Source organism: Lygodium microphyllum, chromosome 1, assembly GCF_053477565.2.
Source record: "Lygodium microphyllum isolate KBCC chromosome 1, Lygodium_microphyllum_v1.1.10, whole genome shotgun sequence".
Lineage (NCBI taxonomy): Eukaryota > Viridiplantae > Streptophyta > Polypodiopsida > Schizaeales > Lygodiaceae > Lygodium > Lygodium microphyllum.
Window position 1 is genome coordinate 77,350,833 of NC_141135.1, and position 288,358 is coordinate 77,639,190.

General features: G+C 40.5%; 2 protein-coding genes across 3 annotated transcripts; both read right to left on the reverse strand.

The window, feature by feature from the left end:
- Positions 1-14,813: 14,813 nt before the first annotated feature.
- LOC148041291 (uncharacterized) lies at positions 14,814-178,946 on the reverse strand. Of its 2 annotated transcripts, none has more exons than XM_087678866.1 (21): positions 177,708-178,946; positions 139,675-139,929; positions 139,338-139,462; positions 139,169-139,213; positions 137,908-137,989; positions 106,870-106,938; positions 106,622-106,792; positions 106,461-106,526; positions 95,186-95,254; positions 94,945-95,109; positions 94,751-94,821; positions 94,230-94,484; positions 75,520-75,644; positions 75,357-75,439; positions 75,237-75,281; positions 46,315-46,431; positions 46,189-46,240; positions 46,013-46,083; positions 15,987-16,048; positions 15,838-15,889; positions 14,814-15,672 (listed from the first exon to the last, which is right to left on the reverse strand). In XM_087678866.1, the coding sequence occupies exons 1-21, from the start codon at positions 177,876-177,878 to the stop codon at positions 15,589-15,591; spliced, it is 2,235 nt and encodes a 744-aa protein (XP_087534992.1). In that variant the 5' UTR covers positions 177,879-178,946; the 3' UTR covers positions 14,814-15,588. The 2 variants fall into 2 exon arrangements, with proteins under 2 accessions (XP_087534992.1, XP_087534990.1); XM_087678864.1 differs by having other exon boundaries at positions 14,815-15,672; positions 15,987-16,051.
- A 22,818-nt stretch (positions 178,947-201,764) lies between these two features.
- LOC148041292 (protein NODULATION SIGNALING PATHWAY 1-like) lies at positions 201,765-204,430 on the reverse strand. Its single transcript, XM_087687923.1, has 2 exons — positions 203,565-204,430; positions 201,765-203,243 (listed from the first exon to the last, which is right to left on the reverse strand). Exons 1-2 carry the CDS (start codon positions 204,003-204,005, stop codon positions 201,765-201,767), a joined length of 1,920 nt encoding a protein of 639 aa, XP_087544049.1. The 5' UTR covers positions 204,006-204,430.
- Positions 204,431-288,358: the final 83,928 nt, after the last annotated feature.

Genomic DNA, 288,358 nt, shown 5'->3' on the forward strand with positions numbered 1-288,358 from the left:
TGTGCAAACAAAAAAGCTTCAAGTGAGACTCCTTCCTTCTCTCCCACAATCTTGACACTCCCCTCTGTGCTGGTATAGAGCAACCCCCAATAGGTGATGACAATGCCCCTCCTCCCTCTGACAAACAACTTTCCCCTCTCTTTGTTCCGATTGAAACCCCCCCCCCTTGGGGCTTTCAACTGAAGCCATCCCCCACCTGCTTCCTCGATTGCCAGCCAGCTGCGGCGTCCCCCATGAGGAGAATAAGAGAAGTAGAGGGAGAGAAGGATAAGGAGAGAAGGGAAAGGAGGGAGAGAGAAGAGAAGAAGAGAAGTGGAGGGAGAGAAGGAGAAGGAGAGAAGGGGAAGGAGAGAGAGAAGAAAAGAAGAGAAGTAGAGGGAGGGAAGGAGAAGGAGAGAAGAGGAAGGAGAGGATGAGGAAAGGGAAAAAAGAAAGACAGGAAGAAGAGAGGGAGAGAAGAAGAGAAGAAGAGGGAGAGAAGGAGAAGGAGATAAGAGGAAGGAGAGAAGGAGAAAAGGGAAAGGAGGAGAGGAAGAAGAGAGGGAGAGAAGAGAGAGAAGGAGAAGAAGGGAAAGAAGGAGATGGAGAGAGAGGAGAAGAAGAGAAGGAGAAGAAAAGAAGGAGGAGAAGAAGGGAAAGAAAGAGAAGGAGAGAGAGGAGAAGAAGAGAGAGAGAGAGAGAGAGAGAGAGAGAGAGAGAGAGAGAGAGAGAGAGAGAGAAGGGAGAAGAAGATAAGGAGAGAGAGAAGGGAGAAGAAGAAGAGAAGAAGGAGAAGAGGAGGAAAAGAGGTAGAAGGGGAATAGGAGAGGGAGAGAAGAGAAGGAGAGAGAGAGAGAGAGTAGGAGAAGAAGAGAAAAGAAGAAGAAGAAAAAGGAGAGAAGGAGAGAGAAGAAGAGAAGGAGAGGGAGAGAGAGAAGGAGAAGAGGAAGAGAAGAAGAAGAAGAATAGGAAGAGACAAAGTAGGAGAAGGAAAGAAGAAAAGAAGAAGAAGAGGGAGAGAGAGAGAAGGAGAAGGGAAGAAGAAGAGAGAGAGAGAGGGAGGGAGAAAGTTGGAGAGTGAAGACGGTTCGTGGAGCCACACTCAAGCCACCCCCTCATTGGCAAAGGATCCCCTGCCCACAACCTTTCCCTTCTCTCCTTCTCCTTTTTCTCCTTCTCCTTCTCTTTTTCTCCTCACGGGGGAGGCTACAGTGGACTGGCAGTCAAGGAAATAGGCAAGGGGGGAGGTGGCTTCAGTCGAAAGCCCCAAGCAGGGGGTTTCAATCAGAACAAAGAAGGGGGAAATCTATCCATCTGAGGGAGGAGGGACGCTGTCATCGCTTGTTGCTAGGGGCCGTTCTATACCAGCAAGGGGCGCAACGTTTGTCATCACGTCCAGCAAGGGGGACGGCCTGTCGTCCCACTGGAGAGAGGGGGTGGTCTTTATAAGGTGGGGAGGACCGCACCTCCCGCCACCTGGCGGAGCTGCATGCCCCCATCTCCCACACTTCACTCCCTCTCTCTCTCTCTCTCTCTCTCTCTCTCTCTCTCTCTCTCTCTCTCTCTCTCTCTCTCTCTCTCTCTCTCTCTCTCTCTCTCTCTCTCTCTCTCTCTCTCTCTCTCTCTCTCTCTCTCTCTCTCCCCCCTCGCCATGCACACAGTAGGGGGAGAGAGAGGGAGAGATTAAAAAAATTGAATAAAATTAAAGGGGAGGGAGTTCCTATAGGGGGAGGCACAAGGGTCATAGGGGGCGGGGGAGGGGGGGGGGGGACATTACATCCTCGCCCCCTTAGAGGAAACGAGATGTCCTCATCTCGAGAAGAAATTGGTGGAGACAAGCACTAGTGGGGCTTATGACCTGTGGGTTAAGACCCACCATGCATCCGTTGCGCTACTCTTAATATTTCAGGTAGTGCAATCATATTATTTGAATTAACCATAGGTACAAGAGTAGGATTTATTCCAAGTGCAAGACTTATTACCTCAATAAGATCTTCCTAGGATATCTAGTGATCCTCAAAGGTTACAACAAGCTCCAAGCCTTCATCATCATGTGGTTCATAATATGAGCCAAAAGTAGAGTTTAGACGGCTTCGTTTGACCGCATGTTCCTGATTCTCAAGGTCCAACTCAAGACAATCTATTTGGATGTGTCCTAGTTCATTGCAGTGGAAACATCGGTGGTTGGGGCATCTCTTATGGATGTGTCCTATCTCTCCGCACTTGTGGCACCTCTTGTCTTGATCTTGTGAGTCATCTTCATCATAGTTGCCTAATTTAAGTTCTTGGACGATTGGATTCACTCGGAGTAATGCATCTTGCAAGTCCATTGGGCGCATTGATTCCAATCGAGTATTTATGGGTGGATTCAACCCAACATAGAATTTTGACACTTGTTGTGTCATATCCATTGGGGGTGCATCCTTTAGAAGTGAAAGTTACCCTCCCTTGATGCTTGCTTGCTTGCTTGCTGCTTCTTCTTATTCGCATCTCTCTTGTTCTCTCTTTCTTCCTCTCCTTGGCTTTCCTTTTTCCCTTCTTGTGTGTTTGAAATGAAAGAAGAGGTGAGTCATGAGGAGGTGAGGCATGAAGAGACTGCATGTCGGCTAAACTCAAGCTTCAGAACCGCAAAAAACGCAGGAAAGGAAATAAGGCACAGTTCGAAAAGAAATGATTTAAGTATGGTTTGAATTTTGACGTGTGCATCTATTTTGGCGTGTATATCCGCGTCTATTGTTCATGTAAACGCGAGTATAGACACGAACATAGACGTGCAAATAGACGCTAATATAGATGCGTACGTAAATGCGGATATAGACGCGCATTTAGGCTTTATCATAATTTTTTGTTTTTAAGATAAGTTTTGATAGTGAATTCTTATCATAAGTTTTAATGTATTTATGATGAGTTTTGTGTATTTAAAATTGAGATCTTAGAATAATTAATACACTAGCTTTAAGTTTTTATGTAAATATATGAATGACAAATATTTTGATATTGTCATGAATTAGGTTTAATCATGTCATCATCATCACCTAGTGCGGTGCATGATGATGAGTCAATGAGCACATCCTCAAGTAAGGATGAAACATTGTGTCTTCATAATCGAGATGCATGGCTTAGAGAATAGGACCGAGAAAAATCACCGATATTCATTGTTTTTTTTACCACTAAGATTGCTAGTCTATGTTACTCAATATATATCAACGTACATCAAACTCCCTTTTATAGTTGAGCATGATGCAGTGCCACATCCTCAGATTCTCCCTCCCAGGCGTCGAGAGGCTGCAAAACGTCGACGCGAGGAGGCTGAGTCTTCAAGAAGAGTAGAGACTCACGACCATGATAGTAGCCCTCATGAAATGCCCCATCAAGTCGTAGAGGATGAGATTTTGGACAACATGACACACCATCTATTTTCGCAATCGGTTCAGGGAGAAGGTCACTCTATGAAGTCAGATGATCCACTATACGTAGCATCATCTACTCCGTTGTATGAAGGTTGTACGTACTCCGTTCTTCGTGCATCCCTCGAGATACTTAACTTGCAAACAATTTATGGATGGAGTAATATCAGTTTGGATACATTATTGAAGTAGGTATCAATTCAGTTTGGTTTATGAATCATAATATTAATTGTTCTATTTTGAAATCAGACAGAAATATATGTTGGTGGTTTTTTAACTCATTTTTAAAAATATATATAGGTTATTATCACAAATGCTTCCAAAAGGAAACAAATTGCCAACTAAGAGAGAGCAAGCAAGACATTACTTGACATCTCTGGGAGCCCTCGATTATGTCAAGATCCATGCATGTGTCAATGATTGTGTCTTATTTCGTGGGATTCATGAGTTCGCACGAGAGTGTCTTATTTGTGGCGAATCAAGATACGAAGTGGAGATGAAGTCAATGGATGTGCCTCGTAAGGTTTTGCAACATTTTTTTATTGTTCCACATATAAAACTTATGTTCAAGTGTAAGTCTATTGAAAAGCTCATGTCATGGCATGGTAGTCATCATTCAAGTGATGGAAAATGGAGGATCCCTGCAAACACACCGGCATGGCAACATATAGATAATTTGTGGCCCGTTTTCAAAGAAGAGCCAAGAAATTTGAGATTTGGTTTAGGTATGGATGGAATCAATCCATTTGGCATCAAAAGCACATCATACAGTATATGGCCAGTGATATTGGTGAACTATAATATTCCTCCATCCATGGCAATTAAAAAGGGACATGTAATGTTGTCCCTTCTGATTCCTAAAAAGCACAAGGTAAAAAACATGGACATTTACTTAGAGCCTTTGATTGAAGAGTTAGAAATGTTATGGGAAGATATTGAGGTGCAAGATACAAGTGCATCTGCATTCTCTAGAGATTTCACATTGAAGGCCATGTTGTTGTGGACCATGCATGACTTTCCACGATACGGAGAGTGTTCAGGTACATATATATAACTCTATATTTGAAATTCAAGACTTGAATCAATTGCATTTTATTAATTCACTTGTTTTTTCAGGTTTAACCACATCAGGATATCATGCATGTCCTATTTGTGGTCCCTCTCTAGTTTCCTCTAGGCCGGCACGTTTAAAGAAGGTTATCTATAACAATCATCATCGATTTCTTCCTATTGACCATCCCAAATATGTTCTCCCTACTAATGGAATGACTCCATAATCTCTAACCATTCAAGATTGGCAGGAGAGATGGATTAATGCCGACAGCCACCCTCCACTCGGCATGAGTCGGTAAGAAGTGCATTTCTCCCGATTGACTTTAAAGTATTTAGCATGATGAATTGTTTACATAATATATTGTTTGTTTGTTAGGTTCTCTATATGTTTTCGTCTTTCGTACTAGACTAAACTCAAGATCAATCACCTGTTGGACCCCATGCACATATTCAAAAATGTTGTATCTACATTATGGGATCACTTGACAGGGGTTCGTGATTCAGTCAATGTAAGGGAGGATTTATGTAACATTGGTCGCATGAGACAAGCTTGGCCACGCATTGGACCCAGAGGAAAGATTGAGCTACCCCATGCACCTTGGATGTTATCAAAGAACGAGGAAAAAATAGTGAAGGAACAAATATATAGCTTTCGAACACCCACAGGATGTATGAGATGTCTCAAGGGAGCCTTCATAAATAAAAAGAAAAGAGGTGTGGAGCAACTATCTGGTTTGAAGTCCCACGATTGGCACAAAATGATTCAAGTAAGGGTATCTCTAACCATGAATATAGTAATTAGTGGAGTAACTATGTGTAAACTTTGGGGTATGATGACTTTTTCCTCAACTAATCATTTGATCTATGAATATTGTTTACATTCAGTTCGTACTTCCTACTAGCATATCCCATTGCGTATCCAAAGATGTACGTGATATCATTTACAAGATGGGAGAGCTTGTGAGGTGTGTATACATTGTATTTTTTCATTATATATCTTTGAATTTCTACACAAAAATAAACAATTCTCAAATACATCCTGACAGATACGTGAGCTCAAAGGAAATTGATCCAAACACATTGCAAGATGCTCGAGTATTATCTGTTGAGGTGGTTTGTTTAGTGGAGGAAATTTTTCCTCGATCCATTTTGACTACTCAATTACATTTACTCGTACATTTGATTGATGAGATCGCACTTTGTGGGGTAGTTCATACAAGGTGGATGTTTTTTCTTGAGCGCTTCATGAAAACCTTGAAAGATTTTGTGAGGCAAAAAGCACGACCTGAGGGAAGCATGGCTAAGGGTTGGTTAGTGCAATCATCCCTTGTTTATATCTCTGAATATCTTGCTGGAGTGGATCCCTCTCAACCACGACTATGGAAAGATGATGAAGACTTGAGGATGATCTCTATAATACCTCAAGGAAAAGGAATGAGTAAAGTACTAACAAAAGAAGAACTTTGTAAGTTAAATAGTCTTTGTGTGCTCAATAGTGATGTAATGAGTAAATGGGTGACACTATATAATGAAGCAAGGGCAAGAAGAAAAAGCGAAAGACAAGAATTTCACACTAGATATGGACATAATGTCTCATTTCCAGATCATCTAAATGCGCTCCCACGTCATATTGATATAGATTGGTTACATGAGGAAATAGAGAGAATGGAAAAAGAGGAAATTAATATATCTCAAGAAGAGTGGGAATACGCACGAGGTTACTTATCAAAGGTGAGACATACTATCAATTAATTTGTTTCTATAAGTTTTATTTTATATAAATAATTGACATGTTTAATCTTTTATCTTTTACTACTAGTGCACATTATTCAATGCACTTTGGTGTGAGGATAAACATCTTCGAACTCAATGTATCGATGAAAAGAGAAATACCCAAGATTGTGGTGTCCTTGCTCACTTTGAGGATGCCAATGGTACCATGGAAGGTTATTATGGCTTGATCCAAGATATTCTGAAGCTTGACTTCAGACGATTCTTTATATATGTACTAGATGTGAAGTGGTTTAAAGAAGTGGTAACAAATGGTGAGCATTGCACAATGAGACGTCATCCAAGTGATTTTGTAATCATTGACTCTACAATTTCACCAAAACAAGAATGACACATTAGTACTACCTCAACAATGCGAGCAGGTATTATGCAAAGGCTAATTTTTTAATATGTATATATGTGATACATATACACAATATAATAAGTATTTAAGTTTCTTGCTTTTGTTTTTCAAATACAGGTTGTGTATCATCCAATGGTAAACAATAACCGATGGTGGTATGTCATCCCTATATCTAATCGTTCATAACCAATATATGGTAATATTACCGACATGGAGATAGCAGATGACAATCCAACAATTAATGATGATGTGCATGATGACACCATAATGGATTATATGCATGATATAGTACAAGATGAACCTCGCAAGTATGTTCAAGGAAACATAGAAAAAGACAATAATGTGATTGTCGATGATATTGATGAAGTTATTGAGCAATATAGCAACACATCTGATAGTGGGATAGACTTATTTCTTTCATTACCTCTTGGTAACATAGACCTAGAAGTAGATAGTTTAGCAAGGGCTGATCTCATTGAAGATGAGATGGATCATTCACTGTAACATACTTAATTTGCTTAATGATTCAATGTGTATTCTTAATTCTATGGTTTTTATCATGCGCACACGTGCATACTCAAGAATCAATAGTCAAGTTTAAAGCTAAATTGAATTTTCCATAATAAAAAGGAAGTATTTTTTATCATCTTCAAGTAGAGAAATTACGAGATACATATTGCAATGCTTGCTACTAATTGTATAATAAGGTTTCTGTCGCTTGCCGCTAATTACTTATATCAGGCTTGTCAACTGGAGGAACTGCCATTCATTAGAGAGCAATGAAAAAATAAGTATTAACTCTGTTTTTTTAATTCAATGATTCAATGTGTATTCTTAATTCTATGGTTTTTATCATGCGCACACGTGCATGGTCAAGAATCAATTTCAGGTGGTTAAATAATTATTAACTTTGGTTTTTTAATTATATTAATTTTAATTTTAGGTGGTTAAATAATTGCGCGTCTGGTGGCGCGTCTATATTGGTGTCTATTTGCACGGATATATAGACGCAAAATTCGCGTCTATTTACACGCTCTTTTTACACGCACATATAGACGCAATGATAGACGCGCCCGACTTTGTGCGTCTAACATGCGCGTCTATGCCTCGTTTCTGTTGTAGTGAAGTATACATTTATTCCTCTTGGAAGTTTAAAGGTGAGCATGTGATAAAAATTATTACTTATCAACTCTTCATTTCCTTCTATCTTGCTTGCCCTTGATCATCTCTCCATTGGTGGCTTGGTACAATAGTCCTTCAATAGCAAATGAGTGTCTCCCAAAATTGGATGCTTAGCTAAAGTTGCTTGCATGCATCTACATCCACAGCTGACATGAGCATACTACCTAAAGAACATGAGGAATATCTAGGTCATTTGCTAACTTGGGAGGAGCAAGAGCTTCTTGGCAAACACTATGATGGGCTTCTAGACAATCTTCTGTGCTACATCTTAGATAAGAAACCCAAAGGAGGATTATGCTTAACAATTACATTCAACAAAGTGGTTTATGAGCATCATTTGCTCAAGATCAAGAAGATCAAACAACAAGCTGAGGGATAAAGCTAATTGGAGAAATGGTGGTTTAATACTCAAGCTAATTGGAGAAATTGTAACGTAAGAGGAACTACATGTTTCTAGTAGACAGGGACAAGGAAGAGTACTATTCAATGTAACATAGAACTTATCCTTCCGAGCAAAGTTCCCATGACTCCTCAATGCTTACACCGCACTAGAGTATAATGGTGAGTTCCACAATTGGCTTCTAATATCTCAAAGTGACATGGATTCATAGTTGCAAATGTATATGTAAATTGATTGTGTTTTTAACAATTGTGTATAGATCAACTAGAGTTTTGTTTGATTATGTCTTTTTTTTCAATGCACATCCTACAAGCAATGACAGTTAAGCAAAGATAAGCACAATCAAGGTCAACGCAACTAGACTCCAGTAACTAATACTTTTTCAAATAGAGTCCTATCAATGGATTTTAAAGTATACCAACTACATGCACTCTCATATCTTTCTTAAGTGAATGCAGGACATTCAAGTCATCACATAAGTGGATCAAATGATCAAAGCCACCAAGGACTACCATCCATTAGAAGAATTACCAAAATCGCCACCAAGAAATGTAGGCCTAGTTGGAACACATCACTAGGAGAGACCTTAAAGGCCACATCTACAAGATCATGCTCCATATAAAAGTCTATCTCAGTTGGCATTTCCTCAGCTATTCTCTCTTTTCCATGAACAAGGCACAATATCAATGAGAAGACAAGCTCCTATCAATCGCAACAAAAGCTTCTTCATCAACCAAGCCATAATTTCAATAACATCTTGCCTTGATTCCCATGAATCGCTCTATCCTCAATTCTTTGACATCAATCATATTATCCCTCCTTAAGAGCCTTGTAAAGTCTCTTAATCTTATTATATTCTTCTCACTGAGGTTCAAATGTCCTTAGGGGTTCTTAAGTTAGGTATGCTCGATGCCCTTAGTCAACCGGTTCCATCCCTAACCCCATTGCCGCACTTCCTAGTCCCCCATGTAAACTCATGGAACACCAAGGGCTAGATATACCTAGGAAACCTTGATTCACCTATTAGACATGTCTCCTAGAGTCCCTCATACAACTTCTAATCTTTTCCAATCTCTCATAGCTACAGCAATAATATAGGAACCACGGCAACTAGCAAGTCATCTTGGCATTGCTCAAAGCTACACTCCTACTGAGCATTGTAATCTCTATTCATTAAAAGAAAAAGAAACCTCTATCATCATGTCCATGAGTGTAAGTCCCATTGGCCACATGGTACTTTGAAGTTTTTCTCATGATGCCTCATTGATTACTCTATCCCTCAGCAGCAATAATAATACGTCCTATCATCTACCTATCAACAATAGGTCTCCTACTTCATTCAAGATCAACAAGCTAAAGCAATCATGTTTTCTTCTAGTAACTATCTAATAGCCTATGTAAGCATGTAGACTCAAATAATAATAACATCATAGCCTATACATGGATTAGATCCTCAAGTGTACGACAATAATCTCCCAATTCATATATACATCCTAGTATGCATGCAATGCAACTAGCACTCCCCTAGGGGGAGAGCATGAGAGATTTTTCCTTACAGGTATAAACGAAAATATAGTGGCTTGCAACTTTTACATCAAGTCAACATCCCTTGTGGGACCCAACTTCAACCAGTCCAATTGATTTCAAACGGCCTCCCATTACAAGTTCTTAATTTCATGAGCTACATTCAATACACATTACCACTTTGTGCTTAGCATCCAAAATGCAAAACAACTCTGATTCCCACAAAGACCTTTCAACAACTTCAACGTTCAAATCAAGCTACAGTGTGGAACACGAATCACTCTCCTCATAATGATCCCCCAACTGTCCCCGACATTCTACGTCTTTTCGATACAAGCTAAAGCATACCAACTCTGACAAATAGTACCATAGGATTGGCAGTCGTCTAACATGGGGGTAATGGTAGCCAAATAATGGAAGGCAACATGAGAGCAAAGAAAACTAACAAAGATGCACAAAGGGGGAAAAAGTAAAGAGAAGTGCAACTCAAGTGAAGATGCAATACTAATAAGGTAAAAAAACTAAAGAGAAGTGCAAATCAAGTGAAGGACATAAGACGTCATTTTTTATCAAAGCTTACAATCATTGAATTAATTTAAATACTATTTTAAAAGCTAGGTATAGCACCCGTGCAATTGTAAGATCTATCACAAGGTAAGAAGACCCATAGCTAGACAAAAGTGTAAATACTAGCTTTCATTCACTTTCATAATGGTCAGTGTAATTGAATATATGTGTATAAATTGCGAACAGCCAACCAAGAGCCAAATAAGAGATAGGTGCACCCAGCTCTCACAAAGTCCACCTTATAGAACATATAAGATACCACATGAGTTCAAAAGAAAGAGTATTATATTTAGTAAAAATTACAAGACTATATTTATAAAATAAATTTTTAAATTAAATATTGAAAAAAAGCCGTAAGTTTAGTAAGTAAAAGGGATCATTTTAAAGCCTTATAGCATGTAAAGAACGGGTATTTCTTAATATCCTTTGAATGCACATTATATAGATGATTTCTTATAGGTGAACTCCCTAGGGGCCAACTTAAGTGGAAGCCCAAACTCAAAACCCCTTAAATAAATGAAAAAAGTAAATGTCTAGGGTCATTCTTATGGTGTATAAACTTGAGAGCATGCTTCTTCTTCTTGCTAGAGTCTACCTACTTGTGCTCCATCTTGAGTGGGGGAGAGTGTGAGTGTGAGAATGAGAGAGAGAGAGAGGACTTGAGAGGTGAAGGCCCTTCCTCATGTGTGATCTTCTCTTCTTTCCCTTATCGAGTAAGAGGCAGATTGGAGGAGGGATCGGGTGTCTTTCTAGTTATTTCCATACCCTCTCAAGGATTGAGTGCTTGCAGATTGGATGAAAAGCTATGGAGTTAAGATTGCAGATCCAGTACCATTGCATGGATTGTGAAAGCACCACCCAGTCTTTGCTTTGTGGCATTGAGAATAAGGTAAGGCAGCGATTTCACTAGACCTTTCTTAATTCGTTCATTCTTATTTCATGTTGTTTGGGAGAAAAATGGATAGATCCATGAGCTCAAAGGATATATAGGCTATGTGAGAGATAATCGTTGCAAAATTGAATGAAGCATTTGAAGTAATGAGTGTTCCATCAACTCTAGTAGTTAAGCTTGCAAAAGCTCCTCTTATAAGTCATGAGATTACCTAGTGCCTATGCTTGTAAGACATGAGATTACCCCTAATTGCTCCCATAATGACCACCACCACAAGCTTTGCCTCTACTTGTGTCAAAGTAGTACACCTATTATAAACTCTTCTTACTTTGTGATATGTAGCAAGTCCCATGTTCTTCTCTTCTAATATCAACATAGATATCAAATTTGCAAAATCAAGAATGGTATCTCTTGTATTAATGGAGATTTGAAACTATTTGTACTCCTTGCCTAGACCATCCAAACATACGTACACTATATCATCATCATCAACCTGCACTTTAATAGATAAAAGAGCTTCAACAATGTTCTTAATCTTCAATGCATAGTCATTGATAGAGACATTGACATACTTGATATTGTTTGGCTTTAACTTCAACCATAAATTTTTGGCTTGTACCAAATAGCTTGAGTAGATTATTCCATACTTATGCAAGACTATCTACATATGATATATGTCCAATCATGCTCTGTGAAAAACTAATGGAAAACCAATACTTAACTTCTTGAGTATGCTTATTCCATTCCTTAAACACATTTGCATGCTTAGATGTGGCATTTTCCTTGAGTAAGCATGGAGCCTTAGCATTATCTCCTTAATGTAGTCCTAATCTTATTTACCCATTAAAAAACTAGTCAATATGAACTTCCAACCATCGAAGTTATTTTGGTGAAGCTTGTCACTGATAATCAAATTAAACCCCTTAGATGATATGCAATAAAATAAAAAACTTACTATTATGCATAACTTGCTAATTTAGGTAAACGATATGTACTGATCTCACTACTTAAGTATACATTAAACAACACATGTCCGACAGTTTGCACATACTATTTGTCATACCCAAAACCTACAACATACTTGCTAAATGGCAAGCCTTACATAATTCTCAAGTCTTATCATATTCACACATGAACAGTCTTTAACTCCCAAAGAGAGACTAAAACACACCTAAAATGTGCAAAGGTAGATCGTCAATCGAAGATCGTACATGAGAAATCTCCCCAAGTGTACACCATAACAAGGCTTTCTTATAGACTCGTGCTTGTGATTCATAGCTCCTGGCCTAAAAATTGCTTTTATACTATGAAAAGAGGAGAGAGAGAGAGAGAGAGGAAGCTTGAACTCTTGTAAGACACGCAACATAGAGAGGGATGCACAAAAGATAGGAAACTCACAACCCTAATCTTTCTTCTTTTGCTTCCAATATAGCGATCTTCGAAGAATAAAGAGGAAGTACAATATACATAATACAAAACCAATCCGTGGTGTGGACATGATAACTAACAAGATGACTAAATAGATACCCCATAACTCTGGTAGGTGGACTAATTAATGTATAGATATCTATACTATTAGTTAAGGAGAGGTTGGGGGCGGGTGCCACGTGGCAGCCCCCCACCTCCCCCACAAAAAAAAAGAGAACGTGGAGGCAGGTGCCACGAGTCTAGCACACATCCGCCCCCCCTAAAAATCGCGCCCGCCCGATGCGAAGCACTGGGGCGAGTCCTTGCACGGAGCGCCTAGTATAGTATTATTGGAAGCATATGCCAATGTAGGCACCAACCATAACATTGATGTGAATGTGGAAACAGTCATCCACATACATAATGTTAGCTCGTGTTAAGCTTGATATCTCAACATTAGTTTCCAAAGACATTTTATGATAAGGGATTTTGAATACTCTTAGGTTTGAAGTCTCAAAAGAGATATTGTAATGGCTTTGGGTCTTCCCTTATTTTTCTCATATAAAGTATTCACCCAATTGATTATAAGATTTTATGGATTCAAAGAATAATTTATCACATTATCTTCTCTAAGATTAAATTGTTAAGCATTAAAAGAAGTTAACCAAACATCACATGTCTAACATCTATATCAATTGAAACTTTAGAAAGTCATTTCTATCCGAGAGAATCAATTTCATTATCCACACTACGATGAACTTAATCTCAAATTTCAAGTTCTTATAGTAATTCTACCTTGTCTCATATTGAAATTTCAACAAAAGTACCCATTTACACTTATTGTGATCAATTACTAGGATAAACCTTTTGCCAAGTAGGCAACGTCGCTAGAGTTAGAGCATAGAGGACTAAAACCCATTTTGTAATATATAAAACAATGCAAAGTAGACTATGAAGGCCCTCATTGCCAGAAATGAACATTACAAAAAATTCAACATAAAAGGATGAAATAGCATAGCAATGTGCTAACAATACAAATAGAGCCCAAAGTAAACCCAAATAAAAAATCTAACCCATTATTTAAAAAAATCTAACACTATTTATCGACTTGCAAATGCTTTTCAAAGCCCCATCCCATTCAAATAAGATACAATGCAATATATTCAAAACCTCATCTAAGATATCAAAGCCCACTCTAATACCAAATGTTGGATTCAAGTTTGCAACATTGCACACATATAGCTCACATCAAGATCTTTAGATTTTAAGAATATGACATATTGACAAGTACATAAGATTTTCAAGCCTAAGTTTTCCTAAAGTGAATGGTCATGTGTATTAAGATTATAGGAAAAAGGCTTGGTAAGGGGGAAATGGTGCCTCCACAACTTTGTTACTTTCTTTAAATCTTTGAGAAGGTTATAATTTTAACTCATCTTCAAATACCATATACACTCTCCCTTAGAACCCCTTCCTTTCATACATTTAATCATGACTAGTACCAAAAAGCCTTAGGTAGAAGCCAACACAAAACATGCATCATACTAGTTGATGGTTTACTATAACATTGACAACAATAAAGCATCTATGCAAATCTGACCTTTCCCTTCTATTTTTGCGTGTGCTCAGGTTGCACATGTTTGGAATCAAAAGAGTAGTATTTTTTCACTCATTTAGTGACATTGAGCAAATTGTTGTCATTGAACAACATGACAAGTAAAGTCCCCATTTGATGTTAACTACTACAATAGTCATCTACAACTTCAAAATATTAAACAATTTTGTAATAGATGCACTAACTAACAAAAGGTAACGTCAGGGAGAGACTTGATCACCTTATCTATATTATCCCAACTATGTCAAATATGACAACTTTTCATTTTAGACACAATTCAAACCAAACATATCAAATAATAGCAAGTCTTAAAATTTGCAAGAACATTAATTTTGATGTAGCTGATCTGTTCTCAGATCAGAAGGTCCACCAAAGTTCAACTCTCTAAATCATTCTCGCGAGGGCTTGACCAAAATATACAAACAGCCTTGGCAAGCAAACTTCAAACAGATAACATACCTCATGTTGCTCTCACACTAGTCCCACATGCACATGTCAAGCGTACACAGGTTATGGAATCGTTAGGTCACCTTAAGCATTATACACATCTGTAACTAGATCATGAACACATATCCACATACATTTATATCAAGCCAGATGGTTGTACATAGGACTAGAACTTAGACTTGTGGTTTGGCTAAAAGTGACGGCAGTAATTGAGGTGCAAAAGGGACTGAGATATCAATTAATACTTGAGTGTGGACATAATACAAATGTTATCAGCCCATATACCACCATCAAATGTAAAATCACATTAGGTAGGGTGTGCATGTCAGGAACTCTTTACAGATGATTGGGTGTGTGCCCCATTCACCTGCATTGTATGTGAGAGAATAATGCAGGAGTTTTAGTCATATTGGCATAGCCAAGAGTATGGATGCGTTGGAGCAACGCGTGCTCAAATTTGAACTACCAACCTCGGCAAATCTCCCTGCTATGATTCAATAAAGGCAGGAAATTTCAGAAAAAAGCAAGGATTCCTTTATTAATACATTCAATATGTAAGCATATGGTTATGTCCCGCTCGTATAGATTTCTTTTTGGCTCCACATGATGCTTGAAAAAGCAGCTGCAAGTAGAAGTTATCTGTCCTCTTGAAGTACAGACCCTATGCTATTCACTCCTACCTTGCCTGCTTATCTGACAAGTTGCAGCATGCAGCATCTGCGACTAGTGTCAACAGCCACTTGATAAAATATTGGTCACAGGGTGACCTTAACAGAATATGCTATCAAGAGATATCCAGAAATTGAGGCATTTAGGTAATGCAAGAAAGATTACTTTGCTGAGAACCTCAAAACTGGGAGAAAAATGCCATACAAAAAGCACGGCTTTTAAATGTACATCACAAGAAAAATATACATCAATGTGGACACTACAGTGAAGCTCATATAGCAGCCAGATTGCAGTAAAACTACAAGGCTATAATCATCTATCCTCCTTAGCTTCATCTTCTTTTCGCATCCTTTCCTCCTCTTCTTTGTTGTAAATTGCATTCAATTGGCGCTCAAGCTGTTCAAGCAGTAAACAAACTCAATCATCAGAGTCCTGAACAAGTTCCTTTGGAAGTAACCAGGTAACACAAAACTTCCTATTTAAGGTTCCAGTTCTACCTCAGTTGTGTTACTACAATTTTCAAAGAGCACATTTCGAAGCATTTTCTGATAGCAAACATACCATAACATTTCTCAGCTTCAATGCCTGCAGCTCATCCACCAACCCTGCTAGTCTGTCATTCAACAAAATTACAAATGACATAGGAATAAGAAAGGATAAGACTATGAAGACCAAGTTAGGAACCACCCAATCAAGTCCATTTCCCTTACCGGTTCTGCAGATCTGATACCTTCTGTAGCAGCTCATGCTCTCTGTTGGACGAGATCTCCAGCTGCTGTATGCAAAAAGTTACAGTTAAGTAGTTGTCTGAATGAAGGGAGAGATCGAGCCAAATATAATCAAATTTATGCACTTGTATAGATAGCCATCAGGCCAAGAACACAATTATAATAATCCAACAAAATAATTGCTATATCACAAGCATGATGAGCCCAACATCATGGTTGCCATGCTACAGTTTAATCAGCCAACAAGACCAAGGGTATAGAAACAGTTTGTCCTGTCCTCTAGACTCCCTTGCTTAGCAATAAAACCAAGGGTATAGAAACAAAGGCTGGCACATCCATTTCATGCTTCAAATAAACAGTCATGATCAGCTGCAACACAGATTGATTTAAGATATAGACCAGATGACTGATGTCACATGATGATTAGTCATGATTAGCAAAAGGTTGTACTGCTCACACCACCATCCTTAACCTGGAACAGCAGCGGTTCGCTGTCTGGCATCTTCCCTTTTGCTTGAGGATCTTGGGATAAAGATGGCTTTCTTTCTACCAGAAGCATCTCCTGCACATATCTCCCGATGGCCTTGTTATCCATCCAAGATACATGGATGCACACTTGTCTCATGCTGAACGATGGGCCATTGGACAGCTCCGTACATCCTTACACCAGCTATAGATCAAGACAAGTAGATACGACGCAAAACACCCCCCCCCCCAAAAAAAAAAAAAACTGAAGGACGAGATTTGCGAACTCTATCAGCTGAAGCCAGAGACAAGAAGCACTATATATCTTGATGCCTAGTGTATTATGAAATCAAAGGACACTTCCCTTGCCTAATTAGAGAGGGATTCGGACCATTATCCAAGGTGATGGATTTCCCGAATCAAAGATGTCTCCAACGCTCCTTACTAGAGCTAGGCCAATACAGAAAGCACCTGAAACCAACCTTCCTTCTTGGAAAGAGTGGTAATCCGCGAATGGACATAACTTAAAATGCACAAATTACCTTAATAATCCCAAACATTGGAAACCATGTTGGCCACAAAACTTGGGGCCCTTCCGATGCTTTAAATTGATTGCTAATGTAAGAGGTACAAGCTGTGATTCACAATCTCCTTTGTTGTTCCAAAAGCTCTTTGGCTGTAGCTACAATTAGCAAACAATTTAGGCCAATTGCCCCTTGATTTTACACCCACAACTTGCACAAATGGAACCCCCAACTAGCCAATTGCTGCCCCAAATTACAAAGAATCGGCTCGTATCTGAATTCCCTAACAATTATATGAATTTCAAGTGTTGAATTCCATGTACAATGCCTTCACCAATTGCCACAAGTCCTAACATCGCTGTCAAACCCTAATTTCTGCAGAAATTTAGGGTTTACAATAGAGATCTCTCTACTGTCAGATATCTCATGTCAACCAAATTTGACTGGATTTTTTATCCAAAAGGCTGAGAAATGCTGAGATCTTCTGAGAATGGGTTGTAGAAGGTGGGAGAAAGCCAAGATGAGAGAGAAAACTGATTTTCTTCGCGATAAAACCCGAAATTCTGCCTGATGCATGCTCTAGCCTACATTTAGTGCAGTCACCTACTACCACACACCTCCAAAATGTTGTGACCTGATCAGCAATGCTCTTGCTAGCCCTTGAAAGGTGACTACTTGCGACATGTCCCCTACCTGTTGAGGCCCCCAAATGGTTGTCTTCTCCAACAAATTGACCAATAGCTCTAGCTAGCTTGCTCTCTCTCTCTCTCTCTCTCTCTCTCTCTCTCTCTCTCTCTCTCTCTCTCTCTCTCTCAAGCTATAAACTAACTAAATGGCTAAAACCAAACCCCAAAACCATTTTCTCAATTTGCATGGGCATTTTTGCCAAGTGGCACCCTTCTAAACCCATTCTTCAGCATTATCTAGCCATGTAATTAAATTTCAAATTAAATAATCCTAAAAATTAATTCCAGTCCTTCTAACCTTGCCCAAAATTAAACATGCTCATCCATAATTAAATTGACTAGGCCATTTGTAACCTAGAGTGGTCCCCAACCTCTATTGATACTTAGACTAGCATTAAATAATTAATTAATACCCGTCACTAGTGCCACCACCAACACTTATTGGCCAAGTAACTGTCCTAGGGTCAAAACTGACACCAATTGACCCCCAAAGCCCAGATGGCATAAGTTATCACAACATTTTTCTTTGACACCATTGCATCCTTGGGGTCCTTGGCCTATTAACATGAAATAACTGCCATGTGCATCACATGTGCTAAACAACCTTGTACATTTGATTAATAACTTAATCAAATATTATCAGCAAGATTAAAGCATCTCAAAATTTCACGTCCCCATGACAGACCTCCCTCTTGAAATACTTGCAATCAAGCAAACTCGTGTACATACTCATTATAGTAAGAACATAAACCCAAGAAATTGCGGATCTCATGCACATTTCTCAAAGGTGGCCATGAGAACAATATCAGCCAATACAATATGCCCCAAAAAGTGGATTTCATGCAAAACGAATTCACTTTTCTTGCCATTGATAACCAACCTATACTCACGTAGTTCCTTGAACACGATGCCCAAGTATCTTGTATGTTCTACCTCATTCTTTAAATAGACAATCATGCCATCAAAGAAAGTGTCCACAAAACCTCTATGTGGCCTCAAAATGCGATCCATTATCAAATTGAAAGTGGCAAGAGTATTCGTAAGCCCAAAAGGCATAACAAGAAACGCATATAGCCCAAAAGATGTTCTAAAAGCTGTCTTAGACTCCAACTGTGTAATTGAGATCATTCCATCTATCAATTGCATTAGCCACTCACCAAGGTTCGCTGCTCTATGAAAGGCATGTCAAAAGTACCTTTCTGAACAACTATTTGGGCAAGGAAGTCTGTGCACTGACTCCTAGATTTTCCCATTCTAACCGTACAGACAAGGTCTTTCACTTTTGCAAAAAGCTCTTTATGGCCTGAGCAAGCACCGCGTTCATTGGTTCCATAGGATGGACAAGTTCTGATGGCTAGCGTAGTTGCACTCTATTCTGCAATTGTGTTGTCTATGAGCCGCTTGGTGACAAGCTCACTCAGTGTCAGGTTTCCCTCTAGCTCCCTCTCTCTCTCTCTGCATTCGGTCCTGTCGTGGCCTTACTAGCTAAGGCTAGAATGCATCGTGTCTCGTGCACCTCTAAGTCTTGTTGCAACTTCCTCATCCTTTCCTCGCAATTATACGCCGTGATGCTCTACAACGCTTTCCTAGCTGCCTTCCTCTCTTCTTCAAGGCTTGTAACTACTTCCTCGATCGGTCTGCCGTGGATCACGGTCCTTGTTAGTTGGTTGTATTGATCAACCATACGCTGCAATTCGAGTGGGAATTTGCCCAAGTCCAGTTGGTCATCCTCTCGGTTTAGCTTGCTCATTGTCTTTGAAGTTTGCTCAATCAGTATTTCAATGAACCTAATGTGTCACATTGGATTGCATACATACATGTATTGAGATATGTTTGGTGTACCTATTAAATATCCTTATGGGCAAACATATGGTTGCAAGGCTACACTCATTCTTCTTGGGCAAGCGATCTTGACACCCAGCATTCCCATGGCAACTATAACTTCTCCCTAGGTACACCTCCCATTATTTGGTCATAGCCCTAAACTCCATTGCAGAGGCACAATAATCAATGTAAATATGCCATAAACCATCCTTTTTCTGCACCAAAAGAATTGGAGAACAAAAAGGAGATGAGTTAGACTGAATCAATCACTTGACTCATAATCTCCTTCTATTGGGCTACAATTACTTTATAGGGTGGCTTATTAGGTGAGATACTTCCAGGGATAAGATCTATGCCATGATCTTTTGAACTTTCATTCAGTGGCTGCTCTAGAAGTGCGTAAGAGAAGCAATCAACATATATTTTCAGAAATCTTCTCTGTCCACATATCCTTGGATATGCAACCGAAGCCTTCCAATGAGTAGAGTGACAGGCTCGGCATGGCCTTTACATGACATTCCAACTTTCCCCATGGATCCCATCTCAACCTCTTTGATGTCTCTACACAACTCAATAGCAACATCATTGTGCCGACCACTAACAACATCAGGCACCAATCCTATTGATATTTGGGTTTCTTTCCTTAAAATCTCTCTCATTTTCTTATCTTCTAGCTTGCTATCTATTGGGATAGTCCCTCGCGATGTGACTCTCTTGTTCACAAATAAAACATTTATTTTGCAGTCATCAATTCCCTACAGCGTGCCAATGTTTTCGAGCCTTTTCTTTACTGTTTTAGCCTCTTTTCAAGCTGATTTTCAGATCTCCCTCTTTTCTCATCCTAAATTAATTTCTTATTCAACTTCTCCCCACTCTCTAGGAAGCCTAAATCCTTCCCACGTAGCAAAGCATCAGCTGTAGCAGCAGCCTCTATGAGCTAAGACATGCTAGACATGGTAGATTAAATGCAAAAATCCTTGATTCCTTTGGGCAGCCCACAAATATATTTTTCCATTTGCTCATGAAGGGGTACATGCCAATAAGAAGTAATAGACATCAATACATCCCAAAACTTCTTGTTATATTACTCCAAATTCTTACATTCCTTAGCATCCAGCTTACTCCAAGCTGTCATGATGTCCACCTCAAAGATACTTGTCAATAGATTTTATACAAACATTTGCTTGAGCAGTGCCCATGTTGATGGTGCCCTACCTTGCAAGAAAGTAACCACCTTTCGAATCTTCAAGACCTCGGTGAAGTTCCCCACAAAATAGGTCGTATCAAATTGTTGAATCAAAGTCAAAGCTTTCAGCCTATCTTGTGCACCGTTGAAGGACTCAAACTTTAGTGCCTTTCCACCCTCATCAGTCCTTTATTGACCCTTAGGGTGTCAAGCTGTCATACACTGGCTACTGCAAAAAGGATGCATTTGCTGAATTTACATCAAAACTAACACCAAATGGAGCATTTGCATGACCAGCATTCATTCTTTGAATCCCATAAGCATTTGGGGGTGCAAATCAGTACCAAACATGCTACTTTCTGCCCCAACAATCAAGCCAATCCTACCATACATAGGGTTTTGCATATTTCTAGCCATACCTAGATACATTGGGCCTTGCAAACCATACATTGGTTGCTACATACCATAGGGATTTGTGCCATTCATTCCCGTATGCAGCCCCTGTCCAATCATTGCATGAAAAATCGTGCTTCCACCAGAATATCCTAGATGCCCCATTATAGCATGCATGCCCAACTAACCAAAATCCATTGGACTCGCATTTATGAAATGGCCTCCCATTTGCATTTCTTGCCCCATAGGTACCAACTGTTATGTTTCATTAGCATAGTTGGGAGCTTCAAATGAACAGTTTGGCATTACCTTCGCTGCACCTTGTTGTACTAAATGTGTAGAAGATTTCTTCTTCTTCTGCTCTCCTTTGTTGTCCTTCTTCAGAGCATTCAAAAGTCGGGTAAATTGAGGATCCTTTGTCAATTCAGCAAATGTACTTTCACTCTCCCTCTTTGACTCTCTCCAACCGTCACTCTCACTCCTCCAATTGCTGCATCCAGCTGAGCTTCAACAGCTGGTATCAGAGATTAAGGCTTCGCGCGCTGCCCGAGACCACCAACAGAAGACGAGTAGTGGGCAGCAGTCAAGTCGCAGTCGACGGGCTCACTACGGGACTCACAGGAAGGTGACACTGCAACGTGTGCAGGCGACGTGTTGCGTGGTGACGGACAAGAGTTCGAGTGTACAGCAAGCAATCAGTGTGTTAAGCAGAGGCAATCGGGGGATCAGGCAGCGGGTCCAGCGTGACGACACGGACGGCAAGGGACCACACGGCACAACGCACAGCTGACAGACGCAACAGCTAACGGATGCCACGTAGCGAAACAGGCGTCACCAATCCTGTCATGGGACCCGCCTAACGGGTCAACGGACCCATCATTCTGTTTTTTTCAATCAAAAACCATTATTTTCTTCAAAATCCCCTTTGAAATTCTTTCCTCTAATTGGAGTTCACGCACTGGAGGCACAGATCTCAAATTTGTACAAATTCGAGCCCGAAAATTTGGGGCTTTCCCCGAATTTGATCTCATCCATGCCTAACAGTGACATTCAGATCAGAAATTGCAGACATTGCATGTGGTGACCTCAATTAAATTGGGGATTTTACCAAATTTGTCAAAAATTTTCTCCTTTGAGTAAAATTTCCTAACATTGGATCCCAAAAATTTGAGGCCTTTCATGTATTGATAAAATTTTGCTCAATTGGGTTAGACTGGCTAACATTTATGCACTTTTGGACCTGAATTTTTGGGGTTTTGTGGAGAATTTGGTAAATTTCTCCATTTTTTGCCCGTGTGGTTTGGCTGGTTCATGTACAAACAGCAGAGATTTATTTCTGGTTGAGAAAGAACAGCAGTGTGTTTGATGGTTCAGGTTGTGCTTTTGCATTTCAAGAGCATTTACTCGTGTTCGTAATAAAATGGCTGCAACTTCTTCCACTTCAGACATCAGGAGTTTGATGGAAATCAAATGGTTTGATGGTCGTGGCTTTGATCTTTGGAAAGACCATATGCAGTACATATTGTTCCTAAACGATTGTGAGGATGATTTGCAAGAAGATAACCCCGCTCTATTGTCTGATGCAGATTGGGCCAAAGTCAACAAAAAGGTTGTGACTTACATTAAGATGGGTGTCACTGATGACATCTTAACCAACATCAAGGGTTTAGATACAGGTTATGCAATATGGGAGAAGTTGAAAACTACCTATGAGATCACCACACCTGTTAATCAGGTGCATTTAATGTGGAAGTTGGTGAATATGCGATTGGATGAGTCAAAGCCTCCAGCTGAGCACTTGAGTGCATTTATAGGGATTTTAAATCAGCTCAAAAATGCAAATTTGGACTTTGATGATAAGTTGAGGGCAATCTTTTTAATCATGACACTACCTGACTCTTGGGAGACCTTGGTGGTTTCTCTCAGCAATAACCCCAATCGCTCATATGATGGGGTGAGAGCCTCAATCTTGAATGAAGAAATTAGACGTATGTCTAGTGGAGAAGGCAACAACTCAGCTTATAATGTATGAGGCAGGGCTGAAAAGAAAAATGCAAATGCAGGATAGAGAAACAGGAGCAAGAGCAAAGGAAAGAAAAAAAGTGGCATTACTTGCTATCACTATGGTCGGAAGTGCCACAAGAAACCTGATTGCAGGTATTACAAGAAAGAACAAGAGAGAAAGAAGAATACAGGAGATAAAAAGAAAAAGAAGAAAAAGACAAATCCATCTGAGGTAGCCAAAGGCAAGGAAAAGGCCAACATGGCCTCTAGTGTGGTCATAGAGGAGCTTTCAAATACAGAGGCTGATGTATTATGTGCAATTGATTATGATGTGCCCTTATATGTCACATGCAGGATATGCAAATTACCAAGGCTAATCTGATTAATGCACTTTTGTCAGTTGATGATGGTGTCACTCAGACTTGGATTGTAGACTCTGGTGCCTCTTTCCATGTAACTCCTTGCTTGGAGTGTTTTGCTATGCTCAACGTAGGTAGTTATTAAAAGGTGTATCTTGAAAATAACCATGCTTGGAGCATTGATGGGATTGGCTCTGTACACTTGTCTTTAGACAATGGGCAAGAGCTTGTGTTGAAAGATGTCAGATATATGCCTAGCATATGTCAGATATGTCTTTAGACAATGGGCAAGATCTTGTGTTGAAAGATGTCAGATATGTGCCTAGCATTAAGAAGAGTTAACTATCGGTTGGTCAGCTTGACTTGCATGGTTACACTACACTATTTGGTGGTGGATTATGGAAAGTGAAAAAGGGTTCCATGCTGATTGCAAAAGGAATCAAGAAAGGCACTTTGTATTGTTTACACTGTAAAGCTTTGAATGGCAAGTTTCTTGCAGTTGCTGAAATTGGCAGTCACTTGGAGTTATTGCATAAGAGATTAGGCCATATGAGGCAAAAAGGACTTCATGCCCTTACCTCTCTAAAGAGGGTTGATGGAAAAGACTCTAAACTTGACTTTTGTAATAAGTATTAGTTTGGAAAGAAAATAAAAAATTCATTTTACTCTAGTATCTCTCGTAAGTCCAATGTCTTGGACTTGTGAATTCGGATGTATGTAGTATACCCCGTGAAATCGTTGGGTGGTCTTGCATATTTTGTCCCGTTTATTGATGACTATTCCAAAAAGATTTGGGTATACTTCTTGAAAAAGAAAAGTGAAGTGTTTGCGGTTTTTTAAAATTTTCATGTATTTGTGACCACTCAAATAGGTAGAAAGCTGAAATGCTTGAGAACTAATAATGGGAGTGAATTCATATCTACTCAATTCAAGTCCTTTTGTGACTTGCATGGTATTAAGAGGGAGCTTATAGCTCCTTCCAACCCTTCTTCAAATGGGGTGACTGAAAGATATAATAAGATTTTATGTGAAAGAGTGTGGTGTATGTTGTCCACTCCTAATCTCCCTCATGAATTTTGGGGAGAGGCACTCAAAACCACGGTTCACATTTGCAACCACTCTCCAAACAGGTCCTTAAATATTGAAATCCTTGAGGAGGTTTGATTTAGCAAATCAGTCTCATATAACCATTTGCACATATTTGGTTGTGATGCTTTTGTGCATGTTCGAGATAAGCTGAGGAACAAACTTGACCCAAAATCCACCAAAGGCATCTTCGTGGGCTATGGTAATGGAGGTGAATTTGGCACATCAAAGGTCCACCTTTGGCAGGGCAGGCCCGCCACTGATCCACATGCGAGGGGAAAGCAGATTACGTACAATTGCAAATAGGGGCGCAAGCAAGGGGAGCGGGCGAGCAGTGGTCATAGGCAAGCCGAAGTGCAAGCGGGGGGGCGACAGGGCGGCAACAGATGGCAAGGTTAGGGGCGACGGCCAGGGCAAGGTAACGGCTCGTGGGGAGGGATGCACAGGTGGGCGATCGCGATTCACCGGGCAATGGTGGCGTGGTGAATAGTTGGCACGAAGGTAGCTCACACGACGCAACGGGCGGAGTTCCCACTACAAAAAGTTAATGACAATTAGGGCAAATTAGTTAGTGAAATTTTGGAGCTTTTGCTGAAATTTATGCATTTTGGCAAAATTGATGTGTGAAATGCACATTGGGGACATTGCTGAAGCAATCTTGGTGCTGTAAGCAATGAAATTCGAGTTTATTATCTCCCACTTGTAAGATTTTGAAGAAATCGCAAAGAATTCTAGTGTTTCTATGTATCACAAGTGCTTTTGGGCACATATGTGTGCAGTACACATGTTTGATAGCTCCCATTGGGTTAATATATTGATAAATATTCATGGTGCAACAGTCTTAGTAATCACTTGCATATCTGGATTGTTGCAAATGTATTTTTCGTGATATTACTGAAGTGGAAGTCACTTTGCAGTGGTATATGCATGAATTATATGCTGAAATCTCACATAGAAAGTCATTTCCTCTGCTGTTGTATAGGAACTTGGATCAAATCTTGCTCTTATCTCCTGAAATTTTAAGCTGAAATTAGCTGAATATTCAAACTAATATTCACTCTCATAAAATATAGAATTGGTACTTGGCACTTTGCTGAATAATGGCCACTAATGCTTCTAGCAGCAATGACACTAAATACCTTCTTGAAATCAAGAGGTCTGATGGCACCGGCTTTCACTTGTGGAAGGATAGGATGCAAGGCATCTTGTTTCTCGAGGACTAATGATGCTCTCTTGGAAATCAAGCCTACAGCCATGATAGATGAGGATTGGGCTAGACTAAACAACAAGGCCATTTGCATACATTAAAATGGTTGTATCTAATGATGTACTTATAGACATTAAGCGTCTTGATACGGCTTATTACACCATATGGAAAAAGTTGGTGAACACTTTTGAAAATACAACTCTAGTAAATCAAGTGCATCTCATGCGCAAGCTTGTGAACATGGAGGTGGACGAGTCTAAGCCAACATTGGAGCATTCAAGTGCTTTCATAGGCATTTTGAGTCAATTGCAAGACTAGTTTGTAGCCTTTCAATGATAAATTGAAGGCTATTTTCTTGTTGATAACTTTGCCTAATAACTAGGAGTCTTTAGTTGTTTCACTAAGCAACAACCCTCTTTAATCTTTGATGGTGCTAGGGGCTCTATTCTCAATGAGGAGATCAAAAGAAAGTCGAGTGGAGAAAGCAATGGTTCAACCTATCATGTTAGAGGCAGGTCAAAAAAGAGGAAAAATGCAAGAAATAAAGGGAAAAGAAAAAGTAAAAGCAAGGGCAAACAACAAGATGTTACTTGCTACCAATGTGGGTGTAAACGGCATAAAAAGCCCGATTTTCGGTACTACAAGAAAAAGCAAGAAAGAAAGAAACAACAAGGAAAGAAAAAGAAGCATAACAAGAAAGATGAAGACAACTCTCCCTCAAAAGAAGTTGCAAAAGGCAAATGTTGCATCTAGTGTGGTCATTGAAGAGCTCTCTAACATTGGAGAGATACTTGTTGCAACCTCATGCAATGATGTAGATGTTATGGCAGCAACGGGTGATATGCACATCACCAAAAAGGAGGTCATTAATGCCTTACTTTCAGCTCATGATGGGTCGTCCCAATCCTAGATGGTGGACATCCGTGCCTCTTTTCATATTACACCCTCTATTTCACATGTATAATTTTTGCCCAAGTAAACCTAGCCTAGGCAACGTACAGTGTATTCAAAAAATCACTCCATTCACTTGGTCCTTGAAAATGGCCAAGAGTTGATTTTACAGGATGTCACATATGTACCTGGCATAAAGAAAAGTCTATTGTCGGCTGGGCAGCTTAATGCAAGAGGATATTTTACTACCTTTGGTGGTGGATCTTGGAAGGTCCACGAGAGCTCTATGCTAATTGTTAAAGGTAGCAAAAAGTGGACTTTGTACTATTTGCATTGTAAAGCATTACCTCGGAAGTTTTTGGTTGTGGCTGAAGTTCATTCACAGAGGAAACTTTGACATCAAAGACTTCGCCATATGAGCCAGAAAGGCCTTCAAGTTCTCTCCTCTTTAGGAAGATTTAACGTAAAAGACTTTGGTCTAAACTTTTGTAATGATTGCATATATAGAAATCATGTGAAGTCTCCTTATTACTCTGGTGTCGTTAACAACTCCAATGCTCTTGACTTAGTACACTTTGATGTGTGCACTATACCCGTTAATTAACATGGGGTGCACAATACTTTGTCACTTTTATCGATGATTTTAGTAGAACGTCATGGGTGTATGTGTTAAAGAGAAAAAAGCAAGTGTTGGATGCTTTTAAAAGGTTTCATGACTTTGTTACTACACAGAAAGGGCCTAAGTAAAAAGCTATACGGACGGATAATAAGGGCGAGTATGTTTCTAATGAGTTTAAAAGGTTTTGTGAGATGCATGGCACTTGAAAGCCCCTTACAATCCTACATCAAATGGCGTGGCTCAAAGATATAGTTGCACACTTTGTGAGAGAGTCAAATGCATGCTATCCATAGCTAATAATCTCCCGCAGTACGTCTGGGGAGAGGGGAGAGGCTCTTAAAACTACAATTCATGTATGCAATCACTCTCCCAATCGTGCATAGGAAAATGGCATTCTTGAAGAGGTTTGGTCTGGCAAACTTACTTCATATGACCATTTGTGTGTCTTTGGTTGTGATGGCTTTGTGCATGTTCCTATAAATCAAAGGACTAAACTAGATATGAAACCCATCAAGGGCATCTTCATGGAATATGAAGATGAGGGAGAGATGGATTATAGAGTTTGGCTTCCTCAGCACAAGAAGATAGTACACGGCAAGACATAGTATTTAATGAGGCAAAGTTACTGAAAAATGCTACACATGGTGATCTTGACAAAAAGAAGGTCAAATTTCAGCATGAGCAGCTAGGTATTCAGCAACCATTAGCTGAAAATTCTGTTCCTTTTGATGCTGAAAATGAGCAGCAACCTATTGTGCTACAGCCAAAAGATAATGGACAGCAAATAGATGCACAGGATGGAATAGGACAGCAAGAAGAACATGTTGAAAACAGGTCACAGCAGCAAGAAAATGCTGAAAATCAACCACTAGGTGACGGCATGCACATACCTAAGGATGTAGGCCCATTGCCTAACAATACAAATCATTGGGTAAGAACATCTACATGTATCAGAGAGTAGCAACAAAGGTTTTTGCCATCTTTGGATTACATTATATTGACTAATGAAGGTGAGCCTCTAACATTTAGAGAGGCACATTCATGTGAAAACAAGAGAGTGGGAGCTTGCTATGCAAGAAGAGATGGAAGTCTCTATATGCGAATAACACATGGGAGCTTGTACCTTTGCCCAAGGATAGGAAAGCCATCCCTAACAAATGGATTTACAAGGTGAAATGTATTGATGGGAAGCCCGAGTACAAGGTACGTTTGGTTGCTAAGGGCTATACACAGAAGTAGGACATAGACCTCCAAGAGGTTTTTTCACCAGTGGTAAAGATGACTACGCTCCGTGTCTTGTTTGCTCTCACTGCATCCTTGGATTTAGAGTTGGATCAGATGGATGTGAAGATTGCTTTTCTTCATGGTTACCTTGATGAAGAGCTGTACATGAAACAGCCTGAAGGTTTTGCTATTCGAGGGAAAGACTATTTAGTTTGTAAGCTGAAACGCAACTTATATGGGCTGAAACAAGCCTCTAGACAATAATATAGAAGGTTTGATACTCTTATGCTCAGCCATGGATTTAAACACAGTCATGCAAATCACTGCTTATACATTGAAAAGATTGATGATGGAAGCCTTATTGTGCTGGTCCGATATGTGGATGACATGCCCATTGCAGGGAAGCATAAGTGTATTTTAAATGCTCTTAAAAGGCAGCTGAATTCAGCCTTCTCAATGAAAAATTTGGGTGCAACTAAACATATTTTAGGCATGTGCATTAAAAGAGAGAGAGGGCAGCACTTGTTGTTTCTCTCGCAGCACAAGTACATCAGTAAAGTACTTGACAAATTTAATATGGCTGATGCTAAGCCTCTTGGTGTGCCTTTACCGCTACAACAAAGCTTAGCAAAGCTGATTACCCAAAAGATGATGCAACTACTATAGCTATGAAGGGCATACCTTATGCATCAACTTGTGGTTCATTGATGTATGCCATGCTCGCAACTCGTCCCGACATTGATCATGTAGTAGGAGTTATTAGTAGATTCATGTCTAACCCTGGCAAGCCACATTGAGAAGCAGTGAAATGTATCTTTAGATACTTAAAACGTACACAGGAAAAGTATATATGCTATGGAAAAGGTATACTAGAGTTGCAAGAATTCTATGATTCGCACATGGTAGGAGATCTTAACACTAGAAAATCTACCAATGGGTATATCTTTGCTTTCGCTAGTGGGGCTATTTCTAGGTGTTCAAGGTTGCCAAAAAGTGTAGCACTAAGTACTACAGAGGCTAAATATATTTCAGCCACAAAAGCTTCTAAGCAAGCTATCTGGCTTGGTCGTTTCATCAAGGATTTTGATCTTTACTTCACATACTCCAATGGTTGGTTGTGGTAGCCAAAGTGTTGTATGTCTAGCTAAGAATACCATGTTTCATGCATGTACCAAACACAGATGTTTGGTACCACTTCATTCAAGAGGTCTAGGATGATGGTCTTGTCACGCTGACTAAGGTCAAGACTCAAGATAACCGTGCAAATGTTCTCATAAGAGTCTTGCAAAGGCTTAGCATTAGCATTGTATCCAATTAGTGGAAGTTTGCTAGCTTAAATGTACCACTTTGGGCCTTTAAGTGGGAGGTTGTTGGGTGTAAATTCTCAACACTCATCTTGGGACTCTCACTCTCTGTCACTCTCAACAGTGCTTGGGTGGAGGTAGTGAAGAAAAACATACAAAAGGAGGTGAAAAGGACAAGCAAGAGAAGGAGGTACACATTGTCAATGCCAACCTAGAGAAAGAGAGGATGAGGCAAGCAAGGCAACTAAACACATGCATAAATGGCATATCCAAGACCTCGTTACCTGAGGAAGATGGCAAATTTTTTTTACATATGCCTCCGATATAAAGAGGAAGAAACACTTACCTTTACAAAAGCCCAAAGAGTTAAAAGAAAACACCAAAAATGCATTCTCATCCTAAGGTTTCAATATGAAAGGGAGTGTACGGCCTTCATGAGGAAATAGGATGATGATGATGATAGCATTGGTATTCATTTTTACCATTTAATGATTGAAAATAAAATGATGATGATGATGATGATGCAACATGCAATGTAGAAATAGGAACACCAAATTCATTCTGTTTTGAGAAGTAAACTGAAAAGAAGGTTAGAAGAGATACATGGCTTTTTCTTATAATCCCCACGACGTGTGTTAACATACAAAAATTGGTCCTCAAGAGAACCTTTTCCATGGTCAACTAATCATACTCTATCTTCCTCATGATTTCTACCAGAATATTGCCAAGTAGAAGAGGTAAAAGACGAAGGAACAAAAGACGAATCTAAAGTACCTTGCACCGGAGTGGATAGAAGAGGACCAACTTCGAATCTCTTTCTCCAACAGGGAGGCCCATCCCTAAGGGAGGTCTTGACGGTCCTACAATATCATCAAATTTATGCGCAACATCTAAAGAGAGAAATTCATGCATACGTTCATTGAGTAGCTTCTCTTGAAGGGCAATCCTTCGATCGAGCTCCTCAATCTTCTTTCGTCTAAAGTCCATGATCACATGATATTCTTCAATATGGAAAGCTTGTATAGCCAGATAGAAAGACTAAAAATGCAGGCAAGATAACCTGCAGAAGAGAAAAAACTGCCAAGCGCAGGCAGAACAGCCTAGTAACAACTGTAGAAGCTCGGCGACAAACTGGAGGAGAGAGAAAACTGCCAAACAACAGCTGCAACAGCTAGGCAACAGCCTGCAAGAAGCAAACACAGAACCGTGGTGACATGGCAAGCTGTAAGGCAGCAGGTCTGCATAGGAACAGCAGTCACCTGGCTGGAATCAACTCCAAGTTGTGTGAAGAGGGCTGGAAATCCAGCGCCAACTGATGGAGACAGCAATGGATAGCTTCGGCTAAGATGTTCTCCACAAACAAGGTGTGGGCAACAAGCTGAAACACCTGAAATCAGCAAAAACGAGATTATAGACTGAATGGAGAACAGCATACGTATTTATAGAAAGTTTGGGCCCTCCCAAGCGCATTTGTGCTTATGGAACACCAAAACTCTCTAGGATTGTGTTTCTTTTAAATAAACTAGGTTTCTTCATTAATTAATCAAGTTTTGGGGATGTTTAAGTAGAGCTAATGCATTTTTAGCTCAACGTCAAAGAATCTCATAGTATTCCATCCACATTGTGAATTCAAGATAAAGAAGACCATAAGGGGCACCCATTTTAAGGCCAATAGGATATCCATTCTCCAAGAAAAAGTGGAGATATTTGCATTTTCAAATTATGTGAGTTTTATGCTTGTTGTGATTGTTGATTGATTAGTTAATTACTAGCCTCTCTGAGAGGGAATCTTGGCTTCAGTTACATTGAAAGTTTCACCCAATGAGGAGCTCACTTATAATTAACGATCAAGTCAATAATTAGTCCTTAATCAAAAACATAATCTGATTGAGAAGCAACTGATTATTCATTTGAAATTTTGATCCTGGCTATTTTGGCACTCTCTTCCTCTTTCTTTTCTCTCAATTTTTAGAGCTACCTAAGTTTGGAGACCTATAGCAACAAAAGGACATACATGCTTGCCAGTTTTTGGTGATGAACAACAAGAGGAGACTGCTTTGCAGCCATCCCAAGTAGTTGGAGAGGCAAGAATCTCTCTCTCTCTCTCTCTTTTAAGGATTTCCTATTTGCAATAGATTAATGGCTAGAGTTTGCAAAAATCAATCGTTTTGGGTGTGGAATTACTTAATGAAGATATTCCAACCAAAACCCCAATTTTTTCCTTCTTTTGGAACACTAATCGTTGAAGATTTGGGCAAGGAAAACATTAGGGACACTGTATTCAGATATGTGAATCTCATTTTCCAGCTACTAAAAGCATTAAATTCAACATATCTATTTTGGGGGTGAAATATTTCGTAATTACATTGCTTGCTAGTCATGCCAAAAACCATAGTTGTTAGATATGAAAGGTACAATACAATAAAATACGGTACTAAATGGTAGCTTAAAATTTTATAAGGTAGAGTACGATATTAGTACCCAAAAAAACAAAAAAACCAAAAAAAAAAAAAAACTTGATTATTTGGGACTAAAGATGATAGAATAGATGTTTAAAGTCTAAATAGCAATGCTATTAGAGTATATAAGATGAATATCGAAGCCTAATATGCTAAAACCTCATGCCACATTTGTAACGAGAGAGAGAGAGAGAGAGAGAGAGAGAGATCTATTAACGTCTCTAGAAGGCCAGGATGGCCTATGAGACCATAACCAATACAACTCGTATCATCATCTCTCATTAGAGAACAAAAACAAAATTATATCTAGATCTACATGATAATCTGAAAGGGAAAATGAAAATAAGAAAAGAGTATAGAGTATCTCTCTCTCAATCTATGGAATCCACCAAGCCTCTACCAACTATCTCCGACTCGGTTAGCATGGTAAGCTTCATCTGTAGTGAGCAATCGTGGCATGAACGTGTTGCATATGAGCATGCCTACGTTGTCGAGCAGGTGCCCCTAGGGCCTCGTGCTCTACATAAAGTTGCAACTCTGTCTACTATGATGCCACCTGATGATGTCTCTTGATGGAGCCTGTCAATAGGAGGTATACTGCCTAAGGTGGCAGTGGCTAGGGGGTTAGCTATACTGAAAAAGTCTGTACCTACTCTTTGGAGGGGTGGATGTGGTTGGGATTGGCTTCGATCCCGTAACAATGCTACTCTGCACCGTTGGAGCTCCAATAAGAAAAGGCCCAGACATCTCCCATCCTCATAGTCCATCACCCGTCCCAATGGTCCAAAGCTCTCCTTAAAGAGGCAATGGTAGTGGCCTTGGATATCATAGTATACATTACATCTACAAATGAAGTGTTCCTCTGTCTCTGGCTCCTATCCACAAAGCTAGCATATCATCTCATTTGCTGCAACATGACTCCATTGACTTGTCTCAATCATTAGCTAATGTGATGAGGTGCGGATCTGTCCAATAACTCCTCGGGGCCCATGAGAGAGTTAAGCATCCGTATATATCGGCCTCACTATGAGACCATCATGGGAAACCTATAAGAAGTGACATTGGTACTGTGCCATCTTCGTGCCTAATGGAAAGGGAGGCATGGGCCAAGTCCTCTCTGTCTCCACTTAGTGATGTCTGCTATGATCACTCTATTCAACTCTAAACGGTTGAGACTCAAAGTGGGACAATCGATGCGATAATCAAACAGTGGCAATCTGTCTACCTTCATGCCATGCAAGTTCAACCACGTGCTCATATGTGCGTACCAACACTACCTATCTTGCTCTCCTACAAGCTGTCTTAAAGACTCCAAAGCTAGCCTAGGGTATCAGTCTTTAGGTAGCTGCCATATCCTCTCGAGGAAAGTGATTGCCTGGAACACTGCCTCCACTACCATGGGTGCTGCACCCAACTCTGCTCAAATGATCTCTTGTGGTACTGAGGCTTTTGCCCTTATCATACATGCTATCATCATGACTAACGATCTCTCCATATGTTCCCAGCCATCATAATGTTGTGCTTCAGGTCCGTTACAGTCCATGAGAGGCATCCATCTAGTATGATAAAGGCTTGGGCCGCCCCAAATGGCTGCTCCATAGAGTAGTGTGGTATAACTAAAGTGTCAAAGAGCCACAATTTGATACAAGGCTCCTGGAACTGTATGTGTGCACACTATCGCTCTAGAGTGCCTAAAGCTACATATGTGCGTGCAAGCCTAGCCTCTAAAGTCTCCTTCCATGAAAACCCTGGCCCTTTGAATAGACTGACCGTCACACATAAAGTGATGCTTTGAGCATGTCACCCAAGCTGCTGAGGTCTTAAAGACCATAATTTTAGTATTTCCAAGATTAACCTTGAGGCCTTTCTCTTCACAAAACACATGTATATATATAGAGAGAGAGAGAGATGAGGGTGGAAAAGGTAGGGAGGGAGTGTCACAAATCTATAGAAACAGAATTTGTATCCTTTTTCATTAATTTATCTATATAATGATTTATTAAATTTATTTCCTTTGCACTAATTGGATATAAAGAAAAGTGCATTGGAGTTGGCCACTGATGAGTGGTCACAGGTTATGGTGGACCCACGCGGTGGGTTAGAGGAAAAGATAGTTCACACTTCCACCTATATGGCCCGATTGGGCGCCTGTGACCAGAACTCACACATATCAGGGTTAGACTCGCACGCAGAAAAGATTGATGCCTTGAAGTGTGGGCTAGATCCACCATAACAGACAGTTACAATCAACAAGATGGCATGATCATGAAATGCTTGTATAATGTGCATGTGTGGGCTGAAAGCTTGAAATGCACATTTCTTTGCATAGGAAAGTCACATGAAGATTCGGATACCGTTTTTGTAATGTACACGGAAAAAGCTTTCATATGACACCCATATTGGGGGGTCCCTAAATTTTAGGAGATTCCTAAATTTTAGGAGCCTCGAATTAGCCTAAAAATGCTAGTCCTAAAAAATAGGGATGTCATTCTAAAAATAGTAAGTTCTATACTCTGACTGTACTTACTAAATTTGGTTGTTTCTATTCTTGACAGTATTCAGCCCAAAAAGGAAGGCCATAGAGAAGAGACAAGTGTTAAGACACTTGTCACACAAGTTTCCAAGTGTCCCACCACTTGTCACATCTCATGACATGTGGCTAGACACTTGTCTTGTGCTACTCCACTTTCCCCTTTTGTACTAGCTCTTCCCTCTCCTATAAATAAGAGCTCGTTTTTCTTCATTCAGCATCATTTTTCTTTGCTGTAAACTCATGTACAGCACCCACAGATAGCCAGAAACTGGCCCCATCCATCCCCATCATCATCCCCCACTTCTCCATTATCAAATTCCTCCACATTCCCTCTTCTATCACTGCTGTTTTACAGGACAGCAAGCTTGTAAATTCATTACAGCACCTCCTTCTCAAGCTCTTTCTTCCATTTTAGCAACAAGAAGCAAGCCCTATCCATGTACTACTGTTCAATGATGGAGAAAGGCTGATTTCCCCTCTTTATTCTCTCATATTGTAAAGAAATCAGTTCTTATCATTGCATAATAGATAATGCATGTGTGTTTGTACATCTTTGCATAATCTTGTGAGAGTGAGAATTACTTCTCCTCACTCTCAAGTTGATTGTAACCGAGCTCTTCCCTAAGGGACTTGGGCTGAGAAGAAATACATTCCTTCGAGGGGGTTGCCCGTCTTCAACCCTCAATCTTGTCTCCATTACTTTTACATTTTCATGGCTGTAATTTTGTGAGTAATTTTCATTTTAAGCTTTAAGTGTTCATTCTCTTTTATATTAAATCTCGAAAACAAGCGAATATCATAATTGTTAAGCATACTACATTGTTCGGGGCGTTTACAGGGAGGGAAGGAGAGAAATAAAGATAGGGAGGGGGAGGGAGAAATAGAAATAGATAGAGGGAGAGGGAGAGAGAAAAATAAAGAAAAGAAGGAAAATAGAGAGAGGGAGGGATGGACAGAGAAAACACACACACACACACACACACACACACATATAGAGGTAAAAGAAAATGTAGAGAAAACACACACACATACATAGAGATACGTCGTTGAAGCCCCTTAGGTGAATTTTGAGATGAGCACAACATCATTTACATATAGCAAAATTGGTATCAATACACCGACCGAGTTCGCTTCCATGCCACTCCATCTCTATATGTAATCTGAAATCTTGCCAGTGTATAATCCAAACAGCATTTTGAGATGAGCATATCATCATCTACATATAGCAAAATCGGTATCAATACCCCTGCCAAGCTGGCTTCCATGCCACCCCAGCTCTGTATGTAATCTGAAATCTCGTCAATGTACAATCCAAACAGTAAAGGAGAGATCAGACAGCCTTGCTTTAAACCAACTGTGCTACACACCGAGTCTGTTGTGCCTCCAAGCACTCGTACTCTACCTGTCACTGTCTCATATAATATATAAATACACCACTACATATTCACTGGGACCCCAATGGTTTGCAACCTCTACATGAGTCTTACACATAGAACCGTATCAAAACCTTTGTGGAAATCTAAGAAACAACAATAATTTTTTTGCCTTTGTGATCGTCCCTCCTCAATCAAGGCCTTCAGCATGAATACATGGTTTAATTTATTGTTTTCTTAGCAGAAACCAGCTTGTCGTGCAGACTGTACTCCCTTTGTTTCAGCCCACCAACTCAACTCATGCTCCACAATCGACCTATCTCTGATATTCGCATCCCAAGAATGTGATTTGCATCACCAAGATCCTTCATGTCAAAGCTGCCATGAAGACTTTGCTTCAATGAATCCAAGGCATGAGTATCCCTGTCAGCAATCAGCATGTCACCAACATACAAAACCAAAATAATCAGGCTGCCATCTGCTCCCTTCTTGATGTACAAGCAGTGATCCACTTGACTTCTATGAAAGCCTTGGGACTGCATGAATATATCAAACTTATGATACCATTCTCTTGGTGCTTGTTTCAGCCCATACAAACTCCTTTTGAGTTTACATACCATTGTGTCTTTCCCTTGTTCATATATATGTCTTCATGCAGATTACCATGTAAAAACGCAATCTTTACATCCATCTGTATGAGCTCCATATCCTCAACTACAACCAAGTCCAAAATGGTTCTCAATGTAGCCATCTTGACTACAGGAGAGAAAATCTCATCAAAGTCAATTCCATGCTCCTGCTTGTATCCCTTTGCAACCAATCTTGCTTTGTACTTTGGTGAGGAACCAAAAGTGACCTTAATTTTGTAAACCCATTTGCATGGAAGGGTTTTCTGCCCTTTAGGCAACAACACCAAGTCCCAAGTGTCATTTTTTTCAAGAGATTCCATCTCTAACAGCATGGCTTTATACCGTTTCTTGATGTCCTGTCTGTCCATTGCTTCCCTGAAGCAAATCGGTTCACCACAATCTGTCAACATAACATAATCAACCACATTATTTGCGCCATGAACAAACCTATCAGGTTGTCTAGTAGCACTAGACGATCTCCTAATCCAGTGGTCATTGTTTGATGGTTGTTCCTCCAAATTTCCATTTTCAGCATGCTATCCTGGCATTTAAGCTTGCAAATCAGTTGTCTTGGTTGTTCCTGCACATGTAATGGTTCATTTTCATGGGCAATAGCTGGCTGATCATTTCCAGCATTATTTCCTACATTTATAGGTTCATTTACAGCAGGTATTTGTTGTTGTACAGCGGACACATTTTACTGTCCAAAATATATTTATTTCCAGAATTCAACCCTACAAACCTTCTCACTCTTTTCAAGCTGTTTGTGCATGCAATCTTTCCGGAAGATAATGTCATTGCTGCGTACTACTTTCCTTTTCTCGGGATCCCACAATCTATACCCCATTTCACCCTCATCACCATATACTAGAAAAATGGATTTATAGGACTTTGACTCATGTTTGCTGTGTTTTTCTTTACGAATGTGCATGAAAGCCTCACAGCCAAACGCTTTTAGATGAGCATATGAAGGTGGTCTGCCTGACCACGCTTCTTAGAGAACTCCCCCCCACACACCCCCCCCCCTCCCCCAAAGACTTGTTTGGTGACCGATTAATTAAGTGAATGGTTGTCATAACAACCTCTGCCCAAAAACCATGGGGTAATGCAGCATGAGACAGCATCGTATGGACCTTATCCTGTATGATCCAATTCATATGCTTTGCAACTCCATTTTGGGGCGGAGTATGAGGGGCAGTGAGCTCCCTCTTTATCCCTTTGCTGTCACAAAATGCCTGAAGGCCTTGGACACATTCCCCACCATTCTCAAAGCGAAGACACTTAAGTATCTTATCTGTCTGATTTTCAGCCAATGCTAAGAAATTTTCAAACTTATCAAGCACTTCATTCTTGCTACGGATGGGATAAACCCATACCTTCCGTGTAGCATCATCGACAAAGGTGACAAAATATTTCTTTCCCCCTAAAGATAATCCTAGCATTTGACATACATCCGAATGTACTAACTCTTGAGGAGTAGATTTCAAAGAAAGAGACTTTTTATGAGACGTCTGTGCATGTTTTCCATAAATATAATTATCACAATGCTTAAAATCAACATAACGAAGACAAGGCAAGGCAACCCAAACGAGAAAGCACTTTCACTCCTATTTGACTCATGTGTCCCAACCGGCCATGCCACAAAGAAACGCTTGGCTACTCGGTCACAGCAACAACATGTTCACGCACACTAGATACATGAAGTGGATACAAAGTATCACTCTTGCAACCTCTGGCAATAACCCTAGATACCTTAAAGATCTTCCATTTTCCATCACCAAAGGTGGTATGAAAACCATCATCATTTAGCTGTCATGTGCTAATCAAGCTCTTCTTGAGCTGAGGTACATGCCATACATGCTGAAGTGTAAAGACAGAGCCATGCTGAAACTATAACTGCATACTGCCAATACCTGCAATCTCACATGCATAGTTGTTCCCAAGATGGACAACACCATGTCGACCCCCAATATAAGTGGAGAACCACTCACGATGAGGGATGACATGAAAGGAAGCACCTGAATTGAGAATCCAAGTATGCATGTCATCATCTGTATCTGCAAGTAAAGCATGTGCACCAAAGTGTGAAGAGAGAAAGAGGACGTCACTCCCACTGTCACTGCTATGAGTGACTACATTCATCTCTTCAATTTTTACACTACTCTTCTTAGGCTAACTGTCCTTCTTCTCTTCCTTGCTATCATCTGTCTTCTTGCCTTTTCCTTTCTCTTTCTTCCATTTGTAGCAGTCACATTTAAAGTGACCCTTCTTGCCACAATGATGGCATTCAACATCTTTGCCACGTGATTTACTGTGTCCCTTGCTATCATATTTGCCCTTTTGTTGTGATTTGCCCCTAGTATGCAAAACACTCGAAGACTTATTGGATGCATTGTTCTGCCGGTTATTTTCTTTCATGAGTAAAGCACTCTCTACATCAACATATAACAGGATCACATTAGAATTGCTCATAGTAGTCGTGAATGTATCCCAACTCTCTGGTATAGTGCAAAGCAAGAAAGTAGCCTTAAATTCCTCATCAATCATGAACTTCATGGCAACCAACTAGCTGAAAATTGACTTAAAATCACTCAATGAGTAGACATAGCTATACCCTCTTTCATACGCAAATCCATAAGCTTTTTCAGCCAATACACTTTGTTTGCAGCACTCTTTTGTGCATACAGTTCTTCCAGTCTAGTCCATATAGCATATGCAGAATCCAAACCTTCAATGTTGAACAGCAAGGTATCAGAAATCGATAGCTCTATGGTTGAGCGTGCAAGCTCATTTAACTCATCCCAATCATTCTATTCCATGTCCACGGGCTTTGCCCCTTTGGTTTTGATCGGCTTTGCCTGCTTCTTTTGCAACAGGATATTGTAGCACTGCTTTTGCCATACTGCAAAGTTATGTGCGCCTTCAAGATTCTTTATGTGCATCAGATTACTACTGTCATTGTTACCAGCCACGATTTTCAGCCCAAATGTAACTAAAAACCACTAAATGCAAGTCCAAACTGTCACCCAAGTGAACAAGGTACAAACAAGTACCAATCAGCAATAAATGACCACGCAGAAGCACAGATTTCAGATCTGTAATTAAAAGGGCATATGCATCACATTACATGAGAAATCCCAAAATTTCAGCTGCAATTTCTGTTGTACATGTACCCACAGGCAAAAAAATTGACACGAACGGTCAGAAGCCCCAAAATTTTGTGCTCAAAGCATCAAACACACATCTGCATTTTCTCTGTCATACATAGAACAGTCCAATTTTGCCGAAATAGAGCAATTTCAGCAAAACCCCAAACTTTACCGAGTGTTGATGTCCAAATTGCGTGGAATTCAACCTGCATGTACATAAAATGCCCAAATGCTGCATAAATTTTGCCCAAATTGCAAAATCCCCAAATTGCACGGGGTCCAATGTGCTTGAATGTCAAGAAATTGGGTTAATTTCAGCCCAATTTGTGCATGTACATTAAAAGCCCCAAATGTCCGGGACAAAATATCACAAATTCTTGCAATTTCTGAGACAGATGTACTTGTCCTACATCAAATTCCCCAAATCTAGGAAAAGCCCCCAATTTCTAGCCAAAGATTTGCCTTTTGAGCATGTGTGCGTGAACACCCGGTAACGGGAAGTAAAAATAAGAAGTAAATCAGAAAAAAAATAGGCCGATGACTTGCTGCCCGTCGTCCGTGCAGCCGGGCACCCTATCCCTGTTTCGTGCGAGCCTGCCGCCGTGTCACGCAGCAGCAGCCTCCTCATTCCTCAGCGCTGCAGTCATCAGCTGCTGCCGACTCGTCGGCAAGCTTCAACCTCTCGTTGTCAGCTCGTCTACAGCCTCGCCTTTAGCACACTGTCAAACATGACCAATCTGTCGCCTTTTTACTCATGACCTGTCTTGCCAGACGTCGCTAAGCCGTGCAATGTCTGACATCAACGCTGCCACGCTACAGCTTCCGACTCTCCATGCTGGGGCCAGGTGCACACTCTCCACGCTGGCATGTCCAGTGCACAACCTGCTTTACCTGTCTTGATCGATCTCCGAGAGGTACGAATACCTCAGCCGCAGCTCTGATACTAGTTTGTAGAGACCGGTTAGGCACAAAGATCGAGACAGACTGTCGTTAGACGCAGTGAGAGACAAAGAGAGTGAGAGAAAGAGCAGAGTAGAGAGTGAGCATGTTTTTAGGTACAATGACGAGTATGTACCTTTAGGTTTTTAGATAGATATATATGTGTAAGTACAAGCGCCTAGGGTGTGTTCACACCCAAGCACATCTAAAAGGCACGAAGCCTTTATTTCCAACACACTCATCATCACACTAAGGATTTTGAGGCGCAATGGATCTACATGGTGCAATAGAGCCCATCTTACACGGGAATGTCTCTATAGTTGCCATATGTAAAATCTTCCCTAGAGATTTACTGACATCCTCCAATGGTTCATACTGGTCTAGCTGGCTTAAGCCATCTCATATTGCATCACTATAGATATACGAAGTTTGCTCTAGAAACTCATAGTGCGGAAATGTGTGTACATATGTGCATGTTTCTTGTATTTGACTACATGCTAGGGTGAATTTTAGGATTGCATGGTCGGCTACTATACTGATCAGCTTATCAGATATCTCAAAATGCTTAATTTCTGGAATTGATGTTGGCGATCCCATTACATAGTCCACAATGTTGGCTCTCTTCTTGTTGTTCCAACAAGTGAAAGCATCCGCTCCTAACCATCTCAATAAGCCACATCCAGTGGGCTGGGTGGGAGGCCGACCCGGCCCGTTCCATCAGGACATGACGGGAGGTGTACAATGACGGACGAGGAGGTGCTGCAGTGAGTATCAGGTTGCACGAGAGGAGTGGAGTTGAGGAGAAGAGAGATAGACGCAGCAATACCTCTAGAGTGGCTTGCCCCCCTGATACGAGAGCCCATAGAGCTCGGGGAGGTATGAGCAGCTAGGTTCTCTCTAGCAGGTATCCCCCTTCAGGTGGCAAGTAGAGTGGGTGGCACCCCGCAGGGGACCTTCTTCGCCGTTCAGAAGGGGGGACGTCTGGCCCTTGACAAAGGGCATCAGGATGAGGGGATTGCCACCCTTTCGTAGAGGAGGATTGGGGTGGTGGGTCTTCAGGGGAAGACTTGGCGACTGGACCCCTCTGTTTTCTGGAAGGAGCTCAAGGAGTGGCGCCTTTGGATCTAGGAGGGCAGACCACTTGATGAGCTAGAGTGGAATCTAGGAGAGTGGCTATGGCCGGCCTTTGCAGTCGCCAAAAAGCCACTCAGGTTCCTAGAGTACACTGCCAGGATTGGCAGACATGTACTGATGCAGGAGGATATGGACTGAGCCCCGTCACGCAGCAAACACTAGGCGGAGCACAGCATCATGGTGCCCTTCCGACGGACCTTCTGGCACCGCCTATGGGATAGCTGGAGGCCGAGGAGGGTGTCGTATTTTTTATGGCTGGTGGCACATGGAGGCTTGGTGGTGGGAAGCTGGCTTGCCCAAATGCAGAAGGAGGGAGGTTGTAAGCGCTGCACACAGCAACCTCTGGAAACCCCAAAGCACTGCCTTTGGTCTTATGAGGAGGCACAACTCGTGTGGAGAGGAGCATGCCGTATCCTTCAATGTATAGCGCCCAACCTTGGGTGTATCTTATGGGGAGCTTTCTGTTGGCAGGCAGTCAGCCAAGGCCGTCACCTTTTGTATGAGGCCGAGATGCAGAACACGATATTTATGATCGACGCAGGGTCATGTGCAGTGGTCGGTCTAGAGGCTCTACCCATCCGCCATGTACTGGAGTCCACAACAGACCGCTCGGAAGTATGGGAGATCATAGGGAGTCTTACTGGATGGCATGTTTGGAAGGCGCGATGCCAAGTGGCTTTCGGCAAAGAGAGACTTTCAGCACATGCGACCTTAGCAGAGCTATGGACCTCCATCATCCATTCCCTCCGCAGCCGATGGGATCAGGTGCAGGGCGAGTCCACGGCTCGTCAAGAGCTCCATGGTCACTTCATGTGTACCTGGGGCGGCCAAGGTTTGTTCTTTGTGATGCAGGCAAGCAGCCCCATTTGGCGATATACCCCCCCTCCCCCCCCCCCCCCAATGGCTTCTTGCCCCCATCGCCCCTAGACCGCCTTGAGAGGCTTGTATAGATGATGTACTGGTGACTTTGCTTCAGCTCCAGCTAGTTTGTTGAGCATGAGCACTCTGTTGTAATCAGCTTTTTGAGTAATATAATCAGCCACATTTTACTTGCAAAAAAAAAAAAGAAACCATCTCAATAAGCCTTTGAACGTAGCTAATCCATGAGCACTTCCTAATGCTAGCAAACGGGATCCATATGATGTCATCTCCTTATCTTGAGATGTCCTATCAAGCCCATCCAATGCCAATTCCTTAAACATCTCATGTTCAGTATCATAAAAGGCTGACTGCTCATTTCCTGATCGACATGTCCACCTTTGCCAATCCAAATGTCCTACATCTTAACCACCAATGTGTCAATAGCACATGCATATAGAGTACTAGAGATAACTGCTTGAGCTAGAGCCAAACCCCAAATTCTTCTACATGGGGGATGAGATTAAGGCTATGCAACAACGACCGATGAGGGCTTTCTTAGGATGTTCTTAGGATGTTATGTGTCTTCAAACTATCCCTCGGCCCTTTGGACTTGGTATTAGTTACCATCTCCATGCATCCCATCTCAATAATTGTAAATCATGCCTAGCTTCATTTCAACATCACCTACCAACATGATTCGAACGCCACCTATCAAAGAGTATGATTTGGTCAAAGACCTAGACACTTTTAAACCAAACTTAACATTCCGATAGTTGCTGCCTAGTAATCCCCCACCCCATTTCAACACCACGTGTTGACATGATTCAACCCCACCATGGATATGGCCTCAACAGTACCCCAAGTACTAGAAAGAGAAATGGCTCGCTACAACCACCTACATTGGACCTTGCAGGACATGGACCTATAGATACACTTGGAGATGTTTACAATAAAGCTTGCTTCCACACTGCATACCTTAGCTACCATGTATTTTCTTCACATCCTACCTCCTCGTACCTAATAAGAAAGAATGTCCCACGAGATAGATGGTGTAATAATGACTCCTAGGAAACTAATACTCACCTCCAATAGCAAGAAGCATGATGGAAGTATACAAGTAGCCAAGCACAAGTGATGTTTCACTACCTAGTGAGCAGAAAGAAGAGGATCTACTTGGCCCCATTAGAACATGTGTTTTATAAGCTATTCCTAGGGCAAGATTGCAAGCTAGAGTGGAAGGCATTCCAAGAGCCCAAACTCTATACAACTATAACCTCTCAAAAAACATGGAACATATATGCTAGATCTCAATCTGTCAAGTGGCGGAACATCCTCCTCTCCCTCGACCAACAAAGAGTTGCCCCACCCCCACCTTCTCCGGCACAACTTGGTCTAGGACTCCATCGACAAACTCTAGAACCATCAACCACAAGATTACCATGGATTCATAATAGAGCACCTCTCACATGAGAGGAACATGTTGTTGCCACCCCTAGCCCACATGTTCAGCAAAGCCTACTCTAAAAGCTTTCTAGCTAGTTGGTCAACCTAGACTATGGTACCAATTCCTAAAACTAGAGATCCTATGGTTCTCACCACTTATTAGACCCCCATGGTTGGCTACATTCTAGCCAAACTTCATACATCCATGCTAGAGTATGAGCTTAACAAATGGGTTGTGATGCATAAACATCTGCCATGTGGACAAGCAAGGTTCAAGAGAGGTATTCTACTCTTGATCACATCCTCACACTCTGAACTATCATGGGGGAGAGTAGAGCATATAGGAGATGAATTTATTGTTGCTTTGTGGATTTCTATAAAGCATTTCATTCAATACCACAAGCCAAGCTCATGAAGAGATTATAGGAGTTGGGGTTCCTCTTGAAGTGCAACAGGTTGTTCAGAGAAGATGATCAGACTGAAACAAGGCCTACTCTCTTTGGACTATACATGGATTAATCAAAAACTAGGGAGGAGATGGACCTCTCCTTCAGGGAAATTTGATATTTTTATCATTGCATAAAGAGAACATTGTTCTTTTCTTAGACACCCTAGAGAGGTTGCTCTTACCTCAAACACCCCAAAGGGGTGGTAGCACCTCCTAGATGCATTACATGCCTGTTGGTAGGATAGAGACCTCACAATGAACCTTGGGAAGACTAAGGTTATGGAGTTCAACGCCACCAAATGGATCAGATGCTCAATGCCTCAGTTGACATATAGTGGGGAAACAGTCAAGCAAGTCCCGAGGACATAGCTACCTGGAGATTACTTTTGCGAGCTGAGATTCACTATGAGGAGAGAAGCAAAGGATAGAATACTGCAAGGATAAGCAGATGAAGCTCGTGCTCTTTGATACACAAATTACACCAACACCCTTATGCTCCTATTTGGGATTAAGCCTCTATCATGGAGGAAGGAATCCACAACAAAGCAATCACCACTTGATAAAGGGGACGAGTATGATGGATGAGAACAAATGGAGAAGCCCCCATTGTTGATGATCTCCCTGATGATGAGTACATCCCCATGTTCAAAACTAGGACATCTAACAAAAGAATGTGTAAACAATAAATAGAGTGACTCCTTATTCAAGGGGAGAAAGCCTACATGTGTTTATAAAGTAAAGGAAAAGGAAGAGAAGCAAAGAAGAATGGGGGCAACTATCCTACCGCTAATAAGCTTGGATTAAGGGGAAGGTAAGAGTTATCGATGTGTGCAAGCTCTATAAGCTTCAAAGTATTAGAAAATAAAGTTTCTGTGCAAAGATGGTGCCCTTTGTGGAAACCACAGCCCTAAAGGGGTGGGCTTTGCATTGTTCTCAGTTAAGGAGAGTTATTCATGTGAGAATCAAGGTATGTAATTTTGTGATTCATCTCTTTCCCCCCCTTTCTCCTCTGATTGTCCACATGCTTGTTCTGCACTGTAATGACAGAAGCAGAAGACACCATCCCAAGGTCGATTCTCAACAAAAGTGTAAAGAGTTGTATTGTTATAAGACCACTCAGCATATATCTCCGATCATGCAAAGGGGGAAAATGATAAGTCATAACTAAACATTCCAACGGGAAAATACTGCTGCTACATACTTGAAGTAAAACAGAATGTTTGTCCTCAGAAGAGTGTATTAAGCACATGCATTCAAACTGTACCAACCAGAGAATCAGAAGCGGATGCAATCAAGCTTCCATGGGATGACTTTGAGCTAGCATAGTTCATGTTCTGATCTGTTAAACAAATAGTAAAGTGGAGAAAATTAACATCTATCTAAACTAACACTCTTGGCAACAGAGAACAGTTAGAATGTCAGAAATGCAACAGATAAAGCCTACCATTCAAAGGTTCATCCTGGCCAGCACCATTGATAAGCCTAGTAATTATGTCCTGCTCCAGCAAAAATGGACATTAAGATCAAACTTTGATCAAAAAGCAAGGATAGAACTTCAATCCTTGAGTACCTGTTGTGCTACAGTATGCTGCAAAAGGCTATGTAAACTGGAAATAACTGCTGCATTGGAAACCATGTCATTTGGACTTCCTGAAGCAGAAATTATATATGGCAGCTGCTGAATTGCCTGAATAACAGAGCACAAATGTCTAATTATTAACATTGAGCATTTCATCGAAGAAGATTTGGCTCTGCCTTAACCATTCTAATCTGGAAAACTGGCTTGAAATTTATTACTGAAAAGCAGAAATCAATGTGCAAGCATCACTTAGTTAAGTAAGTGGTATGGCATGTTTTGCAGCAGTCTTAAGCTGATGGGAGTGCACTGAAAAATGAAATGCATGATGTCTAGCTAGAAATATCATGAAGAGACATCTAAAAGTCATGAACAAATGGCCGAAAACAATTTTCAAAAATTCTGAATATAAATCACCTATAAAGTGAATTCTGTGCCAAAGAACACACAGAAAGGTCCAGAACATTCAGCCTGCTATACCTTTCTTTGCAACCAAAACTCACTTCCAGCAGAACATTCCTTGCTTAAGGCGCTTAGTACTCCAGAATATTTCCAATACTTCCAACAAACCCAAGGAAAAAATCATTCATAGTGAGACTGCACTATCCAAAGCCTTGCATGGGAGAACCAGGCAAACATCTTCAAAGTCCAACCAGCAGAGACAAGATAACCAACTGTTTGACCACCACATATGAAATATAATGCTAGGATCCAACCCGCACATGAGACAAAACACAAGCCAAACTCACACAGAATGTATCACAAGGGAATGGATATTGAACTCTTGTCCTAGCCACAAAGCCAAAAGGGTTCACCCCAAGCCTGGGACCAGTATGCTCACATCACAAGCCTGGCATCCCATAACACCAGCCCACACCATCCAATAAGTGGATACAACAGCTTGTGAGCCTAGCGGCCAACTGTGCTGATCACACAAGGTATCCCATAAATGATGCCCGCAGTCCTTGCTATAGGACTCCTCAGCCGTCCTTGTCTAAGGGTGCATTCACACCTACTCACAATGTAACCCAAGGTTGTGGAGGTGTGGAACGAACCCATTTTGGATGTCCGAGGATGTAACACATCCCCCTTGAAGATTTTCTTCCTCACCACTACCCTTGGAAATGACACTCGAGCAAGTAAACTGACCCCCATTTGCCTCTGTCTCCAAAAGTGTTTCCATTTGACTAAATACTCATGATAAACAATCTTATGGGAGCATTTTGTTGTACAGTTGCATATCTTACAATCACGGAACTTTCTCAATTGGGACGACTTGCTTACCTTGTCCTCAAAGTTCTTCCAAATGGCTTACATGGAACATGGGATGAACCAATACGTTCAGGGTAAATCCAACTGATAGGATATGCTATTCATCTTCTTCATAATTTGAAATGGTTTGTAATTTCACAAGAATTGGTTGAAATCTCTCATGAACAATCATGAGGACACTAGAATAGTGGATTGCAGCATTCCCAGCATAAAACAATCAACATCCATGAAATTCAACATTTATCCCAGCATCACCATCTCTTGTGTTCATTGGCACATAAGGCATCCCATTTGTTCTCATGCAAAACACACCACATGTCATGTTATTTGCTGCGAGAGCAGGCCCCACGAACATTCCAAGCGGTCATCTTCATGTAGTAACAGAGCAACATGAAAATATGACTTTTCAGCCAGCTTTTCAAGTACATCATCTTACAAAAAATCAGCTAGTATTGCAAAAGCATTCTATCCCCAACTCTTAGACCTAGGGGAACAGGGCTTATCCTCATTTTTTTGAACATGAATGGGGACATCTACGATCTGAGGGGGTGATCACCTTAACTTGTTTCCTGAGAACATTCAGCGTGTGCTTGCAAATGAGTGGGCTGCTTTGAAATAAAAGGGACCATAAGAGACCCATTCAGCATATTGGAGGGTTTATCCTTTCTACGTACATATGTACAAAAAGAATCCTAGGCGCCTGTCAATGGAAACCACATACTATTGAATCTTAACCTTCTTACCTTTTTTGTGTTGAACATGAATCCATCCAGTTTCATCAGGATTTGGAGACAGTACAGCCTGCTTGTCTTGACTCTCGAACCAAACCTTTTTGCACATTCAGGTCACCAATGACCAGTGCATCAACCATCATACCAATATCCATATAAGTGGCAGTAACCTCTGTTTTTTCCGAGCACTCCACCATGAAGTGACCAAGCTTGCCACAAGAGAACCAAGTGGCCAGCAAAGGTGCCCTATTTAAGTCTGAACCATAATGGGTGCTTACAGTGCAATTAAGATGCAACCCATTGGATCTTTTCCTAGTAGTATCTCATAATCTGCACAGTCAATTCTTGGTGTCCGGCCTTATACTTGGGGGCACTAAAACAGTACCAATGGCTGCCATTGCATCCCTTAACAGAGGCCAATAAACCCAAGGGCAGTTTTCCACGTCAACCCACACTAGACATTCTTGTTCGAGAAAGCACTAGAAATCAGCCATGGGTATCATTGGCACCACATGGACCAATAGTCTATCAAAGAAAACGGGTAGCCTGCCCAAAAGGTCTTTCCAATTCTTGACTAATGTAAGCATGACCTCATAAAAGCCCCTCGGGCCCACAAAAATCTCCTCTACACTATCACGCCATAAAATGGAAGTCGACCACTGACGAATCCAAGGTAGCGCCGGAATCCTAGCCATGAAAGGAAAGATGACTCCATACTCGTAAAAAGCAGAGATAGAGCGAAGCACCTTCTGTTTGTCAACATGAGCATTCATGATGTCCTCTTCATCACAATCCAGAATATTGCTATGATTATGTTGAGCATATTCACCCAGCAAAGAGTTAGCGAACTCTAGCAAATGAGCCCAATCCAAGTCCTAGGAATCCTGAGAGGGATTAGCAGCCTGTACATGCAAGCGCAACAAAGACTCACAAGAGATGGAACTCTTCCAGATCATTATGGAATCATCCACATCATGTTTGCCACATTTCATAGCTGGCTGTGCATTGGAGCATGGAACCATTTCCTCAATACATGGCACAATTTCATCTTCTGCCTCATAATCCAGTCTCGAGGCTTCCACTACTACATCTATGAAAGGTATATTGAGCTCAGGCATAGCAACAAAATATGACCTGTTTTCTATCTTTTTGTTCATCTATCTCACCTTGGCCACTCATGTGTTTGGACCGGACCAACCACTCAGGCTATGAGCATACAGCATTGGAGATGCACAGCAGTGACACTGATACAGCCATGACCAAAAGTTGGTATTAATGCAATCATGCCCAGGAATCTGGACTGTAATATGCAAACTGTTTGTGTGTGTCTACTGCTCACAGCATGTCTACTACCCACAGTGCATCTGTTATTTCACTCGTCGGCACCTGTTCACAGCCTGTCTGCAGTGGCTTGTCAGTGCAGCAACCTGTCTTCAAAACTTGAAAGCAGCTTCCTGCAAACGCAATCCAAACCCTAGTCCAATAGACAGAAACAGGTTGCCTCTACGCATGACTATCATGAGCTAAAGACTGCAGTCACGCACAATTGTGCTTGGCATAGTCATGGAGTAATGTGTTGGGAAACTCCAACAGATGCTTCCAGTCTAAATCCTGAGATTCATTGAGAGTGGGAGTAACATGTACATTCTGCTGCTAGGACTCCAAGGGTTCTTTAGAATCAGCCATCAAGGCATTAGAAACGTACTTGTTGCATTTAACTAGCACTTGAACATCAGAACATGGCTGATCCTCAGAACATGATACCATGATACCATCATCTAAGTCTAGGGAACCATTTCTTCCCCATCATCCACCTCAAAGTCAGGTCCCAAAGTGTCAACCACATAAATCCCTAATCAATAAAATCAATATCAACTCTACCATAGATAATACCTATGATGTGATCTACAAGGTTCTGAACAACACACAACCCAGATGCCACAGTTTTGCCTTGCCCAATTATGAACAATCTTGGTCTGCACACACCTGGCTGCAGAAATAGGGACTGCTATGGTTGTTTGAAATCTACTATGGATGCTTGTTGCCCTGCCTGCAGATCACAACCCTATAAGTTGTGGCAATATTGCAAGTCTATCATAGTCTGTGCTTCAGATCACACAAGCCTGAGCCTACTGCCTGGTTGTGTTTGTCCAATTCCACGTCTGCTTAACTATGTTTGTCCTGTGCTTTGCTGCAGTACAACACATAAGTTTGGTCATGTTGCTTACTTCCTAGATGTGATATAAGCCTATCAACAAGACAGCATGGTCGGGATATTTATGACTTATGGCCAAAAGCCATCGAGACTTCAGTAAGAAGAGTTCGTACCAGAGAGAGAAGAATTTGGTAGAAGTAGAAGATACAAAACAACACGAATTCAATAGACAAAGAAATCCCAACAGTAGAGTAAATTTATTGCACATGAGCTTTTGCTCAACCCTTGTACAATACATACATCGACATAAAGACCATAAACTGAGTTATGCCGGTTTGATTCAGCCTATATGCATTAGAGTTTGCCATACACCAGTTTTAGCATCAAACAATGTATCTGTAGCTCAAAGACAGGCCCATACATGCATATGAACAGTCCAGTTGCAACCCACAAAGACATATAAATCCCTGTTCTAGGACTTCAAAATACTCTTCTTTCAGCCCAAAGATTCAATCTCCCGACCTACTACAGCACTAGATCAAGATACATCGAAACAATCCTCAAAATTCCTCTGTTCTTTTTTTTTGCAAATAAAATGTGGCTAATTATATTACTTCAGAAAAACCTTGAATACAAAGAAGTGCTCCTGCTCAACAGACTAGCTGGAGCTGATACAAAGTCACAGAAATATCAAATATACAGGCCTCTCAAGGTGATCTAGGGGGGATAGGGGCAAGAAGCCATGGAGGGGGGGTGTATCGCCATTTGGGGCTGCCTGCCTGCACCACGAAACACAAGTCCTTACAGCCCCAAGTGCGCATGAACTGAAGATGGAGCTTCTGACGAGCTCGAGACTCGACCTGCACCTAGTCCCATCGGCTGCAAAGGGAGTGGATGATGGAGGACCAGAGCTCTGCCAAAGTCACCTTTACAGAAAGTCTCTCTCCTCCAAAAACCGCCTAACACCTCGCCTTCCAGATATGCCATCCATTGAGACTTCCTATGATCTCCCATACCTCAAAGCGGTCTACTATGGGCTCCAATACCTGTCGGATGGGTAGAGCCTCCAAGCCGGCTATTGCGCACGACCCAACCTCAATAAGGAAAATCATATCCTGCATCCTAGCCTCATACAGAAGGTGACAACCCTCGCTGATTGCCTGCCAATAGAAAGCTCCCCATGAGGTACATCCAAGGCTGGGTGCTACGTGGCGGAGGATGCGGCATGCTCCTCTACACAATAGCTGCGCCACCTCAAACGACCAGAGGCAATGCTTTGGAGTTTCCAAAAGCTGCTATGTGCAGCCTTTACATCCTCCATCCTTCTGCATCTGGGCTAACCAACTCCCTACCACTAGGCCTCTATGTACCACAACCATACAAAGTACGATACCTCCTCGGCCTCCAATTGTCCCATAGGCAGCGCCAGAAAGTCCGTCGGAAAGCATCCGTGATGCTGTCCTCCACCCAATACCTGCTTCGCGACGACGGCGCCCAGTCCATGTCCTCCTACATCAACATGTGTCTACCAATCCTGGCTGTGTACTCCAGGAACCTCAGTGGCTTCTTGGCGACCGCAGTGGCCGGCCATAACCACTCTCCTGGATCCCACTCCAACTCATCAAGTGGTCCGCCCTCCCAAATCTAGAGGTGCCATCCTAGAGCTCCACCCAGAAAACATAGGGGTCCAGTCGCCATGTCTTCCCCTCAAGGCCCACCACCTGGATCCTCCTCCACGAGAGGACAACTATCCCCTCATCATGCTGCCCTCTATCAAGGGCCAGACGCCCCCCCTCCTGAACAGTGAAGAAGGTCCCATGCGGAGCGCGGCCCACTCTACTTGCCACCTGAAGGGGGTTACCTATCGGTGAAAACTTAGCAGCCCATAACTCTTCGAGCTCTACCGGCTCTCGTACCGGAGGGCCAAGCCAATCCTGAGGTATTGCTGCGTCAATCTCCCTTCTCCTCAACTCAACTCCTCTCTGGCAACCTCATGCCCACTGCAACACCTCCTCGTCCATCAACCTGTACACCTCCCACCAGGTCCTAATGGTGCAAGCCGGGCCGGCCTCCCAACCAGCCCACTGGATGTGGGGGCGCTCGCCAATCTATACCCCCTCCTAATCTCTGACCTAGGGGGTTCGAGATCACCGGCTGACAGTCTATCTCCTCTTGGCAACCTGGGGAGCTCTGAATTAGAGCCTTACGGAGGCCCTGCCACACACGAAGTACGCTACGTAGGAAGGGGGATCTCGGGGGCGTGATCTGGGCCATCGTGAAGATCCATCTCAAGGATGGTCTCCAATCCCCGCCAAGCCTCGGTCTCCACTCTTGGAGACCCTCCTGCAATAAGACCTTCCAAGTCTACTCTCCTGGTGTGAGACCGCAGACTACAAGCTTTCCCGAAAGGGCCATACTCTGATACTCTGGGTCAATGATCCCAAGCCCTCCCTCTAACCGATGCCAGATGATGGTCGCCCACACCACCTTGGCCCCGACAGTTGTTGGAACCATCCGACCCGGCCCAAAGGAAATTCCGCACAAGGCGGCAAAGCTAAGCAACACAAGACGAGGAGAAGCACCAACATGAGGCGATGTACCAAGCCGTCACTAGGAGGATCTGGTTGACCACCAGCGCTCGGCCCACTAGGGAGAGGCGAGCAGTACTCCAATAGGTCAACTTCCTCCGAATAAAGTCCGAGACTGGGAGAAACTACTAGGCGGGGGTAATGTCGAGTCCCACCTGGAACCCTAGGTAGCGGACAGTCTGCCCTCTGCACACCCATCTAAATCCCAAGTGGACGCCCCACTCCGTGCTAGAGTCCAGGCCCATCAGGAAACCAACCGACTTCCACCAGTTGATTTTCGCTCCTGCTACAGTACAGAACACCTCAAGAGCTAGTCTCACTCTCTCCAGCATCAACTCATCGTTCTATATGAAAAGTATTGTATCATCTGCATACTTTGAGTCTAATGGCTTTGTCTCCTCTCTCACTGGAAGTTGAAGGCCGCATAACCCACTCACACATGATCTAAGGAAGTGAGACATCACCTCTACAAAGAGTAGTAACAAATACGGGGCCAATGGGCAGCCTTGCCGTACTAATCTCTCTAATCGAAACTCCTTCACTCTCCTACCACCTATGAGAACCCTACCGGTAGCCGATCTGTAGAGTGAAGAGACCCCATGGATCCATGCGTGGGGGAAGCCCAACCTCTCCATGGTGCACTCCAAGAAGTCCTAGTCCACCCTGTCCTACGCTTTCTCAAAATCTAGGAGTAGTACAGCCAATCCCTAACCACTCTGTTGGGCCCACTCTGTCGCCTCAAAGAAGGTAAAGACATTGTCTAGGATGCTCCAATCCTGGAAAAAGCATGTCTGTGTATCATGAATGATGTTTCGAAGCATGGGGCGGAGTCGCCTACCAATCATCTTTTCCAGTGCCCTATAGGCAACTAGCAACAAGGTAATCGCTCTCCATTGGGATAGCTCCAACCAATCTCCCCCTTTAGGCAGGAGACTGATAAGACCTCCCAATTAACTCCCTAGCATCCAACCCGAACTGAAAATCTCTTGGAAAGCCAGCAGTAAGGGGTCCTTCACTAGCTTCCCAAAGGTGGTGAAAAAGGCCTTAGAGAGGACATCCTCTATCGGGCATTTCTGCCCGCCTTGTGTGCGGAAAGCCTCCTCTAATTCCTTCTCTATGAAGGGGGCTAGGAGGGAGCGTCCCATCTCCTCTATGACGAGGGACGCGCTGTGATCCCAAACCTACTGTCTGCAACGTTGTCCTCTTGTTGAACCTGACTCGTGCTGGAAAAGGCGTCTGTAATAATCATGGGGGGTGCCCGGTAGGAGAGGTGGTGGGGGGACAAGATCGAGGGATGGTGGGGTGGTCGGAGGTACGTGGCGGATGTTTGGGTGGGGTAGTGGGGGGGGGGGGGGGGGGGGCGGTATGGGGGGCATTTGTGTGGGATCTCAAGTGAGGTAGTCTATGGCACGGGTGGTGGATGTGGAAGGATGCGGTCCTACCGAGCAGGGGGGGCTGCGGAGTGCTCTGCCAAGGGGGCGTCGCTCGCCCTCTTGCTCCCTACTATGCCGAGGCTGTGTCTGAGGAGCTGGCTGTGGCCTTCCCTACCGTCTCCCTCTCTGACGTCCCTGGACCCATGTGAAGCCATCAGTGTCCACCTACGGGCCTGTCGATGGAGCCGCCTTGGCTCCGAAACGCGTGCAATCTACTGCCTGATGCCCAAAGTCATGGCACCGCAAGCACTGCCCTGGTTGCCCAATCAAAATGACCTGCTGCCTAAAGGAGTGGCCTCTTGCCTCAATCTCTAGGAACTTTGGTATACTCTCTTTGTCTTTCACGGCCACTCGTACATTTGGGACTCCTGTAGCTGTCACTGCATCCGCGAAGGAGGCAGAAAAGGCTGTACCGAAGAGCCGTCTAAAGTCCTCCACTAATTGGCGGTACTCTACCGCCAGTCTGAGGCAAAGTAAGGTGATCGGATGTCTAAGGAATCTGTTATGGAGCGCAAATGTCTCCACTGTGAAGCCGCTATACCAGGGAACCATGTAAATGACCCCCTTCATGGAGGCATAGGGTGAGCTCTCCACTAACTCACAAGCTGCGTCCGCAGAGATGAGTCAAACCATGAAGATCCCTTGGCCGATGAGGACTTTCTCCTTGATCTGCGCTATGCCCATGAGCAGCGCGGAGTGGAGCCAATCTCGCAACTGGCCTCTCGATGGGGAGTGTCCAACGGCCTGACCAAAGATCGTTGTTTCTTTCAACTCTAGCTGTGTGGCACGAACAGCTAAGAGTTGTTCCTTAGAGAGGATGATGTGCAACGTGTTTGACTAAGGGGCACTTGCAGAATGTGCCGACGCCTGACCAGAGGTTTCCAGTGCGTGTCCCCGCTGAGAACCTACCTATCACACTGCTGTGCTACCGGAGGGGGCAACTGGGGGGGGGGGGGGGGGGGAGGGGGAGAGAAAGGAAATTGACGGGGTTGCGATGACGGGAGCGAGGGCAACGGCATGTCGATAGGAGTGGTTGTGAGCTCTCTTATACTTTTTTCAAAATCCCTCTGTTCAGGACAGCCAAGAGCAAAATTCAAACATAGATCACAGGTAGATCAGAGAAAGATCTTCATGTCCAGCAGTAGACAGCTTGGAATCCCTATTTAGATCTGTCCACAGTAACCCCAGAAGCTTCCAGATCAGTCTACATACACTCAAGGTTCTTCTTCCAGTTTTCATGCAGTTATCCCCTTGCTTTCCCATGCCCAACTGGAGTGATCTGCCTCCCTTCCTGCTGTCTCAAGCTCGCCGGATCTGCCCATAAAAAGCCCCGAAATTTTCAGGTGCTGCATTGCTGCCTATGCAAACTGTACTTCAGCTTTTAATCTTATCCAAGGTTCATTCATTTGTCCAGACTAATGTCCTTTGCAGGCACTTGAGGCTTTGCACTCCACTGAGGCGTGATATCAACTCACTTTTCATGAAAGATGTTCACAGATACTGTGCATTCAGCATAAACATAGGCAGCTCAGTCCCATAGGCACAGAGATAAAATACTCTCACTATCAGACTTCTTAGAGTCTTCAGCTATGGGGCATGCATCTACATGACAGCATGCAGGTCTGATTACCGGTCTGCCTACCTACTTGTCTACTCCACAAATTGAACACAACTGACTGCAGCAACCATGACCACATAGAGTATTTGTATTAATTCCTAAAGTACAAAAGCTACAAATAGACTGAAAAGACGGTAGAGGAACAGAAGAAACTATCGTATGCCATGAGACGAAATCATCCCCAATAAGAACATTTGCATGCTCCACAATATCAAGCCACCAATGAAGAAGACCTCATAGTCGAGCAATATGAATTTGCACACCAGCATGGGAATCAAAAATGAAGGCATTCCAGGTGGTCCACTTATGCCAATCACCCCAAAAGCGTACAACTGACACACAATCTTCATGTGTGACTGCACATGATCCTAACATAATAGGTCCCACCACACAATATCCAATCTCAGACAAAAGAGACCATATCTTTCTCACCACTAGACAAGAGATGAACATGTGGCGAGAAGTCTCCATGCTTGTAGTGCAAAAGAGGCAAGAGCCATTAGAGATATTCCATTGAGAAAGAGTTGAGTGTGAAGCAACAGGGAGGCCACCCACCACCATTCGCCAAAGAAATTCATGCATTCAAAGGGTATTTTGTTGATCTAACCCTTCATAATTGTTGATTTCCACCAGCTCATAAGTCCATGAAGTCTGCAAATGGAGTTTCCCTACCACTACCCAATCGTGATCCTTAATAAGAAGCAAATGATCAATTTGACTAACCAAGGCACGCTTCAAGCACACCCATCTCCAATCCTGTGAGGGACTATCCAGAAAAGGCTCAACCAAGGGTGGTTGATCATGCAGGAATGATGTAATAGTGTCCCATAAGTCATCGTATCCTCTAGAGATATGAAATATCCATTGAGCTAACTAGGAAGACATCAAAGTTTTCAGAAATAAAAATCAATCCAAGCCATGCCATTTGATCTAGCATGTTGCTTTCCTTCCCAAGAAACAATCCTAGAAACAGAGTACTTCAGCCTACATAGAGTCCGCATGCAAACGATCATCAGTTGGATGCCAGCCAAACTTCTAAAGCACCACTTTCCATATCAAGCAGACCAAGTGAGTCAACAAGACTGAAAAATCAACACTAACAGGCTGATCAGCATTGACAGACAACATGCCACCCAGAACCCTGTATTCTAGTATTCCCATGCACAATACCCTGTCTTCAAGAAAGGAGCACACAATAGAAACCCGAGGCTGCTGCCAAAGCACATAACTTGAAACAACCACCATCTAAGTGCCACCATGTGAGTCTCCACATCCAAGCTTGTGCCACCCCCCATTCTTTTGGTGTGCAAATGGGATCCCCTGAGATCCAGGATATATTAGAACGCATAAAATCCCCTTTCCAAAGCATAAAATGGATTCACTGAGTAGTATCCCTCAAACTGGTCTTGGACCAAGGTAACAGCGGTAAATAATAGGAAAGTATGGCAACATCACTATCTCAGCAACTTTGAGCCACATGTGAAAAGGCCATGCTTGCAATTTCCAATAAACAAATTTGCCATCCACCCATGCAAAAATACAATATGGCAATGTGGAAAAACATCCACTAGTGTGGATTTGGTGGTGATAATATGCAGCCCCAAATCCTAAGCAAGTAAGTCCCATGTATTTAAAGCTTCATGAAGATTATCCCAATCAGCCTTCAAAATCATAAAAGTATCATTGACCAATGCTTGGCCAATAAACTACTAATGTAAAGGAAGAGACAAGCCCACTAGCTCCCCATTTGCAGCCACATGTGACAGCATTGTCGGAATGGCCAGCATAATTGTTTGAGCCACTTTGAAGTTTGAGTTGCATGTGAAAGGCCACTCTTGCAATTTCCCGACCGATTGATGAAAATGGCTCGATCCATTTCTACAAAGAAGACTGCAAAAAGCCACAAACAGCTAGTCTCTTCGTAGAACATCTTTATAGACTTTATGGTTTGCCCAATGAAGTAGTCAGCCCACTAAACAAATTTGTCATCCACCCATGTAGAAATCCAATCCAACAATTGCTAAGGCAAAACATTCACACCCAAAAGATAACCCAAGTGCCATTGACCTCGCTTTGCCACCCCAAGCCCTACAAATCGCCCTCTATACAGCTGATTAGGGGGGGATTTGGTGGTGTTAATATACCGCCCCAAATCCTAAGTAAATAATCCCCATATTTCCAAAGCTTTGCAAAGATTATCTTGATCAGCCTTCAAAATCATAAGAGCATCATCACCCAATACTTGGTCAATTTATTGCTGATGTTCAAGAGGCCTCCACGTCTAACCGAGTAGAATAAAACAAACAGCTTGGTAACACCACCATTAACCACGGCTCTAGAGGATGAAACCTTGCTAATGATGTGTATCAAGTGAGACATTCAAAGCCCAAACCCCATCTTCTACATAAAATGGTCAAGGAAAGACCACTCCGTGTAACCGAAGGCTTTATCCAAGTCCATCTAATCCAAACCAATTCTTGGTTTGTGTTGCACATAGCCAATACCCATTTGCACAATTAAGATGTTATGTTATTTGTTTCTCCCCCTGATAAAACCATACTAGCCAAGATGCACAGTATTAGGAAGATGCTCATGCAAATGATCCAAGGCGGGGAAACCTTCAAAATCAACTTAATCTTTCCATGAGGCAAGCATAATTCCCAACACCCAAGCTTCCTAATGAATAGCAATCGAAGGTGCCACCAAGCGACCAGTATAGGTCTCAAAAGACTCATTTGTAAGATCATCCCAACCAGGACTTTTGCCCTTAGGTAAATGGAACAAGACATCCATCACCTCATTCTCACGAACATCAACCTCCAAACTAGTAACTATATTGAGGGAAACCTGAAACCGAATAAGCTCAAAAAATATAGACCAGCCTTAGCAATTCTATCCTAATTGGGCTGCTACAATCAAAGTAGATCCATGAAGTAATTCCAGCACATTCTCTTTTGCAACTATATTGCAATCTCTTGTGCAAAAAAGAAATGCAGCCCCCAATAAAATGTAAGTGACTAACAAATAATATCCCACAATTCAATTTTCAAGGCCGCCATTTAGCCTGTTGATAAGAGAGCAGCTAAAAGCACTTGATGAGATCAACCAATCGCATAAATAGTGAGACCAACAAAGTATCCTGTAGAGAATCAACCAAAAGAGATCTTATCAATGCCAACAATTCCTTAGGAGGTGCAATATGTGCCTACAAAGAGAAGCATGATGAACTCCATACTATCTAGCCACTCTTTGCACATTACCAATCAACAAATGGAAGGCTGGTATCCCTTTACACGGGAACTAAAGGGAAAATTGATCATAAACTGATCATTTGCTGATTTGAGAACTGATCACAAACTGCTGTAAATGTAACCCAAACTAAAGGTGAAAACTAATTAGTAACTAATGCAAAAACGAATGCAAAATTGATCCCAAAGGTGACCATAAACAGTTCTCAAACTCATCAAAAAAAATGAGATGAAACTGACCAAAATTTCGGTCTCAAAAGTGAGGCAGAAACTCATGCCCAACTGATCATAAACTCATGCACAAATATAGTTTTAGTGAGCGGGTAAAACTCATACTCATCTACATAGAACTCATAGTGACTAGTATACTAAGAAGTGACCTTATGGCAGGCATACTATCAGCAAAGTACCTTGGATACACGCTGAATACATCCCAGATCCACTACATACGAGAGTTGTCCACAATTGGAGTGAAAGTGCTACCTCCCCCTTAAGTATCAAGTAATACTCCAGACCCTTACTCTACTGAACCTGACTAAACCCGGCTCTAACTAAAAGGCAACCTCGTAAAGTTGCAACAACTAAGAATGGTCTGCCAAGCCATCCTCTTCCATCCACTTTGCATCTATTAGTAAAACAATGTTGAAGCTTCACCAAGAAGCATATATAAACTTTACCTCAAACTTTACTTGCCTCGAAACCTCTACTACATTGTAGGCCTTTCTTCCCCTCGAGCATTGCGATGCTTTATGCTTTCATATTGCTAGAATTCCAACTTAACTAATATGCAACATTCCATCCAGTTGACTAGCCGCCCATATACCCACCGACATGCTAGGAGCACCAAATGCATTAGGAAACATTCTTGTTCGTATACTTTAGGCCATTGCAATGTAACTATGCATGGGAATCTGCATACTACCAGCTATACCAAGATGCATTTTTCCATACATTGCATGCATTACTAGCAACATTTGTCCTCATGACCAACACTATACGGAGCCTTTGCATGACCAACATTACTACTATAAGTCCCAAACACAGTGGGCTACATATATTCATTGCCAAACTTGCACTTTGTGCCCCACTATCATGCCAACATTGTTATACATGGGGTTATGCATATTATCAGTCATACCCAAATACACTAGGCCCTGCACACCATGCATTGGTTGTTGCATACCATAAGGAGTTACACCATACATCCCTGCTTGATCCCATCTCACTATCAATAGACATTCTTACTGTAATGCTCAGCTGAATACAATTTTGGCATTAGGGCAATGCTTGTGACCTTCAATCAGGTGCCTCAAGCCCACCAAGTCAAGGGAATTGATGATATCCCAGCAATGGAACCTTCAAACCAACATTCCTTCTCAGATAGGGTGGTAAATAACCCACTTAAGCACTAATTACAGCAATTAACCAATTCACAAAACTTAAATGTACACTTTACTATATAATCTTGGACATTGGACAACCAGTTGATCCCAAACCAGTTGGTGTCACTCACAGTATTTCTTTAACTTTTATTGCCAATGGATGGAGTACAACGGAGATCCTCTGACCTCCTCCACTAATCCAAGTGTCTCTTCCTATCAAAACTAACTAGCAAGCCTCCAAACCAATTTTTCATTGGTTTGCTTAGGGATAAGCCTTCATCCTGCTCCTTGTGGACAAATTCAGCCACAAATCTAATATTGGTTGACTAGCATCTTCAATCTCCCTCAAATTCCTCAATTTCAACTATCGAAATTCAAGTCCTAGGGCTTAATCTTAGGCACGTATCTCAAGGCACTTGTCCAAAATACTGATTTCTGCTATAAATTAGGATTTACAGTAGAGATTGACTGAAATCTCTTCCTCTAATGGATCAAACTACTCCAAAAGCTGCGATAACTTGAGAAATGGCTAGGGGATGAGAGAAAATGATTTAGAGAGAGAAATTTCAAAGTTCCATCATGAGAAACGCTGAAAAGCTACCACTGCCCTGCTCAAACAGCCATGGAAGCGTCACCTACAACTTAGTACCACTAGAAAGACTAGTGTCCTCTTCTATCTGCTATCACCAATACCATAAGGACCTTGGGCTGCTGTCGTCTGCTCCTAGAGAGCTCCAAATTGCTTTCACATGCTGTAGGACTGATCCTTAGTGACTGCAAATTACATCAACAGCCTCTCCTTGCTCTCTAACAGCTTACTTCTCTCTCACAATGGCTATAATAGACTTTCACCAGCCCCTAAAAACGTTTTTCCCACTTGTATGGAAAAGTTTTGCCAAGTGGCAATCTTCTAATCCCATTTTTCAACATTATCCAGCTTATTAAATTAATTTTTGGAATATAAATTTTAAAAATAAATTAGATAATTATTTTAGCACTCAAAAAATTAATTTCACTGCCCAATTTGCCTTCCAAGTATTCCTAAGCAATTATTAACTTTTAAGTCAGCATTAATTATTTCATTAATGCCTAAATCCCGACAATGGAACATTGAAACCAGTCTTCCTTCTCGGATAGGGTGGTAAATAACCTAATTAAGCACTAATTACAGCAAGTATTAAATTCACATAAATTGAAAATGCACACTTTTCCACTTTAATCTTGGACATTGGATGGCCTGTTGGTCCCAAAATTGAAGCCCCTTGCGGTATTACTTTATCTTATATTGCCAATAGGAGTAGAACTAAGATCCTCTGATCTTCTCTACTAATCCAAATACCTCATGTTGCTGTCAAAACTTACCAGCAAGCCTCCAAATCAATTTGCCCCTTGATATGCTTAAGAATTGGCCTTCAACTTCTTCCTTAAAAGACTAATTTAGTCTCAAATCTGATATTGGTTGGCTGGCCCTTTGAATCTCTCTAAAATTCCTCAAATCCAGCTGCTAGAATTCAAGTCCTAGGCCCTGGATTCTGAGCACACCTGTCGAGGTGGCTGTCAAAACCCTAATTTCTACTGTAAATTAGAGTTTACAGGAAAGATTGATTGAAACCTCTTTCTCTAATGGCTCAAACTATAGAAAAATGCTAAGATAAATTAAGAGATGACCAAAGGATGAGAGAGAATGTTGTAGAGAGAGAAATTTCATAGTTTCATTACAAGAAAATAAGAAGTTACTACTACCCTGCTCAAACAGCCATGGAAGCTGTCACCTACAGCTTAGTACTACTAGAAAGATTGCTGCCCCCTCATGTTTGTTATCACCTGTACCAAAAGGACCTTGGGTTGCTGTCACATGCTCCTAGAGGGCTCCAAACTGCTCTCATATTTTGTAGGACTTATCCCTGGTGGCTGAAAATCACATCAACAACCTCTCCTTGCTCTCTAACAGTCTCCTTCTCTCACACAATGGCTGGAATAGACTTCCACTAGCCCCTAAAAACGTTTTTCCCACTTACATGAGCAAGCTTTGCCAAGTGACAACCTTCTTATCCCAATTTTCAATATTATCTAGCTGATTGAATTAATTTGCAAAATATCAGTTCTGAAAATTAATTTAATAATTATTGTAGTGTTCAAAAAATTAACTTCGCCAACTAATAATTAAATTGGCTAGGCCAATTTGTCTTCGAAGTAATCCCTAAGCAATTATTAACCCTTAGACTGGCATTAATTAATTAATTAAAGCCTAGTCTCCAATATCACCACTAAAATTAGTAGCCAATAAATTGGTCTAGGCCCAAATCTGACACTTAGTATCATCTAGTATCTTTCAAACATAACTTATTACAACTTTTGTCCCTAGCACAGATATCTCAAGGTCTTGGGTCCATACTAAAAATAATTAACTTGCATCTCACATATGCAAGTGACATTAGCACATTTGATTAGGTTTTAATCACATGCTAAGCAAAGCAATAAAATTCCACGTCCTGATAATAGACCACCCCCTTGAAATTTTTGTAGTCGTCCTCGTTTGCACTGCATTGTCCCAAAAGAAAAGCACATTGCACTAGAATTTCCATAAGGCATGACAACTACAACATTCACCACTCTTATCCAACTATGCCATATGCCCCAGACCGGTTGAAATTTTCCAGCCAGCATAAACATCAGATAATATTGAGAATTAGCCCAAAATTGTTGCTAGAAACCCATTGCATGCATCATAACTCATGTTTCTCAACTGATCTCACTTCAAAACCATAGTAAAGCATAATTTCAGCATAAACCATGGCTGAAACTCTCAATAGCATTTACTCACATGCTGTTGTATATGGAACCAGCTGTAAACCATTGAAAACTGAGCATAATCTGATCATAAACTGATCACTTGCTGATCTGAGAACTGATCACAATCTGTTGCAAATGTGACCCCAAACTGATTGCAAAAACTGATCAGTAGCTAATGCAAAACTTATTCCAAAAGTGACCGTAAACGGTTCTCAAACTCAGCTGAAACTGATCTGAATTTTTGTCTCAAAACTGAGGCAAAAACTTATGCCAAACTATTCATAAATTGATACAAAAGTATAATCAGTACCCATGTGAAACTAATACTCATCTGCATACATCTCACAATGACTAGTACACCAAGTAGTGACCTCATGGCAATCAGCACAATATCCTGGTTGCATACTGGATACATCTGAGATCCACTACATACTAGAGTTGTCCACAACTTGTGGAGCAGAAGTGCTACCTCCCCCTTGAGTACTAGGGAATACTCCACACCCCTACTCCTCTACTAAACCTGATTGAGCTCGAACTGAAATAACTGAAATCGGCTCTAATTGAAACGCATCTAGCTAAAGCTACAACAACTGAGCATGGTCTACCAAGTCATCCTCTTCCATCCACTTTGCATCTATCAATGAAACAATGATGAAGTATAACCAAGAAGCATATGGAAACTTTACCTCTCACTTTGATTGCCTCGAAACCTCGAGTAGATTGTAGCCCTTAAATTACTCTGGTACTCAAAAAATTAATTTCACTGGCTAATAATTAAATTCGCTAGGCCGATGTGTCTTCCAAGTATCCTTGAGCAGTTATTGACCCTTAGACCGACATTAATTAATTATTTTATGCCTAGTGCCTAATGTCAGCATTGACATTAGTAGCCAATACATTGGTCTAGGCCCAAATCTAACACCGGGTACCACATAGTACCTATCAAACATAACTTATTACAACTTTATTCTTTAGCACCAACTGCATCATCGAGGTCCTTGGCCAGTTACCATGAAATATTTGCCATGTGCATCACATGTGCTAAGAAACCTTGCACATTTGATTTATAACTTAATCAAATGTTATCAACAAGATTAAAGCATCTCAAAATTTCACGTCCCCATGACAACAAATGCAAACTCATTCCAATCATGAGCTTCCAGTCCACCCATTACACTATCTACGGGTAGAATGGGAAGCCTTCACACATTGAAATCCCTCCATAAATAAACTAGGTCTACCAAGTAAGAGACATAATCAAAGCTATCTTTATAAATCAACCAATATGAGCCTTCATTGGGCACATAAATACTAACCAGTCACTCTCTCTCTCTCTTTTTTTTTTTTTTCGTAAACACACACACACTCTCTCTCTCTCTCTCTCTCTCTCTCTCTCTCTCTCTCTCTCTCTCTCTATACATACACACACACACACAGACACACACACATGGAGCTCATGGACTTCTATACATACCTAGGAGTCTTTTACAAGCCCCACCTTCTCTAGGAGAGGGATAGCAAATACTAGATTGGCATGGGATATGCAACACTAACTAGCCTAGAGAGGATATGCTCACAAGTACAATTCCAAGAATCCCATACTAAGCTATGGCTCTTTGATATTCTAGTTGCATCCATATTACTCTATGAAGTGCAAATATAAAGACCTCAGCTTGATCATCGCAATTGATTAGATCATACTAATGATGGATGGAGATCGCTAGAAAGACCAATCGCATCAATGATCACCACAATAATTAGATGTATAGCCTCAGTTCCACATGAGATCATGGCGACAACGCTGATTGTAGTTCAGGCCCTTACCTAGTTAGTCACCTACATATACGGCCTATGGATTTACCCACAAAAATAGATATGCATAACTAGCTCTTGAGTCCTTCCAAGAGCTTGCCAAAGACGGAGATATTTCATGTTGGTATACACAAATGTCAGCCCAATTTGAGCTACAAGACTTCGGCATGGATAGACTACCCCCCTTTCAATGCATGCATCATCCCTTACGTCATAGAGATACAGAGGATACTACATAATCGTCAAGGAACCCTATCTCACTATATCAGTCTCTCTAAGTTAGATAGACCCATGAGAGACATCTTAGGATGAGAGTACCCCCAAAGCATTCCACATTGTGTCTAGTTTTGACATTATTTTGTATTCATCAACATTTAGTTAGTCATAACATTAGATGTCAGCTATTTTGGGACTCCGAAAAATTCCCCCACTATCAGATGTAACATTTTAGTCTCATAGGCTGATTTGGCCTTTTGTAGACGTTAATATAACTTCTCTCTCTCTCTCTCTCTCTCTCTCTCTCTCTCTCTCTCTCTCTCTACCCACTAGATCAAACCCCACAAGCACTACTAGTTCAACAAATACAGATTCATCGCACCAAACTAAACCTACCCCACATCATGGAGTCACACCAAACAACAAGGCCATTGCACTTTGCAAAGCATTGCAACCTTCACCACCTAGTCGATGGCTTAGGGTTCCACACCATAGTCAAGTCAGAGCCATCATTGCAAGACACCAAGAGACTCACCCTCAACATATTAACAGCACACCCCTAGACCACATCATAGCTAGGATCATGTGCTAACCTTGAGATATAGAGAGGAGCTATTATAGCTAAATATTCCATACATACAATTTTACACATTGAGATGTTTAAATTTTAGATATTAGACCATATTAGGACAAGTTTTTTTTTTCACTTTCATGATGAGATAGCATTGGACACAAATGTACTTCAATTTCGTCTCATAGATCACATTGGCCTTTTTCCAAACCTTAATGCTCTCTCTCTCTCTCTCTCTCTCTCTCTCTCTCTCTCTCTCTCAATGGACTCAATGTCTTGGACCAAGCCATAGCAAACATTATTGCCGTGAGGAAAACACATTGTTTCCCAGAGATTCATATTGATCGGGGGGGATACTACAGGTGAGCTAAAGGATCATCGAGAGATCATTTTGTACATGATGGTAGCCTATACTTGTAGTAGTCATAGTTAGTCATTTTCATTTTTATTGATGTTCTCAAATCAAAAAGGCATGGTCAGATACACTCATCTCTTTGTCTCATAGACTATTCTCTCTCTCTCTCTTTTCGTAATGGATGTTATATTTATAAAGTACTAAACGACAAAAGAGTTACAAAAGTCATGGCAAAGACGCAGAGGAAATTGCCATATGCCAGGGAAGTAAGTCCTCCCGAGGGTGTAAGTCAGAGTGCCGAATGAGATCTATCTGCCAATGCAAGAGACCTTTAAGCCTAGCAATATGTCCCTGAACATTAGAGGCTGAATCAAAAAGAAAAGCATTCCGAATGGTCCAATTGTGCCAACAGCCCCAGTATCTAAGAAAGTGAAACAAGATCTTCATATGTGACTGTGCCGGTGTTGGGTATTTGGGCTGCACAAAAACCCAATCAAAAGGGCCTAGCCAGAAACCAACCACTGCTCGCCAAACCGCTGACAAGAGTGACCAGATTTTCTTAGCGAGAGGGCAAGAAATAAATCGATGACGGGCCGATTCCACACTGATGGTGCAAAAGAAACAACTGCCGTTGGAGATTCGACGCTTGGAAAGAGCTCAAGCAAGAGGAAGACCACCAATCATCACCCTCTGAAGAAAGACCTTACATTTGAAAGTTGTCTTGTTCAACCAGCCCTCCATCGCAGTTACCTTCCACCATGACTGAGATTTACACAATCCCCATACAGTATTAGCTTTAGTAACCAGCCATTGATGATCTTTAATCAGAAGATGATACACCTGGTTAGCTGAGGCCTTTTCCAAATTCAGCCGGCCTGCAAGGTCCCAGTCCTGCCAAGGACGATCCAAAGTAAGGGCAAGAAAGGGTTGTCTGCTCTGGAGCACCATCCAAAGCTGTCCCCATAAATCACGGTATCGATGAGGGATCCTGAAAAGCCCCCTGGCTGTACGAAACGATATCAACACATTGCGACAGGCAAGGGTGGCATCTGCAACTGAAGTTAAGCCCAAACGTGCCATGCGGTTAAATTTTGGTCTGAGCTCATGTTTGCCTTCCCAAGTAAGTAATCGCGAGGCTGCCAACAATTCCAATTGAAAAGAGTTAGTAGCTAAGCAGTCCTACGCTGGATGCCACTGAGCCTTCTGGAGAATCAATTTCCAGGAATATACCAAATGAGCAAGCAGGGATGATGAAGGACTAGAAAACCGAGAGTCTGCATTAAGAACATGCCACCAGGAGCTCCGAATTTGGATGTTACCATGCACAAGCCCGTGATCCTCAAGAGAATAGCGGGCTATAAAGACCCACGGGTGATGATCCAAGCACATGGCACGAAAAAGAGACCAACGGAGTACCAGCATATGAGTTTCAGCATCCAAAATAGCCCCACCACCCATGCGTTTGGGGGTACATGCATGCAACCAAGAAATCCATGAAATGCCTGCATGCAAGGAGTCCTTCTTCCATAACATGAAACGAAGGTACTGAGTAAGAGCATTCAATGTAGTAGTAGTCCAAGGCAGCAATGGCAAGAAATATATGAGCATTGGCAACATAATTGCCTAAGCCACTTTGAGGTGAACATAGAAGGGCCAAGCCTGTGACTTCCAATACAGAAACTTAGCTGCCAATTTCTATGAAATCCACTCTAGTAGTTGCTTCGGCCGAACATCAACACCCAAAGGGTACCCAAGATGCCTGACAATGGAATCACAGGGAACAACCATTCCCTGCCAGTCCAATGACTGCAAATCTGACTCCATGCAACTGAGAATGGCTGATTTCAAAGCATTGATATGAAGACCAGAAGCATGACCAAAGAGAGTCCAAACATCTAATGCTTTGCGAAGATTATCCTTGTTTTCTCTCTTTTTTTTTCGTAAAAGGTAATTGTATTAATTACGAAAAAAAGTACAAGATAACTTGATTACAAGATACATGACGCCAATCCAGCCCATCATGTGAAGAGGGGCTAAGTGCTACAAGTTACAAAGTTATGACAAGGGGGCAGATGAAATTGCCATAAGCCAGGGACGGAAGTCCTCCCTAGAGAGCAAATCAGAATGCCGGAGAAGATCCAACTGCCAATACAAAAGGCCCTTAAGCCTCGCAATATGTCGCTGAACATTATAGGCAGAGTCAAAAAGAAAAGCATTCCTAATGGTCCAGTTATGCCAACAGCCCCAATATCGAAGAAAATGATACATGAGTTTCATATGTGGCTGTGCAGGAGTGGGGTATTTGGGCTGCCCGAAAACCCAATCAAATGGGCGCAGGGTGAATCCAACCGCTCCTTGCCAAATAGCTGACAAAAAGAACCAGATTTTTTTTGCGACAGGGCAAGAAATAAATCTGTGGCGGGCTGATTCCACCGCAGTGGTGCAAAAGAAACAGTTGCCATTGGAGATTCGTCGCTTGGAAAGAGCCAACGCAAGCGGGAGACCACCAATCATCACTCTCCAAAGAAATACTTTACATTTGAAGGGGGTCTTGTTCAACCAGCCCTCCATCACAGTTGCCCTCCACCAGGACTGGGATTTTCGTAAGCCCCATAAAGCATTGGCTTTGGTAACTAACCATTGTTGATCTTTGATCAGAATATGATAAACTTGATTAGCAGAAGCTTTGCTTAAAGGCAGCCGGCCTTGTAGGTCCCATCCTTGTTCTCTCTCTCTCTCTCTCTCTCTCTCTCTCTCTCTCTCTCTCTCTCTCTCTCTCTCATAAAGAAGTTTGAATTAATGAGATAAAATATATACAATAAGCATTCTGACCAACTTAGCACAACCAAAGACAAGTAACAATGCTCAAGTTGGGTGTGAAAGGCTAGACAAATACAGAGCTATAAGACTAAAAGAAGGGGAACATGAAGCAGGCACAACTAGGATGATGCAATTGATATCCATCCATGAAGCAACCACCTCTCCAAGTATCAACCCAACCGAAACCATGGAAGTAATTAACAGGAAATTTGTTTGGCTGAATGTCTCAATAAATCCTTCGATTTCACAAAATCCCAATCTAGCCGCGGGGATGAAGGCTGAAATGCAAGCAAGGGGAATGCTGCCAAAGCCATTCCTCCAAGTTCGAACAAATAGACCTATAACCCCAAGGCACCCAAAAGTATTGACAGATATAGCAGAAGGAATAATCCTAAGACTAAGCAAGAATGCTAGCATCCAATTTTGCCATCCTATCAAACTTATCATGCTCCATGTTCTTATCAGGCCAATCAATCAACTTGGATGTGGCCAAAACCTTAGATTGCAAGGAATAAGCCTACCTTCTGGAGTCTAGGACGTCAAAAGAGGACATCAAGCACTGAAGCAAAGGACAAATGGTCTGGCAGCTGACAAATGGTCTGACAGCTGACAAGTCTCACAAACAGATTGACGTAAATGGGCTGACAACGAGCTGCTGTCTCACAAATGGTCTGATGTGGAACTGCTACAAGGCACTGGTCCGCCGATTGTGAGATCTGGATGCCATGCACATGCTGAAAACTGAAATGCAAGAAATGCAATATGCTTGCAAATCTGAAATCTTGGAATTGAGGGAAGAATTGAACACATTTAAGAAAAAAGAAGTAAGCATGCAAGAAGAACTGCAAAAAGAGAAAGAGGCACTAAAGGCATGTGAAAGAGAGGTTCACTCATGGGCAGCAGTGGTAAATACAACTCAAAAACAAATAGAAGAGGCCAGCCCATGGATTGAGGTGGTAAAAAGAAGAAAGGAACAAAAATGAACAAGATTGAGGTAATGAGCGCTACTTGCAAGAAAAGCCCAAAAGATGAGCTAGGGTAGTACATGTACAAGTAGTAGGATAGGAGGAGAAGAGCATCCCACAGGAAGATGCTAAGATGCTTGCCGACAAACTTGGAGCTTCAGATGTACCTATAATTAATGATTGGAGAGTGGGGAAAGAGAACTCTTAAGTCCAAGGCTTTATTCCTTCACTTTGGGAACATGGAGAGAAAAAAAAAGCCTTCCTCTCTAAAAGGAGAGCCCTCAAAGGTGAGAAGATTTATTTGGATGAGGACTTTACCCCAACACGAATAGCACATCGCATAGAAAAATGCCCAAAGTATTGGAAGCCCGCAAAGAGGGAAAATGGGCCGTTTATAGGGACGGATAGGTCATCATCAATGCCGAGACTGCATGACGGTACGAGGCCTATGAGACACTTAGGATGTAAGTGTGGAATTGTAATGCAGCCCTAAGCTTGGACACTCCTCACTTTGAAAATAGCTTCCGAAACATAGACAGAGCCATGTACACAAAAATGCACCAATGTAAAAGTAGCCAATTGCTAGACATGCAAGGATACATGTGGGAAAGTGCATTTCCTCCAGCAACTACAAAACAGGAAGCACTAGGGGTTCTAGAGGTGTGGCCATACTATACAAGAAAGACCTCAAGGGGATGGTGCAAGTAATGAAGAGAGATGATGATGCACAATACTTATGAATTAGGATACATACATAATGACTACGTGATATATTCATTGCAATATGCTACTTTCCTCCTGCAAATTCAACCTATGCTACATTAGTGGATCTCCCTTTGATGTATTTTACAAGGATATTATGAGATATACTAGCATTGGGGACATATTATCAAGATTTCAATGCACGCATTGGAGATAGACAAAGTGACCTTTATATGCATGATAATGCCATATTCAAAGAGATTGACATAGATGAAATAGGCCTATGCAAAAAAAGCCCAAGATGAAGAAGTGAATACCTATGGGACACATCTATTGGCTTTGGGAAGTATACATACACTAGTCATCCTTAATGGTCTACCACAACGGCCAAGATCCTACACTTTGACACGTTGAAATCACAAAAGGTGAGCAAGTACTATGGATTCCTTAAAAGGCAAAGCAAAGCTAAAGGCAACACCTATAGTCACGGAAGCACCCTTCACGGCAGTGACCTTTTACCACAGGTTATCGGATCTCCCATGTCATAGATACTCCACATTGACACTAACGTCATCTAGACAACTAGCAACCAATAGAGGGTGACAAGAACTATTGGTTTTTACAAATGACTACATGGTTTGGATATTGACTGCCTTCCACCTTTTGACTACAGTATTAACTACCCTACACTTCCTCTTAGCCGACCCGAGCTGGAACCAAGTGTTAAGAGTTTATATCTTATAGATTGAGGCAATGAGGACATGGATCCATCCACCAATCCCTCTAGGATCGAGGATACCAGAGTCACTTCTTGCGTCTCTCTGATGATGGATTCACTATTCGGCCAACCTACATAGACATCCATCTCTCCCATAGCATAGGTGCTGATATCGAACAAATTCATACTTCCTCCCATAGGCTACATGTGAAGACATGTACATGGATAGATACTCCAACAGAGAATAAGACTTGCCAGCTTTCTAGCCAAGAGCCTAAGACAAAGGAGCATTACATATGCAGATGTACAGTATACTATGACATATGAGGACGGTACCATTGCCTCTTCCATGATGGTTTTGGACACCTTCGTCGTGTCATGGAGTACAAGAACTAGAGATGCCTAGGCATTTTCCTCCTAGAGCTCCAAAAGCACCGCACAGCACTACTACGAGATAGGAGGCCAACTAACTGAGAGGGACCCACATAGAGAGCAATGACAAACTTTTCTCACAGATCCGACCCTACTGACACTACTAGCCTTGTAGAGACAGATCCGCCCCACCAGACATCTCCCATTCCATGCCGTGGAGTCACATTGGATACAGCCATTTCAGTTCATCGAGCACAACAACCGCATCTACCAAGACCACATCCAAAGAGGCCGCATCACAATCCAATCAGCGTCATTATCACAAAACACTGAAGACTCACCACCAGGCATATGAGTGGAGCAACTAGGGACTACATCATAGCTAAGATCATGTGCAAATCTTGATATCAGCTGCAATTTACAGCCTCTACTGCATCTTTATGTACATAGTTCTGTCAAATTTGGGTCTCCTTTTCTTTCTACTTATGGAACAACACTAGACATGGTTCTACTCTAGCATATTCCCATCGTAAAGTTATTCTTAGCAATATTTCATAGGCCACTTGCTTATTTTAATGTTATCTTCACCTTACTGATGAGATGACATTAGACATGGATGTACTTTGGATTTTGTCTCATAGGCCACATTGGCCTTATGTAGACGTAGATCTCTCTCATCTTCTATGGGTGTCCCTTTGGATAGAGCAATGGCACTTAGCCGGTCTAGGCGCCCACGTCCACCCGAACAAAGGCCTAGACATCCACACCACAGACAAATTAAAGCCATCATTGAGCGCCATAGGAGACAGATGCCGAGATGCCTCAACCATGCAGAGATACACCTCCTTAGAGGACAAGCATATCATTCATGGAGAGTTTTCCTTTTTCTACTCTCACTTTTAGATCATTGACATGTTTCCCTTTTATAGGACACTATTTCATTTTTTCAATCTTATAGGCATGTTTTTCATCTTTTCTCGTTCCAGATGAGAAACACACCATCATTGTATGTATTGCTTTGGTCTCATAGGCCACATTGGCCTTTTAAAGACATTAATATACTCTGTGTGTGTGTGTGTGTGTGTGTGTGTGTGTGTGTGTGTGTGCACCTAGTATGCAGATGATATTGTGCTTATATCAAATACGCGAGATGGGTTGTAGTGCCATCTAGATGCACTACATGCCTTTTGCTAAGAGAGAGACCTCACAATGAACCATAGGAAGACCAAGCTTATGGTGTTTAACACTGTCATCTAGTGGGTCAAATGATTAATGTCTTAGTTTTCATATGGTGGGAAAACAGTGGAGCAAGTCTGGAGGTACTTCTATTTGGAATCACTTCGTAGGGTTGAGACTTACTATGAGGAGAGCAGCATAGGATAGATTGCCCCAAGGCTATGTGCAATTATGTGCCTTGGAGAACCACTGTGTTCATATACAATTGCAAGAACCCTTGACTAAGCTTTGGCTCTTTGACACATTGATTACACAAGCTTTCTTATATGGAGCTTCTATTTGGGGATCAAGTCTCTACAATAGAAGGAGAGCTACAACAAAGCAATCACTGGTAGATGGAGGGGAAAGGGAGTAGATGGAGAAGCCCTTGATGATGATAATCTCTCAGATTAGGAGTAAGTCCTCAATGCCACATGAGATAGTCACAACAAAAATGGAAGCACCATCTATTGTGGATGAGGCCCTTTTCCAAATAGTAATTTTTGTGCACAGCTTTCTATGATGGTGTGGATCAAGCCCCACCCGCAACTGACACTAGGTAGAGCTAAACATCACCAAGCCCTTCAGACACACTTTTGAAGTGTGTAATCCTATTGGGTAGCTAGCAGCTAAGGAGGATCTCACACTTCCTATGCCTGGTGCCCATGGGAGTTTGGCAGTAGGCAGCTGGTTGGTTTAGATGCAGCAAGACCACATCTGCCATCATGCTTGCGGCAATGAATGCACAGCCAAAAGCATTGTCTATGGTCATGTGAGGCAACAGAGCTACCATGGAGAGGGATATCTATTCCGTGAGGCTAGGATGCATAACGTAATTGCTATCATTGAGGCTAGTTCATGTGTTGTGATGGAATTGGGAGCCCTGCCCAACCATTGGATCCTAAGGCCCTCACTATCATGGTCAAATGTGTGGGGCTTGTTGGGATCCTCACAATGTGGCACATTTGGAAGGCTGATTGTGCCAGTTAACATTTAGTGGAGAGAGCTTTTAGATATATGCCACCCTCACCAAGATCTAGTTATCTGTTACACATTCCCTTCAACCCTGCTAGCTGCAGCTGAGGAGACCTCTCGGCATCTACAAGAGCTTCTCAGTTGCTCCTTCATACCAGGGGTTACCATAGCATGCTTTTCACACTACAGGATGGCAACTCCAAAACAATAAATATATAAATAACAATTTTCAAAAAACACCTTGGTTTCTTTCTCTCATTTCCCCTAGACTTCCCTAACAAGCCTTGCATTCATAGGATTTGTGCTTACATTTAACTCCAGCTTGATTGTTAAGCACCTGTACTTCATTGTTTTTCTACTGAATAATACAGCAAGCCACACTTTATCTTGCAAAACAAATTATAAGGACCTTCCTACCCCTTGTAGAATCTCCTTGGTTCAGTCAACGAAAGTTCTTCTCATTGCATTACGAGCCTTTCAAGTTCTTCATTCATGTCTAGCATACTTCTATCATCATGCAGGTTTCCAGCCGGTTCATACTTGCAAAACAGCTGCCCAGAATCAGCTTTTCGCTGTCTGACAGGCAACAGCTATTCCTCATAGACATCTTGCAGTGTGAGCTTGTGACTCCACAGCACATTAGCAAACAACATGCCTGATTTCATAATCCTAAACTCACAAGCAATACTGATTGAGTGCAATAAATTTGAGATATTTAACTCAGGATTGACATATCCTGGATTCCTTAGAAAATACAATAATTCACAGGTGAAAAGCTCCTACATTTCAATGATGTTTGTAATGATGTGAAGAGATGACCAAAAACAAAAGCCAAAGCAATGGTGTCTTTTGCAAGCTAACAATCTGCCATTTGCATACTGAGGCAGAGACCAAGTTATAAGAACGTGCTATCTGTCTAGGCCTTTAACAACCAAACATGAAACCCCAATGCAAAAAGCTTCCAGGGTGATTCACCTGTGAGCTTGAATTTCTTCGATTAGCCAGTGTTTGTGCATGATTCTGCACATAGAGTGAACATTTTAACTCCTGTAAAATAGCCTTATTTGATACATAATGCCTAACCAAAAATTATACCTCCAACTCAACATCTGCAGGAGTCACTGAAAATCGACCTTTTTTCTGTATGAACACTCCTTTCTCCAGAACATCCTTCCCACCTGGAAGAAACCAAAACCCAAAAAGAGAAACTTGAGAACTTTGATGACTTAACTGAGTGCCTACAATTAAAACCATATACCTGCAGGTCTTCTTGCTATCCCTTGTCCATTCATATGACGGTGGTCAGGAGCTGCATGAGAGTTTAAAGGCCCACTGTAAGCTCTTTCTTTATAAATTGGCCTAACCCTAGTATCATCAGTTGCCCTGAAAACAAACATACTTGCTTCAGATTAAAATATAGTAAAACAGTATGAGCTGAATCATGACACTGATCTGATTTCTGATAAATAACATAAGACAATTAAGTATCTATCGAAACTGCTTTGCTTCCGCTAAACCGATCCATCAAAATGATCAATTCTGGCTGATGCATGTACTACCTCACAAACTCTTAGTATAGAGCATGTGAATGGTTCACTTCCATCAGATACAAATTCAAACAGAAGATTTAATTACGATCAGCTACTGTCCTAAACAAACCTATTGTCTTGCTTCCGAAGCAACCATCATTGTTGCTGTAGACCATTGCAGTGCTAGAAAAGTACTGATGGCATCTCAAAGTCAATTTAAAAAGATAACACTGTCCTACACAAATGAGGTAGATTAGCAGTCCCTCTTCTACCCTTCAGTGAAGAACATAGTCCCCTCGCATGTTGTGGACTCTCAAAGTCTATCCTCACTGCCACTATTCACAAGCTTCAGCTAGCGTCGTACTTAGGTCTTCCAAATGGCTGTTTTACTTGTAGGAAATGTGGCCTCGCAGAAGCCTCATGTCCCCATAGACAAAACAGAGACAACATGTGGTAGACAAACAATACAGCCAAGACAGCACTGCGATGGGGGTGGTGGTCTAGAGATATCCTCATATGAGGACTGCGAAAGACAGGTAAAGGAGAAATGGGGAGAAGAGGAGAAAGACAAAGCAACATAGTAAAGGCCAAATGCTTTGAAGAGAGGTGAGGAATCTATGCCCTTCAGCCTACCCACACATTGTTGAGAGACTTGGCATGTATGTCCAAAAGACACCAGCTCTCATGTCATGAGGACATGTGTTTTTGAAACCTCACTTAACATGTGAATTAATTTTTAATCACATGGTTAAGTAAATGTTGCACACGAGCCTAGGACCCAAGGAAATCACAGCATGTCAAAGGCAAAAGTTGCTATAAGTTATGCCGCACAAGTACTTTGTGGTATCTAGTGCCAGTTGGCCTAGGTCATTCATTTGGCCATAAGTGTCAATTGGTGACACTAGAGAAGTGGCGTTTAATGGTACTTGATGCCAATCTGATTGTCAAAGATGGCGCAAAGACACTCAGGAATGAAAGTTGCCTGCCCAAATTAATTATTGGACTGTCACATTATTTTTCTAGGCACCAAAATAATTATTAGATTAATTTTCAGTATTTAAAGACTGAAAATTAATCTTTAATTATGAATAATGCTAGAAAAACCATTTGGGAAGGCTGCCTATTAAGATGGAACCAACTCACAACCCAACTTCGGGCCAAAAGACAAGCTTTTCCAACTCCCCCAAACGTGCAAGGAGCCTTTTTGAAGGTAACACGAAAGTTTTTGATGCTCTCGCAAGGTCCAAGGGTGGAAACCCCGGCCCTTTCCTATAAACCCCTCACCTCTCAACCCAAAAAGAAAACTATCCCCCCCCCCCCCCCCCCCGCCCCCTCTCACTTTTTCACTCAAGTCACTCACCTTCCCCACTCTATTTTCCGATGGGAAGCCCCAAGCCACTTAACCATGCCCAAGCGTGACGTGCAACAGCCCCGTGCCGTGTCGCCACCAAGGAGAGCCAAGCCTCGAGTAGGGTACCTCCCATATACCCTTCCTCCTACAAAAAACTCGAAGCCCACTTCGAGATGGAAGCCTAAGGATGATGATATTTTGCACTCTTAATCCCCATACTCTTAGTAAAGTTGAAGAAAGTTGAATATACATATAAGAATACCCCTACTTAGTTATGCTCTCAAAAAGGTATGTACATTTTGTACAAACGAGCCAAGGAGCACGTCTTTAATCTCTATTGAAAAATTCGAGTAGCAAATCCCGCGCCTTCTCCAGCACATCCGGTTCCTTGACCCATGTCGCCTCTTTCAAGGGCCTACCTTTCCACTTGACTAGAAATTCAGGCCACCCAGAGACAAACCTTGATTGGAGGATTGCCTCGGCTTCAAAGGGCAAGTTGGCATGCGAAGCAGGAAGGGGAAGTTGCCGTCCAAACTTTGTATCACCATGAAAGCGCCTCAACAGAGAGACATGGAATGCATCGTGAATGCATGCTCCTCTAGGTAACTGGAGCTTGTAAGTGACATCGTTGAGCTGCTCCACTACCTTGTACGGCTGGTAGTATCTATGATTGAACTTTGGTGTTAGGTTTTTAGATAAAGCCATATTTTGTGAGCTCACTAGCACCAAGTCGCCTGGGAAGAACTCAAGTTGACGTCGCTTCGTGTTAAAACGCTTAGCCATGATGATCTTGCTTCCCTTTAGGCTCTCTTGGGCCGCCTTCAGCCTATCCCTCCACCTGTTCAAAAACTCTTCCGCATCCGGGTCTTCCACGCGTGGAACTTGTTCTGTTGCCAATGCCAAGGGTGTGATTACCTCCTTCCCAATCACGAGCTCAAAGGGAGTGAAACCAATTGCACTATGAAGTGAGGAGTTGTAATGATACTCCAACACATCTAAGAACAAGGTCCAATCCTTTTGATCAGCACGAACATAGGCGCGAATGTAATTTTCAAGACCCTGATTCACCCGCTCTGTCTGCCCATCTTTCTGCCGGTGATATGCGGAGGAGAACCTAAGTTGAGTGTCTAGCAATTTGAACAACTCCTTCCATATATTGCCCATGAACCGAATATCCCGGTCAAAGACTATGGCGAGAGGCAACCCGTGATATTTGAAGACGCGACTGAAGAAAGGCAGTGCCACTGTAGCTGCTGTGGTGGAATGGACGTGGGCACAAAATGGGCTTACTTCGAGAAATAATCTACTACAATGAAGATTGCATTGTACCCATGGGACTTTGGCAACTCCAAGACAAAGTCCCATTGTACCCATGGGACTTTGGCAACTCCAAGATAAAGTCCATGCTGATCACATCCCATGGGCGTGACGGTACTGGCATAGGTTGTAGTAGACCGATTGGTTTCAGCCGTTGCGCCTTCACTAGCTAGCAGCCCGGGCATGTTGTAACATATTCTATCACTTCTTCCCGCATCCTTGGCCAGAACAGATGACGTTGTAGGCTTTCTAATGTTCTTGTATGTCCTGTGTGCCCTGCCAGCTTACAATCATGCGCTTCTTTAAGCAAAGTCTTTTTGAGCTCATTGTCATCTGGAATGTAGAGTCTTTCATGCGTGTACAGCAATCCATCCTTGATCTCATACATTCCCCACGGTGTTCTGCCCTCTAGCACATCCTCCATTAGCTTATGCATCTCATTATCAGCTTGAGTGGACTGCTTTACCGCAGTAAAGAATTCGCTCCGTGTTGAGAAGGTTATAGCTTGCAGCTTGGCCTTGCGGCTCAATGCATCTGTCATCTTATTGGCCGAGCCGGGTTTGTGCAAGATCTCCACATCAAAGTCAGCCAAGAATTCTTGCCACCTGGCTTGTTTGGGTGACAACTTTGGCTGAGTCTGAAAATATTTCAAAGAGATATTATCAGTATGAACCTTGGTGTGCTTATCCTGTACATAGTGCCTCCACTTCCACAAGCAATGTACCACTGCCAACATCTCCTTTTCATGGGTAGACCATCTTTGTTTGATAGAAGTAATCTTTTTGGACTCATAGCATACAGGGTGACCATCCTAAACCAAGACTCCTCCCAGAGCATACCTCACGAGAAGCAAATTTCATCACGCGTGAGGGCGGCAAGATGCCAAAGATCCGGGATCGAGACAAGGAAAAAGAAAAGGAGGTGGAAGAAACGTCTAGACCATTGGATCATGAGGAAATAGAACCAAAACCACCATACTTGGATGCACCTACGAATAATGAAGATGATGAAGGAAGCATGGCGAGTGGAGTGGAAGTTAGTAATATGGATTTTCAAGCCGCGTTTGTACAAATGACCCAATTGTTGATGAATATGAACCGAGAGCAACAAAGGAAGAGTAGAGGGAAGAGAAAAGAGGCAAAATATGAAACTGAGGATTCGGATTCAGAATATGGAAAATACAAAACCACGCCTCCGAAGAAAAACAAAGGGGAAAGAGATTCTTTGGTTCTTGAGAGGTGGCTTAATCTCATGTAGCAATACATGAACATTTTAAAAGTGCCCACATGGAGACGAGGAGAAGTGGCATCTCAACATTTAGGAGAACAAGCATATGATTGGTGGTTGGCAAAGGAGAAAGATAGAATAGAGCAAGGGAAAACTCGGGTGATGAGTTGGGAAGAGTTACGTATAGAACTCAGAAATTATTTTATCCCCAGGAATGAAAAATTCAAAGTGAGAGATGAGTGGCGTGCTTTGAGGCAACAAACAGGCAAGATGAGGGAGTACATAGTGAAGTATAGATCATTCATGCTACAGCTACAAGATATGGATGCAGTTACCAAGTTACATGGATTTTTGTATGGATTACAAGATTGGGCTCGCAGGGAGATAGAAAAGCACGAACCTGAAGATATCAAAGCAGCATTTGAGATGACTAAGACGTTCGCATATATGGAGTTACGTAGACCTATGGGAGCAGGGAGAGGAACATCATTCAACACGGAGAATCAAGCTCAAGCCAGTTCATGAAGAACACCGCCGGTGGGTCGAGGTGGAGAAATGAGTCGAGGCACAAAAAGTTACCAAGACTGGGGGGTACGTCATCACAGTGGAGTAATGAGAGGAGTAGTTTTAGTCAAGGAAGAGGCTTCACAAATTGGAATGCGCCGACGAAGGGAGGTTTTGCATGTGGAGCATCACATTTTGCTAGAGATTGTCCGCAAAATCAGGGGATGGGCAGATCACGGGTGGCAACAACTAGTGTGGCGGATCAAGAGTATAGGAGTGAATCACATCATGGAGTGAGAATCATAGAAGTAGAAGAGGATGAGGCAAAGGAGACAGGAGAAGAGGCAGAGCGCCCCAAAGTGGGAGTACTACAGGTTCAAGCAAGTTTCATGGAAGCTAAGTTACCCGTAGTACAACATTTGTATGTAGATGGGATAGTGAATGCTCACAAGTAGAGGTTGATGATAGACACAGTGCGACTCACAATTTCATGAAACCGCAGCTGGCAAGGGAGATTAAGGTAGAGAAGTGGTCTAATTTGGAGACTTGTACTATAAGTTTTGGGCAAGGCAAAGATTCTAATGTGTGTATAGCCTATGGAGTATGGATACAACTAGGAGATTGGAAAGCCAGAATGGATTTTGTGATTGTGTCGATGCATGAGTTTGAGGGAATTTTGGGATTGACATGGTATGACAAGTATATATTGGCTATTTTTGGGAAGGGGACAAATTAGATTGTATTAGACATGAATGGGTCAACAATGATGATAAACTACTATAGACCAAAAGCGCAGTTGAATCCAAGATGAGTGGAGGCAAAAGGGCAAGATGCGACAAGTGAAGAAAAAGGGAAGATGGCACAGGTGGAAGTAAAGGCAACTAAGGGGAAGAGTAGTAGTAAGGAGAATGTTATGAGGGTGCCAGGGGAGATGAACAAGGACAAAGGCAAGACCCCGCAGTGATGCAGTGTTAAGCAAGTAGAAAAGGAGTTAAAGAAAGGAAGTTCGATGCACCTATGTATCATGAGAGCAATGGATCAGCCAGAAGGGGAAGAGAGAGAACCCATAGTAGGAGATGACAGGGTTAGGGAGATTTTGGAAGAGTTCAAGGATGTCATGCCGAAAAACTACCTCCGAGGCTACCCCCGAAACGCTCAGTAGATCACAGGATAGAGTTGGTGTCGGGGGCTACCTCGCCGGCACATCCACCATACCGTATGACGAATGAAGAATTGGTGGAGTTGAAAAAACAACTTACTGAACTGTTAGAAGCAAGATTTATAAGGAGAAGCCATTCGCCCTATGGAGCACCTGTGTTGTTTGTTAGGAAAAAGGATGGGACGATGAGGCTGTGTGTGGACTACCGTGCACTCAACAAGATCACCATACACAACAGGTATCCTATGCCTCTAGTAGATGATTTGCTGGATAGGTTGGCTAGAGCAAAATTTTTCACTAAGATTCATCTACGCTCCGAGTATCACGAAATACGCATAGCAGAAGGAGACATTGAGAAGACGGCATTTCGTACTCGTTACGGCAGTTTTGAGTGGCTACTGTTGGAATTTGGAATGACAAATGCCCCGCCAACATTTTGCACATTGGTGGATAACTCATTCAGCAACTTTTTGGATGTGTTTCTTGAGGTATACATTGATGACCTCTTGATTTTTAGCAAGACCCTTGAAGAGCATAAGGAGCATGTAAGGAAAATGCTGAAGAGACTTCGAGAACACAAGCTGTTTGCCAATCCAGAAAAGTGTGAATTCGTGGTAAAAGAGGTGGAGTTTTTAGGCTTCATTGTAAAGGAGGAAAAAGTAGCCGTGGATCCCAAAAAGATAGAGACAATACAGAATTGGCAGCACATGGGGAGACAGAGAGCAAGAAGCTTTCGAGGCACTCAAGAGGGCTATGAGTTCAACGTCAATGCTTAAGATGCAAGATTTCACCAAATCATTTGAAATTCATACGGGTGCTTCGGATTATGCCCTGGGAGGAGTTGGTTCAGGATGGTATATGGGAGATACTCTACTCGAGGCTTGGCTCTCCTTGGTGGCGACACAGCGTGGGGCTATTGTACGTCACGCTTGGGCATGGTTAAGTGGCTCAAAGCTTCCCATCGAAAAATAGAGTGGGGAAGGTGAGTAACTTGAGTGAAAAAGTGAGGCGGGGGGGGGGGATGTGGGTTAGTTTTCTTTATGGGTTGAGAGGTGAGGGGGTTATAGAAAAGGGCCGGGATTTCCACCCTTGGACCTTGCGAGAGCACCAAAAACTTTCGTGTTACCTTCAAAAAAGCTCCTTGCACATTTGGGGAAGTTGAAAAAGCTTGTCTTTTGGCCCGAAGTTGAGTTGTGAGTTGGTTCCATCTTAACATTGCCACTTGTCAAAAATGCCCATACAAGACTAAAAAATGTCATTAGAGCCTGGAGAGAGGCATTTTAGTATAATCAACCTGCAAGAGAGGAGGAAAAGATGTTGGTCTGATTTCCAGTATTGGAAGACCTTTTGAGACAACCAAGAGTAAAAGAACACCAATCAATAGCAGGTGTCAAGACAGAGCAGCAGCAGTAAATGATTGATTTTCTTCAATTCTTTGCATCTACAAGCTATCGAGACATGGCAGAAGCAATAAATGACAAATTTTCTTCGGTTCTTCGACACGAGAAAGTCTGAATTTTCTCTCTCCTCAACATTCTCTCCCATCTTCCAACCTTGCTCCGAACATTATAACATTGAGATCACCAAAGACTGAGAAATTTCAGATTTCTCTATTGTAAACCCTAATCTATAGCAGAAATTAGGGTTTAGCAACAACCTTCGGAAGTGTGCCAAATTTTGGAAGCTCCAAAACTTGGATTCAACAGGGCTGAAGCTGTTTTCAGTCAAATTCAAGTAGAGGGGCTAGAAAATCAATGAAATTGGGGCATTTTCTATCTCCATCAACACAGGTGAAGGCCAATTGATTGCCCGAATCAAGGGGCAAATGAGATTAAAGACTTGATAATCATTTTGGACAACAAGGAAAGTTGAAATACCGAAAGGGGTTGGGAGAATCCCATTGTACATCAACTTCTTCTTCAATTAAGTTAAATAAATACTAAAAGGGGTGCCACTTTTGGGGCCAACAAGGTGTCCAATGTCTAAGATTATATGGCAAACTGTGCATTTCAATTTTGTGAATTTATTAATTGCGATAAATGGTGCTTAATTAGGTTATTTACCACCCTATCCGAGGAGGAAGGCTGGTTTTATATCAGGTGAGAAGAGCTCCGTACAAAGAGAGAGAGAGAGAGAGAGAGATTTCAAAGAAGAAAGATGAAAAGAAAAAGAGATGATATGAAATCTCAATACCAAGGAACCAAATAGACTCAAATCTCAGCTCTAACTTCTGTATATTTCATAAAAGCTTGCTTCCAAACTATGTACAGCATATATATCTACATCAATTTCTGATACTTTTACTCAGCATAAACCTGGCTGTGAACAACCCTACATGCGTACAATTCACCATACATAAGTTTGGACAGCAAGTAATGTTTTTATGTAATTAGAACAGCCCTGTTCATAGATACAAACAGTCGTATACTAAATCAGCCTCTAAATACTTAAAAATCCCTACATTGAATCAAAATCAAACAACTCTTTCAACCCAATACATCAAACTTTCAACCTAGGACAGCAATAAACCAAGATTCATGCAAAACAGTCCCCTCAAGTGCAATTTATAACAGCAATGGGCTGCTATAAATCAATCCTGGAATACCCTGTTCTCAGCCACAGACATCAACCCAAAACTCCCCAGAGATCTGGCTTGTTTTGTCACAAAGCAGCCTTGCTCATATCCTGCAGTAATCAGCCAGCAATCATGCTGTAAATTCCCTGTGTGCAGCAGATATGAGATAACAGAGCTCAGCCCACAATTTTCAACACAAATTGCACTAACAGGCCTGCCCTTCTTTTCTTGCTGCTCATGACCCGTAAGCTCCCCAATATTTCCTATCTGTCTTCAAAAACTCCAGCTTTCTTTTCTATTTCTATCTCGGCCCTTAACCACATGCAAAGCAATTAAATCATTGCTGTACACTCCAGGGCTGAAGCTTATTTAGTCACTTTATGCTTTGCCTATTGGTCACGGGTGTTTCCTGAGTGTTTCATATGACTATTGGGATGCAAACGAAGGTTGGCAAATGCTTTGGATGGTTCCGGAATGTATTTTGAGCCTTGTTTGAGCTACGTATTGGTTGACATTTACTTGACATGGGTCTACACTGGCATGCTTTGTGACAAAGGTTATACCTATGGTCTATGTATGACTTGTTGGTACATGCTTGATGCTTATGTTACCTACACATGCTAGTTACATTGTTTGGACTTGAATGCTATTGGCGCTTCGTTTGGGCTTGACTTTGGATATTCTAGAGCTTATTTTGGTCTTACTTTGGCTCATCAAAGATTGATTGGGATTGTCTTCATGACATTGGATGTTATCATTGGATACTTGACCGCTCATACCTCAACATATTCCATTGGACATAATGTCTTTTGAGCCAGATCTACTCTCCACTCCTAACACTTCCATTGATTCTTCAATCCCCTGAGCCTCGTTTGCGAGACCCATTACCTTGTTATACCAATAGACCATGCAAGATTCGAGGATTTTCACTCTAAAGAACCCTCAAAGATCTACTCGGCTTGCATTGCATGTTTCATTTGTATCATTGTTTACAACTAATTACATAGTACGTTCTGAGCTGGATAGCTAGCAAGAGACACTTTAGCACCCCAAATGGCGAAAGGCCATGGAAAAGGAGCTAGAGAGTATTAATCGAAATGAAATTTGGACTTTGATGGATTGTCCGAGTCACAAGAAAGTCAGGGACGAAGTGGATATTTTAGGACCAAGCTAAAGGCTAATGGAACTTTAGACGAGTACAAGGCTCACCTTGTAGTGCAAGGGTTTCAACAAAGCAAGGCATTGATTATAAAGAAACATTTGTTCTATTGTCACGTTGACATCATTCCGTTTGCTGATTGCACTAGCCGCTCATCACAGAAGATGGGAATTTCACCCACATCCACAATCTTCAATTGGCCAATCTATCAAATGGATATCAAAAGTTCATAGAACTAATGATCTTGTAGGACCTTCGGAATCTCCACTATAGACTGGCCATTCACAAGTGGAATTTGGCTCGGATTACACTGCACTTCCATAGTACTTATTTTCTCCAATCCCAAGTACAAATCCTATTATGTCAGATTCTATACCAACTGATTCTATATTTTCTGTTGGATCGGGGGGTGCTTGTCAAGAAGGGACTCTTTAAAACAACCTTTGGTTCCTGAGTGATGAGAAAGACATGTATTTCATTATAAACTTGATGCTGTAGAACTCTTCCTCTCGCCTTTCATGTCGGGTTCACCAAAGATATTGAGAGACTTTGCATGTATGGCCAAAAGATGCCAAGTCTCAAATAAGAAGAGCTCCACACACATGCATAGAGAGATTTCAAAGGAAGGTAGGTGAGAAGAAAAAGAGATGATATCGAATTCCAATAACAGGGAACCAAATAGTCTCAAATCTCAACTAAAACTTTTGTATATTTCATAAAATCTTGCTTCCAAACCATGCACAACATATATATCTGCATGTACATCAATTTCTTTGACTTAGCATAAACCCAACTATGAAGAGCCCTATATGCATATACTTCACCATGTATAAGTCTAGACAGCAAACAATGCTTTTATGTAACTAGAACAGCCCTATTGATAGATATGAACGGTCCTGCACTGAATCAGCCCACAAATAATTGAAAGTCCTTGCACTGGATCAAAATCACCACTCTTTCAACCCAATACATCAAGCTTTCAACCTAGGACAGCAGTAACCAAGATTTATGCAAAACAGTCCATTGTCTCTCTAGTTTCAAGACAGCAAAGCATCCACAGTAATAGTGCAATTTATAACAGCGGTGGGCTGCTATAAATCATTCCTGAAATACCCTGTTTTCAGCGACAGACATCAGCCCAAAACTCCCCAGGGCCCAGAGATCTGCCCTGTTTTGGCACAAAGTAACCCTGCTCATATCCTGCAGTAATCAGCCACCAATCATGCTGTCAATTCCCTGTGTGCAGCACACATGAGATGCCAAAGTTCAGCCCGCAATTTTCAACACAAATTACACTAACAGGCCTGCCCTTCTTCTCCTACCACTCACAACTTGTAAGCTCCCCAATATTTCCTAGCCCTTCTTCTCCTACCACTCACAACTTGTAAGCTACCCAATATTTCCTAGCCCTCTTCAAAAACTAGAGCTTTTATTTTTCCATCTCTGCCCTCAACTGCATGCAAAACAATCTTCATACTATGTCCTCCCATCTCTCCACTCTTCACACATGTATGTAAGATGGGCAATGTCCTATACCTCCTACCTAGTCACTTCAATCAAGTCATATTGCGTTTAGAATGTCCTGCCTTCAAACCACACGACAACGTTATCCCCACTTCTTCAAAGGTCTAGGATTGACTGCTTCAAGGTCCAATTCAACTAAGAAGACCCTCATAGGTAGACAAAGAGGAGGCCTTGCCAGATAGTGCAGTTACAAAAATTTGGAGAGCCTAGAGTTACCTACTGGTCCAAAGAAAGAAAGAAAGAAAGAAAGAAAGTAATATTAATGTCTACAAATGATGAAATCAGCCTATGAGACCAAAATGTTGCATCTGAAAATTCAGAGAACTTCCTATGTCCCGAAATAGTTGACATCTAGTGCCACAACTATCTAAATGGAAAATAAATTCCACTTGGGGTGCCAAACAGGCATAATCAGCTGGAAATTAAAAGAAAAATCAAAGTAAGCTCTAATGTCAACCTATCATTATAAGATAGGGGTGTAATATGTCAAAAGGTCCATCTAAACATTTTCAAATGGTCACTTCCCTTCTGCTATGGGTGTCCAGAACTCTACAATGACGGCTCTACTGCATCTATAGACGGCCCATTTTCCCTATCTTCGGGCTTCATGTACTTCAGTCAATTTTTGCTTCTTGCTCTCGAGTTCATAGAAACATGAGATGGGTCTTGGGAAAGGGGACAGGAGCAGGAATTCCCATCCCCTGTTACCATGAGTGGGGGCTCTAACATGGGGACGGAAATGGGACAGGATGTTAATAGGACGGGAAGCTAGACAATGGCTATCCCTTGTTACTATGCTCGAGTTTGGTCAGTGTGAGCTAATCTACCATCCATATCTTGGTTCCTTGTTTCATTATCTCTCTTTTTCTTGCATGTTTGTATATCTCAGATACCAAGTGTTTTTCCTTTGACCACGATTGAAGAATCTCCAATGTTAATGAATGGGATGGCTCTACACACCCTTATTTGTATGATTTCATGTTCCGAAACAAAAATATCTTTCTTGATTTCTTTATCATCTAAGACTTCAACCTTGCCCCATCCGTCATCCACACCTCCTACTCTGATTTCCTTGGCAACCAAGTTTCAAGTTGTTTTTCTTCCATCTATGTTATGATTTGCTTTACTGAAATCTCTTTCTCTGATTCATATTTCCATACCTGATGCATGGTCTCATCTTAGCATTTCTTTATCTAACCAATGTGCTCTTCCAATTCTTGCACTTTCTTCCTTGTTCCATTCAACTCCTCCTTTAATGTTTTCTTGTTGCAATTAATGTACCATATCTAGTAGGTATGACTCCCAGGACAGGCATTATTGTTGGTTTCAATGGTGGTAAGGCCAATACCTTCAAAAAGCTTGGTTTGTATGACATCTCTACATGTAGGAGAGGATGTAGATGGGATTGCAGGGCTGTTACTATTGCGCTGTCTTGGCCATCTAGGGTACAGCTCATTGCCCTCGTGTGGCAAGGACTACTTTACCCTAAGATTGCTAGTCTATGACAAGTGTCAACAGGAGCAAAGTAGAACAATGGGAGAGCTAAAAAGAGAAACTAAGAAGAAGATGGTGGTAGGGTCAATCAACAGGGGCAAAACAAGGTAGGGACAAGTGGGCAAGATATGACAGGGTGACATGTCACACACGTGTTGAGGCAAGGGTGTATTAAGTGCAATGAGGGTAAGGGTTGGGTCAAGGGCAGAGGATGGGACAGGGATTGAGGCAAGGTAAGGCAATGAGGGCAAGATATGGCGGGGTGACATGTCACACGTGTTGAGGCAAGGGTGTACTAAGTGCAATGAGGATAAGGTTGGGTCAAGGGTAGAGGATGGGACAAGGGTTGAGGCCATAGAAACAAGGGATAGGGGACGGGGGTCGGCCAAAACTAGGGAATGGGGACAGGGAGAGGGGGGGGAGAGGAGGAAACGGCATATTAAAAAAATGCATTTTCACATATAGAACAGTTTTCAGCTCATCACATTGGACTCTACTGCAATGAAATGTATAAACAAGCACAGTTTGAGCTTTAAAAACATCATTTTTCATTGAATTTTATCAGCATATCACATAATGAACATGAGATAAGCAAATGACAAATAAAACCGTATGGATAAACTTTAACAATCAATGTATTACAAAAGAGTTTTCAAACTTCAAAGATAGGAAGTTAAAAAAAATGTTCAAGAAGAACAAATCTAAAGGAAATTATCATCATCTGCAACAAAATGAGCATCTACAAGCTGTGCCATGTGGCAATAGGTCATGACATCATATAGGTAGCTGGCAACTGGATACCAAGCTATAACCAACCATAAACCTGGAACCAACATACAAAATGAACTCTAGCAAGGAATAAGGCCAAATCTAGAGGGAATCATCATCATCTCCAACAAAATGCGCATCTGCAGCTCTTGAAGTGCTAGCCTCATGATCATGGGTGCCATGCATAGTCTCCATAAAACGAGCATGCTCCTCCTCCTACTCCATCTCCCACTGGGTAAATGGATCGGCCTATGATGTAACACTTCTGCAAACCATTCTCAAGTTGGCACTAACAAAGACCAAATCATTTGCTTTTTCTACTCCAAGGCGATTCCTCTTCTTTGAAGCAATATGGTTGTAGGTGCTCCATAATTGCTCCAAGCAAGAGGAGCTCACTGCTTGACTTAAGATACAAACAGCCAACTTTTGCAACTCTTGCCTATCTGATCCAAAATCCTCCCACCACAAAGGTGCCCCAACCCTACATCGGTCATGTAGAGAATCCGCACAGCCATAAGAGTTTTTTGCTCTCCTATAGAGAGCAAGCTAATCTTTAATTTTTTTACATAGTGTCAACATCACGCACCATGCACTCAAGAATTTACCTCCAATGGAGATTGACCTCAGCATCATTTTCTTGATCTTTACCCTGAAACTCAGGGTCCAAAACAAATGCAGCTGAATGCAGAGGTGAGCTATAGGCATTCCACCTCTCAATACACAAATCATGCACCTCCTCATATTGCTCAGCATCAAACACTAAATCTTTTAATTTTTCAATCATCCTATCCATTGCCTCATACACTTTGCCAATACATGGCTGCATACCATCAACGAGTCTCAACAACTGTACAATAGGCCACAACCATTGTATCAAAGTTTTTTACACTCCCAAAATTCATTGCTCTTTGCATTTTCTTTGCATGTTATGCCCACAGAAGTGACTGCCAATGAAGAAGTACTAAACTCATCAATGACAAACAACTGTCTCACTATACCCATACATTCTCTGAGGCGTCCCAACATCAAAAAGTTGTAGACAAGCCGTGTGTCTAAATACTTCTACAACATCTTTTTTTATCTTTTTGTAAACTTATAGCGAAGGTATCGGTGGTTTAAAATAAAAGTAACCATTTGATCATAGCAGCCAGAAACGTCAAAAACGTGTTTCGTAAGTTTCTTTCAAGAGGGGGTAAACGCGGGTTTTTTTATATAGGGATTTTAAATAGTTTTGATTGAGGGAAGAGATTCTAAACATCTATGAAACTCTCTCTTAAACAAAGAATGGCTAATTGAGCTGAGTAATAAAAGAGTCAATTGAGAATAATACATTATATGTTATATATCCATGATCCATTATTGACTTGTTACTTATGTCAAAGTTAGTCTGCTATACTATGGTTTAGAACTCAAAACATTATGATATTATACAAAGAAAATTGAAATTAATATGTAAATAGCCTATCTATAATATGGACTAAGTCAAGTTGCAACATCATGATTCTCATTTCAAAACAAACTGACAAAACGTCAAAATCAAGAATGAATCGTAATATATCATAAATAACTCATAAATGATACTAAAGTCGTATAATATTCAAATCTCAAGACAAGAATAGATACTAGACTGACATAGTCCAATAACTAAACAAAATCACAAAAAAATCAGTCTCTCATCCAAAATCTTGAGCTCTCACGAGTCATTACACATCATAATCATCATGTTTAACATTGCCCAATAGTTTTTGTCAAAAAAACCATGTTTTGGATTCCAACTCACCAAAAAAATAAAAGAAGTTAAAAACGCCCATATTTTTTACTCTTAGAAACGTTTCGTACTTTAAGAAACGTTTCGTAAGTTTCAAATTCAAGGAAACGCATTTCTTAGCTGCTATGCATTTGATTTGCATCATGTATCACAAGAAGGACCCATGATAACTCACCAGTATCCTTCAAAAGGTTATTCAAGCAATATGCCATGCAATAAGAAAATGTGATATGCTTATACACTCCCTGAACAATGACACCTGCTATTGTATTTGTGGACTCACCATTAGCCACAAAACCAATCACCAAATGTGGCCCAACAATGTCAATGCCAGAGATCCACTCTACTGCAAGCTGATCTGCGGACTTCCCAGTCCCTGAAACATCAGGGATGACATAAAATGCATCTCCCCTCGAGAACAAGCTACAATGCCATGGATAGACCTCTTTCTCGTGTCACTCCACCTATCAGTGATAAGTGTGACACTATTTTTCTCCCAATCTCTCTTTATGTTTGTTGCAACTTGCTCCACAACACGCCTTTCCTTATCGAGCAAGGTAGTGCGTAAAGTCTCAGAAAAGGGGGGCACATAGTTAGGCCCATACTCTCCAACCTTCTTCAGCATGGCTCTAAAGTACTCTGACCTAGAGATATAAAATAATAAACACAATAATTATCATGATGACATGATTTTAGAACAAGTTATAAGTTTACATTATAAAAGTTATAAATTTAAAAATTATATTATTTAAGGACAAAAAAATATTAGTAAAGATTCAAGCATATCAATTTCTCAAGACTCAAAACCTAGTTGTATGAAAGGCAATATGATCGTGGTAGAAGAAACGAGCCACTGTTGAATCTGTCTCCTCTTTTTTATTGGGTCCCAACTTCCCTCGAAAGTAGTCTAGCGTCTAATGGTCAAGGTTGAAGGCACTGATGGTGAATATGGACTCAATCCAGCGACTCCATGTGGTGTGGATGCCAGACTCGCTATTGTAGATGAAGCTCAAGGCCTATCAGTTGTTGCTATTGTTGTCACCGTTGCCGCAAGTGTAGCTGGATCGACCGTCACTCGTGCACGCCTCGATGCAAATAGGGCCTCTTGTCCAGCCACACAATCTAGAAGCTCCCTTCTCTTCTCTAGCACGACATTGGGACAAAATTGCACTTCCAATCTTGGCTCATAAAATAAATGGGCCTTTACTTTATTTGCACCACTCATATGCCGGTATGGACACAGCTTGCATGACCAAGGATGTGATCCACCTCCAATTGATGGGCGTTCAACATTTACCTCATCCCACCACGACCATGTGTCAAAGCATCTGCCTCTCTGTCCGACCAAACGAGCAGGTAGTAAAGAAGCCATGTTGACTGCTTAGGTGCCCGATTTTGTAGGGAGGCTAGGAGCTCAAACTGCAAGGAGCAAGAAGGAAGAGAAGATGATGATGATGATAGTGAAGAAGAGGAGATGAAGGAGGAGACAAGAAAGAAATAATAATAATAATAATAATAATAATAATAATAATAACAAGGGCTACAGGGCGAGCTGCAGGGTGGCTAGTAAGGCGGGCTGCGTGGCGGCCAGTAAGGTGGGCTGCGAGAGGGGCTAGAGCACTGAACAAGTGCCGAAGGTGCAGGTGTCAGAGTGGAAGCTCAAGTCAGGCGGGCGAGAGTTGTGCAAAAAGCAGGGAACGGTGATTGTCCGTTTCCCGACAATCCCATCCCTGACAAATAGAACGTCTCGGGGACGTGGGGACGGGTGTCCCTTTGTGACAAATTTGAACGGGAACGTCCCCCGTTCCACCTCCGTATCCCGTACAAGCCTCCCGTTTCATAACAGCATTCCAACGTCCCGAGGGCCCAGAACGAGCGTCCCCTATTCTATGGTTGAGGCAAGGCAAGGCAATAAGAGCGGAGACAATGCTATCAAGGGGAGGGCGAGACAGCCAAGGTGGAGCAAGGGCTCAAGCAAGGTAAGACACTCAATGGTGGGGTTTTTTTTTAGTGGGTGAGAGAGAGAGAGAGAGAGAGAGAGAGAGAGAGAGAGAGAGAGAGATGTTAGCGTCTACTAAAGACCAAACCAGTCTATGAGACATATCCATGTATACAAGTGTAGGCATCATTTGGATAGCCAATAATGTACCTTCAATATATACAAGTATATCCATCTAAAGACGTGAAGCTATATGCATGTGTTATACAACAATGCCATGCAAATCTAGCATCATCCAATAAGTATAGGGGGATATAAAATGTGATAATTGGGTGGGAGCTCCCAAAGCAAGCTCCAGAGTAGCTCTTGGGGCCAGGGTTGGCTCCAGCGACAAAGTATGTCTCATCCCAATGTGGAGTTTGGATGACTTCTCACTAGTCAAAGTATGGCCTCCTCCTACGAAGTGCACTATGTCATTACCTGTCCCTAATCTCATTTGCTCTCTATAGAGACAACCTCTCACTCTCCCTATTCATGTATCTGTATGCTCCCCTAGCTGGTGCAGAAGAGAGAAAGTGAGTGAGTGAGAGAATGAGTGAGTGAAACACACAAGAACACTCAACCAATGATCAATTACTGTACTCATGATGATCAAATTTCTCTTACTAATATGCTATAATGCATACAAATCCTTGAAATAGAACACCCTAGAATTAAGTGTATTAAGTGTCCGAAGAAACACTAGTCCTAATTGTGCTAAATATATCAACTATCTTAACTATTCCAAGTGATTATTAGTGTATCTAGAAAGCTCATACAAGGGACAAAGTGCATCAATGGGTAAGTGGCCTAGCCCATGAGGAAAATATGATTAAATCTTCATCTTTCTATTCAAGGGTGACCAATGGCTGGAACGCCATGGAATTATACTTGAGTCACCATTGACAAGATGTCCAAGAGAAATTAGAAGTTTAATTAGGCAATCAAATTACAAGTAAGTCACATTGACTAGAAGCCTATATAATGAGGGGTTTCAAAAAGTGAAACCACATGCTCATGATCTAAAAAGCAAACCATTAACTGATAAAGCTATACAATAAAGCTCTCTAAAATCTAAATTCGGTGACTCTTAAAATTCAAGATGTTACTGTTTTTTAAGTTGTTCAAATGGAAATTATGTTCCCATCAAAGGCTCCAAAATTTTGTAAGAAACAATGTTGACTTGGATTGCAAACTCAAATTCTTAACCATTTGAGAGATTTTTGAAGTAGATGGTTTAAAAGTTTCTTTCTCTAGAAAAGTGACACGTGGCATCTAGAATAAGACATGTATCATTTTGTAGAGACCAATGTCCCTACTAGACTTATCATTTTTAACAAACACTTGTCATTTGTAACCTCTACTTTCCACTTTTGAACACCCAAGCCCCACACCTATATAGAAGGTCTCTCTCTTGATTTACTTTAACAAACCCGTATGCTTGACTGCATCCATGCGACATGCATTTTTCCAGAACAAAAAAGTACAACCATGATGACAGCACTATGTTTAAGGTCAAATAAATCAGACAAGCATATACAAAGAAATTACATTAGATCTGTTCTCATGTGACTGCAGCTCCGACAAAATATCAAATGAGAAAAGGAAAATGCACCTGTCTTGATCTTTTTCACTGTCTCTATAGCCATAACCTGCAAGAACATGCTCTGATACAAGGGGGCCACTAGATGCACGGCGACCCATTCTATAGAGTGGTGAAAAGTTTTTTTCTTCCATCTTTGGAGCTACTAAATCCCTTTTCACAGGCCCTTTCTCTTCTGATCTCAAATCTTCTCGGCCATCTGGCACTGCAGCTTGCTGTTCGATGTTGACTTGGAGATCTCCATCCTCATGAGAATGCAAGTACGTTCTGCAAAATTTTCCACGTAAAGATAAATCAACAGTGCAACACTGAAATTCTGAATTTTACTGGCAAGATTAAAGATCACTTCAAATACCAGGACATTTGACATCTTACAACACAGCAGAATCATTAAACAGCCTTGCTATCAGAAATTCATAATGTTAATCACACAGGAACTCCTAAACATTCAGCAAACAAGATGAACTTGTGTGGTTTGAAGCATCCCATAATTCCTTCAACAATGATAAGTGCAATAATAGCTCAGAATTTACTTGCAAGTGTCTGCAATAGCTGGAGGACAAGGCAAAGGCCCTGATCGAACCCTTGTAATTTGCCCGCTAGCCTGCAGATGTAGCAAAATACAGACCATAAAACTTTTCTCTAAAACGTTCTTTGCTTTAGTTAATCTGTTTCACATACTCTATCTTCAAACCATCTGTTACAGGGAACCTACACAGCTACTCACATCAGTGGCAATCTCTGCAATTAGAGAATGTATTGTGACAGGTATATAGGGTTCATCAGGGCTGCCCTGTGAGAAACTTGGTGATGGAGAAGATTGTAGTTCCCCTGAAGTATCTAGCTGTTCCACCTCCTCTTTATTAACATAGCAACCATCATCATCCTGCATCTGTTAACTAAAAATAGTGAAAAACAAAGGTAGCATACATCAGTAAAGCTATTGTGCATCAATCTAACAGCCTTACTTTTGCTGCCTGCACTTTCAAATCTTCTATATCAAAGTTCCAGCTGCTTACACCTCGCTTGTATTCTGACTGCACAAACGACAAATTTGAAATGTCAATATTCCATTGCGTTACCATTGAACATAACACATTCATCCACAGCTAAATAACTCCATGAAATTAAGTCAAGACCCAGACTGCACACCTTATCCTCAGAAAGAGACAAGATCATGATTGCACAGCTTACCACCATAAAAGAGACAATATCAGAGTAAGCAAATGCATCATAAGATTGCTTTTGGGACCTACAAATTAGAATTTGGCATTCTCTCAGCTTCAAATGCCTTTGGCATCATGACCCAAAGGGCATAAATCTGAGCAAATGAGTTCAGTGTCTCCTTTAATTGCTTCTTGCTTATTTGCTCTTGCTTGGTTTTCATTTGGGCAAGCTCAGGACCCCTCACTCTTCACGGCTCCTATCAGCATGGAACAAAGATGTCCAGACCAAGTTCACAAGACAGCCAGATGAGCAGGTAGGAGTACAGCCATACAAGTACGCACGAGAATGGCATTGAACATCGGCTAGAGGTAGTGTTGATGTGGCCCCAGCACGCCAAAGTGTGACCAAGGGTCAAAGTATGTAACTGAGGCCAAGAAGGTGGCATGTGGACCAAGATGTGGATTTGTTGAGCATTGTTTTTCCATTGGACAGTGTGCTATTCCTCCACAAGGAGGTCATGGTCAAAGGCAAGCTCTAGTTTAGCCACCACCCCAAAAAACAGCTGCACAAAAGGCTTAGGACACTAGGGATGCCCAAGCATTGTCACTTATTGCATTGGCAATTCATCGGTCTATAATCCCACATATTCGCTCTGCAACTACTTCATAAGTAGAATGGCTTACACTCAAGCATGTGCTTGCTGGAAAAAATGATACTCGCATTTCTTTCTTAAAAAAGGAGCTTGAAAATGTGAAGATGGAAGAAGGTGATGCCATGCAGGATCATCTTAATAAAATTCAAGACTTGCACGAGCAGTTAAAGAATATAGATGAGTATTATTCCGATGCTCATATGATCTTTACTACTATGAATTCTTTGCTACCTTCTTAATTGGCCTTTCACACAGCATTGAATCTCACAATGCGAATTTCTTCACAGCCACTTACCTTTCTTCCATTGGTTAGTTGTTGCTATAAGAAGAGCAAACAAGGAAAAATAGTGGGATGGATATTGTAGACTTTGAACATGCTTTCATGGCAAGACAAAAGGGCAAGGCAATCATCCCAAGAATACTCCACAAAGTTCTCGAAGTTCAAGAACTTCACAAAATAACAAGTAGGGTGGCATACAAGCCAAGAAGGGCAAGTGCCATTATTGTAAAAAACCAGGTCATTACATCACAAAATGCAAGAAACGCATTGCCAAGGAGAAAAAGGAGTCTAGGATATCTGTTTCATATGCACCTTCTGTTGCTACTATTATAGAGTCTGCGTTGTTCATTGTTGACTATGATTACAGTTTTTACACTTGCAATTATGATTCTTCTTGGACAGATAGAGAATTCAGCTCTACAGAGGATGCCAACACTTGGTTTTTTGACAGTGGTGCTTCTACGCAAATTACATCCTGTAGGGATTTGTTTACCTCTGTTGTTGCAGCTCCTCTTGGCAAATCAATGCAATGTACCAACAATGCGTCTTATCATGTTAGAGGTGTTGGAGAGATTGTCTTGAAAGCCATTGATGGCTCTACTCTCCGTTTGCAGGATGCAATATATGTGCAAGGAATAAAGAAGAATTTACTGCCTATTTCTTCTTTAGCAAAGTGTGGAATGCAAGTCACATTTGATGATGATAAATGCATGGTTAGGGAGAAGGAATTCTTGACTTTGGTACTTACTAGCACATTATATCATGGACTTTATGAGTTAGATACTCATTTGATTGATCAATCAGTATATTTAGCATTTACTATTACTCCTGCTTTATCACAAGCAGAGTTATGGCATGCTCATATGAAGCATGTTAACTATGGCAGTTTGATGCTTGTACAGCATACTTAGATATTGCAAGGCTTACCTCTCTTAGAGAGATCTCCTAAGCACATTTTTTAGGGATGCATTTTTGAAAAATGCATCGATTTTCTTTCCTTGTGATCTTGCTTTTAGAGCTACGGCTAGGTTGCAACTTGTGGATTTGAATGTGTGTGGACCCACACGGACAAAGTCATTGGGTGGATGTTATTGTTTCATCACCTTCATTGATGGCTTTACTCGTTTTTATTGGGTCTATTCATTAGTAAAAAACTCAAAAGTATAAAAAAACATTTTTGGCTTTTACTGCACTTGTGGAAAATCAATCTTGCTATTAGATTAAGACTCTCCATTCGGACCAAGGGGGGGAATACATGTCTTCCGTGCTAAATAAATTTTTGAAGCAAAAAGGGATTGCACATCAATATACTACTGCACATACTCCACAACAGAATGGGGTTGCAGAAAGGAAGAATCAGTCACTCATGGAGATGGCCAAATGCATCCTAAAAGCTAAAAAATTACCACATGGGTTTTGAATGAAAGTAGTTATGTGTGCTTGTCATGTTTTGAATAGGTGCCCTACAAAGGCATTGAAAAATATAATGCCTTTTGAGGCTTGGAACAAATTTGTGGGATACAGTAGTAAAAGCAATGGAAACAAATTATATGATCCTATTTGCAAGAAAGTTTTTGTCAATAGAGATGTGAGTTTTTATGAAAAATCAAAATTATCTCTTGCTGGTTATGATACATATCAAGTTGCAAATGATGTGCTTGAAGGGCCACTGCCTATTTCTTTTGGTGATATAGCTAGAGCTTCATTAAATGAACAAATTGTTCAGCCAACTACTCCATTAAAAAAATGCAGAAATTCAGCCTATGGCTGATCTGAATATTCAGCATAATACTACACTTGAGGTTCATCAAGAGCATGTGCACAAACAGGAGGTTAGACAAATAACTAGATGGTAGTTGCAGACTCTACAAAACAGTCATTTGGATGCTCCTTTGCTGGTCGTACTCGAAGACAAGCACATGCATGATCATGCTAATACTATGGAGTTTGTTATGGCAGCAAACACACTTGATGATGATGAGCATGCTTCTTTTGAAGATGCACAGCAAAGTGTGCATTGGATATCAGCAATGCAAGCTGAATTTGATTCTATCATGAGGAATCAAACATGGGATTTAGTTACATTGTCTGTTGGAAAGAAAGCCATTGCTACTAAATGGGTCTGTAAGCGGAAACAAAAGGCAAATAGATCCATTGATAAGTACAAGGCCAGGTTAGAAGCAAAAGGCTATGCACAAAAGAAAGGCATTGATTGTGCGGAGACATTTGCTCCTACATCCCGTATGACTACTATCAGGTGTATGGTTGCATTGGCTGCCCATTATGGTTGTGCACCAACTTGACATTACAACTGCATTCTTACATGGGGAACTTCAAGAAGAAGTGTATGTTCAACAGCCCAAGGGTTTTACAGTTGAAGAATCCAAACACTTGGTATGCAAGCTGAGAAAGGCTTTCTATGGTTTAAAGCAAGCTTCACCAGCTTGATATGCCAAAATTGACGCCTTTTTACTCAATCAAGGGTTCATTAATATCCCATCAGAGTCTACTCTTTACGCATGCAAAAAGGGGGGATCCTTGCTGGTCATTTGTCTTTATGTGGATGATATTCTGCTCACATGACACATACTGATCAAATTTCAGTATTTAAGAAAAATTTGCAGCAAACTTTTGAAATGTTAAGACTTGGGAAATTTGCATTACTATTTAGGCATTCAATTTATTCATAATACTAGAAGCATTGGATTGTCACAATCTAGATATATTGGTAAACTCCTTGAGAGATTTGGCTTCCAGGATTGGAAGCCCGTAAGTACACCAATGAAGAATGGACTTAAGTTGTCTTCGCATGATGACAGTGACATGTTTGACATTCATACATATACTCTAGCAATTGGATGACTCATTTATTTATGCAACAAAAGGCCAGATATTCAATTTGCAGTCTCATCCCTAAGCAGATATATGCACAGCCCACGCAAGTCACATTGCCAAGCTGTGACGTATGTTTTTCATTACTTGCAGGGCACTAGGACTCTTGGATTGCTTTATGCCAAGGGAAGGCTGTTGCAATTACATGCTTACAATGATTCTAATTGGGCTAGAGATTTTGATTCTTGTCACTCTAAAAGTGGAAATTGTTTCTTTCTTGGCTCTTCGTACGTTTCTTGGCTTACCAAGAAACAATCCGTTGTTGCCACTTCGTCTTGTGAAGCTGAATACAAGGCAACTTTCACTACTACAGTTGAATGCCCATGGCTGAGACGTTTGTTGATTGATCTTGATGTGTCTATCACGGACCCTACTCCTTTGTTTACTAACAATCAGAGTGCCATTGAAATGGCACAGAACCCAGTGTTTCATGCGTGCACAAAAACAACAAAGATACATTATCACTTTTCATAGAGAGGCTACATGCAAGGGATATCAACCTTGTCTATTTTCCTACCAACAACAACGTGGCAGACATCTTCACCAAAGCACTTTCTCGCGACAAATTTGAAGCATTTTGCAATGCTTTAAATTTGATCTCCTTTGGTGGATGATCCTTGTATGTTGATCACTTTTCACTCTGGGGTTTGTTGGGTTTTACTCACGCCTATGCTCACATAGGAGTGTCAGTGATCCGTAGGCAAATTTTTTATCTCCATAAGAGAGGTTTTTTTCCCTAGTCATATTGCTCCTTATTTGTGCATTTATGTTAAACAGTTTGGTCATTTATCAAACATTACACACTTTCGTATGTGAACGGACCTTAAGGCATTTACACAATCCTAAAGTCTAAGGGTTGTACTTTTGTACTTTGTCTTACACACTTTGAATCTAATCGTGTGTTCAACTATGCCTACACTCTCACTCTCTCTATTGTCCACACTCTGTAGGCTGAGCTAATAGCTGCCATCTCCCATTTAACAATACCATATTTTCAATACTCCACTACACCAAGAGATAAAGGTTGTTCAACTCGTTCAGCTTCACAATTCACTCCATTGTGAGATAGTGGATATTCACCACCACCTTCACCCTGATAGTTGGCTCCACAAAGAGAGAAACCTCTCACCCAACAATGGCTCCATAGAAGTTGCACATTCCACTCCTCATATCGCTCCATGGACACGGACTCCAATGAGGGCATCAAGGAGATCATATGTGATACCCATGGGCCCTACCTTCCATCCCTCCTCTATTCAGTTTTGGGAGGCCACCTCTAGAAGCTATTTGGCTTTGGGAGGCCACCTCTAGAAGCCTTAAATCCCTTCTCTAGCAACACCAATGGTCCTTTCTTCATCATCTGAGACCATGATTCATGAGTTTCTAGATCCCTCTCTCCTTTAGAGGGCAAGATAAAGGGGGCTTCACAGGGGAGAAGAAAGAATATGTGCAAGTCTTATCTTGCATTGTTAAGGTAGTCGATGTTTGGTCTTGACATTTTAATCCTTTCAATAGTGTGGTCAGCCTTGAGCTGCCCTTTTGCCTATTGGCTACGAAAGGTCTAAAGGCTAGATTGGAGCCTTGGATGCTTCAATTGTGACTTGATGGTTGTGCCTTTGCATCTTGCCTAACATATAGACAGGAATAGTGTCTTTTGTCTCAAGGCCTCGGATCAGGCCTGCCTTCATATTCTTACCAACATGGAGACATGAAGCTAGTGGCTTCTCTCCCGACATCAGGTTTTGAGCACCATCAAATCACCTTGTCTACATGAGCGGCATGCTTATTGCCATCTAGAGCTGATCTACTGCCACCCACCTCAGATCGAGCTACCGCCCTATTCAGTTGCCTAATGCCCAAACACCATGTTGAGCAGTTAGCTGCAAGCACATCCAACAATTCATCTACTCTTTCCAACAATTCACCAACTCTACCTCCAACTGCTCCTCCCACTCCAAATAGTTGAGATGTGATGGAACAGGTCTCCAGGCACATGCATCGATCACACTTCTGTCCAAAAGACAGGTCATTCCGCACATAACATGCAAAAGCACCTTGAGATTGAGCATATTAAAGAGGTAGATTTCATGCATAAATCACAAGATTCAAGGCCAATTGGGAAACATTCATGAAACCATTCCAAACACATCTCTTGTGTCTACTATTTTAACTAGTTTGTTGAAACCCTATCAAAGGTTTGCAACAACTCTTCGATTGTTGGCCAAGCGTGATGCTAATATGTACTCATTTGATGAGAATGCATCCTTGCTATTGCAAACAAGGCAATCTCGAGTTAAGTGCTTGTTGAGCATGGTTATGGGAGATCAACCATTCGCAGCCAGCCATAAAGGCAAAGGCAGGTCATGGCAGCCATCTAGTCATAAAGCAAAGGACAAGGAAGCCCCATCTTCCAAGTCTGATGGACCAGAGCACATATGCTACCGCCAAAATATTGGTTAGATGCTGTAGTGTGCTCAGCATATATTTGTAGTCGTTACCCCACCAAAGCAAACATGTTCACACATGCCTATGCTTTAGTGCAGTAAACATGTCCACACAAGCTTCAAGACAAAGCTGTCAAATGCATATTCATTGGATACAGTGCTATAAGTAAAGGGTACCTCTTGTACCAGCCTTCCATTTGTAAGACCATTGTGAATCCAGATGTGGTATTTACTGAACACACAGATGAGTAATTTATGAAATGCAGATACAGCCAATTGTGGGTCCCATTAACATGTTTGACACTTTGTTATCTTTGTTTCAAAATGTAGCACCAGACTTTGGTCATATTCAGCGGCCTATTGAGGCCTTACAATAGCAAAACCAGTAGCCTTTGCATCTTGATCAGCTAGATTTTCAGCCCTTAGATTCGGCACCTATTGAGCATGTAGTGACTAATCAGAGAGTTGCTATTTGGAGAGCTAAAATAGTCCCTAGATGGTTGTTAAACACATTATGAGACAGCAAACAGCCCGCTCCACTTCCTACTAGCACTAGAGTAGTCACTTGCCATGCACAATGAGTTGAGAAACCTCTTCTTCTATGTATCCACTTCAGTTACGGTTTCTCATTGACAACCCCAAAAAGGGCCGGTGCCCTCATTCTGGGCAATTTTCAATGGGAACCCACAAAGTGGTGCACCACCCTAGACAGATTAGGCCTATAAATAGGTTGCCCCTCCATTCATTCTACACCACCACCCACACTCTTCCTGACTCCTCCCCCTATCATCAAACACCCTTCCCTTCTCTCTCTCGTCCTTCCAATGCCCTCACACCTGTTCAAGAGGGAATTGCTATTTGTGGTTTGTGGTTGCCTTCCACCATCTTAACCCTCTACTTTGGGCGCCTTGTCCCACACTATCAAGCTTTGCATTTGGAGCTTCCCCTACCTGGTGTCATCATCTCCACCAAAGGCATCAGGAGAAATGACTACTCGAAGACAGCCATTCCCAAAGAGTTACTGGGGAGGAAGAACTTGGTGATGAGGAGGTACCCCCTTTGAGGGTGAAGAGGGAGGAGCCCTGTTATGTTAATAAATGCAACATTAGGGAAAACAACACAAGAGATGACCCTCTGAGGGGGCCTTGGGCGCCCGTACCGTGTTCAAGGGAGCTTATGAAGAAAGTGAGTTAAATTAGCATAACTTACTAAAGATTGACGGCTGGCAGGGGAAGACACGTTTTATTGTTTTTGGTTCCTTCCGCCATCTTCCTAAGCGAGGCTAGGTAGTGAATGAAAGGATCTCTCTTGTCTCAAAGCGCGACATTGGTATTAGAGCTTTTTTTTTGTGATCTAGGGACGAGCGATTTAGTTGCAATTGGAAACGGGTGCCATTGCTATGGGCCGCTCGCAATTGTAGACGAGCCACGCCAATCACCACTCCGACCACATCCCGCCTCAAGCCACTCCGGCCATGTCCTGCCAAGAGACAGGCCAATCATCACTCCGGCCACGTTCCGCCTCAAATTTTCCACGGCCTTATTTCATGTGCCGACAGCCTTGCACCAATGATTTATCAGCTGTCGATATCTGTCCCACCTCTGTAATTAGAGAAGCACTTTTGTTTCTAAATTTCTTACTTTTTCTTTCCAATTCCAGTGTATAGATAGGGGGGAAAGAGAGAGAGGGGATAACCGAAGGCTCTAGTTCCGGGGACCACCCTATGATAGATCCCCATGAAACTGAAATACAAGAAGAACATTGGGAAGAATTTTTTGCTACATAAGAACAATTTGATGATTTAATTGCTCGTGTGCAAGCACAAGGGGTTCAAATGGAGTTGTTAACTCAAGCACTTACCGAAATAAAATCCCAATTAGCCTTATTACTAGAAAGGGATAAAAGCAAAGCAAAGGCCTCAGATATTCCATCTTCATCAAAAGATGTAGATGTGATTATGCGAGACCCAAGGGAACCCCACAAAAAACTGAGGGATAATCCAATGTTAAAGGACATGAAACCCCCTCAGTTCCAAGGGGAGAAAAAAGATAGAAATAAATATACTATCTTTAACTTCCTCCAAAAATGGGAGGATTTGCACAAATTAAAGAATACTCCACCACATCTCCAAGCGCTGGAGGCCAGTTTAACCTTGGGGCCAAAGGCAAAGGTATATAAATGGTGGAGAACTTTAAAGGAGGCAAATAAAATACCTGAAACTTGGGCTCAATTTGAATCGGTCTTTTTGAAAGAATTCCTTCCTAAAAATGAAAGGGAAAGAAATTGGGAAGATTGGGATTTTGTCAGACAAAAAGGAAGACCTTTGCTAACATATCTCAAGGAGTATCGTAAGATAATCCTCAAATTGGAAAAAATAGATGAATTTCAAAAGACAAGAGGATTTATAAGGGGATTAGATAAGGCCTCTAAAAAGGAAGTGAAATGAGTTCACCTAAGACACTTGAAGAGGCAATTGAATTTGCATTAATCAATGAAGATAATACGCATCTAGGTGCACTTACTAGTCTCACCGATACGGAATCCAAGACTAAGGAATTTAAGGCCTCAAAATTTGTAGGCAAATCCAAAAGGAAAATGCCATTCCTTAAGGGTAAGAAACGACCCTTTGAAAAGAAACAATATGTATAGCCGAAGCTAAGTCAAGATGACTTTGATAAGGACAAAAAAAAAAAGGTTGTGTTTCAATTGCCCGTCTCCTAACCATGCTGCTTGGAATTGCCCTCAAAGAAAGAAAGGGGAAGATTAAGGAAAGGATAAGGACAAGGCCAAGGGAAAAGAGAAACAAATCCATGTAGTACAGACCCTGGAATTAAAGGGGTATGAAAGGTATAAATCTTTAGAAGTCTTGCACAAGGATGTATAACACAGGTGTTGTATGTCAACTTCTATGTGGCAACCTACCTTCGGGCCACATGATTTAGTTAGAGTCCATGGATCGATAGGTGGAAAGAGGGTTAGAGTCATGATTGATGACTCTACCACCCACAATTTTATAAGTTATGCACTTGTCAAAAAGTTGAAACTTCCCCAACAAAAGAGTGAGCATCAATACATTGTTCGCATGATGCAAGTTCAGGATAACAAAATATGGGATACAATGGTATCCAATTTGAAAATCGAGATCCAAGGATATAAAGATAAGCTTGATTTCCAGATTATGAATATGGAAAGAGTCAATATCACTTTAGGGAGGGAGTGGCTATGGGGATTGGAACCATCCTTAAAGCTTAGTTATAATCATAATACACTGGAATTTGAAAGGGATGGTAAGACTTTTGTGATTCAAGGTGAACATCAAGTATCTGATAAACCTTTGATGTGTTCCTTTGAAGTTCAGAAGCTGATAAAGAAGGAAGCTTGTGAGGTATATATGTTATGGTCCCTCCCTGTACAGGACACTTTTACTTTTTGTAATATAAAGCAAAAATTTTCTTATGTTTGTGAGTTGAATGTAAATAATGAATTAAGTGGCCTGTTAGATGAATTTAAAGATGTATTTCCATCTGACTTACCTAGTGGCCTTCCACCAGATAGGAATGATGTAAATCACCCAATTGGCATAGATAGAGATACACGCCCTGTTTCTAAACCACCTTACAGGCTAAGTGAAACACAACACCAAGAAGTCGAAAGACAAATCAAGGATTATCTTGATAAGGGGTTTATACAACCCAACAAACATAGTTTAAACCTTAGGAATTAAGGTTTGATAAAACTAAATAGAGACTTATCTATTGACAAATCCTCGTGGCTTATGAAGAAATGATAGGGCCAGTGACGGTGATGTCATGATGCTATGTGCAACAATAGGTCGGCACGTGTCTATGCTTCTATAGGTCAATCGTAAGCAATGTAACAACTTAAGGCAATGAAGTCAAGCAATAAGCCAAGCCCAGTAGTGCATTGGAGGCATCAAGCAGATTAGCTCATTTTCATGGATGGACTTGTGGTACCAGGCATCACAAGTCACAGTGCAAAGGCCGTGATAACCCAAGTGACAAGTGGATACGGCGACTAAAATGCCACGAAAGTCGGACAACATTCAATAGGCAAGTCGCACAGCTTTCAGCAACTAATGACTTGTCAAACACGGAGACTCTCTACAGTAGGAAATAGCTTACAAAGGAAAGCAATCACCAAGTACACCTATTTCCATACATGAGTTACTTCATATGAAAGGTTTTGTTAAAGATTCAGAAGTTAGCATACTTCAAGATGATTGTAGTTCACACCACTTTATCTCAAAGAAACTAATTAAGAGGTTGCAATTAGAAACCACCCCTCCCTTGTGCAAAGTCAAGTCTATTAGACATGACTGTGGTGAACTTGTGGTATATGCATCCCCCCCCCCCCTCAAAACCTTATATTCCCACCAGTGCGCTCTCTCATGGGTGGCCGGAACTCTTACATAGGACTCTCATGCCTAATTTTCAGCTTTGTTGCTGTTTGCATAGACTCCTCTCTAGAGATTATTCTTGCAAGCTCTTGACTCGGTATTTTGATACAGTTTTTGTGTTCCAGTGCTGTTCTCAACGCTCCTATACCTTCTGCATCTTTGGATTTCATACATTATTTGCCTTCTTTCAATATTTGCTGGCCCAACTTGTAGTAGTTTTCCTGGTATGCCTACACCATCAAGTCTTTTTCACGCTTGTCTTGAGAATGCAAAGCCTGAGGTGTGCTATACCAATGAGCAATGCGAAGCATCAATGCACAAGAAAATGCAAATAAGTTTGGACAGTAAAAACTTCAAGCATACGTCCAACCTAACTGTAGACTCTCCTAACCTGAGATCTCTCTTCTTTCTCATCATAAGGCATTTTCTTCTGGGCGAGCCTTTCTGCATCTTTCACCTGTTACTAGAAACCAATAGATTAGATTAGCCAACCTCTAAAAAGAGTGATTAGCCCATACGTCCAACAAAAAAACATTTAAAACACATCCCAACCTTCAGATCTCGAAACCTTTGACCCAGTGGAGCCAATCCATCTAAAACAGTCCGGACTATATGATCAGCTGATCTTGCATGCTTGAAGAAAGAGTGACGCAGCAGTTTATCTGCTGTTGGTCGCTTGGATGGATTTTTCACTAAGCACATGGCAATCATCTCTTTGAAAGACTGCAGTATACATCTCATTAGACAAAAATTGTATTTACAATTAGCTTTAAGAAAGAAAACAATCAAAATAAGATTACCTTTGAGAACCTCTTATCTCTTTCATAGTCCAAGCCAGGCGGAGCATTTTGAAGGGTCATGAGTAAGACCTGTACACACCGTATGTTTACCTGTGAACTTAGAATATATATAGGCTAGCACACTTGTAACTTGAAGAAAATCTTAAGTGACTGCCTGACCATGAATTTTAAGCCAGCCCAACCATAAATTGTTAGATAACCATTTTGGAGAAAAGAAAATGAACATAGAATGATTTAAACATCCAAGACACATAGCCTCCACGTAGAGCCATAAATTGATGCATGCATCTAAAAGTCACCTTGCAACCTAAAAATGAATTTTGATTGCTCAAGTTTATACTGCATAATTCAAACATTAATCCTTGTGATTTAACCATAAAACAAGAGAACCCCGCTTCTCAAAAGGCTCTATTCTTTTCAACCGATTAGTTATCGTCTCTACAAAACATCCTCAGCCAGTCAAACCAGCACTAGAGATACTTTACAGCACTCTGGTTGATCCGCTAACTTTTTATTAATGAAGACTGCCAAATAATACAGAAACATGTCCAAACACATTAAAACCAGTAAAAGCCATGGCAGACAATTAGGAATAGGTACAGGCTGGACAAGAAAATGAGACAATGAGCTTCTACAGCATAGATCCAAAAGAGCTGACTCGTGCACACATTTTATCTCTCAATTTAAATAAAGATCTTAGAACCATCAAAACTGAGAAAACCTCATAATACATGTACAAAACTTGATACATATTATAAGGACTGATTCATCAACACACAAGCTGTTAATCAAAAAAAGGAACTTGGTATCTTCAAGGCTGACTGAAACTGTTACTATGCCAGTCGAGACATTTACTTAAGAATGATCAAAGATTGTGCATCAAGAACTCTTATACGGTCACATAGGCACTTTAGCCTCCAGTTCATGCTAAACTATGTATAATATGCTATGTTATGAGACAATTAAGCATTCTTGCAGAGACAATCGACACACATCCATACTTAGGCAAGAGTGGACCTATCCCTTTGCATTATTATTAATGTTTCTCAAAGCTGCTTGTAAATTCTTGCCAAACTTTAAAAATATGGACAAAAGATCCTACAACAAGACTTCTTCTACCATACCTCCACCCATCTTGGATCATAATTGCTGCAATCTGCTCCAAAACAGCTCACCCAGTCAGTGGCATGCCAATTAAGGCCTGCCTTGCACAGCTACACTTCGTGATCATGTTAAGCCATCTTTTTCTTTTGCCGTATCTTTTTCTTTTTCTTTTCTTCACTTTTATGCGCTCTGCTGCTGCATTTCATTGCTGCACTTGTGGGCCTTGCTTGTTAACACTAAATTAGGGTAATGTTGCAAGGAGTAAATTTTATGCTAGACACTTGGAACATATTTTGACCTTAGAAAACAGAAGCGGCAAAAATGGATATTACAAATTATAAACCAAATTCTCAGAGTGAACCTATCTAGGGCTTCTATACAGGATGTTGGAAAATGATCATGTCTAGGCTCCTAGTCACATAAAGCATGATAGTTTAATTAGTTAGGTCATGGTGTAGTTACTTAAATGGAAACCACACCCACCATTGCATATTGACAGCATTCTAGATTGTGGCAGCTCAGAAGCACTTGTCTTCATTAATTAATCATCGGGCACTACAGTAGGCTGCACTAACTGCAGTGTTCTGTTTAAGATCAAGGACATTCATCAGTTTGTAGACGCTTTGTGGATTTGGATCGGTTCTTCACTTCCTGTTAAACTAGAGCCCCTTCAATGAGTGTCGTTGAATGACTACAATGACCTAATTTGGTTGAAGTGTGGGGCGTGGTGATTAATTCAGTGACAGTTTGCTCCGCTTCTCTTCAGTATGAGGAGGAAGCTGCTTCAGTAAAGCTCTAAAAACAGTCCCAATGAGAAACAACCTTGAAAGCAGTTAGACATTTCAAACAATCAGTTGCACATGGACAGACATAAACTGACTCCTGAGGTTCGACACTAGCTGGATGCAGAGACTCAAATTGAGAATAAAAGGAGCTTACATCTGTTTTCTCATGGAACATGAATGGATAAAATCCCATTCTACTGGAGATCAAATTAAAAAGCGATGGCTGAGGGAAGTTGTATGGGGCCTGCTATAATTTGACCACAAAGCGTTCTACTTAAGGTAGTTGCTTAGAGATCCTGGAAACTTCCAAGCAGATTCCTCAATCAGTTGCCAAATACTTATAAGAATGTAAGGGCTTCATTTAAGGCCAGTTGTTTCTTAAGAGTTCAATAACATTAGTTAGTATTATCAATGGAAGTTGAATTGGATGCATGAAATGTTAAAGAATGCAATCTCAATCAGTTGTTGTTAGGCCCAGAACTGCAACACCTTTATCCTTAGCATAGTAAGATTAAGAGCCTTAGGAGTTAGTATAAACTATTACCAAAAAGTAGCACCTTTTGAGATCAGGAACAGCATTCCATGTTGCTACCTTTTGGGATTTCCATGATTCATGGAATATGGATAATCTGAGAAAAGTCTGTGTGCTGTTCTGTATATTTGTGTTCCTTCTTAGTGCAAGATGTTGGTGGTAAATTTATAAATAATGAATCAGGACTTCAAGTACACCGTTTTCTATCAACCCAAGATGTTCGCGTGCAGTTTGTTTTCAGCATGGTATAACAGGCCAAAACATATAGTGATCCTGCATGTTTCTCATGAGTTTATCATGGGAAAAAGGTCAATCTCTAAAATCCTCCAATAAGAAAGAAAGCAGTTTTTCCCTTCAAGCGCATAAGGTTATGGTAGATAGACATCTGAAGGAGCATTGCCTTGTACGAATGTATGTCAGAAGGGAATTGGTTTCCTACAAGAGTATTGACTAGGTCCAAAGCCAAGCAATTGCGAGAATTACAAGAGCAGTCATGCAAGGACGTTGGAGATGCCTCTTCAGATCACGGAAGTAGTGAACAGTTTCAAGACGTTGAAGAATACCCATTAAGCCAACCGAGAATTTTATTGGACACCTGCATGCAAGTGTTCAAAACCCAATTTGCACCCACATGTGCTTGTAATCTAGGGACAATTTGGGCCTGATGCAACTGGTCATTGGAGACCTACATGCAAGTGTCCAATTCCCAATTTGTGCCTAGATACACATGGGATCAAGGGGCAATTTGAACTTGGTGGTTGCTCGTTATGGAGGAAATCCTAATATTCCAAATGTTATCAATGAATCAGTTTATTCAATTCTTACTTGTACAATAGCTATCATGAGGATGTGAAATTTTAATGCTTTGCTTAGCATTTGATTAAAATCAAATGTGCTAATGCGACTTGCACATGTAAGGTACAAGTTAATTATTTCATAGTGTGGGAACTAAGACCCCAAGATATTAGTTGGTGCCAAAGGCAAAAGTTGTGATAAGTTATGTCTAACAGATACTATGTGATACTAAGTATCAGATTTGCGCCTAGACTTAATTTATTGGCCATTGATGTCAGTGGTGACATTAGACTCTAGGCAATAATTAATTAATCAATGACGGTCTAAGGATCGATAACTGCTCACGGATACTTGGAAGACAAATTAGCCTAGCCAACTTAATTATTGACTTGTAAGTGGTTTTTTTTTACATTTGTATAACTCTTAAATTAATTTTCAATATGAATATTCTAAAAACGAATTTAATAAGTTGGATAATACTGAAAAATGAAATCAAAAGCTTGCCACTTGGCAAAACTTGCCCATGCAAGTGAAAAAGATGCTTTTTAGATGAGAGACACACACACACACACAGAGACTCATTCCAACATTGTGCAAGCTGAGAGAGACAGAGAGAAAACTACCATAGCCACTATAACAATTAACAAGTCATTTCCAACAAGCAAGAGATCCTCTAGGAGCTAGTGACATGCCCTAAAGAGACTACAACAATAGGTGATAGTAGTTTGAGGGCTATTTAGCCAAACAACATCATATTCGGTGTGTTCCATTAGTGGAGATAGCTTTCATGGTTGTCCACACAAGGCAACAACTGATTTCTTTCATTTTTTCACGATAGAAATCTGAATTTTCTCTTCAGCATTCTCTCTCATCCTACAGCTATCACTCACAATCTCAGCAAAATCTGGCCATCTGAGTCATCATAAGTGAAGATTTTGGAAAATCTCTATTGTAAACCCAAACTTACAACAAAAATTAAGATTAAACAGTCACCTCGAGATGTGCGCACAAAATTGAGAACCTAGGACTTGAATTCTAACCACTGAAATTGAGAAATTGTAAGGAGATTCAAGAGGCCAGCTAACCAATACCAAATTTAGGGCTGAATTTGTACTTCAAGGAGCAAGCTAAAGGCCAATCCCCAAGCAAACCAAAGAGCAAATTAGTTTGGAGGCTTATTAGTCAGGTTTGACAACAAAAAGCACTTGGATTAGCAGACGAGATCGGAGAATCTCAATTGTACTCCATCCATTTGCAATAAAAGCTAAAGAAATACCACAAGGGGTAACAATTTTGGGACCAACAAACTGTTCATTGTCCAAGAATAAAATGGTAAAGTGTGCATTTTCAATTTATGTGAATTTTATACTTGCTATAATTAATGTTAAGGTCATTTATCACCCTATTCAAGGAGGAAGGTTGGTTTCAACAAGTGTTTTTAAAATTAATATGAAAAGAAATACCGCAAGGGGCATCAATGTTTTGGGGCTAATCAAATATCAACGTGTCTCAATTTTCTTCACGGCAATCTAGCCCTAAGCTGTAAAGTGTTAAGTTTCCTATTTATCATCTCTTTTGGATAATTGGATGCTCTTTTTCTTCTTTCTCATCTTTGAAGTTGACAAAGACATGCAAGGACTTGACACTAGTAACAGTGAGAAGGTCATATATTGGTATGTGAAGAAAGAAAGTAGTATTTCATGGGATTAAAAGGGAGGAAGCAATCATTGTGAGGTCATTATATGATCGAGAGAGAGCATGGATGTATTATATTTTGCTATGGTGTCAGTTCATTCCTACTTGGGTTTGATGTGTACTCATATAGGTTGAAGTTTATTCACATATTTAGATGGGATGGCATGTTAAGAACCTTGCTCACCCTTATATCATATGCATTCAATCTTCAACAAGGAAACCATAGAGGGGCTTGTCATGTTTTGTAGAGTGGAAAGAGTATAAGGAAAAGTAGAAATCAAACTCTCTTATAAGGCTTAGTGGCTGGTGCTTGATCCAACCTGCAACTAATGTCTAAAGGAGTTCTCTTTGCATTTAAGATGTTAGCCTTTCATCACCTCACAACATTTAATGCTGTTACTGCAGCTTCATCACATCCCCTCAACCAACAGGTGTTCCTTGAGAATAAGACAACTTTCCAAAGGTCATTTCTTACATCCAAATTCCAATGGCAAAAGCAAGGATGCAGATTATATAGGTGATATTAAAACACAAAGTAACAGTTGGTATCAATGTATAAAAAGTTGGCAATTTTAAGGTGGTAACACTTTTTTGAAGGGCAAATGTAAAAATCGGTGACTATTTAAAGTTGTGGCTGGTCGCTACAATCATCATCATCATTGGGGTTGAAGATCTTGATCAGCAAGCAGGTTACAGTAATTTTGATCTTCTTCATCAGAGATTATGCCTTCTGGTGGAGCAGTGGAGTGTTACCAATGACCTGGAGTATTTGTTGATCGATATATACTAGAGCATTGTGGCTTGATCATGGTTTAAGACAGGTGAAGTCCGGTTCATAGCAAATTGTGGCTCGAGTAGAAGACTTGTCTCAGATAGAACAATGAGGCAGCTTCAAGAATTCAATCGGTATCAAAGCCAACTCTCGATGGCCAGGTGTAGAGGTATTGGAATCAAAGGATTCCATAATTTTCGCTTCTTCTCTACATTCATAGTGCAAGATTTACTTACTTTTCAAAAGAAGAACTCATGATGCAAGTGGAGGCAATGCACATGGAGCCAACGGTGCTACACGAGCTTAGTATTATTTGAGCCCAAATGAATTCTTCCTAATTGACGATCTCCAAGCCTCAACGGGAGGTCAACCATGTAGGGTAGCACCTAGAGTGAAGGTTGGATTGACTAGAAATGATTGTTGGTCCCATATTTAGTGAATGAGGATTTCAGCACTACAAGCACTCATCTTGGCACCAAGCCACCCAACACCAAGAGATCTGGTATCAATTCAGCAGATGAGGAGTTTGATGCTACAAGCACTCATCTTGGCACCAAGTCACCCGACACCAAGAGATCTAGTATCACTCATCTTGTTTCTCCACCATGTATGGAGGACCAGCTCAAGCAAAGATGGTGAGCAAGCTACTTCTTCTCATATTTCAACATCTCTCATTCTTTCCACTTCTTTTCCATGAGGCACTTTTGGCCACCCCAAGCATCCTTCTACGCCTTCTTACAATCATTCTCACCTTGGGCAAGAGAAGCTGCTTCCTCAATGCCCATTTCCTAATGGACACCCTAATCATTCAATGGGGGCTCCAAGCCTCTGATGCAAAAAGAATAGATGGCAAAGAATTGGTCATTCTGAAGTTCAACTATAAGTAGAACATGAAGGTTGTCTATGCTGAGGTGGATTGTGCCCTTTTGTCCATGTGGCAAACAAAGGGTTATAAAATTCTTCATGAGCAAAAGAGTTTCCAAGCTATAGCAGGTCCATGGTGTTAAAGTTTAGCATTCCCTGGACACACAAAGTTTCAGGTCTGAGTAGTTTTGCAGCAGTCTCTCCAGGCAGCCCACGTAGATTCAGTCCATACAGCAGGCGTCAGGGAGCGTAGGTGCCACATGGCACAATCAGCCAGTTTGCTGCAGTCAAACAGTGCAGTCAGACTGCTGCTGTCCAGTCAGCTGCATTGACCTGCATTATTTTTGGCATTTTTTCTGACCTAATTATTGGCCTAATTTCAGCAGTCTCCAACAGTTGTTTTCATAGATTTCAAGCTGCAAACCGTGGAGACTGCCCTCGGGGCTGACGGAGACTGAGATCTTCGAGGTGGAGATATACGCAAATATTCTCTCTACACCCGTGCATATTTCTGCATCCTTATACAGCATTCTTCACTCCAGAGTTTCTGCATTTCATTGTCTCTTTCTCTCTCTCTCTTCTTTCTCTGTTCACTCGTTGTCTTAGTCATTTGCTTCCGCATTGCTTCACTCTAACATGGTATCAGAGCATTGAAGGACTGACCTAGGGTGGACCCATCTCAAGAGGAGATTTCAGTGCGACACAAGGCTGCATTTTCAACGTTCCAGTACGAGCAGGAGGGCTGCACATTAGAACAAAGCTGAGACGAGTGTGGGCATGGGCATGCAAGAAAGGAGAAGATTTACTACAGCTGCTGCTGGTTTTTACAGTTAAAGAAGGAAGAAGGCTGCATCAAATCGAAAACTCGATGGCGAGAATTACAGCATCTACCGGGTGATGCTTGCCATTCTCGAGTCTTATGATTTGACGGAGCTTGTTACGGAGGCTCTTCATCATCCTTCCCGAGACGAGTCCAGACTCTCTTCCAGTCATAAGGTGGAGTTGGCAAAGGCTCAAGTACATTGGGCTAAACTCAATGCTCACATTCGCTCATTTTTATCTCTCTCGTGTACTACAATTGTTCTCTCTCATATTAAGCATTTAATGGCGTCCCAAGAGATATGGTTGGAGCTTGATCAAATGTACAATCAGATGACTGTCATGAAGCGAGTTTCTTTGGAAATGGAAATGCGGACCATGAGTTTCAACAGTCATCTTCTATGCGGGAGCATATCAACAAGCTGAGGCAACTTCAGATACAGGTTCAAAATACAAGGACAATGATCACTTCTGAACACATGGCAATAACTCTTCTTTCACAATTACTGACCCATTTTAGTGGTTTTTATTCTGCCTTGATTGCTTCAAAGCGGTAAAGGCGGTCTAAGACTCTTCAGTGGGAATAGTTGGTTCCTATGGTCTTGGACCAAGAGAAGCAATTGAAAGGGACTAATGCTTCTAAATCTGAGACCTAGGTTGGTCAGTCCTCTCAGAAGAAGAGAAAGGACCAAAAGAAGGAGGACAAATCTAAGAAGAACAAAGAAAATGAGTCTACTTGTCACATTTGTGGCAAAATAAGTCACTTGAAGAAGGATTGCCTCAACAACGAGAAGAAGAAGGGGAAGGAGAACAATGAGAAATCTTCAAAGGATTCCGGAGCGGTGGTGGCTGCCCCCTCATCAGCTGCTTTCCTCCACTTCGAGGTGATTAAGGAACCCTTGACAGCTTTTGATGCTGTGTTGACGGCCCCATACACTCGACAATGGATTGTTGGCAATGATGCCTACTAGCAATTGACTCCTTCAATACGTATTGCTCATTTGCGGCCTTCGCATGGACAGATTCTCATTGGTGACAATTCGTCTATTCCTATACAAGGACAGGGCAACATATATCTTATTCCAAATGGACGTGGTGGTGCCCATACCTCCGAGGGTACTTTATGTGCCAACCTTTGGGTACCATCTACTTTCGGTGCACAAGATTTGTGCCCTTAGTATTTTGGTCGAATCTGATGAAAATTCTTTACGGATTCTTGATTGAGAATCAAGACAGGTTCTTTCTTCCGGTTATGAGGAGAATGGAGTCTAAAAGTTGCAGTCTTCTTCTACCTTGGCTTCTCTTCTTCTTACCTCTCAAACTCAGTCCGAGCCTTGGCATGCTCAGTTTGGCCATCTCAATTATGATTACCTTTGTAAGGCATGCAAGGGACAGCTTATTCATGGTTTGCCAGATATTGTGGTGAGTCAATGGCCTTGTGTATCCTACATCCGTGGAAAGCAAGCTCGTGATGGTGTTCCCAGCAAGGATTTGAGGCAGTCTTCAACACCCTTGGAGCCTGTTTCTACCGATCTTTGTGGGCCAATGAGGGCGGAGTTTGTCACAAGACTGTGACAACTATTACCTTTTTGTTGATTTCTTTATTACATATTTTATTTGGTTTTTCTTTTTGGAAGGATCCCTCTTGAAATTGCCTGAGTTGCATGGCCAGTATGTGGAACGGACAGGAATGTCTAGTGAGTCAAGACTGGACAGTTAAGGTCTAGTATAAGTCTAGAAGAGACTGATGGCACTATAGATTGACAAGCCTGGAAGAGACTTGTGAAAGTATATATGGACAAGTGTGTTGAAGAACTAGCCTGGAAGAGACTAGTTCAAAGTGAAGATGGACAAATCTTCAAGAGATTAGTCCATGTGGGGTCATCAGTGGAAATTCACTTTCAGTTGAGCTACATTACAAATTTGGATGTAGCCATAGTCTGCAAAGATGGTCAGAAGACTAGTGGGGATGCAATGGAAGCAACTCCTAAAATTTAGGGAGTTACTATTTTTGGACCCCAGAATCTGTTCGCGTCATTATCTTCGTTTTTGCACGAGGATCAATCCTCTGGTCTGTGCCGGGGTCAAATTCTGCACCGAGCACGGAGAATTTTAGACCGGAAGGCTGGAACGGGAAATATCTCCCAGTGCTGCCACTTGGCACAAGTTGGTGCACTTACCTCTTTAAAGAGGGCTGGCGTGCAGTTTTTTTTATGGTTAGGGGCTCATTTGTGAGAGGAGAGATGGATTGCTGCAGATGGAGAGCTCTTGAGAGCTGGCCTACCTTGTCTATGTAGCACAGAGGGCTGAGCTTGCTTCCTACTCTCTCTTTTTCTCTCCCTGACAGTATGGTTATGCTGCAGAATCAAGGGCCTTTCTTCTGATGTACGTACAGTTGTGTGGAATATGTTGTTTTTGCATGAGGCAAGAGCCTCCTTTCTCCAGGAACAGGAGCAGTTGTTTGCTGCCCACAAGCAGGAACAAGTGAGGGTGGTAACCTCACCAAGCAAGTGTCTGAAATAGCACTAAACTAGAACTGATTCTGGACTGTTCAGAGGGTATTTCAGAGCCCAATTGATGTCAGAATCAAGGGGCACTTGGCACAGATGATGCAGAACAATGCAGGGAACAATATGAGCTGAAAACAGGTTTCAGAACAGGTCTGAACCAGTAATTACAGTGGGCTGAACAGTACAGGGAACAGTATGAGTTGAAAACAGGTCTCAGAACGGGTCTGAACCAGTAATTACAGCAGACTGAAATGGTCAATTCTGCACTCCAACCAGAAGTTTCAAACTTGGGCAGAGTTTCCCCTCCTGATCAACTTGATTTGGGTCAGTAATTGTACTGTTATGCTGTCAAATTTCACCCAGAATAGGTGAAAGACAGCCCATTGTACTTTCTCTCTTTTTAAAAATAAAGAAATACCACAAGGGGCGCCTAACTTAGGGGCCAACAGGGTGTCTATATGGCAACAGGAGCATTCTAGCTTCCTGTTTTTCTTTTTGATTCTGTGTCTTTAAGTTCAGGTAAAGTGGGCGATTGTGAATTGGGTGAAAGCATTTATATATTTTGGTTGTACATTACCGCCCTTCCCAGTGAACAGGCCAGTTTCATAGTCCCTTCGAGAAAGCTTGTACTTCATGCTAATTATGGATGATTACAACAGGATGACATGGGCTTATCCTTTGAAACTAAAGTCGGAGGCTTTCTCCAACTTTAAGGATTGGTTGCTCTTTGAGGAGAACCGATCAGACTGAAAGCTGATCTATTGCAAAACAAAGGACAATCTTGCAGATCTAGTACCATTTCATTCGAGAAAAGATCCTGGATGAGACCATTTCCCTAGTCTATTGCAAGACAAAGGACAATCTTGCATATATGTTTACCAAGGCGCTTCCCCAGGCTTTACTTCGACAGCACTCCAGATCCCTTAGCCTTCTAGCGTGTCCAAGATTTGAGAGGGGGTGTTAGAGTTTAGCATTCCCTGGACACACAATTTCAGATCTAAGCAGTTTTGCAATAGTTTCTCCAGGCAGTCCACGTGGATTCAGTCTATACAGCAAGCATCAGGGAGCGCAGGTCCACGTGGCATAGTTGGCCAATTTGTTGTTGTCTAGTTGGCTGCCTTACCTGCATTATTTTTGGCATTTTTTTGGCCTATTTATTGCCCCTAATTTCAGCAGTCTCCAACAGTTGTTTTCATAGATTTCAAACTACAGACCCTGGAGACTACCCTCGAGGCTGACGAAGACTGAAATCCTCAAGGTGGAGGCATATGCAGATATTATCTTTGCACTCATGTATATTTCTGTATCCTTATACATCATTCTTCACTACAGATTTTCAGTGTTTCACTCTCTTTCTCTCTCTCTCCTCTCTCTATTCACTCTGTCTTGGTCATTCGCTTTCGCATTACTTCACTCTAACACATAGTGGGAGTCATACCTCAAGTCTCATAAAGTGAGCACCTATGCTGTCATGAGGACATTAAATTTTATTGCTTTGCTTAGCCTTTGCTTAAAAGTCACATCAAATGTGCTACTGTGACTTGCACATGTGAGCTACAAGTTAAGACCCTAAGATATCAATTGATGCCAAAGGCAAAAGTTGTAATAAGTTATGTCTGACAGGTACTAGGTAGTACCCAATGTCACATTTCGGCCTAGACCAATTTATTGGTCAATAAGGTCAGTGGTGACATTGGAGACTGGGTATTAATTAATCATGCCCGTCCAAGGGCTAATATAATTGCTCAAGAATACTTGGAAGACAAATTGGCCTAGCCAATCTAATTATTGCTAGTGGAATTATTTTTTTGAAAACTAGAATAGTTATTAAATTAATTTTCAAAATTAATATTCTAAAAATTAATTTAATAAGCTAGATAATGCTAGCAAATGCGATTAGAAGACTGCCACTTGGCAAAACTTGCCCATGCAAGTGGAAAAAACGTTTTGGGGGCTGCTGCAAGTCCATTCCAGACAATCCAAACACATTTTGGTGAAACATTCCTAAACAGGTCAAAAATGTGGAAATGGGAGACCAAAAGCCAAACCCATTCCAAAATGTGAAACATTCCATGCATTTTGATGAAGTGACATGTGGCGTTTCAATTCCCCCAACAAAACGTTTCAGTTAGCATTTCAAGCCACAACAGTGAAAAACGAAACAGCTACTAGAAAATAGTGGAAAACTTTTTCTTCCATTTCATCTCAGCTCTAAGTACCATGGGGGAGGAGAATCATTGTATATCTAGAAAGGTCCCATGGGTCATAATTTGGCCTTCCGTGGACGATAATAAACTACTCTACTCTCTCTTTTTGATGAGAGATGATGATACCAATTGTATTAGTTATGGTCTCATAGGCCATTCTCGCCTTCTAGAGATGTTACTATATATATCTCTCTATCTCTGTCCCCCTCCCCCAAGTGGTACCTACTATTGATGTACCAAAAAATCATTTCTATACAATTGCAACAAACAACTATAGTAGTACAATCTACCAGTGATACCACTGACCACACATGCTGCAACAGAAAATCTCTCTCTCTCTCTCTCTCTCTCTCTCTCTCTCTCTCTCTCTCTCTCTCTCTCTCAAAAGTTGCAATACATGACTGTCATGTAATCTGTTTCATGAATAATGCCAAATTTAAAATCACAGCACACACACACACACATTCTCTCTCTCTCTCTCTCTCTCTCTCTCTCTCTCTCTCTCTCTCTCTCTCCACACCAAAAAATTTGTAAAACAAAATATTTTGGAAAAGTGAAATATAACATCAAACCTTTACCTAGCTTAAGACCCACCTTAAGCCTTAAACATTTTAACATCTCCCTTCAAAGCTCACACACACACACACACACACACACACACTCTCTCTCTCTCTCTCTCTCTCTCTCTCTCTCTCTCTCTCTCCACACCAGAATATTTGTAAAACAAAATATTTTAGAAAAGTAAAATATAACATCAAACCTTTACCTAGCTTAAAGCCCACCTTAAGCCTTAAACATTCTAAGATCTCCCTTCAAAGCTCACACACACACACACACACACACACTCTCTCTCTCTCTCTCTCTCTCTCTCTCTCTCTCTCTCTCTCTCTCTCTCTCTCTCTCAGTTTCTCACCTCGTGATGAGGCCTAAAACCATGGAAGACTAGCTTAGCGAAACCCCCCGAGAGAATGAAACGGCCCAAGCTAATTATCGGTGGCAGCAAGTTAGTATGATGGGATCATATAATAGCAAGGTGGGTGGAGCAAGGTGTTTTGAGCATCGCTTTTGTGGCATCAAACAAGCTGAAGGTGCTAATCAAGTGATGGCGCATCTCCTTAATGTTCTTGGCCATGGTATCAAAGGTTGTGACAAGATAATCCCCAAAGGATTAGACCTCCAAAGGACACTCATGTCATCCGAGCATCAATGCCTTCAACTACAACTGCTACTGTTAGAAGTCGAGCCTGTGAGAGTAGAGCCAATCAGACGGCCATTTTTCCTATGATTGGAACAAGTAGTGGCAAGAAAATAATCTATTTTGTCACCCACCATCACTTTTGTCTGGCCTTGTATAGAAAATATGTTAAAAAGGAGCTACTAAAGTATTCTGAAACCAAGTTTACTTACAATTTTCTTATGCTTCGTTGCCTTTACAATATGAGGCCAACTCTAAAGCAAATGGTTGATGCTCCATCTTAGGCAACTTGGCCTACTTCAAGAACAACATTGGGTCAATTGTGCTACGCAACTATAACCTAAGATGCGTATTGGGAAGAAGCAAAGAATTGCTTCTTCTATGCTTGCCTATAGTTAATCTCCTGCGGAAAGTGGATAGCGATGTGCCATACATCCGTAAGGTGCATGAAGCAATGGATCATCTCATTGAGAACATCCATGCTCTTGACCTTGCTTCATCCAATAAATAAGAAATTGAGGAGCTTGATGTAAGCAAATGAAACCAGTACTACTCAACACTTTATTGTGATGTTTATACCCTTGATCTAGAGTCTCAACATAAGAGAAGGCAACTCCAAGGTGATGTTGGGTTATGTGCGGTTGGAACTCCACACTTCAGAAGTTGGTGAAAATTTCTGAGGAGCAATAATGAATCAAAGACCAACTCACAAGCTACCATAAGAAAGAGGGCATGTTTGGTTGGCCAACATGATAGGTAATTTACAATTGTCTTAGTTTTCTTACTTATATAAGGTTTTGATTTTCAATACAACTTTTCTTATTATTTTGTTTTATTGGAATGTTGTAGATTCAATATAGGTGGACTTACATGGTAGAAGGACTATGGGGCCGATTCTCCCTACCTGCAAAACTTGGCTATGAGAACCCTAAGCCTAGTTTGTGTATCTTTTGCACTAGAAAGATTTTGGAGCTTATTCAGTCATATCCACACAAAAAAGAGGAACATGTTAGGATCATAGAAGGCTGATGATTTAGTCTTTGTTAATGCAAACTTACGTTTGCTAATAAAGATGAAGTCCTTTAAATTGGAATGCAACCTTCATATCTTTGATCTTTTGTAAGTTTGATCTTGCCTCCATAATTAATTCAAAATGGTATTCTCATTCTCTATCTTCCAAGCTTCATATTGCAATATTAATAAATAAAGCTTTCTAGTATACACATCTTAAAATATTCTTAAGAAGGATATCATGAGACATACACCCTTGTATCCCCTTAATGATGTGGTGTTCCCTTTCCCGTTCTCGTTGCCATGTTCCCCTCAACTATGGTTTTAAGCAAGCCAATAGCAGTCTTTCAGTCTTTCTTGCAATGAAACTCTGAAATTTCTCTCTCTACAACATTTTCTCTCATCCTATAGCCATCTCTCAAGTTATCTCAACAAAATCCAACCATTTGAGTCATTAAAGGTGAAGATATTGGAAAACCTCTATTGTAAACCCTAATTTACAGCAGAAATGAAGCTTTAACAACCACCTCGAGATGCATGCTCAAAATTAAGAACCTAAGACTTGAACTCTAGCTTTTGAAATGTAAGAATTTCAAGGAGATTCAAGAGGCCAACCAGCCGACATCAGATTTGGGGCTTCATTTGCCTCGCAAGGAGCAAGGTGAAGACCAATCCCAAAGCAAACCAAGGGGCAAATTAGTTTGAAGGCTGCTGGTAATTTATGACGGTAAGTGACACTTGGATTAGTAAAGGAGATTAGAGAATCTCGATCATACCCTATCCATTTGCAATTGAAGATAAAGAAATAGCACAAAGAACACCAGTTTTGGGGGCAATAGGTTGTCCATTTTCCAAGATTAAAGTAGTAAAGTGTGCATTTTAGTTTATGTGAATTTTATTCTTGCTGCAATTAGTGTTAAATCAACTTATTTACCACCTTGTCCAAGAAGAAAGGCTGGTTTCATGTCCCAAGATACATTCCGCCAATTCTTCTTCAGCATTTCACTCTGATTGACAAGAAGTTGCAACAAAGGAGAGAGTGGGCATCCTTTAAGCACAAGCAAGATGAGGATGTTGACAATCACTTCACTCACAACATCAAATTCCACCATATGTAACCCTTTTCCCTTTCTTGTAATGAGTACTTCTAAGTTTGTGAACAGCTTGCAATATCACCATCTTGGATAATGAGGAAGCAAAACAACCTAATTCCTTGAGACTATAGCAAGGAGTAGGCCACCACCTATAAGAAGGAAGAGAAGCACAAGAAGATTAGTCGATCTAACAAGTCTACTACTACAGAAGCCAAATAGAAGGGCAAGTCCACAAGTTGTGGGGGAGATAGTTCAAAGGAGGCCACTGCTGAGGAGGAGCAAAGGAAGCTGAATGAGCAGAAAAAGTGTTTCAAATGTAAACAAATGGGGCATATCACAAAGAACTACCCTAAGAAACCTAAATCAAAGGTCAAGACTTTGAACATCCAAATCAAGAGCATGGGGCAGCCTCAACCTCATCTATCATCGCTTATAATACTCAATTAGCATCCTAGGTATCATGATCTTGTGCTTCTACAAGCAAAGGTCACAAGCCATCCTATCCTTTGCTCAGTGGATAGTGGAGCATCCAAGAATTTAATATGGCACATGTTCATTGAAATGAAGTGTGAGTTCTATAGGCTGTCAATCTCTGACTTGGGGAACGTCATTTCTGCAAGGCCGGTTTCCATCGATCCTAGGCAATCATGGAGTGGCCTTGTCCCACATGTGTGACGGAGATGCACATGTTCTAGGGTTGACAATATTCTATTGAAGGTTCATGGAGCACAATGTGCATGTGATACTGCCTCTTATACATGCCAAGGCAAGAAATCCAATCACAATCCAATGGACATGAACAAGAGAGATGAAGCAACCTCTCAAGGAGTTGAAGAACTCTAACAATCTTATGCTAAGATTATAGTGATTTGTTTTCATTCTCCTTTCTATTTCACACTTTCCCTAAGCTATCTTTCAATGTTGCATGGGTAATTGGCTATTTAAAAGGATTGGATGCTATTCATCGAGAGGAAACTTGGACTCTAATGACCCACCATATAGCAGAAAGGCCATCAGCACCAAATGGATATTTAAGGACAGCAATCCATCCACAAGACACTAGATAAATATAGAGCTTAGCTGATTGTGAAAGGTTTTTCATAAGTGACCAAAGAAAGCTAAGGATTACATAGAAACTTTTCTATATTCAGCAAAGTAGTTCTCTAGAACTGTGCATGTGGATTTACTATAGTTTCTTATTACTAAATCTTAATTCTAGTCCTTTTAACTCTAGACATAATGGGCATCATGGACACTACAATAGCAATGCAGGCATGGGCTAAACCTTGGAGCATTTGATTTCCTTAGGTGTAATGTGAAACTTTCATTAGATTGAAAGTTTGGCCAAAGTTTGGGCAGCATGACACTATTTTCAAACTTTGGACCGAAAGTTGAGCAGCCACTTCAAATTTAAAGACTAGGGACAGCCATTCGAAATTTCGGCCTACCCAAAACCATTACATGCAGCATCTGGATGATCCAAAGCAACCAATATACATTTGGCAATACAATCTTGCCATTCTCACATCTCTAACACACATTTGGAGCAGCTCGTGGCTCTTTTACTGCTGAAAATTGCAGGAATTGCAGGTTTTGGGCAATGAGAACTGAAAAAACAACTTTGCAATGTAAGGACAATATCACGGAATGTTGGAACAGCGCATATCTACAGCAAGAGCCAGCTCTGTAAACCAGTAATCTGTACCTTGAACAAGCATCTCTCCTATTAATCTGAAGAAACGCTGCAAGGGGTGCTAAGCTTGGGTCCAGCAGTTTCTTCTTCAGTCTCAGCATTCTTTCTGCACAGTTGTCATGTGAAAAGTCCTAGATAGTGAGAGGATCAAAGGAAAAAGCCAAGGGGACAAGGCTGGATGAATTATGGAGGGAACAGCCGGAAGAGCGCCACATGACATATGTCGGCTGGTGGTCGACAGCTGCGATGGCGCTCTTTAGGACATGCATATCCATGTGATGTATGCTGAAGCTTAATATTATGGCCCAGTATTGACTAATTATAATGCGGTCATGGTAGCTGTATCATATAGATACGCAGAGTCCAGTATGTGCATCATATACTTGCATATGATAACTGCCCGTGTCTGAAGCTGCTAGTGCACAGTACTGCACAAGTAGATTGAGAGACTCGAGAGGAAGGCTGTTGTGTGATGTCAGGCAGCGAAGGATCATCTTCATGTGCATGCTTGGCTGACGCTGCAACTTCACATGCCAATTGCAGCAGCTAGTTAAAAGCCCATAGAGACGAGCACAACCACGCCAGTTCAGTTGTCCTCTCTCTCTCTCTCTTTCTCTCTCTCTCTCTCTCTCTCTCTCTCTCTCTCTCTCTCTCTATTGACGCCTGCTACAAACATGGGTGCAGCCTCCCTTCTGGCCTCTCTCTCCAGCTCCTTAACCTCCAAGTGGTCTGCAAACTCAAAGTCGCAGTGTTGTCCTATGGATTTGTGGCCAAATTACTGGTTTTTTACCTACAATTGCCAGAGATGGTATTTGTGCCAGGGGTCTCCAGCTTGGAACAAAACCAACCCTAAATAAGTAATTTGTACCTTGAACAAGCATCTATCCTACCAATCTGAAGAAATATTGCAAGAAGCGCTATGCTTGGTCCAATAGTTTCTTCCTCATTCTCAGCATTCCAAACTTCTAAGAGCTTTCTTCACAGTTTTGTCACGTGAAAAGTCCTAAATTATAAGAGGATCAAAGGAAAATAATCAGGGCCCAGGGGACAAAGCTGGATGAGTTTTGAAGAGATTGCTCTATGGATTCATGGCCAAACTAGTGGTTTTTTTACTGCTAGGTTTTTAGGGTTCGTAGGCTGAACTAATAGTGGAACTACCTATGATTGCCAGAGATAGTATTTGTGCCAATGCTCTCCAATAGGCCTCAGCTTGGAATGAAAACCAGCTATAAATCAGAAATTTCTACCTTGAAGAATCTCTCTTACTAATCTGAGGAAATACTGCAAGGGACACTAGGCTTGGGGCCAACACATCAGATGTCATCAAGCTTGTGGGGGTGCACTCTAGTTCCACATTTGTGAGTATTTTGAGTCTGTTTGCCGAATCTTGAGTTTAGTTGATTGCATTTGCAATTTTAGGTTTCTACTAACCTTTAGCACTGCCGGTTTTAAGAAGAGTTGTTTATTTCTTGATGCTTGCCGTGATTGGCCTACTGCACAAAAGAAAGTGTTTTTCTAGATTGAGACAGTCTATCTTCTTAAAAAGTCAAGAATTAAAGCAAGCATATGAGTTTTTGAAATAAAATATGTTTCTTAGTCCAACAAGAAGTAGGACAGCAACTGAAAAGCCTTTCCACATACTGCCCAAGCAGCTTTGTGGCTGCAATAGTTTTGTGTGCATATACAACTAGCTCAAAGCACCATAGTTTTCACAAGAAATTCATCATTTCATTCAGAGACAAAACATATTCATATTAGGCATCATTCACAAGGGAATAGGTACAGGATAATGTTATTCCTATGAGGTATGTGCCTAGTAAAGAGAATTGGTCATCTTCACAAAAATGGACCTGAAGCAGAGAATGTTAGTATGTCAGTTTCATTTTGCTAATGTTTCACAGATATAAACATATTAGGACTACATTACTTTGAAATTCTTGATGTGGCAAGTGCTCCCATAGAAATCGGGCACATGAACTAAATGGCAGTAGTAATATTAAGCTAGCAAGAACCAAAAACGACACTATAAATCAGCAAACAAGTGTGCACTAACGTGTGCTAGAGCATTGTCCTATCATTTCCGAGTAAAAATGTGAAAGTTTTTAAATTTCTAACTGTTGAGCTAAAAATGCATTAGTCTGACTTAAACAGCCCCAAAAACATGCTTAATTAATGAAGAAAACCCCTTATTTTAAAAAGAAACGTGATCCTAGAGAGTTACTGTGTCCCACATGCAAAACCCTAATTTGGGTGCCCCAAACTTTCTATAAATAGGCATGCAGCCCACCACTCTCCCTCAATCTCGTTTTTGCAGGTTTCAAGAGCCATAACTCTGTTGCCCACACCCCGTTCACAAAGGACATCGTGGTCAAAGCTTGGGAGTACTATGCTGCAGGACTGATTGGCCCAATGAAGTCAATGCCCCATTTTTTGAATGGTTGGCATGCTATGATTGGGGTCAACTCCATTTTGTCCTTACGAATAGGAACCTTAGTCCTTTGACACTCGTTGCAATGCTTTACAAATTTAGCAGCACCGCGGAATAGGGTGGGCCACCACAATTGAGATTGTAGCACCTTGCAGGCCGTAATATCTCCATTGAAGTGTTCTCCAACAACTCCATCATGCGCTTTCATTAGCACATCATGCATTTCATGCTCACATACACATCTCCGCAACATGTCATCTTGTCTTAACCTATAGAGTTGGCTGGCGACCAATTGACAGGGTTGAATCTTAAGAACAAGGTGCCTTAGCCTAGCCTTCTCAATAGGTCTCTCTAGTAGTTCATGCAATCTCAGAGCTTCCACCAGACACCTCTACTACTATCCGATACCTAATTCCAACCTTCTGCACGTGGTTGTTGCTGTCACCAAGAGTTGTTGCCTTCTGCTGGATGATGTCACCACCTGTTGTTTGCTATCACTAGGATTTTCTCTCTTCTCCGAATGTTACGTTTGCAATTTCAAGCTGCCATTTGACATTCTCTCACCTTTGACATTTGTGTTTGCACATCTAACAAATGTTGCCCATTTTTCTCTCTCCTCAAGTACTTGCGTCTCTAGTCTTTCTCTCTCCTACACTGCCATCTGCATCAAATCTAGCCGTCCTTGGCTGCATTTGCTGGTGTTCGACGCTCACAGACTTCCTTTGCTATGATTCGGGATCCGTTCAGAGTACAACACACTCTACAACTCATAATCTCTACCTTGATCCCAAAGATATGAGAGTTTTGAGGTTCAATATTCACTACATGGTGTGTTTGTTGCATGAGCACTGTAAATTCTATATCAACCTGTGTTTTCCACTTTAGATTCAGTGCACAGAACTAATAATCTTGCAGGACCTTCGGATCTCCACTATGGATTGGCCATCCGCAAGTGGAACCTGGCTTGAATTACACATCACTTTCACAATACTTCTTTTCTCAAATGCCAAGTATGGACCCTATTATTTCAAATTCTATACCAATTGATTTTGTATTTACTGTTGGAACAAGAGATACTCATCAAAAAGGGACTCTTCACAACAAGCTTTGGTTTGTGAGTAATGAGAAAGACATGTATTTCTTCATGAACTTAAAACTAGGTAAAAAGCTAAAAGAAGAAATTGTAAGTATTCCTACCTTTCCTTTTCATTCAAATGACTTTATTTCTCATGGTCAATATGGAGTAGGTGCATCTTTATCTAATGCATTTAATGGACAAAAGAAACCTACGATGTTTCCCACAGCAACATCCATCACAAATCCATTTGGGCTCCCACCTATCCCTCCCTTATCTTTCGTTGCACCTTCCTTTCCACTTCCATTAAGTGCACCACATTATCCACCACACACCACACCGGGGGATTTTGCACATTTAGGCACAACCTTAAGGACCTCTACATACCCGTTTCCAAGTAGTGTACCTGAGATGGAGGAGGCTCAACCTCCCATGCACACACTTTCGAGTTTTTCCCCTCCAAGGCATTCTTCGAGTGTGGATTGTTGTCCAATCATTCTACAATGTCCCAACCGACATTTGGACAAGGCTATTATGTCCCACTGCCTCCACATACACCTATGGTATCATATGGACCTATGACCATTTCGGTACCTCCGTAGCAATCGGCACTCATTGGACATCAACAACCTATTTCCACCTATCCATCTTTATCCCCTCCGACTTCTTATCCACCACCATCTTATCCCATTTATGCATCTTCACAGACACCTCATGGTTCTACTACCTCATCTGCCAAGCAAGCATTTAATGACAAGACTCCTTTCAAGGGGTCAAACTACACCACTTGGTCAAATTTCATGAGGCGTATCATAGACTCTCAACAGCTATGGGATTTAGTGCAGGGGTTGGAAACCCAACCTGATCCTGCCCTTGTTCCATACAAGGTTACTCGCTCATGGAAGGCTTGTAATGCCTCCGCTATTGTCGAGCTTATGCAAGGCTTGTTGCCTGAGTTTCACTCTCAAGTTCAACATTTTGACTTTGGATCCGAGTGTTGGGCACACTTGACTGACCACTATGTGGCTCAGAATAGGACCCGTCTCTTCAATTTGGATCATGAGCTCCAAAACTTCAAAATCACACACAAGGATGACTTGAAAGTCAAGTTGACTGAGTATTGACATCTCCTCGCCGAGTTCTCAACCATTGGGGCTCCTAAGTCCTTTAACGATCAGGTTACCCCATTCCTTAACAAGCTGCCTAGAAAATATTTTCATTTTGTTCAACACATGATTTCACAGTCTTAGATACCTACATTTTATGAGTTTGAGTGTCAGTTGTTGTGTTACACACAGTTGTTTCATCAATTTCAAAATACGTTCTCGATATAGGGGGCCCTAGTTGCATCTTCTCAAAGGGGGCAATAGGGAAAGGGCACACAAAACTCAAATCCAAATCAAAATCAAAATAGGGTTAGTGAATCCCAAGGAAAAAATCAATCCACACTAAAACCAGAATGGTAAAATGTACCTAAAAATAATAGGTATTATCAACATAGTCAAAAGACTAGCCATTATGAGGATGAATGTCAATCTAAGGCAACAGGCACACAGCCCAAATCCAAGAGTCAAACCCCAACACCCGAGTCAAGTAACCCCCAACAAGGGAAGCACGGTGGTGGCAACCCTCAACAAGGGCAGTGGAGAGGCCAGACCCACACTGCAACCGGTCTATTATCACAATCGGCAAACTACTCAACTCCAAAGGGTTTATCTAATTGGTCTGCATAGGCCCACATCGTCTCCTCAAAGACATCAAATGCAAGTCTTGTTCACATCTGTGAATTGCCTCTTAATGAGGTGCCTGCAGAGGCTCACTTGTCATAGTCAAGCGCATTAGTACAAGTTTGGCTTGTGGACAATGGAGCTACCCATCACATGACTCCTGGAGCAAACATTTTTACTTCCCAAGCCCCTGCAACCGAAAGTGTCTGCATAGGAAATAACTCCTCAATCACAATTCAGGCCCAAGGTCGCATCAATTTTCCCACTGATCTAGGTCCAAATCTTGCTATGTTGAATGAAGTCTATCATGTCCCCCAGCTTGGGGTGAACTTGTTGTCTGTTTAGCAACTTTGTCAGTTAGGATGAGTAGTTTTCTTCACCGTGACCACAGTCAAGGTCCTAGACTCTCTGACTGGTTTAGTGATTGCTCGCGGCAAGCCACATCCTAATGGCCTTTACCACATGACCCACTTTCTTACCACGCTGACTGTCAATCATTCAAAGTTCCATCGCTTCCAAGCTTTAGCCATTACACAGGAGCCCATGGACTCTATGTCTTTGGCATTTTTGCTTAGGCCATCTTTGTCTTTGGCGTTTTTGCTTAGGCCATCTTGGCTACGACTCTCTTTATGAGTCACACACCCTTTCTTGAGCAGTCTATCACTCGTGCTCCAAAACCCCTTAGGCTTATTCATGTAGATCTTTGTGGTCCCACATTCACTGCCGCCTTAAATGGAGCACTGTATTTCTTTTTGATAGTGGATGATTTCTCTAGGCACATACGGGTGTACTTCCTTAAGCACAAGTCCGATAGCTTTACTTATTTCAGTGCTTGGGTACTGCTAGTTCATAACCAAACCGATCGTTGTGTGGATACTATGAGGAGTGATTCTAATGGTGAGTTTACCTCCCACGAGTTTTCTAAGTTTCTACAAGAGCAAGGCATTGCTCGCCAACTCACCTCTACCAACTCCATTTAACAAAATGGAGTTGTAGAGCGTAGGAACCGGATTGTCCTAAACATGGCACGCTCTATGTTGTCCACAACCAAGCTCCTTGGGCTCCTTTGGGTCAACATTGTTAACACTTTGGTGTACATCCTCAACCAATGCGTGACAGCGACAGTCCCTAAAAAGACTTCGTACAAGACATTCTTTGGCTCTCAGTATCACCAAGTGGTGATACTTTTTGCAATTGGTTTCCTTATTTACTTATAGTATTTTATTTTTCTTTTCTTTAGTTGTTGCTTTTTTACCCCCAAAGTTCTCTTGGATTAAGCCAGGATCTTTGCATGGCCAGAAGAGGCAGCCATTGGGACAAATTGGACTGATGGTTTGTCTGAGCCTTAGGACCGATTTCATTTTGAATGGGCATTGAAGAATAGAATGCCAATGGTTTGGGACTGTGTACTTAGCCACTGGAGATGGTGCAAGATAATGAGCCTAGCCAAGTCACAAGATACACATGTGAGAATGCTCACGGAATAAAAATCACCGTAACTGAGCCACATTACACTTTTTGATGTGGTTGCAATGATAAAAGTTGCTCAGAACGACTTGAGGAATGCAGGGGTCACCATCCCTAAAATTTTGGGAGCTACTATTTTTGGACCCCAGAATCTGTTCGCGTCATTATCTTTATTTTTGCACGAGGATTAATTCTCTGTTTGTGCCGAGGTCAAATTTTGCACCGATCATGAAGAATTTTAGACCGGAAGGTTTAAATGGGAAAATTGTTATATGTATGCCATCTAGCACAAATTCCCAAAAGAGAGAGAGAGAGAGAGAGAGCATTTAGAAAAAACGTAATCGGCAAGAGGGACAGATCTGAGAATGAAGTTTTGAGAAGCTGAGGGTAGATTGCTGCACATTCATCAGCTATGGAGAGTACTTCGTCTTTGACTCATGTACGGAGTAGAGCTTGCTCCCTCTGGTCAACTCTCTCTCTATTCTCAGAGGAAATGCTCTACATGATGGGCATTCAGGGCCAATCTAGTGTTGAGCAAGGGAGCGAGGTCTCTGTTTGTGTGTGTGTGTGTGTGTGTGTGTGTGTGTGAGAGAGAAAAGACCAGGCGTTAATTGAAGCAACTACCGCTTTATGTGAGTCATAGACCGGTTGTACTCGGCCTATTATTTCTCACTCCAGAGTTTTTGGTAGTCATGCTTATACACACAGTCTTGATGATAAGATAGAAAAGCTCATCCCTTGAGTAGATCTCTTGATTTTTATGGGCTATTCTTCTAAAGTGAAAGCCTATCATTTGTTCGATCCTCGAACAAATAAGGTGATCGTTAGGAGAGATGTCATCTTTGATGAGAGGGATATCGTGCAGTCCTCTGCACTGGACTCTTCGTCCTCACCTTCGCTCACATCATCTAAGATCGTGCCTACTGAGCCGGGTCTACTGCCCGCTCCTAACCTTCCTGCAAATACTTCAACTCCTAGGCCTTCTCCGCAATACTCGTTACCTCGCTGGTACCAACAAACCATACAAGATTCAGGGATCCTTCCACCAGATCTCACTCCAGAGGCCTAAAAGGTCTGCTCATCTTGCCCCTCATGCTTCATATGCATCGATGTTTACAACTGATTACATTGCACACTCTAAGCTAGACAATTGACAAGAGGCTCTCCAGGACCCTCTATGGCGTGAAACCATAGAAATGGAATTAGACAGTATTGACCGGAATGAGACTTGGACCAAAACCCTAGTAGATCATCCTCATCACAAGAAGGTCATCGAGACAAAGTGGATCTTTAGGACCACACTAAAGATTAATGGTACTTTAGACAAATACAAGCCTCAAGAAAAAGTCCATTGTTGATTACATCTGCCTTTACAAAACTTGGTAGGGCCTAGGCAGCTAACGCACACCCTTGGTCTGATGCCTTGACCTCTCTGGGGTGATCACTTGGGCTCCTTTCGTAAGATAACCATCGCCTTTGTAGTCTTGAAAGGTCACTGGACAGCTGATGTGCACCCTTTGCCTGATGCCCTAGCTACTTTCGGATGGGATACCTTGGGATAAAAGAAAATATATATCAAGGGCATATTTCTCATGGCTTCGTTTGCGCCTAAGAGGGGATGTTGAGCTAAAAATGCATTAGCATGACTTAAACAGTCCCAAAACATACTTAATTAATGAAGAAAACATTTTATTTTAAAAAGAAATGGGATCCTAGAGAGTTAATGTGCCCCACATGCAAAACCCTAATCTAGGTGCTTCAAACTTTCTATAAATAGGCATGCAACCCACCACTCTCCCTCAATCTCGTTTTTGCAAGCTTCAAGAGCCATAACTCTGCTGCCCACATCCCATTCACCGAGGGCATCACAGTCAGAGCTTCCATCAGCCACCTACAATCATCTGGCACCTGATTCCAACCTTCTACACGCAGTTGTTGTTCTTGCCAGGCCTGTGGAGCTATCGCCTACTACTGGATGTTGTCGCCACCTATTGTCTACTACTGCCAGGATTTTCTCTCTCCTCTAAATGCTGCATTTGCAGTTTCAGGCTGCCGCCTGATATTTTCTCACCTTTGACATTTGTGTTTGCATCTAACAGTTGTTGCCAATTTTTTCTCTCCTCAAGTACGTGCATTTTCAATCTTTCTCTCTTGCACTACCATTGCATTAGATGCAGCCTTCCTTGGCTGCGTTTGTTGGTGTTCATCACTCTGAGGCTGCTTTTGCTGCCATTCGGGATCCGTTTGGAGTACGACACACTCTATAGCTCATACCCCTATATTGATTACAAAGATACAAGAGTTCGAGGTTCAGTATTCGCTGCATAGTATGTTTACTGCATGAGCACTGTATATTCATTATTCATTATTCATTGTGTTCTATATATTCATTATTCATTGAGTTCACTATCTTTGAGTTACCCTAGCCCTAACCCTAATTGTGTTCTGAATTTATTAGTCTATGCTTTGTCATACGATTGGTTTTATGCTTTTTGCATTTAGAGCATTTCTTCACACTAACCTGTGGCGATCAATAATTCCAAGGTCCTACCCATGTCCTGCACTCATAATTCAACATCCATCATGCCCAAAGCTGAGAGTAAATCACATGCTTGGGACACTCATGCTAGGTACTGAGCTTGTGATACCAATGGTAATTATATATCCAATCGTTCGAGATGCAATCCTTGATTATTTGAGTAGCTATCATTCTTCTATTCTAGTTTTTGGCTATAGTTTTGTCTATCTACCTCATAGCTGAATATTATAGAATGCTCTTTCTACTGATTTCTTCTAGGTTACAAGAAAATATCTATTTTTTGCACCCAGTTGTCACCTCTTTTACATTTCTGCACTTTCTTTGTCATATTCCAGGAGTTACCAATCCACATAAGCACGCCAACTCCTACTTGTCACCTCTTTTACATTTCTGCAATTTCTTTGTCATATTCCAGGAGTTACCAATCCACATAAGCACGCCAACTACTACTTGTCATTATGACTATGTTACTCTCACATATAGTTTCCTTGCTTTATTGATGTATGTCCTACTTGACCTATAATCTTTTTATGTAGTTAAAATTGTACCATGATCAATTGAACTTTCCCAATGCACTTTTATGACAAAAATAAAGAGGGAAGGATTAACAAATAGGGCCTAAATTTCTCGTTTTGATTATCAAGACAAAACCCCCTCCCCTCCCCATCTACCTTTTCATGCAAGACAAGATCATGACTAGAGCAAATTTTGATTAGCCGTGTCTAACAATCATAGTCTTACAATCAGATTCCAAGCCTAAATGATGAAAAGAAGTGTATGCATCCTCTATCTTGGGGGATAGGCAAAAAGGCCACAAAAGTGGCAACTAAGCCAGTCTTTGTGTGTGTCCATGTGCATGTGTGTTCTTTTTCCATGTGCACATACATGCTTATATGTGTATTTGTGCCTTTTTTCTGGATACCAAGGGGGGGGGGGGGGGCGGGGGGCGTGGTGGTGTGGGGTGGGGGGGCGGTTGTTGTGGGTGGGGGGTGCAGGGCGATGCACCTCCACTCATTCACTAACTCAACAAGGCACAGAAAGGTAACATGATATGTGAGAGAAAGGTATACTCTTGTATTATTCAATGAAAGAAACGGTACGACATAGGCACATCCCAAAACTGCACCCTCACAATGCACACATATGAGGGTTCACCATTGGGTATAGGGAATCACACCTAGAGTGGAAACCAAGCAAGGCTTAAAGTCACTACTACCGCCTATATAAGTGTTTCTAGTAGTAACACCATGGTATAGCTACAAAGCCCTTAGACTCACCCCCACTTACTCAATTGTTTTCCTCAGCAATCTAAGGGTAGAGGTTATTTGACTCATCCGGGGTCTTAACACAGCTTCTTCTAACAAGCTAGTTAGTGTCTGCCGTTTGACACATCAGCAGAGTCTTAACACAATCTTTACTATCAGACTAGTCAATGTCTGCCGCACTAGGACTTGGGGGTCTTAACACAGCTTTTCCTATCAATCGGGTCGATGTCTACCCATCTAGACTCGTTTTGGTGCTTTTGGTTTATTATGGCTACCATGCGAATCCGCCCTCGACTCAATCACATTTGAGGAGTGGAGACATTACCAGACCTATGATAAGTCCAGTGATGACTCAAGGGGCATTGGAAGAATTGTTGGGATTCTCCTTGAGCTGGGTGGTGAAGGCATCATTGCCACATTCACGAGCCTCCACTTCTAAAATCCAAGTGGCTTCTTTGAGAGGGCACCCTTTCCACTTGGTAAGGTACTCGAGGTACCCTTTGTGTTCCCGGTGCCGAAGAAATGCTGCTACTTCGAAGGGTCTACTTTGATGCCAGCCTCGCCTACAATGAACCCTAGGAACTCTAATTCCTTCACTACAAACTCGCATTTTTCAAGCTTGGCATATAGTTTATATTGCCTCAACTTCTCAGAAACTAGGCATAAGTGCCTTTTGTGTTCCTCTAGAGTTTTACTATACACTAGGAGATCATCGATGTAGATAATGATGAAGACATCTATTTCGGGCCAGAAGACTCCATCCATTAGGCCACGAAAGGTGCCCAGCCCATTACTCAATCCAAAGCCTAGGGCTAGCCATTCAAAGCTTCCATATCGGGTACAAAAGGCTATTTCGGAAATATCTTCTTCTGCTATGCGAATCTGATGGTATCTTGGCCTAAGGTCTATACAATTGAAGTATTTGGCTCCATGTAGCCTATCTAAGAGATCTTCAACTAAGGCTACACATAGTCAAAGTTCCCCATCCTTCTTGACAAACAGCACTGGGGTACCGAACGGGGATTCACTGGGTTGAATGAAACCTTGCTCTTTCAATTCATGTAACAGTTTCTTCAACTCCATGAGTTCAGTGTGATTCATACAATAAGGGGCTCTAGCCAGTGGAATTGCCCTTGGGATGAGCTTGATCTTGTGGTCCACATCTCTTTTGGGTGGTAGGCCCTTGGATAGTCCTGCTAGCATCGCATCCTTAAACTCCTCAACTATTGCTTCCACTTCTATATTGCCAACTTGGAGTTTGGGCTTCTTGGTGACCTTTTGCTCAATGGGCCGGATCATGCATAAATATGCCTTGTCCCCCCACTCTACTAATTTCTCCACTTATTTGGGACTGCAAGTCATGATATGAGGCCTAATATAGGTAACCTAGCAAGGTGATACTTGGGTTGGTGCTCCTAGTTGGTAAGTACCTGGTTTCGCCGTTTGGCATGAGACTCCATGCTTGTTCTCCTTCATTTTCACTTTGATTGATGCCCCCACCTTGCATATCTAGCATCATCTCATTAACTCCCTTCCCAAACATTGTGATGACATACTTGTCATAGAATTCCAAACCTAAGATGACTTCAAAATCATCCATGGTAATGACTAAGAAGTTGAGTTCGGCTTTCCATTTCCCTACTTCTACTTACACTACTACAAAGACCTATTTAACCTCCTTGGCTTCTCCTTGTACAAAGGTTACTGTCAACCCTTCTAGGGCCTTAGACAATTTGAGCCCAAATTTGGCTCCACAATCTGGGGTGATGAAGTTGCGGATGGCTCCTATGTCTACCATGATGGCTTGATCCCCTTCACTCACTTTGCCCAACCCGTCTCTCTCTCCTTTGTACTTGGTGGGTTGGGGCATTTTGAACTTGCCATAGTTGTCTTCTAAATTGTCACTCTCCTGCTCTTTCCTATGGTTGTGTCTTTTGTCTTTCTTTTTGTCCTTCCTGTTGCCTACTTCCACTATCTTCTCCTTGTCTTTCCTTGTATCTTGAGCCCTTCTAGAAGTCTCCTCTCTCCCTAACCTATCCATCTCCTCTTGCAATTTGTCTTTTCTCCTCTTCTTGTTGTTGTATCACCCACTCTCTGTAACCTTGCTCCACTTCTAGTTTTCTACTCGTTTCCTCTTCTTTATCTTTCATTTGCATGTTCCTCCAAATTGAATCCAATAGGCTTGACATACTCTCCAATTGCCTCTCTAGTCCGGCTACTTTCTCCTCTTAAGCTACTCTCCATTCTTGCCCTCAGCTCTTCTTCCTCTCTTCCATCGTTGGGATGGGTGCATTCTCTCTGTCATTTTCCGTATGGTCGTGGGAAGCCGCACCACGGCTTTTGATGTTGTTGACACAGGGAAGCCGCGTTTCACCTTCAATTAGTAGTTGTGCCACAAGGAAGCCGTGTCACGTCTTCAGATGTTAGTTGGTGTTGGGGTCACCATGCCGGAGATCATCACAATAGGAGCCAACGCAACAGGGGTTGATGCAACAGGGATCGTCGCAACATGGGGCATCACGACACGATTTCTTTGGGGCACTGGATCTCCTCTCCTACTTCCGTAAGCACTCCTTCACTCCGAGCAAGAGTTGCTTTGATACCAAGTGTGATGCACCTGTACTCATTCACTCACTCAACAAAGCATAGAAAGGTAACACCATATGTGAGAGCAAGGTATACTCTTGTATTATTCAATGAAAAAAACGGTACGACATAGGCATATCCCAAATCTACACCCTCATGATGCCGCACATATGAGGGTTCACCACTAGGTATAGGGAATAACACGTAGAGTGGAAACCAAGCAAGGCTCAAAGTCACTACTACTCCCTATATAGGTGTTTCTAGTAGTAACACCATGGTATAGCTACAAAGCCCTTATAGGGGGGTGTTAGCCAACAGAAGATACAAAGATTGATAAGAAGGGCACACCCCCTCCTTTCCTTTGGTGTAATTACACTGATGATGTGGGTTGTAGGTCTGCCATTTTCTGGCAGTTTTTCTTTCCCAATCATGAACCATTGCATTGCAAAAAACTTTCCACTCTCTTTGCCTTTCTCCATTATGTATAAACATGCCATGCCTATCTTCATTCACAAACTCTGCCTACCTTAAACACACAATCTTTCTTCTTTAGTAGATGCGTTCCCCAAACACCACGCCCAGCTCATAAGACGTAGCGGGATAGATTTTCATCTGTGCACGTGTCAAGCCAAGCTCATGCATCAGTAAGAATAGATGTAAACCAGAAAACCTCTCACACAAAGAAATATAGAGGGCTAGACTTTCATTTGTGAAGGTATCGCAGCAACCTCTCACTTACACCCAAAGTCTTAAAGAATGGACATTTTCTAGAGAAGTTTACACAACAAACATTTTCTTGATAAGTTGACTGTTGATGAAATCAGCATGTACAAATTTTAGAACAAAAATATCTCTACAAAATAACATATACTGACCTTCATAGGTGGGTACTTTGAAAAGGGTGCATGACCATGTGCAAGTTCTAAGGCTGTTATCCCAAAAGACCAGATGTCGGCTCTGTGTACAAGTCCAGAAGATCTTTTATACAAGAGGAATATTTGAACAAAAGGAGATGCATATAGTAGCCACATGAAAGATAAACCAACATATGACTGATCAAAACTGAAGCTACATACAAAAAGCAGTAACTGACTAGGTTCTAAAGTCGAGAAGGCAACATGATCAGAAATGGATTTATTACAATCCACAGAAGTTCTTATATGCCACATCTATACAAATTTGAGTGATACCAACCTTTGCAGCCAAGGCTTCTGACTCACAAAGACATGCCATCTTTCAATGTTTGCATCCATGCATGCAAGGAGCATGTGTGTAGTGCGATCGATAGATGATGCAGCCATGCACAGGCACTGGATGACTATTATCTTTGGATGTCTATTTAGTATAGTTTTGAAATAGAAGGCACACCAGCAGGCAAAACCAATATCCTTTACACTTTCAAGTTTTAAAACCTATTGGTGATAAAATACACCAAACATAAACTACACAGTCGGAACATCTGACACAAATACATTAGTTTTTAAGATTTACAGTGAGATTTTCTGACTTCCATCTCTCAAAATGTTCTAACTTAAATCTCTCCTAAGTTTACTGTTAAAGCCCCATACAACGTTGAAATCCAAATGACATCATTCTCTAACCGTCACAAGTAAAGGTAGTCACAGCATAATAGTAATGGCATTAAATGAGGCTAGCCATTTACACGCACAGCCAAATAGAATCTGAGACAGTACCAACTATTCATTTGAAGAAGACATAACAAAGATCTGTTGTATAATGGCACTAGCTACTCCAAAAAACTTGCAGTAATGAAAAGCAAGTTGATTCCAAAAAAGAGGGTTTGGGACATACCAGTCACAAGGTCATGATTTTCTACAAAACTACATAGGGGCATCTAAACAGTCATTATGACTCACAAGCCAACTAACAAGCAGTTCCTGATAGCTGAGTACGTTGGCAACAAGCAGCTGTGTGACATTGCTAGGTTTAAAGGATCATGTAGGAGCTTTCCCAAAAATAGAACCTAAGTAGTCATCCGTATGTTTCCTTGCTCTGATTATAAACGCATTAGTGCTGCATTTCTGCACCTACATCCCATTGCAAGTTTGCAATAATCTTAGATTGCACCGAATAGATATAACTGCAATTACTCTCACAAAAGTTATACTTGCTTACTTGAAATCATAGCCGTGGAGCTGCTCCAACACTTCAGGTGCCATCCTGCAAAAGATTACTGGCTGAAAGCATGTACCAAACTAAACCTATTGCAACAAATCACAAAGATGCTCACACAAATTATCAGCAAGTGAATGAGCCAAAATTTGCATATGAGAATAATGCATACCAGCATGGAGTCCCAACAAATGTATTCCTTGAACGTTGCCTGTCACCAGTATCAAACATACATGCTGATACACCAAAGTCTCCGAGTTTGACTGCCCCATAAGCATCAATTAAAATATTTCCAGCCTGTGCACAGAATCAACAGATAAACCACTCAATTTTGAATTTAATATAAATGCACTTTTCTGCAAAGTTCTTGCGGCAAAGGTGCAAGGCACTTTTTGCAAGAAACAGTATGATAATACCCGGGCTTAGCAAGGTTAGACTACTAACTGGCATTAAATCTTTTAGGGAGGATTTCAGTCAAGGGCAAATGCATCAAACAACATGGTATGTACCTTCACATCACGATGAATATGGCCATGCCTATGAAGATACTCAAGGGCTTTGAGACTTTCCCTTAGAACAGTTGAAATTACAGGTTCCTCAAAGCCATCTGGGTATGCTGTCTTCATTATATGAAGGCATGAACCTCCAGCCATGTATGGCATAACTACCCACAAACTATGCTCCACCACAAACGAGCAATAAGAGCTTAGGATATTGGGATGGCTGATTAAGCTCATTGTTTGAGCTTCTCGGCGTATATCATCCTGTAAAACAATCAGGTAAGAGCATGATGAGAATAGCTACTCATCACAATATGCACAACTTAATTGTTGCAAAATACTGAATAAGGTTTCAGACAAAGCAACAACAATGTTTGTGACGACCCAACTATAGAGTTGAATTGCAGGGTGATTATCATCCTCAATAAATGCTAAAATCTCATTTCAATTTACATTCAGCTCTTCCAGGCTCCAATCAAGTTCCTAGAGTAATGAGAAAATTAAAAGGATATTAATCATGCACGCACTAATCTGTCAGATAAGTTATCTTACACATATAGAGTTTTTAATATACCCTGATAGAATTACTGCAACCACCCTGATTAATGTACAGAATCCTATATGTTTGCAAGGCAAGGCACAGAACATTGTAACTATGAGAGAAGAATTCATGGAACTTGTGTCCTCCACAAGTTTGTGAGAGAAGATTCCTATACATGTGCAGGGCAAGGCACAGAGCATTGTAACTATGAGAGAAGTAGAACTTGTGTCCTCCACAACAACAAATATCTGCAAGCTATGAAAACACAAGCAGCTCCTGTTGGAGAAAACTGTATGGACTTTAAGATGTTAATACCTTTCCCTGATTTGGCTCTTATAACAGTGCAAGTTTGGTGCCTGCAAGCCCCATTTGAAGTAACATGTTGAGGACTAGCATAGATTGATTCATTTAAAGGGACATCTTTGATCATTTAGACAGAGGTAGGTCTGTAAAAACTTCTTTAAAACTTTGATGGAGAATTAACTGAGTTCTGATCCCTTGAATACACATATACTCCTCTCATTTTTCAATTATTGACCCTGATAATGTGTTAAGGATTCTGGGAAATGTAAATGTGAGATTCAAGAACATTGTAGAAGCCATTTGTGTTTAAGCATGAAGAGTCTAGAGAGCATTTCTCCTAAGGTGTTGTGACCAAATTCATGGAAGCCGTTTACAATCAAGTGTGAAGAGCCATGTGAAAAGCCTAGGTAGCAATTCTCCTAAGGGGCTGTGATTGATACAACAACAAATAGATGCAAGATATGGAAACACAAGCAGCTACTGTTGGAGAAAATCAGATTGATTTCTAAGATGTCAACACCTTCCCCTGATTTGGTCGTTATAGCACTGCAGGTTTGGTGCCTGCAAGGCCCATTTGAAGTAACATGTTGAGGACTATCATAGATTGATTCATTTAGAGGGACATCTCTGATCATTCAGACAGAGGTGGGTTTGTATACACGTCTTTAAAACTTTCATGGAAATTTACCTGAGCCCTGATCCCTTGATCACACATGTACTCATTGTCGCATTTTTCAAATAACAAACCTGATGATGTGATTATGGCATTTTTCAAATAACAACCCTAATAATGCGATTATGAATTCTAGAAAATTGCGAATCTGCAATTTAGGAATGCTGTGGAAGCCATTTGCATTTACACATGAAAAGTCTAGGTCTCCTAATGTGTTGTGACCAAATTCGTGGAAGTCATTTACATGTAAGTGTGAAGAGCCTAGGTAGTAATTATCATAAGGGGCTGTGATCAACACAACAACAAATATATGCAAGCTACAAAAACATATGCAGCTACTGTTTGAGAAAATCAAATGGATTTCTAAGATGTCAACATCTTTCCCTGATTTGGCCATTATAGCACTACAAGTTTGGTGCTTGCAAGCTGCATTAAAGGTAACATGTTGAGAACTAGCATAGATTGATGATCTTTCAAACACAGGTGGGTTTGTATACACTTGTTTAAGACTTTGATGGAAAATTACCTAAGTTCTAAATTGTTTGATTACACATATAATTGTCAAATAACAACCTTAATAATGTGATTATGGATTTTAGGAAATTACAAATGTGAGATTTAGGAAGATTGTGGAAGCCATTTCCATTTAAGGGTGCAGAGTCTAGGTAGCAATTCTTCTAAACTATCCCTTTATATCATTGATTGACACCAATCACTAATTATGTGCATTCTTCAGCCAAAGGGTGCTAACTATAACTCTAGACTAAGCAATCACAAAAAATTGTTCCTTTGGCAAAGGTGCCAAGTAGGTGCGCTAAAGATTGTGTAGTGATCCACCAATGATCAGCCACCAAGAACAATATCTTTGGAACAAACAATCCAACTGGAACTAACCAACTCAATTATTTGTCATTTTTGATACATGTTCACTGATTACATGCATATTCATTCAATGTTATAAAAAACATAATTTCCAATTATACTAATAGTTCGGGTGAAGTGTCACAGGATCCTAATTTGAAATCTGTGAGTGCCGCAAATGTTAGGTCAGAAACAAATATTGTGAAATGTAAGAAAAGCCTTTAAGTATCAATTAGGCAACTCATTTCATCTAACACTTGGTATGATCCAATGTTCTTTATGACAGTTAAGGCTTCATAACCAATGTCTCTTATCTTTAACGTGTGTGACCTTCATCAAGCACACATGCATGGGTGTATCAAATAATATGTTTACAAGGATATTCATGTATTGATTGAGAACACACTAATTGCAGTGTATCAGATGGTATCTTTTGTAAGGTTGCTGAAACCAGCCTTCAGCACCCAAAGGGCAGTAGCAAATGCTTAATTCAGCATCACAGTAAACTTCAGCATGTAATTCTACACAGAGCTGGAGCTAGAGGACTCTTACAGCACACATGACACTTATTGACCCCAAAGCCAGGCACCCCTTTCAATACTGCTTTAGATTATGGAGAATGCTCCAAATTAGATACAAATGGCTGCATTTCCAACATTTTCTCACAACACAACTGATCCCAGGTACTCAAACCAACTCTGGACTGTTCCAACATCCACCTAAAAACTTCAGCCTGCCAAACTCTAGAAAGTAAACCTCCATTGAGAAAAACCACTAGCTACCAATCTAGATCCACCTAAGCTACCTCCCCTTTTCTACTATTCTAGAGGAGGTTCTTATGCCACTTACTAGCTACTAGTTTGGACAAGTGGGATTCCCAACACTCCCCTTCAGACTAGAATCAATACCCCAACTCCTTGCCTACTAAAATCATCAATCTGCTAATCATAAACAACCAATGGCTATTTCCATTGCATGGATCTTCATTGAATTTGAGGAAAGTCAGCAATTTCTCCAACATTCGCACACAAATTTTGGGATTTTCATCCAAACTCTGATTTCGACAAATATCAGCTTGTTGCCCTAACATTTTTGCATGTAAACACTCAAACAGCATCTAAGCTCTTTCTCACCTCATTTTATATTTTAGCCTTTTTTCTTGCATATGAGTGTTGGGATAGTAGCTCCCTTGTCCATTTGCAAATAAATTTGAGCAATTGCCTCGGCTGCATTTGTGTATTCAGCATGTGCAAAGTGTCAGAAGTGGAGCAGCGGTGGAAGCATAAACATGTGCTGAAATAAACTGCTGAAACACAAGACAAAAAGAGAAAAGAAAGAACACGATACAGATGAGAACTCAGATGTATGCACGGGAAATGGAATCCATATATCTGAACACGAGACAGTCGCATACAACAGTGAGTCACTGGCTGCGTGGGCACTGGCACTGGCTCCTCTCTCCACAGAGCCTGCAGATGGTGAAGATGAAGTGACTGACTGAGGAGGAACCACTGAGTATAAATAGGCTGAAAAAGTGGGGAGCAATAATGCTGGTCGGACAGCATTTAATGCTGGCCAACTGGTGCATAAAATGCCCTAATGGCATAAAATGCCACACCAGAAAAATACCTAAAATACCTAATAAAAAATACCCAGCCCAGATCAAGCTCAGACTCACACATGAGCTGACAAATACTCTGCTAACACCCTCTCTCAGATCATGAGTGATCTGATACAATACAATAGTACAATGAATAGGGATCAGAAACTATACAACATAGAACCACCAAGTAGAACCATGGATACCCAAGCAGTGGGTGATCAAGCCACCACCAAGGTACCTCGGAGAGAACCTAATGTCGATGTCGATCGTACCAAACACTTGAAAATAGAGAAGATCATAGCATGTCTCTGTGTCCATCACCAATGTCTCGCAGGAGCATACAAGACCATCCTGTCAAAAATGCCTCTGAACATAGGTGACCATGAATTCCCGCCTTTGGCCAGACCGCCAAAGTGTCCCCTCATGTGAGCTCCAGACGAAAGCCTCCCGCTCTCTGTCAGATAACCAGCTCAGCATGAACCTGGATGTCAATCCCAGCTCCAAGATTTGATTCCGCCAGACTGAAGTCGATGCGTCAGGGACGTCCCTCTCTGGAACCTGTGCACCTGTATAAAAATATAGATGAGGCGCGGCTGCCCCATCTGAACACCCGCTCACACTCCCTCTCTGGCACAAGAGAGTCGTGAGGGATGACCTCATCACCATCACTAGAAAGCAGCTGAGGAAGGGACCACCAAGCCCTTCTCGTGATCCGAAGAAGAGGATCCCTTCCACGCCTTGGACTTCACCTTGGTCGGAGGATCGGAGTCGGAGTCTGATGAAGGAGAGGACTCATCGGTAGAGTCAGCATCCCGCTTCGTTTTCTGCTCCTTCTTCCTGGAAGCCGCTAACTTCTTGCAGTCCTTCCGCAAACGTCCCTTCTTGCCACAGTGGTAACACTGGGCCTTCGACTTCTTCTTCCTGTCACCCCTCTCTGAAGCTACATAAGCCTCACCTCCATAATGTGCTGGAAGCCGCCCCTGTAATCTCAAGGATGTCTCATGCAACTTAGCATCAGGGGAAGTGCACGGAGGAGCCATATGGAGAGGATAAGAAGAGAAGTAGAAAAGAGATGGAATTTAGAGAGGAAACACAGCCAAAACACAAGCACAGACTACAGAAAAAGAGAGTTCACATGCAATATAACCCAAAATCTGATCAATAGAAGATAAAATCTACTGCAAAAAGTCAAAAAATCAGTCAAAAACTGCCAAAAACAGCAAAAACGGCCTGAAGGAACAGTCACCCAGCCACGAGAGATGCTGAATCAGCAAAACGCAGGCTGTAAATTGGAGAAAACAGGTAGAAAACTGTCGCCAGCAGCTGCAGATGAAAAACGCAGGCAGTAGAGGGTGCATAGGCAGCAGAGGGTGCGGAGGCAGCAGGCGATGGCAAAACTGCAAAAAACGCAGGCTGAAAACAGCCCCAAAACAGGTCGCCTGGCTGCGACAGCAGTCGTCTGATCAGCAGGGGTACAAAACAGTCCTGAAATCAGCAAGAAAACACAGCAGAAACACAAATCCTGAAAACTGATACCATGTCAGAAGTGGAGCAGCAGTGGAAGCATAAACATGTGCTGAAATAAACTGCTGAAACACAAGACAAAAAGAGAAAAGAAAGAACACGATACAGATGAGAACTCAGATGTATGCACGGGAAATGGAATCCATATATCTGAACACGAGACAGTCGCATACAACAGTGAGTCACTGGCTGCGTGGGCACTCGCACTGGCTCCTCTCTCCACAGAGTCTGCAGATGGTGAAGATGAAGTGACTGACTGAGGAGGAGCCACTGAGTATAAATAGGCTGAAAAAGTGGGGAGCAATAATGCTGGTCGGACAGCATTTAATGCTGGCCGACTGGTGCATAAAATGCCCCAATGGCATAAAATGCCACACCAGAAAAATACCTAAAATACCTAATAAAAAATGCCCAGCCCAGATCAAGCTCAGACTCACACATGAGCTGACAAATACTCTGCTAACACAAAGATGGCACATAATCAGAATGAGTTGTTTGAGATGCTTTCTACTAGTGACAAGTTGGATGGTACCAACTATTCCACTTGGTCGTACATGATGAAACATGTATTGGGTATGAAAGGATATTGCAGAAATTGTCACTAGTTCAAAAATACCACCAATAGCCAAATTATTCTGATGCTGCTGGCCATTTGTGACAGCTCAATGTACTGAAATTTGTAGAGAGACCAGCCTATATCTTAGTGTACTACAACTTGGAGCAATACAAGTTAAAGAAATGCAGCAACAAGGGGTGGCAATTGTGGCTAAAGCCAATTAAGTACCAAAAGTTCAAGATTTAAGTGGTAAAGTACTTATTTCTAGACATCCGAAAAGAAAGGACGGTTTCATGGTTCCATTGCCAAGGTACATCACCTTCTTTGAGTAGGTGGAGCCGGGACACCTGATTGCAAACCAATGCATTTGCAATTTGCCGAATTTGTGATTATTTAAGTGCAAATCAGCAAGCATGTCATCTTCATACTCTAGTAATATGGTTTCAAGCAATGGTGATGCATCATAATTTGAAGGATCACAAAGCATTGGAAGACGTGGAATGGCTAATCTTGGAATGGACACATAGCATGGGTGCATTGGAAGACGTGGAATGGCTAATCTTGGAATGGGCACATAGCATGGGTGCATTGGAAGACGTGGAATAGCTAATCTTGGAATGGGCGCCATAAGCTGCGTAGAAACACCAAGGACCAAGGGCCAAGCGGCAAAGGATGGTGGCTCAATGACGAAGAAAAGGGGTAGCCGCATAAAAGAAAGGCCCAAAGTAGATTGGAAACCTTGAAGGAACTCCTCATGATCCTGAGAAGCCCCTTTGAAACACAAGGGGCCAGGAAATCCACAAGGACGATGGAACCACCAAAGGAGATGGTGGGGAATTGGATGAAACATGTGGGATAAATGGTGCACAATCGAGAAGAGTGCGGCTGTAGAAAGATGCCTCAAAGGACCCTACACAAAGGAAGGGGAATGGAGCATAGATAGCCCCCTCTCCTGCCAACCTATCACAAACGTGGCTCCAATAGAAGAATCCTCAACAAAGACGGCCCGCTCAATGAAGACAACACGGGTGCTGAGACAAGGCCATGAACCAAGAGGAGAGGGAGACCCAAGTCTAGAACATGTGGGGCCTTAAAAATGGAGCTTGATGGACAATCACACAATAGAGGCAAGGTGCCAACACCACTAACAGGCACCAAAGAACTGTCACCAACAATGACAATATCCTCTAACGGATGGAGATCCTACAAAAAAACGCCTCCTGGAGTCATAGGACTCAATGCACCACTAGCAATGAGCCAAGGCTGCTCAAAAAAAGAGAGAGTCAAAGAAGGCTCCTCCACCCCATAAATGTGTAGAAACACAAACTCGGTGGGACTGGTAGATGACAAAGTAGAGGTGAACAAAGGCTCTGATGTAGATCCAACCTTTGCTCCCAAAGACAAAGGTGATGATATATCCTCCAGCACTTCTCCTCAGGATGCAAGGTCTTCCCACAATGAGGACATGTGGGATATTCTCTACGCTTTCCCACAAAAGTTGTATCAGATTCAGAGGATGACTCCAACTTCTTCCTCTTTCCTTCTTCTGTTGGCTTGTCTTGTACCTATAGATAAAACCGCATAAACATGGCTATATGCACGGGCTCCACAAGAATCTAGCTCACTATGATGCACATCTTACTCAAGCACGAAGGGGACTAGCTCCTCCCAAGTAAGAGTCTCTCGGCTACGAAAACTGAGAAGACTAGTGTAGAACATGTCATATATCGGTGATGGAAGATGTGAGAGAAGTTTCACATCTAGGTCCTCAAAAGAAATGTTTTGCCAAGGAATGAAAGCTTATCTCGAATCTCCTCCATCCTATGGATGTGATCCCATATCGAAGGGGAATTTGTGGCAAAAAGCTGTTGTAGCTTCTAATCGATGCCCAAATATCTAGATCCAGAAGAGAGATGCCAATCTCCTCCACATCCCTGCAACAATGCAGATATGTCTAACATGCACGAGAACAAAATTTGTACAACTCAAAAGGAGAGAAGAGCGAGCTCTAGCATTCAACCAATCCCATAAAGCTGCTGAATCCGCCATGACATCATCATGAGGATCCACAATAGGTCAAGGTATAGGGGCTATAACAAAATTCCAAAGGTCATAGTTGTCGAGGAGATACTCCTTGCGGCACGAACATAGAGGGTAGTTCATCCCATCCAACTTCTTCGATGCGAAGAGAGAGGGTACGACTGGCACCTGCTTCGGAGATGCTATCAATGCCAATTGGGGACTAGAAGCCCTGAAAGAATATAATGGGAAAGAGTAGTAAGATGGTAGTCGATCTAAATGATCCCGAATCACATGATCCCCCATAGCATGCACGTCAACCATAGATGTCCTTCAATAAAGTACCTGCAAGAAAACAAAGATAATGTTGCCACTGGAATAAAGGTGACCAATAAGAGGTGCCCTTGGGATAATCGAGGTTCGTCGAGCCAAAAGAAGTCTAACTAGGGCAAGGTAGACGGAGAGTATCCGATGCCAAAGGAAACACACAATGCAAGGCAAAGAAAAGGAGCAGTAAATGCAAAGGAAAAAAAGTCTTCGGTCCGTAATCGCAACCAATCCAAGGGCTCATAATATACCAAGGGTGCCCCGAAATGGTGTACTTGCAATAAACGCAAATCTACCATGCTGCTAGTCTAAACGAGAGCCCACCCAACACTGAAGTCACTTTGATCAAGAAAGACCAGTCAGTATGAGAATGCCGCGAAAAAAGAAATTCATCCCGCAAGCTGTCCAACAAGTGCCGCCCAACCTACAAATGTGCTACCTAGGAGGACCAATGATGTGCCTACACAAAACGTAGAGATACTAGGGCTGCTTGCACAAAAACACAAGTCGTGCAAGGCCTATTGTGTAGCATGTGTGCCGAGGGCCCCGCCTACAAAAAACTCAGGTCTATTTTGGTGTCACTAGCCGATGGAATGGCCACCCTACATGTTTGACGCCAGTCGAGTGCAATAATGGTGCCATCCAGCCTCTAAAGGCCCATGAGGAGTAAAACGCAAATTTGTGTTGGTAAATGTGGTCTAAAAAAGGGTTGGAACAGGCAGCCCTAGACTCTTTGACTCCTAGCGCAAGGTCTACAGCACGTTGGAATAATGCTTGGAAAGTTTTGTAGCGGACAACACGCTCCTCTTCCATATCTTCGGTTCCCACACATGGCTTATATGGCATGTGAGAGTGTGCAAAGGAGAAAAGTGAACTCATAGAGAAGAAGGATACAAAGAGAACACAAGAGAGAGAAGGACCAGTGTGATTGCAATGGTTGAAGGTACAAGGCTACAACGGTCAGCCCTAACACACAGCTCTACGCGTCAGTGTGGGTGCCAAACGGTAACAAGAGGATGAGAGAATGTGGAGGGCTGGCTGATCACAAAGGATCAATGATGGATAATGAAAGTGGGAGGGCAGTAGACTGCCTCTATATAGGTGAAAAATAGGAAAAACCCTAAATGTGGTAAAACCCCTAAAAAATAGCCAAAAGTGCACAAAAAGAAATGCACTAATGTGCCCTTCATTTAAAATGTCCAAAATACATCAAATGACAGACAAATACAATGTCAAAGCTCCTAAATCCTTGTCTGAGTCAAACCGAGGCTCACAAGCAGGAGATGACCATACAAGAAACACGACTGCTAACATGAAATGTAGGATCCAATGTATCCAACAATGGCTAATGGTATGCGTAATCCAATGTCCTAATCATATTAGTAAGATTCGCAATGCACAAATGGGTTTGTTTGGGAATGCATCTGCTAATCCCGGTGTGTATGGGGGGGACTCATGGAATGTATGCCGGTCATATAAATGCTCTAGACAATGCTAGTCATGATGTAAATACAGCCAATGTACCTGTCTTGCAGCCAACTATTTATCACAATGTCACACCAAAAGGAAAGGTGAAAGACTTTATTGGGAGTGGCAAAGGTATGTAAAAATTACACGGTGCAGCGAACAGAATCTGAGAAAGAGATAGAGAGTACACAACAGATAAGAGGAGAATAAAAAATTTCTTTTGCTCCTAACAACTGATACAAAGATGGCTCTGTCCACCCATGCGCTTCCACTGTGAAGCTTAGATGGCAATCTAGATAGAAGATAGGTGAAGAGCTTAAGGCTAGTTGAAACAACTCTGACTGGGTGAAAGATAGATGATGGATGGCTGTGAAGGGGTTTAGCTTTTATAGCCCACGAAGGCGGTTAGGTCAGCCTAACCGACCTACCATATGAGCCTCCACTAGTCGGCCAAGGAATATTCCCTTTACCGCAGGCCGGGGGCATTGCCCCCGCATCCCAAAATAGAGGCCCCTGATAACTCCCTTACCTCGCAACTCGATGCAATGTGCCTCGAGTTGCTACCAGCTTAACTACTCCGTCTAACCTAAAGATTAGACCCACAACGGTCACCTTTTTGCCATCCGGTCACATAGACCCCATCTAACATACAAGTCAGAACTCAACCAATATCCGGGCTCACATATGTCTTCTCCTCATAATGAGGGCCTTACAACTTTGAGCACCATGGATCATTGGTGGCACCTTATGAGGGTGGGGCATTGAGCATATCTAACAAGGTATTTAGTGATATGTAAGACAAACTGAAAGCTTTGACTTTTATTCAACAATTTGATGCGGCATAGTCACAAGGAAACTTCACTAAGTCATCCAAAGTGTGCAAAGTAACCACATTTTTTAAGAGCAATGCATTGTAGTTGTGGACATCACTTCTCATGCAAGGTAGAGTTGTTAGCAGTCATGTTTGCCATGCCTTGTCATCTCCTGCCTGTGAGCCTTAGTCTAAGTCAGATGAGGACTTTAGGAGCTCTGACCTATCTATCACTTGTTTTGATGCAAGAGATAGCTCATTCTAGAGCACTCAGTTTATTGCATTTCAGTGCATTTTCTCCTCTAGTTGGGATTTTGTGTGCATTTCCCCAAGCAATTTCTGCATTCTTCAGCCTGCCTCACTTGCCGAACATTGTCCACTCTTTCTAGGATTTTTCTAAGCATTTCTCGCATTTTTACCAGCACTAAATGTTGGTCGGACATATTTTTGGCCCCAAATTTCAGGTCGGTCAGTTTTTGGGATTTTTGGCTATTTATAGCAATTTCCCACTTGGCAATCAGTTAGATTATCATCTTCCCTCCTTCCTTGGCAAGTGCACACTCTGACTCCATCATCTTCCTCTGTCTTTGGTGCTGCCATCATTATCAGCCTGATCTAGTATCCTCACTAACGCTATGGGCTGCGTGCAGGGATTGATCAGTCCTCCTATATTCAGCAATTGTTCCTTGTTCATTGCAAGTTTCTTTTCTTCTCCTCTTGCAGATTGTCTCTCTTTTCCTCTGTGTTCGAGTTCCTTCTTTCGCTACGCACTCCCACATGGTATCAAAGCATGATATCATTGCCTAAGAGCGACACAGAGCTGACTTCTCACAAAGGAGACCACCCAGACTACCAGGCAGCCTTGCAACATCAGTGTCGTGTTGAAAACGCAGCTTTCTGCTTGGAGGTGTCAACTTTTCTTGTGCCAAGTACCCATTTAGGGGCCCACTTCCTCTCCTCTTAGAGGCGACAGGCTTCCTTGTAAAGAAATACTCTGACATAGAAACACAAATTACAATCGTACGACAAAGCACAGACTGATAAAAGAACTCAGTTAAGGTTAGGGTAACTCAGAGACAATGAATACAAAAAATAACTGAAGTGATATAACTGTTGAATAGACAATGCTCATTCAACAAACACACTATGCAGTGAATGAATACTGAACCTTGAACTCTTGTATCTGAAGGATCAGGGCAGGGGTAATGAGCTGGAGAGTGTATCGTACTTTGAACAAATCCTAAATCGCGGCAAGGCAACCTCCAGATATCAAACACCAACAAACGCAGCAGTGAGAAGCTAAATCTTATGCAAACGGCAGTGAGGAGAGAGAAATACTAAAAACGCAAGTTGCAAGAGAGGGAATGACTAAAAACGCACGCAAGACCACTTGCAAGAGAGCGAAAAATGCCAAATGCTGGACAGCCTAGCAACATCTTACAGAAGCTAAGCGACAATTGGAGAAGAGAGAAAACTGCCAAACACAGGCTGCAGATGACGTGGCAAGCATTCACAACAAGTCTATGCAAAAACAACAGTCACCTAATTGGGATCAACTCCAAACTACGACAAGACGGCTGGAAATTGAGCACCAACTGATGTAGATAGCGATGGATAGCTTTGGCTGAGATGTCCTCCGCGAACGAGGTGTGGGCAACAAGCTAAAATACCTAAAATCTACAAACACGATATGGTAAAATGAATGGAGGGCAACATACGTATTTATTAAAAGTTTGGGCCCTCCCAAGTGGGTTTGTGCTTATGGGACACAAAAACTCTCTAAGATCGCATTTCTTTTAAATAAACTAGGCTTCTTCATTAATTAATCAAGTTTTGGATTGTTTAAGTAAAGCTAATGCATTTTTAGCTCAACACCCCCTCTCAGGCCCAACAACAGTGCCACAAGAAAGATCTTTTACCCCAAGGCGTCCCACCCCAAAGCAACCACAACATCAGACAAAGGATGCGCATCGGCTGCCCAGTGGCCCACTACGACTATAGAGACGATGGTTATCTTACCAATGGAGCCCAAGTGATCACCCCAGAGGACAAGGCATCGGACAAAGAGTGCACGTCGGCTACCCAGTGGCCTACCAAGCCCTACAAAGGCCGATGGAATCAACTATGAACTGTTTTTCTTCTTCTTCTTTTTTTAAAGATTTAGCATTAAGTGTGGGTTCAAATCGATTTTCTTCCTATTGAGTATCTGTATCCCAAACGAGAGAATGATAACGGATGGTTAGACCCAAGACCTTCACAAAACAAGCACACTATCCCTACCATTACTCGGTGTCGGTAAAGAAGGAAAATGATTGTTGGTATAGTAAATATGTGAAGCAAGCAAGCTAAGAAAAAACTGCCTTGGAGACTGCCATGGGTAATACCACGAATATGGTGGATCCAGAGTTGACCAATCCAAAAGACCGAAAAGGAATAAATGTGCATAAATGCATGTTTACGTGAACAGAATGCCAATGCATGGGGTAATGCAAAGGGTGATGCAAGATATCATGCCCACGCAAGATGCAATGCAACAGAGCCACTTGGACAGTGCCCTCGCAAGGAAATTGTTGACTTGTCCAAGCACCCTTTTATAATCATATTATCCTAACAGTACGGATGAAGTTACAAATGTCCATAATACAATAAATGAATAAATGTCTAAAAACTGTAAGCATCATCACTGTCACTATCAAGAGTAGAAACCGCCCCCTCTCAAACTAGAAGGGAAAGCAAGAAGAAAGCACCCTCTCCCCGTCAAGTTGAAGAAGTAGGGAAGGGTCTACCCAAACTGATCCTCGATAACAGGTGCTGAAGAACCGGCCGGTTAACCGCTTTGGTCAAAATATCTACAAATTTGTCGGACGTGGGCAAAACTCTAGGCGGATAGTACCTATCTCAGCCTGCTCTATAGAAAAATGAAAGTGGACTCCCACATGCCGTATCTGTGATGAAATGATCGGATTGCCCGCAAGGACAATGGCACTTTGGTTCTCGTAGTAGACAACAATGGGAGAGTCGCATGGGAAATGAAGTGCCGCCAGTAAACTCCTCAGGTAGGTAGCCTCAATGGTACCATCAAAGAGAGCCCAATACTCAACCTCGGCCATGGAAGCCGCCACCTGCTTACGGCTTGACCAAGAAATGGGAGCCGTGCCCAAGGTAAAGAGGTAGCCGCCATGAGAACGTCGAGTGTTGAGATCTCCTGCTCAATCACAAGCAATGTAACCCTGCAAACATAAACCAGAACCATATGCCATGCCATAAGAATAAGTACATTGTAAATAACGCAACACACGAAGCTATACAATTCAATGTGACATCCTAGGTGCTGTAAAATGTTGACTGGGTATGCTAATTGAGTAAGCTAAATCTAACCTAGTGTGAATTAACCAATAAGTATGTGCATCGAAGGGCTGTCCTAGGATATCCTTCAACAAGTGAACAGTATGATCAAGAGGCGTGGCCATAGGCCGTGTCTAATCCAAAGTGTGTCGTTCCACTAGTTAAAGTGCGTATTTCTACTGTGACACAAAAATGCATCCCCCAGAACGACACCCGAAGACTTTGAAGTGGAAAAGGACACGCTGAGAGCCAAAAAATGTCTCATACAAAGTTTTCTAAAGAAAAGCCACAGTCGAGCATCGATTGAGGATGTACACCGAAGTGTTAACAACCTCAACCCAAAGGCACTCAGAAAGCTCTGTTGTTGCGAATAGCATAGAGCATGCCATTTCCATGACTGTCCGATTCCTACGCTCTACGACTCCATTCTGAGAGGGGGAGTTAGTAGAAGTGAGCTGGCGAGAGATACCATGCTTCAGTAAACATTCAAAAAACTCGTGGGAGATAAACTCACAACTGCTATCACTCCTCGTGCAACCAACATGGCGTCCAGTCTAGTTATGAACCAGTAGCACCCAAGCAAAAATAAAGGTAAAAGCATCAAACTTATGCTTGAGGAAGGACACCCACATGTATCTAGAATGATCATCCACTATCAAAAAGAAGTATAGTGCGCCATTCAAGGCAGTAGTGGATGTCGGCCCACAAAGATCAACATGAATCAATCTAAGAGGCTCCTCAGCATGATGTGTGGACTGCTGAGGGAATGGGGTACGGTGCTGCTTTCCGAGCTAATAAGCTTTACAAACATCGCGAGCTAGTTTTAGGCCGTGAAGTCCCTCAACAAGCTGACGCCATGATAACTCATAAAGAGAGTCATAACCAATATGCCCTAAGCGAAAGTGCCAAAGACGTTAATTGTTCATAGGCTCCCCAGATGTGGCTAATGCCAGGAAGCTGTGGAATACAAAGCCCTCAGCTGTCGGCTCAGTCAAAAAGTGTGTCATGTGGTAAAGGCCATTAGGTTGTGCCTCACTGTAAGCAATCACTAAACCAATCTGAGAGTCAAGGATCTCAACTATGGTCGCTGTAAAGAAAATTGTTCGCCCCAACTAGCAAAGCTACTGAACAGATAACAAGTGGGCCTATGCGGTAACCTCGTCAGGAGGCAACTCACAGATATGGACGAGACTCGCATCTGATGTCTCTATAGAGACGATGAGGGCCTTTGCAAACTAGCCAGACAAGTCCTCTCGAGTTGAGAATATTGTCAACTGAGATAGCTGAGCAGTGGCAGTATGAGTCTAACCTTTAAACTGCCCCTTGCCATCAAAAGAGGAGCAGGGGTCTGAGACTTAGATTTGGATGTTATGCCTCTGGCCTTTAATCAACACTCGTCGTCAAAATGACAACCTTTTGACAATGTTGACAATACCTATTTTTTTTAGCTACATTCTATCACCCTTATTTGAGTTGTGACTGGGAGTTTCCTTGTGATTCCTCGGATTGATTTTGTTTTTGATTTTGAGTGGAGGCTTGATTTTGTTTACCCTTCCCTTGTTGCCCCTTCTGAGAATCAGTCATAGAAAGTAGGCATGGTAGGCTTTAAAACTATACCTTTCACAAAGTTAAAGTATTTCCTAGGGAGTTTGTTCAAAAACAATGTGACGTGATCGTCAGAGAACTTGAAAGTCCCCGTAGTGGAAAATTCAGCAAGAAGTTGCCAATACTCAACCAACTTGATTTTCAAGTCATCCCGGTGAATGATTTTGAAGAGTTGGAGATCAAGGTCAAGAATTATACGACGGTCCTATCCCGAGCCGCATAGCAGTCAATCAAGTGAGCCCATCGTTCTAATGTTAAGTTTAAATACTGAAGCTGAGAATGAAACTCAGGCAATAAGCCCTGTATCAGCTCGACAATAGCAAAGGTATTCCTAGCCTTCCATAAGCGGACAACCTCATATGGAACAAGTGCGGGATCGGATTGGGATTTCAACCCCTGCACAAGATCCCATAGATTCTCGGAGTCAAGGACGTGTCTCATCAAGTTCGACCAAGTGGTAAAGTTTGACCCATTAAAATGAGTCTGATCATTGAAAGCATGCTTCGGAAAAGATGATGTGGAACCATGAGGTGTTGGGAAAGTGGGATAAGATGGAGGTGAAGGGTAAGATGGTGGTCGTGGATGTGTCTAATAGGAAGAATGAGGGGAAAAATGTCCTATCAGGGGAAAAAGGTGGGTAGGCAAAAATAGGCTAGGAGTGTCCAATGAGTGCCAATTGATGCGAAGGCACTGGAACATGAATGTTTCCATAAGGTGCCAATGGAGGTGGAGGCACTAGGACACGGAAGCCCTATCCAAAGCTTGGCTAGAGAATAATAGAATGACTAGGAGATCCACTAGGTAATGCTATAGAGACAACCTGTGGTACCAATTGATCCACACTTGGGAGAGACTGGGGGGCATACCCAGGCTGCAATCATCCTGAAAGTGTGTGAGAAGTAGGTGGAACACCACCCGATGGAGGAAAAGATGAGGTCCTAAAGACAGTACCTATGTTTCCATAACCCCTCGGTGCAATGTGATGTGCAACATGAGGTGTTTGATAGAGGAATGTAAATGGTATGAAGGGAAGTGGGAAAGCAACGGAAGAATGTGGTGAGTGTGTCATTTTTTGAATTTGTGGTGTAAAGGTGCAGATGCATTTTGTTTATTTTTACCATTTAATGATTGAAAATGAAATAATGATAATGATGATGCACCATGCAATGTAGAAATAGGAATACCAAATTCATTTTGATTTTGAGAAGTAAACTGAAAAGAAGAAAGGTTTGAAGAAGAGATATCTCGTTTTTTCTTATAATCCCTACGACGTGTGTTAACATACAAGAATTGGTCCTCAAGAAAATCTTTTCCGTAGTCAACAGATTGTACTCTATCTTTCTCATGTTTTTTACTAGTATATTGCAAAGCAAAAGAGATAAAAAAAACAAAGAAACAAAAGACGAATCTAAAGTACCCTGCACCGGAGTGGACGGAAGAGAATGAAAGAATGGAACATACTCCGGATCTCTTTTTCCAATAGGGGGGCCCATGAGGGAGGTCTCGACGGTCCTGCAATAATATCGAATTTATGCACAACATCTCAATAGAGCAAGCTATTTTACCCACTCCCACTCGGATCTCGGCATAGGTTGTTCTGGAGACTGACTTGGTGTTGATGTGTTCGAAGTCATTTGAGCCTACTGTTGTTCTTGCTTCGTGCGGAGAGCTTTCAAATTAAAGGTCCAGGTCTCTCAAAGAGTACGAGACTCTAATACCATGTAAAGAAATACTTTGACACAGAAACACAAATAACAATCGTATGACAAAGCACAGACTGATAAAAGAACTCAGTTAGGGTTAGGGTACCTCAAAGACAATGAACACAGAAAATAACCGAAGTGATACAACTGCTGAATAAACAATGCTCATGCAACAAACACACTATGCAGTGAATGAATACTGAACCTTGAACTCCTGTATCTCAAGGATCAGGATAGGGGTAGTGAGTTGGAGAGTCTGTTATACTCTGAACAAATCTCGAATCGCAGCAAGGCAACCTCCGAATGTCAAGCACCAGCAAACAAAGCAGTGAGAAGCTGGATCTGATGCAGACGGCAATAAGGAGAGAGAAATACTAAAAACGCAAGCTGCAAGAGAGAGAAAGACTAAAAACACAGGCATGACAGCCTACAGGAGAGAGAATGACTAAAAATGCATGTATGACAACCTGCAAGAGAGAGAAAAATGCCAAACACAGGCTAAACAGCCTGTAGAAGCTGGGCCACAGCTGGAGGAGAGAGAAAACTGCCAAATGCAGGCTGCAGATGACGTAGCAGGCAGAACGGCAACACGTCTGTGCACGAACAGCAGTCGCCTGGCTGGGATCAGATCCAAACTGCAAGAAGAGGGCTGGAAATCAAATGCCAACTGATGTAAACAGCAATGGACAGCTCAAAAGAAATCTCCAAACTAAAACACCTGAAATCTCCAAAAACGAGATTGTGGGCAGCAAACTAAAACACCTGAAATCTCCAAAAACGAGATTGTGAACAAAAAGGAGAGTAACAACGTATTTATAGAAAGTTTGGGCCCTCCCAAGTGAATTTCTACTTACGGGACACAAAAACTCTCTAGGATCGCATTTCTTTTAAATAAACTAGGTCTCTTCATTAATTAATCAAGTTTTGGGGCTGTTTAAGTAAAGCTAATGCATTTTTAGCTCAACATTCCTCAGTCAAGCGATAGTCTTCTACTGCAAACGCAGTTTTCCTTCATCAAGAGATAGCTCTCCTCAACAAACGCGCATAGTCCTTGTTCAAGCGACAATCTATCTCCCCTAGGCAGACCCTCTACATCGACTTCCTTGTGATCATGTAGCTGTTTCCTCCTGTTTCGGGGCTGTCTACCACCAAAACGTAGGCTTTTTGTGGGTGTTTTGCATATATATACGAAGATGTCTTATCACCAGTTCTTTGCTAACTCAAAGGATGTGGTCTCTATTCCTTCCTCTAAGAGACGGAGCGATTTTCGTCCTAGTTCACGCGATGACAGAAGGTCACCTAGCCCATTTGTACGAGATCCCTCTCCTCCTCGTTCTCTCCATGTTTCACAGCAGGCTCATTCTGCTAGCCTTCATATGCCTTCCATCGCACCCTCTATCCAGGTGCCTATACTCCCTTCCTTGCCCAAAGTCTGGCTTGATGGTTCCAACTGTCAAAAAACAATGTACCAGCGAGACAATAGGGTTTGCGAAGAGGAACACGGAGTGAACTCGGCAAACATGGAGAAGAGGAGAGAAGAGAGAAGAAACTCTGATGAATGGAATGATAAAGTTCTGAATCATGGAGTGAACGTGATACAAGGGAACAAGGGTGCCGTAGCACAAGGAAGATGATGAAGACAACCACGAACCACAAACCACAATGTCTCCTGAAGGGGTCTGAGGGTAGTGGAGAGGCTGGAGAGGAGGTGACGGACTGAATGAATCAGCCGTAAGGAATGAATGAGAGAGTGGCCTATAAATAGGCACAGTCAGAGTTTAGGGTGGCGCCCCTTTTTGGGGTTGCAAACCCTAAACGCAAAACGCAAAAACGCAAACTGCAGGTGAAGGGTGAAGGGTTTCTCAACACCCCCTCTCAAGCCCAAAAAAGGGAACAAGAGAAGAGTGAGATGGAGATGCAATGTTACATGCTGAAGAACACTCATAGAGCAAGTGCCACTTGGACAGTGTTCCTCATGGGAAAATTGTTCACTTGCCCAAGTGCTCTAGTACAAAGATGATGAAAACATGCAATGTATAGGAGGAATGTCAAACTTTGTGTGGTGTCGAGAACCATAAGGATATGCCCGTACTCAATCTCGAGAGGTGGCTCCATGCTAACAAAGGGATGAAGAAGATCCACCTTGTAATCTGAGAATATCACCTGGAAGGAGACCTTTGAAGATAGACAGGCAACTGGATGAGCTGTAGAACCCAAAACTCAACCTCAAGAGAGAAGCTACTAGCTCCGTGACTCCATGCTAAAAGAAATACGAAGTCCTAGCCATCAAGTCATTGCTGAAGTCCCAAGGGCCCCGATCTAAGTAGATCCTCGAGACCCTAGGTATTGAGTAGAGGAAATGATTGCTCAAAGGAGCCACTCCTCAAAAGTGAAAGGTGGTGGTGTGTGAAGAATTTCATGGCACATAGGGTCCCTCTCTGAATCGGAAGGAGTAGGAGGAGTCCCCCTCTAAAGCCGAAGAAGAATTGGAAGCCTCTCTAAGGGCGAAGTAAGAAAATCAACCTCTGAATCCTAGTCTAAGAGAGAGAGAGGAAATTCAACCACTCATGGCTCACAGATTGCGAAGCATCTGATGACGAAGAAAGTGCCATTAGTCGTGCCGAATAAGGTATTTGGGGCTCAAAAGAAGAAGCCGAAAAGCACCCAAAAGTCGCCTCTCGAATACGAGTGAAAGAGGGTGGGGAAGAAGGAGACTCAAGATGAGCCAAGGGTCGGGAACAATTGCAGATTCTCAGGAGAGTGGACTCTGGAGGAGATGTGGGCCATGGAAGCCACTATACCCGAAAGTGGATAAGGGAAACCTCTGCACACTGGGGTAGCCTCCAAGAGGGCTTATCGCCTCGTAAGGTCTTAGAGCCTCTGTGTGCTCGAAAGGACTTAGTGCGCGTCGATTGCGGCTTATTGCTTTGAGCATAATACTCCGATAGCCGATGCAAAACAATCTCTATGGCCCAAAAATGAAAGGTGGCACAAGAAGCGCCAGGTGGGAGACGCATATACTCCGAGGGGGCAGGGAGCAAAGGTCGAAGTCGGCAAGCATCGGTGGTGTATCCGGTGATGCCACAATAGGAGCACCCAGTAGTCTGGTCATCGGCTGGTAAAGAAGCCATGGGTACCAGTGTGCCTCGTTGAAGAAGAAAGAGGTCAACCACAAACCATGAACTGCAATGTCCACCTCAAGGGCTGGGAGGGCAGTGGAAGGGCTGGAAGTGAGCTGCCAACAACAGAAGGGTGCTGCCAGCTGCAAATGCAGCTTGCAACAGACCAAGAGGAGCCGCTAGCAGTCAAGGATGAACCCCAGCAATCTAGCTGAGCCGCCAGGTTGCAGAGAATAGCCGCTATCAAGCTGGCTGAGCCGCCAAGTTGCAAAGAATAGCCGCAACAATAGGGAGGAGCCGCCAATAGTAAAACGTCACAATAAAACGATGCAGTAGAACGACGTAGTAAAACGCGGCAATAAAACACAGCGATAAAACGCCACTTGTAAAACGCCGCAATAAAGCGTGGCAGTAAGACGCAACAAAGGGGAGGTGGAGGCGGCAGCAGCAACCCTGAACGCAAGCTGAAAATAGCAAACGCAAGAGGAAAAAACCGCCAGTTAGAGTGTTGATGCAGCGGAAGAAGAAGAGAAGTGGATGCCGAACCCGCTACCGGTCTTTGCCCTCACTGGAGTGTAGGATCTTTGCCATTGTTTGAGCAGATCTAGCTCTGATACCATGTCAAAAGACGATGTACCAGCAAAACAGAGAGTTTGCCTGGAGAAACATGGAGTGAACTCAGCAAACATGGAGAAGACAAGAGAAGAGAGAAGAAACTCTGATGAATGGAATAATAAAGTTCTGAATCCTGGAGTGAACGTGATACAAGGGAACAAGGAAGATGATGAAGACAGCCACGAACCACGAACTGCAATGTCCTCCTGAAGGTGTGTGAGGGTAGTGGAGAGGCTAGAGAGAAGAGGTGACGGACTAAATGAATCAGTCGTAAGGAATAAATGAGAGAGTGGCCGATAAATAGGCATAGTAGGTCTAGGGTGGCACCCCTTTTTGGGGCTGCAAACCCTAAACCCAAAACACAAAAATACAAAAACACAAACTGCGGGTGGAGGGTGAAGGGTTTCTCAACACCAACTACTTGCTTTGGTCGTGTAAGGTGGAGTGTATCCTTGATACCTTCAATCTTTGGGAGTTTGTTACCCACCCTATTCCATGTCCACTGGAAAATCCCACCGTTGGATCATCCATGGATTGTGTAGCCTTATGAAATCGACTCAACTCAAGAGCTCGATCTTTCCTCTTTATGGGCTTATAGAATAATTCTGTCCTAGTGCATGTGCGCAGGTTGCAGAAAGCAGCGGAAGTGTGGACAAAGCTTGCTTCGTTGTACCATCAAAAGACATTTGCCCATCGCATTACTCTTGAGAAGAATTACGAACGCTCACTGTTGATAATTCTTCTTCCATGAAGGATCATATCAACAGGTTGGAGGATACGAGGAATGAGCTTGCCTACATTAGCAAGCTGATCTCTTCAAAGGATATGGCCATAATCCTTTTTAACTCAGCTATCATCTCCCCAGTTTGATGTCTTCTACACCAACCTTCTTACATTGAGGACCCGTGAGAAGCTTCTATGGAAGAAGCTTGCCCCGCTTGTTTTGCAGCATGGCGAGCGCGCCAAAGAGGTAGCCAATGGATCCTCCACCAAAGCTTTCGTTGCAAGTTCAGGAGGTGGGACACAAAAGAAAGGGAAAGTCACTGGCTAAAAGATAGGAAAGTTCTTCAAGTTCTGACTCCGACTCGGAGAAGCCTAAATGCCTATATTGTGGGAAGAAGACACATCCAAAGGAGAAATGTTGGAAGAAGTACCCTCATCTTCATCTGGGAGCAAAGGATGGAGCTAAAACATCTGAGACTTCTACCTCTACTCCGGCGGTTACCCATGAGTTAGTGTTCCTTCATATTGTTGACTTGGAGGAGCCTTCTCCCATGGTTGCCTCATCTTCTGAGAAGCCTTTGCTGGTTGATAGTGGAGCTTTTAGTCATAGGACTCCACGAGGTGATTTGTTGCAGGATCTATGTCCTTTTGAGGGTTCAATCACTGTTGGCGACATTGTTTCGGTGCCTATTTGTGGTGTTGGCACTTTGCCTTTATTTTCCAACCACGCGTCGAGCTCCCTTTCACAAGCTCTTTATGTTCCAGACGTGGACTCATAGCAACTAAGAAACACGTTTCTTTGAATTTGAAACTTACAAAACGTTTCTTAAAGTACGAAACATTTCTGAGAGTAAAAAACATGGGCATTTTCTCCTTTGTTTTGTGACCCAAAACATGGTTTTTTTTACAAAAACTATTGGGCAATGTTAAACATGATGATGATGATGTGTAATGACTCGTGAGGGCTCAAGATTTTGGACGAGAGACTGGTTTTTTTGTGATTTTGTTTAGTTATTAGACTTTGTCAATCTAGTATCTATTCTTGTCTTGAGAGTTGAATATTATACAACTTTAGTCTCATTTATGAGTTATTTATGATATATTATGATTCATTCTTGATTTTGACATTTTGTCAATTTGTTTTAAAATGAGAATCATGATGTTGCAACTTGACTTAGTTCATAATGTAGATAAGCTATTTACATGTTAATTTCAATTTTCTTTGTATGATATGTGTGAATCATAATGTTTGAGTTCTAAACCACAGTATAACTGTCCAAAGACTAACTTTGATATAAGTGACAAGTTAATAATGGATCATGGATATGTAACGTATAATGTATTATTCTCAATTGACTCTATTATCACTTGAGCTCAATTGGCCATGCTTTGTTTAAGATAGAGCTCCATAAGGGTTTAGAACCTCTTTCCCTAGTCAAAACTATTAAAAATACCTATATATAAAAACCCGCATTTTTAATTTTATCCCCTCTTGAAAGAAACTCACGAAACACGTTTCTGACGTCATTTCTAAACGTTTCTGACGTTTATGGCTGCTATGCTTGGGCTTTCCCCTCCTCTCTATCTATGGCCTTACTAGGCTCGATACTCGGGTTGTCTTCACAAAGCAAGTTGTTTGTATTGAGGATTCTTCTACAAGGGCCGTTATCGCAACAGGTTGGTAGGAAAGCGGACTTTACATGCTCCATTCCCCTTCTCTTATACAAGGTCCTCCAAGGCAGTTATCTATTGCTACACCCATTCCTACCTGTGCACCCTCTTTTCCTTAGGTTCTTTCCCATCTCCCACCCTCTCCTCTGATGGTTCCCTCATACCCTCCTTCCCTTTTAGAGGGGGACGATCTCGGTAATGCACTTGTTGATTTTTTGGCCCCTATTGTTTTAGAGGGTGCTTCCCAAGATCGCAAGGAGCTTCTTCATCGGCGATCTTCATCGACGGACTTCATCGACATCGGCATTCCCCTTGCCACTCCAGGATCCGTTTCTCCCTTGGCCTTCTACCACATCCAAAATCCGAGAGGAAGCGTTAACAGTCATGTTTGTCATGCCTTGTCATCTCCTACCTGTAAGCCTCAGTCTAAGTCAGACGAGATCTTTAGGAGCTCTAACTCGTCTATCACTTGTTTTGACGAAGGAGGTAGCTCATTCTAGAGCACTCTGTTTATTGCATTTCAATGCATTTTCTCCTCCAATAGAGATGTTATGTACATTTCCCGAGGCAATTTCTGCATTCTTCAACCTGCCTCACTTGCCAAACATTGTCCACTCTTTTTAGGATTTTTTTGAGCATTTCCAGCATTTTTACTAGCATCCGACGTATTTTTAGTCCCAAATTTCAAGTCGGTCAATTTTTGGGATTTTTGGCTATTTATAACCATTTCCCACTTGGCAGTCAGTTAGATTATCATCTTCCCTCCTTCCTTGGCAGGTGCACACTCCAACTCTGTCATCTTCCTCCGTCTTCAATGCTGCCGTCATCATCAGCCTGATCTGGTGCCCTCACACTAATGTTGTGGGTTGAGTGCAAGGACTGATCAGTCCTCCTTCTGTATTCAGCATTTGTTCCCTATTCAATGCAGGTTTCTTTACTTCTTCTCTTGCAAATTGTCTCTCTCTTCCTCTGTGTTCGAGTTCCTTCTTCCGTTGCGCACTCTCATAAGAGCACCATCAATATGGGTGTAGTTTAAGCAAGTGTGTGGTTTAGCATGGTTGACAAGCACCTTTGAGGTTGATGTGATAATTGCCTCACACAAGTTGAATGCTTCCCAATGCAAGAACATAAAGCACTATAACAAAATATTGGGAAGCCAATGACCGCTTGGCATAAGTTCAATGCTTACCAATGTAAGAACTTAGAGCAATATAACAAAAAGTTTTGGGAGACATTACTGCCTGTTACTTCCTACCATGTTGTCCCCCTTTCGAAGTAGATAGAGAAGTATTGTTATGGGTTGCCCAAAGAAATTCCTGATTTTTGCATAAAGACAAACAATGACCAACATGACTCAATTGATAGAAACTGTAGCAGATGCTTTGCTACATGGTAAGTCTTCTAGCTTCTAAGGGGGTGATGAGAAGCCGAAAAAGAAGTCTTCTAAATCCGAGAAAAGGGGCAGGTCTGAATTTAATGGGCTTCAGCTATTTCCATAGTAATGAAAAATCAGCTTTCTGCTTGTTTAGTGTTTGCAAAAGATAAAGACGATAATAGAACTATAGGTAATGTGTCTAAATTAGACAAAGATCACATTGCATTTTTTAAAGAGTATGTTGATTGCTTCTCATAGTCATTATTGGGGCAACTACTACCTAAAGACCCGAGGATCATGCATTAGACTTAATCCCCAATAGTACCCCTCCACATAAGCCACCTTATAGGGTGAGTGCAACCCAACAAGAGACGATTATCAGCCAAGTTAATGAGCTATTAGAAAAGGGCCTGATTCAGCCCAGCTCATCTCCATACTGCTCTCCAACGGTGCTGGTGCAAAAAACGAATAGTTCATGGCGTATGTGCATTGACTACAAAGCCTTGAATAAGGTCACAATTAAGAGTTGAGTTTTGATTCCTAGGAATAAGGTCACAATCAAGTTGAGTTTTGATTCCTAGGATCAATAATATCATGGATAGATAGTAGGGGCCTACTATTTTCAGCCGTATAGATCTGAAAAGTGGTTATTATTAAAGTTACATTAGGTCTAAGAACATGCCCACTACCTACGACAACTTTTCACACTTTCTTTGGTTTATATGAGTTTCAAGTTATGACATTTCGACTCGCGAATTCTCCAGTTCCTTTAATCACATGATGGATAGAATTTTCAAGCCACAGAGAGCATTTGTTGGTAGATTATTTTGGTGACATGATTGTTCATTCAAAGAATGAAGAGGAGCACAAGAAACGCTTAGTTATACTGTTACAAGTTAAAGCAAAATATGACTTCAAATCCAATGCTTGTGCTACAAGATCCCAGAAAGTCATTCGATGTGCAGTATGATGCATGTGGTAGCAACATAGGGGCTGTTTTACTACAAGATAGCGTATGGTTGCCTATGAGAGTTGTGTTCTCCATGGTACACGATTCATTAAGCATGATTCAATTTTCATTATTTTTCACTTGTCTTCTTCTTCAATGTTTCTCAATGTTTGTTGTACACTCTATGTTTCTCCTCACAAAACCCTACCCTCCGTCAATATGGTATGATTGCATATCGTCCCAAGAAAAGAACTCCCTCTCTATATTCTTTGCACCAATATACGTATATAGATGAGGCTCACCTGCCCAACCTCATCACCCTCTCACATTGGAGAGTCATGAGGAATGACTACATCACATGCACTAGAAAGTAACAAGAGAGGCAACAAGTCCCCCTCCTCTTCTCTGAAGAAAATGACCCCTTATGTGCCTTGGCCTTCACCTTGGCCAAAGAATCCAAGTCAAAGTCAGAGGAGGATGAGAATGACTTGTCGGAAGAGTCCATATCCTAGTTCTCCTTCTTCTTCCTCAAAGCTACTAACTCCTTACAGCCCTTACGCAAATGCCCCTTCTAACCAAAGTGATCACACTAGGGCTTTGACTTATTCATCATATCACCCCTCTCTAAAGCTGCAAATGACTTGTCATGGCCACCATGTTAAGATGGAAACCTCCCTTATAATCTCAATGACACCTTATGGCACAATGTTCAAGCAACATTGAGGACATATGCATAAAACTAACAAGTGTCAATGATGTTTGGGCCTACAAAGCATTGGCTATTCCATCAAGCTTACTAAGCATAGTCCCCATAATATGAGCCTATGGAAGCGTAGACTGCATGTGTCAAAGTTGATCCTATATCTATATAACACAAAGCAACAAAGATTAAACAGTATCTTTACACTCAAACTTTGTGTAGTGCAATTGACATCTATCCTGTTATTCTATCTTTCAACCACCTGTGACCATCTTGCTACCATACGCTATCTTCTCCAAACCTAGCCTCGCTAAAGGTGGATTTTGTTGTTCCACACTCCAAACGTGTCAAATATTGCACAAGTGGCCAAGGCTATGGTCCCTACATCCATGCAACTCCAACTATTGCTGGCTTCACAAAGCCAGACGACAATCAAGTTACTCTGTTTCGAACATGCAACCTCTCGAGTATTTGAACTTTCTGCAGCTGATTATCTCCCTCTCTTATATGCCTATCTTGTATGACTTACGAGTGTCAGCTATTGCAATTCGCAAGGTTGTATGACAAACTGCCTAAAAAGGCCTACTTCTTCTTCAAAGAAGGGCTCTTATTTTCACTTCGTCAAAAGGAAAACATAGAAAAATCGAAAGTCGGAGGGGCCTAGGGTAATATTAACACCCCGATAGGATCCATAACATGACACAAGCCATATAAGCACACTAATATATACTAGTGTTCCGCACGCACGAAGCAAGCAAAGCGAAGTTGCACAACTTCGCTCAACAATCCATTTCTCATCTTTCTCACTCCTCTCTTCCCTCTCTATTTCTAATTTTTTATTTACTCACTCTCCCCCCCAAATTCCCTATGTCTAATTCTCTCTCTCTCTCTCTCTCTCTCTCTCTCTCTCTCTCTCTCTCTCTCTCTCTCTCTTTTTCTCGCCGCTTTTCCTCTCCTTTTATTCTCCCCTCTCTCTCCTCTCTTTTCCTTCTCTCTCCCTCTCCTCTTTTTTCATTTTTTCTTCTTCTTCTTCTTCTCTCTCTCTCTCTCTCTCTCTCTCTCTCTCTGTCTCTCTCTCTCTCTCCATTTTCTTTTTACATTTTTTCTTCTCTCCTTTTCTTCTCTGCGCTTTTCTTCTCTCTCTCTCTCTCTCTTCTCTTTTCCTTCTCTTTCTCCTCTAATTTTTATTCTCTTTTTAAATTTTATATTTCCTCTCTCTATAATTCTCTCTACATGTTTCCCTCCCTCTCTCTCTCTCTCTCTCTCTCTCTCTCTCTCTCTCTCTCTCTCTCCTGCTTCTTCTTTCTTCTCCCCCCCCCCCCAGTCTCTCTTAAGTATGTAAATTTTATATTTTCCCTAGATATAATTCTCTCTCTCTCTCTCTCTCTCTCTCTCTCTCTCTCTCTCTCCTGCTTCTTCTTTCTTCTCCCCCCCCCCCAGTCTCTCTTAAGTATGTAAATTTTATATTTTCCCTAGATATAATTCTCTCTCTCTCTCTCTCTCTCTCTCTCTCTCTCTCTCTCTCTCTCTCTCCTTTTCTTGTCCTCCCCTTTTTCTTAATTTTCCTTTTTTTCTTCTCTCCCTCTCTCTCTTTTAATTTTATCTTTTCTCTCTCTCTCTCTCTCTTTCCCCTCTCCTCTCTCCCTTCCTCTCTCTCTCAAAAAATATTTAAATTTAAAAAAGACTTTTCTCTTTTCTCTTTTTTCCCATCTCTCTTCCTCTTTTCCTCTTTCTTCTTCTTCTTCTTCTTCTTCTCTCTCTCCGCTTTTCTTCTCTCTCCCTCCTCTCTTCTCTTTTCCTTCTCTCCTCTTTTTTCCTTCTTTTTTCTTCTCTTTAAATTTTTTTCTTTTCTTTTTCTTTTAACTTTTGTATTTCCTCTCTCTATAATTTTCTCTGTGTTTAAATTCTCTCTTCTTTTCTCTCTGTCTCTCTCTCTCCCCTCTCTCCTCTCTTTTCCTCTCTTAAATTTTATATTTCCTCTATAAATCTCTCTCTATTTCCCCTCTCTCCGTCTTTTTCTCTTTCTTCTTCTTTTTTTAATCCTTCTCCTTCTTCTTCTTCTTCTTCTTCTATCTCCCTCTCAAAGTGTGTGAAAGACTATCCAAAAAACTTTAAAATTAAAAAAACTTTTAAAAATATTTAATTAAAAAGTTTAATGAGAGAGAGAGAGAGAGAAAACATAGGCCCTACACATGAGAGAGAAGAGGGGAGAGGGAGAAAATATGTTTAATTTAAAAAAAACTATTCTCTTTCCTCTTTTCCCCCCTCCTCTCTCCTTATTATTCTTCTTCTTCTTTTTCTTCTTCTTCTTCTTCTTCTTCTTCTCTCTCTCTCTCTCTCTCTCTCTCTCTCTCTCTCTCTCTCTCAAAGTTTGTGAAAAACTATGTTCGAAAAAACTTTAAATTTTTAAAAAAAAGTTTTTAAAAATGTTTAATTTAAAAAAATTTAAAAAGCTTTATCTGAGAGAGAGAGAGAGAGACTTTTGATTTAAAAATAAGTTTAACTTAATTAAAGGAGAGAGAGAGTACCTAGGCCTTACAAATGAGAGAGAGAGGGGAGGAGAAAAAAAATGTTTAATTAAAAAAAGATATTCTCTTTCCTCTTTTCCTCCTCCTCTCTCCATCTTCTTTTTATCCTTCTTCTCTCTCTTTTTCTCTCTCTCTCTCAAAGTATGTGAAAAACTATCTTTGAAAAACTTTCAATTATAAAAAACTTTTTAAAATATTTAATTAAAAGAAAAATTTAAATTAAAAAGTTTAAACTGAGAGAGAGAGAAAGAAAGAGAGAGATTATAAGTGAGAGAGAGAGGGGAGGGGGTTTTAATTTTTTAAAAAGGGAGGAGGGAAAGCTTTATTTAAAAAGTGAGGAGAAGAGAAAATGAGAGATTACACGTGAGAAAGAGGGGAAGGGAAGGGGTTTTAATTGAAAAAGGGAGGTTTGGAAAAGAGGTAGGTTCAAGAAGCCCTCTGGAGGTTCAGGGCCTTCCGAACCTACAACGAAAATAATATAGTAGTAAGATAAGGAAATGGATGTTGTGCTTATCTCCCTATCATAGAGCCAATATGGGCTCACCTCCAAGCATGGAAGCTAGCAACAAACGGTGTCCTGCTACTACCCGAACACAGTGTGGAAAAACCTGGAGTGCATCATCATTTGGCATTATTATTAATCTAGAGAGTCAATGTCACATTAGTCATTAGCGTTAGTGTCTATAGTATGGATGGTTCAAAATTACAAGATTTTTGGATAATTTTAGCCTATTTTTGATATTTTGGACATTATTTCTTGTAAATATCCTCAAAAGGTGTAGAAAACTTCTAGAATAAGGTGTCATGCAAAAAGCAAGCGGCTTTTTTAGCCAGTTTTAGAGAACTCGTGCAAAAAGAAGGGCTTTCGAATTCGCGTCGTGCACCATTTTTTTTGGCAGCAAACAGCACTCTGAACAATGTGGAGGGAGAAGGAGCAATCCAAGACAGCTCTAATCAAGCATCCTAGGGTTCAGAGCCAACAAAACCATTAGATTTGTTGTCTGAGTGGCAAAGTAGAAGCTAGTGTTTGGTGCGACTTTTTGGGTATAATAGGGTGAAACAGGACACAATGAAGGGGAGACTCATTGTAAACAGGTTTTCTTAATCAAGGATTGGTTTTGGAATGCTTTGATACTCCGATCTTTTGCATATGTATTGTTTCATCTCGCATTGGTCTCTACTCTATGTAATCTCTATCATCATCTCTACTCTCATACAAGAATCTACCTAATCTCTTACTACTATTAATCCTCGCTTAAGAATATCTCTAACATCAAATACATTAATCTATCTCTTACTACTCTTATTGACTCCCACAGCTAGAGACCCAATGTCTTCCCAACATACGCACAGATTATCTTGACATCTTTTTGGTGAACCCGATGTGAAAGCTGGGGTGAAAAGTCAGGTATGGATGCTCTTATAGGAGCACTAGACTATGCTCGAGAGACTAGACTAGATACAAGATTTATTACAAGAATTCTAATTACAATATAATTCCATATAGGGGTACAAGGTACAATGATAACTTAACAAGATACAAAAAATTTCACAACCCGAGACCATAGGTATAGACAATAGGACTCGATAGGATATGAAGGATCCCACAACCCAAGACCGTAGGAATGGATACAAGATATGAAAATTGCAAGATCTCCCTCAACGGGGAAACAAGATACAAGACAGTACTAGACAAGATCTCATACTATCAGATTACAAGGTGACAAGACAACAACAGTATAATGAAAGACAAGACAAGACTAGATACCATGACTAAACAAGAACTAAAACTAGAACTCGAAGTTACTTGCTTGGAGATCTTGACTCCTTGAGCTCCCAAGTCTGGCATTGGTAAGACTGAGGAGCTCTATGGCGAGCCCCTCCTTTTATAGGTGCTGGAGGGCGGCTAAAGATCTTTTAGAATGTTCCATGATGACATCATCGATGATGCAGTTAGGCTTACGAAGATTTATCAATTGGTTTAACCGATTTGGGGGCGATGACATGGCATATCTTCTAGAAGGTTCTATGATGGCATGGCAAGGCTGGGTTCGCATGGTTGACTCGAGGATGTCCTGTTAATGGTGCGTTCACATGGGATATGGATTCATATGGCATGAGCAAGAATTAATCTTTACACTTGATCATGGCATTTCTGTAACATCACCCCCTCCTCTAGCGACGAGTTCAACGAGGAGCACCTTGGTGGTTTAATCCAATTTTCATCGCATTCCTCTTGTGAAATTCTTTAACTTTGAGAGGTGCTCTTTGGAGATATTCTACAAGTTTCCACGTGCGATCGTGAAGAAGTTCTTCATGATCTTCAATCTAGACTCGGAGGGGGGGGATTAGACCTCTCCCCCCTCAGTGTTGAGCTATGGTATGGCTCAAGTAAGGAAACATGGAAAATTGGGTGGATCTTCATAGGGTTGGGGAGTTGGAGTCGGTAAGCAATTGGGTTGATTCGGGCTACAATAGTGAAGGCCCCAAGGGCCAAATCTCTGGTAGTCTAGCTTGGTAGAGGACCTTGTTGTCTCGAGGTTATGCTGAGTAACCATACTTTATCACCGACTTTGTATCCTGGATGTTGGAGACGATGCTAGCCCGCATAGTGCTTGTGTTGGTTCTAAGTCTTTTGCATTTTTTGCTTGAGTTCTTGGTGTATATCTACTAGGTGTTGAGCTTTATCTCGGGTGGCAAGGTTCTTTACTTGATTGGAGAGATGTACATCCATCCTTGGATACTGCCATAGTTTGCAAAGAAAGAAGTTTACTTGATAGATGCATGGATACTATTATTATAAGCAAACTTTGCAAAGGGCAAGAGCTCAAACCAATCATTCTGATAGTAGTTGATGGTGCAGCAAAGATATTGTTCCAAGACTTGATTTCCCCGTTTTGTTTGGCCATCAGCCTGTGGATGATTGGTTGTGGGTAACTTAACTTGGACCCCAGGGAGGTTGCAAAGGCTCTTCCAAAAACTAGATATGAATTGGGAACCCCGATCGCTGATAATATCATCTGGGAATCCATGTAATCTGAAAATGTATCTAAGGAAGAGTCTAGCAATAGCTACACCTATGATGGTCTTGGTGGTAGGATGAAATGTGCCATTTTTGTGAACCTATCCATCACAACAAGAATAAAGTCATATTTGTCTAATTTGTATGACTAATTTGGAAAGATATATTATGAAATCCATGGACAGAGAAGACCAAGGTTGCGCTAAAATGAGCAAGAGTTGCAAGAGGCCATATGGTTTATGATGAGGTACCTTGGCCTTGTTGCAGGTATTACATGATTTTATATATTCCTTTACTTCTTTCCACATCTGGGGCCACCAAAGAACTCTTGAAACAAGCTCTAAGGTCTTATTAACTCCAAAGTGTCCTGTTGTTGGGGTGTCATGGCACTGTTGGAGTACCTAGAGTCTTAGCTTTTCTTGAGGGATGTAAAGTAGATCCTTATAGTATAACAATCCATTAGTTTCATGAAACTCACAAACCTCATTTCCTTTTCCTTCTTGATTTTTCTCTGGACATTGTTGGCCAAATCATCATGCGGTAGAGCTTCATGGATTAACTAAAACAAGGTAGGGTTGGCTTGGTGACAACTGGAGATGGCTACTAGCGGGAGGTGCTCTGGCTTGAGTGGTATTGCTCATTTTTTATCAAAAGCTTCTTCTCCCTTCTTAGGTGCTAGGTAAGATCTTCTTGATAAAGCATCTGATTGGCATTGTTGGCATCTTGGGTGATAGATGATGACAAAGTCAAACCTAGATAAGAAGTTACTCCAGCGAGATTGTCTTCGATTGAGGATGTGGATTGTCATAAAGTATTCTAGATTTTGTTATCTGTATAGACGATAACTTTATGGGCTGCAACCTCTAGATGACAATGCTAAGTATCAAAGGCATCTACAATGGCAAGGAGTTCGTTGTCATGGATCTCATAGTTTATCTCTGAAGGGAAGAACTTCCTTGAGTGGAATGCCACTGAATGCATATGATCATCATCTCTATACCGGGACAAGATGGTTCCTAAGGCACAGTCAGATGCATCAGTCTCCAAGAAAAAGGGCTTGGTAGAATCTAGGTGGACTAGGATTGGGACAGTGGTGAAAGCGGTCTTCTCAGTCTGGAAGGCCTTCTCGACTTCTAGGGTCCATGAAAACTTTAAGTTTCTTGTGAATTTGTGAGTGGTGTGACTATCTTTGAGTAATCCTTGATAAATATCCTGTAAAAGTTGGCAAAGCCAAGGAAACATTGGACATCATGAACGCATGTGGGCGTTTGCCAATAAAGAATAATCTCGATCTTCTTGGGGTCCATGAAGATTCCTCTCTGGGAGACATTGTACCCCAAGAATTCCACTTCTATTTGATGGAAAAAACACTTCTCAAGTTGTTGGAGGTTTTGAATAGAGGCCATGATTCTTTCAAGGATCACCTCCATGATGCTCAATGAGGCTAGAAAGTAGTCTTGCCAAACTGTTATAGGAACACTAGACTATGCTCGAGAGACTAGACTAGATGCCAGATTTATTACAAGAATTCTAATTACAAGATAATCCCACATACTAGAAAGTAGTCTTGCCAAATTGTTATGGGAACACTAGAATATGCTCGAGAGACTAGACTAGATGCAAGATTTATTACAATAATTATAATTACAAGATAATCCCACATAGGGGCACAAGGTACAATGATAACTTAACATGATACGAAAAATCCCACAACCCGAGACCATAAATATAGACAATAGCACTCAATAGGATATGAAGGATCCCACAACCTGGGACCATAGGTATGGATACAAGATATCAAAATTACAAGATCTCCCTCGACGGGGATGAACAAGATATAAGACAATATTAGCTAAGATCTCATACTACAAGATTACAAGGTGACACGACACCAGGAGTATTACAGAAGACAAAACAAGACTAGATACTATGACTAGACAAGAACTAGAATTGGAACTCGAAGTTACTTACTTAGAGGTCTGGACTCCTTGAGCTCCCAAGACTGGCTTTGATAAGACTGAGGAGCTCTATGGTGAGTTCCTCCTTTTACAGGTGTTGGAGGGCAGCTAAAGATCTTCTAGAATGTTCCATGATGACATCATCGATGATACAGGCGATAACCTAGCATATCTTCTAGAAGATTCTATGATGACAAGGCAAGGCTAGGTTCACATGGTTGGCTCAAGGATGTCCTGTTAATGGTGCGTTTGCATGGGGTGTGGATTTATATGGCATGAGCAAGAATTAATCTGTACACTTGATCATGGCATGTCCGTGATAGATGCAAGTATGGATGTAGATGTACAAATACTTTTGGGACAAGATATAGAGCAAGTTATGGAGTATCTTCAAAAGATGCTTGAGCTTAGGTACATAGACGATACAGTTGGGATGCAACTTTTGGTTATATGTCTAATGCTCCTTGAAGCTTATAAGTCCCTCATGAAATTGAACGAGACTAAGGATGAATTTACGCTTTGTATGTGAAAGATTTATCAAGTGCTGGATGTCAATGCAAAGATGAGTGAGCTTATGGATTTTGGAAGAATTTCGAGGATGTATGTAAGAGGCTTATTGTAGCATACAAGTATCAACAACAACAATGTAAGAAGCAAGAAGAGGAAGAACAAAGGAGGTGGGATGAGGATGAAGCAAGAAGATAAATAGACGAGGCATTTCAAATGCAGAAAGAGAAGAAATTAAGGATACAAATGCAACCAAAGAAGGATAAACATACAAAGGAAGTACAAGCTTTTGCCCAAGCTTCACTACTTGCTACCGAGGCCGAGCGACAACTTGTTATGGATGTTTTTGATGCACTTGCTGAGGAGTTGAGCACTTATGCAATGAGCGCCTATGCTGAAAATACAAAGGTTGTGATTTGCCCTACCAAGGATGCTTATGCTAGTGATGCTTTGAATTGCTATCCCGATGAGGTCTCTACAGTTACTACAAATGCTTTAAGTCACCACATAGATGATGTTTATGCAGATACTTTTGATACTATGAGTACCCATGCAAATGATGTCTTAAATGAGCCTAAAGCGGATGACATGGAGAATACATATGTAAATTTTTTGAGTGCTTATTAGAAAGACTACAAGGCTCATGTACTACTGGATGTAGTAGAGACTATTGATGTGTTGACTAGTCATACCACGGATGCCTTGGAAGAGCCTGTAGTGGAAGAGTTAGTCATTGCATATACAAATTTTCTTAGTGCGTATAAAGAGGCTTACAAAGCTCATGTTTTACTTGATGCAGGGCTCAGAGGGAGATTGGTGGCTTGCTGGATGTAAATGATTTCCATGACATAGTTGTTGTCTCAAAGACAGTTCATGAGCTAGAGGCTATGCAGATAAGAATCCTGTGTATGATGCTCCACAGCTAGAGAATGTTTCGGATGCTTTGTTAGAAGCCTTGATAGGCAATTCAAAGATGCTTCAAGTTCTGGATTACTTCACTATTTTTGGTGATGGTCAGCATGTATTGGATGCAAGTGAAACTCAATTTATGTTTTATGTGGTACACAATTGTCAATATAAGCAACTTTCCATGTGCTGGACTCTAAAAAAACAAGCATGTTGCTATGTATTTGTTGATGGGTGCATTGTTAGTATGTATATGGAGATTCAACAGCCTTTGGTGTATAATACCCACCCAAGGTCTTATGACCTCGAAGCGAGTGCTTGGTATGGTGCTAGAGTTGTGCAAATGCTAGTCATTTTAATCTATGATTTAAGGGGATGCATTCTTATGTACATGATGAGTGAAAAGTTGACGATATGGGTGTTTGATCCGAATGGATGCATTAGTGGCACATACCAAAGAATGTGTAGGTTCAAAGGGGATGGATGTCGTATTGCTACGCGAACATAGTGTGAAAAATCCTCGAGTGCATCATCATCCAACTTTCTTATTAATCTAGAGAGTCAATGCCATATTAGTCATTGGTGTTAGTGTCCATAGTACGATGGTTCAAAATTACACGATTTTTGGATAATTTTAGCCTATTTTTTGTATTTTGGATATTATTTCTTGTAAATATCCCTAAAAGGTGTAGAAACTTCTAGAAAAGGATGTCATGCAAAAAGCAAGTGGCTTTTTCAAAGTTTTAGAGATCTCATGCGAAAGAAAGGCTCCTAGATTCGTGCCACGCGCGATTGCAGTTTTTTGGCAGCAAACAACACTCCGAACGGTGAGGAGGGAGAAGTAATCCGAAAGAATTCAAATCAAGCATCTAGGGGTTTTAACCCCCTTTCAAAGCCAACAGAACCATCAAATTTACCATCCGAGCAACAAAGTAGAAGCTAGTGTTTGGTGCGAGTTTTTGGGGATAGGAGAGTGAAATAAGACACATTGAACAGACTCATTGTACACAAGTTTTCTTAATCAAGGATTGATTTTGGGATACTTTGAGCCTCTGATCTCTTGCATGTGTGTTGTTTCATCTCTCGTTGGTCTTTACTCTATGTAATCTCTATCATCATCTCTGCTCTTATACAAGAATCTGCCTAATCTCTTACTACTGTTAGTCTCGCTTAAGAACCTCTCTAATATCATATACATCAATCTATCCCTTACTACTCTTATTGGCTCCCACAACCAGAGACCCAGTGTCTTCCCAGCATACGCGCAGATTATCTTGACAACAAGCTAAGCTTCCACCACAATTGTTAGCATCCATAACACCAACCTACACTAATAAAGGTGTGCAAGTGGAGCCGCCTAGTGTCTAGAGTCCAAGAGTGCATCCATCTTGCACACATGATACACAAGACTCAACAGCCAACCATAGAGCCAATACAAACTTATCCCCAAGCCTAGAAGCCAGCAACAAGTAGACCAAAAATCAACTACCAAGGATGACATCCGATACCACCAACCCATACAAAAACAAGTGTACAATTAGAGCCACCTAGGGTGTGTATTATACGACAATATATGTAAAGGAGCCCTAAAGCTCCTTTTACAAACATAGCTGCCCAAACCCTAAAGTGCCCTATACACATTCACACTGGAAGATCCTTTAGCTAATCCTAAAGTATCCTACGCACATTCACACTACAAGACCTTTAGTTGTTCTAACCTTTAGGACAGATTCATCCCTACAGTTCTCTTTATAAAATGTAGCTGACCAAACCCTAAAGTGCTCTGAATACATTCACACTGCAAGACCCTTTAGCTCGTCCTATAGTACCCTAAGCACATTCACACTACAACCCCCTTTGGTTGTCCTAACTTTTGGGATGCATTCGCACCTATGACCCTTTGTGGCAAATGTTGCAGGCACCCATCATCCATGATGTCCAAGGATGCACAAATGTGCACGCAAGCCATCACAAGCACAATGTACAATTCACCAATCATAGTGATGATCACATGTCGTAAGTGGCATGTGCATGTCTCCATATTGGGGACCAAGAACCAACTGTCCAAATGACTACAGGCTCACATGTACAAAGTGAGACATTGCCCAGCAAATGTTCTGAGAAATTGAGCAAGCAGTGCTCTCAAAAGCAGCAAAAATTTGGATGCTTGGTGCCAATACACACACTAAAAGAGCTATGTGTCATACAAACGAAGGCAATGATACCCTTGTATGGCAAGTATAACTGCTTCAAATGCAGCTATAAACCAGCTTGCAGATAAAATTGTCTTGCATTCAAACAAGGGACACTGAAGCAACCTGTGAATACAAGAATAAGGAAAGACATTCAACTTTCAACAAAAACCAGCACCACCGTTAAGTTGCAACGAACTGATTGACCAACTGTGACACAAGTTCTGATACTCAGCTTTCAGCTGAAACACATGAAATTAGTCCATAGCATACTAGCTGGGTGGTTAAAACAAGCTACGTACCAGCTGGGTGGTCAAACTTAGCTGGATGACATGTGACAGAAGCAATGAGGAAATTTAACTTCAATACAACTGGTTGCCATGTCCGCACAACTACTTAACAAGCAACTTAAAGAGGAAAGGATGTGAAACCTACTTACCAGACTGCTGCTGCACCTCTCCAAATCCAACACTTTGATTGCCACAATCTCATTCAATGGAACGCATTTGGCCTTATAAACAAGGGCACTGGCACCCTGCCCAACCTCTTCAAGTAAGGTGTAGGCCGAAGCAGTGACAGGAAACTTGTGTCTGTCTGCCTTGTGATCCATAGCATCTCCTCTAACAATTGTTCGTGAATAGGTGTGACTAATTTTGATAAACACACCTCCAAAATTGAAATATTGTTGCACACTTTGACAAACACCTATCTCTCAGTGCAAATGTACAGTGATGTCGGATGGCAGATGATAAAGTGATGTCCATTGGTTTAGGAGAGCTCAGGGTGTACTGCGTACGACTCAATAGATTCATGTTATGTGCGGTCAGTGGATTTCTAAACAACTCACAGCTCGCTATATGTTACGAAGGAAGATTCCTCTCAATTCATGAATTTGTTCGGTGAATGCCGTTCTGACTGACAACTCTAACAAATGGAAGTTCGATCAAGTTACAGAGTCTGCTCATGGATCACCATTCACAAGAAGAAGCCACCTGTTGTGAAGAAGGCCAAGGCCCATGGTCCCAGTCTATAATAAAGAGCTCAAAAAACTGCCACGTGCACTGATCAGGACGGCTGGCTGAACTCAAACAAGGAGCTATCAGAGGGAGGGGGCAATCATGCCCCCCAACAACGATCCTCTGTGGGGTCAAGACGAAGCCCTTGCACGCCCTTAGACTATGGATGCCCACGCATAAGGAACGTGCTGAAACTGACCCTAATAGAAAGAATGAACTTCTGATGGCAAAAATTGCAAGCTTTTTTGGTTTCTCTGCTCTGGCTATGGAGAAGGCAAAGCTGGCACCATATCACAGCCCAAAACTGCGATTGCCTGAACCCCTCCTGTACTTTTATAAGACGATCGATTTCTCAATCTGCGTCTGAAGAACCCTGTTTGAATTAGCCTTTTAAAAAACTAAACTAAACACAGGATTATCCATCAATCCCGGGAGGGGAGAAGAGCCAGCAGCTTCTTCTTCTTTTTTGGCAGAAGGAATAAAAGCTCAAACAGGTGTGTCCTGCTGAGGAGAATGCATGGAGGTCCGAGGAGGTGAGAGGCGCCAAAGAGGGAGACAGGGCGGGCGGGCGAGAGAGAGAGAGAGACAGAGAGAGAGCAGAAGACAACGACGACGAAGGCGAGAGAGAGACAGAGAGAGTGAATGTTTGACGCATTGTGCATCCAGGTGTGATTCTCCCCTGTGTGTAAAACACCCCTTTCCCCTCCACCCATTTTTCAACAGAAAAAGAAAGGAAAAATTCCTACGCCTTTGGTGGTCCATTGGTAGCTTTTTTAAAAACCAAAATGAAACGTATGTGGAAAATGTAAATGAGAGAATTACTTTAGGAGAATGACCTTCCTTGATTTATGGTTTATCTCCTACACCATCATCATCATCATTACCATTAAACTTATATATGAGAACGTGAAGTACATCAATGGACTAGGCCCTTGAATTTGATTACCTTTCCTTTACCTAGCTCACATTGGATGATTTTGTATTCCCGCCTCCGAATGAATTTTCATTCATCTTTATTGTTATATGGTGTAGGCCCACAACTCCAACACTAGGTACCGGATTAATGAGAGAGATAAAAAGGCAACAAATTACCCAGAGATTGCAAGATGGCACAACATTGGAACGGTGTCGTGACCCATTTCAAATTGGTTTCAAAGATTCGTGCACATGCGGCCCCATCAACAAACCAGAAATTTGGAAATGCCATGAAACTAATTGCTAGTTTTGGGGCTCACAGGAAGGAACTCTAATTAACACACAAACTCAATCTCGTAAACTTAATTATTGTTAGCTTCTACATGTTTTTTTCTTATTTATGGAAATGTGGAGTTAAACTCGAGTGCATGCTACCTTCTTATTTGATTATAATCATCTCTTACATCATTCAATCAATGCAAATGTAACATTCACATCATCTTATTGACGAGATGTGAAGACCTACATCAAGAGATGTAGCTCTCAATTTTGATTATAATTATATTTTTTGTTGTTTTGTCTATGTGAAGTCAACACTTACATCAAGATCCCTTTAGCAAGTTTTTAAAGTTTCCAATAAGGGCAGAAAATATATATTGTTCCTACAAAATTTCCTCGTGCTACTCTAAATTCTCCCTTCAAAATGAAACTTTAAGCTACCATTCAAATTGAGGGTTATCAAAGGGTTTTAAAGCTTAATTGGCTCCATCATACGTTTAACTTGCCAATCAAGACATCATCCAAACTCGTGTTCTTCAATTCAGACCAACCCATAGGAAGATGTGTTCACCCACTAAATTAAAGGCTTGCATTAACAATGGATTATCATGCATTAAGTCTTAATTTTCCTCCTCTAAAATTGTCTAAAAAAGAATAAACTATTAAAAAAAGGCATCATCAACCAATTGTCGCCATCATTTATAAGAAGTGTTTCACCTATTATAGTCAACATTTTCTACTCTTTATGGACAACCAACTGGCATCCTCGCCATGCCCTTTGCAACAGTGTTTTCGACTAGCATGCCTACTTTTTGTAACCCTGAGTCCTCATTGACATTCAGCTACTTTAAGGATTACGTTTCGCTCCCTCAATTGCTATCCAAATTCAAATCATTGTTCTTGATGGACTACTATAGTGTCTAGGGATCTATCTCGAGTACAACACACTCTCAAAGTTGTTCTTGACATCTCTAGTGCCACTTTTACATCACCTCTGCACATTGCTTGAGACATAAAATCCCTTTTGTATCATCTTTATCTTTGTATACCCTCATCTTCATTTGAGCATTCATTCAATGATATTATCTAAGTTTCTTTGTGTCTACCCTAGCATACTAAAATATCAATTTGTACCTCCTTAGGGACTATTGCACCCAAGGTTGTTGACAACTTTATGCCCAAGTTCATGACACTTATAACAAAATTATATCTTCCTTACTCCAATTATTTATGATCCTATTCTCAAGTTAATGTCATATGATTCCAATTGTCTCATTAATAAAAGCTAGCTAATCGTGCTGACATTGTGGTTGGCATCATTACAAAGCTCACAAGATAGTGGGTTGCTTCCCTTGCTCACAAAAATAATACAAGCAACACGTTACAACATGCTTTGTGTGCAACAAATGGCACACTTTGCACTATCACATGCATGTGCAAGTGAGGTGCACTCTATGTGTAATGACACATTTTTTAAAGCTACTTGAATGTATGACACAAAATTTCTTAGATGTTAAATGTAGGTTTTGCATGATATGTTTTTGAATGGGATGCAACAATTTAGAAAGGCATGTATCTTAGCAATATCAACTATTTTCAGTTGTCAACCCAAGTGAGGGTACTACATTGTGTAGTTGCAACAATAGTTAGAAAATTTTACATAATACACAAGTTTGAAAGCAAAGAGGTTATTTATCATAAATGCATATAATTGGTCTCATTAATCATTGTTGTTGGAAATGGGATCAAACACTAACATTATCAATCCATGAACCAAGCAGCACCACACCTAGCTTTTTTTTTTCTTTGGTAATATGTGGTAGTATATTAATAAAAAAGTAAGTAAGTACAACATCGCCTTGATGCAACAAGGCTCTAGGCCATGTTACTTAGCTTCCTAAAGAAATGCTTGAGAAATAAGTATTACAACTATTTCTTAACTATAGTTATTTGTGTTATGCCACCCATGTTGATGAGTGTAAAACTAAACTTCTTTAGCAAATCTTTTTTATCTCTATTTATGGCACTATCATTAGGAATTAGTCTACACACCTTTGGGAGACTACATCTAAAACTTATTTGTTCTAGCATGGTTTTCATCTCTACTTGCATCATTAAGAATCACCCTAAGTGCATATATAGCATGTGTGTGTGTGTGTTCTTTGGTTTTTGCAATGTGTTCATAAACGTGTCAAAAATATTGCCCTTTGTTTCTCTCTAAAATTAAACTTGCCCCCTCATGCTCCTTTTTCTCACATATGCATGTGCTTCAAGTATGTTACCAACAAATATATAGAGCAACTTGTTGTAGGAAATGGGTATGTCTACATAAAACCATATGAGAGAGAAAGAGAGAGATCCAATAAGAAGTTCATGGACACACATATGCAGGCATAATGTGATTCTATTATAGACGTGTAGAACTCATATAGTTTATTTAGGGGTTATTGATCTACCGCCATTCCAATATGCACAAGCTGATTTAAGGCCATTTACAATTGCAAGTATGCGGTTTCAAATACTAACACTTAAAAGGGTCAAAGATGAGTGAGTGAGGTGAGTGAGTGACAGAGAGAAAGAGAGAAAGAGAGGGGGGGTGGGGGGGGGGGGGGGGGAGTCTATATCATATTTAAACTTTTTTTTAAATGCTTAAGGCAAGTACTAAGGTCCTTTTATTAAGGGTTCAAGTTCTTGCGATGTCTTACTTCATACAATAGACATAAGCCTAAGTAGCCTCTCTCAATCATGGCAATTTGTAGCATCTCATTACATGTGTAAGGTTTATATCAAAAAGTTCAAATTTTTAGAGGTTTGGAGCCATCCTACATGGGGTGTGGCATGACCATCAAATCCTACATGGCAAAACCACCCCCCATGTAAGTTACATGTCATGGTGGTGGGTTTCCATTTCACCATCAAGTGGGAGAATGGACTAAGCCTCAAGGGCTTTGTCCAAATAGCCATAATTGATGTTCTCCCTCTTCTTTCTTCTTAGATGAATGACACACCCCCTTGTGCTATTAAATGCATTGGAATATACATTTTCCAAAAGATGAGGTGACACTCTTGTTTTGAATAATGTTTTTAGAGTAGAATCAAACTACTTGCTTGCTTGACTAAAGAGCTATGGTAGTCTTGTCACCTAGAAGTACTAGTAGTGGTATTAGCATGACTAGACCTCAAGTAACCTTGAACTCCATAAAAGGTAGACTTCTTAGCTAGTAGCAAAAGGTGGTCGGCATAATGCATAACCTTATAAGAACCCCTAATAAATGAAAATGTCTACCTCGTTGTTAAAGATGATAATTGTTTCATGAGTAGAGGGTAGTATACAAGATATTATATGGGATTCTATGGTTAATATGATATCCATGTGTGCAAGTATTCATTAAGAGAAACTTATAATATTAGGCTATCTTAGACTTGTATCAAAATAAATAAACACTAAATCGTCTTACATTCAGAAGCACTTAAAGGCCTCATAATATTATGGACATTATGTGAAATGGTCCATGATTGGATCATACTACATTCCATTATCTAGGGTATTTGAGTTGTGGGTAACTAGATTATGCACTAATCTCCTAAGTTCACATAATTAATTGAGCCGAGTCCTCAATTATTGTTTCCTTATCTCAAAAGGTTGCAAGACATAGTTCTAAGTTGAGAGAGAGAGAGAGAGAGAGAGAGAGAGAGAGAGAGAGAGAGAGAGAGAGAGAGAGAGAGAGAGAGAGAGAGAGAGAGAGAGAGAGAGAGAGAGAGAGAGAACTTGCATTGAGAACTTCCTTGCATGTGTGTTGTATCATGTAGTCACATTATCTATAGGCCAGCAAGTAACACAACTTTGTAAGGACCAAGTGACATTACTTTGTCATAGATCTAATAGACCAAGTCTATTGTTATCTTATTCACTATTGAGGACTATACCTAGTTGAGTTTAAGAGTACAAAACAATGGCGCAAGTCTCATATAGATGTGCAACAATGGTATTTAAACGTGTGTACAAGGGAGTGGAGGGGGAGGGGGGAGGGTCATAGTGACTTTTCACTTCTAAGGGTTTTGCACTTGTAATGTTGAGTGCTCCAAAACAATGTATGTTTGTTTGCACCCACACACTTTCATTAAGGAATAGTTGAGAAAAATTATTAAAACTTCACTTAGTCACTCACTTGTTCACTTATTCATTAGCTTGCTCAATCATTCATCCTTATTTTCTCACTTGTCCAAAAAGCATGCATAACACATACATATATGTGTTAGCACACAATCTAATTCGAAGAAAGGTTTTTCTCAATGGTCACATGTGCATAAAAGCCTAAGAGCTTAGATGCTTCCTTTTTAAGGATTCATAATATTTCTACAAAAGGAAACTTTCAAATCTAAACACTACATCCTCATTGTGATTTGTTTGCCCACAAGCTATATCAAACATTGAAAAATGTGCTTGAAGATTTTCAAGTTGTGAAACTCCTTCCAAGCACGCTATTATGAAACATTAAGGTTGATTATGTCGTGAAACCTTAATCATGTGAATGTTCAAATCAGGAAGTGTACCTCCCTTGTCATGTGTCTAAGAATTAGAGAATTCTTAGCTATATTTAGGTTTGTGTCATACAAGTATACACTATTTTGTGTTGCCTTGGAGTGGCGAAATTCCTGACCCAGGAAGGGTCTTTTGTTAATTGATGCAAAGACCCCAATACTTTTTTAGTCCTATTACTACATATATTGATAATGATTTATGGCTACCTCAAATCAAATTATTGTCAACAAGGCACTTCACCAATAGTTGTCTAGATAAAAAGTCATGGACCTTCATAATCGAGCGACAAGGTTATTGTTTCTAGTAGTGAATCTTGAATTTGGCAAGTAATGCCTTGGTTCTTGAAATAAATACTCATAGCATTCTACTATTAGTTCATAAACATGTTAGAAATTATGCAGGTTGGGAACTTAATGTGCAAAAACCTAAAATTTTGGGGTGGTACTTAATAGATTGGGCGCTAATATAGAAATGGTCATTTTTGCCTCTTTGTCTAACAATGGCGACCATCTCATTATAGGTTTGGTTGGAATGGTATGCATTATGAGGTTCGAAGACCCAAGGTAATCATGTTTAGTGCCTCAACTTCCTTAGAGTTGGTTGATGTCTTGCTTTTCCTATAAGGATGATAGATAATACCATAAAATCTCATCATACTAAGGTCTTCCTTATGCTCTCAAATATGTTAAAATAGTGCGTCCTCTATGGGATATCCTAAAGGTTTCAATACAATGAGTATAGTTTAACATTTTAGAAGCAATTCATCCATGCATGCTACTATAGAGCTTTCTTATGTGGTAATTACTTGTCATCAATATCTTCTCCTTTGGTGATTCAAGTGGGCTCATTATTGTGATAGACTTCACTATGCCTTTTGAGGTGTGATCCTTCTGAGGTATACGTTCTAATGGGGCAACATATGATATATTTTCCAAAAAAAACTTGGCTTTACTCCTAGCATTGACATTTTGTTAAGTGCAAGCCTTGACCCACATTCTTAAGTAGTTTCTGAGTACTATGGTAGAGTGAGCCTAGCTATATTTGGCTTGAAACTATTAAAATTTATTGCCCACTTATCAAATGGTTAGTGAGCTACAATTGGCATCATTTACATCTTAATCATAGGTTTTCAAAATTCTATTGCATCTTTTGAATACTATTTACTACTATCATTGAGATTGTAAGACCTTGAGGATTCAAATTCTCTCTAGGCAAGGAATTGCATAGCATGTGAGTAGACATGTGCAATGAAAAGGTTGTATAGTGATAGGATTTTCTCAAATTCCAAGCAATACAGGGATATAATTTTAGCTTTTCTATGTCTCAACTCCCTTCTTGCTCTAGCTTAACTAGCTATAGTGGAAACTTAAGTTATAGTGGTGTAAATGCTTGCCACCAAATAATGTTTGCTATTATTTCAAACTAGTGTATACTTAACAAACCCAATGCATAACCTTTGTCAAGTTCATTAGAAACACAAATATATAGCAATAAAAATCTTACAACAACCTTAGTGGCAATCACTACAAAGAAAAGCATTAAATTCTAGCTACTCTTCTTGAGCAACACATTATAAACTTTGTGGGGTTTGTTAGAAATGGTAATATGTAGGAGGAGGGACCTAAAGAGACCAATTGTTATGAATTTAGGGCAAGTGTTACTTGTGTAGCTAGAAACCAACTACCCTTCTAGACTTTTAGGTATCTCACTTTCATTAGAATTTAAATTCCCAAAATTATATTGTAAAAGATGAATACATAGTTGGGCTTAAGACTTGGAAGGGTGCTTTCAAATCAATGAGTCCAATCTACACCATTTTTGTATATTTTCTCAATGCTAGAGGCCTCAACACATCTTGGTTAATGCATTGGTACTAGAAATAATGGCAACAAAAGAGGTAGCAAAAATAGTACCTACATTCACACATTAAAGCCATGTTCCCACAATAGTTGCAAGGTGTCATAGCCTATAAACCTAGTGAATGTACCCCTACTTGAATCAAGGAAGGATGTCGATAGTTAGGAAAACAAAGCTAGAAAAAAATGCAATCTTGGGAATTTCTCAAAGATGACAAATTGCAACGACAATGAAGAAGAAATGAGAAGCCGCTTACACACATTGGAGTGGCTCCTACCATCACAAACATTGCAAATGATTGTGATGGGGAAAACTCATTGGAAGATCCTTGGTTTAGGTGGTCAGTTACTTGTAATGGTGGTGCCAAATTTGATTTGATTGATTATAGGCCAAGCTTATAGGGTTTTGTATCATTAAAATGCCAGATGGGAAAAAATCATTGAAGATCTTTTGTTTAGGTGGTTTGGTACTTGTGATGGTGGAGCCAAAATTGATTTGATTAAAAGCTCCTAGGGTTTTGTATCATTAGAATGCCACAAATCTAGCACAACACTATCTAATGTAGAGTTGGTTTGACTTTATTATTTTCCTATTTACATAGAGGTTTGATCCCTAATTACAATAATAGTTTACTAGTAAAACTTATGAATACAAGTAGATAGTTAGTGCATATACTTGAAACATATCTAAATAACAATATTGAGACCTCAAATGCTCTAAAGTAATAAGGCTTAAATTTTCATGTTTGCTTTGTAGTGCAACAATAATGATGCTTCACCCAAACCCTTTAATACATGCTCAGATCTTGATGTTCTCGAGAGGTTTGTTAAATTTAATAGCAAATGGACTTGTTATTAATGATATAATAGTCTAGTGACCTTGACTTATGATACCTCCATAACTTAGCTCTAGTTTTTTGACTTGTTATCTTGGTGGAGGGATAGTTCGACAAAGCCTTTTGAGTTGTAGAATTGCACCTTATGGCTTTTCTTTTATTGGATCCTCTAGCCCAAATGTGGTATGAGAGAGAGAGAGAGAGAGAGAGAGAGAGAGAGAGAGAGAGAGAGAGAGAGAGAGAGAGAGAGAGAGAGAGAGAGAGAGAGAGAGAGAGAGAGAGAGAGAGAGAGAGAGAGAGAGAGAGAGAGAGAGAGAGAGAGAGAGAGAGAGAGAGAGTTTGGGCCACTAGTTTGGCTTTAGCGAATAAGATGGATCTTCAATGTGAAGTAGGTTCTAATTAATGAATAAGGAGACCAAGGAGGGGATATGGGAGATGAAGTAGGAAATGATACTATTATTGAAAGTGACATGCTTATTAAGGTAAGGTAATCATAAAATAGCATATCCAACAAACTTACAAATGATTGTTCACAACAAAATTACATTTGAAGTATATTTTCTTTGAGGGGTAGCATTGAAAGCACTAACGACATTATCTTAAGTAATTATGAAATCCAAATAAGAGTGTCGCCTGTCAAGGGTGCTAACCAAGTGAGTATTGTCTAGTGAATGTTTCAAGTTTCTAACTTCTAGTAGAGTATGGAATATGAGCACCTTATGCATTGCTAACCTTAAATTAACTCTATGAGTGATGCAAGCCCTTTCAAATGAGACAACATTTTGATTTCATGTCAATCAACCTATAAATGTGAGGCATAAACTTGGAGAGTTCAAGAATATACTACACATATGCATGCATGAAAACTCTACATTTAAATCCTAACTCTAATGTGCATCCAAGCTTCTGTGTGTGATGTTCCTAATTTTGCATGTAGATTTGAAATGTGCATGCCATTGCCAAAATCCTTATACCACCCTATTTTTACTAATAGCTTTAGGTACCATGGCCACTTTAATAATAGTTTTGTGTATCATGGGTGAGATGTTTAAGTCATAGACATAACATTAGGTATAATTACTTTTCTAAACGTATCATGAGTATATTAACTCTCTTGGTGGGAATGTTATTTTGCAACACTAAGGTTTCTGCCTAAAAGTTTTAAAGACGTGAATTGTGAGGAAATCGACATCACATTTTTTTACCACACTTGATTAAACTAAGAAGAGTGTATAATGCTATTGGATCACATGTTAATCATTGATGGCTTGTACCCTAAAGAAAAATTGACAAGCCACATGTCCAAAAAGTAGACTAAGATGATCATGCCCAAAAGTGCTCCAAAACATTCTCGTTGCAACTGATCAATTCTAGGACTTTAACTTTTTATTGATGCTTTCCAAAAAGTAAAAAGAATAGTTAACATATTGAGATGTGAAATGAAAAGGAATGCTTTAATTTTGGCATTCTAATTTATGTAAAATTTCATTAAAATCTCAAAAGAGTGGTGTTGGTGAAGGATTTAGAATCATGCTCCTCTTCCAAAAGACATACAAGAAGGTAGTAAATATTTAAATGAGTATCATACATTATCCTTTTTATTGCAAAGTATACTATCACTATACACTCGTGCTTTTCAAAGATGCAAGTGATGTAAATCATGAAAACTTTTACATGTGTGAGGACTAGACATTGTATCCAAAAAGCTTCGAGCATTTGAGTTTGTCCTGCATCTAAAACATAGGTGTAATGTCACGTGGAGCTTTTCCACCAACATACAAATTTTACTATGAAAGTAAAGCATGTTTGGATTCAAGTTTTTCAATCGCTCAAAAAGTAGCATGTGTCACTAATCAAATATGGTTTGTATTTGAGCATATAAAAGTAAGGTGTTTTAATGTATGGCCCTTACAATACTAAGCATTGAACATCACTGAATTTGTGACAAGGTACAAGTGATAATCAAAGAAATAATGCACTATGGTTGCTAATGTTACACTTTAGATGTCACATCAGATTAGTATGAGTTTTTGCTACAATCAAAGTCATTGTCTAGCTCTAAAGGTACACATTCTTATTAAAATTAAACTAAAGGCAAATCTCTTCAGATTTGAGAAGAGATGGATTTCATATGTTTAAAGTAGTGATGCATATCCCATCAAAGAAGCATGCATAAAAAACATGTTAGCATTGCTTGAGTTGCTAGAGTCTCACATTCTACTAAAAGCCCCCAACAAGCCATTATAGATGGGAAATATGGAGGATCTAATGTCTCGACTAGAAATGAGAATGTGGAGGATGTAGTGGCTTATTTCAATCACAACTTTAGCTAAATAAAGTAGAGAATAGTGCTCCTAAAAAAGTAATGCATATTTGAACATTAGGAGTTAGTAATTGTAAATATGTAACTATTTGTGAAATACAGTGGTGATGGTTAAGTTATACTCAACATGTCTCTTGAAGAATTAGAAGTTGTTAGGGCAGTAGTAGCTCATACTCAGAGCATAGAAATGGAATGGTCATAAAAGTTTATGATAATGCAATAACAGGTTTTGTCAATTAGAAGGAATATCCAAAACAATGAGGATTTTTGGGCCAATAGTTAGAGAATCAAAAGAATACCTCTTACTAGAATGACTGGCTCTCAAATGATCTTAGAAATTTTATATTTTGATTTTGCTAATCTAATTTGAGTGGCCTTTTCTTGTAAGCCCATTTCCATTTTATCTGACTTATGTGTAGCTAACCATGCACTCACATAAGATATCTCACTTGCAACATTCCCCGAGGGGTTCACTAGGGTTTACCATATGGTACCATGTGAGTGTAAGGGAGGGGGGTTTTTTAAGGGAAGGAAGGTACATTTTATAAGGTAAGGTCCCATAAATAGGGGGTAGATAAGGGGTATTGTCATATATTTCTTACACACAGGTGACGTCTCCTTATTACTACTAGTGAATCCCCCGTGCAACATTCTTGGAGAGTGTTACCACATAAACAAGGACTTTTATCTACAAGTTGTCCTATATAGGCAACACTTGCTTGTTACATGGAATAAACCTTTTGTATTCCCTCACTAGCCTAATTCAAGGCAAATAACTTATGCATTCACTCGCATTAAGTACATTGAAGAAGGTTGTCCTATTTAGGCAAAACTTGTTTGTTACATGGAATAAAGTCATCACATCCTTTTGCATTCCCTCAATATCCTAATTTAAGGTAAATGACTTATGCTTTCACTTGCATTATGTACATTGAAGAAGGCACAAAATTTCCTAGAAAAATGCGTGAAGTTCTTGGTCATAAATAATAGTGAGGAGCCCTCTTTAATGTACTCTAATCATTTATTTATTTTAACAATGCAATAATAAATTAATATTAATGTGTATTGTTTCTATGTATACCATCGAGAAGTTTAAAAAAAAAAAAAACCATTTGTTTTTGTGTGGGGGGGAAATCCATCATGTATATAAGTATAAAGCTATATTGAATAGTCCATTTTTGTAAATGTGTATGTGTTTGCGTGCACGCATATATGTATCTATGTGCATGCGTTAAACCAATCTATTAAATGAAGTAAGCATATGTACAATCTTAATGTAGTAGTTTACGAGAAGGACTAAATGTGATAGATATAAGTAAATATTAATAAATGTGGGGGTAATTAAATACAAGGAATGCCATGTACTACATAAAAAGGAAGAATAGGATTTTGTACCTTTATTTGCATAAAAACCTATTGTTAGAACATATATTAATATAGTAGAGAGAGATAGAGATTCTATCTATGTATTCCTTGTCATAAAGTAAAGACTATGCCACTTTAACACACATGGAGAGAAAGAGAAGGAGATGAGCCTCTACATGGGTCTACCTTCCCCTCCCATTTCCTCCCATCCATCCATCCTCCTATCCTACCCCTACACATACCCCATTTCCTCCACACTCCACCACACATACCCCCCCTAGTGTCCCAAAATTCCCCCTCTTAGTTTTAAGGTTGGAGGGGGGAATTAATGAGGGCCTACCCCTAATGTACACTCTTTATATCTTAGAGAAATCCCCCTCCCTTGCACTTAAATGATTCCATAAGTTGTCCATGGTGAATTCCGAGCGAGAGAGAGAGAGAGAGAGAGAGAGAGAGAGAGAGAGAGAGAGAGAGAGAGAGAGAGAGAGAGAGAGAGAGAGAGAGAGAGAGAGAGAGAGAGAGAGAGACCACCTTCAACTCCCCTTTAGCTCTTTTTTCACATATTAGTAGATTATATTTTGAATTTCACAACATGATTGTTACTTTAGTCTAGATTTCAAGTGATATAAGTCTTGTCTTTGATTAATTATATTCGCTAAATGCATCATATGTATTTTAGAGTTTAAAGCCTAGTCTCGAAATATAATATGTTTATATGCACCAAAGGCTAGTCATGATATTTAAAAAATCATATTAATCATAGTGATATTTTGGATTATGCATTCGTAAATTTCAAGGTTTGAACTCTGCTTCAAAGTATAGATTGGACAAAAGTACCTTAATCAATTCACTCAAAGTTTGCCTTGCTAGTACTATGGAATATATGTGTCTAGGGGGTATAATAAAAATTCTAGTAGCAAAGTACTAAACCTCCTAACCCTCGCCCCCCTCCCCCCCTTGAAACCCCCAACCCCCTCCCTTACTTTTATAGTGTTTCACGAGCTGTGCTCGAAGATAATCCTCTCACACAACCCAAAAACAAGACGATAAGGAGTGCCTTTGAATGTATGACTTTGTTTACATATTGTATTCAATAAGAAAAAATTTCAAACACAAACAAACTGCTAAAACTTAAGCCACATGTAGTTGTAGGATACATAACACACAAGCAACAACTAATACTAGAGCAATACGATTTATGCCTTAATTGTATCAACACAGTCACAATATCCACTAAACTTGATACTTCCACAAAGTTCAAACCTTGTAAGGGCCAAGGATCAAGGCTCTAATCGAAAGCCTTTAGATTTTTTTTGACTTGGCTTGGTGTGACACTCCTCTCTTCAAGAAAAGCTTTTTAGATCACATCAAAAGGGCCCTTGCTATAACCCTTGTGATGGGTTTATATAGTTTTCCTCTTTTCCACATACACAACAAATGCTTAAAGCTTTTATGTTAATGAAAAACATTATTATTTTTCTATTTTCAATGTTTTTTGTTTTTCAAACTTATAGTATTTCTCCTCCTCATGTGTTAAAATTCTAAAGCTTTTTAAGCTTTTCTAACAAAGCCTTGAAACTCAAATAATTGCTTTTGATTTTCTTGATTGTGCTTAAACCAAGGAGCACATTGATGACCACAGATAGTTCTGAGCAACTCCAGAAGAGGTAAAAGCTTTCCAAACACATTTAGGCTCCCTCCTGCTCCCCCTGCTCATTGACATATCCTCATTTCCATCAACAAAAGAGCATGCCTCACTTCTCTCCATTTTGCTATCACCATATCTCTCCATTTGATGCCACACTTCAATATCATATTCATATTCTAACTTGGCTCTTTTAAATTGTAAGTTGCTGCTCCCTTTGTGACTTGTTGTCATCGACTCCGACTTAACAGATGCCTTAGTTGGGGTTCCCACATCTCTCTCTTCCTTGACAATAGATGAAGGGCTTGTAGAGGTTCTTTTGTTCAAGTTTCTTCTCTTCCCCCAACTAATCACTCTTCCTCTCTTTCTCTTTTGTTCTCCTTTGGGATCACCAGCCTCAACAAACTCGCCCCAAACCTCATGAAGTTTAGAGTTCTCTATAGAACTTGTGCTTTGAAGCATTGTGTCACTATCCACATGTGTTGAACCAGTGCAAACCTCTTTAGAGATAGTTTCTTTCTTAATCTTTGGAGCAGTGGGTTTTGATGTGGCAACTTCAAAACCAAGTTTTTCCTGTGCATCTTTAGCACAAGCAAGTCCTTGATTTGTGTGCTTCACATCATGTGTAGCCAAGGTTGCCTCTTGTTATGCTATCTCTTGATTCAAGTGGTAGAACTTGCTTGACTTGAGGTAAATTGGACAAATAATGCATTAAGTAAGGCCTCATGATCATCCACCACTTTCAACAAGCACATCAATGGTGATGCAACTCAATGTAACTTAGACATGGAAGAAATTAATCCAATGATTCCAAGCAGAACTTTTACAAATGATACCCCCACTTTGCTTGCAACTGCTCCCCACAAATCACAGAGTGTTGTTGCAACAACAACATTTGTAGCACAAGTCATAGTCAAGGACTCTAAAACTGGCCAAATGCCTTGTAATAAGTGTAGTGCTAGGATGACCAAGGAGAAGGACAGTGATACCTCCCCAAAACTCATGCTTTCCTCAATCATTCTTCTTTTTCCTCCAAAGTTAGCTAGTGCTATACCAATCTTTATGTCTTCATGTACATAAATTGATGGAGCTATTGACTTTATGATCTAGTTACCAATGCGAAAATCTTTAGATGGAAGCTCTATCTCTGCTTTGTCTTTTTTAACTTGTTCGTTGAAAAAACACCTTGTTTCTACTAATATGATTCGTTTCTATAACAGTGGCAAATATATTTTAGGCACTTTTCGATGTATCCATATCGAAGCTGTTTTGGACGAGTATATGAATGGTGGGGCTTGATGTTTAAAACTATGTTTTGCTTGTATTCACATTGGAGTTTCAATGGTATATCTTGCACATGTTGCATTGTTCCATGCTCCTAATGTAGCTTTTGAGTTTGTACATGCTATATGACTAGTTAGTTTCTAATGTTTTAGTGTTCCATACTCCTAATGTAGATTTTGAGTTCATACATGCTATATGACCAATCAATTTCTAGCTTATGAATCTAATACGAAGTGTTTAATAAAGCCTAATGGCATTTATTAAGTAAAGTACTTATGGCCTTAGAATATATAATAAAATTAATATTGTAATTATTTGTTAATATAGATTTGGATTTCAACTACTTGTAAATCTAATTCACTTATAATCTCTTTTAAAATTTTACTATTGGGCCATCATCAATACTAAAGTCTAGTTACATTACTCAATATTATGTATCTCTTATCTCGAAACATATGGCTTTTTAAAATCTTATTTGTGCCATTATTTTGAGCATATTTTGTTGCTTGGGCCATGGTTACATGATATCAATTTATCTACACTCAAAGTAAGAACCTAATCATACCTTTCAAACTCAATCCAATATTTTGGTGTTCAATTAGTATTCTTCCTAGTCTACAAGAGTAATATGTTATTGATTTTATTCTTTGTAAACTACAAGATAAGCATAATACAATAATAAATTGGAAAAAAAAAATTTAAATTCTCCTAAGGAGTACTAACATATAATATTTTATTTACATATTATTATCTTTTAGTTGGACAAGAGCACTATTTAGTTTAATTAACTATTTTTTGAATTTTAAAAATTTTTCATCCCATAATTTACAAGTTAAGTTCTAATTATAAATAATAGTAGTAAGTATACACTTAATACTTTTAGATTAATGTTAATTAATTTATATGTTTTATAAATTATCCTTAGTCATTCTTTCTTCATTATACACACAACAATTAAGATATTCCTTATATTTGATTTAATAAAAGGTAGTTAATTAGCATATGTTTTAACTTTGCTTTGTAAAACACTTGTCTATTTCTTTCACTTTTCTATTCATTAAAAGAAGAAAAAAGCTAATTAAAATCTATACTTCTGTCTTAATATCTATACACTTTAAGAGTTGTTTTGGTAATCTTGGGGCATGCTTATGTGAATAGATTGTTTCTAGCCTCTTTCTAGTCATGGAAGATTGTATATACTTAAATATACCTAATTGCATGAGTCATAGACCCTCTTATCTTTTGTGTATGTGTTTTGAAATGTATCCTAATCTCTCACAAGCTAGCCCTTGTTAAGAGTGTGGACTATTGTAATTGCACATTCGTGAAGATATCTCTTGGATACTTTAAAAGTCTTGTTGTCTTTGTATACATCACTAACATTTTTGGACTTATTCTATATCATCAAAGACTTTTTTTAAAGCTTCCATGCATTCATCATCTAATTGTGTCCTTATATTCCTTTCTTACTACTTTTAAATACTTAATTATCTTTCAAAATTTTCAAAATCTCCTACCCTTCATTTTTTCCTCCCAAATTATTTTTCTTTTCTTTTTCATATCAATATCTAAACTTTAAATTGTCAAATTCACACTCTTATCACTTAGTTTATGTTTCTAACCACAAATCTAGCCTAGCAATTGTGGACAATTTCTATCCCACCTAAGGGGCATATTAACAAGAGACACCTACAAAAAGGGATAATGGCATTAAATGGTTTTCCCTTATGTGCATTATCAAGGGAATGATGGCGTTAGATGGTTATCCCTTAATGTTAGGGCATAGTTGATGTGGACACTTATCCTTTTTGGGCAACTACCTTTGTTAGCATGTACATAGATGATTGTACTTCTAAATAATTATATGATATTCATGCAAACTAGTTTGGCATCTATGTGTAGGAGTTTTGCACACATCCTTTTAGTCAAGGTCTTGAGTATCCCTACTCTATTTATTATTTACATTTTGGATGGATCTTTTGGACAATGTGTGGTGTATGTATATGTGGATTTCTTATAAAGCTTTATTGAAAATTTAATTGTTATTAGGTGGACGTAAGATCAAAACATACAGTGTATTACATAGATAAAGAAATTATAGTCTTAAGGTTTCACAAATATCTATGTGCATTTCATAGAGTTCTTTTTGAAGCTAACAAGTTTATATAATTGTTTATTTCATATTCTCATTGAGTTCTTTTTCTTTACTAAAGTATAATGGAGGATGGCGAACCATGGCTTAATTTGTCGTGGGGGAGGTTGGGCCCTATAATGTGTTTTTCTTTTTTAAACAAAATTTACTAACTTAAATAATATTCTAATGTTCTACAAAATTATATGTTTCTAAATTTTAAGATTCAAGGTTTACCCCATGTTATGCTTTTGAGCACATATTCTCATTTTTAACTTGCTAAGTAACTATTATAAAATTTATTAGTTATCATTTATTAAAAATATAATTATTTAAAAATTAAATATTTAAAAATTTATATAAAAGTAATATTATTTAACATAAAACCTAAATAATTAAAAACTTGATGATTATTTTTACATTCAAAATACTTGAATGAAAAATAATTTATATTTAAATATCTAAAAATTTGAGATAATGACTTTAAATATTACTTTAAAATTAAAAATATATATTAAGAATATTATTTAATAATATATTTAATTAAAAAATAAGTAGTAATATTTATTGAACTTACTTTTTAAAATGTCTTTACCCTTCATGTTTGTCATCTCTCGATTGAAATAATGTTGAGATATGCTTAGCCATTAATTACTAACCATTTTTGGTGGAAAAAGTGTGGCAAAATATATTACTTAGAAGATGTTTACAATGAAGTATATGTGCTTAGTAGTTTAGTTGGAGGTAAACTAAATCACAAAGCAATCATGTCTATAGACCTTTCAAGGCAGTGTGGGGGTATGAGGGTAAGAAGCCATGGTTGAGGAGTATACTGCTACCTAGGGCAACTCTTCTACATGATGAAGAACATATTGTGGTTGCCCTAAGTGAGCAAAAAATGATGATGGAGCTCTTAAAGAGCTTGGGAATCTCCTTACATTTGATCCCAACAGCCACCATAGAGGGAGTTAATGATGGTAGTATAGAGCTTTGCCAAGGTCGTGTATACGAAGAGGCATTCACCATAAAAAATCATTTGACAATTTGCCTTCCAAATATGCCATCGTATGAGACTCCCATTGATCTCCCACACCTTTGAGTGCTTTGCTATGGAATCTAGTACTACCTGGAAGATGGGAATTGCATCCAAGCTGACCATAACATAGAAACCCTAGCTAATTACCTTTCAATGATCTCCCACATCTGTGAATGCTTTGATGTGGGATCCAATACTTGGTAGATGGGTACTACATCCAAGTTGACCACAATGCAAAAATCTTAGCTAATTGCTTGTCAACAAAAATCCCCCTAAGATATGCGCCCTAAGTTGGGTGCCACATGGTAGAGAATACAACGAACTCTTATCCACACTAGCTATGCTGCATCACATGACTAGGGGCAATGCTTTAGAGTTTTCAAGTGCCATTGTCTTGTAAACTCCATCCTAATACATTTGACCAACCATCTCCCAATAGCTAGATCTTTGTAGGCAAGGAGATAGGGGAAATATTGTATCCTTCGAGGCCTCTAGTTATCCCATAGGTGTCATCAGAAGGCATTAATGATGCTGTGTTCCATCCAATGCATGCATGAGAGGGCACCTAATCTGCATCCTCCTATATCAATACATGTTTATCAATCCTGACTATATAGGCTAAGAAGCTCTACAACTTCTTGGCAACTGTGGTTGTTGGCCAAAGTCACTCTCTAGGGTCCCACTTTAACTCATCATCTAGAGGTTGCTCTCCCAAATCCAGAGGTGCCACTCATGGAACGCAACCCAAGTTACATAAGGATCTAGCTCCCAAGTCTTCCCTTGGAGTCTGGTAACACATATCCTCCTCTAGGGGATAGCTAATAACTCCTCATCTTGTTGACCTTTATCAAGGACCAACTACCCACCACCTTGTAATGTGAAGAAAACATCACAAGGGGCACCACCCATTCTTCTTGCCACCTATAGAGGGATGCTTACCCATGAAACCTAGCTACCCACACATCCCTAGGCTACACTTTCTCTTTGCAAGAGGCTGTAACCAATCCTACGAGATTGTTGCATTAGCCTCCCTCTTGCCTCCCTCCTCTTGGCCTTAGCTTCTTATCAATGCTAACAATGAGATGCCTATTGTAAAACCACCTGATACACCATCCTGTAGACCTCTTGCCACACCCTAATAGCACATGCAAGGCTAGCCTCCTAGCCATCTGGTTGCATTTGAGGATGCTCGCCAATCTAAAGCCTATAATGGCCTCTGACCTAGAGGTTCCAAACCATTGGCTAGCAAGCAATCTCCTCTTGATAGATTGGGGACCACTAAACAAGAGGCTTGTGTAGACCTTGCCAATCCTAATGTAAGATGTAAAGGAAGGTTGTTCTAGGTGGTGTGATTTGAGCTAATATGAAGATCCATCTTAAGAATGGTCACTTCCCACCTAGTCATGGCCTACATTATTACAAGCCCTCTTAGAGAAGTAGTTTCCATGTTTAACCTCATGGTGTAAGCCCCCGCACTACTAGCTTGCCCAATGATCTCTAGCTCCCCCTCAGAGTTGATGATAGTTGTCCAAGCCTCCTTAGTATGAGAATCCCTAGACCCATCTGAATTTTCCTAGAGAAAATTTTGCACTAGGTAGTGTAGTTGCATCATAGATGATGAGGAGAAACACGAGTAGGAAGCAATGTACTAGGTTGTTGCCACTATGAGGACCTGATTGAGCACTAGGGCCTTGCTTGCTAGAGAGAGGCAGGCAGTGCTCTAGTAAGCCATTCTATTTGATGGAGTCAAGTACTTGAATGAAATGCTCGGTTTGAGTAATGTCAAGTCCCATGTGAAAATCAAGATATTGGGCTATCTACCTCTTTCTCACTCATTTGAAACTGAATTGAATGTCCCACTTTATGCTAGAATCTGGATTCATATGCACACCAAAGACTTTCTCCAGTTGATTTTTGCACATGCAATTGTGTAGAACACCTCCAATGTTGGTCTCACTCTCTCTAGCATCACCTCATCATCCTCAACATAGAGGGGAATGTTATTAACATATTCTAAGTCCATCAATTGAGTCTCATTTTTCACCTCTCCAATTGAAACTCAAACCCCCCTCCAACCTTTGATGTATACCCTACTAGAGTGCAGACAAACAATTGATCCACTCATGGGAGAAGTCAAACGATGTTGTAGTACCCTTCAAGAAGTCCCAATCCAACCTATAATGACCCTTCTCAAAGTCTAAAAAGAAGCATAACCATTAGAGTGCAGACAAACAATTGATCCACTCATGGGAGAAGTCAAACGATGTTGTAGTACCCTTCAAGAAGTCCCAATCCAACCTATAATGACCCTTCTCAAAGTCTAAAAAGAAGCATAACCATTCCTTTGACCATTGTGTTATGTCTAGTCAGTGGCCTTTAAGAAGGCAAACACATTATCTAGGATACTTCTATCTTGGATAAAACTTGTCTAAGTGCCATGAATGATGTCTACGAGGATAGGTTGGAGCCTACTAACAATTATTTAACTTATTTGGTTTTTATTTCTTTATCCTTTATCTTTGTTGTCCTTCAACACTCAAAGATCGTAAAGATATGCTAAGCCATTGTACTTTTTCACATCTATATGAGGGAAATCTTTTGTACCAAGTTATTTTTTCCTTGGATGAAAGGGCACTTCCACTAATCACTTGCTTAATCTAATACGACAATCCTCGTATTTGATGGTGTCCCCATATTATATCCATATTTTAGGTGCCATATATAGTAGTCCTATATATTTTATATTATGTAGTGCAACCTAAATTTCTAATTGGTTGGATTTAACTTGTGAAATAGGCAACAATGGCAAGTTTTGCAATAGGACATGCCCTAGGGCATGGCTGCTTAGAAATACATACATGGATGTCATATTTTTTTGAGTAGTCTTGCTCTTTTGCAAAACTTTTGGCCTCGCCTCAAATTTCTTCCTCGAGCTGCTCACATGTCACTTTAAGGAGATTAGAGCCTCTTTGTACACAAACAAAGTAATAATTAATGTGAGGTTTTCTCTACCATTCTCATAGCCTTGATGAGCACAATTTAGCAAAATTTTTCTCAAATGACAAAGTTGAGAATGAGAAACACAATGTCAAAACTATGATATATAGGAAACTATGCCTATGTGAGAAGTATTTCTTATAATTCTCCTAGTAACTCATATGCATGGCCTTGGCAAAAGAAGGAAGCTTAACTAAGGGTTTGATTTTCTAAACTCTAAAATTACATGCAATGTGGGTTGACATTGAGAACTACACTTCACATGTTTCTTTACATTGCAATGGGGCTTCATATACCCCATCTTCTCAATTATGACCATGCCATAGGGGAAGACACACTATATTGCACCATCTTGATGCATTGGCATGGCATGAGGCCCACTAGAGCTATATCCGGTAAACTTAGATGCATGTGCACTTATAAAGAGAGAGCACCATCATTGTACATGCACTTTTTGGCACATCACATGGGCAAATCCTTAGACTCAATAGGAATCTTGTGGTGGCTAGAGAGGGAGGTGGAAGGGAGAGTAAAAAAGCAGCATAGGTCTACATCAATTGCAAGAGGGGCTTTTCATTATGAGTGCTTGAAAGGGGGGGGGGGGGGGGGGGGAGAGTGTTTTCCTTCTATCAATGAGTTGCTAACAAACAATAGAAACATGCTGTCATCCTGAAAGTGATCAGACCTTTATCCATGTTGAATGAAGTGTAGCTAGTGGAGAGGAGCTACATCTACTTAGATAGGTGTGACTACATCTCTGAGAGGATTGTTGAATATAGAGGAGTGCTTTAGTACATGGTTAGTTGTTGTGGGCTAAGGAGAATAGGAGGAGGTAGTTGTGAACTAGCAACTCTGCTAGATGATTTTCATATTGACATGAGGTGCATTCAGGAAGGTGGGGCTATTACATCTAACTCCATAGGGAAACAATACAATGGGGAAAGGCTACTTTAATTACCATAGATTCAACCTTAGTATGCTTTTTTCATTTGTATAAGGGTTAGAAAGTGAGGCCGAATGTAAAAAGTTACTTGAAACTAGCATACTTTGTTAGTAGGTCTATTGTTGAAGCTTCTTAGAATGTAAAGAAAGATAATACATGTAGACAAAGAGGCTTTTAATATTGTACATTTTCTACCCTTATCATTGCATTGTACCAACAAAAGATCCATAGTCCAACTATGTGATTGTGTTGGAAGAGAGCGCGTGAAAGAGATATATAAATTAAGGTAAATAGAGAGGGAATAAAAACCATGTTGTCCCTAATAATCACAACTTGTACTTTGTGTTTCACCCAAACTTTCTTGCCCCAAAATATAGTGGAGAGGAAGATAGGAAATTTAGGGTATTGGAAATGACTTGGAACAATGATTCTAAGGATTAATGTGATACACTTTTCCCAGAGAATGAGATCACTTTGCTAAGTAGAAAGTAATAAAGAGTTCTTGCTTTGAGGTAAGTGGTGTTGTTGGGGAATTTAGGTCCTAAGGTTATGAGACAAGAGGGCTACCCTTGCTTGAATTGGTTGCAAAGAGACTTGAAGGGGTGCAAACTTTAGAGATGTTGGGATGTGAGTTACTTATTGGGGATTGATCTGTTGTTGGGTTGGTCATGTCAAGACGTTAAGATTCAAGAGAGCTTAATTGGTTTGGAACACATAGAGCTTACAAGATTTAACATAATATTCAAATCCAAAATTAGGGTTTGAGGGACAAATAATGTCAATTTAATTTCCATAAGTTTGATAGACCTCATGGAACCTTTGTTAAATTAGTTATGTTATTTCATGCAAAAGTTCACTTTTTTGCTTGGCTAGTCTAGTGTTGAATGAATTGCTACTAAGAAATAAACATAGCTCATGTGAAATGTGTGCTTGACACATCTAGACCAAGGTGCATGATTCCACATACTTGATTGATAGAAAGCTCAACATTATGCATTTTTTGTGTCATTGAGATGTATGCCTTGGAATTGAATGTATTGCATTCAATACAAGAAAAGGTCTATAAGAATTATATTATTTATTTTTTCTATATATAAATGTCATGTTTCACTTTTAAATTTCAAATTATGCTTAAAATAATGGACATTAAGTTTGTTGCATATGTTTTAGTAGAATTGTCATGTGCAACCTCATCGAGGTTCCTTGTTTTAAAGGGCTTTAAATTGATAAATAAGGAGTTGGCTTCATTAATGCTTTACTATACATGAAGTGTGTATAAAATTACAGTGGGAAGAAATGAAGTCAACTTTAGCCATGTGTATTTATTTCATGGCCTCCAAATGGAGCAAAAGGTTGTGGGTTGCCCCTTCCATTTGAGAACCATTGCACAATCCTCTATGAGTAGATCCCAATTACAATTTTGTTTTCTAAGAAGAGACTTTGCACTTTCTAGAATCTCAGCACTTGGAAGATAACATGAGAACCCGGCTCTACTAGATCTCAAGCTCCAAGTCCTATGAGTCTCATTTCGTTCAATTCTTGAGGAACCATCAAATGCAACATTGTTGAAGAAACCCAATGCAGCGTTGGCTTCAATAATGAGGCGTGCTTCACTATCTTGATGTTCAAAAGCTACAGCAGTAGAGTCTAAGAAGCTCCATTGAAACTCCATGCCATTTTGAAATCGAGTAAGAAAATCATTGGATGAATGATCAACATCATTGTCACTCAAAACAAAGGTGCTCGGATGCAATTGATGGAGGAGTTGAAGGAAATTGTCTCTAGGACTTTTCTTGCATGGCGAATTGTATGATATTTCATTATTGATTTGATGTAAGCGAAATTGTGTAGAAATAATGAGCTTCTCTCCTTCTCTTATGTCTAGAGAGGTTGCAGTTAAACACTCTAGAGGTGTGAATATATTCTTGAGCTCCAATCTGAGACCCACGTTGCTTGCAAAAGACTCCAATTTAGAAACAAATTTGATGGAGCTAGATCCTAGAAGAAGAGGGTCATTTACTATGGTTAACCTCACTACAAGTGCAGGGGATCTAGATGCTCGAGTAGCTAATCCTTCTATCAAGGTTGGCCATTGTGTGCCTTGTGAGATTCCAATATCAATTATATGTACCTTATTGTGACCTTCACAAGTCTCTAGGATGGCCCCATTAGCAATGGTATATATGGCCCTATGCCAAGGGCTTGAATCTTGAAACTTTAGAAGGGCATGGTAGATATGGAGAGAATTGTGGTTTGAGTTCAGATCAAGGGAGGGGGGGAGGATGGGCGGTAAAGTGAGCCTTCCCTGGACTCTAGAGAAGAGAGCCTTTAATCCAATTGCAGCTAATCTTTGATTAGTATCCCCTCGGAAGGAGGAAAGGTCATTCAAGACCCACATCAAGTGTTGGGTCCTGGGGAGATTGTTTTGGGCTATGGCACATGCACAAGCTTTGAGTAAGTGTTGAGCCCATTTGGACTCTTTATGGCTTTGGGCATTCGATAGAGCTTCTCCCCCTCCTTTTCTATTACTGCAATGTTTACGAGGAGGCGTGCTTTGTTTGACGAGAGAAGGGCTTCCGTGGATGTGCTCTTCCTTCTCTTCTTTTCTCTTTGGCCTCTTCAATTTTTTCTTGCTCTTTTGTTTTCTTTGGTGTTCTTCCTCCTCTTCCTCGACCTTTATATTTAAGCTCGGTGTTGCAGGTGCGGCTAGTGATCTCTTCGGCGCTCTCTTTGCTTGGATGGGGCTTGTGAATAGCATGGAATCACGAGAACCCGATCGCCCCTTGTTGGCAGCAGAGCTTTTGATCTGCAGTCACAAAATAAATTGCAGCATGTGTCAGCCATATTCATGTGTAACACAGGCTGATTATCTAGCAGCTAGGTGTTGTTCTCCAGCGTTTGGGCACTTCTTTGCAATCTGCGTAGTTTCAGTTCTGATGGATTTCTCACAATTTGGGAAAACTCGCATGGAATTCTTGCTTGAAAGGAAACACATAATCTGTATGTAATTACTGCAATCTGCGTAGCTTCTATAATTCTACTGGATTCGGCAGACTCGGGCAATCCCTGTGGATTAATCCTTGCTGAAAGGAAGCAAAATCTAATTAAAGAAATTGCGGAGACAAACCTCCTCTCGTCCAGGAGCCTCGATTGGATCTGTACCGAGGGCGGCACCCTGAGAGAGCTGCAAATTCTTCACAAACGCGATGGGGGCCATGAATTGATGATGAGCCGCAGCATCCAAGCTGGCGAGGTCATCGTCACTGCAGCTACCCAAATCGGGGCAGGGGTCTGATGAACAGCTAGGGGTAGTACTGTGGCAGGGTATAAATTGTTTGGGATGGATCAAAGGTGGGCTGCCATAATTGATCACTCGACTATACTGATGGTCGCGAGCGATGGCGTGGTCCTGATTGGGGGCAGGCGCATTGGTGGCGACATTAAAGCTGCAGTCTGCGAATTGGGCAGCCGGACTGCTAGGCTGAAAGCTGCCATTGAAGAACTGCCAATCTATCAGAGGGAAGAATATGCTGCTGTCATCGGGGGCCGGCGGCGAGAGGTGATCCATATAATTGGATGGGCAAATCGAAGACCGAGGTGTGTGAAATATCAGGATTGAGAAGAGGATTGCAACTAATTAAGGCCAGCTTAAGCTCCGATGATCAGCAAATTCATGGATTGAGAAGAGGAAGGCCGGCCTGCAGCTACTAGGGCTTGGGTCGATGATGGAGTAGTACAAGGATTGAGAAGCGGGTTAATGTAATCAAGGCCAGCTTAAGGTTGGATCATAAGCTACAAGGATTGAGAGAGAAGCTGAGGATTATAACTAGGGTCAGCTCATAAAGCTCGGATCATATATGAGAGAGAGAGAGAGAGAGAGAGAGAGAGAGAGATCATACGACTCGCCATGTCAGATTAAGCTACGTGCAGGGTCCACACGACCACCCCACATGCATGCTAACTGCAATCTTAGATTCGCCGGCCGGCTCCAGCCACGTGGCGCCCTCTCCCGCACCCTCAACCCTTTGCCTTCTTTTCTACCGTTTCCAAGTTTTAGTCCTTCCCATGTCCTTAGCCCCCCCCCTTACTAGCCTTGCCTTGCCTGGTGGTGGGTCAATTCACGGTTTCTAAGGAGGAATGGGCCGTGTGTGTTTTACGCCATGGCTGATTATTTTGGCCTTTCTTAATCAACCTAATTGCAAAGTTTAGATTCCTTTCATGCCCATTTGATGTTCTGTCCCAAAGTTTTGATCCATTGAGACTATGGTTCAAACATGTTTGGCGTCAAGTACGAAGTATTATGCATGGTTGTAACTTGATTCTTTTGTAAGCGTATCACTGTGGAGATTGAGATTCTTTCGATATTACTATAATGTTGTATGTCTAACGTGTCATTAGACTCCTTGGAATCCTAGCTTCAATTGTAATCATTTGTTTCAAATCGTGATTTCCAAAGTGGGCTACAAATGTGTGAAACACAATAAAGGGCAAACACTTTTGTATGATTAGTGTTTGTATACCTTGTCTCTGGGGATTAACATGCAATAAGTCACAAAGATCTCTTCAACTCTTTGTTCTCAAAAGGTCGAAGCCAATTTGCTGCCTCAGCTATTACAACAGTTACTAGTCACCTCTTTCCACTCTTAAATGAAAAAACATATTTCAAAAGGTAGACATATTACCTAGTTGATGAAATACCAAGGTTCTAGGTTATCACTACACCAATTCCCTATCTAGCATGTGTGTTGAAGTACTACATTCAACCACTCACCCCTTCCTTTCGCCCCCTTAAAGCTCATCTTCTACATGGAAAGTTTACATGTTTAAAAATATCAAATGCACATACAATATTTCAACTTTGCAATAGAAAATAGAAAATTCTATTAATGCCTCTTTAGTCTCACATATTTTCTACTTTCTTTGCAAGGATCTCATATAACTAGTGGTTTTAGCTACACAATCATACTTTTCACAATCTTTGATTAACTAGCGTAGTGTAGGTTGCACTAATAAAATAAAGTTAATGAAAAAACTAAAAAATATGTAGTTGATTTTTTCAAAGCATTAAGGTTTAACAGATTTAGGGTAGGAATATGTATTTTTTACTATTTAGTTGATTAATCTCATCCGAGGATGTTATAGTACTATTGTCTTTACCTCATAGGACTTATTACAGGCTTAAGTGTTAGCATCGAGTTTTTGTTTTTAGGGTGTGTTATCAATTAAGTCTATTGCGTATACTTGATAGTATTATTGTGGTATTTGGTGCAAAAGTCATAAGGAGCATTATATTCAAAGCACTCATATAATATTATTTATCTTATGGTGTGATAATGAGAACTGATATCTGGCACTATGTCAATTTACTTTGATGAAACATGTCACATGTCAATACTTATTTGTTAATCTTAAGAGATAATGTAGACATAAAAAGATGCAAAATCAAATTGTCAAAAATAAATTTAAGAAAGAGATCAACTTTCGAAATTCATTATAGTAATTTAGGCAGAGGCAGTGCAAATTTTTTTAAAAAATAAGAGAATTTTTATTTTTCATGTTTTGGCTTCAAATTTATATATATATATATATATATAATTTTTTACAATTCTCGAATGAAGATATTCCATACTTCAATGGTGGAATAAGGACTAAAAACACTGATGTAGAGAAGGTGAAATCTAATAGCTTGGGTCTCAAAAGTCTAGGTGTCTTGTAAGTATTTCAGTTAAAGAAAATGAGAGATTTTCAAGAGGTATTCTCTTTTCATATTCTCATTTGCATTAGTTTACTTGTATTCTGCATTCTCACTTGCATTTTGTTCTCTTTCAATTGCTTGAACTTACATGTTTTCTTTCCACATTCAGAAAATGGAAGAAATGGGTAGTCTAAGAAGGAGAGTAGTGTAAGATCTTCGTGTTGAGCTTGATCTTGAATACTAACCTCTTTGTAAGAGAAACATGCCTTCCTTATTCTCTAATAATAAAAAATAGTTGTGAAAGATACAAGGAGCAAATAATATAGATTTATGGGTTGATGGAAAGCTCTATCCCATGGATCTTTTGAAAAATTATACATCTTCATTTAAGGATGTTGCATCTTTACTTAACTTTGTTAGAGATGGCTACAATGGGTTTCTAGTGTATGTTGAGATGTTTGGCTCTAAATGAGTTGGCATCCACTATGCATCTTGGTGATGTGACAAGATATTATTCACTGGCATGTTAGGTGACCAACATGAGGATATTCCAATGATTTTATAGCTAGACTACATCCACGTAGGTTATCCTTGGTTATGGCACATTTATTGTGCCACCTCTTGTTTCCTTAGCGGGTTCACACTTAGTGTCTGCATGTACATATGTTATGATACTTTCATATTAGTTTTTTTATCATGTTCTAGACTTAGTTCTTGTGTATAGAAGAAGAAGAAGATTTTAGTCCTATCTCTTTGTGTTCTCAAGTCTCCATTCCTTTTGTATTTGTGCTCTTGGGTTCTTCACCTCTCTCCCTTCTTGCTTGCTTTCATGGTATCAGAGCCATCCTAGGGCTACATGGAGCTTGATTCAAGCTTGAGGTGAAGGCATTGGAGTATGAAAGTAAGCAAGTGAGCAACAAGTAAGAAGCTCTTTCACCTTGCTCGATTTGCCTTTGATTATAGCCGCAGGGAGGCTCCTCGGGCTGGTAGTGCTGCAATCTTTGATTGCAGTGAAACTTGGTGAGTAGGAAGAATAGTGTATATATTGCAAGAAAGTACATGTACAACTTAGCCACTGTGGTTTTTGGCATCTGAGGTTATTTCGGTCTTCGTTCTAGGCCTAGAAGTGGTTGAATAACAATTTTTGGATATACTACAATTTCAACTGTGTTGGTCATTTACAAGTGCACATGTTACATATTTCAAATATGTAGGGTTTCAGGTATTTGGTGGGCTGCATACATAGAAGGCATATGCATATAGATTACATATTGTGATTATTGTTGTACAGTTAGTGAAAAAGGCATCATGTTTACTTGTGGTGTATCGGGCATTGACTTGTTTGCAAATTGCAGTTTTTTGCATTTTATTTGTTTTATTAAAATGTTTGACAACTTCAACTAGATTGTTAGTGAGAAGCTTGATAAGAAAAATTATATTGCATGGAAGTTCAGGATGATAAATTTCTTGAAGAGCAAAGGCATTTAGAATTACATTGAAGGAGACATGGTAGTAGCACATGAAATTTCTGTATAAAATTTTATTGTAGATAGAATAGGTAAAAGCTAGGAAAGATTGGAACCAAACACAGAGTAAACTCATGTATTGGCTATCTATTGGTATCATATATAACACGATGGGCTATTTATAGGAACCTGATAGTCCTACTATTGTATGGAAGAATTTGGCAAGGCTGTTTGAAGTAAACACAAAGGCTAGAAAGTTGCAACTCAAATTAGAATTGAACCATGTAAAAAGAGAAAACTTGTCCATTAATGATTGTGCCTTGAAGATGAAGAGTATTGTGGAAGCTCTTGGATCTATTAGTATGGTAGTCGATGATAACGATGATGATATTGTGCATGTATGCTTAGATAGACTTGGAGATGAATACAAGAGCTTCAAGTCATCTATGAATATGAGAGATGATGTTCATGATTTGGCAAACTTGATTTCTATGTTGATATTTGAGAAGAAGAACCTTCGCTTGGGTTTCTCTTTTTCTCAAATCAAAAATAATTTTGAACAGGTGGTTTACTCTACTAATAGAGATAGAGGTCATGGCAGAGGCCAAAGTGGTGGTCGTGGTCAAAGTTATAATGCATGGCAAAATAGAGGAGGATAGTCTCAAGGAAGGGGGAGTTAAAGAGGCGAAGTTGTAGATTCTAATAGGCAACAAAATTCTGGTGACAACAGGGAGTGTTGATATTGTGGTAAGAAAGGCCACATTTCTAAAAACTATTTGAAAAAGAAGGTTGAAATTAGAAATTAAAAAAAAAACAGCAAGGCAATTATGCATCCAATAGCAAAAACAATGATAATAGAAGTGAATAGTTGTTTGTTATATAGCACTTTATGAATACTATGACTACTAATGATTCATCAAAGAATAATATTTGGTATGTAGACTCAGGTACCTCTAACCACATGACTTCTCACAGAGAGTGGTTTAGAGAGATATGCAGTCCCAAAGTATCCAAGCTATGTAGAGACAGGGGTGATACAACTCACCTCATTACTCATGTTGAAAATGTTCCTTTGTGTATGCAGGATGGTAAAACAAAGTACTTTGACTAATGTGTTATATGTACCAACTATTATAGAAAACTTAATTTTTGTTGGTCAAATGGTAGAACAAGGATTGCGGGTTCAGTTCACACATGATAGTTGTTAAGTAGAAGATCTAAAAAATGATTACATGTTGATTGCAAAAGGGAAATGTGTTGGCAGATTGTTTTACTCTTGCTGCCATGTTTGCACAAGGTTCATGTATTGTGGCTGATATTGAAATTTGACATAAGAGAGTTGGTCACGTGAATATGTAGTAGCTGAAAAACATGCAATCAAAATAGATTGTGAATGGTTTGCCTAAGTTTAGAGTTGATGGGATGCATAAAATATGTGAAGCATGTCAAGTTGGAAAGCAAGCAAGGCATGCATTTTCACATGAAAAGCATGTATGCAAAAAACTACTACATATACATATACTCCATAGAAAAATGGAGTTATTGTTGAATAGAAAAAGAGGCATATTATAAAGGTGGCTCATGCATTGATGTTAGAAATAATCTTATCTCGTTAATATTGAGCTAAAGTAGTTGGTATTATTGTATACATTACGAATAGGACAGCCGTTGTTGTTGTACGTGGTATGATACTCGAAGAGAAGTTTATAGGTGGAAAGTCAAATCAATCCTATATGAAAGTATTTGGATATAATACTTATGTGTACATTCTTGATGAGTTGCATAGTAAATTGGATTCCAAAGTAGAAAAATGTGTATTTATGGGTTATTTTCTTAAGCAGAAGAGATATAGATGTTATAACCTTGTTACACGTGAGCTAAGAGTTAGCAAGGATGTTGTTTTTGATGAAATGAGTAGTTGGTATAGTAATGTATAGAATGCAATTAGGGCTGATGAGCATGAGAGTGTGGTTGTGCAGAAAATAGGTCAATAGTCATAAATATTAAGTAGACCATAAGAGTCTCCTAGTCATATTTTGTTGACAGACCTTGGAGTGATAGATTGAGATCATAGGCTACTCCATCAAGAATATCATATATATCAAGAAAAGGTAAAGAGAAAGTTGGAGACTCACCTATTATGATAGATGTATCATTGGGTTTCTCTCATATTGATATTGATTTAGATGGCTCTGAGCAGAGCTTAGATGCAAAGTTTAGGATTCTCTCTATTAAAACACCTCATGTGTGAAAGGCACAAGAGGATTCTAAAGCAACTCGTAGTGATCTAGGTCCATGTAGGTAAAGTAGGATAAGAAAGACTATGTAGCAATCGACATATGATAGCTATGTAGCTCATCACTATGCATATTACATGGCTAAGGTTGTGGAACCCACTTAGTGAAAGGTGAGAAGGATCGAGGCTTGCACTCGAGATCTATGGCGGGAGAGCAAGAGCAAGAAAGAGAGACAAGAAATGGGAACTCCAATAGTCACAATGTGTGACCGGGCCTTCCTTTATTCAAATTGTCACTAAAAGAATAAAGAATAAAGTGACGGTGACGGGCGCCCACCACTTGTAGTGTGCAGTGGCGGTGACTGTCAGTCTAGTAATATACGGGCGGCTAGGCGGAGGCGCCTTTACCCCCAACAACCTCCCACTTAAAGGCGAATCTGCCCTAGTGAGGAGTGAAAAGAAAAAAGGAAAAGACAGTATGACATGTACACATGTACAACAGGATGAGGAAAGATGCCATCTCATCCCACGCCCATCAACCTCTTGAGGAAGGCAAAGTGCTCTGTAGAGAGGCTTTTCGTGAGCAGATCTGTAGGATTCTGGTCCTCGAGATCTTGACAAGATCAATAAATTTGTCCTCAACGACCCCACGTATGAAGTGATATCTCACCTCAATGTGTTTCGTCTTCGCATGGAAGATCGGATTCTTGGCTAACTGAATAGCACTCATAGAATTCGAATGCAGTGTAGGGATAGCATCAATACCAAGGTCAGCAACCAAACGACCCAACCAAATGGCCTCCTTGCAAGCCTCAGTTGCTACAATATACTCGGCCTCTGTAATAGAAAGGACCGTGCATTTCTGCACCCTGGACATCCAAGAAACAACACCTCCAGCATATGTGAATACATAGCCGGAAGTGGACTTCCTACTATCTGCATGTCTTGCATAATCAGAGTCAGTGTACCCCATGACTCCTGTATCCTGACTGCCATAGTATATGCACATATCTGCAGTGCCCTTCAGGTACCTCATGATACCCTTCACGGCATCCCAATGCTTCTTGCCAGGTGTAGCCATATAGGGTGCCACAACACCAACTGCAAATGCAATATCTGGATGAGTGGCTATCATGGCATACATAAGACTGCCCACTGTGGATGCATAGGGAATCTTGGCCATCTCGGCCCTTTGCTCATCTGTCTGCGGACAATCAGCCTGTGATACCTTCACATAAGAAGGCAATGGACAACCAATAGGCTTTACGTCCTGCATGCGTAAGCGCTCAAGGACTTTATGAATGTACTACCTCTGTGACAAGTAGAGGAGTCCCTGATGCCTGTCACGTCTAATGCACATACCAAGTATGTGAGCGGCCTGTTCCAGATCTTTCATCTCAAAGATCTTCTTGAGCTGAGCCTTAAGAGCATCTAGCTCATCATGAGCTTTCCCTGCTATGAGCATATCATCCACATAGAGTACCAAAATCAATAAAGAACCATCATGGGATTTCTTCGTGTAAAGAAACGGATCCATAGCACTCGTGCTGTAGCCCTGTGACTGCATAAAGGCATCAAACTTATGATACCACTCCCTAGGTGCCTGTTTCAAGCCATAAAGACTTTTCTTCAATTTGCACACTAGGTGCTTCCTGCCAGGTTCTGCAAAGCCCTTAGGCTGCTCCATATAAATCTCATCATGCAAGTCCCCATGTAAGAAAGCCATCTTGACATCCATCTAGTATAAATTCAAGTCAAGCTGGGCAACTAAAGCCAAGATTAAGTGCATGGCGGTCATCTTAACCATAGGAGAAAAGACCTCATCAAAGTCCACACCATGCTCCTGCTTAAAACCCTTTGCTACCAATCTAGCCTTGTATGCCGGCTTGGGGTGTTTAGGGGTACTTTTCATTTTGTACACCCACTTGCATTGCGAAGCCTTCTTGCCCGTAGGCAAGGAAACCAAATCCCAAGTCTCATTCTTATGCAAGGAGTCTATCTCAGACTGCATAGCCCTCTCCCAGGAGTGACTGTCACCCTTGCGCATAGCCTCATCATAAGTGAAAGGCTCTCCTGCATCTGTAACCAAGACATAATGCATCCAGGGCTGAAATCTATTAGGTGGACGTTTGTCTTTAGTAGACTATCGCACAGCAGGCTCTGCTGCCTGCCGAGCTGCCTGTCCAACACCCTGACCATGAGCATCTGCTGTAGCTATAGGTTGTCCAACTGGTTGTGTGGGAGCTCTCGGGTCCTCCTAAAATATGACCCTGCGGATCTCAACAACTCTCTCAGGCTGCCTATGCATCTTGTCTTCATGGGAGACTACATCATGACTGGGGATGACTTTCCGCGCCTGCGGATCCCAGAGACGATAACCCATCTCTCCTGCATCCCCATAACCAAGGAAAATGCATCTGACACTCTTAGGATCCAACTTACTTCTCTTGTCCCTGGGCACATGGCAAAATGCTTCACATCCAAAGACACGGAGATGCACATAAGAGGGAGGTTTTCCAGTCCATACCTCCTCTGCAACATGGAAATCCAAACCACTAGAAGGTGATTGTTTATGACATGCACAGCTGTACTAACTGTCTTAGCCCAAAAGCTCTGTGGTAGGCCTGTGTGGCTAAGCATACTACGTACATGCTACTGGATGGTTCTATTCATCCGCTCAACCAAATCATTCTGGGGGGGGGTGTAGGGGGCGGTCAACTGACGCTTAATACCCCTCTCATCACATAACTGCTCAAAAGCACGTGAGACATACTCACCCCCATTATCTGTCCTTAGGCATTTTAGCCTATACCCAGACTGGTTCTTAACCAATGCAAGCCATCTCTAAAACACAGCCAAGACATCAGATTTCAACTTAATGGGATAAGCCCAAACTTTTCGTGAAAAATCATCTATGAAAGTAACAAAATACTTGGCACCACCCATAGACTGACAAGGCATAGGCCCACAGACATCCGAATGTACCAATGCCAAGGGCTCACTCATGCGTGGCCTACTAGACTTCTTATGCATAGACCTAGTCTGCCTGCCATAAAGACAATGCTCACATGAATAAAAATATGCATAATCAAGGGGCAGTAAGTACTGCAAACCAAAAAGCATTTTCATTCCCTTCAAAGACATATGGCCCAAATGGGCATGCCAAAGAGATACATGTGGGATAGAACCCACAGAAAAAACATGATCAAGGGAAGAAGCTAATACAATCAAGGGATAGAGGCTGCCAGCCTTGGCACCTCTCGCACTCACAAGTCTGCCACGAGTGATCTTTCATGCAGAGTCTCCAAAACATACATGATAACCTGCATCATCAAGCTGCCCAGATAACATGAGACTGCATGTCAAAGCAGATACATGACGTACATCCTGCATAACAAAACTGCTACCAGAAGGAAACTGCAACCTAACATCACCAATGCCCACAATGTCAAGAGAGCTGTCATCACCCAAGCGCACAGAACCCAAAACAGTATGGTATGAATGAAACCACTCTCGGCAAGGTGTCACATGAAAGGACACACCTGAGTCCAAGAGCTAACATTGTGCATACATAGAGTGTATCTCTGTCATCTGCGAAGCATTAGAAGAAGGTGCAAGGATATAATCATTATCATCAATATCCTTAGGCTGCATAACATTGATCTCTTCAATTTTAACACTGGACTTTGCAGGCACTATGCTGCGATCAGAAGACTTATCCTACACATTGTCTTTTTCCTTATCTTTGCGCCTTTCATTGCGCAGTTCATGGCATTGTGGCCTAATATGGCCCTTTTTTCCACAATGGTGACAAGTAACATCTGCATTCCTGCCACGGGATTTGCTACGTGACTTCCCACGAGACTTGGACCGAGATTTCTGAGAATCCCGTCCACGGCCACTGCCATTGCCACTGCCATGCTTTCCATATCCATCATTCCTGTCTCTAACTGTCATAGCATGTGACATATGAGAGCCATCCAAATTCTTGCGGTTAACCTCTTCCTGCAAAAGAGCACTCTCAACATCAGATAATTTCAAGGTAGCAGTAGAGGCACATAATGCAGTGCGGAATACATCCCATGACTCATTAAGAGTACCAAGCAAGAAAAGAGGAGTGACATCCTCTGCAAAAGTGATGTCCTGCGAAGTCAAGTTCTTGAGTATAGCATGGAACTGGCTCAAGTGAGTAGACATAGTCACATTCTCCTTCATGCGCAGATCCATAAGCTGCTTCAGCCAATACATCTAACTTGCTGGACTTTTCTTGCCATAGAGATTCTTGATTTTATCCCACAACTGCCATGCACTCTGTTCTTCCTCGAAGACATTGTAATGAACCTGTTCTGTGAGAGATAATACAATAGTGGACTTGCATAACTCATCAAGCTCAAGCCATTCCTCATCTGGCATAGTTGCAGGCGGATGCCCGCTCAACCTCAAAGGTTTGATCTGCGATTTCTGCACCAACACCTGCCAAATTTGGCTCTTCCAATAAGAGTAATTCATACATCAAGCTTAATGATGTTGAAAATAGCATGTTCAATGGACGAACTCGCCATAATGCAGGTTGGAAGACGGTAGATAGTTCAAAACTGCTTGCTGTTTACTGTAGAAAATGACAAAAAAATCACCAAAATCCAGAGAAAATGGCGAGAAAAGTGTAACCAAAGCTACTACCCACCAAGTGCTAGTGAAAGTACATCATTTCAGAATATTTCAGCATGAAAAATCCATGTCAATCCATACATATATGCTTGTTGTAATAAATTACAGATTTCAGTAAATGAGAGCTAACAGTGCCAAAATCGGATCCCAAGTCAATCAGATATTGCCAAGACCAAAGCCGGCATCATGCGGGCATAACATAGGCATATGACAGTCGATAAGCATGAATCCAACACCCAAACATGTCATACAAACATTTGCCAGTGAGGAGGCACACCCCCCAGTCAACGGGGCAAAGTATTCCTGCCACTACCAAGACTTGACACAAGGAGTTGTCAGCTCACAAAGAGAGGGACCCAAAGCAAAGAGTCAGCTCATAAGCATCAGAGGAACCAATAACATAGGCATATGACAGTCGATAAGCATGAATCCAACACCCAAACATGTCATACAATCATCTGCTAGTGAGTAGGCACACCCCCAAGTTAACAGGGCAAAGTGTTCCTGCCACTACCAAGACTTGACACAAGGAGTTGTCAGCTCACAAAGAGAGGGACCCAAAGCAAAGAGTCAACTCATAAGCATTAGAGGAACCAAGACATATGAACTATACATCATCCTGAAGGGTAAAAGATCCCAAATAGTCTCAAAAGCTCAAAGAGCATAGACTGCCTACTCAATGGCTGCCAAGCATCCAAAGACGCTTCCATTGGCACAAAAGTTGTAAATATCAAGCAACAAAGCTTGAACAAATCATGTACAAGCACCAATGACAAGTGTCCAAGATCAAGCATCAATGGTACATCCCGGACATGTAGGCGGTAGAGCATCCGTATGTAGCATCCATAAGCATGTAAGACATCAAGTACATCCCAAGATACAACTCTGGCAAGCCAATAAATAACTCAAGTACGCTCCGGAAATCCAAGGTCAAGCCAAGACCGAGCTCCAGTAGCAATAGGCTCCAAACAATGTAACTAGCATGTAGTAATGGCATATGCTAAGCATGTCAAGACCGGTCAGACATAAGCAACATACATGCCATAAGTACATCCAAGATGGAGCATCCAAATGCTTTGCAAAGTGAGCTTAAGCTCAACCAACGATCCCGAATCAAAACCAAGCTCTATGTTGAGCCCCAAGTGTCAATACATCACCATATATGCCCGAAACATAGCCCGAAAAGCATAGGCATAAGCATACATGAGTAAAATGACTTCAGCCCAATTGTGTACAATAGTGATTTAGTGTTCAAAACTGAGAATTTCAGCACCAAAATTAGCTCCAAATGGCTGCCGAACAATAGGCATACATTTCCCTAACATTCGGGCATCAAACGGGACCAACCGGGCATCAAATGACAATGCCAAACAAGCTGTAGCATCAAATGTCAGTGTAACACTGTCATAAACTACATGTGGAGTGTTATGACAATCCCAAAATAGTGTTGAATCAGTCCAAATGCTATGCCAACACATCAACCATCAAAACCAAGCATCAAAGCATGTTCATATGCCTGAAATGGAGCCTTTCCAAGTGCCAATGGAGGGGGAGAGCTGCTGTTGTGACTGTCAATGCTAAAGACACATATGGGAGGGCTGTGTGATTATGCCAACTGTAAATGCTGGTCCTGAGGCTGCAAAAAATGGTGGCCAAGCTTCGAAGGGGTCCGGTTAAAGCCAAGGAATGCCTCAAACAAGCTCCAGCAAGGGGAGAGCAGCCCACATATGAAATGAGAGCTGGGAGTATAATGGCTGCCCTGTTTCAAGAGGGCTGAAAACTAAGGTAAACCCTGTAAAGAGTGAATCAATACCTTTGTGTGAATGCCTTGAAGGTGCCCAAAGGGGCCGGGAAGGTGCTCGAGAAGCTGGGGAGTGACGGGAGCTCGAAGGAGTCAGATATGGTTGCCAGGAAGGAGACCCAATGCGAGTGGGGAGTCGATGGGAAGCTGAGAATGCCACGAACCAAGCTCAAGAGTTGGGAAGCCGAGCTCTGATACCAGTGGAAAGGTGAGAAGGATCGAGGCTTGCATTCGAGAGCTATGGCGGGAGAGCAAGAGCAAGAAAGAGAGAGACAAGAAATGGGAACTCCAACAGTCACAATGTGTGACTGGGCCTTCCTTTATTCAAACTGTCACTAAAAGAATAAAGAATAAAGTGATGGTGACGGGCGCCTGCTACCTACAGTGTGCAGTGGCGATGACTGTTAGTGTAGTAATACACGGGTGGCTAGGCGGAGGCGCCTTTACCCCCAACACTTAGCTTGAGGATTTAGTGGGTAATGAGTATAAGGATCATGCTATAGATGAAGAAATGGCTACACTTAAGGATAATGACACATAGGAGTTGGTGCGTTTATACCTGAAGGTAAGTAAGTTGTTTGTTGCAAATGGGTTTACAAGGTCAAAGCATAATTCAGATGGATCTATTGAGTGCTATAAGGCATGATTAGTTACCAAAGGCTATGTGTAGACTCATTGTATTTATTATGAGGAGACTTTTTCTCTAGTGGCTAAAATGACTATTGTAAGGATTGTTATAGTAGTGGTTGAATCAAAAGGTTGGATCATGTACCAAATGGACATTGAGAATGCCTTCTTGTAGGGGGGAGTTGCAAGATGAAGTTTTTGTGGAGTAACCACTTGATTATGTGAATGAGAATCATCTAGATGATGTATATGGGCTTCATAAGGCCTTGCGTGGGCTGAAGCAACACCTAGGGCATGGCATAATAGGATTACAGAATACCTTGTTAGCATTGGATTTTGCAGAGTAGAAGATGATCACTCACTCTATGTATGTGAGATTGATACTGGTATTACTCTCATTACTATACATGTGGACGATTTATCATAGTAAGTGATAGTGAGACAAAGATTGACCATGTGAAGGGTCTCCTCAAGATTGAATTTGAGATGAAGGATTCGGGAGAGTTGTGCCATTTTCTCGATATAGAGATAAAGGAAACCATCTTGAGTGCACGTCCTCTCAAACTCAATTATCATGACTAGGTTTGGTACAATTTGCATTCTCAATGAGGACATCTAAGTCCATTGTTGTTGCTGAATGTAATGTTTGCTCTTTGGCCTACTAAATATTGTTGTGAAAATCATAATCCTCTTTATTATCCCTTTGGGTATGTAAGTAGCATGGTAAACTTTTTGAGGGGCCCTAGAATTTGGTGCATCTCTATTTTCATCATTCACGTTTCCTTTTTTTGCTTTAGGATCTTCATTTGTCTTTGCTTTTCACCTTTTCCTAGCCTTACTAGTTCTAGGCTCGTCCCTTCCTATTTCTCTCCTTCTCTTTGTAGCAGGTGTTACATTAGTCTTTTTGTTAGTAGCTAATATGCAATTCAACACACATGCTTCCTCTTCTCTTCTGTGAATAGACCTCGTGAAGTTGATGGCTCAGGAATTTCAACCCCATAGTCCTTTTGCTTGTTTGCCAAACTATTTGGGAGTGGATATATATCTCCTTCTACCCTTCGAGGATGTAGATAGAAATCTCATTGGATTTCCTGATTTATAGGTTCTCTTGCTCCTCTTCCCTAAGGTCTCTCTCTCAATACTCCAAGTCCCAAATTTTGCAATAGTCTAGCTAATTGATCTTCAACCTTAGGTTTGTTGGGGTTAACGGCGCCTCTGCCTAGCCACCCATGTATTACTACACTGACAGTACCTGCCACTGTACACTATAGGTGGCAGGTGCCCATCGCTGTCACTTTATTCTTTATTCTTTTAGTGACAGTTCGAATAAAGGAAGACCCGCTCACACATTGTGACTGTTGGAGTTCCCATTTGTGTGTCTCTCTCTACTTGCTCTTGCTCTCCACCATAGCTCACTTCTAAGCAAGCTTTGATCCTTCTCACCTTTCAATTGGTATTAGAGCTTTGGATTAGGGCTTGATCATGGAGCTTGGCCCGTCATTACTTCAGCTTGGATTGAACACCTAGAGCTTGGAGCTTCAATGCTAGCCATGGCTTCTTTCCCCCGAAGTAAGATTTCATCTCCCGCCTCTCCCCATCCCTCATAGGCTCTTTGCAAGTGTTCCTTGGCTTCATTGGGCACCTTGTATGCCCCCATTTTCCCCCTTATTCTCAGCATAACCAGCAAGCCCCACAGTTAGCTTACGTTTTTTTTTGCGTATGTTTCAAAATCTAGCTCAAAAATCCCATTTTTTCTCATATCTCGGGCATCCGGAACCTGATTTAGGCAAAGTAAGAGTCTAACTTAGGGTTTTGGCACGCTCAAGACACGATGGTGATGTCAAATCTAGCAAATTTTGATCATAGCATTTTTTGCAACAGATCTGAGTTGATTTACAGTAAGAAAATGTCATGCTCTTAGCTTATGTCATGCTCCCGAGGCTTGGTATTTGATGCCCATATACTTTGGGGATGTTTGCCCTATGTTTTGAGATGATTTGGAACTTGGTTTGAGCTTCCATAGCTCAATTTATGTAGGAATTTACTACTGTACATTATTTGGGCAGCAAGGTTTTTATCAGGGATGGCTTATGCGTAATGCTCTTCATTTCCTTCTCCAAGCTCTCATGGCTTCTTTCTCTCACTTTCTGTCTTTCTCTCTCTTTTTCTAGTCTTTCTCTCTCCTCATCACTCTCTTTCTCTCTCTTCTATACCTTCTCTCTCTCCTCTCCTTTTCTCTCTCTCCTGCTTCCATTACATATTTCAACTTCCAATCCCTCTCCCTCATGGTCTTCTAAAAATCTTTAGAAAACTTTCTTAATTTTCTCTTCATCTCTTATACACTTAAGTTTATCATCAAGAAAGTCTCGATTTCCTTGTCTCTCCCCATCTCTCTTAGAATTACTAGTTCTATTGCAATTGATGACACTTCTCAATCAAAATCACTCTTTAAACTCTCATCCTCACTATCATCTCTCTCAAAACTATCACTCTCTTTCTCCTCTCATTCTTCACTATCATCCTTATTTACCAGATCCTTTCTTGAAGCCATATCAAACTTTTTTTTTATTCCTCTACAGTCATAAATCATTATGTTCCTCTTTCTCAATCTTGTATTGCACCTGCCTTTCTAATCCATGGTCTACCAAGGATAAGAGTAAAAGCCCCTAACACTAGTGGCATAATATCACAAGGTATTTTCATGGCTACACCATAAATCTTGATCTCCATAAATTCTAAATTATGCCTAAACACCTTACTCTAGCATGATTAGCAATTTGAACTTTTGGCCATCATGCAAACTGGCATTGAGGGTGCATTTATGGGCTTATTAGTTGTCTTAGCAACTTTCTTGTACTCTTCACTGTCCAAGAATGGCAGATCTATCATGACAAACACGTGCATCCAATCTCGCTCATCTTCAGGACAGGGGATATAATTGGTCAGTGGCCCATAAGATTTTTTCATTTGCGCATCACCCTTCAGCATGGTGGAGATGGCATCCAGGTTGAATGGTGTGATCTTCCATGTATCCATCTCTCTACTCTTACTACCTCCGTTCAATCGCCTAAGAAGATTAGACCATTACCCCAGTCTTCTATGACTAGTGCATTGCGCATCCACCAGGGCCGACCTAACAAGATATCATAGTCCACTCCCTTCATGACTATAAAGTCAATCAAGAATTGGATTCCTATGATCTTCAATGGCTCGTTCATTAGTACTCCAAATGGCCACACTTTCATTCCATTGGCTAGGGTGACATTGAACATAGCATTCTCAATAGGCGGGTTACCCCAAGCCTAGAGTATTGCGGGGCTCAGCACAGTAACTCTTGCTCCTATGTCTACAATTCCCTTTCCCATGGTGTCTCCTAGAGCTAGGACTAGTAAGATTGCATGCATTTCAATGCCTTCCCAAAAAGCATTGACGTGCAAGGATTTCAGAATTAAGTGCAACCTCAGACTTGATATTTGTATTTCTATGTCGCGCTCGTGCATGTCAATGGTAGTTTGCTCCAAAACCCATTACTTCAGCTCTTGCCACAGTGTCGAATGCTGCCTAAGCAGATCTCCTAGGCTTAGAGTCACTGGGTGGTCACTAGCATGATGAGGAGGTTGTTAGATGCTTGCCTCTCTCCAAACTCTGCATTTCTTGGCCAATTTCCCTAACTACTTTGCTGGCCCGTAGCATGTAGGCACTGTTTAAGTGGCACTGCTTGTGGTACAGCCACGTTCCTCGACTTTGGTTATGGAGACAAGACTCATGTACTTACACTTGAGAGATCATCGATCTCATCTTCCAATATGCACTCAGCATCTTTAGGTGCTCTTGGGCTTCTTTTACCCACTCCTTGACCTTTTCAATGGCCTTAAGCTGTCACTTCGAGTTGAGGTACTCCTCGTCGACCTTTGCTCTCCCCTTCTCAACAATCTTTGGAGCTGACGTTTTTGCCTCTGCATTTGTCACCTTTTTTTCGACAAGTAGCATCATGGCACTCTCAATTTTTAGCGTGACCTTTGCATCACCTTTCTTTCTCCTTCACCTACTACTTTTCTTTTCGATTGAGGCTGCATCTAAATTATTGGGCCCTGGCAATGATATGCTGGCTTGCTTTGTCTGTGCATGGATCATGACATGCAATGAGATGAGTGTGGCCATCCCATCAAGTGTCTCGATACCGGACAACCCCAATGGGACAAATGGTACAATTATCGAGCTAGGGGATGGTTTCTGCCTAGGGAAATCTGTAAAGAGATGAGTGATTCCACACTCTCAGTGTATCTAAGATCGGCATTATTGTGATTTTCTTGCTCCCTTTCGAGGTAGCGTGAGGAGATGTGTCCTAGGTGACCACAAGTCCAACACGAGATTGATTCTTGGGTCTGCCATCCAAAGCCTCTACCTCTACCTCTACCTAAGGCCATCATTGATATATGTCGATGATCCATAAGGACTGCATTGCCCTCTTCATCATACGAGACGTAAGGGTGCACGTAAGGCTCTTCATCATTCGGCTCCTCCACATAAAGGACTGGAGCATTGCTCGATGGATGGGTTACATAAGGATTGATATATGTCGATGACCATAAGGATTGCATTGCTCTCTTCATCATACGAGACGTAAGGATGCATGTAAGGCTCTTCATCATTTGGGTCCTCCACATAAATGATTGGAGCGTCGCTCGATGGACGGGGGTAACATAGGGTTTAGGTGGCCTAGGAATGCCTGTGGGGTTTATTTCCATCCTAGGAATGTCTAGTTTGGCATCATTGAGTGCTGGGAGAGCCAATGGGGTTCCCCTCCCAAAGAAGTTTTGTGACCTTCGCTAGGTAAGGCTATCTATATGGTTGTGAGTAGTACAAGAGTCTCCTTGGTAGCCTGCAGTGCAGGGTATTGTGGTTGAACCTACCACAATTTGCACAAGGTCGCAACCTCAGCTGGCAGGTAATTTCCACCACAATACACGCATTGGACATGAGGTTGTATTGGTCATCTCATCATCTCTTGTAATTTGGCAACTCTATCTTCATTTCCACTAGCTCTTGACTTGAGTCAATGCCCTTTCCTTTATCTTGAGTACTTGGGCATGATATTTTGCTTGATATTGAATCTCCCTCAAAGTTTCTAGCATTAATCTCCTCTCGGGGTTGAGCTCCTAGAGCTTCTCTCTTTGAGCTAGTCGTCCAATTTAATTGCCTTGTCGAAGACCCTACCTAGTGCCTCACTAAAAGCTTGAATTGCCTACCAATACCTTGTAGAGTTCCTCACTTCATATCCCATTGATGAAGATTGTGGAGACCGCTCTTTTGGTGGGTCGCTTGCCATTTGGGATTCTCTTGAAGAGACTCCTCACCACATGGATGACATAGTCTCTCCTATCCTCCTTGTCTTTCTGCTTGACATTCATCAGCCACACTAAAAGGTTATTAGAGTACCCGGGCTCAAAGAATCTCTTAATAAAGAGACTCTTGAGGTTGTTGAAGTTAGTTCGCTCAACAGTGTCTGGACTTGTATACTAGGTCCTACCCTTATCGCCTAAGCGTGGACTCGAAAGCTTGTGAGCACTGAGTAAGATTATTGGGGCCCTTGGCCTCACAGACTTGCTCGAACTGCTCTATGAAGCTATATGGATCATTATTTGGCTCGTACTTGTCTAACTGCTTAGCCATGATAGGGATTCTTGATTGGCTCTTAGAGCCTTGGTTAACTCCTAATCCTGCAAGCAATGAGGTTACCAATGCAGCGGTGCTATGCTCTGTTGAGAAGTTGTCTAGCAGTCGCTTTGTAAGAAGCTCGCTCACCGCCTTCTAGTACTCTTTCCCTCTCTACATCAAGTCATGTCCTATTTCTGCTTGCTAGGCCTAGCACTCACCGAATCTCGCACATTTTTATAATTTGACATAAGCTCCTAGCTTGTTGCTCCTAATTGTAGGCCGCTACGCTCTACAAGGCCTTTTGTGCTAGCTTCCTCTCCTCTTTGAGGTCAGCTATGATTTCCTCGAATGGCCTACCGTGGTGGTCCATTCGGGTCTACAAATCATAATTGGTGACTAGCTATTGGATTTTTGTCAAAAAATCACCTAGATCAAGATTTTCGCTATGTCTGCGGTCAATGCTTGACTATGCCAATCCTCGCTTGGTCCTATACTTGGGGTTCTCGATGACCCAACTACGTTTCAAGATCTTCTCCTACTAGTGGGTTCGTTCTAATTGTTAAGTCTGAGTGAGTTCCTTATCATTTACAAATAGTCCTCAACTCATACTCACTCGATGTGTTTGTGTGCTCTCTTCCGTGCACTGCGTGAATTTAGGCTTTCAGCTTTTCTAAAGTGTACTTCAAGTGCTGGAAAACAATGTGGGTGCTTTACAAAGTGACAATTGCAGCTCTTGCGATGTCATCTACATACTCAGTCTAATGTGGCTCCAAGCTCAATTCCTTGCAATTCTTGCTAGTGATTAGGGTCTGTGATATGTTGTTCAGCTCATTCAAGGTCAAATTGGGGTCTGCTCGTTAGCTATGGCTCTAAGCATGTCGAATATTCTGATATGAGTGTTAGCACTGTCCCTGGTCATTCGACTGTGATTTCTAGGGTTAGATTTTCCTATAAGGCTTTTGGTGAATTCTCTTGTTACGGGTTGTACTCTCTATCATCTTGGACATGCTAAATTTGTCAATTTTGATGTGTCAAAATCTAGTCTGATTCTGCAGAGTCCAATTCTCCAATGTCTGATTCCAAGAATCAAACGTCTGATTTGACAAGTGTCTGATTTTAGCTGTTCAATTTACTCTATCCAATTTGGAGTGTCCGATTTTGAATGGTCTGACTTTTGTATACGATTATGGGATGTCTAATTTTCGAAATCAAACAGGGTATGTCCGATCAGACAAGATGGGCTTGTCCAATTTGAGTGTGTCCAATTGCCAAAATCAGAAAGGGTGGTCCGAAATTTCAATTTTCAAAATTGGACGAGGTCACATGTTTGAGTGTCTGATCCTCAGGATCAGACGTGTGGCAATGGTTTGATTGTTGGCCGTCCGATTCTCAAAATCAGACAGGCGTAGTACATTCGAGCATCCAATTCTCAAAATCAGACGTTCGATTCTGGGAATCGGACACTGGTAAGGTGGTCTGATTCTACCAGTGGGCCAAGGGGCCAAAACGGGGACAAATCAAATCGACAACATGATTACGAGCAAGCTAGCAATCGAGGACTTCTAGAATGCAACTATGAACACAAGGCAAGGTTTGTATATACATGGAATGTGCTAACAATGCTGGTGGGAGTCGATCCATTCATAAGAAACCCTAGTTGTCCAAGCTCTCTCTCTCTCTCTCTCTCTCTCTCTCTCTCAATGCCACAAGTAAAAATGAGGTCTCCCTTTGCTTCCTGGGGTCTTAAACCCTTGTTGCACTCAACCTTAATCTTCTTGATCACTCTCCATGCGACTCTAACACCTCTAAGCACTCTTTTTCTCCATTTTTTCCCTATTTGGGACTGTTTCACAATAGCAACCCTAAAGCTTCCCACTTTGATTTCTCGATCCTATCCTACTCTAAATGCAACAGAAATCAAAAGCAAAATACTAAAATGATTTCTCCTACTTGCCTAATCATAAAAAAACTAAAATACTTACATGTTGCAAAGATTAAAAACCCAAAACCTCCTACCTATCTCAAGCTTTGGTTTAGGGATAAAACCCTTACTTCTTTGCTTGATTTGAGGTGCGCAAGTGCTCAAGCTTGAATCTGTTGGTCCCGACAACGAAACCAAAATGTAGAGGCAAGTTCACACTCAACTGCCAAGACCCACTGAATGCTTATTGTTTTAAGTGTTTCAAGCAAACACCTATGCTATCTCTCACCTAGCTGACACACCTTCGATCATATTGGGGCGTAATGAGCTTACCTCGATGCTCGAATAAGTTGCATCCTCCCTAAAGCACACTGGTAGCTCCACGATTCAAGGTGCAAGCTCAAGCATCCTCAAGCCTCCACCTCCAAGCTCCATCCTCCATAGCCACACGCGAGAGACAAGAGAAGAGAAGAAGAGAGGAGATGGATATCCCTCTCTTCTTCTCTTCTTCTCTTCTCTTGTCTCTCTCACACACTCACTCTCTCACATACTCACTCCCTCACACTCTCACACTCCCTCTCTCAAGCACACACAAGCAAGCAAGAAGGAGAAGAGAATAAGAGAAGAAGATGTGTCCACTTTGTCACACTCCAAAGAATGAGCTTCTCATTCACTTTTTCATTTATATACAAAACCCTAATCCCTTTTGGGTGGTCATCCTCTTTTTTACATGGCCAACTGTGGCATAGGCCCTCTTTCCCATTGTCCTCCCATCTTATTAACTTCCTTCCTACCGCCCATCTACCCTTACAATTTGCACAGGAGGGAGCCTCACGCTCTTTTACATAAGTTTCAGGGGCACATTTCAGGGGCGCCTTGCATTTAAAAATGCACTTTTGCCTTCGACTTAGCTTTTGAGGGCCACCCTTGCGATACCGGTCGTTTCCCTTCCTGCTTCTTCTATTGTGTCGAATTTTCTTCTAGGCTGCCTCTTTTCAACTCCCAACTTGCACTTTTTCACTTTTTTCATTTTTTATTGTGTTGAGGTTAACAGTAGTGATAATGGAGGATGCTTCTACAGGTATCATTATTTGGATAGGATCCAGGAGGGTAGACTTTACATGCTTACAGCCTTAGCCATGAGGTCTTTCCACGAGCTTGGGCTACTTTGGTATGTTCATCATGGTCATCTCAATTTGGATGCTATACGATGGGTTTCTCAAAAGAAGATTGTGAAAAGACTTTCTAACTTCCCTCTTATTCACACTTTGTGCCCTAACTATTTGAGGGGCAAGCATCATGAAGGAGATGCAATGGTAGTGGAGAAGGAGAAGAGGAAGATGCAGGAGAGAAGAGCACACACAATGTAGGTGATGTCCAACTGAACTGACAATCTTATTGCACTATCATATTATATATGAATAAAGAATGGGCGATCACAGTGTACATGGGCAAGCCCAGAGGCCTTTTACCCTTACAACCTCCCACTAAAAGGCCAATGTGGTTGGGGAGTAAAAACAAATAAAAGGAAAAAAAACACAAGGTGAGGAATCATGACATCTCACCCAATGCCCAAAATTGTGCAAGAAGTGTTAGGAATCTCTGCAGAAGAAGAGTCAAGCATCCCCAAGTCCATGACATCCAGGAGATAAGCGATCCCACAGCTCCATACAATGGAGCAATCCAAGAATGCTTCTCATGAAGCAAGCACAACTCATCAATGCACGGATGTAAAGCATTAGAGTCACGCATAGCATCACCATAGAGCATACAAGATAGTAGAGAGCAGTCAAACTCTCCAGAGTCAATCACTGAAAGAGAGCCAACATCCCACACACTCGTCCAACAGGGTCTCAAGACTACATGTAGCTTCAGTGAAGCGGAAGACTGACATATGACTGGTTGTCTAGCCTGCAAAACTACAAGAAAACGGATCTCATGAGCTTGGAAGGGGTCTAGCAACTGACCACCAGCATCCTGACCCTGACTGTTATGCATAGCTATGTCATCTAGGCCAATAAGTGCCTGACTTTCAGCATAAACAGCTTGCTGTAATGGCATTATAGCTACTGTAAAATTAGCCATAAAGCATACTGAACACTCATCAAGAGGCCTGAGATCTGTCTGCATCTCATAGAAGATAGCATGACGGCTGTGTATGACCTGTTGGGCATCCAAGTCACCATCTCCATAACCAAGGAGGATACATCTACGTGACATAGGCTCATGTTGCATACGTACAAATTCCTGGCAGCCAAACATTCTCAAGTAATCATAGGAGGGCTGCATGCCACTCCATGTCTCATGGGATGTAATACCATCCAAGGTCAAGCACGACGTCCTGTTAACCAAATAGACTGTCGTCATAAGGGCCTCAACCCAAAATCCATAAGACAACCCATTGTGGTAACCATAGAAGCAACCTTTGCCTGTAAGGTCAGGCACATGCCATGAGCAATCCCATAATATTATGGGCACAAGATATCAATGCCATACTACTGACAAGTGGTCCGAAAGCTGGGAGAGAGAGCATGACTCTCATAATCCATCTGCAAGCACCTAAGCCTACTACTAGCAGAATCCATAAACCTGTCAAGCATAACTGCAGCATCCTCAATTTGCACCAAGGGAAAAGTCCAAACGCGGTGGGTAGCATGATCAACAAAGATCACAAAGTATGACGCTCCACCAAGTGACTGGGAAGGCATAGGTCCATATACTACAGAATGGACAAGATCTAGAGGATCATGCCTCGTACGATTGCCATAAGCCAAGGGGGCTCTGCAAGGACCAGGAGTACAATCAGGGCAAGCATCAAGATCTGTAAGTGACATAGGAGGCAACAATGAGTCTAAACAAGACAAGATCTCCATCTCTCTATGGTGCATATGGCCTAGGCGATAATGCCATAACAATGCATGTGCTATCCGAATAACTACAACCATAGAATCTCCCACATGAGAGACATGCACTAGGTAATGAGAACCAACTCTAGAACCTCTGGCCAAAACCAAGCAATCACAACTGATCTTCCATGACCTATCCTGAAGAGAAATAATATATCCTACATTATGCAACTGACTGACTGAAATCAAGCTCTTACTGAGCATGGGAACATGTAAAACATCCCTGAGTATAAGAGAAGTCCCATTAGGCAAAGCTAGGTATATATCCCTTGTACCAACAATAGCATAAGATTGCTCAAGGCCCAAATCAATACATCCGTCAACCTCTGTGTAAGAAGAGAACCATGCTCTATGAGGGGTAACATGACAAGATGCCATAGAGTCCAAAAGCCAATCAAATGCATAGGCATGATCACTAAGCAAGTAAGCTGTAAGGAAACAAGATGAAAGGAGTACATGCTCAACTACATCATCATGGGTAACTGCATGTACCTCACCACTAGTAAGAGTGGTAACACCTAATGCATCTATTGTATCTTTGACTCTCTGAGTCCATCTCTGTCTCTGCTACTCTCTAATCCGTCTAAAGCATTTTCTTTGAACATGCCCAAGCTTCCCACAATGGAAGCAAACAACATTTGAAGTAGAAGAACGTATAGAAGACGACAAGGAATCCAAGTCATCATGAATAGGGCTATCCATAGCATCCATGGAGCTCAAGCAGTCAAAGGCTATCCCAATGGAGGGAACCTGCTCATAAAGACAATCATCTACAAGTACATCAGTGGGAGAAGCATGCTGCAAAGGCTCATGAAACCTCAATAGATGGGAGGACATAAAGGCATCAACCAAGGATGCAAAAGCTCCCACATGAAGAAGAGTCGTAGCCAACTGAATGACATAACCAACCACAGTACGGTAAAGCATAAGACATTTGTCATAAGTGCATATGGTATTCAGCCATGAAATCAGCCCATAACCATGATGGGAAACATGACTCTTCAGTACATCAGACCACATAGTAGCATCCAAGTCAATGTAAGACCGGTAAGTGGCATAAGATCTTGCAATGATCAAGCTCCAGGAGAAGCCCAAATATCTGTACAACAACATCCAAATAATTGGCTCTATAAAGTAGATGATAGTAAACAAAGTGTATAGTCGGGTAAGAATCAAGAGCAACTGCTCTTTGACCTGTATGGGCAAAAGCAACCCAACTAGTATAGAAGCTAGGCAACACAATAGCAACAAAGCCATAATTGCTAAACCCAAGCACTGTCAAGAAGTCTAGTGATCAAGGAGTGACTTGCAGAGAACCAAGCATCAATGAGCAATGAAATCTCAATAACTGACTGCCAAGACAATGGAGCAAGCACTGCTCAAAACATGTATTTGCATCCAAGTAAATCCAAGATCCATAATCGGGGCATTAAGGGCCAAATAGCATCCAAGCTGCATAAGTGATAAGCCAACCAAATGCAAACTACTCCACAAAATTCTCAAATGCAAGTCAATTTAAGCCCAAACATCTGTCATACTACAATCGAATCAAAAAGCATCCACATTAGACATCAGTCCCATAATGGGTAGCACGGGGCATAAACCTTGTCAATGAAATGCCAGCTGTAAAGAAAATGATAGTGAACCAAGAATTGAGCTCTACTCTTTGCTCAAGAAGCACCTGGGAGCATAAACATCAAAGTGGCATCATCTAAATACATCAGCATATCATCTCGAGTAGTCAGGAGCACCCGTAGACCATAGGCATAACCAAATTGGAGATAAAATAACATGTCAACCAAGGTAGCATAAATCCCAACCAACAAGAAAGTGTTTGCAACCAAATCAAGGCTCAATAGCTCACAAATAGCATATCTGGGCATAAACCATGATGACCAAGCATCAATACATCGAACAGGACACCCGAAGGTCAACAAAGAGCATTATGCATAAGCCATCCCTGATAAAACCTTGCTGCCCAAACAATGTACAACAGTAAATCCCTGCATAAATTGAGCTATGGACGCTCAAACCAAGTCCCAAATCATCTCTGAACATTGGGCAAACATCCCCAAAGCATTTGGGCATCAAATATCAAGCCTCGGGAGCATCACATAAGCTAAGAGCATGGCATTTTCTTGTTGTAAATCAACTCAGATCTGTTACAGAAAATTCTATGATCAGAATTTGGTAGATCTGACATCACCATTGCGTCTAGAGCATGCCAAAATCCCAAGTTAGACTCTTATCTTGCCTAAATCGGGTTTCGGATGCCTGAGATATGAGAAGAAAATGAGATTTTTGAGCCAAATTTTGAAACAGATGCAAAAAAACGTGAGCTGCTACTGTGGGGCCTGCTGGTTGTGCTAAGGATAAGGGGGCAAATGGGGGCATACAAGGTGCCCAATGAAGCCAAGGAACGCCTACAAAGAGCCTATGAGGGCCGGGGACAAGCGGAAGATAAAATCTTACCTCGGGGGAGAGAAGCCATGGATGGCATTGAAGCTCCAAGCTCTAGGTCTTCAATCCGAGTTGAAGTAATACCGGGCCAAGCTCCATGATCAAGCTCTGATCCAAAGCTCTTATACCAGTTGAAGGGGATGCAATGGCAGTGGAGAAGGAGAAGAGGAAGATGCGGGAGAGAAGAGCACACACAATGTAGGTGATGTCCAACTGAACCGACAGCCTTATTGCACTATCATATTATATATGAATAAAGAATGGGCAGTCACAGTGTACATGGGCAAGCCTAGAGGCCTTTTATGTTGAGATTCAGCAATCACACTCACTAAACAGCCTCTTTATATGGAGCTTCAGGGCCAAGGACATGCAGGCTAACCTATCCCATATGCACAGTGGTGCCTACTGCAGTTTCCTACTTTCCTATAAAGCATTGTACTTGCTTCCTTTTCTTAATGCAATGATAGTACTCTTTTCTTTTCAGTGAAGTGTCAATGTCATTGTCCACATACACAAGATTGTGTTTATGAGTCCAAGTCTCAATCTTGGAACCTAATTCACTTGTGTAACAAACAGTGTCTTTGTCTTCTCCATCATGAGTCCACACTTCTCCTTCCATCCACCATAACTCACTACCATGTCCTAGATCCCGCATCTTTCACATTTTACCCCAACACATCATAGGTAGCCACATCCCCAAGTTGGTACTAGGAGGGCTTCTACCCTTCTTGAGTTGGTTCATAATCCTTTGGAGACCTATGGGCATGGCCTCCCTTGGGAAGACCAAGTATTTGATGTTGATTATAGACAACTTCAGTCGTTATGTGTGACCTTATCTTTTGGAGTACAATACCAATACAAAAGTGAGATATGCTCCTCTTTCTATGAGAGTGAAAGGTATTTGTGGAGACACATACTACTTTCAAATTTTGTGGCATACAAGAAAATCATGGCGGAGAGTTTACTTCTAACCTCTTTTCTTAGTTTTGTAAGGATCACTACATTCTGGTGGAGTATACCTATCCAAACACACCTTCAGAGAATGGTGTGGCAAAGTGTGTAAATCAGACCATCCTAGAGATATCATGATTGATGTTGGATTATCGAGGTCTTCCTCATTTTCTTTGGGGTGAGGTGGTGGCTACTATGGTTCATAGTTGCAACCGTTCCTCGACTTCTGTGTTAATGGCATGACTCCCTACTACGAGGCTTTCTTTGGTCGAAAGTCTTCCATGTCTCACCTCTACATATTGTGATGTATTTGTCCATATGGACAAGAAGAAGAGGAAGCTGAAGCTTGACTTGACATCCAAAAAGCTTATCTTTATGGGCTACAGCACTACCACAAAGGGCTATTGACTCTATGACCCAAAGACATGGAAGCTTGAGGTGAGTAGGGATGTGATCTTCGATAAGGCTTTGATCTCTTAGGATCCTATTGATGGTTCTATTCCAAGTGATTCTCATCATTAATTGACCCTCCCCCACCCTTTGTTCCTCTCCTTTCTTCTAGATTTCCTCTTAGCATCCCTTCCTCATCTTTGACTCCTCCTCCTCCTCCTTCTCCACCCTCTACTCCAACTTCCCTACCACCTTTGATGGATGTGACTACTACTTTTTCTTCATCATATACTTCCATCCCTTCAGCCTCCCATCCGGAGTCTTCTAGGAATGATCAATCCATCAAAGGGGGAGCCTTCTTCAAGTATAGAGCATTTAACTTCCCTTGGTGAGGAGGAGGCCCTACCCTAGGCAAGTGCAATACAGGTACCAAAGGCTACTCAATCTCCCACACATAGCAACATGAGCCTATTCGAGTCTCTCATTGGTATCGATAGCTCATGTAGAATTCAAGTATTTCTCACATTCCTACTTCTCCTTTACATCCACAGAGATCATCTTGCTTATAGGCCCAATGGAATAGTTCACTTTGTGTAAACTATGCTCTTATATCCTAGGTCCATCATGCCAATGAGCCTACTACAATTGAGGAGGCTCTTAAATAGGATAATTGGCATCCAGCCATGCAAGAGGAGCTTGATTCTATCAAGCGTAATCAGACTCAAGAATTGGTTTTGCATCCCCCAAAGTAGAAGGTGATAGGTGTGAAGTGGGTCTAAAGGACCAAGTACCTTGAAAATGGCTCCTTGGACAAGGACAAAGCTAGGCTTGTAACCAAGAGTTTTTCTCATAGGATAGGTTTGGACTATTTTGAGACTTTTGCACCTATAGCTTGGGTGTCTACTATTCAACTTATTTTGTCTATGAAGGCTAAAGTTAAAGAAGGTCAAGAAAAGTCAAATCACAAGTGCTAGATTTATTTGATGGTGGATAATTATTTTTAGAGCACTTCAAGCATTATTTTTGGGCACTTATACTATTTTTTGTACTTCATGGACATCATATTATCATGGATATGTTATATTGTGAGAACCTCCATGCACACTATATTTATCACACGTAGTTGTATTTTTCACACCTGCAATTGTTTCATAGATTACATACATGTATTTGTGATTAGATTGGCATAGGTTTGGTCCATTTAGACTAAGGTACAAGCATGCTGAAGGATTGATCAGTCTAGAACCCACAAAGTGAGTACCATGGGATTGGCACTTGCCTTGGAGAGGGATAATATTAATAGTATTTTATGAAGGCTAAAGTCAAAGAACAAGTGTTGGATTCATTTGATGGTAGATTATTATTATTGGAGTGCTTCAATGATTATTTTTGGGCATTACACTTTTTTTAATACTTCATGGACATCAAATTATCATGGATGTATTATTTTGTGAGAGTCAGACTCTCTCACATACATTGTATTTATTACCCACAGCTATATTTGTTGCACCTACAACTATTGCATGGTTTGCACACATGTATTTATGATTAGATAAGCATAGGCTTGGTCTATTTAGACTAAGATACAAGCATGCTATGAGGATTGACTGTCCTGGAATTCACAAAGTGGCTACGATATGCAAAAGAGGATGCAAATCCTAAAATGCAAAGTGGGATGCAAACCCTAACCCTAAAATGTTGCACCATCTTAGAGAGGTGACCTGATCCTAATCCTAATTTGTGTATATATAAGGGTGGGAGGTCTCAATTGTATTGACCCTTTCAGTATAGCCATGTTGCAGAAGCTCTTTCGGTGCAACTATTGAAGCTTTCTATTCTCTTCTTCTATTCTATCATTTGGCCTCCATTGTGTTGAGAGTGAATGAGAAAGAGTGAGTGAGAGTTGTGTTGAGTGAGGGACCAAGGGTAGATAAAGCTCTTCGTTGTCTTCTTCTTCTTCTCTACTAGCTTCTCAACTCATTGATGTACTCGGTGGTGGATGCAAAGGAGTGATGGCATTGGACCATGTTGATCATGGTTGTGGAACCACCTTTATACCTGTAAGATTTTGAAGTACAATGCGGGAAAGTAAGTTGGTGAGTTCACCAAAGCTAGTCTTGTGTTCTTACTTTCTTGGGATAGAGAGGAGGATGCTTGGTTAGTTAGAGTGGAGTTTTGAGAGATATGATAAGAGATTGTTGCCAATGTGAGTTGCAATTTCTGAAAGAATAGAAGTCCATCCAATGTCTTGATTGTTTGTGTTTAGCTCAACAAACATAAGATATGATACTCTACCTTTATAGAAGAAAGGGGCATAGTAGGTTACTTCTTGCTACTCCATGAGATAACTCCTTGATCCAAGGGAGGAGAAGGCACAACCGATAGTGGACCATCTCAAATTCATGTCATGTGCTCAGCCAAAATCTCTCCAACTAGAGAGAGTGATCCCCTCTCTATACATGATCTCGTAGGATTGAGTCCCTTGTAAATATAATGAAGAATGCGCAAGGCTTCTTTCCAATGCTCCTAAGTTGAAGTCTTTATAAAACAAGACAACAAGGCCACAACAAAAGAAATATATGATCGAGTGTGAATAAGCCAGATGAGGGAGCCAACAAGACACCTATAATGAGTGACATCTATAAGGAGAGCTCTAGTTGCTAGAAGCTTAGACTCAAGGTCCATGGGGCAAGAAATAGGCCAAAAACTAGCCATACCAAACTCCAAGAGAAGCTAAAAAATGTACCTATGCTATGAAATAAAAATGCATTGTGCCATTTAATAGATCTTCAATCCAAGGAAGAAGTGGAGGATCCCAAGATTCGTCATGTCAAACTCATGTCACAAAACCTCTCAAGTATGATCAACGTCCTGAGCAGAGCTCCTTGTAATAATAAGATCGTCCATATAAAAGATGAGAACAATACACATCACCTTCAACCTTGAAGTATAGGTTGGGTCGTGTCACATGAGTTGATTGATGGAAACCACTTTATGGAAAGAATCAATCAATCCTTTGATACAAAACTCAAGGAGCCTACTTCAAGCCATAAAGGGCCTTCTATAATCAATAGACATAATCCTCCTTTCCCTCCACAAGAAAACCTGGAGACTGTGAAACATAAATCTCTTTCTTAAGGGCACCATTCAAGAAGGTAGACTTTATGCCCATCTGATAAATAGGCCAGTGGTGGTGGGTTGCAAGAGCCAATATTGAACCAAACACACAACAATCAGGACTTGGGATGGAGTTCTATTGTTTCAAAAGTTGTAACTCACTTCAAAGATAATATTTCACCTTGTCTATCAATACTCCACTCTAGCTAACCAAGCATCCTTCTCTCCAAACCAAGAAAGCAAGAGCACAAGACTAGCTTTGAGGTATAGTGAACTCATGAACTTACCTTCCCACATTGTAATCCAAAAGCTTGAATGTACAAAGATGGTTTAACGACCACCACAAACAACATGATCCAATGCTGTCACTCCTTCATATCTACTACTGCGCACACCAATGAGTTGAGAAGCTAGTAGAGAAGAAGAAGAAGAGAAAGAAGACAATGAAGAGCTTTACCTTCCCTTAGTCCCTCACTCAACACACCTCTCACTCACTTTTTCTCATTCACCCTCAATACAATGGAGGTGAGATGATAGAATAGAAGAAGAGACTAGAAAGCTTCAATAGTTGCACTGATAGAGCTTCCATAGCATGGATACACCAAAAGGGTCAATACAATTGAGACCTCCTACCCTTATATCATCACAAATTAGGGCTAGCATTAGGTCATTTCTCTAGGATGACACACCGTTTTAGGGTTAGGATTTACACCTCACTTTGTCTTTTAGGATTTGCATGCCTTTGAATTAGGGTTTTCACCCTCTTTTGGATATCCTACCTACTTTGTGAATTCTAGGCCAGTCAATCCTCATAATATACTTGTACCTTAGTCTAAATGGACCAAGCATATGCCAATCTAATCATAAATACATGTGTGCAACCTATGCAATAGTTGTGGGTGCAACAAATACAACTGTAGGTGATAAATACAATGTGTATGGAAGTGAGTTTGGCTCTCATAAAATAATACATCCATGATAATTTGATGTCCATGAAGTACAAAAAGAAAGTGTAAGTTGCCAAAAATAATCGTTGAAGTACTTTAAAAATGATAATCCACCATCAAATAAATCAAACACTTGTGCTTTGACTTTGCTTGACTTTCTTTGACTTTAGCCTTCACAAAGTAATGTTAACATTATCCCCGTTCAAGATAAGTGCCAGTCCCATGACACTCAAATCAAAGGTAGACGTGGAATGCTAGAAACAATCCTAATGGAGTAGTCTTGATGGAGAAGTGATGAATGTTGCTACTAACAAAGAACTTCTCTTGATGAAGAATGATGTGCCTGATGATGAAGACCTAGTACTAAAGAAAATGATGCTCTTGTTCATGTGAAGAACTGGTATTGAAGAAGATAATACTCCTTCTAATGTTGTAGATGATATCCAAAAAGATGTGGTAATTGATGGAAGATAATGTCTACAAGAAGAAGCACTAATGGCATAGCAAAAGAAGAGAAGTGAAGCATGGAAAGATAAGGATGCATAGGCCACCAATGTGAATGAGTCTTCAATCCTTCAAATGATCTTCTATGAAATTCGTGTAGCCAACTTGTGCTCTCCCTAAGGGGTGTGTCTACATACGTGCATAGTGACTTGTGCATGTATAAGTGGAATTGGGAGATCTGTCAAACTTTAAGCATGAACTTCAAGCAAGCCTAAAGTATTGTCCCACACTTGATCACCTAAAACCATGAATAGGTTATGGTGCAAATATGATGTGAGTGCACATGTATGCATAGTCTAATAACATAGTTAGAAGATTGCTCCATGGATTCTTCTCTCGATTAGAGCTAACAAAGGCATCTTGCACTGGTGAAGATGGAAAAAAGTGTTATTGTTGTGCTAAGGGAAAATAAAGTTATCGAAGAGACACCATTGGGGAGATGGAAAAACGGTGGAGTCCAATCCAATAAGCTCTTGAAGTGCATGGTTCTTTGTGGAATCAACACTGGGGGAGTGGATAAAAGTGGTCGAAGTAACTTTTTCTTCTTGCTTTAAAGTTGAATCAGTAGCACTAGGATGAATGAACTGAAATGGAAAAACTGCAAATGACTCAAGAAGACAGGGCAAGCCGAGACTCCTTAGGTATGTCTTGACCTTGATATGCCCTCAATAAATGTGAGGAAAAATGGAAAAGTGTCTAGGGATTAGAGACAAAGCTAGCAAACTAAAGCCATTAGACATACCTAACTTGAGGACCCTAGGTGCAGTGTAGTACATGTGTTAGTTTCATTTCATTTTTTTCCCACTTGCCTTTTTTTCTTCCTATGTTTCTCTTTTTGCATCTTTCTTTTTTTAAACTCTCCTTTTGGAATAATACAATGTCAAATAAGTGGACTAGCAACCTTACAAAATCAAAGTGGAAGTATGAGAGATTGAAAGGCTAATTTAGAATAATAGACTCGGCTCAAAGAATGGAGTTGTGCATCATTAGAGTGTATACATGGAAATGGAAGATTGAGACTTGAACCTTGAAAGCACCTTGTCTCATTGGTGATAAAAGTTGGTAAAGAAGAACTAGTACTAGGTGATAAAGACTTGTAATATTGATGAAGCAACTGTGACTTCCCCTTAAGAAGTAGATGACCATTTTATGTTGTAGTCAAGGGATGTGATGGATGAAGAAATTGAGATGTCGATATCGATAGTGCTCATATATCTTTGTCTTTGCGAGAGTCTCGTAGACGATCTAGTTGTCATGATGTTGCCATATCTTGGAATCTTCAAGTAAAGATTCTACTATCACGATGATGTTGGCTTTAAACATGAAGTGCATTGCATAGGTATGTCACCTACTATTTGCTTGCAATCACTTGGTGAAATCTTGAGAATACAAAAAAAAAGAGGGGATTCATAGCATTAAAAGCTTTAGAAGGGGGCTAAGGAGGGAGTAATGGGGTGGGTAAGGGTGGCCAAAAAATGGCCGCTAGAGATCCCCCCTTCCCCCGATCGTCACAAATGGCCGCTAGAGATCCCCCCCTTCCCCCGATCGTCACAAATGCTTGCCTTCCCTTCCCTCCCTTTCTAATAATTAACACCCCCTCCCCAAAAGACTTGTAATGATGCCTCCCCTCCCTACTACAAAACGTCACTCTCCTTCATCTATACTTAGCACATTGCTGGTCATTATGATACTCACATGGCCACTGACTTATCACTTATTATATTTAGTTTGTTACACCTACCTACAACTGGCAAAGATATAGCACCAGTCAATTAGTATAGTTTGTTATGCATTGTTTGACTTAGTATGCCACTTTTCTTTATGTTGTATCTTATCTATACTTTGTGTACATTGTATAGTGTGGTGAACAAGAAGAAAAAATCAGCAAGAAAACATTTGGCCTCCATCTTTCTTCTTGTGTTCTTAAGTGAGCTTCCTCTTGTATATACAGTGTGTGTTTGGCGCAACAGCTCAAGCAAGTCCCTCCACCATGCAATTCTTGACAATATCTTTAGCAATATTTAGAGAATTAACTACAACATTGTTCTTTTAATTCATTTCTTGCTCTACATAATATATATTGTCGAAATATGCAAGTATTATGTTCCCCTATTTCAGGGCAATGTTTGTAGACCATTCTTAGATGCTTTGAGTTGAATTAAGCGGAGCTTTTTCTCTTTATTTCTTGGATGTGGTGACTTATCCCTATCATGATCTCTATTTGAAGCTCTCTTGATGCAAGTCTCTTTGCCCTACAAGCCTTGTAATTGACTCATAAGCTTTTGTCCCTTACAGTCTACATTGGATGTAATCATGCAAAGTTGATTCATGTTATGGCATCATGTATGAGTGATGGGATGCAGAGTTGTTTATGATACATGACAGCATATTGTACTTGATTTTATAATTTGTGATTGCTCTTACAGTCAAGAAAAACAAGCTTGATTTGAGTTAGAACTTATGAGGTAATGCTTTTGTGATCTTTGCTAAGAACAAGCAGTTGGAAGCTCTACTAACATCTTTAAGGACTTGGCTTGAAACCTTCAACCCTTCTCTTATCTCTACCATCTCCAGAGTCTAAGCTCTTGAACCCCCATACATTCTTCTCTCTCAAACTCGTGTGATTGACTATGAAGTACCTCTTGAACCTTAAAACATTCACTGTAATCTACTTATCTCTTGAAGACACATCTCCATCTATCTTGTCTAGTTTTCTTGCCAAACCCCCGTGGTGACCTTCAACCCTACGTGTTGCGACATTGGTGAACCCGACATGAAGGTCAGTGTATGAAAACTCCAAGATGGGGGATTCTTCAAGAGATACTCTACAACAGTTGGTGCGCATATTGCAGCAGGCTCAGCAACAAAAAATCCAAATGTTACAACAACAACAAAGGCAAGATGAAGAGAAGATTGATTCCACAGCTATTAAGGCCCTAGAAGAAGTTGGATGAGAATTAAAACAATTTAATGGTCAAAATGTCTCTGTTTTCATTCGCTTGTATGTTGAGAAAATGCTCTTCTTTGGTGTACCGCAACATGCATGGAGTCGCTATTTTGCCAAACTAGCCAAGCATGGTCTTCAAGAGAGAATCCATGGTCTTTTTTAGCAAGTTGCGGATTGGGCTGCATTCAAAAAAGCCCTACGTGAAGAATTATTCTTAGAAGACTCTGACCTTATAAGGACGAAAAGTTTCATTGATTGGGTTGAGAAACCTAACAAAGGTTTAGCTGCAACATCTCTATACCATGAGTTTGAAAGTAAATTTGGACAACTTTATGCTGAAGACCAACAAAGTATGGAAGGTTAGAAGATTGAATTATTCCTTAAGGCTGCAGATCCCATCCTGCAAGAGAAGCTTGCTGATCGTCTAGAGGATGCAACCTCCAAAATAGGATTCCATGTAGTTCTTGCCAAACCCCCGTGGTGACCTTCAACTCTACGCGTTGCGACACCGGTGGCAGACCCATAGTTAGGGTTTTACTGTTTATGGCCAGTAGAGAGGAAATTTTCCAAAACCCTTTGAGGTGGAGATAGCCCACTTGGAGGGCTAACAAAACCCTATGGTGGTCACCATGATTGTTCCTTCTACATCTTGTACCATTTCTTCAAACTCTGTGCTATTCAAAACTACACTAAATCTGCATTCTCATCAATTGTGCCTCCTATCATGGACAATGTCAGCCTCTAAGGTTCTATAATATTGCATCTTAAGGTAATGAAGAAATATCCAGAAGAAACTAGGACCTGAAATGCTCTCTTTTTCTCTCCCTAGGTCCTCTAATATAGGTGGGTATGGCAGTTGACTATGGAGATTAAGAGATATGGTGAAAAAATGAAATTCTCATGTACACTTAGTATGAGATGGAGTTGAAGGGGTCTTGTTGGATCAGAGATGGCTCTAATACCATGTTGGAAATTAGAGTGAGAGCATAAAGCTATGTGCACAAGAGGGACAGAGAGCTCAAATATAAGAAGGAAATCTTACTTAGTAAGTTGCTCAAGGTACAAGTGGTACACTCTCTCTACACTTGAAAGTGACATCTAGGTTGTTTATATAGCCTCAATGTGGACTAGGGTTAGGATTTCCCCCTTTAGTTTATTTGCATCTCACCTTCCCTCATGCAGCCTTGCTTACTCACGGTTTCCATGCTACACTTCCAACAATCTAAACTAGAAAGTAAACAATGTCCCAAAGAGAAATGCCTTTTCTCAATCTTCTTGATTGTATGCAAGATAAGTTATAATACTTTTGTGAGCTATTTTCTATAGTCAATCAAGTGATATCTCAATACAACTTCACCCTCAAACAGAAGATGTTTTAGATGATATGGTTTTTTTTTACTCCTATGACTTTCTAATCTACCTAAGTTTATGCATGGTCCAACTACCTAGGTTGGGGCATGATGCCATCTATTACTCCATCCATTGGAATATGACTTATGAAGGCTACACTAGGTGAAAAACTTTGCTTGGTGTGACTCTTTATATTTTATAAGAGGCACATAAACCCCATGGTGCATAGAGAAGGAGAAATGATGATCTTGAACCCATGGGTTTATTATTGTGTCACCTATGGGTTTATTTAACCTAATTTTTATATATTGAATAAATCAAGCATGGCTTTAAGTGAAAAACTATTAGCAACTAGTTAAATCTAGAGAAACATGAGAATGTTGTGGATATATAGTCTTGCTAGCATAAAGGATAATGTGATCAATCTAGAGAAAGATGAGAATGCTATGGATATACACTCTCATTAACATAAAGGATAATGTGATTATCTTAACAATATCCTTCTAGGCCAGAAACTTTGCAACCTAGTTAGGTTTCCTAAATGAATTATCTAATGTAGTAACTAAACTCTATTGTGTCTTCATCTATAAAACTAAGGGGGTTCAATCTTCCAAGTATCTCCACAATCAAGTAATGTGATGGATGAACCAGAAAGGAAGTTCCTTCTAAAGCAAATTAAGCCTCCTAAGTTTAATGGACAAGGGACCAAAGTGGAACTCAAAATGCAAGCCTAGATAAATGGAAGACTAATTCTCTATTGCATGAACTAGTGGTACCTAATCACAAAATGATCATATTCCTCAGGTTCACAAGGGAAGCACACCTGTGGTGGAAGAAATGGTTCCATGATACGGTAGTTCTTAAGGCTATTCTAACTTCGGGATAGATTAGAATGAGTTATTTAGTTTAGCAAGGGCTAATCCTAAACTATTACCACTTCCATCTTCTAATGCTACAAAGATATGCACCCCACATGTCTATAATCCAACACATGGTACATTTTTTCCAAGGGCTCAATCATCCTCTCAATGGCCAGCTCAAGGTGATGAGGCCTACTAAATTCAAAGATTCCCTGATGAGGGTACAAGTACTATTAGCCACTCTCCCCAATCACAACAATAGGTTTAGCATCCATCAAAATGATAATAAGTTTTCCTATTCCAAATGCGGTCATGCAATCCACCAATATGGATACTACACTTAGGGCCTTGCCAATCTTGCCACAACAATCATAACAATAGTAATGACAATGGTAACAAGGAAAATCAATCGTATTGCTTTAAATACAAGAACCCTAGCCACTTTCAACCTCAATGTCCCAACAAAGGAAGCTACACAATGTCACAGCCCCACGCAAATCACCAAGAGGAGGAAACTTCAATAGACAAATGTACGGGCATGGAGTAAGGTGTGCTATGAGACATAGAGCTGCATGTATGATGTCACAAGTGATGAAGTAGACCCTTCTCTTATAGAGAGGAAGTGAAGAAATGATCCATCCATGCCACTATAAAGAATCAAGGCACAAGATGTAAATTTTATTTTCCAACACTAGATGTTAGCTTTATGTTATCTAGATCCTTGTAAATTTTCAAGATACTCCTTTTCAAATTCTCATTGATTCTAGAGCCACCCATTTGTTTATTTTCCCTAAATGTGCAAAAAATATGGAACTAAACCCAGAATCTACTAGGAAACCTCTAGTAGAACTAGAAAATGGGAAAGAAATCCTCTCAATACAAGTAGTCAACAATATGGAATTTCAACCAAAAGGCAAAACCACCAAAACAACTTTTAGAGTTATGCTGCTAGGAGTTTATGACTATCTTTTAGGGATGGATTAGCTAGTTCATAATCAAGAAAATATACACTGCATGGAGGGTCAAGTAACATTCAAAAATTTATTTGGAAAAATGGTTCAATCACAAAGGAAGCTAATTAAATCTAGAATCTAGCTAGGTAAGACAAACTGAATCTTAAAATAAATGAGGAAAGGACTTCTTGTTTATTTAATCAAGCTCAATAAGATGGAGCATTGTAAAGATGAGGACGATCCTTTATGACCAAGTGAATATGTAAATATCTTTCCTAAGGAATGAACTAAGCTACCTCTTGAGCGAGAAATAGATCATGAGATTAAACTAACATTAGGAGCAAAGTTGGTTATAAAAAGACCATACAAGCTATCTATCCCTAAAGCAATTGAACCAAAGGATTAGTTGAAACAAGAAACAACTTCTTGTTTATCTAATCAAACTCAATAAGATGGAGCATTGGAAAGATGAGGACAATCCTTTATGACCAAGTGAGTATGTAAATATCTTTCCTAAGGAATGAACTAAGCTACCTCTTGAGCAAAAAATAGATCATGAGATTAAGCTAACATTAGGAGCAAAATCGGTTACAAAAAGACCATAAAATCTATCTATCCCTAAAGCAATTGAACTAAAGGAGTATTTGAAACAACTATCGGATTAGGGATTCATAAATCATCAAAACTTACCCTGGGGTCCTCTTTTCCCTTCCAAAAGAAAAAATATGGAACCATCAAGATTTGCATCAATTTTAGATGAGATTAAATCGAGCATTAGAGTGGACACATAGGTCATCAATAAATATATCAAGCCATTTCCACAACATGCTCTTAAAGATTGTGCACGTGAGCCTCTAGAAGGTTGTTGGTGCATTAGTCAGCCCAAATGGCATGACAATATAAACGCACACGCACATTTGATAGCAAAGATAGTTCTTGGTCTATCATAGCCTATTGACCTAGTCCCTTTCTTTGTGCATTTTCCAAGATAATTAGCAAATTTCCCAGACCCCTCCATCACCACCTATAGCTACTGGGAGCTACAATGACAAGGTGGTGACCCCATTATGAGTACAATGGGAGTATATTTTTTATAGAAGGAAAGTCATTGGATATATAGACCAATTATGTGGCATATTTAGAGGCTTGTCCTTATCAATGTAGGATAGCAAATAAAACCAATGCAATTAGAAGTTGGTGTTCCAATTGCTTCAATGGTTCATCTAGAAGGCAACAATTGAGTGTGGAAGACATACATAGTTGGGGCAAAGAAAACCATCTATTTAATTCTTTTTTTTAATGTTCTTTTTCTTTTTACCTTTGCAAAATTTTGATCCTTATAGTACATTTGAGTAATAAATATTAAAATGAAGGTGACTTGATTTGCAGATTGTGATTGAGTATACTATGTGCCCAAAATCTCAAGGTGTATAGCATTATTGTCTCTCTAATCACATTTCCTAATACAAAAGATGGACTCTTATTGTGACCTAAACTACACCTATGTCTCACCAATTGCATGTGAAAATACACAAGATGGACTCTTGTTGTGATGTGAAGTACACCTCTATTTTGATGGACTCTTGTTGTGGTGTGAAGTACACCTATGTTTTGATGAGAGAATGCAATATGTCCTTTAATTTCTCTCAAGGTGTTGTCTTCTAAATTTTGTAATAGATTGTTTGCGATGGTTAAAGTTGTTGGTTGTCTCATTATATTGTTGTGGTTAGAAGCTTGCAAGTTTATGGGAATCTCCATGATGATATTCAACACCTAAGAGAAAGCAAACAAGGTTGTGTGTAATTCCACTTTCAACAAGTGACTTTTTCAAAATTCATATTTTTGGCAAGTGTACAAGAATATAGTTGTTGGGAATCCTGTAAGAAGATAGAAATTTGTGCATGATGTGGTATGAGGAGACTATTATCTTGATGGCATATAGTTGTCAAAGTGTCAGGTGTCTTTCTCAATTTTAGGTCAAGGTTGATCTCGAAAGCTATTAGAAAATCAATTTATTGCTTTTAAAAATCACAAGGAATGGCTTAAGAGTTACACTTTTCTTTCTAGTCTCTTGAGAAGGCTCTAAATCCTAGATTAAGGAAGTTAGCTTTTCATTTTCATGGTCTTCTTGGTACACAAAGATATCATTGAGAGGGAAAATAGACATCAACCTTGAGACTTTGAAATTTTGCATTGAAACTCACTATTAAATGTTTGCAAGAGACTCATTGTGTTGTGAGTTGAAACACTTGATGGATGGTTGCTTAAGGTGTGAATGAGTATGTAAAGTAGAGATTTTGTATTGAAGTTGTTGAAAACCTTAAGAATTTCAAGAGAAGCCTTGACAGAGAAAAAATAAACTCACAAAACTTTCAACCACTAAGCTATAGGGCTATAGATGCTAGTAAGGCTAAATAAAGACACCCCTGTTGAGCCTAGTTTGTCATTTTCCTTGGGACTTTTGGTTTTGTTGCAAGATACTCTAGGGTTGTTGTATCTAAGCTTAAATAAACTTAGTAGAACACTAAGTCACTTCACCCTACCGCTACTTCTTAGTATGTCAATTATGCAAGTCAAAGAGCATTTTCTCTATTAGCCAAGAGAGTTCCATCTTTTCTAGTGACCCTCCAAGGATCATTGTTGTGAGAAATTCTAGTGCTTAAGACAAATAATTATTGAGTGGATAACATAGCTAACTTATTTTTGGAGTTCCATGGAGCAAAGGAAAAGATACCCAATAAGTCCTTGAGAGGTTTGAGCTGAAAGTAGAAGCCCAAGTGAGCACAGGAGTAGATGAAAGCAATGGAGAAGTGCAAGTGAGCACAGGAGTAGATGAAAGCAATGGAGAAGTGAGCGATGCTAGATGGAGCAAGAGACCAAGAAGGAGGCACTCAAGATGTGGGAACTCCAAAAGTCACAATGTGTGACCGGTCTTCCCTTATTCAAATGTCACTAAAAGAATAAAGAATGAAGTGATAGTGATGGGTCCCACCACTTGTAATGTATAGGTGTGCGGGGGTGCCCATCACCTATAGTGCATACGTATGCAAATATTGTTAGTGTAGTAATACATAGGTGGCATAGGCACATGTGTCTTTACCCCTAACAACCTCCCACTTAAAGGCAAATGTGTCCATAGCGGAGGATAGAATAAGAAAAAAGTGACAAAGTACATATGTATAGAAAGTGCAATAGGATGGGTACAATAGAATGACAAAGTACATATGTATAGGAAGTACCATAGAATGAGGAAATATGTCATCTCATCCAACACCCATTGGCTTCCTAAGGCAAAATTCTCCACTGAGAGACTTTTGTAAGGTAGAGATTTTGTATTGAAGTTGTTGAAGATTATCTAAGGTAAAGATTTTGAATTGAAGTTATTAAAGATCTTAAGAATTTCAAGAAGAACTTTGACATCAAAGAAAGAAACTCACCAAACTTTCAACTACTAAGTTATAGGCTATAGATGCTAGTGAGGCTAATTAAAGACACCCTGTTGAGCCTAGGTTTGCCATTTTCATTTGGAATTTTGGTTTTGTTGTAAGATACTCTAGGGTTGTTGTATCGTAGATCAAATAAACCGAGTAGAGCACTAAGTCACTTCACCCTACTACTTCTTAGAATCTCAATTGTGCAAGTCAAAGAGCATTTTCTCTATTAACCAAGAGAGTGTCTTCCTTTCTAGTGACCCCCTTAAGGAGTATTGTGAGAATTTCTAATGCTTAAGAAAAATAATCATTGAGTGGATAACATAGCTAACTTATTTTTGGAGTTTCATGGAGCAAAGGTTGAAAATCCCCAACAATTCCTTGAGAGGTTTGAGCTGAAGGGAGAAGCTCGAGTGAGAGCACGAGCAAGGGAAAGCAGTGGAGAAGTGAGCTATGGCAGATGAAGCAAGTGAGCAAGAGGGAGAGACTCAAGATGTAGGAACTCCAATAGTCACAATCTGTTCAAATATCATGAAAAGAATAAAGCATGAAGTGATAGTGAAGGGAACCCGCCACTTACAATTTACATGTGTGCGCCTACTATTAGTGTAGTAATATATGAGTGGTATAGGCACATGTGCCTTTACTTCCAACAACCTCCTACTTAAAGGTAAATATGCCCCTAGTGAGGAGAGGAAAAGAAAAAAGTAATAATGTACAAATGTACAAAAAGTACATGAGAAAAGATGTCATCTCATCCAACACCCATTAGCTTTCTAAGAAAGGTAAAACACTTTGTTGAGAGACTTTTAGTGAGTAGATCTACAAAATTTTGATCAATTGAGATCTTGACAAGCTCAATGTACTTTTCCTCAATGACCTCTTTGATAAAGTCGTAACACCCCTAAATGTGTGTTGTCTTCGCATGGAAGACGAAATTCTTGGCAACTACATAGCAGTCATAGAATCCGAATGCAATGTAGTGGCCACATCAGTAATACCAAGGTCTACAACTAGACGGCTAACTAGAGAGCCTTCTTGTAAGTCTCAATGGCTGCAACATACTCTACTTCTATAGTAGATATAGTCATGCATTTTTACACCCATGGTATCCAAGAAATAGTACCTCTAAAACAGGTGAAGACATTGCGAGAGGTAAACTTTCTCTATTGTCTACATGTCCTACATAATTAGAGTCTGTGTATCCCATGACTCCTATATCTTAGCCATCTTAACATATGCACATATCTACAATGCCCTTAAGGTACCTCATGATACCCTTCACAGCATCCCAATGCCACTTGTTAGGTGTAGTCATATAGCATGCTACAACTTCCACTACAAATACTATGTCAAGACAAGTGGCTATCATGGTATACATGAAACTGCCCATTGTTGTTGATGCATAAGGAGTCTTGCTATCTTGACCTTCTACTTATACCAAAATACAAACAATCAACCTAACTAACCTTTAGATGAAAAAGTAAAGGATAGCCAATAGGCTTAATATCCTATACGTGAAACAACTCAAGGGCCTAAATTTGGATGTACTTGTTTTGCAATAAGTAAAGGAGCCCCTTAAAGCAATTGCACATGATACGCATTCCAAGAATATGCAAGGCTTATCCCATGTCCTTTGTCTCAAAGCTCTTCTTGAGCTATTTGTTTAGGGTATCCAACTCATCATGATTGCTCCCAACAATCAACATATCATCCACATAGAGTACCGATTTCATAATGCTTCCAGCACGGGCCTTCTTCATATATAAACACAGATCCATATCACTACGGATATATCCATGTGAATGCATGGAAGCATCAAAGTTGTGGTATCATTCCCTAGGTGCCTACTTAATGCCATAAAGGCTCTTTCTCAACTTGCACACTAGGTGTTCCTTACCTTTTTCCTCAAAGACTTTGGATTATTGCATATAAATCTCATCACACAATTCCCCATGTAAGAAGGCCCTCTTGACATCTATCCAATAGAGGTCCAAATCTAGCTATACAACCATGTATGGTTGTCCACTAGCTGCCAAAGAAATGACTGTCATTCAAGTCAAAGAACTTACCCTCATAAATGATGCATAAACTTGCAATTATAATAAGCTAAAAATTAATTACAATAATAAATCCAAAGCCAAGTGTGAGCAATCAACAGATAGAATCCAATTTGTAATTTCCATGTATAGCCTCCAAGAAGTAGAGTATATACAAACCACTAGCAATCACTACCATTGAGCATGCAACCAGTACAAACAACTATCAAACTCAATGTGTCATAGAAAGATACATCCAATAGGCATAATTTTCATGTATATAGTATGTCTCAAGTATAATGGAATAGAAATTCCAAATACACAACTAATTGAGCAAATGCAAAGAGGCTCAATACATAGCCAAGAAGGATGAATACATCACTCAGAACAACCTAACAAATATAGGTGCCCACTCAAAGCATGAATCAAATCAGCCCACTAGGCAACAACTGCATCCAAATAGCATCTAGAGGGCATGGACGTAACTCAATAAAGTCCCACGATCTCATGAAAGTAAGCTCAACTGCATAGACCCAAAGCTCTACTCAAATAATAAATATATGGGTAGGTCAAGTGACTCCCAACAACGGAACAAAATTAGATGCCAAATGAGCAATGCAAGTTCAAAGCATCAAGTCCATGGCTATCCAAAATCCCAGATATATCAAGCGTAGAGTCAAGAGCATAAAACCTAAGAGAATCTTTAAGCCCATAATGTCAATGATCTCACTATAGCAACTAGCCAAAGCTCCAATACATGTAACTGAGCTCAAATGCAAAGCTTAAGAAATTCCCATAAGCATATCTAGGTGCATAGCATCAATACATCAATACATCTACTAAAGTACCCAAATATTATCAAATGATAATAGAGAGACTTTCATAGTCAAACAGCTTGATGTAATAATATGCAGCTAGTATGTCCTGAATAGTAGTGAATAGTAGGTTTGTCTACAACACAGTGAACATCAAGTCTATCTTGCAATACAATGAATAGCAAGTCTATCCTCCAAGAGTAAAAAGTAGGTTTGTCTTGCATAAAGTAAACAACATGTATGTCCTACATAGAGTAAATGATAGATTTGTCCTGCACAGAGTAAACAATACATCTATCTTGCATAGAGTAAAAAATAATTTTGTCCTACACAAAATAGATAGCAAGTCTATCCTACGCATAGTAAATAATAGGTCTCTACACAAAGTAAACAACCTGGTCTCTCTTGCACAAAGCAAACACCAAGTCTATCCTACACAGAATAAACAAAAAATCTATCTTTTATAGATTAAGTAGCATGTCTGTCCTATTTGCTGCTATTGCTAGCCATACTAAAGCACTTGTTAAGGGGTAGCCACTAAAAACTTCACCTATAAGTTTCAAATTCACATTGAAGCACATTGAAGAGAACCTCCTCAAACCAATGCTCTGATGTTAGTTGATGGGAGAAGCCCAAGTGAGAACAGGAGCAAGCAGAAGCAATGGAGAAGTGAGCTATGGCGGATGGAGTAAGAGAGCAATAGGGAGAGACTCAAGATGTGAAAACTCCAATAGTCACAATGTGTGACTAGACTTCCCTTATTCAAATGTCATTAAAAGAATAAAGAATGAAGTGACAGTGATGGGCACCTACCACCTACAGTGTACAGGTGTACGGGTATTATTAATGTAGTAATACACAGGCAACATGGATACATTCGCCTTTACCCCAACATGAGCTTGGATGCATTGTCTAGCGAATAAGTTATCCCATGGCTAAGTTTCAAATTCTTAAATACCAACTTCTTGAAGAAGGAACAAAGTGGGCTGATGATGATGAAAGGCATTCGCATTGATAATGACCACTTGTTCCCTTAGACTATGATGCAAGAAAAGAAGCATTGATTAATATGTTCAAAGAAATTGAATCCCCTCATGATGTATGGAGAAGAATTGAGAAGCATCAATGAAAAGAGAGAGAATCGATAGAAGTTTTGACTTTAGAGTTCATAAGAATTTGAGATAATTGGAATTTGTCTTTGAAAACCAAAGAGAGAGAGAGTGCCCAACATGCTCAAGGTTAGGCTCTTTGCAAACTAGTTTTAAGTAGAAGAAAGGATGAAACACTTGCTATTGAGAAAGAGAGGAAAATCAAAAAGTTGAAAAAGAGAGAATTGTTAGAGAGACCTTGAGATGAGAAACCTAGAATTGAAACTAAATAGTTAACTTTGGAAGTAAATGGACAGAATTACCAAATGTTGACAAGGCGGGAAAATCACTTAGAACCTTGAAAGGTAAGAAGGATTGAAGCTTGCTTGGAAGTGAGCTATGGTGGAGAGCAAGAGCAAGAAGAGAGAGAGACACAAATGGGAACTCCAGCATTCACAATGTGTGACTGGGCCTTCCTTTATTCAAACTATCACTAAGAGAATAAAGAATAAAGTGACGGTGACGAGCGTTCGACACCTGCAGTGTGCAATGGCAGGTACTGTCATTGTAGTAATACACGGGCGACTAGGCAGAGGCGCCTTTACCCCCAAAAACCTCCCACTTAAAGGCGAGTTTGCCCTAGTGAGGAGGGAAAAGAAAAAAAAGACAGTACAATGTACACATGTACAAGAAGACAATGAAAAACATCATCTCATCCAATGCCCATCAATCTCCTGAGGAAGGCAAAGCGCTCAGTAGTGAGGCTTTTCGTGAGCAGATCTGTAAGATTTTCGTCAGTGGAAATCTTGACAAGGTCAATAGACTTGTCCTCCATGACCCCACGTATGAAGTGATACCTCACCTCAATGTGTTTCGTCTTTGCATGGAAGACCGGATTCTTGGCTAGCTGAATAACACTCATAGAATCCGAATGCAACGTATGTATAGTATCAATCCCAAGGTCATGAACCAAACGGCCTAACCATATGGCCTCCTTGCACGTCTCAATGGGCGCAACATACTTGGCCTCAGTGGTAGAGAGAGTCGTACACTTCTGAACCTTGGACATCCAAGAAACAGCACCTCTAGCATAGGTAAAGACATAGCCAGAAGTGGACTTCCTACTATCTGCATGTCCTGCATAATCAGAGTCTCTGTAGCCCACAACTCTTGTATCTAGGGGCTGCCATAGCAAATACACATATTTGTTGTGCCCTTCAGGTATCTCATGATACCCTTTACGGTATCTCAATGCTTTTTGCTAGGTGTAGCCATATAGAGTGCCACAACACCAACTGCAAAGGCAATATCTAAAGATGAGTGGCTATCATGGCATACATCAAACTGCCCATGGCTGATGCATAATGGATCTTGGCCATCTCGGCCCTCTACTCATCCGTCTATAGACAATCGACTTGTGAAACATTCACATAAGAAGGTAATGGATAGCCAATAGGCTTTATATCCTACATGCAGAAACGCTCAAGGACTTTATGAATGTACTCCCTCTGTGAGAGGTAGAGTAGTCCTTGATCCCTGTTGCGCTTAATGCGCATACCAAGAATGTGAGAGGCCTGTCCCAAATCCTTCATCTCAAAGCTCTTCTTTAGCTGAGATTTAAGAGCATCTAGCTCACCATGAGCTTTCCCTCCTATCAGCATATCATCCACATAAAGTACCAAAATAAGCAAGAAGCCATCACGAGATGTCTTCGTGTAAAGATATAGATCCATAACAGTCATGTTGTAGCCCTGTGACTACATAAAGGCGTCAAACTTATGATACCACTTCCTAGGTGCCTATTTCAAGACATAAATACTTTTCTTCGACTTGCACACTAGGTGCTCCCTACCAGGTTTTGTAAAGCCCTTAGACTGCTCCATGTATATCTCATCATCCAAATCCCCATGCAAGAATGTAGTCTTGACATCCATCTGATACATGTCCAAGTCAAGCTGCGTGACTAAGGCCAAAACCAAGCGTAGGGTGGTCATCTTGACCACAGGAGAAAAGATTTCATCAAAGTCAACTCCATGCTCCTGTTTAAAACCCTTAGTGACAAGTCTTGCCTTATAAGCCGGCTTGGGGTTTCCAGGGATACTTTTCAGCTTGTACACCCATTTGCATGGCAAAGCCTTCTTGCCCTGAGGCAATGCAACCAAATCCCAAGTCATATTCTTGTGTAAGGAGTCTATCTCAGACTGCATAGCCCTCTCCTAGGAGTGACTATCACCCCTGCACATAGCCTCATCATGGGTGAGAGGCTCTCATGCATCTGTAACCAAGACATAATGCATCGAGGGCTCATATCTATCACGTGGACATCTATCTCTAGTAGACCGTCTCACGACAGGCTTTGCAGCCGATCCAACACCCTGGCCATGTGTACCAACTGCTGCTCTGCAGGCTATTCAACTGGTTATGCAAAAGCACGTGGCTCCTCCTGGAATATAACCCTACGTATCTCTACCACCTTCTTAGGCTGCCTATGCATCTTGTCTTCATGGAAGACTACATCATGGCTGTAGATGACTTTCCGCGCTTGCGGATCCCAGAGGCGGTAACCCATCTCGCTTGCATCCCCATAGCCAAGGAAAATGCATTTGACACTCTTAGGATCCAACTTAGTACACTTGTCTTTGGGCACATGGCAGAATGCCTCACATCCAAAGACACGTAGATGCGCATAAGATGGAGGTTTCCCAATCCATACCTCCTCTGCAACTTGGAAATCCAGACCACTAGAAGGTGAACTATTTATGGCATGCACAACTGTACTAATTGCCTCAGCCTAAAAGCTTTGTGGTAAGCCTGCATAACTAAGCATACTGTGTACACGCTCCTAGATGATTCTATTCATCTGCTCAGCCAAACCATTCTGGGGTGGGGTATAGGGGGCGGTCAATTGACTCTTAATACCCCTCTCATCACATAGTTGCTCAAAAGCACATGACACATATTCTCCCCCATTGTCAGTCCTAAGGCATTTCAGCCTATGCCTAGTCTGATTCTCAACCAAGGCAAGCCATATTTGAAATATAGCCAAGACTTTGGACTTAAGCTTAATGGAGTAAGCCCAGACTTTACGCGAAAAATCATCAATGAACGTCACAAAATACTTTGCACCACCCATAAAATGACAGGGCATGGGTCCATAGACATTTGAATGTACCAATGCCAGGGGCTCACTCATGCGTGTCCTATCAGACTTCTTATGCGTATTCCTAGTCTGTCTGCCATAAAGACAATGCTCACATGAATCAAAATATGCGTAGTCAAGGGGCGATAAGTACTGCAAAACCAGAAAGCATTTTCATTCCCTTCAATGAAATATGGCCCAAATGGGCATGCCAAAGAGATACATGTGGGATGGAACCCACTAACAAAACATGGTCAATAGAGAACCCATCAACTACAAGAGAATAGAGACTGCCAGCTTTGGCACCTCTAATAAACACAAGTCTGCCCATGAGTGATCTTCTAGGCAGAATCCCCAAATGAAACTTGAAACCTAGCATCATCAAGCTGCCCTGTAGACGTAAGACTGCATGTAAGCAGCACAGGTACATAACGTACATCCTGTAATAGAAAAGTACTGCCAGTAGAGAAAAACAGCTGTACATCCCCAATGCCAACAATAGTAAGTGACCTGTCATCACCCAAGCGAACTGAACCAGAGACAGTGCGGTAGGAGTGGAACCACTCACGGCATGGTGCAACATGAAATGAAGCACCAAAATCATAAAGCCAGCACTGTGCATATATAGAGTGAACATCGGTCAACGATGTAGCATCACAAGAACTAGTTGCAAGTATGTATTCCCCATCTGTCATCAATCTGTATGACATTTATCTCCTCAATTTTCACACTGGATTTCGTAGGCATAAGGCTGCAATCAGAGGCCTTTTCCTCTACTTTGTCTTTTCCCTTCTCTTTGTACTTCTCATTGCGCAACTCATGGCACTGTGAGCGTATATGACCCTTCTTGCCACAATGATGACATGTCACATTAGCATTTCTCCCACGAGACTTGCTGCGCGACTTAGACCTAGACTTTGCAAGTCTCTGCCACGACCATTCCCATGATCATTCTTGCCATTACCATCTCTACCTCTAACAGTCAAGGCTTGCGACATGCGAGAGGCATCCAAGTCCTTACGGTTAATCTCTTCCTGCAAAAGAGCACTCTCTACATCAGGCAAGTTCAAAATAGTAGCAGGAGCACATAAGGCAGTGCGGAGTCTAATGATCGTGAGTTAAGACATTGAAGTCTACTCCCTCGTTGATCAAGGCATTGAAAGCGCATGTTTGCTTGGCAATGACCGTGATGTGGAGGTATGCGAGTTCTATAGCTTCCTCATCCTCATCATCAATTTTCGTGATTGTGGCGACTCGTACTATGACAGGGGGTTCTAACATTGGTGACTCATGCAGCGGATGCGTAGGAGGGTAGTAATTCTTAATGCGGCTGCCATTGAAGAAGCCTATGCCCTCACTATCTAGAGTCTCGAGCTCAACGTTGCCAGTTTGGCTGATTACACAAACTTTGAAAGGCCAAAGACCTCTAAACTTCATTTTCTGCTTGTGTCCTTTAACTAAGTATAGGAGCACTAAGTCACCCTGTTCAAAGTTGAGATGTTTGACATGCTTGTCAAACCAGCTCTTACGTCATGCCTTCTCGCATATGAGCACATGAGTGGCTAGAAGGCAAGTTTCTCGAGAGGTGTTCAAGTTCAACCAGGCGTTGCGTCTATGCCTCCTTCCCTTCCCATCATTCTTGAAGTGCTATTCTCAGGCTAGGAATGAAGAACTCTACTGGTAGAATTGCCTCAGTTCCATAGGTCAACCTAAAGGGAGTCTGGCTGATAGCCGTTTTATAAGCTGTACGGTAAGCCCACAAGGCTGCCATCAGCTTGTTATCCCAGTCGCTGCGCGAAGCAGAGACTACTTTGGTCAGGACTTTTATAAGGATCTTATTTGTGGATTCTACCTGCTCGTTTCCCTGAGGGTAGTAAGGAGAGGATTTTTGATGGATAATTAGAAAGGTGGATAGAAGATGCGCTATCACTTCATCGATGAAGTGTGTGCCCTGATCACTGACTAGTTCGATGGGGTAGCCGAATCGTGAGATCACCTACTCCCATAAGAACTTGGCAATCGTTCTAGCGTCATTCTTTCATGTTGCTCTCACTTCTGCCCATTTCATTAGGTAGTCTGTGGCCACAATGATATATTTGACCTGTGAATACTGTGCCGCAAGACTAATGGGTCCTATGAAGTCGATCCCCCATTTTTCAAAGGGTTATCGTGCAATGATTGGGGTCAACTCCATTTGATCTTTGCAAATTGGGACCTTTGTTTGCTGACACTCATCACAATGCTTGACGAATCATGCTGCGTCGTGAAAAAGCATGGGCCACCATAGTTGAGACTGTAGCACCTTGCGGGCTGTCATGTCTCCACTAAAGTGCCCTCCAGTAATTCCGCTGTGTGCCTTTGCGAGCACATCGTGCATCTCATGCTTGCATACACATCTACACAACAACCCATCTTGCCCTAGCCTATATAGTTGGATTGCTATCAACTGATAGGGTTGGATTTTGAGGATAAGTCACCTAAGTCAGGCTTTTTCTATCGGTCACTCAGGCAGTCCATGCTCTAGCACTTGGATGATGTCATCTACCCAGTATGGCATTAGATCAGCCTTGAATAAATCTCTCTCACTGGAAAGGTTGAATAGATGGGCGTTTGGTAGTTCATCGACAATGCCTCATCGAGCGGTCTCTCCCGTGGGGATGTGTGACATGTGGTCAGCCATGTAGTGCTGTTTTCCCTTCCGTACAACTATGAAGAAGTCATATTCTAAAAGCAGAAGGAGCCATCGAGCTATGCATCCTATAGCACAAGGTTTGTTTACTAGATATAGCAAGGCTTGATGGTCCACAAAGAAAGTAAAAGGCGTAGCCAGTAGATAATGCCGAAACTTCTTTACAACAAATACCATGGCTAAACCCTCTCTCTCAATCATCGAGTAATTCATTTCATTCTTAGTGAGTTGTTTGCTAGCAAAGCTCATTGGATAGTCGAGGTTGTGTTTGCCAGGTTGGGACAACACTGCCCCCATGGCGAATTTCGAAGCATTAATATGCACGTGGAAGGTAATGTCTAATCTGGGGCTCGTAGAATCGGTGCAGTAGTCATAGCCTTTTTCAATTCCTCATATGCTGATTAGCGTGCTTCAATCCACTCGAAGACGATTGCTAGCTTGTACAAAGGTTTGGCAATGAATGCATGGTTCAGCACAAACCGTCGATAGTATCCCATATGGCCTAAGAAGCATTGAACTCCCTTATAGTTGATTGGGGGCGGAAGATCAACAATAACCCTAACTTTCGAGAAGTCAATGGCAATGCCGTTCTTTGACACCACGTTCCCTATGATGCATCCATGTTTCACCCAAAATTGGCACTTTAAGGGGTTCATGGAGAGACGATATAGGTGACACCACTCAAATCGAAGTTTGTCTAAGTGTTCTCTCCAGGTCGAGTGAACACACAAGCCATCCACGAAGAGTTCCAATTCCTTGCAAAGTATGTCTTTAAATATGGTGCACATGAGGCATTGAAAGGTGGCTGGGGCATTAGTCAACCCAAAGGGCATGACTATATAAGCAAAGATGCCCCACTTAGTTTGGTGAAGGCTGTCTTATGCCCGTCGGAAGGATGCACTTGCACATGATTGTATCCAGAGAAGCCATCCAGAAAGCTATAGGCCTCTTTTCTTGCCACTCTTTCAAGCATCTGCTCAGTGTACAACAATGGGTAGTGGTCTCTCTTAGTGGTAGCGTTCACCTTCTTGTAATTGACGCACACTCTAATCTTTCCATTTTTCTTCATCACAATGACTATGGGTGACACCCAGTCTGTGTGCTCAATTTCGTAAATGAATCCTACTCTCATCAGCTTGTCAATCTCCTCTTTGACTGCATGAGCATGTTTTGGATTCATTGGGTACGATTGCTGCTTGACCGGCGTTGCTTCTGGCGTCATGGGTATGTTATGAGTCACTACACTCGGATCTACCCTCTTAAGCTCTTCTAAGGACCAAGCGAACATGTCTATATACTCTCAGAAGAGAGCAACAAGACTTGTCTCCTCTTCCTCAGTCAACTCACCTTCAATAAAGTCCAGTCGGGGTGTCTCCCCTTCTTGTGCTAGGTTCACCTCCTTGACCTTGGCTGGTCCCTCGATGGGTTTGCCAACAAGATTACTACCTTGTCACCCCTCTTGAATTTTGTAAATCTCTTCAGGAGATCCTGCCACTTTCTTTGCTCTTTCGTTTGCGTGTCCCTAGGCTGTTTTGCCCTTTCTTCCTTCAACCATCTACTCCTCAGGTGGACGGGTAGGTCCCCCTTGGTGCGTCTGGTCTTGGATGCTCTAGGTATTTCTGGGTTGCTATCTGAGCTTTACGACTCAGAATCGAACTCACCATTTTCGCTAAAAGAGGTTGTTTCTCCTGGCGATCGTAGCTCAGAGGGTGACTCTATTCTAAGCACTGGTGTCATACCTGGTTGGGTTAGGCCTGCTTGTCCGAAATCTATGGCTCCTATGTGTTCCAACCAAGTGTGGTCACAATCCATGCGCATGACCCCTCGCTCTATCTTAAAGACACCCTTTTTCTGTGGCTTGGAGTCCGCTTGTATTTGCTCTATTTCTTGTCCCTCAGTGTCGTATTCCACCATGTCTATCTCACCCTCACTTTCATCACTGAAAGAACAATAGTCTTCGTACTCGTCATTGGAGTCATCTTTGTTCGACTGATCATCATCTCCTAGGTTTTGGTATATTTCTTGTCTTTGATCGGGGACTAGGGCCCAATTGTACATGAGGTTTAAGTCATGCACCCTGGTCCATTGCCACCTTGGTTCATCTAATAGATCTTGGAGTGGCCTGAAGTTTGCTACTGGATTGCCAGCTAGCTTGCTAGTCAAATAATCCAAAATCTCTTGGATTTCCCTCTTGTTATTTGGCACTTGGAATGTGACAGGTTTAGGTTGCCCATGAAGGGTTCCTGCCATCATGTAGACTGGTACAGAGGGAGTGTCTTTTGACTTGCCAACTATCTTGATGGCTTGCTTGTATGCCTCATGATCCGAGAGTGGCAAGTCAATTGTAGCAAGGACATGCATCTAGTCTCACTCATCCTTCGGGCACCAGATATACTTGATCAAGGGCCCATAGGACTCCTTGACTTGAGCGTTACCTTTAAGCATCGTGGAGATGGCATCCAAGTCAACTGGCGAGGTCTTCCAAGTGTCCATCTCTACCTCGCAGCTTCTGTTCTATTGCCAAGGAAGATTAAGCCGTTACCCCAATCTTCGATGACTCTGGCATTGCGCATCCAGGCCTAATAGGATATTGTAGTCCACTCCCTTCATGACTATAAAGTCAACCGAGAACTGGACACTTGTGACTTTCACTGGCCAGTTTTTAAGTACCCCGAATGGTTTCACTCTCATAGTGTTTGCTAGTGTGACATTGAACCTGGCGGTCTCGACAGGCGGGTTTCTCCAAGTCTGAAGCACTACGTGGATCAGTACACTAACTCCCACTCTTGTGTCTACAATCCCCTTTCTCGTTGTGTCACCTAGGGCTAAGACAGGTAAGACTGCATGCATCTTGGTGCCTTCCCAGAAAACATTAATGTGTAAGGACTTAGGCACAGAGTGCAGCAGCCGACGCGCCGTCGATCCTCTTGGGGTGTAGTGAGCTTACCTTGATGTCGAAATGAGTTGCCTCCTCTCCCGCACATGCCGATAGCTCCACGATCCTAGATGCTAGCTCAAGCATCCTCAAGCCTCCTCCATATCCAAGCTCCATCCACCATAGCCGCGTGCGCGAGATGGTGAAGAGCTTCACCCTCTTGATCCCTCACTCCCACACACTCACTCACTCCCTCACACTGTCACACTCCCTCTCTTAAGAGCACACACACAATCAAGGAGAAGAGAAGAAGAGAAGAAGAGAGGACTCTTGGTAGCCATACACCAAAGAATGAGCTCTCATTCACTTTTTGAACTTTATATACAAAACCCTAAATTTCCATGGGCACCCATCCCTTTTTACATGACCGGCCATTGTGGCAAGGTCCCTTTTTCTAATTCCCTCTTCTTGCTTCATGCCCTAAGCCTATACTTGTATATTCTTTTACAAATGGCACAGGAGGGAGCTTGGCGCTCTTTTACAAGGGTTTTTAGAGTTTTTTGAGGCACCTTTCATTTAAAATTGCGCTTTTTGCCCCAGCTTAGCTTAAGGGGCCGCCTCTATGCCTTCTCTCTTTTTCCATCATTTTTTCACTTTTTCCTTTATTTTTCCGCCATCTGCAATTGGGGTTAACACCTTGATAAGAGTAAAGCTACTTAGTCTTCAAGAACAATCAAGAAACACAAGATATTGGGTCAAGGATTGCTCAATAGAGGACCTCATTCCTTCATAAATTGGGTCCATGGGCAATAGTAATACAATCCAAGAAAGAAGAAAAAAGTGAATACAACTGGTACCTTTATTCCTATGAATCAAAACAATGGTGCTCAAAGGTGTTTTTGGAACTTAAAAAGAACAATTCCCTAAAATAAACCAATCACCTTGAGAAGGATAGTTTCATAGCCAAAACCAAGGGGCAAGAAGAAGAGGAAGAGCTGCAATAGTAACTATCATTGGAGAGGAAGAAGAAGAGTCCTCAATAGAGACCAAAATGGAAAGAAGGATGATTCATGCCACTCTTGAAAAGAAGGGGACAATTGTCAATTCTTTGTGATTTAGATACTACAAGATAAACCCTTTCAAGTCTTGATAGATTGCAGAAGTACTCACTCCTTTATTTATCCAGACTATCCATAAAAATTAGGCATTGAGACTACACAAGCATCTAAAATATTGGAGAATTAGCTAATGGAAAAGAAGTTGTGTCATCATACCAAACTAGAAAGGTAGAGTTTGATATAAGCAATGAGCCTACAAACATAAGGTAGAGTTTGATATAAACAATCAGCCTACAAACATAAGGTTCCATATCTTGAATTTGGGTACTTATGAGTGCCTTCTTGGAATGGATTAGCTAATTTCCAATGATGCTTACATCCATTGTGGGAAATGCCAAGCCATATTCCAAAATGCAAAAGGAATTCAAACTAACTATGCAAGGCAAAGCTAAAAGACCAAAGATATAATTGGCAATGCCTTGTGTATTATCCAAGGATAAAGAAAAGGTTTACCACTCTACTTGTTTAAGCTTAATAAGATTGATCAAGATAAATAAGCTCAATAGGAACCTTCTTGAATGAAAGAATATGTTGATGTCTTCCCAATGAATTTGATAGAGCTCCCTCCTAAAAGGAAAGTCGACCATGACATTGAGCTTGACCTAGGAGTTGGGACCTATGGCAAAGTGGCTTTATTGAATGTTAATCCCCAAAGCCATTGAATTAAAGGAGCATCTCAGACTAAGGACACATTAGACCAAGTAATTAACATAAGGAGCCCCATTCTATTTCAAAACAAGAAGCATATTACCCTTCACCTTTGTATATATTATTGTGTTCTAAACCAAGTGATAGTAAAAAAAAAAATCCAATTCCCAAGATCAATGAGCTTCTTGATAGTCTTTAAGGAGCAAAGATCTTCTCAAAATTTAACCTAAAATTGGGCTATCATAAAATTAGGATCAAAGAGGAATATATCTCAAAGATTTCCTTCAACACAAGATATGGACATTATAAATTCACTGCAATGTCTTTTGGGTTGACTAATGCCCCAATCACTTTGAACAAGTTGGTGTAATATATTTTCAGATACTACCTTAATAAGTTTGTTTTAGTGTTCTTCAATGATATCTTAACTTACTCAAAAGAAGAAGAAGAAGAAGAAGAAGAAGAAGAAGAAGAAGAAGAAGAAGACCATGAGGCATAACTTGGAATTATAGTATCCAAGAAGGGGATTGCAGTGGATCCAGCCAAAGTCAAGGATGTGTAAGAGTGGCAGATCTCCAACTTCAGTCAATGAAGTACAAAGCTTCCTAGGCTTAACTAGATGATACAGTGTGTTTATCAAGATCTACGCCTTGATAGCCACACCTCTTACTAATCTACTTGAGAAGCAAGTTTCTATTGTGTGGCCTCCAATTGAGTAGTCTAGTTTTGAGAGGTTCAAGCAGAGCCTAGTAATAGCTCCTATCTTGAAGCTTCCTAATCTATATGAAGAATTTGAGGTAGTGACAAAGAAAACTCTCTTGCACAGTAGGTTGTGTAGGCATGCAAGAGGGGCATCCCATCACCTATTCCTCAAGTAACTTGAAGACTCATGAGAGAAATTATGCTACTCATGACTTAGAGTTATTGGCCATAATCCATGCTCACAAGCTATGAAGACATTGTCTACTTAGCAAGAAATTCATCTTAGTAATATATAAAAAAAGTCTCAAATTGATCTTTACCCAAAAAGTTCTCAACATGAATCAATGAAGGTGGATTGAAGTCTTACATGAGTATGACTTCAAACCAAAATATAGGCTAGGCAAAGAGAATGTAGTTATAGATGCTTTAAGCCATAAGGAGTTCCTTAGTATTCTCATTAAAGAAGAATTCTCAAGAGTAGAAGCATTAGCTCTTATAGTATCAATGTGAAGTAACCCCATCGTTCAAATGGCAAAGGAAGAAGATGAAAAGGATCCTAAGTATCAACAGTTAAGGAAGTGCAACTAAAGGATCAAGATCCTATATCGCAACTTAAGTACCAAGATTTCTCTTTGAGGAAGACCTTCTTCAAGAAAACATTATGCATTCCTTATAGCCATGATCTAAAGAAAATGAGAACTTTGGAAAATACACAAATTTCCATTTTTAGGACATCTCGACTATGATAAGACCCTAACTGCAATAAATAAGAAAGAGCTATCACTAGTAGAAATTTAGGCATGATATACTAAAGTATGTCACTAAATGCCTAAGCTACCAAAGAGTGAAAGCAAAGCCTATTCAAATGCCAATAAAACTTCAACCTCTTGATATCCCTTAGATGAAGTGAACATTTATTAGCATGAATTTCATAGTAAGGTTGCCTTTAGTTCAAGGAGGATGCAACTTTATCATGGTGATTGTAGACATGCTAAAAAAAGTTTCACAAATTATTCTAGTAAAGGCAAACTACAAGGCTTTTGACATTGCAAGGCTATTTGTTAATGAAATCTATAGACTTCATGGACTATCAAAAGGAATAATCAATGATCGATATTGCTGTTTCCTTCTCTATTCTTGAAAGGCTTATTTGAAGCTATTGGTACGCAATTATGCTTTAGTATGGCATGCCACCCTTAAATCGATGGCCAAATAGAGTAAGTCAATGAGGTCATAATGGATATTCTAAGTGCATATTGTTGTAAAGAACCTAAGTAGTGGTTGGTATATCTATGCTTAGTGGAATTTTCCTACAATGCCTTTTACCATCAAAGCATTAAGATGACTCACTCCATGCTTATATGGACCGACCAGCTTACTCTGATCAACTTCTCTAATCCAACATTGATGATAGAAGCCTCCAAGAAGATGCTAGAGGAAATGGGTAAGCAAGTTAAAGCCATAAGAAGGATATCCAAGGATCATAAAAAAGACTACATTAACCTTGGAAGACAATAGAAAATCTTCAAAGAAGGAGACATGTTGTTTCCATCCAAAGAAGAGCTTGTTATCATTGGGTAAATTCAAGAAGCTAAGCCCGAGATATTGTGGAGATTATAAGATCCTTAAGTGCCTAGGGACAATGCCTACAAGTTATAAATTCTGAGCACTTAAGTGCCTAGGGACCAATGTCTACAAGTTACAAATTCTTGAGCATTTAAATATCTACAAAATTTTCCATGTTAGTTTATTAAAGACTTATGTATACAATCCCAATTACGTATTAGATGATCAAAAATTGTAATGCCAAGCTAAGGATTCCTTGACCTTCAATGTGAAAGAATCTTGGCTGTAAAGAAGAGAGTTTTTAGAAGAAAGACTTTAAGAGATTAGCTCATCCAATGGAAGGATTATCTTGAAGAGAATGCCACTTGTATTGACGAGGAAGCCCTAACTAAAAAATAACCCCAATTTCTCTCAAGATGAGGACATCTCAATTCCTCTCGAGGAGAGAATATAATGACCTTAATTTTTTTAAAAATATTGAATGCTATTGCGTAATGTCATTACTATTAACATCAACTCCATCATCATCACCATAATTAGCATTGATGGCATCATCTTCTCAAGGTGAAAAGCACAAACATGTATTCAATAAGGCAATCCAAAAGCAAAAGCATCATCACCATCCTCATTCCACAAAGGATAAAAGTATTATCCTTACATCTTGTAGCAAAAACCAATCACTCATCAAATGAATAGAAGATCAAAGGGTATATAAGGCTTTAGTTGCAAGGCTTGTGGGTATTGGAGAATTCATTTTTTACCTTGTTCTATTAAGCACGCACGCACGCACACACGCACGCGCGCACGCACACGCACACGCACACGCACACGCACACGCACACGCACACGCACACGCACACGCACACGCACACGCACACACACACACACACACACACACACACAGAGCGAGAGAGAGAGAGAGAGAGAGAGAGAGAGAGAGAGAGAGAGAGAGAGAGAGAGAGAGAGAGAGAGAGAGAGAGAGAGAGAGAGAGAGAGAGAGAGAGAGAGAGAGAGAGAGAGAGAGAGAAGGAGATAGTAGACAAAGAGATAAGGCAAAGACATGGCAAGATAGTGAGGTAGAGAAAGGGGTAGTAAGGGATAGTGAGAAATAGTAATGAAAAGTGAGAGGTGTGTGTAGAGGGAGTGATAGACCGAGGGTTATGCATTTGATTCATACTTGAGGATCATGTGCTAGTTCATACTCACAATTTCAGATCCCCATCATACCCAAATTACTTTTCCCACTCAATTTCACCCCATCCACCTATTCTAAAGTAAATCCATATTTCTATACCACATTCTCTCCATCCTTGATCATCATCACCTTACTCTTGTGATGCTCCTTATTCTCTATTCGAGGAATACATCAAAAATTCATTCTAAAAATCTATCATAACCTTATCACTAAGCCTACCCTCCTAAGGAAAATTTCTTGCGACTCAAACGTCGCCTACACTTTCTTCACACTTATCCTCCTACTTTGACAAACCTCAATTCAATGCTACAAGCCGAACAAAGACTAAAGAAGAAGGAAGCTGGGAGTGTACTGACAAGATGGTCCCTGAGCAGATAAGTACTAGAGCTGGATGCAAGGTAGTACACACAAGTGACATCTCATTTTGCAAACCCAAGTCCAAGTTATTTCTTCTATTTCAAATCAATATTGTTAAAACAATGATACAATAAAATCTTTTAAAGTAAAAATGATAAAATCAAACTACTAGACAAATTAGGATCCTAGTTGTACCTTAGATGTCATGTAGAAGGACAAAACATGCTGGTTAGGAGGAAATTCAATCAAAATCACCCTGGTCTATTTTGGCCTTCAGGTAGAGTCCGATCATGGACTAGAACTATTATTGAAATAAGGAAAATAATATTTGAGTAAATATTTTCTTTTTTTACTTTGTATTCATATTTGTGCCAATGAACATTGCTTAGAAGGGCTAATTAATGAAGTTGATTTCTATATATCTACCTAAACTATGTTAGACTAATTAGAAAAGTAAAGAAACCCCTTGAGGGAAGTAGGTGGTTAGATCCCCAAACAAGTCATACCAATGGAAGAGTGTTCTTGGTTAGCTGAGAGGCTTCCATCACAACTCAAATATTAGATTAGGCTAGATTAGGAAAGGCCAAACATTGACTATCCTAGCATGTCATTATTAGAACCCAACTAGTGTCATTTTAGGGGACTAGAGTTGAGACTTTACCTTATGGACAGAGGGGTTGACACATACTGCTCCACCTTGTTTCTCACTCTCTTTGAACCAAGTGCGGCAATCAATCGCTTCAGCTTGAGGGATGATAACAATGCAGCCACCTACAAAGTTGACAGTAGATGATTGAAAGGAGATTATACTATTTAAATTATGTACCTATTTTCAAGTCAATACTGATGTTCTTGACGAGGACGATGGCTATCAGATGTTGCATGAGTATGAATTTGTACATGTGGTCATCTTCTAAATGTCCAAATATTAGATTATCATCTTTCACCAAAATATAGATATTTGACCTAGGATCTTGATTCTAGTCTAGTGTTAGAGAATTTTGTTTTGAGGGTAGACTAATCACCATACTTGCTTCACAGAGAGTGAGCGATGAGGTGGAATTGGCTTAATCCCTCTGCCCATAAGGCAAAATCTCAACTCTAGCCTCTCTAAAATGGTGCTTAGTTAGAATATAAGGTATTACTATAGGAAGTCAACATTCAATTATGTTCTTCTTTTCCATTTGTTGGAAAGCACCAGACTTATCGTGTAATATTGCCGCCCACGTGGGAACCACCACCCCCTCCCCTTATTAGTAAGATTAATCGATTTTTTTTTCCTTTCCCCCCTGTCATCATTGATAGGTGGCGGGGGGGGGGGGGGGGGGAGAAGAGGAAGTGAAGGATGATGGGCAGAAGCATGAGGATGATGACGACGGACGTGGTAGACAACGTGATGACATGGAGGAGAAGGAGACGCCGATGAAGGGGAAGACGACGTGATTGATGACAACGATGATGGGAGGGAGAAACGAGACCAGCATAACTAGTTGTGGGGGCCAGCTAGGAGGCTATGAGCCCTTGCTACCATGCAAAAGGTGGTGGTCACCACCACCACCACCACCACCACCACCACCACCACTATCTCTTCCCCACCCCCCTCTCTCCCTTGTTTGCTTTCAGCTTGTGAGAAGAGAGAGGAGAAGAAGAAAAAGAAGAAGAGGAAGAAGAAAGAGAGGTAAGAAGAGAGAAAAGAAGAAGAGAAAGAAGAGAGGTGAGAAGAGAGAGGAGAAGAAGAAGAAGAAGAAGAAGAGGGGGGAGAGAGAGAGAGAGAGAGAGAGAGAGAGAGAGAGAGAGAGAGAGAGAGAGAGAGAGAGAGAGAGAGAGAGAGAGAGAGAGAGAGAGAGAGAGAGAGAGAGAGAGAGAGAGAGAGAGAGAGAGAGAGAGAGAGAGAGAGAGAGAGAGAGAGAGAGAGAGAGAGAGTCCTTGAAGGATCTCCTTCTTTTCCCCTCCTCTAAGAGGGTGTCCACACACAATTCTTTCTTTCTTTTGTTGCCCACGAACTCATACCCCATTTTTGCAAGATTATCCTCCACCTGCAAGGTCAAATCTTTCCCCCATTGGCCCTGATAATCAAGGGAAAGGTGTTGAAGTCTTGTGAGAGTTGTGTCCAAAAAGGAGAAGACCAAGGACGGCCCCCAAGCAGAAAGTGTCACACGGAGATGGCCATCCCTCAACGAGCACTAACGCCTCAGGCGAGGGCATCAGTGCCAATCCAACTGCGATACCGGTCATAAGTAATGTATTTCCAAATTGATAGATGCTTGCTTTGATTCTTGCATGATGTACGTTAGGCTCCGTACTTTGCCATGCTAGAATAGGTCATTGAAAAGGATAAATTGCATCTCAAATATTCAATGATGAAGTTTGTGAAGTGATTGTATCAAGGGAAGTTAATAGCACCTAGTTGCTATGCGACGAATCCATGCATAGCATAAGCAGCATATGGGACTATAAAGCATTAAGCATCGATGAGTCTTCGATTAATCTTTACCTAGGACAATACTGTTTAAGATTCACAGATGCACATAGATGGTACATACATGGGAGAGATTATGTGAACTTTACATCAATGACACGCGACTCCTTGCCTTAGGAGAAAGGAAGATAAAGTCAAGATAAAATGCTACATAGTAGGGAAAGGCTAAAAGAGAAATGTCACTTAGAGAAGAGGCATAAATGTTCTTGCTAGATTGATTAAATCGCATTGAAATGATAGAACTTACATCGTGTACAGTATTTGAACCCTTAGCATATGCCTTAGCCAAAAGAAGGGAATGTTAAGTATATTTTACTCTTTGGTCCCAAGGGGGAGAGCAAATGTGCAATGGAAATGTTATCACGACTATTCTTGAAATGCTTGGAAAAGAATACCATTGTTTTGTTGGTTAATCGAACAACACACTAAATGCTTTTACAATCAACTGATTGTTGGATTGTGGTTTGGATGATTATTCCAAGTACTTATGTTTGATGGTAAATGCATGGCAGGGGTTTGTGATGACAAGTTACCATGGAAATAAATGAATGTTTTCTTGGACAATGATATTAGGGTTGAATGCCTTGATTGTGCTTGATTCTTAATTAGATTAATTAAGGAAGGATATTTTGCACGGGTGGATCATCTCCAAGGTCACACCACATTTCAACCCGAGAGGCCACTGCTCGATTCATGGGCCGAAGATCGAGTGGTGAAAAGGACAACCACGAAAGTTGTGTCCCACTCCTAGGTCACTTGGGGTTAGGTGGAGCTTTGGACACCCCTTGCTTAGTCCGAAATGGAGTTGAAGGCTGCCATGATCCCAACGTCTATGGCATTGGAATATCCTATTCTAGATAAATGATGGAAATTATGGCACATGTGATTTGGATCGGGTACTTCTGTTGGACAGAAGGGATACATAATTTATCCTATATGGGCAGGAGACAAAGATTAACATGAAGATAAGTTAAGGGATTTGTTTGAACTTGTTTGTCAAAGGATTGCTTGCTCTGTTTTCATGTCAGTGCCATAAGTTATGTGAATGAACCCGTTTTCTAAAGGGCCCAATTAAGGAAGTTGATTTTAAATGTCACACATAAATGTGATAGGGCCTAATTAGAAAACTAAAGCTATCAAGGGAAGTGGGTGGGCGGAGCCCCCAACGGGTCCATCCTCCAAGGTAGTCCCAAAGAATTGGGAGGCTTCTCACAAGGTTTTACCGACCTTTAGGTATTGTTAAGTTAGAACGCGATGATTCATGCTTTTTTAGGGGACCGGAATGAGACTATGCCCTATGGGCAGAGAGGTTGAGTGGTGCATCCCTCTTGTTTTCCATTCTCTTTGAACCAAGTGCGGCATGGGTCTGCTTCGGCTTAGTCATCTCTGTGTAAAGTAGGATGCCCAGGACCAACACTAGAATGCTGTCAAGAGACCTTGACCACTAGGAATCCAATTTTCAGGTTGATCCTAGTGGGTTTGGCCGTGAATGTTCTGTTGCGAGGCCAACTTGAGAAACCCTAGGCGACAAACCTTGTAACATTCCATGGGAGTGCTTGGTGGTGTCGCTTAGATTCGTCTCTCGATGGACTACTAAAAACATGCCTGGTCAGCTGGGCATGTTACATATCAGGTCTACCTAACCATTGATTACTTTCATTAGAAAAAATTCACTCACCCAATTCTTCTTCATAATTGTAGCATCTTTAGTTTTCTAAGCATGGCATACTATACACATTTATGTATATATAGAAAGAGTTTCATCGATTATCCCTTTTAGCATATGATTCATTTTATTTCTTCTTTGGGAATACATACATGAATACAAGTAAGTCATTTCTTTCCAAAACAATTATCATAATATTTATATGTTGTTTTTATCATAAAGAGCCATATATACAAAAGGTCCACCTTGCTAGAAGGCAATCAGCCTACCCATATTTTCGAACTTTTGATGCTCCATTAGAGGAATTTTTGAGGTCTCAAAAATGCATTCTAAGGTAGTTTGACCAAAAGATTCCCTTTAAAAATGAGACACAATAATTTTTTTTTCAAATGAACTCCAAATTTATTTGAGATTAAAATTTTTGAACCTACTCTTCGTAAGCTTTTGATGATATATAATATGATGGGGTTTCAAGATTGGACAAGGCTAGATTTCGTAAAGATTCCTCTTCTCTCTCAAAAGATTCTATTATGGTAATATTTCCTAGGCAAAAGGGAATCTTTGATATAACTTTACTGTTCCACTTTCAAACCTTATCAACCTATATATCACCAGAAAGCTCTTGAAGAAAAGGTTCTGAAAGTGCAATCTCCAACAAGTTTTTAGCTCATCTATTTTTTTTTAATGAGGTGCCCATTGTCTAAGGGAATTTTATGGTTAAACTATCGTTATGTTTTTACTTCTTGTATCCTTTCTATTGTATTCTAGTTAATACAAATATCATCTCTTATCTATTGTTTGTATATTAATTTAATGCCAATATGTTTAGATTTTTCATATCTAATTACTATTTATATTATAATTGGCTAATGTAAACAATGTTTTCCTTCTACTATAGAACCAAATGATCCTAGCTAGTTTTTCAAGGTATCACTATACACTCTACTGATAGCATTCTATGTTTATATTAATAGATCAATATTTTCTTACTTTAAATTCACAATTTTCTACTTTACAATTTGTTGGCTTTTCCAATGATTCTCCTATTCTGATGTCTTTGTACATAATGCAAAGTATAACAACCTAAAGTGATTTAAGAAATATACTTTCTCTTTCATAAAAGAGAAACTCATTCTTCTCTTTTCTCATTATTAATGTGTTTTAACCCTAATTTTATTAGGAAAAAATGGAAATAGTATGGGCACCTAATTATCATTGGAAGCATTTGCATTGGTATTTGTATTGTTGAGGGTTGATGATGGTTGCACTATGTTTGAGGGTCCCAGTACATTTAGAGAACCACCACGTTAGCTCTTTTTTGGGGAGGCATGACAAAAAGGAGTGAAGGGATAAATATATGAGAAAATGGTTTTTATAATATGCATAATTGATAGTAAGTCAACTTCACCTTGGAAGTCTTCTTAGCTCTTCCCCACCTATCACATCACTCTTGATACTGGTCCTATTTAGAGCCATCAATTGGGACCATGGTACAACCTTCAAAGCATCTCTATCAGCTTGTGTTAGCAAACACATTTACTTTTCCTTCTTGGATCCTTGTCTATACTTATTTGCAATCTTTAGTAATACTAGAGATGTGCAAGACAATATGGTTCTGTCATTGCTAAACTTGTACCATCGGTCCACCATCATCATCATCATCACAAACTATCCCATTTCATTCCCATTCCCTCATCATTACATGACAATAGTATAATGGATGATTTGCTACATGTTGTTGATGTATGAAGAATGTTTGTATTGTGTCATTTAAGGAGATGAATGAATCTTTCCCTTGCGAGCCCTCACAAGTGGCTCCTTACATTACTATTGCATCTAGTGCCACTACTCTTGGTGGACGACTAATGCCCATCTCTTCTCTTAGTAGTGGTAGCATCATGACAATCATGACTACTTAATCTTGACAAATTAAAAAGTGGGCCAAATGGAATTCCTAAAGCTAATAGGTGGTGCTAACATGGAGAAAGGTGCTGTTAGAGCTAGGGTTGATCCCAAAGGAGAACTTCATTTCTTGCATGTAAGGGATCTTTTCCAATTTATTGTCCTGTGCCAAACACCACCACTTCCCAATTTGGAGTATGTACTAATTTGCCAAGTGATAGTGCACTACACATGTGAGGACAAATAGTACCTTTGTTGTGAGCACTAAGTCAACCAAATAGCAGTCTTCCAAGCATTTGTGCAGTACACATGTGTGGACAAATGGTACCCTTGCTATGAGCACCAAGTCAACCAAATAGCAATAGAATAAAATCATTCCAAGGAAAATCAATCTGCCAAGCATTGGTGCACCCCTACTCAACAAAGAATCCAAGAAGCCTATGTTGCATGAAGAATCCAAAATGCTAGCCATACTAGACAATATCCTTGTCTCTCATTCTAGTGAAAGTTAAACATGGTGGTACATACTAGACAATATCCCTATCTCTCATTCTACTGAAAGCCAAACATGTTAGTACATGTAATTGCTCTCTCTCTCTCTCTCTCTCTCTCTCTCTCTCTCTCCTCTTTTGTTGTAGGCTATATCTATGCATCAAGAAAAATTGGGCACCATTACTACCTGGTACGTACAAATCAAAGAAAACCTTTCACATTTGAGTGCTAAGTTTTGATAATATTCATTCTCATTGTCTAAGGTTTTTCAATAAGGGAGAATATGGTTGAGATAGACTCTAACTTTCTATTTATGATAATGATTACATACAGATTTGATGATCCATAATGGTGATACTGGTTATGTATTGGTGAACAAAAAGTAGGGATGGGGGGTGGCTTCGACATAGTCACCTTCAGTTATCTCAGCAGCTTGATGTTTTTTCCCTTCTCTAGTTTGAGCTTGACAATATTAGCATGTCAAAAATGAATTGAAAACAAGATGGGGAGGACCCCTCAGCAACCTACACATCCAACCCATTCTTGAAAGATATCACATCAAAAATCAATTTCAAACATGATATTGGCATGAATTTGTGGGCTAGAAATCTCTCAAAATGATTGAGTACTTTTGTGTGTTTTGAAAGCACTGGAACTTCTTCAAGAGTTGGCACATCCCAATTTTGGAAGCGATGGCACTATCAAGCATTGGCACATCCTATCCTTGTCTATTGTTTGGTGACTCCATAGAAGAAGAATAATGTAGTCCCCTCTTTTAGGCCTAATGAGATGGCAAGCTCAACATGTGTGGACATTGATCGTGGACTGCTTGGTTAGGTGGATCTATACATCTACACTTAGCACATTGGTGGTCAGTATGACTCTTACATGGCCACTAACTTATCACTTATTATATTTGGTTTGTTGCAGCTATCTACAACTTGCCAGTTATAGCACCAATCGATTAGTATAGTCAATTATGCACTATTTGACTTAGTAGGCCACTTTCCTTTGTGTTGTATCTCATATGTATATTGTGTACATTCAAGCAAGTAACCAGCAGGTAAAAAGCTCTTCCATTCTTCCACTCTTTCTCTTGGATAGTGCTTGAGGAGGCACCAGAAGTAGAGCAAAGAAAAAATCTCAAATTGTTGTGAGATTTGATGTGCAAGCCGAGCACTACATATTTTGCAAATGAGTTCTTTAGGGTCATCTCACTACTTTTTCGAAAATCTAGGGTCATTTCAAGCCCTATTTTAGACCTACAAGGTTGCACACAACAATTTTAGAATATATTATGATTTTGATTGTATCGACCGAACAAGTTTTATCTGCTAATAAGTTGTGGATTACATGTACTGTTAAATAGTCACACTGAAAAATGCTACTTGATGTATTGTTGTGTATTTGTTCTAAAAGGTTGTAGAAGACTTGCTTGCTATTTTGTATCAATTTTGTGATAATGGTATAGAACAATTGAACCCCCATCATTGAGAAGTTGGACAAGAACAACTACCCTTCATGGAAGTTTCATGTGACAAAATTCCTTATTGGAAAAGATCTCTTTGAGTTTGTTTCAGTGAAGAAAAGAACCTAGAGCTAAGTAATCCTACAATTGCAAAAAATGCATGGAAATAGTGGAATGCCAAAGACAAAAAGGTAATGTATTGGCTATATGTAGTCATTGATAATACTATGTTGAGGTATATAAAAATTATAGAAACTTCACATGTAGCTTGGATAATCTTCAAGAGTTGAATACTTTGAAGAAAGAGAAGATGTTTGTAAATGAGTATGTTTTGAAAGTGAGAAGCATTACAGATGCCTTAGCAGCTATTGATGCAGTGTTTGATGATAATGATTCAATTTTATCCACTTTAGGTGGCCTTATTAATAAGAAGGCAGGGAAATTATTTGTTGCTTCTGTGTATATACAAAATCTATTTTCAATTTTTGATGAGTTGGTCTCTCTCATGATGAAGAGATCAATATGTAGGGTGAATAACCTAAAAGAAGTGGTAAACAATTCCAAGCATTTTACTCAATCTCAAGGAGTGGTGGCAGATCCTCTTCAAAAGGCCATGGTATAGGACATGTTGGTGAGAACTAGCAAAACAGGTTAAATTAGCAATTTGGTGAAATACAAGTTTCAAGAGGAGGTGGAAACTTTAGAGGCAAGGGGACACTCTAGAGAAAGAGGTGGATAACAGAATAGAGATTCTAGCAATTCTAGTATTGTTTGTCATTATTGTGGCAAAACATGTCATATGCAGCCTAGTGTTATGCCAAGAAGGATGATATCCACAATGATAAATTGTAGTAAGGAAGTTGTGTCTTATCTTTGTGATAAAACGAACATAAAAATGAGCATCTATTTGTTATGCAGCATATGATGAATGTTGTTATAGAAAAGGGGACAAGTGATGAATATGGTATGCGGATTTAAGTGCATGTAACCATATGATCAGCCATATTTAATGATTTGGAGAGATCTAAGATTGACAAAATCCAAGTTATGTGGAGGTGGGTATGATTTTGAGTGATGATTCATGTCACTCAATTTCACACATTAGAAAAGTTTCCTTATCCTTATATGATTGTCAGACAAAGAGTCTATCACATATATTACATGTGCCATCCATCACAAAGAATTTTAGTATCTATTGGCCAAATGGTAGAGTAGGGGCTACAAGTTCAATTTAATGCAAAATGTTGTTTTGTGGAAAACTTTAATGATAAGTATAGGTTGGTCACAAAAGAAAGTAGAGTTGGCCGCATGTTTACTTTAGATGTTGGAAGTCTTGCTATGAATGCTACTATTTATGCTAAATGCAAAGAAGGGGTTGTAGACATTGAAATATAGCATAAACGTATTGGACATGCAAAGCCCAAAGATTGAAATTAATGCAGTCCAAAGGATTGATTACATGATTGCCTACTTTTAGAGTAGCAGAATTTCATAAAGTGTGTAAAGCATGTTAGTTTGGTAAGCAAGCAAGACAAAATTTTTGCATGATAGAGACGTGAGAAAAAATAACTTGATGTTGTGTATACAGATGTTTGGAGGCCAACACAAAAGATATCTCTTGGTGGCAACAAATATTTTGTCATGTTTATTGATGATTATTCAAGAAAGCTGTGGGTGTATTTTATAAAGGAAAATAGTGATGTATTTGAGCACTTTAAAACTTTCAAGGCTACTATTGAAATAGAAGCGGGCTTGAAAGCTAAGTTCTTGAGGTCAAATGAAAGGGGAGAGTACCTCTTTAATGAGTTCATGGACTTCTTGAGGTTCATGGATAAAGAGAAAGCTTATTTACAGGTGTATCCCATAGCAAAATGACGTTGCAAAAAGGAAAAATAGGCATATTGTAGAAGTTGCACTAGCATTGATGGGTAAAAAGAATTTCCAAAATATTTTTTATTTGCAGCTACTCATACAACTATCTATATTATGAATAGAACACCCACAGCTGTAGTTCATAGAATGAACCATGAAGAAAGTTTACATACAAGAAGCCCGATGTGTCACACTTGAAAGTATTTGGTTGTATTGCATATGTTCATGTGCTAGATGAGCTATAAAAGAAGCTTGATCCAAAGGTTGAAAATGCATTTTCATTGGATACTTTTTATAGCAAAAAGAGTATTACTATTATAACCCTATCAGGTGAGTTCAAAGTGAGGAGGGATGTTATTTTTGATAAGATGAGCAATTGGTATGTATTTAGTGGTGATGCATTGGATGATGATGATGATCATGAGAGTTACATGTTAAAAACAACAAGAGTCATGGAGTCTTAGTGGATCAGAAACATCATTTGGCAGTACATCTATGGTTAGCCCTTGGTCTACGAGACTAAGAAGCAGCCTCACATCTTCATGTATATCTACAAGTGTTGTAGGTAAAGATAAAGGAAAAAAAAAGTGTCAAATGGTAATGATGCATCTGCTAGTCATTTGGAATCTAAGAGAGATTCTAGGGGTTCAGAGAGTTTGGATGATGAGCTTGGGTATTCATTTAGTCAAGACACTACGTGTACAGAGAGCACATGTAATGCAAAGGTTCGACTAAGTGATCAAGTGGTACACAAGTCTGGCAAGGTTAGATATATTGTTAAAATATTTGGTTTTGAAGGTTATCTAGTTCACCATTATGCTTATATGATAAAGGTGGTTAAGGACGTTGAGTTGGCTTATTTTGAGGATGATATTGGTTATACTCATTGGGATGCAACAATGGATGAGGAGATAGCTACATTAGAGACCAATAAGACTTGAAATCTAGTACCATTGAGTAAGGGCAAGAAAGCTATTAATCATAAGTGGGTTTATAAAATTAAGCATAATATAAATGGTTCTATTAGCAAGTATAAGGCTAGGCTAGTTATAAAAGGCTATGCTTTAACATATGGCATCGATTATGAAGAGACATTCAGCCCAATTGCTAGGATGAGGACTATTATATGTGTGATTGCTTTGGTAGTATAGCCAAAGGTTGGAGTTTGCAGAAGACGGATGTAAAGAATGCTTTCTTGCATGGTGAATTGCAAAAAGAGGTAAATATGGAACAACCAACAAGTTATGAGAATTTAGAGCATCCCACATATATGTGTAGGTTAAAGAAAGCACTCCATGGATTGAAGCAAACACTAGAGCATGGTGTAATAAGATCAAAGAGTATCTTGCCACCAACATTGGCTTTTATGTTTTCGATACTCATCACTTACTTTATGTGAGAAAGGAAGATGCCAGTTTGGTCATCATAGTCATATATATGGATGACTTGATTATTACAGAGGTGACAATGACAATGGGGTTGTTGAAGTTAAGGAACTTTTGAAGAAGAAGTTTGAGATGAAGGATTTGGGTGACCTAAGGTACTTTCTTGGTATTGAGGTGATCAAATGTGATGATGGTATATGATTGTCCTAAAGGAAATATGGCTTGAATATGTTGTCCAAGTATAGTGTGATAGCATATAAGCCTCTTTCACCATCATTGGAGCAAAATATGAAGTTAAGTGCTAATGTTGGGGATGGGATAAAAGATCCTACTATATTTAGGAGGATAGTAGAAAGTTTGATTTACATGACTATCACACGACCAGACTTGAGTTATATTGTTGGTCTTATCAATCAACTTATGCAAATGCCTAAAAAGCCTCATTTGGATGTAGTTACATGCATATTGAGATTTGTGAAGTCTACTTTGCATTATGGACTTTTCTATGAGGCATGTAAGGATATACAAGTGTTTGGATACACATATATAGATGAAGCTAGTAGCATGTTTGACAAAAGATCTACCAAGCGGATTCATGTTTTCCGTTAGTAGTGTAGCAATTACATGGAGTAGCAAAAAACAACCTACAATTACTTTATCGAGTAAAGAGGCTAAGTATAGAGATGTTTCTATGGCAATATATGAGGTGATATGGCTACAAAATTTATTAGGTAATTTGGATGAAGAGGGAGATGGTTCAATTGTCATTCGTTCTGACAATATGAGACTCAAGTGCTTTTTTGGACATTGCTAAATGAATGATGGCTTAGTATGAGTTTCTAGAAGCCTAATTCACTAATTTCAGGGTTGATAAGGCTTGAGAAAATTAGTTGGTAGTGTGTTTTCTTGGTGGGAAGTAAGTGGGTTCTATTGGGCAAAGTGGATGCTAAGTCAAAGAGATGGAGGTCATGTCTTTCCATAGCCAATCTTAGTGAGTATAAGCATGCATCTATGCGAGTAGCTCTTAGCTATGCTTAGTAAATTAGCCTATACTCTACTTGTGCTATGGAAATTGCCACATAAATCTCATTAAGAGTGCTCACTGTAAAGATTGATTGATGGGAAGTCACGAGGGCTCTTGACTGGTCTTAGAGATATAGACAATAGATTTATGGCAAGACATTAGGGAGTGCTAGTTATAAAGCATTTGATGGATCTAATATCAATAGTACTAGAGGAGAAAAAAATAATTGACATAGATAATGATGCTACCCAATGAATTATTAAGCAAAAGAGGAGAAATGTGGACGTAATCATTGTGTTAGATAGTAATAGTCATAGTGTTAGATAGTAATAGTCATAGACACGAGTATGTGAATATCACTATTCACAATATCTAAAGGTCTAGGGGAAGACCAACACTTACTAGAGATAACCCTAAAGAGACTAATGTGGATGTGAAGGAGTGGGATATTTGTGAGACATTGGAAAATTTTCAATCCACATATTGGAAGTGTTTGAGGGAAAATCTAAGTTATGTGGAACCTTTTTTCATGATGGTAAAGGTGGAAGAGTTAAGGGCCTACTTGCAATATGCTTCAAAGGATAAAGAACATTACAAGAATTGTGAAAATTAGCAAGTGTTCTAGTTTTTTTCCTTAAGTTTAGCTCACTTGGTGAGGATTGATAAGCAGATTTAGAGCTTTTTGTGGATTAACACCATTGTATGGAAGGTAGTCAAGGTGATGTGTTTAACCATAGAGGAGACATATGAATTACTTTTCTTGGGATTTATTTTGGAGGGTATGGAGCATAGGGTTTCCAAGGTTCAAAGAACTCCTTGCAATGTGCACCCAATGAGCAAAGGAGATGATTATGTTATCAAGCGGAGAGAGAAATTAGTACATTGTTCATCCTCATCTTTATCAAGGGAGCTTTTTGCATGAGACTGCAATAATCTAGGGTGAGTCCCACATTTTTTGGATTGCAATAGTGGAATTAAAGAGTTCAATTACCTTTGTTGTGAATCTATGTGACTTTCCAAGGTGCTCCTACCCAAAATTTTCTCTACAAGATTTGAAGAAGAAATCTATATGCTTTGCATACATTTATATTTCTTGTTCATTAGGGTTCTTATATTGAAGTTTATGCATAAAGTATATTTGAAAAAGTTGAAAATCACCCATGCACTATTAACACATCATAATGTACCCTCTATGTTAGGTGATGGTTTCTATTTGGAAATGAAATTTGGATTTAGTGGTGGTTGTGATGGCATAATTCATATATTGGTCTTTTTGGGCTCGTTAATTGACTTTGAAGGGAAATCCTACACTATATTATTTTGCATCTCATATATATAGTATTAGTTTTTGGATTTGAGTTCTAGGTTGGTAGACCACGGTAGTAGCTTTTTAATTTTGGCAAGGATAGTGTCCTCGTAATGGTGGCTTGAATATTTGTTAGATAGTGTAAGTTAATGTGTTTGTTTTTGGTAGGTAAATGCACTCTTTTTAATTAACATAGTCAATATTACATCAAATCTCAATTTTATATAATATTTGGATGTGAGTTCTAACTTAATAGGACATTATAGTCTCTTCCTAATTTTACCCAAGACAATGTTCTCCAAATGGTGAGTTGATTTTTCTGTAGTTTGTATAGGAGAGTAAATGTGCTCTTCTTAATAAAATTATAGTATGAAAATAGACCATCTTGCATCAATAAATGTACATACTCGGTCAATTCATGCTTGATTTCTTGCATTTCTTGCTTCATATTTGCTTGATTTATAGTAATCCTCAACCCCTCTACCCATATGGAAAAATCTCATACCAGCCCCTTAAAATGATGTTAAGTTTAGTAACTATCCTATTGAATTTAGAGGATCATATTCTAGTAATTGTATCTAGTATCTAGGAAAGCTACTTGATATCCACCCAATCATAGGTGATCAATCATTGGGACTGAGGCCTTACACTTTTCTTGATGGGTTTATTTTAGTTATCCAATGAAGCAAAGCATTCTACCAATAAATGATAAGTTAGTGGCCATTTGAGGATCATAATGACCATCGACATGCTAAGTGTAGGTGTGTGGACCATCTAGCTAGGCAGTTCATCATCAATGTCTGCACATGTTGACCTTGCTATCTTAATACTCCCTCTCAATCTCAACTGTATCCGTGCAACTCCAAGCTTTAAAACTTTTGAAGCTTCATTGCACCTAATGCCTTATCATATCCTATGTGCTAACAAATACCATTTCAATCTCTCCTGCAAGTACATTCTCTCTCATAAAGTGGTAGTGCACCTCAATGTGTTTTGTCCAAGCATGGAACAATGGGTTCCTAGTATCTATTTGTATGTTGCTCTTACTGTCACAATGAATGACAATTGGACCATCTCCTTGCACATCTGAATCACCTAATAACTTTTGCAGCCATAAAATCTCACATGTTGCCATAGCGGCACCTCTACACTTAGCCTTTGTGCTTGATAGAGAAACTATAGGTTGCTTTTTGCTACTCCATGTAACTGTTGTACTACTAAGGGAAAACATAAATCTATTGGTAGATCTTCTATCTAATATGCTACTAGTCAATCTACATCTATGTATCCAAACACTTGTACATCCTTACTTGCCTCATAAAAAAGTCCATAATGTAAAGTGGACTTCACATACCTCAATATGCATCTAATTACATCCAAATGAGGCTTTCTAGGCATTTGCATAAATTGAATAACAAGGCCAACAACATAGCTCAAGTCTAGCCTTGTGATAATCATGCAAATTAGACTCCCTACTATCCTCGTGAACATAGTAGGGTCTCCTATCTTATCCCCAACATTAGCACTTAACTTCAATTTTGCTCCAATGGTATTGAAAGAGGCTTACATGCTATCATACTATACTTGGATAACATATCCAAAACATACTGCCTTTGGAATAGCCATATACCATCATCACATCTAATCATCTCAATACTAAGGAAGTATCTCAGGTCACCCAAATCCCTCATCTCAAACTTTTTCTTCAAAAAATCCTTAACTTCAGCAATCCCATTGTCATTATTGTCACTTGTAATAATCAAGTCATCCACATAGATGACTATGATGACTAAGCTTACATCTCCCTTTCTCACATAAAGTGAGTGGTCAGCATAAAAAACATAAAAGCCAATGTTGACAAGATAATTTCCAATCTTGTTAAACCATGTTCTAGGTGCTTGCTTTAGCCCATAGAGCACTTTCTTTAACTTGCACACATATGTGGGATTATGTAAATCCTCATAACTTGTTGGCTACTCCATATACACATCTTCTTGCAATTCACCATGCAAGAAGGCATTCTTAACATCCATTTGCTGCAAATTCCAACCTTTGGCTATTGCCAAAGCAATCACTCATCTAATAGTTGCCATCCTCGCAACAGGGTTGAATGTCTCTTCATAATCTATACCATACGTTTGAGCATAGCCTTTTGCAACTAGCCTAGTCTTATACATGCTAACTAAAAAATCTATATTATGCTTGATTTTATAAACCCACTTATAGCCAATAGCTTTCTTACCCTTTGGCAAGGATACCAAATCCCAAGTCTTATTGGCTTCTAATGTAGTCATATCCTTATCCATTGTTGCATCCCAATGAGCATGACCAATAGTATCCTCAAAACAAGTGGACTCAAAATCCTCAACTACCTTTACCATATAAGCATAATGGTGAGTTGCATAACCTTCAAAACCAAAATCTTTTAAACTAGGTATCTAACCCTACGAGACTCGCATACTACTGGGTTAGTTAATGGAGCCTTTACATTACCATGTGCTCTCTATACACCTTGTATCTTGAGGAATACCAAGCTCATCATCCAAAATTTTTGAACCACCAGAATCTCCATCAAATCCCAAATAACTATTAGAGGCATCATTACCATCCAATGCTTTCTTCTTTCCTTTATCTTTACTTGCAACACTTATAGATCCACTTGAATATGTGGGGCTACTCCTTAGTCTCCCAAAACAAGGGCTACTTGTAGATGTAGTATCAGATGATATTTATAGTCCACTAAGGCTCTATAATTATTGCTTTTCTTTTTGCACATAACTATCATGATTATCATCATGATCTAATGCATCACCACTAGATGTATACCAACTCCTCATCTCATAAAAAATAACATCCCTACTCACTCTAAACACACTTCTGATATGGTTATAACAAAGATACCCTTTCTACTCTAAAGAATATCCAATAAAAATCCATTTTTCAGTCTTTGGATCAAGCTTCTTTCATAGCTCATTTGGCACATGAACACATGCAATACAACCAAACACTTTCAAGTGTGATATATCATGCTTCTTGCCTATAAAGTATTCTTCGAGGATCATCCCATGAATTGCAAACTACACGAGTTCTATTCATAATATAAGTAGTAATATGAATAGCTTCAAACCAAAAATGTTTTGGCAAATTCTTTTCAGCCAACCAATGCCCTTGAAACTTTTGCAATATACCTATTTTTTCTTTCTTCAACCCCATATTGCTGTGGGGTATACCTGTAACTAAACAGTCTTTTTATCCCATGAGACCTCAAGAAGGCACTAAACTTAGTAGTAGAGAGGTAGTCTTCCCCTCCATCTAATCTCAAGAACTTAACTTTCAAGCTTGTTTTTGTTTCAATTGCAGCCTTGAAGCTTTTGAAGTGCTCAAATACATTGCTTTCTTTCTTCATGAAATATACCCACAACTTCCTTGAACAATCATTAATAAACGTAACAAAAGAGTATATTCTATGTAGGTCCCTAAACACTTGTATGTACAACATTAAGTATGTTTTACTCACATCTTTTTTATGCAAAAAGGGTTGTCTTACCTACTTACCAAACTGACATGCTTCACACACTTTATAAAATTCTGAAACTCCAAGAGCAGTCAACCATGTAACCAATCCTTTGGACTTCATCAATTTCCAATATGTTTAAGTCATATTTCAATGTCTCCAACCACTCTTTTTCCTTTAGCATATATAGCAACATCCATTGCCAGAATTCAGTATCTAAAGTGAATGTGCAGCCAACTCTACTTCCTTTTGCAACCAACTTGCACTTATCATTAAAGTCTTCTATAAAACAACCTTTTTCATTAAATCTAATATGCAATCCTTACTCTAGCATTTGACTAACAAACACTAAATTCTTTGTGATTGATGGCACATTTAATACATCTAATAGACTCTTTGTCTAGCCAACATGCAAGTACAAGGGAATCTTTCCAATATGTTAAATTGGGTGGCATGAATAATCACCCATTTGCACGTAACCTAGATTTTGTAAGTCTTGCATCCCTCCAAACCATTCAACATGACTGGTTATATGATTAGATGTACCTAAATCAACATACCATACATCTCCATGTGTCCCCTCTCTTATAACAACATTCATCATGTGTTACTGCATATATCATTCTTCTTAGCATAACAATGGGTTGCAATATGACCTGTTTTTCCATAATAATGGCAAAAAATTAGCAGAATTTCCAGAACCTCTGTTTTGCCATCCACCTCTTCCTTTAGACCTTCCCTTGCCTCTAAAGTTTCCATGGTCTCCTGAAACCTGCATTTCACCGAATTGCTAATTTAACATATTTTTTTGGTTTTTATCACCAACGTATCCCATATCATGACCTCTTAAAGAGGATTTGCCACGCTCTCTTTCTAAACTTGAATATGTTTGGACCTGTTCACCATTTCTTTCAAATGAGTCACCCTAAAAATTGATCTCTTCGGTGATCATGAGGGAGACCAACTCATCAAAATTTAAAAATTGCTTCCGTACATATAGAGAACTGACAAATGATTTCAAGCCTTCTCGGTATTACAACATCTAGTCTTGCTCTTCTCTGTGTACTTTCTTGGTCTCATTATGACTAGTGGTTCCCATTATAATGCTATCTTCAATATTGAGAAACTAGATGGGACCAAATATAGCTATTGGAAGACTAAGATATGAAAAGTTTTAGTGTAAAAATTATAGGTTAGACCACTCAAAAATGAGGGTGTCAAACCCAAAACCATTGTAGTCGAGGATTGGGATGAACTGGATGAGCTATGGAAGTCCATGATCATTTTATCACGCTCTAAGAAGGTTCACTAAAATGTTGTAACTAGCAATCAAATTGTATATGAGCTTTGGACATAAACTAAGAACATATTTGCACACTTGAATGAGTTTCACTCCATCATTAGCTATTTAGCTTCATTGGAGATTGAGTTTAAGGATACTTTGCATCGTTCATTTCTCCTTGGTACTTGAGTCGTGGGACACTTTTTGTATGGCTCTTTGTATTAAGGATGGGCTAAAATTTCAAGTTACCGAGAGTTATCTCTTGATAAAAGAGATGAATCCAAAGAATGTGGATGCTTCTCATATGTCATATACATTAAATGTGAAAGACCGGCAGGATGGAAATTATTGAGATGGCAAGCTCAACTCATGGAGACATTGATGATGGACCGCATGGCTAGATGGGTCCATATGTCTACACTTAGTACGTCGGTGGTCAGTACGATCCTCACATGGCCACTAACTTATCACTTATTGTATTTATTTTATTTGCGCCTACCTATAGCTGGCATAGTTATAGCACCAGTCGATTAGTATAGTCAGTTATACACTGTTTGACTAAGCATGCCACTTTCCTTTATGCTGTATCTTATCTATACTTTTTGTACATTGTATTATGTGTGGAAGAAAAATAAAAAACTAGTAAGAAAAACTTTTTTCCTCCATCTCTCTTCTTTAATTTTTGAGTGAGCTTCTTCTTGTACGTATGATGTGTCTTTGGTGCAATAACTCAAGCAAGTTCCCTCATCATGCAAATTTTGACATGGTATCAAAGTGGTGCAATTGAGAGAAGCTAGTTTTGAAGTCTGAAGTGAAGGAGAAGAAGAAAGGATTTGAGCAAGCAAGAAATTGGTAAGAAGCTCTCCCATTCTTTCACTCTTTCTCTTGTATAAGGCTTGTGGAGGCACCAGAAGTAGGGCAGAGTGAAAATATCAGATTGATGTAAGATTTGGTGTGCAAGCAAGGTATTGTGTATTCTACAAATTGGTCCTTTAGAACTCTCCTACTGCTCTTTTGGCCATTTGAGGCCATTTTAGGATGCATTTTAGAGTTGTAAGGTTGCAAACAATAGTTTCAGGTATATTAACAAAAGTGAGTGCACATGTTGCAAATTTTGAATCTATAATTTTTAAGGTGTTTTCCAAGAAGCAAACATAATTTTACTTGCAAACAGGTTGCATATTACATAACCTGCTAAGCAATCAGTGAAAAAGGTTGCTTGGTGTATTCCTGTGCACTTGTTGTGTAAGGTTGCAGAAGACTTGCTTGCTTTTCTGTATCATTTTTGTGATAATGGTAGAGAATAGTGGAAATCCCATAATTGAGAAGCTGGACAAGAACAACTACCCTTCATGGAAGTTTTGTGTGACGAACTTTCTCATTGGGAAGGGCCTTTATGAGTTCATTTTAAGTGAAGAAAAGGAGCTAGAGCTGAGTATCCCTGTGACTGTAGATGAATTAAAGGCCTGGAAAGAATGGAATGCAAAAGACAAAAAGGTGATGTATTGGCTATTTGCAAAGTTATTGATAATACTATATTAGGATATATTAGAAATGAAAAAACCTCACATGCAGCTTGGACAATATTTGAGAACATGTTTTCAATAAATACAAAGGCACAAAAGATTCAACTCAAGCAAGAGTTGAATACCTTGAAGAAAGAGATAATATTTGTCAATGAGTGTTTTGAAGGTGACAAGCATTGTAGATGCTTTAGCAGCAATTAATGCAATGCTTGATGATGATGATTTAGTTTTATCTACTTTGGGTGTCCTTAATAATGAGAAGGATTAAAAATCATCTATCATTTCTATATATGTATAGAAGCCATTTCCAGATTTTGATGAGTTGATCTCTCATGATTACTGAAGAGATCAATATGCAGGGTGACTCATTTGAAAGAAATGGTGAACATGTCCAAGAATTCTACTCAAGTTTAGGAAGGGGATGTGGCAGATCCTCTTTGAGAGGGCATGGTATGGGACATGCTGGTGATAACCAACAAAACATGTTAAATCAACAAAATGGTGAACTATAAGTTTTAGGAGGCCGTGGAAACTTTAGAGACAGGGGGAGATCTAGAGGAAGAGGTGGATGGCATAATAGAGGTTTTGGAAATTTTGCTATTATTTGCCATTATTATGGCCAAAAAATTTATATTGCATCATGTTGTTATGCTAAGAAGAATGATATCCGCAGTGGTAAATTACAGTAAGGAAACTATGCATCATTTTCACAATAGGACGAAGACAAAAATGAGTGTTTTTTTATTATGCAGCATATGATGAATGCTATTACAAGAAAGGGGACACATGATGATGTATGGTATGTCGATTCAAGTGCATCTAATCATATCATGCTCAATGGTTTGGAGAAATGCAAGACTTACAAAATCCAGGTTACATATAGACGAATGATAATTCATGCCAACCCAATTTCACACATTGAAAAGGTTCTCTTGTCCTTGCATGATGACCAAAAAAAGAGTTTTTCAGATGTACTACATATGCCATCAATCACAAAGAATTTAGTATCTGTTGGCTAAATGGTAGAGCAAGGATTGTAGGTTTGATTTAATGCAAAAGGTTATTTTGTAGAAGACTTTAATGATAAGTGTAGGTTGGTTGCAAAATGAAGTAGAGTTGGCCCCATGCTCATTTTAGATTATGGAATTCTTGCAATGAATGGTGCTATGTACGATAAAGGAAAAGAGTGGTTGTAGACATTGAAATATAGCATAAATGTATTGGAAATGCAAATGTACAAAGGGTGGAATTAATGTAGTCCAAAGGATTGGTTAAAGGATTGCTTGCTTTTAGAGTTGCATAATTTCATAAAGTGTACTAGTGAGGGCTATAGATGTAAAATATTTTCTGAGATACAGAGAGCATTAAAACCTAGTATCTCAAGTAGGCTAAGCAAAGTTACTTTGTTCATGCCTATTAATATATTTTTTGACTTATTTTCTAATGCTGAGATAAGAAAATCAAAGGCTATGCTTTTAGTGAAAAGACTAACACATGATCATGTTATACAATTTGTTTGGATGAGGGATGGGACACTAGGACAAAAGGGAAAATTATATGTAAGATAGATCAAGACTCTATAGCTTGTAAATATATGATTGCTACTCAAAATTTCATCCTTAGCTTTTATTATAGTAGATGGCATTATGTTGGCAGTAGTCTTGTTGCTTTAGACCAAAATCTTGATAATTTTAGCAAAGATCCTATAGTGGATCTTGATGTTTGGTACAATGAGGACATTATTGCAATCCTAAAGGTTAGATCATCATGTACGCTACATCAAGTGAGGATGGATTTACAAAATGAAGATATTGAACTACCATACTCATTTGTGTTCCAACTTAATAACAAACGAGTAAGTTTTTATTTCATATTATATTCATTTAGGTGTATATCTGATTTCACTTCCTGATTAATAAATATTTGTAACATTTTTTTAAAACAAATATCAACGAGGAGAGAGAAGAATATACAATGCAAGGATATTGAAGAAAAGATATCTTTACTATCAATATAAAATACATGTACAAATGTTTGTCAGCCATCTCCATGACTTATACACAAGGGCTTACAATCTGAGGCAAAGCTACTTTTTTTGAGAAGGAACATCCTTTCTAGGAGCCCTTTTGCCTATCTTTGATGCTTTGGTTGTTGAAGGCATAACTTCACCTGCTGTAGCTACATGCACCTCCTCTCCTTTAATATCCAAGTCCCCCACTTCTTGTTGGTTGTATACACAATTGGTCATTATGTACTTCAAGAGCTTTGCTCTTATATACCAAACGTGCTCACTTGTATAGCAATCCCTTGTAAACTGTCATACATTTGTAAAAAAATATTTTTAGTTCATTGTTATTTTTTACAATGGACTATTTTGCAATAAAACACTATCTTAAAGTTTAGTATGTTTCACATTACCTTTATAAGTTTATCATCATTGAGATAAATAAACTGAACCAATCTTCTGGCATTTACAATTACTCTCCAACCACAAGAGTAATCATCATCCTGATGAGGACACTGCAATCAACAACAATAACTTATTTATGGTAGTTTTTAGAATAATTTTTCTTATTATGTTCCAACCATATTAATCAAGAACTTACCGCAACTTGTCTATATTGCATTGTTGCAAGTAAGTCAGAAGGCATAGGAGGCCTTTTCTCTAGCACTTCAATCAATCTTTTGCAAACTCTGTACCAAAAATGTAATAAAATTTAGAATTATTACAAAAGAAAGATCAAAATATTTAGATTACCTACAACAAAAAGATCAAAATATCAAGGAGATGCTAGATTATATAACTTGCAACTTGGCATTTCCATGGCTTCCTTTTATAGAATTGATGAGGAAATATTGCCTCTCCACACGGTCTATTCCAATTAGGCTCCAATGAGAACTGAAAACAAAATTATTTCAATAATCTAGAAAAACAAGATCTCATAAAATCTTTAAAAATATCAAATTAATTACTTTTTATTGTATGGAATTAGAAGAAGCTCCAAAGATTCAAAGTTAATTGAATTGAACCAATGGTCAAAAGCACTTGCATCAAGCTCACTCCTCATATAGTATGAGATGGATGGATCAAGAACCTCAATCTTTTGTTGTATATTGAAGGGGAGCTCATGACACCTAGCAAAGGAATGGAGATAGTAAGCATCAACATGAAAGTATATTGCTAGAAAAATATGGTGAGTTTAGTTGGTAAACTATACCTCATCCCAACAAGAAGAATCGAGTCACCTGTGATGAAAAGTTGTTTGATTTTCTTCATGCAACTAGAAATTCATCTAGATTTATTTACATAAGAGATATGCTCAATGTTCCCTTTGATTGGCAAGAGCTTTTGAAGGATCTTGAAGATAAAATGAAGGATTTTAAGGTGTTTTATGATAGAGATATGGAAGGCCTAGAGATTGAGGGATTTGTCCATTATAGCGATGCAATGGAAGCTTCTAATGCTGGTAGAACAACTTTTCAAAAAAGATTTAGCTTATTGATGAAGAATTCAAGAAGTGGAAAGCGGATTGCCCTTTTCATCAGAATCAACAACAATATATTCTTGTACAGAAGGATGTTGGATTTCTTGTATATCTTCAATATATGGATAGTTGTTCTTCAGATACAATACAAGAGAAGAAGATGGAGGATATTAAATACAAAGACAAAGAAGTTGAAGAGAAGGGTGAAAATTTTTAGGAGGATATTGAGAAACAGTTAGTGCAGGGATTTGATGTTGCTTTGTTTAAAAGTGAGAACATTACAAAAGTGGAAGAAAAGGAGATAGAGTTGAGTGTAGAGATTGAAATAGGTCCTCTTGAATGTGTCTCAACATTTCCTAGTTATCTTATCAACAAAAAGAGATATGTATTGCTAAATGATATTCAACACCTTTTTGATCTTAGAGAAGATTATTGCTTGGCAACCCTTGCTGCATGGGGTCAAAATGATAAGAATTTTATAGGTTATAAAGAGGAATTGCTAGCAGCTCTTGATGTTGAGGGAGAGAATTTTCAAGACACTTTTGTAGCCTTGCATTCTTGTATTAATCAGATCATGGAATATGAAAAGGGGGGGATACCTTCAGAGGAAGAGTACTTACAAATTCAACAAAGACTTGGTATTGATAACATGGGGTATGAAGAGAAACTGAAGTCTCCATTAGAGGAGAAACCAAAAAGTTCAATAAATCTATATGATGATAGTCTTCTTGAGGAAGATGAAAACCCTAAGATATGAATGATACCTCTAAGATATCCATTGTGATTTATATTAGAGTATGTTATGCATTATAAACAAATATTTTTGGATATTTATGTACTGACATCTTATACTATTGTGGTTTATTGTGTAGATAGAAATTGAAGATGCAGATAACTTTATTGGAAGAGCCAAGGGCTCAAGGCCATTGAAGCTTAAAGTCAAGGCCTTGGTCATTATATTGGAAGCTTAAATAATCAAATAGTTGCAATTTATCATGGCAGGTTGTCAAGCTCTCCAAGCTTACCAATAATGGCTTTGAAATCTATGGGAGCTCCAAGAGAGACACCAAGGAAAAGGGGATTCTACTGCAAGAAAATCTATCTTGTAACATCAACAAGCTTTTGTTTCATTCTTTTGATGGCAAAACAAGGAAAACAACAAATCTTCACGTAGCATCATAGTAGATATCTCCCACGGATTTGATAGAATCAACCATAATCTTCAACATCTTCAAAAAATCCATCAATAGAACAAAGAACATAAAATAATACACCACTTTTGAATGGAAATCAATCACATAGTATTCATCTTCATTGTCTTCATAGTTTTCTCTCTCAATCTCTCATAGAAAGATATATTGTTTTGATAGAATTAACTATCTTTGACTCTCTCTCTCTCTC

What these genes read in the sequence shown, in the direction of transcription:
- LOC148041291 (XM_087678864.1), bottom strand. Translation starts at nt 177,878, where the DNA reads ATGGATCACAAGGCAGACAGACACAAGTTTCCTGTCACTGCTTCGGCC. An exon ending in CAAAGTACCCACCTATGAAG is followed by an intron (nt 106,939 to 137,907) that starts GTCAGTATATGT and finishes CGGTGTGTACAG; the next exon opens with GTCTTACTCATGACCCTTCA. An exon ending in TTGCAGAGATTGCCACTGAT is followed by an intron (nt 94,822 to 94,944) that starts GTGAGTAGCTGT and finishes CTACATCTGCAG; the next exon opens with GCTAGCGGGCAAATTACAAG.
- LOC148041292 (XM_087687923.1), bottom strand. Translation starts at nt 204,005, where the DNA reads ATGGATCACCTCTCGCCGCCGGCCCCCGATGACAGCAGCATATTCTTC. An exon ending in AGGCTCCTGGACGAGAGGAG is followed by an intron (nt 203,244 to 203,564) that starts GTTTGTCTCCGC and finishes TTGTGACTGCAG; the next exon opens with ATCAAAAGCTCTGCTGCCAA.